A 288,358-nucleotide genomic window follows, 5' to 3' on the forward strand; every position below is an offset into this window, starting at 1 on the left:
AGTACAGTGGAGCAAGTTGGGTCTAGAATTGGGTCTGAGAGAGGCAGGCAGGCAGGTAGGGATGCACCACTTCAGCCACTTAGCAAAACTGCTTCCCTAAAATCAGGTATTTTTCTCTAATTTTAAACTTTAATGATTTTTAATTTATTTGAGAAAAAACCCCTTTTCAATAGAAATTTATGAGGACTCCAATATAGAAAACAGATGAAAGGAATACTTTTGAATATACAGTTATTTTATAATTTTTTATTTTTATAAGACTTACTGTTAGTTGATCAGTAAAATCATACTGATTAATGTGTCAGTGGCTTTCATTATGCTAAACTTTGGTACTTCACATGTTGTGTGTGCATTCTGATTTTTTAATTTTGTTAAAATTCACTTTTGTAATGATGTTCAAGTCAAATCTTTATGAAACCACTAAAGCCCTTTTTAAAGTTTTTGCCTAGTTATTGGGTGAAATACATGACAGAGAGATTCAAAGATGAAAGAAAATGATGTGTTTTCACCTTCTGACTACCAGAAATTAAAAATGTCTCATATAAAAAAATTTTTCCCAACATCTTATTAGCAAATAAAAATAGAGTAAAATTTGCTCGCTATAAAAGGATTTCTCACATTATAAAGGAATCAGAAAACACCTTTACATGGCATTTTTAAGTGGCTTATAAATCATTAAACATTCATCAGAGAGGTTACATGCCAACCAGAAATTAAAGCAAATCTAAAGTTGTAAGACAAAAGTAGCAGGTGGAACCATCTAAATGTGATTGTTATATGAATTTTCTAAAAGGAGGTAGAGGTTAAACTGCATAAGTGAGTTGTTTTGTTGGCTGGTTTATATTTAACTATGCAAGAGAGGACACCAGTGGAAGAAAGACGACTTCAAATGTCTTTAACCTACTGCTGAGATGTACTAGTGAAATGCAGCAAGCTCATGTCCAACAAGGAAATCAGGGTGTATTAGTCTGTTCTCATGCTGCTATAAAGAACTGCTTGACACTGGGTAATTTATAAAGGAAAGAGGTTTACTTGACTCACAGTTCTGCATAGCTGGGGAGGCCTCAGGAAACTTACAATAGTGGTGGAAAAGGAAGTAAACACATTCTTCTTCACATGGCAGCAGCAAGGAGAAGTGCTGAGCAAAAGCGGGAAAAGCCCCTTATAAAACCATCAGATTTCATGAGAACTCACTATCATGAGAACAGCAGCATGGGAGTAACTGCCCCATGATTCAATTACCTCCTACCAGGTCCTTCACACAACGCATGGACATTATGGGAACTACAAGATGAGATTTGGGTGGGGACACAGCCAGACCATATTACAGGGCATCACCTAGAGCTCAGCACTTGTTAGGTATCAAAGTGCTGCTTGCAATTTCCATTTGCAGTCTGATCCTCAGGAAAAGAGGTCATTGTGCATAATACAAGCAAAGTGGGCCTGGTTCACAGGTCTGGTCAACATCTGTGTCTCTGCTTTCATGCACTTCTTTAGATCTCCAATGTTAACCCAGGTCTGTGCAGTGTTTGAGAGAGTCAAAGCAATCCTTCTATGGACTTTGACCTTTTCTGGGTCTCATTCAAATTCCATTCTTGTTCACCTGAAGAAATCATGGGCTATATCAAATTGAAAGCCAAATGATTGGTTTATGCCCACATGTTTGCTTTTGATGATGAATATCTTTTAAGCCACAAGTTTCTATTAAATAATTTGATGTGGTTCACAAATGAAATATAATTCAAAAATATAAAACTTAAATCTCCACAACTGAATCACATATTTTAAATTGAGTGGATCTCTCTCTTTCTCACACACACATACACGCACACATGCACACACACACACACGCTTGCCTTCAGAGAATAATATAATTTCGGTTTTCTCTGGGTTTTTTGTTTGTTTGTTTTTTCTTTGAGACAGACTTTCGCTCTTGTTGCCGAGGCTGGAGTGCAATGGCGCGATCTCGGCTCACTGCAACTTCTGCCCACCCTGGTTCAAGCGATTCTCCTGCCTCAGCTAGGATTACAGGTGGCTGCCACCAATCATGGCTAATTTGGTATTTTTAGTAGACACGGGGTTTCACCATATTGGTCAGGCTGGTCTTGAACTCCTGACCTTAGGGGATCTGCCTATCTTGGCCTCCCAAAGTGCTGGAATTACAAGCATGAGCCACTGCTCCTGGCCCAGTTTTTTCTTTTTCAGTTTTCAAAGAAAGTCTTCTGCAAGGTGGGTGGTTGTGAGATCTTGCCCACATAAGTTGATAAATTCCCAAAGAATGAAAAGAAACAAGTTTCAGAACTACTATCTTATTTTTGACTTTGTAGTTTCTGACCTCCTTAAAGGGAGAAACAGATGAGAGCTGGGGCCTAGTCATTGTGAGGATACAGAGCTCAACCATTGCTATAATCACTCAAGAAGGAGGAATTAATGAGGTTGAGTCTGAGGTCTAGGATTCAACCCCCAAACTTTCAACTGGGAAACTGGGGAGAGTGGGGCTCACCAAAGGCTCCTATGATGTAGGAGGAAGTTCCATGTTCAGGACATGCTGCCCTCACCCTCCTATGTGCCATTTTATCACCATTGCCGCTCCATCATCACACTGCCCCCTAATCCTTGATACTTAATGACTCAATATTAGAGGTAGGTAGAAAATATTTTAAGGCCACAATATGAAGCCTTGTTTATGTGGTTTTCCATGTTTCCTCTCACTTCTCCCATATCTGAGGGCAATCTCTTTTATGTTCATTCATCTCTCCTTATGAAATAACTCTTCTGGCAGTAATTGCAGCACAAAAGTAGCTTTTTCCATTTGCTCCCAACCAAATCTGGTTATTTTTTGGCCTTAAAGGCACTCAAGGAAAATCTCTTTCCTTGTAAATCTCTTTTCTCCATGTTTTACTTAGAATCTTCACTCACAGATATGACAACACTTTGCTATGATTACATTTTGAAGTAATCCCAAAATGTACAAATGTTATACCAAATGGAAAGGCACACAATGCAAACTACTGTCATAAATATTTTATTCTAAATTGTTTTTCATGAAATATGAATATGGAACCCTCAAAAAATGGCTCTTGGATAAAATAAAAATGCAACATGCTTTTTTTCCTCTAGTTACTTATGAGGCATATTAAAACTTTAAAGATTCTGAGGAGTCCGACAGTAAAGAAACCTTCTTAATTTTATATAAGGCATTGTTTCCTAAATTTGTTTGAACAAAGAAACCACAGAACATAGAAAAATGATGATGTAAAACAATCTAAGAGAGTTTGTAAAACTTTCTTTTTGAAATTTATTGAAGGGTTATTCCCTAATCTTTTGCAACCAGATTTCTATAATATTGTCCTAGTTCTTCTGTGGTTGAGAGAAGCAATATGGCCCTAGCAATTAAGACAAAGTGGAGAAGAGGAAGCCTAGAATTCTGCTCCAGATTGTGCTGCCCATTTGTTCCATTTATCTCTGGCTCTGTTTTTCCACCTTTTTTTGCAGCTATCTATAACTAGTAGAATTGGTTTCTACTATAGTTGCTAAACATATTTATGCAATATGAAAATATGACTGATCCATATATAAATGATAAATCAAAACAAAGAAGACCATGGTCAGGATTGCCTAATTCATTCTTTTTCATTCATAAGGATACATTAGGGAACAAAATTTCTAATACATAATCTATACATTCAGAAAGCAAGCATTTCTGATATTAATACTATTTCTGTCTCAGATGTAAAAGAGTATAGTTCTAAGGTTCTGCAAGGATACATTTAATCACACATATATGCCCCGACCCCGACCGTGTGTGCGTAAGGAAGTGAGTTAAAATAAAAGAATTCTGTTTTGAGAGCTGTAAAATCATCTACATTGATTATGTAAGATAATCAGCCTACCAGAAAAATTACAGGTAGAGCATCACACATATTATTAATATGTGCAAAATATCTACTTCACAAAAGATTTACTTTACAAACATTATTTATCTCCAGAAGCTATCAAGGTTTAACTTTGTATTGTTATGCCAAAACACAAGATCATATCTAGGACTTATGCATCCAAATCACCTTTGTCCCTGTACTTGGCCTCAGGCAATTGGTAACAACAGATTGGGTCAATGAAACTTTCGAATCGAAACTATGAAGAAAAGTGGTCAACAGTTTTGACATTTCTAGTGAAAACAATTTACACCTGCAAAATTGCTTTAAAATAATCAAAAATTAACCCCCAATGTTTAGCTCTGGATACAAATCAGATTTAAAGAACCACAGGGAAATGAGCTGTGCTTTTGTTCATCTTCATCATTGTCTTGCTTGTGTGAACAGGGAAAGCAGGAGTGTGTGGTCTGAAACAGAGTGGGAGAAAAAGGTCCCAGAGACATTCTTGACCCCCTTCCACTGGAAATGTGATTATAGAATGCCTTTTTAAAATAAGTATTTATTTATTTTTTTAATTAAACTTCAAGCTCTGGGATACACATGCAGAACATGCAGGTTTGTTACATAGGTATACACGTACCATGGTGGTCTGCTGTACCCATCAACCTGTCATCTACATTAGCTATTTTTCCTAATGCTGGTCATTAGAGAAATGCAAATCAAAACCACAATGAGATACTATCTCATGCCAGTTAGAATGGTGATCATTAAAAAGTCAGGAAACAACAGATGCTAGAGAGGATATGGACAAATAGGAATGCTTTTACACTGTTGGTGGGAGTGTAAATTAGTTCAACCATTGCAGAAGACAGTGTGGTGATTCCTCAAGGATCTAGAACCAGAAATACCATTTGACACCGCAATGCCATTACTGGGTATATACCCAAAGGATTATAAATCACTCTACTATCAAGACACATGCACATGTATGTTTATTGCAGCACTATTCACAATAGCAAAGACTTGGAACCAACCCAAATGCCCATCAATGATAGATTGCATAAAGAAAATGTGACACATATACACCATGGAATACTATGCAGCCATAAAAAGGACGAGTTCATGTCCTTTGCAGGAACATGGATGAAGCTGGAAACCATAATTCTCAGCAAACTAACACAGGAACAGAAAACCAAATACCACATGTTGTCACTCACAAGTGGGAGTTGAACAATGAGAACACATGGACACAGGGAGGGGAACATCACACACTGTGGCCTGTTGGGGGGTGGGGGATAGGGGAGGGATAGCATTAGGAGAAATAATTTTTAAAAGACACTCAGCACCTTGAAGTTCATTTACAATATTTGTTAATAATGCAATGACTTCTTTACTGTTCGCATTGTTCAATAGACTGTAAGTTCCTTGAACAGCAAAGTTTGGGTCTGTTTTGATGACTGGCCCGTGCTCCATGTTTTAGCATGGTGCCTGGAATGTAGTATATGCTCAATAATTATTTTTAATTAAATAAGGACAAATGAAGGACTCAAACATTTTAGAGGAGGGGTTTTCTTTTTGTAAGAAAGGCTAAGAAAGTTATAAGAGCAGAAAAAACAGTAAGAAAAAATTCTAACACTATGACCACACCACCACTGTTATCTTTTTGATAGCTAATAAATGTTTTATTTTATATAGGCTAAAACCTAAAATTTATGTTGTAAGCAGATACTGAGAAACTGCTGCAGAAAGACAAACCATGATAGCAGAAATACCAGTGACATTACAGGAGAAGAGAATTTACCTATTGAAGCAAATCTTATCATTCATAACTTTGACACTAGAAATCCCACCCTTTCCCCAAAAAAAAAAAAAAAAAAGACTCCACAAAATTGGAACCTCCTGCTAAAACAAAGATTTGGGAAGTTACTGCATTTCAGCTAACCTAAAACAATTGTACTCAAAGAGGAAATTTCAAATGAATGTGTGTTTTAATGCAGTAATTAGGAAAAAAGAAAAATACATAAAGAAGGAGAAAGAAATATAATAGACCAAATCTTCAAAACAGATGTAGAGGTAAAAATCGATCATTGTTTCAGCATGTTAGTATTTAGCAATATTTCAGGGGTCTTTATAAGACCTCTAGGCACTCTTGATCACCACCCAGTATTGCAAAAAGAATAAATTCTGACAAATAGCTCAGAGACCTAGAAGTGTAGTATGTTTATTTTGTAAATGTCAAAAAAAGAAAACCTTCAGGAAGAAAAATACATGTGAGAAACACTTAAGATCAGAGTTCTGGGGTATTATTGAATCAATTCTTTACTTTTAAAAATTATTTTGAAGTCAAAAGTTTAATTCCAAAAAAATGTAAAGAGGAAATGTACTTTAGAACACTTATAGAATTTTCTAACAAGAATATGCATTATATGTATATTTATAAAGTACATATATGTTATCAATTCATATATTAAATAGTATATTAGATTACAATTTCTTTCTTGATCTTTTACATAAAAATACATATAAATAATATTTCTTTCTTCCTATTCCCCAACTAATTACTGTGCACTCTCTCAAAGCTTTGCGCCGCCCTCTGAATGGACCACTGCTCTGGGAGTTTGAAAATTGATAAATACATGTTCAAAGTCATAAATTACATTGGAAAATAGGTGGTAGGAAATTTGAAAGAGAAAAGGACATTTGAGGAATAGGTTAATTTGCTCTTTATGGGGATATAATCAAAAACTTATTTTCACAGTATTAATTAAAACAAAAAATGTAATGGGATGATTATATTTTTTTTAGCAGTCAAGGATGGATTTCTCAAATTGTATACACAGTTTCTTCCCTTATCCACCGTTCTGCTTTTTGTGGTTTCAGTTACCTGTGGTCAACCTTAGTCCAAAAAAAATTAAGATATTTTGAGAGAAAGAGAGGGAGAGACCACATTAACATAACTTTTATTACCGTATATTGTTATAATTGTTCTATTTTACTATTGTTGTTAATCTCTTACTCTGTCTAATTTATAACTTTACTGTATCTATGTATGTATAAGAAAAAATAATATATATAGGGTTCCTTGCTATCTGCAGTTTCAAGCATTAATTAAGGGTCTTGCAACGTATTCCTTGAAGATAAGAGAGTACAGTACTGTATATAATATTTGTTTCTTTTTAAATATTAAATTCCAAGCAAGCCTAAATACTTGTGGGAAAATCAGACTGATAATATGGATGCTATCAGAATGGAGAGAAGCCTGGATATATCTAGCCAGTGTTAGGGAAATGGGAAAAAGGAAGCTGGTGATATAATATTAAAAGAAAAATAAGGGAACCCGAAAGGCACAAATGGCAAGTAAAGCTGTAGGGATATTTTTATCTCGGTCATTTTAAAAGTACATCATATCAAACAGCAAAACCTATTTTATTTGCATATAAGCAAGTATATTCACACAGCAACTATGTACCTCCATTTCTGTATAAATTCCCAATATCTTTATTTACTATTCTCACTATTTGACTTCAACTGCCTGAGTGGAATAATGAACTCACCAAAAGAAATTTCCAGTGATAGGAAAAGCTAGATTTATAATTTTCCCTCAAGTTCCCAAATATAAATTCACTTTTTTAACTCCCGAAGTTGCAGGTGCTTTCTATTTTTACAAACACATTTGTGTATGGCTTGGCTACTAATGGATGTGATAAATTTTTGTTATTTTATTTTTCATAAGAGGCCAGGCATTAAAATCTCATTTCAATGAGTAAGCCTTAGAACAAAAGGAACTTTATTCCAATTACTACTGGGTTCTTCACCAGCACGCTGAGTGATTTATTCATCAAGGTCTTCCCGTGGTGCTATAGTTGTATTTCTAACCTATTCAGTGTGTGTTCTTCCCCTTTCAGGATATTTTTTTACTCCATGACTTCCCACAATTCTCTCTAAGAATCATTTCACTGAAGCAATACTGACTTATTTTTCAGCAAAAGTTTTACCCTTGCTCAGCAAAAAAAAAAAAAAAAAAGAAAGAAAAAAAAAAAGAGCACTGCAGTTGCCACCTGCTGAACATTTTCAATTTCCACAATTTCCTCTCAATAAAATGCTGGCCAGAATTACAATATTTCTGAATGTGTTCTCACTGGCTTCTTATTTTACACTGGAAAAACTTACCACTGATGTACTATTTCTTTTGTTATGTATACATTCCAAGACCTTGCATTTTACTACTGCCAAATCAAATGCAGATGGTTTCAGTGTAGAAGGCACAATCTACCCCAGGTCTCTTTCCTGATTAGTATTCTTCATGAGGCTTTCATTTCAAACTGTTGATCCTGGGAGTCTCTGGCCTTGTATTTATGACTTATCAATTCGGTACACAACCACTTTTCCCTCTCAAAGGGTGAAATGCTAAGATTATTGCAAAATGGCCCTCTTTATACCGTCATAACCACTATTCTTTTGCATTTGTCATCACTCGAATCACTATGTATCAAATACCCACCCCTAACATATCATGCACACATCATCAGGTTGGGTGTAACATTACTTCTTGAGCACTTACTTAACTTCCTCTCTCCACCCACCAGTTTTCAACATTCACTATATTTTTCCATCTATAGGTGAAATGTTGATTTGTTTTTCTCCCATCTTCCATTCTAAATTAGACCTAGACACAAACCAACATCCTCAAACTTCTCAACTACAAAAACTTCAGAAATTCTGTGTATGGAGAGGTAGTTAGGAAACCAGTCTGGGAAATAAGACCCCACTATAAATGTTGAAATTTTCCATTAACCCATTGGAGTGGGTTGAATAGTGGATCTCCAAAAGATAAATCCACATCCCAGAACCTGTGAATTTGACCTCATTTAGAAAGGGATTTTAACAAATATAATTAAGAATTTTAGGAATCTCACCTGAGGTTATCCAAGTGAGCCCTGCAATCCAATGGTAAGTGACAGAAAAGGGTAAGACACAGAAAGGAGAAGGCCTTGTGAAAAGAGCAGCACAGACTGGAGTTCTGCAGTCACAAGCCAAGGAACACCTGGGGCTATCAAAAGCTGGAAGAGGCAAGGAAGGACTCTCCCTTAGGCCCTTTGGAGAAAGCATAGCCCTGCTGACACCTTGATATTGGATTTCTGGCCTCCAAAACTGTAAGAGAATAAATTTCTGTATTTTAAGCGACCAGTTTGTGGTAATTTGTTCCAGCAGCCCTAGGAAACTAATAAACCCATTGTAATTGCATAGAGCTTACTAACAAGTGAAACACTCCTTAAAAAGTCAGTACCTTTGAATACAAGTACTTACTAGGATCACAAAAAATTTGAGTCAGTACCTTTGAATACAAGTACTTACTAGGATCACAAAAAAAACATGTAATGGTTCACTTATTTAATAAATATTGAGCATCTACTATTTGCCACACTCTGTGCTGATTATTGAGAATACACTGGTGATCAAAAAAAACACAAACAGTGTTCCTGACTGCCTGAATAGAGCTGACATGGTTAGTATTTCAAGTCAAAACTAAACCAAAGGCAACTTCAATTTCTAAAAGAAAATAAATCTTGGAAATTCTTTTAACTGGTTGGAAGTCCTTAATTATGTATAAAATAATTAATAACATGTGGAATAAGTTTTCTTCCAAACACGCAACTTCAAAAATGAGGCATTTAGCCAAGTACATTTTGGATATTACTTGAGTTTAAGTCTTTAGAAAAATGGTTAGAAGTACATGATGAACTCCTAAATAACGATGATGAAATTGTATATACTATCATTTAGGTGAGTGTTTTGTGATTTTTTTCTTTGTTTTTCTGAAGATGTCAACACACTTCACATATGTTGTGTAAACCTTATTTCTTCACCATAGGTTGTAAAAATTTGGGAAATTCATGAGGTAGAATGAAACATGGAGATTCCCTACCTAATCACATGTATTAATAATAATACCACATGTATAAATAACTATCACTTACTGTGATTATTATTTTCCAGGTACTTTGCTAAGTGTTTTATACACAGGATCTTGCTTGATCTATAAAACAACCCTAAGAGGTGAGTCCCAATGCCCTCCTTTTTCGAAGTCAACTATATGCTTCCATTCTTGAAAATCTCATGACTATCAGATAAATGGTCATGGATTTGGAAATTTGTATGACCATGACCTCTCTCATTGTCCCTCTATACCTTTGTATAGCCTTTCTCTCTTACAGTTAGCCATTGAAATGACAATTGCAATCTTAGTAATATAACCCACGGTGATTATGCCTTTCTTTTTTAAGTCTCCATTCTTCATTAGGTAGAGCTAAGGATAGAAACAGCTCTAGGCTTGAGACAACTTTTTCCTCACAGCCTGAGGATGATCACTCCCATTCCAGCTTTGACCTCCAGTGTTACATTCAGACTGACATACACATGCCAATATACTGTATTTCCAATACTCTCCATTCTCCCCTCCTCACAATCAGTTTTCTTCGGTTTTATCCTGCCAATGACCAGAGCAGTAGCGATGCTATATGGATTCTGTGGCAGAACTAACACGGAATTTGCAGATTGTGTGAAGTCTAAAGACTGTCCAATGGTAAGAACGTAAAAGAAGGGGCTTTAATGGAGCCTGAGGGAATCTGCTGTTTTCCTCATATATTGAATATATAACATTCAATAATTATATTGAATATATGACATTCAATAATTATACTGAATATATAACATTCAATAAGTATACTGAATATATAACATTCAATAATTATACTGAATATATAACATTCAATAATTATATTGAATGTTACAAGCTCCTGTCTCTCTTACAAGCTCCTTGAGGTCAGGAATCTGCTTTCCTGTTATTTCACCAAAGCCTAGTTTATTCAAATGAACTACTGTCTGGATGTAACACTGGAGATCAAAGCTGGGATGAGAGTGATCACCCCCAGGCTGCAATGAAAATGTCCTCTCAAGCCTAGAGCTGTTTCTGTTTGGGTTATATTACAACATACATTTATAGGCCAAATCTTAAAATGTGGTCACACAACCAGTAGTTTCAGAATCTCCTACAGTGTTGTTAAAATGCAGCTTATCAGACTGCCTCAAGCCTACTAAATCAAGAGCAGTGACTTAAGGCCTGCAAATCTGTACTATTAGGATTCCCAGTTGATTCTAATGTGCCCTAAAGAATGAAAACCACCAGCCAAGAAAATTTCCCCAAAAGGGGATTTGTAAGTACATTTTTGCTGGTGTAGGTATGAAGTATTTATATGTAGGGCAAGGACAGAGGACACAACAATTTCAAGAGATGAGCATTAAACCATATGAAAACTGTGGTATACCGTGAAAAGAATACGGGATTAGGACTCCAAAGACCTGGGTTCTATGCTTAACACTGCCATACATTTATTCAAAATTATTTATTAAGTACCTACTGTGTAGTAAACATTGAATTGGGCTTTGGATAAATAACAGGAAAGCAAATTCCTGACCTGAAGGAGCTTGTAAGAGACAGGAGCTTGTAATATTCAATATAATTATTGAACAGTATATATTCAATATAATTATTGAACAGTATATATTCAATATAATTATTGAACAGTATATATTCAATATAATTATTGAACAGTATATATTCAATATAATTATTGAACAGTATATATTCAATATAATTATTGAACAGTATATATTCAATATAATTATTGAACAGTATATATTCAATATAATTATTGAACAGTATATATTCAATATGTAAGTGCTATGAAGAAAAATAGCCTTTGGGAATGAAGAATCATGAGAGGGATACTATTATAGATAGAGTAGTCAAATCTGAGAAGGAATTAAGGGAATGAACCACATAGGCCTCTAGAAGGAAAAACATTCAGGCTGATATAACAGTAAATGGAAGGCTTTGAGGAAAGGAATGTCTTTTTTGTACACAAGAAACAGAAGGAAGCTAATGTAGTTGGAGCAATATGAGTGAGCATGTTATGGAATGAAACAAGTAAGATTCACCATAAGTTTTATTTCCTCAACATATATTTATAGGTCAAATTTTGTTTTCTGTGTTTTGACTCATAGCAGGCTTGGTTTGTGAAGTTCTGATTTGATTTTCTTAATACAAGAATGACTTGAGAAATGTCCAAGTTTTTGCTTAAACAAATTAATCAGCTACGTATCTATATAGTCCTGCTGCCATGGTTTACAACATTTCCTGACATCTCTACCTGTAAAATCATCCTACTGATAGAGACAAAAAAGCCCACTGTGTCTAAAATACTACTACCTCTACTAACTTGTTCTGCTGATATGTATAGAGAACACAGAAGTTCTATTTCCTAGCCATGAATATATTAGCATAGATTTATTTGTTAGATTAGCTAAGAGTCAACAACCTGAATGCTTCCTTAGATACATAACGGTTTGGGGTGGAGGCCTGAGTGAGGAGGATGAGCTACCGTAAAATTTTGTTTTCATGCAGAAAAGAAGAAGAGAAAGAGGCAAGACAGAGAGATGTCTACATGCAGTCAGTACTCATCATAGGATTTCCAGCAGTTCAAATCCTGGACAGCTCAGAACGCAATTGGCTAGAGGTGACCTTCTTGGTTTGACAATGAAGACAACCAGATGATACGCTTTGGATCTGTGTTCCCACCAAATCTCATCAAATTTTGGTCCCCAGTGTTGAAGGTGGGGCCTGGTGTGGGGGTGATTGAATCATGGATACAGTTTCTCATGAATGGTTTAGCACCATCCCCCGTTGTACTATTCTCACCATAGTGAGTGAGTTTCATGAAATCTGGTCATTTAAAAGTGTGTGGCACCTCCCTCTGCCACTCTCTCTCTTGCTCCTGCTCCTGCCATGTAACTTGCCTGCTTTCTCTGTGCTTTTCATCATGAGTACAAGCTCCCTGAGACCTCCAGAAAAGCAGATGACACTATGCTTGCTGTACAGCCTGCAGAACCATAAGCTAATTAAATTTCTTTTCTTCATAAATTACCCAGTCTCAGATATTTCTTTATAGCAATGTGAGAATGGGCTAATATAGAGAATTGGTATCAAGGAGTGGGGCATTGCTACAAAGATACCTGAAAATGTGGAAGCCACTTTGGAACCTGGTAATGGGCAGAAGTTGAAAGTGTGTGGAGGGCTCAGGAGAAGAGAGCAAAATGAGGGAAGTCTGGAACTTCCTGCAGACTGGTTGAATTATGGCCAAAATTCTGGTAGTGATATGAACAGTGAAGGTCTGGCTGATGAGTTCTCACATGAAAATGAGGAACTTATTAGGAACTGGAGTAAAGGTCACATGGGTTATGCCTTAGCAAAGAACTTGGCTGGATTGTGCCCCTGCCTTAGGGATCTGTGGAACTTTGAACTTGAGAATGATTTATCTGGCAAAAGAAATTTCTAAGCAGCAAAGCATTCAAGATGTGTCCTGGCTACTTCTAACAACCTATGCTCATATGCATGAACAAAGACATGACCTAAAGCTGAAACTTATATTTAAAGGAGAAACAGAGCATAAAAGTTTGGAAAATTTGCAGCCTGGCCTTGTAGTAGAAAAGCCCACGTTCCGAAGAGCAATTCAAGAAGGCTGCAGAAATTTGCATGAGTAAAAAGGAGCTAAATGCTAATAGCTGAAACAATGGGGAGATAGCCTCAGAAGCATTTCAGAGACCTTTCAGGCAGCCCCTCCCATCACAGGCCCAGAGGTCTAGGAGGACTGACTCATTTTATAAGCCAGTCCCAGGGCCCCACTACCCTGTGTAGCCTTGGGACACTGCTTCCTGTATCCCAGCTGTTCCAGCTCCAGCCATGGCTCAAAGGGCCCCAGGTACAGCTCAGACCACTGCTTCAGAAGTGCAAGCTGTAAGCCTTGATGGCTTTCAAGTGGTGTTAAGCCTGCAGGTATATAGAATGCAAGAGTTGAGGCTTAGAAGCCTCTGCCTAGATTTCAGAAGATGTACGGAAATGCCTGGATATCCAGGAAGAAGCCTGCTGCAGGGGTGGAGCCCTCATGGAGAACCTCTACTAGGGCAGTGCAGAGTGGAAATGTGAGACTGGAGCCCCACACAGATTCTCCACTGCACACTGCCTCATAGTGGAGCTATGAGAAGAGGGCCACCATCCTCCAGATCCCAGAATAATAGCTCCACCAACAGTTTGCACCCTGCACCTGAAAAAGCCACAAGCATTCAATGCCAGCCTTTGAGAGTAGCCACAGGGGTGCTGAACCCTGAAAAGCCACAGGGTTGGAGCCACCCAAGGCCTTGGGAGCCCACTCATTGCACCAGTGTGCCCAGGATCTGGAACCTGTAGTCAAAGGAGATTATTTTAAAGCTTTAAGATTTAATGACTGCCCTGCTAGATTTTGGACTTGCATGGGACCTGTAGCTCCTTTCTTTTGGTTGATTACTCCATTTTGGAATGGAAATCGTTACTCAATGCTTGTATTTCTATTGTATCTTGGAAATAACTTGTTTTTTACTTTGCAGACTCATAGGTGAAAGGGACTTGTCTTGTCTCAGATGAGACTTTGGACTTTTGAATTAATGCTGGAACAAGTTAAGATTTTGGGAAGTGTTGGGAAGACATAACTGTATTCTGCAATGTGAGAAGGTCATGTGATTTAGGGGGTCAGGGCAGAATGATATGGTTTGGAGCTGTGTCCCCACCAAATCTCATGCAAATTGTGGTTCCCAGCATTAGAGGTGGGGTCTGAGTAAGGGGTGATTGTATCGTGGGGGCAGTTTCTCATGAATAGTTTAGCACCATCCCCTATGGTACTGCCCTCATGATAGCGAGTGCATTCTCATAGGATTTGGTCATTTAAAAGTATGTGGCACCTCCCCCCTTGCTCTTTCTTGCTCCTGCCATGTAAGACACCTGCTCCTGCTTTGCCTTCCACCATGAATAAAAGCTCTCTGAGGCCTCCCCAGAAGCAGATGCTATGCTTCCTGTACAGCCTGCAGAATTGTGAGCCAATTAAACCTCTTTTCTTTATAAGTTAGTCAATCTCAGGTATTCCTTTAAGTAATGCAAGAATAGACTAATACACCAGAATAGAAAAAAAAAAAAGCTTTACAAATAATTCTATGTTGAGTATTTAATTGAACAAACAAAAAAGTAAAAAAAAGAACAACCACAAATATTACCTAATCTCTCCAGAATGGTAGAGAATCCATCCAGATACACAAGAGATATCAAGTAAATATATGTTCTGCCATAAATATTATAACCACACTCTACAAGTTGCATCAATTCAGAATCTGAGCTTATCAGTAGGTACAATTTTAGAACCAATAAAAGTCAGGAATTTAGTTTCCCTTTTCTTTGTATTGCTATAAAAACAATTTATCACAAAATGACATCATTAAAGAACCCCACTGAGTGAAAAACAGTTGTTCTCACTGGTTTTCACAGAGCTGTTGGAATGTTTATCAAGTCAAAATCTACCATCCAATCTTTCATCCACCTGAAATATGAAGTTAGAAATGTAACAAGACAAAACATTTTAATAATTACACAGCTTTTTTTTATGTTGACTTGCTCCAGAGTTAACTCCTTTGTGTCCTCTTTTTAAATTATACATACATTTCCATTGGAAATTGTATCCATCTAGTAGCTGAAACAATCATCTAAATGTTGACTAATTACAGACCTATTTCCAGAATCACATATTTAATGCCTACTAGACAACTACAAATATTCTAGGGCGGGGGGTCAGGAAACAGGAGAAAAGAGTGAACATTCATTGAGCATTTCTGTTTTGTTATTTGTTTTTTGTTTTTTTTTTGAGACAGAGTCTCACTCTGTCGCCCAGGCTGGAGTGCAGTGACGCAATCTCAGCTCACTGCAAGCTCCACCTCCCAGGTTCATGCCATTCTCCTGCCTCCGCCTCCCGAGTAGCTGGGACTACAGGCACCTGCCACCATGCCTGGCTAATTTTTTGTATTTTTAGTAGAGACGGGGTTTCACCATGTTAGCCAGGATGGTCTTGATCTCCTGACCTCGTGATCCGCCCGCCTCAGCCTCCCAAAGTGCTGGGATTACAGGCTTGAGCCACCGTGCCTGGCCTCATTGAGCATTTCTAGAGCTCCAAACACCTCAGACTTAGTTCACCATCATTTATCAACCACACATAATGCCTCCTTTTACAGATACCTACTTTATGCCTTGGATGGCATAATGCCACCCCACCACTGACACCAGAATCTGAAGAATCACCCTGTACTCCTCACTCTTACTTGACCACATACTCAACTAGTTATGAGACATTTGAGATTCTGCCTCAAAAGTATTTGTGAATATATCCTTTTTCTATATCCTTACTTCCAGTACCATAGTTGTGGCTGTTACTAGTTTTCACATGGATTTATGTAGTAACCTCTCAGCTCTCTCCCCTCCTCTTAGCTTGGTTTCAGCAGGCAGAGCTATTCAAAAACTCAAATATAATCATACCCTGCTCTTGCTTAAAATCTTTTGATGACTATTATCCTTGCAAAAGGTTTAAACTAATTTCCTGCCAGTTCCCTGTCAACACCTGTCACAGCATCAGTACTAACCCACACACATTTCCCAAGTGTGCAGCACCCAGAAAACAGTGCTCTGTGTGTCTTTTGCATGCACAGTTTAATTGTTTTAAATTGACAGATAATGTTGTACATTTTTTATCATGTACAACATGATATTTTGGAGTATATATACACTGTGGAATGGTTAACTAGCTCATTAACAAACGTATTACCTCACATAGTTATCATTTTTGTGGTGAAAGCACAGAAAATCCACTCTTTTTATATTTTTCAAGAGTATAAAAGATCATCATTAACTATAGTCACCTTGCTGTAGAGTAGATCTCTTGACATTTATTCCTATCTAACTGTAATTACGTATGCTTGTTTTATGGCTCCAGAAAACTCTGTCCTCTCCTCACCTTTTCAAGAGCCCCTTCTCAGTGCCAGTGTAGACCTAATATGCTGTGTTCTTCTCCTCAAGGTTGTCTTTTCTGGCCTTTTACTTTGTGAACTCCTTGAATCAGACTCCGTCTTCCACCCCTTTGTCCTTGGCATCTAGCACAGTGTCTGCAACTCAATAGGCTTAGAAGAATATGTTCGAACAAATAATAGTGCCCAAAATTCCTTTACCTATCTCTAACAAGCCTGTTATGTAAGGAACCATGACACATTTGAGAAGTAACAAGGTGCTTGGGGCAAAGTATCACCTGGGATGCAAGTACATGCTGTGTTCCTTATTGAAGCTTTGCCAGGCACTGGTTAATGCATGGATAAAAAATTTTTCCTCATCTCTTCTGCAAGCATATCTTTAATTAAAAGACTAACCTGATTAACCAAAATAGATGAGTTTTACATGTAAGCAAAGGGTGCCTTTTTGGTGAGAATGACTAAAGGAGACTTTTTAAAATAACACAAATTTTGAAGGTAATCATACAGAAGACAGTGGCAAAACTCAAAGTACAAACGGGTATTTCATTCTCTAGACCACACTGCCTCCCTGTGGGAGGTTTTTTGGGCAAGGATGTACCTAAAGGAAAGTAAATCCAGTTTTGCACAATTGTAAAGTAGTGGTAGCTAGAGTTTATATAATTTTATACCAGAAGTCCACTCCCAAATATTGGGTTATAAATTGTGCTAGTTGAGTGATTTATTTTCTGAAAGACTTATGCCCATATTTTTGGATTTGGAATAGAAACATTTGTGTTCTTTTAAAAATAAGTAGTCCTGGGAATGATTTTTCCAAATGCCAAGACCAAAAAATGACATAACCACAATCTAATTATTTTGTTTTTACTACTTTGAATAATTATACTTTAAAGGTCTTAATAATTTGATTTACTTATGAGAAATATAAGACCCTAAGATCCCTAAAAATCAAGAATGGCAAAATGAAGATCTATTTGCTGTGTACCCACCACAACATTTTTTACTTAGTTTTTATATTATTTAATGACATATATCAAAAAATCAATATAGTCATTGAAATTAATGACTGCTCCCAGCCTATAGATTCCTCCTGAAGTAGAGCGTACACAAACCAAAAATATCAGATGCACTTCTGAAAGTTAAAATGATATAGTCAGTTTAAAAACATTTCAAGAATCATTTTTCATTTACCTTACAGAAAGTAATTTGTAGAATGCTACCTTTAGGCCAGGCATGGTGGCTCATGTAATCCCAGCACTTTGGGAGGCCGAGGCAGGCAGATCACGTGGTCAGGAGTTAGAGACCAGTCTGGCCAACATAGTGAAACCCCATCTCTACTAAAAATACAAAAAATTAGCCAGGTGTGGTGGTGTGTGCCTGTAATCCCAGCTACTCTGGAGGCTGAGACAGGAGAATTGTGTGAACCCAGGAGATTGGAGGTTGGAGGTTGCAGTGAGCCGAGATCGCACCATTGCACTCCAGCCTGGATGACAGTGCTAGACTCCGTCTCAAAAAAAAAAAAAAAAAAATGCTACCTTTGAAAAGAAAATGAATGTATATTTTAAGCATGATATACATTTTTTTCATGATTTCGGGATTAATTTCTTTAAATTTGCCCCAAGTTTCTAATAGTATGTAGCATTATTCAAAGGCAGAAAATGGACTTAGTTGTCTGTTTCTACAAAAGGCTTTGAGCAATTTCCAGAAATGAAATAATTGCTCATGATCTACCTTAATGCATATATTTGAAGACCCTGCTTTTAAATTTCCGGAATCTCAGAAGTATTCAAATTCATTACTTGTCTATTTCCTGACCAGTTCCCTTTGAAGTCGTTCTGGAGTCCATGCTATTATTTGAAATGCCTGGCCGTCGGTAAATAGTTGCTATTTCCTTGATGTCAGTGAAGCTGCTTTCTTTTCTGTGACCTTTACCTACGGTACCTCTTGCAGAGGCCACATATGTATTTACATGTCTGTGCGCTCTGGTCCATACATATGGTCCTTGTTAGATGCTTTTACTGCTTTACCTCAATAAGAAAGGAAGTATATTCACGATATTGACTCTTCACTGAATCTACATTTCTGTTTTCTCCAAGGGTCAAGTTGTCTTATTTACTACACACATACAAATAAAAGCTTAAGCAACTTTATTTTTAATAATGGACAATGAAAGTACACATGCCATCCATATGACAAGGACATGATTTCTGTCTTTCTGTACTGGTATTATTATATACTTCAGAGTTTAACAAAGACGATAGTGTGTGTAATGTTTTTCTTATGAGCAGAGACATGAATTTGGGACATAGCAAGAGAAAGGTAGCCTAAGGGAAAGATTAGAGGAAAAGAGAAGAGCTGAGGGATATGCCTGGCTCCCTCTCAAAGGAAGAAGCACACACCTTCATGTCACAAATTTAGGCCAAAGGGGAAAAATAGATTGTCATAAAGGGAAACGGGAAACAGGATGTAAAGCAAGAATGCTTTCCTTTTTCTCTCCGTTATCCAACTAGGCTTATAAAGTACAGAGGAGAGACCACTCTTCTAAGACAGAAAACCTGGGATTTTTCATGATTAATTTTGTGATCTTGGCCAAGTCAACCTCCCTGAGACTGTTTCCTTATATTTGAAATGATGGTTGTGTGTTAGATAATTTCAAAAACAGTTTTGGTTCAAAAAATTCTAAAAGAAATCAGAAGCTTATTCAAAGACAGGTAGAGAAGGCCATTCAAAGATAATTTGAGGGGATTGGGTTAAGTCACAGTTATAAGTCACTCTTCTCACTTTTTTTTTTATCAGATACGGCTATGTTTGAATGTTTGTCCCTTCCCAAACTCATTTTGAAATGTAATTGCTATTGTAAAAGTATTAAGAGCTGAGATCTTCAAGAGGTGAGTAAACCATACAGGCTCTGCCCTTGTGGGTGGGATTAATGGCATTATAAAAATGCAAGACTGGCCCCTGTTGCCTCTCTTTCCCTTCTGCTTTCTACCACCTGAGGACAGAGAACTCTTCCCCTAGCAGCAAGAAGGCCCTTGCCAAAAGATGGCACCTTGATCTTGGACTTCCCAACTTTTAGAACTGTAAGAAATACATTTCTGTTCTTTATAAATTACCCTGTGGTAATTTATGTCTGTGGTATTCTGCTATGGCCGCACAAAATGGACTAAGACAAATACTGACTTAGTAAAAAGATTACCCATTTTTAAAAGACAACTTCATACAGCCGGAGATAATACTTTGCTGCTCTTCATTACGAATGGAGGAAAGAGATACCAAGGAAAGAGAAATAGACAAAAGCAGAAGAATTAGCCCAGGATATAAGTAATTTTTTTATGGGACGGATGAGAGAGAGAGAGAGAGGAAACAGATAACCAGCAGAGCAGGGAGAAGAGGAGGGAGATCCAGGAAGAGGGAACGGCATGTACTAAGACTTAGAGGCACATAGGTATGAATTGTCAGGGTGTATGCAAAGAGCAATAAGCAGTTTGGTGCTGATAAATCTGACATGTAAGGAGCTAGAGAGTGTTCTGTGCTAAAGAACATTGACTTTATTCTGTAGCAATAGGACTTAATGGAGGGTTTTAAGCAGTTCATCAAAGTGGCTGAAGTCAGACTCCCCAGACCAAATTCTAGCTCTGTCATTTGCCATTTGAGTGACTTAAGGAATATACCTTACCATTCTGTGCCTCATGTGTAGAGTGGAGATAACAGTATCCATCTCATAAAGTGTTTATACAAATGTGTATGAGTTAGTGCACACAAAGTGCTTAGAATTGAGTATTTCTTAATGTTTTATGCTTAGTTAATATGGATTGGATTAAAAATTTGAGAAATATGTTTGACTAAGTTTGAAAATTTTCTATGAATAACATTACATTATTCTTCCCCTGAATGAATAAAGCAAAGTCACAATGACCTATTAAGGGACTAAGACAGTAAATATATTTAGAGTTGAAATATACAATGGATTGGAGATTATTTACAATGATAAAACAAAACCTAGCCAGAGAAATGTTTTATATTATCCATCACTAAAGTTCTCTAAGTCAAAGTAATCATTAGAGAGGAAAATACCCCTCCTCTAATTCCTCTGCATGGATTCTAGGAGGCAATGAAAATGAAGATACTCTCTTTTAATGTCCAGCTTCAGAAGAGATGTCCCAGTAAGAAGCTAGCGTTGGGCTGCTAGGCTGAAGTTAACATGGTATGAGAACTGGGCCCCATCATAACAGGATTCCTGTAAAGGAAAGTACTGCCAAACTGCTGGAGTAATCGTTCATTACCCCATGCCACTCCTCTTTTCCTTAGCCAGGAAATATGGGAAGCTGCTCAGTGAAGTGAGGGGCTACATGGAGACTTTAAGCCCATCCATATTATGAACAATTCTGTAGGGAAGAATGCAAGTACCCCAAAAGACTCTTAACCTGGATTCACAGCCAGAAGAATAGGCATGTTAGAATGAGATGGTGATTAATATAAATTCAATATCTTCCCATTTATAGCTTGCTGGATCCAACAAATAGGTCTCTTTTCCATCTTTAAATGGTTGGACTGAAAATAGCTAACCTTTATCAAATCATGCAGGAGGACTGGGGAGAATTAAAATTAGCTATATCTCAATTATTCAAGTTACATAGGATAACTCCAGTAGTACTAAGGACTATAGATGTGATAGAAGCTACGTTTAATGCAGGACAATCAGTTAAATAATTGTAATCATCCAGGTAAGAGATAATGAGGAGTTGAACAGTAGAAATGGAACCAGCAGATTTAAGAGTTAACTGAAAGATAAAAGGAGCAGGTGACTGGTGAGGGGCAGCGTGGTACGGTGGTTAAGCTTGTGGGCCCTGGAGACTGATGAACAGTCTCCAAATCCCAACTCTGTCACATACCAGTTATATGAGTGTGGACAAGTTATTTCATGGGTCTCTTCCTCAGTTTCCTCATCTATAAAGTGGGCATAATAAAGAGCAGGATTAGGACTAGGATAAAGCAAGTGAAGCATGGCACTTGCATTACTAAGAATGAGTGCTTTCTTAAATTTTCCTCACTGGGTGTCTCACTTGACTTACTCTAGTCCCAGCCTTGGTAAAGAATACCTACTTTATAATGTAATCATATAGATTAAATAAGTTAATATATGCAAAGTATTTAATAACACTGTTTATATGTTTAAAAGCATATCATAAGTGCCAGAGGATTAGCTGATATTATTATTGAGTAGATTTGAGAAGTTAAGGAGACAAAACAAAATTCTTGGTAGACTCCCATGCTTCTGGCTTAGGTGATGAAGTGAATGTTATTGTCACACAGCAAGATAGAAATAGAAATACAGGAGAAAGAAAAGGCTGGGGCAAGGGGATGAAATTGATGGTTGGATTTGAGGTACATATGGGACATTTGGGTGCAGATATCCAATATCAGTTACATAGCTGCCTCTAGGTACCCCACTGGTGCCTAGAAGTGAGGATTAGAGATACACTATCAAAGAGAGTCAAAGTGTGAGATGTACGGGTGGTAGCAACAAAAATAGAAGTGGACTGTATTTCACAGGAAGCCAAAGTGGTTAGCTAGTTTTATTTTATAGCAAAGAGATCTTTTACAGCTTCTTACCAAAATCCTCATGACAACATAGAACGAGACAAAACTTCTCAGTACCTTGAAGTAGGCCCAATAATCAACCTAATTCCAAAACCTGGGAAGTATGCCTGCTTAAAACCAGGCTGAACACACAAAATGGATCACCACCAGTTCTAGACCTCCCTTTGCCTACATGCCCAAATTCAGTGTCATTTTTATTCCTGGCCCACCCATACTCATCAGAAAATTAGAAAGCCAACTCTTGACTGCTGCTTTCTAAAGTCAACCGCACTCATCAATTCCTAGTTCTTCCACAACCTAAAGAAGAAAGGAACTTCCAGGAATCCACAGAGCTGTGTGTGTGTGTGTGTGTGTGTGTGTGTGTGTGTGTAGGAGAGAATGGAGTGAATGGTGCATTGCCTTCTAGGAGTCAAGAAAAGTCTTACTTGCAGTGCATGCTGCAAATTATATTTTCCTACTATGTCCTACTTACTTTCAGAGTACTTGAGCTTAGCAGGTAAATGATGATTCTATTTCAGCAAAACCAACTAGAATCAAGCAAAGCCTTGAAAGCCCTGGGAAATGAGCTGGCTGAGCACGTTAACTTGCCTTTAGTACATTGGAGAAGAGTCTTCTAGAACCACGGCCAGAGAATAGGACCAAAGACAACCTCCATACCTTGTTTTTTGAAACACTAAGAATAGAGTTTGTCTTTTGAGTAAACAGAACCCAGAAGAAATATAAAGCTTTATTAGCAAAAAATCTGCACTCTATGGGAAACGAAGCTTTTATGTTTTTGGGTTTCAGAGGTTTTTTGAGACAGGATCTCACTCTGTTGCCCAGGCTGGAGTGCAGTGGTGCAATCTCAGCTCAAAGCAAACTCTCCCTCCTGGGTTTGAGCAATTCTCCTGCCTCAGCCTCCTGAGTAGCTAGGACCACCGGCGCACCCACCACGCCAGCTGATTTTTGTATTTTTTGGTAGAGACAGGGTTTCACTGTGTTGGCCAGACTGGTCTCAAACTCCTGGCCTCAAGTGATCCACCTGCTTCAGCCTCCAGCAGTGCTGGGATTACAGGCATGAGCCACTGCGCCCAGCTGGGAAATGAAGCTTTTAAGCGAAGACTTAGAGAAACCATACTACAGGAAGTTAGAAACATTTTAAACAGTTAAGTATCTTTAGTAAAATATAAAAAGACATTTTCTTTATCAGACAGGAAGTATATTAGTCTGTTCTTATGCAGCTAATAAGACATACCTGAGACTAGGTCATTTATAAAGGAAAAAGGTCTAATTGACTCACACTTCTGCATGGCTGGGGAGGCCTCACAATCATGGCAGAAGGCAAAGAAACAGCAAAGTCATATCTTACATGGTGGCAGGCAAGAGGGAATGTGCAGGGAAACTCCTCTTTATAGAACCATCAGATGTCATGTGACTTATTCACTATCACAAGAACAGCATGGGAAAGACCCGTGATTCAATTACCTCCCACCAGGTCCCTCCCATGACAGGCGGGAATTATGAGAGATACAATTTAAGATAAGATTTGGGTAGGGGCACAGCGAAACCATATCGGCAAGAGAAAGTAAGTAGCTGAGAATAAAAGACAACAAAATAAGATAAAGTATATCAGAAATAAGGAAGGACTGAAAAATTAAAATTAAATAATATAATTATATGTTTATAAAAGGCAATTATATATTACTGAAATTGTGAAAAACTAAATTAGCATTGTAAAGGATGAATCTGAGATGGTCTACCAGAGTTTGAATTTTTAAAAAGACAAAGTTTTGGAAGTTCTGGCCAGGGCAATTAGGCAGGAGAAGGAAATAATGGGTATTCAATTAGGAAAAGAGGAAGTCAAATTGTCCCTGTTTGCAGATGACATGATTATATATCTAGAAAACCCCACTGTCTCAGCCCAAAATCTCCTTAAGCTGATAAGCAACTTCAGCAAAGTCTCAGGATACAAAATCAATGTACAAAAATCACAAGCATTCTTATACACCAATAACAGACAAACAGAGAGCCAAATCATGAGTGAACTCCCATTCACAATTGCTTCAAAGAGAATAAAATACCTAGGAATCCAACTTACAAGGGATGTGAAGGACCTCTTCAAGGAGAACTACAAACCACTGCTCAATGAAATAAAAGAGGATACAAAGAAATGGAAGAACATTCCATGCTCATGGGTAGGAAAAATCAATATCATGAAAATGGCCATACTGCCCAAGGTAATTTATAGATTCAATGCCATCTCCATCAAGCTACCGATGACTTTCTTCACAGAATTGGAAAAAACTACTTTAAAGTTCATATGGAACCAAAAAAGAGCCTACATCGCCAAGTCAATCCTAAGCCAAAAGAACAAATCTGGAGGCATCACACTACCTGACTTCAAACTATACTACAAGGCTACAGTAACCAAAACAGCATTGTACTGGTACCAAAACAGATACAGATCAATGGAACAGAACAGAGCCCTCAGAAATAACGCCACATATCTACAACTATCTGATCTTTGACAAACCTGAGAAAAACAAGCAATGCGGAAAGGATTCCCTATTTAATAAATGGTGCTGGGAAAACTGGCTAGCCATATGGAGAAAGCTGAAACTGGATCCCTTCCTTACATCTTATACAAAAATTAATTCAAGATGGATTAAAGACTTAAATGTTAGACCTAAAACCATAAAAACCCTAGAAGAAAACCTAGGCATTACCATTCAGGACATAGGCATGGGCAAGGACTTCGTGTCTAAAACACCAAAAGCAATGGCAACAAAAGCCAAAATTGACAAATGGGATCTAATTAAACTCAAGAGCTTCTGCACAGCAAAAGAAACTACCATCGGAGTGAACAGGCAACCTACAAAATGGGAGAAAATTTTCGCAACCTACTCATCTGAAAAAGGGCTAATATCCAGAATCTACAATGAACTCAAACAAATTTACAAGAAAAAAACAAACAACCCCATCAAAAAGTGGGCGAAGGACATGAACAGACACTTCTCAAAAGAAGACATTTATGCAGCCAAAAACCACATGAAAAAATGCTCACCATCACTGGCCATCAGAGAAATGCAAATCAAAACCACAATGAGATACCATCTCACACCAGTTAGAATGGCAATCATTAAAAAGTCAGGAAACAACAGGTGCTGGAGAGGATGTGGAGCAATAGGAACACTTTTACACTGTTGGTGGGACTGTAAACTAGTTCAACCATTGTGGAAGTCAGTGTGGCAATTCCTCAGGGATCTAGAAGTAGAAATACCATTTGACCCAGCCATCCCATTACTGGGTATACACCCAAAGGACTATAAATCATGCTGCTATAAAGACACATGCACACGTATGTTTATTGCGGCACTATTCACAATAGCAAAGACTTGGAACCAACCCAAATGTCCATCAATGATAGACTGGATTAAGAAAATGTGGCACATATACACCATGGAATACTATGCAGCCGTAAAAAATGATGAGTTCATGTCCTTTGCAGGGACATGGATGAAATTGGAAATCATCATTCTCAGTAAACTATTGCAAGAACAAAAAACCGAACACTGCATGTTTTCACTCATAGGTGGGAATTGAACAATGAGAACACATGGACACAGGAAGGGGAACATCACACTCTGGGGACTGTTGTGGGGTGGGGGGACGGGGAGGGATAACATTAGGAGATATACCTAATGCTAAATGACGAGTTAATGGGTGCAGCACACCAGCATGGCACATGTATACATATGTAACTAACCTGCACATTGTGCACATGTACCCTAAAACTTAAAGTATAATAATAATAAAATAAAATTTAAAAAAGAAAAAAAAAAAGAAAGAGATAATGATAAAAGAGAAAGTCATACCCAATGAAAATATACTAATTTAAAGTAAGACTTTTAGCACCTTAAACAAACATGGCATCATAACTGAATCCAACATAATAATTAAACACATAATTGAAGAAAACTTTTGACTTAAAAAGTAAATACCTGAATTCTCATATTAAGGAGTTGTTACTATAGTCTGATAAAATTCAGTGAAAGGATACAGCTAAAGTTATTTGGAAAAATAATTGAATGGCAAGGAAGAATAAAAATATCTACAAGTATAAAGGGGATTTTTGTCAAAAGAATAAAAGGCAGGTTGTTGTCATTAGACTTATTAAATGAAACACTGAAGGCCAAAAAAGAGGAGAAATATTGTACACCAACACTTTCATACTCAGCAAACTTGTAAAGACAATAAAATATATCTTCAAGTATATAGGAGCTTAGAAAACACACTATTCAAAGTTCTTGAAAAAAACTTACTTGGAGACTTCTTCCAGCAAATATAAATTAATCAAAATAAAAGATCATGACTATTTAGGAGGATTTGTGTTCTTCTTACCCAGCAATATAGTTGGATGATGTGTGGTCAGGTGATTCTGCAACCTGGGAAGAGAAGCTTGACTCTGTTTCCTTCAGCTTCTCTCAGCTGCTTCCTCTCCTTCCCCAGCATCAGGAAATTTATCTTGTGCCTACCCTTTATTCCACAGTTCACACGGAATCTCCTGCCATCTCTGATAGCTCACAAAATACTAACTGGTCCTATTCTGTTACCACCTTACTAATAATGAAGAAAATATTTAAATGATTAGATATTCTACTGAAAGAAAAAATAAAACCTTTTGACTTTCCAACAAAGAGCTGTATAGTACAACACAAAGATTATTTCCAATGTAGAGGGACTTGAGTAATTATTTTCTATAACATTAAAACCCATATTGACCAGAAAAAATTGCTGAAATTTTTTCCATTATAGAAGATTAACAGAATTCCTGCTGTATACATTAACTCTTTCCAGTACCTTTTCATGCCATCTCATAACAGTAAGGAAATCCAAAACTACTTATAGTGGCTATCTCTGGGAGATAACATTTATTTCTATATTTTTAAATTTTTCTACAATGGTCCTAGTATATACAAAAAACATTAAAATAGTATAAAGAATTTTGTATAAATAATTTAATCACACATTTCATATGGCATATCAAGTAGACTGCTATAATAATCATATGCAAAAAGAACAAAGCTGGAGGCATCATATTACCTAACTTCAAATTATATTACAAGGCTATCATAAACAAAACTGCATAGTATCAGTATAAAAATAGAAACATGTATCAATGAAACAGAATAGAGAACCCAGAGATAAAGCCACATATTTACAGGTAACTAAACTTGGACCAAGCTGACAAAAACAAACATTGGGGAAAGAACATCTTTTTTAAGAAGTGGTACTGGAAAAAATTGAATTGCCATATACAGAAGAATAAAACTGGACTCCCACCTCTCAACATATACAAAAATCAACTCAAGATGGATTAAAGACTTAAACTTAAGACCTGAAAAACAAGAAGAAAGCCTATAGAAAACTCTTCTGGATACTAGCCTAGGCAAAAGATTCATGACTAAGACCATAAAAGCACAGACAACAAAACCAAATGAGACAAACGGGAAAGCTTCTGCACAGCAAAAGAAATAACCAACAGAGTGAACAGACAACTTACAGAATGAGAGAAAATATTTGCAAAATATGCATCCAACAAGGGTCTAATATCCAGAATATACAAGGAACTCAAATAACAACAACAAGAACAATAACAAATAATCCCAATTGAAAAGTGAGCAAGCGATATGAATAGATATTTTCAAAAGAAGACATACAAATGGGCAACAGGTATGTGAAAAAATGCTCAACATCACTAATCATCAGGGAAATGCAAGTTAAAACCACAATGAAATATCATTTTACCCTAGTCAGAATGGCCATTATAAAAAGAATAAATAAATAACAGATGCCAGCAAGCATGCAGAGCTAAAGGAACTCTATATACACTATTGATGAGAATGTAAATGAGTTTGACTTCTATGGAAAATAGTATGGAGATTCTTCAAAGAACTTAGAACTACCATTCATTTCAGCAATCTCACTACTGAGTTTCTACCCAAAGGAAAAGAAATTATTACATAAAAAAGATACCTGCATTCGTACATTTTTTGCAGCAGTATTCACACAAAGATATGGAATCAAACTAAGTGTCCATCAACAGATGATTGGATAAGGAAAATGTGGCTATATATATATACACATACACACACACACACACACACACACCATGGAATACTACCTAGCCACAAAAAAAATAAAATAATGTATTTTGCAGCAACTTGGATAGAACTGGAGGCCATTATCTTAAGTGAAACAAGTCTTAGAAAGACAAATATCACATGTTCTCACTTGTAAGTGGGAGCTAAATAATGGGTACACATAGATGTAGAGTGTGGAATGATAGACAATGGAGACTCAGAAGGGTGAGGAGGTGGGAGGAAAGGTGGATGATGAGAAATTATTTGATGTGGACAATGTGTGTTATTTAAGTGATGGATACTCTCTAAAAGCTCTGACTTTACCACTATGAAATCTATACATGTAATAAAATTGCATACCATAAACTTATACAAATTTTTTAATTGAGTGCTATAGTAATAACATTTATATCTGAGTGATAGAACAATAGATTATTTTTCTTCCTTTTTCTTTTCTGAGCTTTCCAAATTATCCATAGTGATATTAGACAGCAATATAATTACATGAAACATAACTGTATTCTATAATATTGCTTTTTATGGGGAAAACATTTTCATTTAAACACAGAAGGGAATGGTCAATAATATTTTTTAAATATTTTGAATTCATTAGAGTCCACTTTAGGCATTTAAATAATAGTGGATGACTTTCCTGGGAGTCATCAGTGTGGATGATGACCAGGAATGATGTCAAGAAAGTCAAGAGAGAAGAAGAAATAATGCAATTATCAAATACTGCAGAGGTCAAGCATGTTGAGACTTGGAGGCCTCCATTGGATCTGACAAGGCAAAAACTGTTGCAGTAGAATGGTAGAGGCAGAAATCAAATGTAATAGTTCACAGAGAGTAAGGAAACAGGGGCGATAGGAACCTTGAAAAGTATCAGGAAGGCTGAGTGCTCAAGGTAGCTGTCATGGGACAAAAGAGACAATTCTATTCCAAAACATCTAAAGCAGTATATTCTTAGTTTCCTCTGCAGCTACTGCTCTTCACTTGTCCCTTAAAAATAATCCCCACTTTCTTTTGGAAATCCATGTGGTTCCAGTGCATCTTACACTTTCTCTACAGGGTTGGCTTCCATTTTCCAAAACTAAACCAATCAAGGCATTTTGCTCCCATGACACAGTGACTGGTTCATGGGTGGATATGGGATCTATACTGGTTCACATATAGGAACAATCAAGATAATTTTTACTGGAAATTCTGGGATGCAGATGCTAGTGCTGCCATTTGTCACTACTCTGGGAGCCACAATTTACATTATATTCCATGTGAATCGTATACCCTGGAGTTGTGGGACAATGTGGCCTGGACAGATGTTCTCTCTAGCTCTGGAAAAATATACTATGAGGATATGAAGTCTGGAAGCTGAGGCTATCTTGTGACCACAAAGAAAGACAGTATGAGGACAAAGCCAACGTATGAATAAAGCTGAGTGGTGTGAGGACAGAGTAAATCACAGAGAAGCACAGCAAGTGCGCAGGCCAAACCTCACCTGCAGCCTGTCCTACCGCTGGGCTTTTTCAATAATGTGAGCCAATAAATCCCTTTTCCTTATTAAAGTTTTCTATTATGTACAGCAGAAATCATTCTCATGATCTTCCTTGTTTGTCCTTACTGCAAACATTCCACACAAAGGTTTAAGTTCCTTTTCTTTTTTTAGACAAGCAGGCAAAGCCATTTACAGTCTCCAGAAGATGAAAGGTGAAATTTAATAGGACATTTCGGAAATTTACCTGTGCCTGGGCCAAGAAGGAAGACAAGGCAGGACTTTGAAACCCATGCTGTTGTAAAGTTGGATTTGAGTCAGCAAGCATAATGTCATTTTTCTGCATCTTCTTGTAGACAGCCCCCTAGGAGATTTCCAGGTGTAAAAACCCTGAAGCTTCTGTTCTGCACATTTCTACCAGACCAAGTTCATGTTCATGTATTACTTAATGTATTTCTTAGCTTACTTTAAACAAACATTTCATTTTCTCCTGTGTGCTGTGTATTATTTTATCCAATCTAAGAAAGTGGAAAATACTCTATGTTGATACAAAAAAACAAGCTTCCAGTTCAGTTTCTTTCCATTACACCACCATACACAGATGAGGGTCTTTTCTACTGAACAAGATTTACTGAGTATGTCTCGATTTGAAGTACTAAAAAGAAAGGAAAATGTGTGTTAAACCAAAAAGAATTTAAGAAAAAGCAACCCTTAAAACCAACAAAGAAGACTATGCCACATTCTGGAGGGCATTAGCTTAAATCCTCTCTACTCAATGTTTGCCTTTAATCATATTTTGTCTAATGTGAGGATCTCTCCTCATGTGAAAGTTGTTAAGTACATACAAGGTAAAAATCAGCTCATGTTTTCTTATTCCTAATACTTTCCCATAGTACAATTTGCAGACACACAAGGCCATGTTCAACATGAAGTATAGAATAATGGTTCCCTCCCCTCTGAGAAGAAAAAAATTACTTAAAAGAAGTGCTAATCAGAGAGGGGGAAAACTTTAGTTTGATTGTTATCTATATGATTATTTTTATATAACATATTCTCCTCCCAAACATGCATACACACACACACCAACTAAATATTGAACATCCAAAAAATTTTTATGTGGACCCAGGAAAATAACAATTTAAAGACATAAGGGACAAAAGAAGTAGGGAAAATAATGTGCCAGATATTTATTAACATCCAGAGGAAATTCTTCTACTAAATCTGTTCTGTCATTATGAACTGAGCAGATTATATTCTATGGCCTTCGGAAATATGGTTACCAGCTGGACTGCTAAGTAGTCTGCTGACCATAAGTTAGATCTCAGGAGAATGACCAAGATATATAAAAAGCACACAGTAAAGAATTTTTAAATTTCCATTGTTGAAAAGACACAAAAATGAGTAACTCAACCTTGCTTCACTATCACTTTCTAGAGAATAAATAACCCATGCAGTATTAGAACTTCTGCTTCTAGTCATGCTATACACACTATTTTCATCATATAATGTATTTGGCTATTTGACTACCAATGTTCATTTTGCAGAAGGTGTTCTCCTATAGAAACCCTGGGTACTATATAAATAGGGTCTATTTCATTTAGGGTATATTACCAGACCTCTAAATGGATTACTCTGAATTGTACAGAATAAATTTATTCAGTATTAGCAATATAACAAGTAAAATATACTTGCATTTGTTTGATTTACAAATATATGTCTGAATTAGGACCAAACTATTTTAAAAGTTGTTTTAAAACGTCATCTACTACATATTTGCGATAACCCAGGGACTCATTAACTTTTATAATACCAAGAGCCAAGAAGAAATTATGAACGAATACTTTGGGAAAACAAAATCGGAGAATGATTAAGTCATTTAAAGAAGTAAAGTTCTTATTATTCATTAGAAGATTTAACATTAGATGCTGGTAATGACCTTTGTTTCCCCTTAGAACATTAATTATGTGTAACCTAAGCTCATAAGAAAATTACATTACTTAACTCAGACATGAAGTTCTAGTGGCTTGTACCAGATATTTTTTATCCCTTGACACCTAGGAAAACACATTTAAAAGTCTTTTTTTAATAGCTAGTAGTCGCCAAAATATGAAGTGATTTGCATAAGGGAAGAAACCAGGTTTACTGCCTCCATGTGGTATTGGCAATTTCCATACTCAGGCATACAGTGTTCGATCATCTAACATTAACCCTAATAGCCAAGCAGTGAACATTTATTTTATTCCATTGGGAATTATAGTAAGTCAGAATTTTGTGTATTACATTTTTAAATATATGTTCTAATTGACGACCCTAAAATTCCTGTCTGCTTATTTCAACTGGAAGTGGCAAATTTTACCAATTATCTGGAGAAGAACTAAGTTACATCATTAAGGAGATTAAGTAAGGTGGGTACATTGTGAAAACTATCAACCAGTAAGGTACCCTGGTGTTTGTTGACTTAATTGGCCTTGTTTGCTGTAGAATAGTCTAGGGTTTCCCAGTTCCACAGAAAGAGGATTAATTTCAAATTATGAATTGTTCCCATGGTTTGGAAATTTTTTATAGGAAAGCTAAAATGTGCAGATTGTGTGTCTTTCTGTCAAGTTAGAGAAGTGATAAGAGAAGTAGCAGAATTTATAAACATGGGCCTAAGAGAGATATATCTAGCATAAGTTGCTTAAACCAATGCACTTGCATCTCTTCACATGAAATAAAATTCTAACCCTAAAATAGCAAGTCAAAAGATGTATTTCTCTGTGGAAGGAATTGCAACTTTCAAGGTCGGTAACTGGGTAAGAAAGTTTGGGAAAATGTATGTTTGAGATTACTCATTACAGCACTGATTTTTTACAGCAAAAGTTTGGGTATACTAAAAATATCCATCCATGGAGGCTGGTTAGATAACTCTGGTATATCCATCTTACGGCTATAAAAAAGACTGAAAAGCTCTCTACATATTAGCATGGAAAACACTTCAGAATTCTATTTAGTAAGAGCAAATAAAGAATGTATTCATGAGATATATACTACATAGAACATATGTAACTAAAATATATACTTTACATACACTCACATATTTGTTAAGCAGTTATAGGGGTTAATTTTTGTCATATACTGATTTGTCATTCAAAATTATAATACATGGTTTTTCATTTTAAATTTATATAGTGAATTACATCCCTAAATTTTCAAAAATTGAAAATTATTTCATTATTGAAATAAACTACTTTTTGTTGAGATTTATAGTATTGCGAATTAGGGTTTAATTACTAATATAATGGTGTAACACTCAGGTGAGTAATACATATGTTATTTATTTTCTTTAAATCTATTTAATTTTTACTCCCTGTCCTCATCCCAAGTTCCCCCTATCACCTCCCCTAAGTAGATTAAAGGGCTCGAAGATTTACAGAGGACCAAGTCTTTGAGGGGGAGGGTGGTTAAGTACCAGTTATCACACTGTCCTGTATGCTCCTGCCATGCCTGGCAGTGGTTCTGCTCCTCCTCTGCCATGTTTAATGTGTAGAACAATGACAAGACCAGATACTATGCAGGTGTCCCTCAGGGCCAGGAACAGGTGCAGGTCTCTGCTGTTCACAGAGCCCACAGAGCTCCACTTCCCTCTCCCAAGCCTCAGCCTCCCCTTAACAGTAGAGTCTATGAGAAAGCCTGTCACATCCATGTCTCTCAGATGCCCTCTCCTCCACCTCCAAGACACATCTCCTAACATATCTCCTCAACGGGCTCCAGCTTTTAGAGACCAGACCCAGAAAGAAAGTGTCTTGCAGGCAACTTTGACTTTCCTTATTGCCACAAATTTCTCCAGAGGCAAAGTAGTATAGCACTCAGTACCTGCTCTATGGCAAAGGGGAAAATGAAGAAGAAAAACAAATTGAAAGTAAAAATTTAAAAATCCAATAAAATCAAATATTTGAAGTCTTCAGTCACAGTAATGTATTGGTATAGATGTTCATAAGGGAGACTCATCTAGAGTTTCCTTAAATGTACCATCTTTGTATAGTCTGGGTAGCATTGCTATAACAGCTTTTAAAAAAAATTTAGAAGCATCCCTACTATCTCTGGACTTAGTAATTTAAATAGAACTGGAATTACAAATTCCTTGAAAATATGCTAAAATGCACCTGTTAAACTATCTGAGCTAAACGAAGTTGTTTTTGAAAATGTTTCAATTTATTCTATAATAAATGGTCTACTTAACTGTTCTATCTCTTTCTGAACAATGTTGGTAATTCATATTTTCAAAAAAACTTATTCATTTGTTGCAGACATTTAAATATACTGAAGAAGTCTAAGTTATTATCTTAAAATTATTTTAATTTTCTTTTTATCTGTAGTCATTCCTCTTTTCTAATTTTGTAGGTTTGTGCAAAATATTTTTAAACAAAGAAAAATGACAAATTATTAAATAGAACAATATATAGATTTGAGAAAAAGAAAAGTAATAAACACAGAGAAAAGTAGAGAGAAGAACCAAAGTCTGGGCTCCCTCGCATGCCTTCTAAGTTGACAAATGACATGATACTGGTTTTCCTTTGTACATCTATTTAGATTCAAGTTATTCTGAGTCCCACTGAGAGATTTGTCAGTTGTGTGCTTAGAAGGGCTCACAGCTTAATATGTATAAAATGCTGTCTAATGATCTGTTGAGAAATTTTTCCGTGCTTTCTTTCTCTCCCTCTCTCTCTCCCTCCCCCATTTATATATTTACTAATAAAGGTAGTTTCGCACTAACTTTTCTGCATTCTTATTAGTTTATACTTCTCATTAAAACAGTAGACTTGGATTACATTACTTCTAACCACGATTTTACCAATAAAATTGTAAGATTCTGATTCTTTTCTTTCCAATGATACCTAATCATAAAACAGCAAAGCTAGAGTTAAAAGAAAAGGGCTTTGAAGAGAGCAGCTTCTCTGCAAGTATTCACTGAATTGAGTAGAAGAGAGCTTCATTTTGTTTTTCTTTTGCCAGGTTGTATAAATAATAGGCTTAGGCCAAGTACTTTAATCTTTAATCTAGACCAGAGGTTCTAAACCTTGGCTAAATATTAGAATCACCTGGGAACTTTAAAACCCTTGCTCCTTAGGCCACTTCTCAGACCAATTAAATTCCAATCTCAGAGGTTGAGCCCCAGGCAGTAGTGGGTTGTTTTATTTTTTAAAGCTCCCCAATGGGCAGTCAAAGCTGAGAACACTGATACAAGTTATCTGATATACAAGCCATGAAATATGAGAAAGTTGACTCAACTGAACTGTATTTATCAATTTTATATATCAAACAGAATAACTATTAATCTTTCAGTGGGGCCCTTCACTGAGTTAGGTGAGTCAAAAATTCAGAATAATTTAGAATAAAATAAATGTTCTATAAAGATCTCCAAGTATAGGGATAAACAAGCAAATTTTCCATTTTCCTGTACATAATATGAAATAGCTCCCTTTCACAGGATATATTTTAGTGGACAATACATAGAACTGATCATAGTAAAGTTATAGAAATCATAAAGAACTTCCAGTCTTTCTTTCTTCTAGCCTTTCTCCAAATCAACCCTGAATGCCACCTTTCCACCCCACTCTGCCCCAACCCCATTCCCTAACACGACCCTCTATAAGAGAACAGGCAGAATTCTGAATTGTTTTGTTTTTACTCTGTATCTTATTCACACTGCGTGTTACCTAAACTGCATTTCGGGCTTTTATTTTTAAATGTGTAACTATACACTCCCTCCCAGCACACTCACAAGTGGAGTCTGGATAAGCATGAGGATGTCTGGAAGGTTGTCATGGTGAGACTCAGTCTAGGCCTCCAGCCAGGCCTCAAGTCAAGCCTGCTCTAATGGGTTTGGGGAACTTCCTGGAGAAGCAAGGGACTAAGTGAGGGTCTGAGCTGTCCCAGAGCTGCGTGGGACTGGCTGCAGTTGGCTGCTGTTGGCTGCTTCCAAGGGTTCTACATCAGCTGGGGAAGAAGAGCTGGGTTTAGGCTTCTCTTGAAACCTTCCCAAGAACACTCTCCTAATGGCAATCATATCATTCCAAGGCAAACCAGGGTTAAAGTTTGAGAGCTATGGAAAAAGACACAAAGGAAGTCTCAACTCAAGGCCATGAATAGAGAGAAACAGAGTCTCAGAGACCCTCCAGGTTAAGTTAGGTGCTATGTAAGGTGAAATATTTACCCTGGACTGAGGGCCTTACATACCAAGTTTAAAACTTCCTGTGGCTCTGGGTGGCAAATATTCCAATTTTCATTTTGAAGATGAGTACATGAACCCTGTCTTAGTCTGCTTGTGCTGCTATAACAAAGTCTGAGACTGGGTAGCTTATAAAGAACAGAAACTTACTTGTGACAGTTCTGGAGGCTGAGAAGTCCAAGATCAAGGTGCTGGCAGGTTCATTTGTCTAGTGAAAGCTGCTTTCCACTTCGTAAGATGGTGTCTTAATGCTGAATCTTCCAGAGAAGGGAGAAATGTTGTGCCCTTACACAACAGAAGATAGAGGGCAAGCTAGGTGCTTCTTCAAAGGCTGCTTGAAGTGCCTTTTATAGGAGCCTTAATTCCATCAATGAGGGAGCAGCTCTCATGGCTTAATCACCTCTTAAAGGCCTTAATGCTTAACACTACCACATTGGCAACACCTGAATTTTGGAGGGGACATATTTAAACCATAGCAGACCCTCAGAAAGGTCAAGTGACTCACCCAAGGTCATACAGTTTATACTTGTTCATGTCACTTTGCATACATCCTGAAATAGCATTAAGCATAATTCTAAATTTCATCATAAATATCTAAGTCATGGCCCAAACTGATCTTTTTAAAATGTAGTACGTAACAACTAAGTTCCACTCTACTCCTTTCATTCACTTCAAGTTAAAATCATGTTAGGGTACCCCTCTAGGAAAGACTAGAAAATACAGTGTACTTATTTCTACTTTCTAATGTGAAATATTTTTTTAAAGCAATAGAGATTTAAAGATGAATCAATGCAAATAGTGGAGAAAGGGTGGTTATTGGTTATTGGTTATTGAATTTATGTTTACAGCCTAAATAAAACTTGATCGTTTTTTGCTCTGGTGCATGCAATTGTTCTCTAATCTCCTAAACTCATCAAAGGGCTTCTCTCTTAAGGTGTAACTAATTATTTTCAGATTTGCATATTAAATTCTAAATAATAAAGCCATAAAGCTCAGAAACATAGACTATGGCCTGAGATACCCCAGGTGGATGGAGTCTCAAAAAGTGATACTGTGATTTAATTTGAACAGTAATGTATCAAGTGGGCATCAGATTTTTATCATTATGCTTTATAAACTTATTTACCAGGCATATGCTATAAAGTATACATTACTGTATACCTGGGAAGACAAGAAATACATAGGAACATGTTATTTGTCCGAAATAATTTGAGGGGAAAAAATGTGCATACATGGCATTCCTGACAAGGCTATTTTGACACAGCTGTGCACTGATGCAGCTATTTCATGGAGGGGATTTTTAAACACAGCCCAAAAAAAAAACTGTTAAACTTTCAGCTGTTTCTGTTAACAAGTAATGTGTGAAACAGATATAGTGTTCCCATTCTAAAACCTTTTCACAACATTGAACCTCACCCAGTTGTAGATCCCCACCCCCTGGGGTAGCAAGTGAGGATTAAGTGGTGGTCTGGAATGAAGTGGGGTCAGGGATGGGTTGAGGATGAGGGATGGAGTGAGGTTAGGCATCACCTGGCAGACAAACTATATGTGACCAGAAGTTATATGTTTACCACACTTACTTGTCTCAGAGAAGGCCATATATCATTCTTAGCAGAGTGCCTGTTCAGTCTCTGAGAATTCACTTATATTTTAGAGTCTGCTAAATTTACAATGGGCATACTCCTTTACATTTATGAATAAACAGAACTGTCTGTGTAAAGAAGCCACTTCATCTGTTTTACATTTGAACATCTAGGAAACTCAATCATGGATACCTCTGCGTCTAGAGGTTTCCTAATTATGCAAACTTGATTTGATTGGCTGTATATGGCACACCAGGTTGGGGAGGATATTTGAACAATAATATGACTCCCACACAGAAAATTTTCAACCTGTTTTCTAACAGTTCTCTCAATTCTCAAGCACACTTTTCCTCTATTTACAAAAGTAATGTATACTTAAGGAATTTCCAAGATTAGAAAAAATAAAAGAATGGGGAAGGAATAGTCAGAGATATATGTTGTACTTATTACATTGTAACAAATTTAATGTAACCTTTATATTACATTATAAAGATAATCACTCATTACAGTGTAACAAGTAAAATATGACCATCTAATCTTTTAATTCAGAAATGTTACTACCACCACTTCAATGGGAATGAGTCTAAAGAGCTGTTTGAAACCCACTATTTTAGATAGACATGTCTAACTTGGAGAAATACCTACATATGGTCACACCTGAGATTTTCCTCTCTAAAATAGTGAAGAAATATCTGTCTTATACATCTTTTTGCACTTTTTATGTGATTTCTTACTGATGTCTCCAATGGAATTGAATTAATAAATTATGACCTTGTTCCAAGAAAAGCTCTGATAATAGACTTTAGCTATCTTATTAGAAAGTAATACATATAAGTTGTCCATTATGTTATAAAATGAACTATTTACTTAATTACCTTGTTTAATAGTACTAATTTAACATGTTTTCCCATCTGGTTAATTGCCTAATGAAAAAATTCTTGGTGGACTAGTGGTTTCCTAGTTATCATTTAGAACAGCAAAATCTATCCTTCAGCTACTGTGGAGGCCAGTCTGTGTATCTTTTATATAGTGTGGAAACTCTTCTGAATGACAGATTGGTGCTTTCCCTTTGGGGATTTCTTTGTGTATCATCTGGCTTCAATTTCTTCATGGGCTTTGTGCCTTGGTGAATGTGTATGTATGTGCTTATGCTTACATAAAACAACGTAATTAACCTAAACATATCACTGTGGACTCAAATATGTATGAATGTACATCCCCTTTATTTCAAAGTATGACTCTTACGTTAAAAGACATACACATAGGAAGAGGATGAAATTGAAATCTGAACAGACAATGTACAAAGTTATAAAATCAGGATTAAGCTTATAAATTTCATTACAATTAAATTATAAAACATCATGGATTATATAGTCCTATTAATGAACCTATGCTTTCTTAATGACAAGAACAGGTTTCCATGTGTTAATCACACCATACATCTGAAATTTATTGGCTTCTTTTGGAATAAATTTAATGTATTAGTTCTAAAGTAGCCACTGCAAAACTAACAAAACGAAAATTAGAAACCAGGAGTGAGCCTAGTTTGTATAAAATTAGTAAAAAGCATTGTCATTCCACATGGAGCTGCTTAACTCATAAATGTATTACTTTATTAAAGATCTATGAACACTTATTAAATGCCACTATTGTTCTACTCTTTAGAGATACAGCAGTGTACAAGATGGACCAAGTCCATGCCCTAGAGAAGCTTATAGTCTAGCAAGGTAGATAAACAAAATTGGTAAATAAATAATTACATAATTTCAGAGCATGATCATTTTTAAAGAAAAATAAAGCAGAACAAGGGATTTCAGAATGACTCTGGGATAGAGAGTAGAGTAACAATATTTGAGCAGCGACCTAAATGACATGAGGGAGTTAGACTTGCAGATGTATAAGGGAAAAGTGTATCAGATGGAGGGGAAAGCAAACACAGAGGATTTAAGGGAGGAGAGGCATGGTGTGGTCAAGAATCAGCAAGGTCAGTGTGGTTGCAGGAGGAGAGTGGGAGAAGGAGAGAGGTAAACAATACAGGAGAATTGGGCAAGAACTGGATGGTGACCTTTCAGAACAGGGAGGAAAAACAACAAAGGAGATAAGAGTCAGCAGGTTAGGAGAGTGTAGCACCATGGAAGCCAAGAGAAAAAAGAGTTTCCAGAAAGAAGTGATGTAGTGTGTTTAATGATGCTGAGAACCTAGTAAAACACGGACAGAAAATTAACCATAGGATGTGCACACTGGAGTTCTTTCAACAGAGGGGAGGGGTCCTTTCCAAGAGTTTTTCTTAAATAGGAAATAGAGAAATGGGGTATCAGCTTCAAGGAAAGATGAGATCAAGAGGGGTGTTTTTCTAAAATGAGAGACGTCATGATGCATGGACAATGCAAGGTCAACAATAACAAAGATAAATCTTGTACCATTTATTATACTGCATTAATGTGTACATATCACACACACACACACACACACAAACACACACATGCACTCACACACGCATATTCAATTTCCCAAATATCGACTTGTTTAATAATGCTAGTTCAGCTCTTCAACTTTCTATCCATCTTTTTTCTTTACCCTATACCCTAACCTATAGCATTAATTGCTTCCCTAGAATACTGTATTAACCACATAAATTATTATAGAAATTATCAAAATACATATCTTGTGGAGAAACTTCAAAATAAGGTAAAAATTATCATTTCAGTCACAAATTGTACATGATTGACTGCTTTTATAATTTGAGATTCTATCAGACTATAACTGATTTTAATATAACTTTTTTACTCTGAGCACTGTTTTGGAGGAGGGGTGTGTGTGTGTGTACAAATATATACAAACCAATTTGAAGCACATTGGCAGAATATATAAATCAGCACATATATAAAGACAAGTGGCTTTGTGGAAAGAGTACAGGCATGAAACCGGAGACAACTAGGATGGCATCCCAGCTCTGCCAGTTACTAGCGTGTTACCTTGGGCTCCCAGCACCTCAATCCCATCATTTGTGAATAGAGGTAATAATGAGGTAATAATGACCTCGGGAAGTAATAATGACCAGCTCATAGAGATGATATAAGAATCAAATGAGTAAAAAATATAGGTAGAGTACCTGGCATATATTCCATGTGCTTAATAAACAGTACCCTGATTTCTATTATTAATTAAGTTCACTTTGATATTATATTACTATAGTTTTTCCACTCTCTGTCAATATCCTTCATTGAATAGAAACACAATGCTATATAATAAGGCATTCAATCATTAGGAATTCATTTCTTGCAATCAGTTGGTACTGACAAACCATGAGAAAGCTATTATCTCTTGAGTGATAACTAATCACTCTTTCAGAAAGAAGGCAGAAAAATGATATGCACATTCGACTTTCTACCAAAATGAAAATCTGTTTGGGAAATAACTGGGTAGGAAATGTATCCTTGTAAATGACTTGAAAGGCAACAGAGCAGTGCTTTTTAAAGTGTGGTTACCAGACCTAGGCATTCCTCCAGAGTGTCCCAAAGGCTGGAATGGGGGTAGGGCATCAAGAAATGATGTTTGGCAGTGGATGGGGTTCACTGATTCCATCAGAACACCTCCACTCTCGTCTGTGTATACACTGGACCTAAATTAGATTTCACTTGAAGAAAAGGCTCCAAACCTAAAAGAACATTTGAAATTCTTACCCTAAATGAAGAGTTAGAGGCTATGGTGATTCTCATTACTCACTCACTCAAGGGCTTTTCACTGTAATTCTGTGTCAACAACCATGATTTAAATAATCACTGAAACCAGACCAAAAATTAGATTACAAATACAATACACAGTCCAAGTTAGAAGTGAGGCTTAAAATCAAATAAGTGGCACTAAGGAGAGAGTTGATAGATATCTCAAAGTGTTTATTCATGAAACACCACACCATTGAAGATACAAGTAAAAACTTGCTTAGCTTCTTTTCTTGCCTACCATCCTATACAGTAATCGGATTTTCTTCCCTTCAATAATCCCCAATGTAATGCTAAAATGAAAAATTAACTCAAAATTTCCTCTTTTCAAAGGCCTGTAATTCATCTGACCCCTGAGGGAGAAATTCTCACACACTTTCTCTGGGTGAGGGCCATATGATTCCCATTGTTTTTAATATAAATCACACTTCTCAAATCCTACAAAAGGCTTTAGCAATTTAGGTATTCACATTTTCATAGCCAAAACTGTTGCTTTTTAATTTCCTCTGGGTGTTTCTTTCTCCATTAAAACTATTGTAAGGTATTTATGGTGTGAATCCATGAACGAAACACCCAATAGAGCTTTCCGTTCCTTCTCCCACTGTGTCTGTGCAGCATGCTATAGTTACCTCACTCTAAGACTCTTTCACTTACAATAGGAAATATGTACAAGCCAGTTCATGTATGATAGACATAGTCCTATAATCATGGAGGATTATGAACTCATGTGGTTTATTACATCTAAAACTTTCCAAATATAAAGATTCTTTTAACTTCAAAAATATCTATGCATTTCCACTTAAAAGTAACTGTAATTTTGGTATTTGAACACTGAGAAAAATATATAGTGACAAGAATACATCATGGATTAATAGTCCTATTAATGAAGCTACATTTTCTTAATTACAAGAATAGATTTCTGTGTGTTAATCAAACCATACATCTAAAATAGTACATATACATGTGACATAGATTATACTTTCTGTCTACAACAATGCTTAGCATAACCGTAGATGTGTAGAGCCTTCTTACTAATTCTGAGTCCTCAGAAATCTCCATACTACATGTCACAAACTACTGGTAGAGGAGAAAGTACATGGTCTCTAGAGTCAGAAAAACCTGGTTTAAATCACAGGTTAAATCTCTTACCAGCTATATGAACTTAACCCATCTGACTCCTAGTTTCCCAATCTAACAATTCTAATTTTAGGATAGAGGTTGTGTACATTAAAATATATATAGCACTTGATTTGCAATAGTAATAATGGTTAATAAAGATTGTGTGTTTACTGTGTGTTATATACTGGGCTACATGCTTTAGACCATTTGCATATCTGTACATTTTAAGACATAAGCTTGTAAACAACAATCCCATGACGTATACTGTGGTGGTCAGTAGAATACACATCAGAGTCCAAGCACCTGGGTCCAAATCCAGGCTCTGAACTCTAATACCCACTAGCAGCATGACCAGGTACAAGTTATTTAACTTCTCCAACATTTTTCTTTTTCATCTGTAAATGGGAAAAATAATAATCTTTATCTTATGTTAATAACATTTGGCAAGTGCTTAACACAGTGCCTTGAACACAGAATATATAAATATTAGATAATATTATAATTTTAAAGGTAAAGCAACTGGTTTCAGTAAATTAACTTGCCCAAGGTCACATCATTGCTAAAAAGCAGAGCTAGGGCTCTAATCCAGACCTATCTCTCTAATACACATTTTATAGGTGTTAGCTTCTTCTAACAGAAATTTACTCTTCTTCCCTCTACTCTCCTCTAGGTTCAACTCTCCTGGATAATGACAAGGGACAAGCAGCTCAATCTAAGCAGTAGGCAGCTATAAGGACTCTAGTCAGAAGCCAACTTACCAAGAGAATGAACTTCCTTTCCTATATGAAGCCCCTTCCAGGAAATAATGCATACAGCTAGAACCAGTGAGGCCAGCAGATTTGCAAGTGCTGATTTGGTATATTGGTTGCAACCCAGTAGTGGGTGAAATAAGCAGAAGGCACAGTACCCAGAAGCACTTGAACCCACAGACTCAATGAATCCTATAACATACAACACAGGCCCATCACCTATAATTTTTCATCTTTCTCCCTTTCAGTCACTTTTGCCAAATTTCCCTCAAGGTGGAGCTAACCTAATCAGGTTTTTGCATCTTTCCTGAATATTAACCCATGTATTTATATAATTATTATCTCTCCATAATACGATTAACAAAAGAAAATGCCAAGCCAGTGTAATGCAGGAACAGTTAAATCTTTGCAGAAACCTTATCTCATTCTCAGGTTACAAGTACGCAGAAACAGGGCAGAACACTTTCTCTATATCTCACTGGCCAGACTTACTTTATTCCTAAAGGTACTTCCACTCAAAATCCCCAGCCCGATATACTTGAGTATTAATTCAACGTGAAACTAAAATTGAGAACCCAGCTTTAATGTCTTTCATAAGACCGTCTACCTCATCCAAATGTGGCTTTTAACCCTTAAGCTATAGTTTTATTTTGATATATCCCAGTTCTACCAACTAGCCTTGATACACATCTCTCCTCTAATACAATGACATCTACTTCTCATCAATACTATATGGGATTTTCTGTGTAAACTTGACCTCAGAAATATCTGAAAAATTCTAAGGCACAAACTATGGTAGGCCCAACAGACTCGGAGATCAATGAAGTTCTCAAAGTGAATGAACTTCTCTACATTAGTATGATGCAAAAACTAAACTCTTGATTATATGACCCCAAAGGCCTTCACAATCTACTTTCTATCTGTATACCCTGAAGAGTTATTTAAACTTTTTTGAGACAATCCTCCTTAAAAATCATTCAAAGATTCAAATTAGGGAGTTGGCCTCAAGCTTACACATCTCTCAGAGACCCTCCTTTTTTGAGCAATATCTTCCTTTGCATTAATAGACCATGTTTTCTGATAAGTAAACCAGTACCACAGCCTCACCACTCTGTGCCTCCATTGAACACAATTGTCACTTAACTACAAGCAAAGTGGATTGACAAGTCCTCAGTAAATAATGGATGAGCATTGAATCAAAAACTAGGTATTCATTCCTACCAAAATTGTCAATATAGTATTTTTTTAAAATTTAAAAGTTCCATTGGAAATACAGAAAGCGCTCTTTGCAAAATAGAAAAGGACAAAACTGGTACAAAGAAAAGTTTCCAGTTTCTGCAAGGTCATTATAAACAAGATTTTAAAAACAACTATTAAAAATTTCACCACAGCCCTTTCAAACAAGCTGACAGACAAAAGAAGCTACAATGTGAAGCCTGGAACCAGGATGCTCAGTCAGCCAGTTCCTTATGAAAATAATCCCAGAATCATCATACTGTTGCATTACTCTTGACTTTCAAGTCTGAAGAGTTTTCTTTTGCTTCACTTCCTTTCAATGTGGGCGGCTCCACAGTATTCTGAAGGCAAGCTGGGACTTGAGACAACTAATGACAGGGCAGTTTCTCATGGGCAGGTATCTAAGAAGAGGGAGATGGATTTGCTCAATTCAGGGCTGTCTTCTCAAGGAGTCCCAGGATCTAAGCATACAAAAAAAGGGGCCGGGAGGCAAAAAAAAAAAAAAGGCTCAATCTGGAAGGCACACCCAGTCAAAGCTATTTTCTTCTCCCAACACATGCTCAGAACAGTTGTGTAACTTTTGGTTTTTTATGTTAACTCGTTGAATTATCTGCTTGTATACACAATCCCACCATTAAATTTAACCTAATTAGCTAAATTTAAACACTAATTCAACCAAATGATTGACAATTAAGTCAATCACTATTATTGATTGCATAATACTATTATTCAAGGTCTCGCTAATCACAGAGGAGCTTCGAAAGTGCCTCAATTCAGCTAAAGCCCATGGGGGTCAATGAGCCTTACATGCACATCTGTTAGCAAGTTAAGGAAAGAAATTTTTGTATTTTTTTTTTTATTATTATACTTTAAGTTCTAGGGTACATGTGCACAATGTGCCGGTTTGTTACATATGTATATGTGTGCCATGTTGGTGTGCTGCACCCGTTAACTCGTCATTTACATTAGGTATATACCTAATGCTATCCCTCCCCCACCCCCACCCCCCGACAGGCCCCAGTGTGTGATGTTCCCCACCCTGTGTCCAAGTGTTCTCATTGTTCAATTCCTACCTATGAGTGAGAATATGCAGTGTTTGGTTTTCTGTCCTTGCAATAGTTTGCTGAGAATGATGGTTTCCATCCTCATCCATGTCCCTACAAAGGACACGAACTCATCCTTTTTTATGGCTGCATAGTATTCCATGGTGTATATGTGCCACATTTTCTTAATACAGTCTATCATTGATGGACATTTGGGTTGGTTCCAAGTCTTTGCTATTGTGAATAGTGCCTCAATAAACATATGTGTGCATGTGTCTTTATAGCAGCATGATTTATAATCCTTTGGGTATATACCCAGTAATGGGATGGCTGGATCAAATGGTATTTCTAGTTCTGGATCTTTGAGGAACTGCCACACTGTCTTCCACAATGGTTGAACTAGTTTACAGTCCCACCAACAGTGTAAAAATGTTATTTCTCCACATCCTCTCCAGCACCTGTTGTTTCCTGACTTTTTAATGATTGCCATTCTAACTGGTATGAGATGGTATCTCATTGTGGTTTTGATTTGCATTTCTCTGGTGGCCAGTGATGATGAGCATTTTTTCATTTGTCTGTTGGCTGCATAAATGTCTTTTTTTGAGAAGTGTCTGTTCATATCCTTCACCCACTTTTTGGTGGGGTTGTTTGATTTTTCTTGAAAATCTGTTTAAGTTCTTTGTAGATTCTGGATATTAGCCCTTTGTCAGATGGGTAGATTGTAAAAATTTTCTCCCATTCTGTAGGTTGCCTGTTCACTCTGATGGTAGTTTCTTTTGCTGTGCTGAAGCTCTTTGGTTTAATTAGATCCCATTTGTCAATTTCTTCTAAGGAATCAGGTTTCCAGGAAGCTCAGCTTGTATTCTTGTAAGGAATCCGGTTTCCAGGAAGCTCAGCTTGTAAACAAAGTTGAAAGTCAATCGGCTGGCCTGCCAGTCTCGCTAATAACCTATCTTAAAGTCTAGGAAGATAGAGTGTAAAAAGTGAGAATTTAATTTAAAAGCTATCCCAGGCATCATTCTGTTAAAATGAAATAGAAATAAGTACTGTGGACTAGAAGAAGCTGGTGATTAAGAGTAAAATGGCTTCCTGGAAAGTCACTTTCTAAACAAAATCCTGTTTCTCTTTTAAAAGTACTGAATGGTCAGCACTATCCCCAACACACACACACACACAAACACGTGTGTGTGCGCATGTTTGTTATTCTTAAGTCACCAGCTACCCGATTCTACCAAATAATAACAATGATCATATATTGAGCAGCAGGCAAAATGCTTCCCATGTTTTCTCATTTAAATTTTACAACACCCCCAGAAGGGAAATCTTTTATCTTCCTGGGATAGATGAGGAATATGAAAACGAAGTTGTAGAGAAGTTAAGCAACTTGCCCAAGTTTTCTCAGTTAGTAGGTTGCAAATTTGGACCCTGGTTGTTTTGGTTCCAAAGTCACCTCTAACTACAATTAGCTCTAAAATAAGGAACAAATATGTAGTAAAATCTTATAACAGTATACTTCACGTTTATAATTTCTTATCATCGTAATATCCCATCATGAAAGAAAAGGCATTAACCAGAAAATAGCATTTTTAAAATGCTCAAAGTACTCATAACATGAATTAGCATAAACAAATCATGAGCTGTGCAGGTTCTAATTTGACTGGCAAAAAGCTTGTAGCTCCTAATCTCACTAGAAAAACTCTTCAGGGATATTTCTGGTTTGTAAGAGAAGAGATATCATTCCAGTGGCTGAGTTTCAGGGGCAGTGGGAAAATTATCTATTGCTTTTTTAAAAAGGAAAAAGAAAAGAAACTTCTTTCTGACAACTAAAATTTTTTAATCCTTAATTGAGGCTACCAAACATATCTTAGTATGAATTAGTTGTGTGTGTATATACACATATATATGTATATACACACAAACTGTGTGTCTCTATATATACACACATAATATAGATAAATGAGTTTATAAACTCATTCATACTAAGATATGAATGACAGCTCATACCTCTCCTGAAAATATGTCTTTGAGATGGAAGACTGAATCAGGGCTCTAGAACAGTGGTTCTCAAACTTTAGTGTCTGTCCTAATCACCTGGAAAGCTTGTTAAACACAGCCTGCTGGGCTTTGCCCTCATTACCAATTGAGTATATTTTGCATAGCAAGGTAAATAATTTGTATTTCCAAAAAGTTCCTAGGTGCTTCTGATGTTGTTAGTCCCAGGACCACACTTTTAAAGGCCTCTGCCGTAGAACAGCTGGAGTGAACTGAAGCAGAGGTTGTGTTTCTGAAGATGCCAAACACCAGATGTGCCAGAAAAACTTTCAAATTCCATGCAGATATGTGCTGGTCCTGCTTTAAACGTGTGAAATCATAACGCTGGGTAATCCTGGGGCTCTGACCCCACAGTCGAGCTGTTATTTGCCTAAAGCCTCTTTTTCCACCTCTGAAGCCTGCTCAGTCTCTAAACTGGGCACATCTCCCCCCTTTACGTCTTTGTCTCAATGCCCTGCAGCATGCCAACAACAGGCATGAATTGTTTCACCCAGTTCTTCGTTTGTCAGCAATTCCAGGTGCCAACTTCATCTGTTGGCTCACATTTGAAGGAAGGGCAAGGGGGAGGACAAAGGATCAGTGAAATTCATTAGGGGAGAGAGAGCACTACTCCAGAAGGCCAGTGAAATTGTTGTTACTGCTCCTGAAAAAGAATGACTTTGGGATGAGCTTAGCTTATAATATGGGCCTTACTATTTATAGCTTGAACTATGTCATCCTCTAATATTACCAATTTTTAAAGTCAAAAAATTTGCAAAAATTCATGGGTCAGTAGGCATCAGATAATTGTTGGTCATTCATCTAAGCACTAGAGACCAACATTATTCTTTCTTGCTCATGAATATGAGAGCAGGGAAACCTTCTGTGGAATGGACAACCACAAGTAAAGTCAGTTAAGGCTTCTTGTAGGGAAGGACTAACCCTACATTAACGTAATGTATTCCTGGAAAAGTCTGGATTTTGACAATCTAGAAAATTTTTTCTTTAAAGATAAATAATGTAATTGGAACAAATAAAATAGAAAACAAAATTTTCTATGAACTTATTTTTATTTCTTATTTCTAGAAATAACTCTGTCTTTTCCTCTTTCTTGGTCTTTTATGTTTCACATTTCTATAAATTTGCTCACTCCAATACTAAATACCAGTTGGCAGAATATTTATTTGATACCTGAAGCAAGAACAAAACCAAAAAAACACTTCAGAATACCCCAGTAAAAGCAGACACCTTCATTTGTTCATTCAACAAGTGTTTATTCAATGCAGGGTAAGTGGGCCAAGTGTGGGCTGGGCATAAGACAGCTGGTGGAGAGCAAGATTGACCCAGTCTCTGACTTCAAGAAGCTTTCAGTCTAGTGAAGGATCCAGATAATCTATAAGTAAATTGGTAAGTAAGGAAATATAGATTATAATAAATGCAATGAACAAAATAAACTGAGTGATGGAGAAGAGTTGGAATGGGAGGTGAGGAAAGACACGAGGGCTGCTTTCATCTGGTAGTGAGGAAAAGTCCTTCTGGGCAGGTGATATCTGAGCCCACTCTTAACAGAAGAGAAGCAGGCAACCCTGCTGAGAGGTAAGGAGAAATGGTACCAAAAACCCTGACATGAGAAGGACTTTGAGTATTTTATTGACAGAAAAAAAGGCCAGCAAGGCAAAAGTCATGTAGCACAAAAGGTTGAAGAGGTTGGCAAGGAACGTCAGGCCCAGGGTAAGGAGTTTAGATTTTATTCTAAAACTAATGAGAATTTACAAACAAGCAAGCTATTCTGAGATATAATCTAATATATTTCTGGCTGTGGTGTGGAAAATGAATTGTGAGGAACAAGAGGAAAAGTATGGAGACCCATTAGAAACTATGACAATAGTCAAGATAGGATGATGGTGTTGATTACAGTACTGTGATGGTTAATTAACTGTATGTGTCAACTTGACTAGGTAGAACATAAAGTGCCCAGACATATGGTCAAACATTATTCTTAGTGTGTCTGTGAAAGTGTTTCAGGATGAGGTTAACATTTGAATTGGTAGACTGAGTAAAGCAAATTGCCCTCTTTAATGTGGGTTGGCCTCATCTGATCAGTTGAAGGCCTGAATAGAACCAAAAAGCTTCAGATAAGAAAGAACTCCACTTGCCTGACTGCCTTCAAGCTGGGACATAGGTATTCTCTGCCTTTGGACTCAAACTGAAAAATCTGCTCTTTCTGGATCTCAAGCCTACCAGCCTTCAGACTGGAACTACATCTCGGCTCTCATGGTCTCCAGGTTGCCAACCATAGATCTTGGAACTTGTCAGCCTTCACAATCATGTGAACCAATTCCTTAGGATAAATTATCTATTTTTTCTCTTGATCTGTTTCTCTGGAGAATCCTAAGAATACAAATGAACTTGGGGAGATATGGACAGATACAGGAAATGTTTTGGAGAGAGAATTAATAAGAACTTGGATTTGTATCAATGTAGGGATGAGGAAAAGTCCATATTAGTGTCTTTAAATAATGAATTCATTCTCATTTTTACCTACCAGTTGGTAATATGTTCTTACCCCCATAGCTTTTAAAAAGATTTAAAAAAGTATTTTTGCATAGTCCTTGACAGCCACATCCTATTTCTGCCACCCAAATGATCTACTCTGCAACCTCAGGCTAATATTTCTCTAAAAATTAGGGAGTAAGGAAGAAGTATATGCTATCTCTACTTAATAGACATTCCACACAAAAGCCATGTGACGCTCCTTCGTTGATTTTATAATGAATTTCTCACAAAATTACTAAAACAAAATTGAACCTACAAGCAAATATTTCAGACAACTTCTTTTATCCTTTGTTATTTAGAGTAGATCATCCCGAAAGTACAGTGAGACATGAGAGTCAGGTATGACTGTACATGGAGGCATGCAATGGACCTCTCCCCAAGTATGAGAGCATCACAGTACAACTTAAGCCTCCAGAAGCCAAGAAACTCATCTCATTATGTAACTTTTCCCACAGTTGTAGAGCCCAGAGCTCACAGAAACATACATGCAGCCTTTTAAAGTCATGCAGGTATTTCTGACACATGATTAGAGTGACAATTGTGAAATTAGTGGACTCCTAACTAAGGAGAGCAGGGGCTGCTGCCAGTTTTCCAGGCTCTTCCCTTAGACCCCTCTGGGTCTCTTGGCCCTCAGGTCTTAATATGAGCTGCCCAAATAGTAGCTAAATCTATTTTTAAATAGTAATTTGAGAAATACTACTTCCTCATATCAAAACACTTCATGCTTCACCAGGAGTTAAAGTGAGATAGGGGATGGCCCATTTAACCATAAATAGAGAAGAATTAAAACCCAGAAGCTTGGATTTCTGTAGGTGTAAGTGTGTTTTTGGTTGTGTTGTGTTTGCTCCTTGGAAAAATGTGGCATCCCGTTTTTATTCTCAAAAGGCTTTAAATGCTTATTAAAAAATGTTCTTTGAAATCAAATAGCTCTGTAAAGGCTGTATTTTGATGATTTGATTATAAATGAATGAAAAGCATATGGATTAGGTCACACATGGTTTTGAAGAATTACAGGCAAAAGTGTCTAACAAGACACATTGCAAGTTTACCAAATTCAAACACTTGAAAGAAAATGTCACAGGATAGAGGAAAACAAGCTGACTTTATGCTAATTGAAAGGCTCACAGATGTGAGTATCTATATCTTAAGAGTTTGATCACCACCATTAGGTGTCTCCATTCATCATTTCTGCCAAAGGTCTAGTATATTCCACATTTATAGTTTCTAGTTTAAGCTAACCACCCAAATGTACAATTTTAAAAAAGAAATGTTATTCTAAAATAGGAGGTAAGCTTAATAGTTTTCCTTCCAGCCATGGCTGAAATTCAGCTCCTAGGATGGCTATTGTATTATCATTAACAAATTACCTACATGAACAAACATATGTGGAAAAGAAGATTTTCAGCTCTTCGTTAATGTTTTTTCTCTTAGAGAAATTTACTTTTTCCCTTCCCACATCACATTCTGAAGCAATACTCTCCTGTGCCTATTGCAAAGTGACAGGCTAAGACACAGCAGAAGAGATTCAAAGGGAGGATCTACTTTGAATTTCAAAAACAATGAAATTGTTTGTATTTCAAAAACAATGAATTTAGGAGAACCAAAAAATAAAAATAAAAAGTGTTAAAAATTAGGAGCTTAAACAGGTAAGGTTTTTAAGGGTGTGGGGATGGAAGTGGAAGACATGTAAAGGGTGAAGGGAGTGGCCAGGCTAAAAGGCTGAACCTAAAAGGACACACAGAGAGAAATGCAGAACCCATCATGAAAGCAGGCAGCATCTGGGCTCCACTTGAGTGAATGCTGAACATGGCCTCCGCTCCTGAACATTGTCATTCCTTCCTGTATGATAGTTACAGCACTTTTGTTTGTGGTGTCATTAATATGACTGATTTATTCCTTCTGTTTATTTTTCATGGTCAATCTTTACAGAACTATGTTACTAAGTTTTTTCAAATAACCAGATTTTGGTTTTGATGATCATCTCTGTTGATTTTTAGTTTGCTTGCAAGCAAGCTTACTTCTTATGTCATCTTCATTCTTTTTTTTCTTCTACCATTTTTGTGTTTCTTCTGTGTTTTTTTTTCCTAGTTTTTTGAGCTAAATGTTTAATATGTCTATGTTAATTTTTTAAAGAAATGCATCTTAGGCTATAAATCTCCCTCTGAGTGCTGCTATAGCTGTATCTTGCTAATTTCAACATGCAGTAGTTGTATTGCCATCTATTACAAATATTTCAAAATTCTAATTTTGATTTCATCTTCAACTCTTACTGTTACGTTTTCTGTATTCTAAATGTATCAGAATTGGTTAAATATATTTTGTTGTTGATTTATAATCTAAGGTTATTTTGGACAAAGAATATAACCATATTCTATGAAATCAAATAGTTGAGCAAATTTTATGTATGTTCATGTTGTACTTAGAAAAAAAGTGTTTTCTAATTTTTCAGCTCAGTGGTATCTAAATGCTCTCTAAATCAAGCTTATTAATTGTATCATTAAAATTTTCTATATATTTACTAAATTTCATTTTATTGACCTATTATCTGTGGTCCCCTTAACCCCTTATATGAGCTATTTTATTAATTCCTCTCTTATTTCTCCTATATTTCTTTTTGCATGTATAAATAGATGCATGTATTTTTTTACTTCCCCATTTTCTTAAACAAAAAATTTGGGTGTATGTGTGTGTGCTTTAATTTTTTGTTTAACAATATAGTCTAAACATTACTCCATGTAAGTTCATAGTAGAATCTTAACTCAGAATCCTTATCATTTTTTGTAGCTACATAGTACTCCATCATGTAAATGTGCCATAATTTAGCCAATTAATCTCTAATGTATGGGCATTTAGGTTGTTTGCAGCATCCTGCAGTTACAAATAATGCTGAAAAGAATAATTCTATGCATACATTGTTTATATTTTGGTTAATTTTAGAGTAAATTTCTAAAAATGGGGTTGCTAGGTCAAAGAGTAAATACATATGTAATTATATTATATATTGACAAATTCCCCTCCATAGAGGATCTTCCATTTTTGTATTCCCATCTGCAGTGGAGAAGATGAGTTGTTTCCTCATAGCCTTGCCAACAGAATGTGTTGTAATATTTTTAAATTTTTGCCAACCTAAGAAATGTTATCTCAGTATAGTTTTGATTTGCATTTTTCTTATTATGAGAAAAGTTGAATGCATTTTCATATGTTTGAGAGCCATTTTATATTACTTTTGTGTTGTCAGTTCATATATCTTGCCCATTTTTCAATTGAATTTTTGGTCTTCTTTCCTTAATTATTAATATTTTTATATATATTAGGGATGTCAGTGTCAGTACTTTGTGATACACGTTGAGACATTTTTTTCACAACTTGTCATTTATCTTTTAACTTTGCTAATGGTGTTATTTCTTATAAAATTTTTTTAATGTAGGCAAATTTTTCAGTCTTTTAATGCATCAGTATTTTAAGTCATATTTAGAAGGCTTTTCTTATATATGGATTATGGAGGAATTCGCCAATGTTTTCTTTGAGTTTAATTTTCGCATTTAGATCTCTGATCCATTTGAAGTTTATTCTTGTAGTTGGTATGAGGAATAGTTCTCATTTTTTTGTTCCAAATGATTATTTGGTTTTACTAGCACCATTTATTTTTCAAAATTCATCTTTGCCCGAGTGTAGTTTGAATTTTCTATTCTATTCCATTGGTCTTAGTTTTCAAGCACCAACACCTTATTATTTTAATTATTGATTAGCTTTATTATTAATATCAAAAACCTTTTTTATAGAGAGACATTTTAGTCCTCCCCTACCCCACCAACCCATAGTGCCTCCTTCTCAGTGTTTTCTTAGCTCTTCTTATGTGTTTCTCCTTCTGTATAAACTTCAGTATCAGCTTGATTTCCTTCAGGTAGAAAGCTTGTTGGTATGTTTGTTGGGATCACAAATGTACGTATCACTTAAAGAGAATGAAATTGGATGCTTTATCAAAGAAAAAGAATGGTTTCCATTTGTGTTATTTAGGAACACTTTATGATTCTCATATAGATTTTGCACATTTTTTAAGCTGTGCTAAGCATTTTGTTTACTTATTTCTTTAAGGCTATCTTAAATGGAGTTTTTCTTTCATTATAACTCCCAAATTGTTATATATATATATTTATATATATATTTATATATATATTTATATATATATTTATATATATTTATATATATTTATATATATTTATATATATTTATATGTATTTATATATATTTATATGTATTTATTTATATTTATATATATATTTTATATATATTTTTATATATTTATATATATATTTTATATATATTTATATATATATTTTTATATATTTTATATATATTTATATATGCTATTTATTTTAGCCTGTTAATTTTATATTCTGCTCCCTTGTTAAAATCTTTTAATGCTTGAGTTAGTTTTATTATTGATTCTCTAGCATATTTTTAAGTTACTGTCTGCAACTAGTTGATTCTTTTTTTTTAATACTTATTGTCTCCAATTGTTTTTCTTTCTTTAATCACATTGGCTTATACTTCCAACACAATATTAAATAATATTGGAGATGGTGGACTTAACGCATCTTGCTCCGGGTCCCTGTAGGATTCAAGTATATGTTATTTTATTATGTCAAGAAAATATCCATTTATCTCTGTTTTTCCTAAGTGTTTTTGTTAGAATGAAACTTTGTCAAAGGCTTTTTTCAGCATCTATGGGAATATTCATATGATTTTTTTTGTCGTGAGACCTATTATATGGTGAATCATATTAATAAAATTTTTAATGTGAAATCATCTTTTCGTTCTTTATATACATCACATTTGGTCATAGTTTATTGTGTTGTTAATACGATAATTGATTCTGTTCATTAATATTTTATTTAAAAATGTTACATCAATATTCATGAGTGTTTTAGTACCACTATTTTATCAAACTTAGAGATAAATGTTTAATTCACTTTATTTAAAGAATTTGGATGGTGTTCCTTATTTTCTTCATTTTCATTGCTCTAAAACAAGTTATATCTCATCAATTTACCTAATATTTAGGATTTGGCTACATTTCCCCTGTGAAAACTTCTAGGGTTGGTATTTTCTTGTGTGTTAGTTCCCTGATAAGTCTCTCTATTTCTTCTAAGAACATTAGTCTATTGAAACTTTCTCTTTCTACTAGGATCAATTTTGGTAAATTTGATTTTAAGTTTATTTGCATAGAGATAGGCAAATTATTCAGTTATGATATATGTTTCCTCTTTATTAATAATTATTTTCCTTTTGTCATTTCTTAATTTGTATATCTGTATATTTTTCCTTGATTATTTTAGCTATTGGTTATTGTATTTTTATGATTTTTTTAAAGAATCAGTATTTTTATTTATTAATTTACCCTGCTATTTCTCTGTTTTCTGCCTCATTAAATATTGTTTAGAATTTATTATATCCTGCCTGATGCTTCCTTTTGGTTTGCTTTATTGTTCTGTTTCTGGCTTTATTTACTTAGGATTTAATGTGTTTATTTTTATTCTTTCATTTTTATTGATATAGGTGTTTGGGGTTATTCTTCATAATTGTTCCGTCTGATCTCTGCTCTAAATATGTCTCACAGGTGTGGTTATGTAGTGTTTCATCATTATTTTTCAGAAATCTGTAAGTTATGTTTGCATTTCCTCTTTCACTCAAGATTTGTTTTTTTAAAAAGGCTTTTTAATATCCACATGAAAGATTGTTTTTGGTTTTGAACTCCTTTAAAATTTCTATGTTCTTTGGCTCTTCTATATCCTTACCTTTTCCTTTGTCTACTTCATCTAGTTGGTATTGTGGGTGGTGATTTCTAGTCTCTTATTATTATTATGTTTCTATGTATTCTCCTTTTTATCTTTTGTAGTTTCTGCTTTATAATACTGATAATTGTGCTGTTTAAAACATAGGTATTCATAACTATTATTTTTTAGCTGTAAACTGTGGCTTGTAGTATTATAAAGTGTTCTTTTTTATCTGATTAACTATTTTTGCCATGAAATCTGTTTTGTCTGATAATAGGTTTATATCAGCCCAGTATAAATTTGCCCATCATTGTATTTTTAGCTTTTTTAACTCCCATTGCTTTACGTATTTCTTTTTTAATCAGCATAGAGTTAGGGTTGCTATATGAGACAATAAGAAAGCTTTTTTCTTTTTATGGGCAATTTAAGCCTATTTACATTTATTGACACAGTTGATCTAAATACAATCATATTACTTTATGTTACAGTTACTGCAAAGTTTATGTAAGATTGTGTATCTTCTATATGGCATGTCTTGTTTGCATTTTTCTTAATATTTATTCTCAATTTCTTGATGTTTAGGATGATTTAATTTTTTGTTCTACTGGTCCTCTTTGGACGTATGCTCTAATTCCCTCTTACTTTTTCTTATCATCAGTTTATCAACTTATAAAATGGTATCCCTTGACTCCTACCTATTATCTACAGAGCAGTCAATGACCTTACTCCACTTTCCCTTTCTCATTCCCCACTCTTCCCATTTTTAGTTGCATTCTTTCTCCTTCTTAAGACTATATAATGTTGACATACCACCCTTTCACCCATGTCACCAGCCTCCTTTAGTCTTAGGTATACAACTAAATTTATTAAATATTCAACATTAGTTCTCTTGCCCAAGCTTTTCCTGTCATTTCTCTGTTAAATGAAGCTCAGTTAAATGCAGTTAGATTTCTTAAATGTCATTTATCTGTTAAATAAAGCTAGATTCCTTGGAAATAGCTTGTTAGTATTTTCTGAGTTCTTGTGATTTTTAAATATATATATATATATATATATATATATATATATATATTTGCTTTGGCACTTGTAGTGGGTTGAATTGTGACCACCAAGAAGATATGTTCAAGCTGTAATTTCTCATGCCTGTGAACATAACCCAATTTGGGAACAGGGTCTTTGCACATGTAATTAGTCAAGGATCTCCAGATGAAATCATCCCAGACTTAGAATGAGCTCTAAATCCAATGATTGGTGTCTTTATAAGCAAAAAGAGAGGTAGATTTAGGCATAGACACATAGAGAGATATACAGAGAAAGGCCATGTGCAGACAAAGACAGAGATTGAAATGATACAGCCACAAGCCAAGAAATGCCAAGGACTGCCAGAAGCCACCAGAAGCTAGGAAGAGGCATGGAATATTCTTCCCTAGAGGCTTCAGAGGGCACATGGCCATGCCAACAGCTTGATTCAGACTTCTAGCTTCCAGAACTGTAAGAGAATACATTTCTGTTTTAAACCACCAAGTTTATAATAAGTTGTTAATGTATCCCTAAGAAACCCATACAGCACTTAAGACATAACTTGGCTGAATATAAAAACACTTATCTCTCATTCTTCTTGAGTTCTCCAAAGTGCTGCTCAACTGTTACCTTATTTTGATAAATCTGATACCAATTTAATTTTTTAGTAATTTGGACCTGAGGCTCTTGAATTAGTCTTTAGAATTTAGTAACTTTACTAGAGTTTACTATTTCAAATCAGTTTTCCCAGGTTCACCACAGGCCCTTTCAATATTTAGATTTAAGTTTGCCCTCATTTTTATAAAGTTTTCTTGGATTACAGCTTTAAATATTAGTTCTGTTTCATTGTTATTTCATTTTAGTTTTTCAGCAACTCCAATTATACTTAATTTGGATTTTCATTGTCTTTTTAATTTAATCACCCTTTACTTTCTTTTTTATATCATTTTCTCTTAGCTGTTTTTCTGTCTTCTTAAAATGCTTCTTATTGAATTATCATCTGAGTCTACTCCCCATTGGGTACCTTGCTATTTAATCTTCATTTCTGAGATTGTTTTTACCCCTTAATTTATTTCCCAATTTCAATCAACCCTCATTACATTTCTTATTTTTTAAAACAATTTCTGTTCTTATTGAGTTTTTATGCTGTGTGTTTTTATAATAGCTCCAAATATTTACCCGATTATATTAAATTCACTGTAGAGTATGATTCAGCTTACTGATTGATTCTTTGGTGAGAATTTTCATCAGCTGAAGTACTTTATTTTCATTTTCTATTTATAGTACCATTTATGGAGTTAGTCTGATTTTTCTGTGTTAGACATAAGAATTTCTAGTTCAATATCACCCTCTTCCATCATAACAGTGCATCGCAGTTTCTATAATGAATAATATTAGTTGTTGGGAGTGTTAAACCAAGTTTAGCCTAAAGCTGCCTCCTTACATATTTTAAGTTCTGCCTAAAGGTTTTTCTGTACATCATGAACTATAACAAGTGGAGGTGTAAACAGACCATAGCCTACACTTGTGCCAATCATTGAGTTTTGGCCAAATCTAGTCAACTGTTCAAACCGTGTTCAAATAAGGCAAACATCAAGCTGTAACCAATCTGGCTGTTTCTCTACCTCACTTTCCTTTTCTGTACATCACTTCCTTTTTCTGTCCATAACTCTTCTTCCACCACGTGCTGTGCTGGAGTCTTTGAGCCTACTCTGGCTCAGATGGCTGCCCAATTAGCAGGTCGTTTGTTGCTCAATTAAACTCCTTTAAATTTAATTAGGCTGAAGTTTTTCTTTTATCAGGTGGAAGGGAAGAGCTGGTATGTCTTATTTTTCTTTTCATTTCTGTGTTATTCTTAATTTTCCCCTTACTGCCTTCTTTTCCTTCCATGTTACTTCTCCAAAGGAAAATCTCTTTTTCTATGTACTTGCTTTTCCCTTAGAAGAAATGCTTCTCTCAGCCCGCTACCTCCAGTTTCACTCACATTCCAGACTCCCCTTTGTAGCTGGTGCTGTGAACTAAGTCCCAGACCTCAATTTAATAGTTAGGACTTTTTTGTATGGTAGCTTTTTTTTTTTTTTAAACCTATGCTACACCTACGGCCTCCGTGTTCCTCTCTCCCACCATGGGCACCCATAGACAGCTGTAGCAGTGGGAACTGCAACTGTAACTCCGTTTGAATTTGTATTTATTTCTCTACTTACAGGTAATTTGGAATTTGTAAGATTCTCTGTTTCCTACTAAGGCTGTAGGCATACATCACGTGTGGCTCCTTTGGGTTCATTTTTTATTTTAGGATTTGAGGGAGAGTTTTTGGAGAGGTCTAGATTTAAGTGGTCATCATTGTCCCAGAGCCAACCAAAACTCCCTATTATCCCTTTCAATGTTTTCTCCCTCTTATTTCTCCCTTCTCTAATTTTAGACCCCTTACTATATGCATATTAAACTCTCTGTTTTCTTTCCATGTCTCTTAATTTGTTTCTTGTGTTATATATTTTTTCTTCTACATTCTTTCATTTTTATTTTCTATGTGTATTTCTGTTGTGTAATATTCTCAGATAAATCTTGTGATTTATTCCTCCTTTCTTCAACCGTGGCTAGTGTAACATTTAACACTCCTGTGGAAATTGTTTCCCAAGTTATTTTTTCATGACTAATGGCTTTAAGATAACAATGGTATGTACTTCATAGGATTATCAGAAGCATTAAGAGTTTTAAAAGGCTACAATGCGTCACATATTTCCTGGTACATAGTATTTACTTTAGACCATTCGGGCTGCCATAACAAAATACCATAGCTTATAAAACAACAGCAATTTCTCACAGTTCTGCAGGCAAGGAAGTCTAAGATGAAGGCACCTTTAGGTTTGGTGTCTGGTGAAGGGCTGTTTCCTGGTTCTTAGATGACACCTTCTCCTGTGTCTTCACATGGTGGAAGAGATAAGGCGGCTCAGTAGGGCCTCTTTTATAAGGACACTAAGCCCATTCATGAGGGCTCCATCCTCATGACCTAATCACCTCTCAATGGCCCCATCTCCTAGTACTATCCCATTGGTGATTAGGTTTTGACATATAAATCTGGTAGGACACACACTTTCAAACCATAACAGTACTCGTTAATTGTCAGCTATCACTATTATATATTTAGGATACTCGACTCTAGCTCTCATTCCTATAGGACCTTCAACCTAAACTTCTCTTCCACTGCAGATGTCAAAATCCCAGGCCCCAGCCATTTAAACCTTTATCTACTTCCTATAACTCCATCATCCAATTTAATTTCAACTCCCACACGCCCCTTTGTGGATTTCTTTTGATTCTGGCTTGGCTATGTGTCAAAAAATATTATATTTTATAATAATGATAATAATAAATTATAAAAGATTTAAAGCACTTTTCATAGCATCCATTTGAAACCCAAGATAACTGTCTTTTCCATCCATATCTGATAAGAAATTCCCTGCAGCAGCACTTAGGACTTAGCTTGAAAGCTGCCCAGTGGAATTATAATCTGTCCAAACTCTGAGAATGTGTCTGGCCTCTGTCTTCCCCTTCTTTTTGAATAATCCCTTTGAAATATCCTAGAACAGTCTAAGTTCCAAAGGAGTAGGTGAAACTCTTGACAGCTGCACAGGGGATTAGGGGGAACACTCTCACTCCCACATTTGTGTAGAATCAGCTTAAGTACTTTCAATATTCTTGCTTTATACTATAATTTTGGCCGACTATACAAAAAGCACTTTATTAAGAAATAGAAGTTCGCACTCAAATTCCCTTTAGGGAAATTTTTTTTTGAAACATGAAAACAGGTCATTTGAGCCAAATAATTGATAAAAATAAATTGGCATCAAACAGAAAGTAAGAAAAAAAGAGAGAGACTAGAAAAAGGAAAAGGCCACTTCCAACATACTGCAGTGTAAGGATCAGAGAAAATTTATTGTATCTATTTTGGTCAACAAACTTCACTGTAAAACCTTTTTCTTAAGCCTATTGATCAAAGTCAGTCAGGTTTCCAGATAAAAAGGGAACCTACTATGAATAATGTGGAGAAGAAAAAGAGGCGTCAAAAAAAAAATGCTAGCACTGGGCAAAGGATAAGGGAAAAGATGATGCTGGAGGCCAGGGCTCTGAAGGAAACAAATACTCAAGCTATTGTAATAGGGATGCATCAAAGTGAAATGCAAATTATAATAAGAAAACTATCAAAAAATATGCTTGGATTTCTTTGTGTGAAACCTAGTAAAAAGACTGAGTTTTGCATCGAAGCTTACATAAAGCTGAAAATAATCGCATGTAGATAGGAAGAAATTTCTACATCTTGGTTATGGTAGAAATTGAGTCTCTTAAAAGTTTATAATAGACATTGTGTCTTGACATAATAAAAATTTTAACATATGTAGTGGGAGGAAATAAATGTTTTATGCAAGCAAAGATGAAAAATCCAGAAGACAACATTACAAAATGTTGCTGTTATTGTTGCTTAACCAGGACCTCTTTTCATAGATCCACCAGTGGCTTCAGCTAGCGATATTGGCCCTGAAACACTTTTGATAGGTATTGAAACTATTGGTTCCATCTCCTGGGACCACCATCAGTAGGAATAGAATTAATCCTTGCTAATCAGCCAAGCATTGTATTGCCTTAAGCAGTACAGGTGGCCACATCTAGATGAAATGCAGAAATCACATATCCCTTCTATTCCTGTGTGTTCTTGCCTAGTAATCTGTAATTCTCCTGGCTATAAACTGTTCCTTCCTAGCAACAATATACCATAATTTCACTGGCCATTCTTATTCATTAATACCAGCTGCTTAGCAGTGCCTGAAGGTATCAGAAGAAATATGTGTAGATGGTTTTACCATATGGTTGTTAAAAGCTGATGAAGTCCTTTCATGTAAAGCTGGTGTTGGCCAGACACCATATGCATGAAGCAAAGGCCAGCAATATGAAATGAGAATCAAGGCTTGCTACAAAAGAAGAGTTCTTTTCTCTTTGTTACTTTTGACTTATGATCTTCTTTGTACCTGGGCATTAAGAGTAACTACAAATATCTAAGGCACTTTCACCACTGTGAATTTACAAGTTGTGTTTCGCAGATCACACTTTATTGCAAGCATTGAAAATAAAGGCACAGGGTATGATAAATCAGTAAAAATGAAATCTGTTACAAAGTTGTTTCAGGTTAACAGTCTGACAAGTGGACACTGTTCTGATCACAGTAAGGGTACTGGACTTTACGCTGAGATCAATGGGAAGCAACGGGAATAGGGGAGTGACTTGATCAGGTACACATCTTCAGACCATCACTCTGGCAATAGATGGAAAATGTACTGAAGAGGAGGAAGAGTGGATGAGTTGCTGATGGTTTGGGCTAGACAGTAGCTGTGAGGATGGAGAAACGATGCAATCCTCTGAAGTGTGGGAACAACAAATTGCATTTCAGTTCCCAGGCACTGATTTCTCAGTTCTGCCAAACATCTCCAACCCTGAAACCACAGCCATTATTCATCTCATTCTCTGTGCTAAAACAGCCTTGCTGGGTACCAGCCACCATGGCTACTGATAATAAAAAGGCCAGAGTCTCAGCTGCAGCTGCCCGAGGAAATGGAACTAAAGCAGATGAAGGCAAGGCCTAAAGGAACGGGATTATGTTACTTACTGTGGGATCTGAACAGAGATGACAGCAGCAGAGAGGAAAGGAGTCCACGGAACAAAGAATCAGCAGGGCACCAGCCACCGCTTAATCTGTTCCCCAAACAGTGATAAGAAAAGCATTCCTTTGATCAGTGTACACCAAGAAAGCCCTACACAGCCAGATTTCCTCCTGCAAAATAGGTCTTAAAGCCTTATTGAATTTGATTATCTAAAAAACACTCTCTGTTATAAAGATCTAAGAAACAAAGTACAAAAAAAAAATCAAAACAATCCAAAAAGCTTCTTTGGGAAGCCATTTGACAGTGTGGCAGCTGGATATAGGACCAATCCCAAGATAAGTGAAGACCTTCCATTTGATGAAAGAGCTAACCCTGCATATAATGCAGAGACCTAGACTCAGGCCATCTCATGGTATTCTGTGAACGTTATTGATTAACTTCAAATGGCAAGACAAAATTATGAACAGCAGTCCTGTAATTCAGTCAACCTTTAAGGGTAGAAGCAATGTTCACCTGTACATAATTCTCTTGGACAAGACAGGTGGAAGCTGGCTGACAACAGGAAATCTATACAGATGCTTGAAAGTTGAAGAACGTTGATGTCAAACTGAAAAAATATTTTGAATGTATAATGAAGCACAAATAGATGAGCACACTTATCTGCACAGCAACATGAAAAATGCAGATACACCCAGCTTATGCACTGCTTATAGAAACTGATGAGTTTTTGTTAACATGGGATTATTAATTATTTCTGTAAGAAAAAATCAGCATGATGCTGAATGTTACAGTATCAAAAAAAGCTTAATTTAAAAAAAACCCAATCACTTAAGCTTCCCTAACTAAATAAGAAATCTAAACAATCATTACATATTCAGAAATAAAGCAGCACTTATACGCATGCAGTATGGAGAGAACTTCTAGCCAGAATTTAATGTTCTCAATCACTTAAGAACCATGAAAATAACCACATCACACGGTATTCGCTCCTCTAATAAAAATCAATCCTAGGTTAAGTTCCTCCTCAAGTTGAAATTCCCCACTACAGTTTAGACAAAACCAAAAGCATTATTTTTTCTTGTAATTTCTTGGTCTCAAGACAGAAAATTGAAATTATTGGTCAGGTATAGGCATTTGTTTTTACATTTTCACTGATTGCAATTAGCAGAATGTGTCACTCTACAGAGTAGCTGTGGAAAACAAAAAATAGCCACAAATCTTCTGGCTTTCTTCCCATCCATTCCACTTTCTTTTAAATCTATGCAGGCTAAATGCATGAATCAATAGATCATAGAAGGAGTGACACTGGGCTAGTCTTCATGTCTAAAGGACATGGAAACTTCTACTTCCTGTCTCCTCAAACACTCACTCTAGGGGATGCCAAACACCATAGAAGAATTTCAGCTTCCTGAGATTGCCATGCTGTGAGAAACCTCAAGCTAGTCATGTGTAGATGCTCACTGAAGAGAGAGGTACCTGGCTAACCCCTAGCTGTTCCAGTCAAACCAGCCCATGCACATGACATGGAATAAAAAACTATTTGGATATCAGTTCAAATGACCTATCAGATGATGCCATCCTCATTTGACATGTGACTGCAACCACATGAGGGAGCCTAGGTGAAAACTGCTCAGCTAGCTAAGTACATTCAACCCACAGAATCATGAATAATAACAATAAATTGCTATTTTAAGCCATTAAGTTTGGGATAGTTTGTTATAGTAATTAATAGCAAGAGTGCGCTGGGCACAGTGGCTCATGCCTGTAATCCCAGCACTTTGGGAGGCTGAGGCGAGTGGAACACCTGAGGTCAGGAGTTCAAGGCCAGCCTGACCAACATGGAGAAAACCCATCCCTACTAAAAATACAAAAAAATTAGACAGGCGTAGTGGCACATGCCTGTAATCCCAGCTGCTTGTGAGGCTAAGGCAGGAGAATCGCTTGAACCCAGGAGGCAAAGGTTGTGGTGAGCTGAGATCATGCCATTGCACTCCAGTCTGGGCAAAAAGAGCAAAACTCCGTCTCAAAACTAAATAAATACATTTTAAGAATGGTAGCATTTTGCCAAAATCTCAGTGCAATTTTTAGAGTTAAATTCTAAACTGTTTTCACCTTAAGTTGATATGTTATAAGTGTAAGCTGTTTTATGCAAGCCTCAGGTAGCCATAAAGCAAAAGCCTATAAAAGATATACAAAATATAGGAAGAAAAGAATCAAAGCCTACTACCACTACAGAAAGACCATCAAACCACAAAGGAAGAAAGCAAGAGAGGAAGAAGAAAATGAAAGATCTATAGAACAACTAGACAACAATTAACAAAATAGTAGGAGTAAGTCTACACCTATCAATAATAACCTTGAATATAAATGGGTTAAATTCTCTAATTAAAAGATATAGAATGGCTGAATTGATTTTTTAAGACCAAGACTTAACTATATTCTGCCTACAAGAGACTCACCTCACCTGTAAGGACACACAGACAACATGCTCCTCAATGACCACTGAGTCAATGGAAAAATTAAGACGTAAATTTAAAAATGCTTTGAAGCAAATAAAAATGTAAACATAAGATACCACAACGTATGGGATACAGCAAAAGCAGTACTAAGAGGAATGTTTATAGCAATAAACATCTATGTCAAAAAAGTAGAAATATTTTAAATAAAAAATCTAATAATGTACCTCAAGGAACTAAAAAAGCAAGAATAAATCAAATCCAAAATCAGTAGATAGAAAAAAATAACAAAGATTGGAGCAGAAATAAATAAAATGGAGGCAAAGAATAAACAAATCAACAAAATGAAAAGTTGGTTTCTTGAAAACATAAACAAAATCAAGAAGGCTTTATCTAAAGAAAAAAGAGAGAAGACCCAATAAATAAAATCAGAGACGAAAAAGGAGATATTACAGCTGATACCACAGAAATACAAAAGATCACTAGAGACCATTATAAATAACTATAGCCAACAAATTGAAAAACCTAGAAGAAAGAGATAAATTCCTGGACACATATGACATACCAAGACTGAATCGTAAAAAAATAGAAAACCTGACCAGAGCAATAAAAAGTAACAAGATTGAATCAGGAATAAAAAAAATCTCACAACAATGAAAAGCCCAGGAACAGCTAGTTTCACGCTGAATTCTACCAAACTTCCCTTAATGAAGAACTAGTACCAATTCTTCTCAAACTATTCCAAAAAAAATTGAAGGGGAGAGAATTTATTCTAACTTATACTACAAGGCCAACATTACCATAATATCAAAAGAAGACAAAAACACAACAAAAAAAGAAAACTATAGGCCAATATTCATGATAAACATAGATGCAAAAATCCTCAACAAAATCCTAGCAAAGTGGATCCAACAGCACATCAAAAGGATGATAAACCATGATAAGGTCAAGGAGGATTTATCGTAGGAATGTGGGGGTGGTTTAACATATACAAATTAATAAACATAGATCTCATCAACAGAGTAAAGGACAAAAACCATATGAGAACCACAGTAGATGCAGAAATGTATTTGTTAAAAAGTCAACATCTCTTCATGACAAAAACTATCAACAAATTAGGCATAGAAGGAACATACTTCAAAACAATAAAGGCTATATATGACAGGCCCACAACTAACATGATACTAAATTGTGAAAAGCTGAAAGCCCTTCTGCTAAGATGTGGAACAAATAAGGCTGCCCACTTTCACCACTTTTATTCAATATAGTTCTTGAAGTCCTAGTCAGAGCAATTAGGCAAGAGAAAAAAAAAAAAAAGTCATTCAAATTGGAAAGGAAGTCAAATTGCTGCTGTTTCCGGATGACATAATCTTATATTTAGAAAAGCCCAAAGAGTCCACCAAAAAACTACTAGAACTTATAAATGAATTCAGTAAAGTTGCAGGATACAAAATCAGCATACAAAATCAGTAGCAGTTTTACATGCCAGTAGTGAACAATCTGAAAAAGAAATCGAGAAAGCAATCCCATTTATGGTAGCTATAAAATAAATAAAATGCTTAGGAATAAATGTAACCAAAGAGGTGAAAGATTTCCACAATGAAAACTGTAAAACATTGATGAAAAAAATTGAAGAGGACACCAAAAATTTTTTTTAAAATCCTATGTTCATAGATTGCAACAATTAATATTGCTAAAATATCCATACCACCCAAAGCAATCTACAGATTCAATGCAATTACTATTAAAACACCAATGATGCTCTTCACAGAAATAGAAACAAATCCTAAAATTTGTACAGAACTTGAATAGCCAAGCAATCCTAAGCAAAAAGAATAAAGCTGGAGGCATCACACTACATGACTTCAAAATATACTACAAAGCTATAGTAATCAAATCAGCATGGTGCTGGTATAAAAGTAGACACATAGACCAATGGAACAGAATAGAAAATGAAGAAATAAATCCACACATTTACTGCTAACTGATTTTCAACAAAGGAGCCAAGAACATATGTTGGAGAAAGAACAGTCTCTTCACTCAGCAGTGCTGGGAAAACTGGATATCCATATGCAGAAGAATGGAACTAGACCCCTATCTTTCACCATATACAAAAATCAACTTAAAATGGATTAAATATTTAAATCTAAGATCTGGAACTATAACACTACTAGAAGAAAATGGGAAATGCTTCACAATTGGTCTGGGAAGAGATTTTTTTTTTAGTATGTCCTCAAAAGCACACACAACAAAGGCAAAAAGAGACAAATGGGAGTATATTGAATTCAAATGCTTCTGGACAGCAAAGGAAACTATCAATAGAGGAAAGAGACAATCTACATAATGGGAGAAAATATTTGCAATCTATACATCCAGCAAAGGATTAATATCCAGAATATACTAATATAAAGAAATCATCCTTACCTAGCAGGGGAGATGTGATGATCAGACTATATAAGAAACTCAAACAACTCAACAGCAAAAAAAAAAAAAGTGATTTTTTAAATGAGACAATGATCTGAATAGACATTTCTCTAAAGAAGACATACAAATGGGCAGCATGTATATGAAAATATGCTCAACATAACTAACCATCAGGAAAATGAAAATAAAAACCACAATGAGATATAATCTCACCCAAGTTAAAATAGCTATTATCAAAAAGACAGCAACAAAAAAATAATGAAGATGTGCAGAAAGGGAAACACTCCTACACTGTTAATGTATATTAGTGCAGAAACTATGTAAAACTGTATGGAGTTTCCTCAAGAAACTACAAGGAGAACTGCTATATGACCCAGAAATCCCACTACTGGCATATGTCAAAAGTAAAGGAAATCAATAAGTCAAAGAGATCTCTGCACTCCCATGTGTATTGCAGCTCTATTCACAATAGCCAAGATATGGAATCATCCTAAGTGTCCATCAACAAATGAATGGATAAAGAAAATGTGGTATATATACATAATGAAATATAATTTAGCCATAAAACAGAAAAAAATTCTGTCATTCACAGAAACATGGATGAAACTGGAGGACATTATGTAGGGAAATATGTCAAGCACAGAAAGACAAATGCCACATGTTCTCACTCATATGTGGAAGCTGAAAGAGTTGATCACATAGAAATAGAGAGTAGAGTAATATAATAGTTACCAGAGCCTGAGAGGGTAGAGCTAGAGAGAGACTGGTTAATGGGTATAAAATTATAGTTAGATAAAAGGAATAAGTTTTCATGTTCTATAGGGTTTTAAGGTGACTACAGTTAATAATAATGTATTGTATATTTCAACATAGCTAGAAGACAGGATTTTGAATGTTCACAATGCAAATAAATGGTAAATATTTGAGATGATGGATATCCCAATTACCCTTATTTGATCATTACACATTGTATGCATGTATCAACATAGCACATATACCCCATAAAGATGTACAATTATTATATATAAATTAAAATTTTTAAATAAATTTTAATGGGCTTAATCCTATAGACCTCAGTGTGAAATAGAGTAGCCCCTAGCCATATGTAGCTATGTAAATTTGAATGAATTAAACTTAAATTATATTTCAAAATTCAACTTCTCAGTCACACTGGCCACATTTTCAGTGCCCAGCAGCCACAGTGGCTAGAGATCACCATATCATGCAAAAGAGATTATAGAATATTTTATCACAGAAAGTTTTATCAGATAGTGCTTTTATAGACCAACCCAGAGCTCTGTCCATGCTTCTCTGTAGAAGAATGAGGCTGAGAGGGAACATGTATGTGGACAATGTATTCTGTCTGCTTAAGCATAAAACTAATTCAAAGCACAGTTCTAAGACATATATGTAACTGAACTGAGGAAAGAAATGAAAAACTAGGTGTGGATTTTAAACAAAGTTGGTAAAACTTGTCCAGGCAGAGTTTTTTTAAGCACAAGTCCTAAAAAGTAAAACTTTTTTGATAATTATGTTCCTCCAGCAGTAACTGATCTCATTTTGTCACTGAATATGGGAGAGATTCTTAGAGGAAAAATCATCTCAAGCTTAACCTTGCAAACCCGAGGCAAGCATGCTGCTGTAATTGAATAGGACATGATGCAGAATTCATAAAGGCTTTTGCCTGACAGAGAATCATTAAGCTAAATCAACTGGAAAAGAACAAGGATCCGGTACCTTGGCATGGACCCATAAAAAATGTTGCTTTTCATTATGAGATTCCCTTTGTTCCTTGTGGGAAACTGTGCATCTACATGGATGTATATGTATATGTCTACACAGGAGAACTACAGAAAGAGATGCACAAACCAGTTATGCATCTGCACATATATAGATATGCCTTTAGAAAGAGGATATGCTTAATATGTGATCTTTTTAAAGGTCCTCTAGATACCTTGATGGGTTTTTTGTTTTTGTTTTTAGGTAAAGATCAAACAACAGAATTTCCAAAGTGATAGCTTTCTAACGACACTTAAGATGGGAATCAAGTTTAAGTGTGAGGTGAAGATTTATGACACACGAGAATATAAGATAAAAGTTATTTCATTTTATCTTGCATGGTCCTAAAAAGAATTCCTGTTTCTGCCTCCCCCTAATAGTTTTTTCCTCAAGAATGCCATGTATGCTTATATAACAACAAACCTCAGCCACCAAAGACCTCTATGAGGGCAGCTTTCTCACTCTTTACTTTTTGATAAGAAGGGAAGGGTGCACTTACAACTACATTTCTATGTTTTCTATGAAAAAAATAATTATCTGTAGGACACCTCTGAGACCCGTTTGACAATGTGACTATCAGAACTAAATCCAGAGAGACATCTTTTCCAATATAAACACCTTAAAAGGCTATAATTATCCATATTTTCCAATGAAAGCCACCTTTAATTTTCTAAAATAATATTACATTTGCTCCATGGGCAGGGAATGGAGGAAAAGAACATGATGGAGGCCTGAACTCCCATCTCAAGAGCCTCAGAAACAGGGCATTGTGTCCAATTCCTCACAATAATTAGTTAAGCACACATCTTTCAATGCCATGGGAATCTAATCTCTAAGGATATTTCTATCTTCTGTTTCCATGCAGAGGACTAGTTCCTGCAACAACCAAAGCATACCAGATAACAGCAAGTGTGATACTCCAGTTACTTTAGGAAATGAGGTGAATGAAATGACCTTAGGTATAGGCTATAAAGGCCTTTTTATGGTTCTAGTTGAACATACAAATACCATATCCATATACTCCAATATTTCCTCTTTTTTTCTTCTCTCACCTACATTGAAATTAGCAGAGGTATATATAATAGCGAGAATTGCCCTGAAACTAAAAAATAATTTTTAAAATACCTTTTAGCTTAAACCAGGCATGGAAAATTTCAAGCCAAAAAGTTAAATTTGGAGAAAGTTACTAGCAGATGAGGACTAGGGCTATAACAGAAACCACATTGCAGACACTATCACATATGAGTCATTATTAAAAATGTTGTTTTATGTATATCTACATAGTAAGCTATATGTATGGTATGCTACAAGTTTATTGAGCTCAGATCTAGACATTATCTTGAAAATATTCACTAATGTTTGCAAAGCATTTTAACGTTTATAAAAGAAAGACACTATTTTTCCCCATAGAAGGTATTCAATACAAATTTGGCACATTGAATTACATTTGGATTTTATCATATTAGATTTTGGGATAGCATTACTGGTGCTAATACTAAGGTTATCTTTTCTAACTACAAAGAAAAATTGATTTCCTTAGTGCCAGCAAATCCTGGAGATTAAAGTGGGCATATTTAATTTGAAAGCAATTTTTTAATTTAATAAATTATTTATGTACAAATACACGTTGCCGATAGCAAACTCTATACTACTATAAAAGACAAAGTATCCATCTACATTTAGAGAATGTAGCCTTCTACTTTGTGTGTCTGAAACTTAACTCCTCTCCCCGATCTTCAGTAAGGGGGAGCACTAAGGGGAGGATGATGGGACAATGACGGCTGCTCATCAAAATACTTTTCACTCAATTGGAGTTACCATCCCAAATGACTAAGACAGAGCCCTTTGCATCTAATATAGAGACTCTTAATATAAGCCAGACACAGGAAAGGGTCCTAACACTCCAAAGCATATAAGCACCATGAACACAGGGATTTTTGTCCTTTTATTTATTGCTATATCCTCAATAACTATAATAGTGGCTAACATATTATTGGTGCATTATTTATTACATTCTCCCAGGAATAATTAAGTAACACCAACATTATTTCACTAGGAAAGGAGCAGAGTTAAAGTTATTTTAACAGAAAGAATTTCCTTTCCTCTTGTACTGTCTGAGATGAGATTAATAATGACCTTAGAGGTGTGTGTTTGGTCCTTCAGTGACTCGTGAGGAAGCAGTAACAACTCCAGCTGGTGGAGAAGCCAAACTGGAATCAGAATCTACATTCCAGGCAGAACCTCCCCTAATATTTGCAGGATCTAGAGCAAGGATATTGGCAATTCCCTTCAGCCAAAGACCACCAAGAACATCCTTGTAGCATGATTAAATTATTGATTTCTTGCAAGGAGGAAGAATGTTTATCATGAAGGACATGGATCTTCTCAATAAGAGGGCACTTGAAAGGCCTTACAGGATTTGGGCTCAGGGTAAGTAGTTCTGAAGAGAGTTTAAGGATGTGAGACTTTGCTGAGGGGTTGGGTGCTTTCAGGAAGTGAGTGGAATTTTATATTTGAGAATCTTAATGATTCTTATCTAGAAAAATTATAAGAAAGTAGAGGCGAAGTTGCACTGATAAGGAAGTAGCAGTCTCTCATAGTAACAAGGAGAGGAGGATGTTTGTTTGGTCACTTCTCATCTTGAAAAATGTTCTTGTTCTCAGAGCATGATTCCAGAGTGGTCCTGTTTTTGCCTTGCTCCCTCATGGTCCCAGGGCAGCCTTGTCTGGCATTGGTGTTCTGTGACACTGTCCACGGTCCACAGGAGAATTCCACAATCTGGCTATAAGTACTAAGCCAGCTCCTTGCCACCCGAAAGCTTAGCTGAGAGGAGGCCAGCTCTCAGGTGTGTAAGGCCATGTATCTAAGTATTTCAAGTTAAAAATCAACCTAACTGTTAAATGAAGTATGTTTTATCCTCCTACTTTTACAAATACGTTCATAACAGCAAGACTGAAGAGGCTATGTAAAGCTACGGTTTTTAAATGAATGAAAGTTGGCAAAATATTTAAAAAGACAATTTAATTACTATTCTGCAGATCTGGATATTCTGTTGATGAGTCTGTGATGTTCGTATGACTAATAAAAGAAATTGTGTATTTTTCATGAAATTTTTTTGCCTACAACTCAGAAAAATCACTAATTATGTTGTTAGAGTGAAAGCTTCTACATAATTTTGTTCTACTGACAAAAGTGATCTAATACATTTAAAATAAAATGTATGGTATTCACTATATATAAAATGCGGATATATTTTCACCAAAAATAAAAAAGAAAATTAAAATTATATATATTTCCAAAAACAATGATTTTCTTCTAATATATTCCATATTATTAAAATGAAAGGGCAAAATAAATATTACTATTAAGTATCAAAATATCAAGTAAAATTATGTAAAGAAAACTAAAATCTAATTTAATATTTTAAAAATATGTGTAAATCTATTACATATATTTATGAAAATTAAACTGATAAAGGACAGGGACAGGGAAGTGCTGGGAGGAGAAGAGTGGTGTCCCTGGCGAGGGCTCCATCCCTGGGCCTGCGCCCACAGACCTACGTGAGGACAGCCACTCCTGTTTTCGTGCCCAAGTGTTGCATTTTCCAAGACCACCCTGGCCCGCCATGCCCTCCATCCTGTGCCTATAAAAATCCCGAGACTCTACTGGGCATGCATACAAGCAGCTGGACGTTGAGAGGAACACACCAGAAGAAGGGCACACAGGTGGCTGGACGTCGTGGCTGGAGAGGAGCAGAGGAGTGGAAGAACACACCAACGGGCACCAGCGACGCCTGTCAGACACAGACGCCGTCAGGCAATTGATCAGCGGAACAACACAGACTCCGAGGGGAATTTGGCTGGAGTAGTCGGAGGAGAGTCCAGCCACTGAGCAGCCCAACTCCAGGGGAAAACCACCTTCCCACTCCACACACCTTCTGGTCCCCCATACATCTGCTGAGAGCTACTTCCACCACTCAAGAAAGCCTTGCACTCATTCTCTAAGCCCACGAATGATCCGATTTTTCCTGTACACCAAGGCAAGAACCCCAGAATATAGAAAGCCCTCTGTCTTTGCAGTAAGGACACGAGCCATCTACAGACGGCAAAACTAAAAGAGCACACTATAACATGCCCACTATGGCTTCAGGAGCTGTAAACATTCACGCCTAGATGCTGCGGCGGGGTCAGAGCTCATGCTCCCCACAACCTGCCTGTCTACCTGCTCCCACTAGGGGTTTTGAGCAGCGGGGCACTGAGGAAGCAAGCCACACCCCCAGCACATGCCCTGTGAGGGGGACAAGGGAACTTTTCCCATTTCAAAACCATTCATGATTCTGGCATTCGCTGTCCATCGAGTTGCCAATGCAAAGAATTGCTATCACCCTTCACCAGTATTACATCTAGACCTACATATCTAAAATGTAAGTGATAGGAAATGTAATATTGAAAAACGCACCTCAGCAACCATGTACAAACTGTGGAAAGTACTTTGCTTTTTTCGTAAGTATCTCTAGATCCACAAATTGAAACGTGAAGAGAACATGGACTCTCAGCACTACTGGGAAATGATATTTCATGATGCAAGAAGCCGTTGCACTTATGCTCTCTGAGAGGAAGAGTTTGATGAGTTAATTTGTCTTTTTCTCTTACTTATATACTTTTGCCATTCAAATCCTTTTTGCTTCCTGAGGTACTTTACATCTTCAATATTGGCAGCAGTACAATCAACACCACACATGACATGAAGACATACTCACCTTTCGTTCAAGGACAGTGGGAAAGCAATGTGAGAAGCATTTCTCTGGGGCCTGAAGCGTTAGTCAGGAGGGCAGTTGGTTACGGCCATAGGTCACGCTGCAATTGCATTGAGCTCCAGAAATCAATGGATGGAGGTACCCATGCACTCTTTAAAAATTTTACATTTTGTGTGTATATTTGTGATAAACAGGGTCCCCCAAAGCATAGGGCTTGATGCAGGGTCCCCTCTTGCTCACACCATTGGGATCTTCCTCTTCTCTTTCAAAACCAGCCAAGTTTGACCAAAGGAGAATATGCGTGAGTACCTGACCAAAGCCAAAGCCATTGGAGTTTGCAAACTCCTGTAACAATGGTAGAAGTTTCTCAGAGGAAAGAAAACGTATCAGGATTTGGGGACTGGACATAGAAGTCCCCAGAAAGAGGAGCAGGGATGAAAGAGAAAGAAAGCCCATTTAGGTTACTCTGCTTTCAAATGCCTAAATCAATAAGGCATTATGTAGCACAGGGGAATGCAATAAGTTATAGGCATGGTTCCCTCTTCACTGAACTGCTCTTTTTGAGGTACATCTGACCTTTTAGTAAATAACTTTTCATATCTGCCTTATAGATTGTTAGATATTTGATATGGGGAAATTAGAAAGTATTGGGGAATAGAAAAGTAATGACCCCATTCTGGGAGACTCTGATGGATATTGAGGACAATTGTTGGAGAGCTGTTCGCTGGTCATTAACCATAGCAAAGGGACCACAGACACAGATTAAATTCCCTGAGTTACACCGCCCCCACCGGCCCCCATAATCTATTAGCAGGAAACTCCATATGAGACAGTCCTAACCCAAGTTACTCTTGAAAGTTTCCTTAAAATATGTAATATCAACTTTTTTGCAATTGAGAACCCCAAGTCCACCCCATTCCTTCCAAATATGTAAAATTTTACATTCCTAGGGGCCATATTTTTGACATTTTGGACAGCCAAGCTTGGGAAGTAGCTTCATCTACTAGAGATAAGGTTCATCAAGCAACATTGGCCTCATAACCCCCACTGCCCGTAGATCTCCATAACCTTTTTTTATTCATTTTAGGAAGATTTAACACATGGATTCTATGTCAGGCATTGTGATCATCTGTTGAAGTTACCTGACATGACAGTCTTCAGCCTTAAGTAGTTTAGCAGAGTCTGTCAAAAAATGCTATTCCTTCTACATTAAAATAATCCACTGTTTCAAACCATAGAGTAACTTAGATCTCTGGCCTTACAGGAAGAATCACTGTCTATTATAAGCTTTTAAAAATTGCATTAAGTGGAAGGGAAAACTATTTTAAATCATCTTGGTGTTACTGTAATAGTTTATGAATTGGGGAAATTTATTCATGCATAATGATATTGCATCCTATCAAACTACTGGGTGGTTGTTGACATTGGTTGGAGGCTTTTTGCCATGGACATGCAGATACTAACCTCAGATAACTCCTGTGTTTGAGCCTTTAGTCTTCATGGGTCAATGTACTAGTCAGGGTTCCCCAGAAAAACAGAACCAACAGGACATGTTTGTGCTTTATTTCAATCTACCGACACTGGGAAATGTGATTTGTTGATGTTTGCTGTGCTACCATCAGTCAAATAGAGGTTTACTCCTGAAAACCTATGCAAAATGCTATACAGCAGCAGTTCCTGGTTCCATCTTTCCTCCTTAGAGTTATGTAGCTAATTCTCCCCAGATACCCAAAGATGAACAAAAGTAATAAAATCTCAAGATGCACTGGCTCCTATTTTGTAAGTAGGCTGAAGGGCTCTGGGGATTAAGGAAAATGAAAGTAGAGAAAGAACTAACTCCATTATTAAACAGCACCTGCATCTCTGCAATGTAAAATAACTGCCCCTACAAACCACCCAATGATTGTAAACATACCAATACCGGAATTTAATCAGTTAATGACTATACAATTAAAATGAGTCATCTACAATCATAGCCCTCAGAGCATCTAACTGGCTAATGTTTTATGGTGGAATGTCTTTTGATATTTAATACCCGGCTTTCATAAAATACACCTTTCAGCACAAATTATTTTGGCTGACGTTTACATGGGAAAGTTTTGTATTTATATCCCTAAATCTTATTAAAACATATTAAACAATGTAGTCAAATTCAGTGAGTCCAAATACAACTGTTAAAATGTCAGACCTTACACAGACTTTTTTAAAAGCTGAAGATTGCCAAAAGAAGGGAAGTGCAATGTATTACTGCATGCAAAGCAATTGCTTATTAACCACTACTCTTATTGTTTGGTGATCAGAAAGCCATACTGTAAGCATTTTAGAATCTATTGCTTGTGTATATAAGTAATATACATAATTACTGCTTTAGTTCCATTTAAGAAACAGGTGGAATGGGAGTGCTACAGCATACTTTTATTTTCTATTTAAAGTAATGGGGAATGAGCTACAAGTTAGCATTTGTTTCACAGAATGTGTATGATCCAGAAACAAAATACCGATGAGCAATTTGCCAGCTATGTGCAACAAAAATGAATCTTACAAACGTAAAATCAAACATGAGAACTCAGACAAACACAGATGGTATGACTGCATTTATATAAAGTTTTAAAAGCAGACAAAACCAAACTCTAGTATTTAGGGATATATGCTTCAATGGTAAAACTATAAATAAAAGCAAGGAAGCAAATTCCAAAAAACAAGATTGTGGTTTCCTTTGCAAGGAAAGAATGAAATAGTGATTGGGAGGGTGCATTAAGAGCATGTCTGGAGCAATGGTAATGTATGTAAACTGGTATTTGCTTTGTAATAAATAAATGAGAAATGAACTATGCTTATGTGTATACAGTTTTCTGTTTATGTTCTTTATTGCATAATGTAAATGTTGGGAAAAATAACTTGTGGATATAGTTAGATGTCAAGAGTCTGTTTTAAGAAGGCTAATACTCTGATGCACTAATTCCACCTTTACAAATCTACCTTATAGACATAATCTCTTTTTAAAAAGTCTTACCACTCGAGGCGGGGCGGGGGCAAGATGGCTGCCTAGAAACACCTGCAGTTGGAGGCTCCCACTGAGAAGAAAGAAAACGGCAAGTTAATCCTAAACCGGCAACTGAGGTTCTCTCGTTGGGACTGACTAGACAGCGCAACATATGGACAGCGGAGAAAAAGCAGAGCGAGTTATGGCCCACCAGGGAGCAGCATGGGGCAAGGGGAGCTCCCATCCCCAGTCAAGGTAGGCAGTGAGTGTGTTACTCCACCCGGGAAACTATGCTTTTTCCACGGATCTGTGCAACCTGTGGATCAGATCCCCTCGTGAGCCCATGCTACCCGGGCCTTGGGTCCCAAGCCCAGAGCTGTGTAGATTCTTGGCCGCCACTTTGCTGGAAACTGCCTAAGACTACCGAGCCCCCGGGTGGAGGGGCGGCCATCATCAGTGTGGCTGCCAGCTGCCTAAGATGACTGAGCTCCTGGGGGAGGTGCAGCAGCCATCACTGCAGCTCCAGTCTGTCGTTTTCCCTGCCGGTGCCAGGGAGATTGGGTGGTTTGGACCCAGGAGGAATTCTCCACAGCCCAACAGCTGTGGTAGATCATGGCCAGACTGTCTTTTTAGGCCAGACCCTGGCCCATCCCTCCTCACTGGGTGGGGCCTCCCTGTGGGAACTTCAGCAACTCCAGCCAGGGGTTTATAGACAGAACTCTGATCTCCCTGGGATGAAGCCCCTGTGGAGAGGGGCAGCCACCGTCTCCATTAATCAGTAGACTTAAATCTTTCTCTCTGTTGGCTCTGAGGGGTCCGGGCTGTCCCCGACTAATGAGATTCCCCCCAGTGCAGCACACCCCCTCTACCAAGGGGCAGCCAGAGTGCTTCATTAAGTGAGTCCCTGATCCCATGCCTCTTGACTGGGTGAGACACCACCAACAGAAGTCACCAGACACCTTATGCAGGGGCATTCCTGCTAGCATCAGTTTGGTGCCCCTCTGGGACAGAGCTCCCAGAGGAAGGAGCAGGCAGTCATCTTTGCTGTTCTGTAGCTTCCGGGAGTGACACCTCCAGGTGCAGGATGGACCCCCAGCAAACTGCAGCAACCCTACAGAAGAGGGGCCTCTTAAAAGAAAAACAAACAAACAAAAGAAAGCAACAACAACAGCACCAACAAAAAAGTCTCCACAAAAACCCCATCCAAAGGTCAGCAGCCTCAAAGATCGAAGCTAGATAAACTCATGAAGATGAGAAAGAATCAATGAAAAAATGCTGAAAACTCAAAAAGCCAGAGTGCCTCTTCTCCTCCAAATAATTGCAACACCTCTCCAGCAAGGGCACAGAACTGGGCTGAGGCTGAGATGGATGAACTGACAGAAGTAGGCTTCAGAAGGTAGGTAATAATGAAATTCAATGAGCTGAAAGAGCATGTTCTAACCCAAAGCAGAGAAGCTAAGAACATGATAAAACATTGTAGGAGCCATTAACCAGAATAACAAGTTTAGAGAGGAACATACATGACCTAATGGAGCCAAAAAACACAACACAAGAACTTCACAATGCAACCACAAGTATCAATAGCTGAATAGAGCAAGCAGAGGAAAGAATTTCAGAGCTTGAAGACTACCTTGCTGAAATAAGACAGAAAGACAAGATTGGAGGAAAAAGAATGAACAAAACTTCTGAGAACTATGGAATTAGGTAAAAAGACTGAACCTACGACTGATTGGGGTGCCTGAAAGAAACAGGGAGAAGAGAACCAAGTTGGGAAACATACTTTAGAATATCATCCAGGAGAACTTCCTTAACCTAGCAAGACAGGCCAACATGCAAATTCAGAAAATCCAGAGAGCTCCAGTAAGATACTCCATGAAAAGGTCAACCCCAAGACACATAATCTTCAGATTTCCCAAGGTTGAAATGCAGGAAAAAATGTTAAGGGTAGCCAGAGAGAAAGGTTAGGTCACATACAAAGGGAAGCCCATCAGACTAACAGTGGACCTCCCAGCAGAAACTCTATAAGCCAAAAGAGATTTGGGGCCAATATTCAATATTCAACAGTCCTAAAGAAAAGAATTTCCAACCCAGAATTTCATATCCAGCCAAACTAAGCTTCATAAGCAAAGGAGAAATATAATTCTTTTCAGTCAAGCAAATGCTGAGGGAATTTGTCACCACCAGCCCTGCCTTGCAAGAGCTCTTGAAGGAAGCACTAAATATGGAAAGGAAAAATCATTACTAGCTGCTACAAAAACTCACTGAAGTACAAACACCAATGACACTATGAAACAACTACACCAACAAGTCTGCAAAATAACCAGCTAGCATCATGATGACAGGATCAAATTCACAAAAGACAATAACAACTTAAATGGAAATGGTCTAAATGCCCCAATTAAAAGACACAGAATGGCAAGCTTGATAAAGAGTCAACACCCATCAGTGTACTGTATGCAAGAGACCCATCTCATATGCAAAGACACACATAGACTCAAAATACAGGGATGAAAAAAAAATTACCTAGCAAATGGAAAGCATAAAAAAAGCAGAGTTTGCAATCCTAGTTTCTGAAAAAACAGCCTTTAAACCAACAAAGATAAAAAAAAAAAAGACAAAGAAAGGCATTACATAATGGTAAAGGGATCAATTCAACAAGAAGAGGCTAACTATCCTAAATATATATGCACCCGATACCAGAGCACATAGATTCATAAAACAAGTTGTTAGAGACCTACCAAGAGACTTAGACTCCCACATATTACTAGTGGGAGACTTTAACACCTCATTGTCAATATTAGATCATCAAGACAGAAAATTAAGAAAGATATTCAGGAATTGAACTCAGCTCTGGATCGAGTGAACCTGATAGATAGCTACAGAACTCTCCACACAAAAACAACAGAATATACATTCTCAGCACCACATGGCACTTACTCTAAAATCTATCACGTAATTGGAAGTAAAACACTCCTCAGCAAATGCAAAAGAACTGAAATAATGGCAAACAGTCTCTCAGACCACAGCACAGTCAAATTAGAACTCAAAATTAAGAAACCCACTCTAAACCACACAACTACATGAAATTGAACAACCTGCTCCTGAATGACTCTTGGGAAAATAATGAAATTAAGGCAGAAATCAAGAAGTTATTTGAAACCTATGAGAAAAAAGAGACAACATACCATAATCTCTGGGATGCAGGTAAACCAGTGTTAAAAGGGAAATTTATAGCACTAAATGCCCACATCAAAAAGCTAGAAAGATCTCAAATTGACACCCTAACATCACAATTAAAAGAACTAGAGAACCAAGAGCAAACAAACCCCAAAGTTAGCAGAAGACAAAAAATAACCAATATCAGAGCAGAACTGAAAGAGATAGATACACAAAAACCCTTCAAAAAAATCAGTGAATCCAGCAGCTGGTTTTTTGAAAATATTAATAAAATAGATTGCTAGCTAGACTAATAAAGAAGAAAAGAAAGAAGAATCAAATTGACACAATAAAAAATGATAGAAGGGATATCACCACTGACCCCATAGGAATACAAACAAACATCAGAGAATACTATAAATATCTCTATGCAAATAGACCAGAAAATCTAGAAGAAATGGATATTCCTGCACATGTACACCCTCTCAAGACTGAACCAGGAAGAAGTTGAATCCCTGAATAGAACAAAAACAGGTTCTGAAATTTAAGCAGTAATAAATAGCCTACCAACCAAAAAAAGCCCAGGACTAGGCAGATTTACAGGTGAATTACATCAGAGGCACAAAGAGGAGCTGGTACCATTTCTTCTGAAACTATTCCAAACAATTGAAAAGGAGGGACTCCTCCCTGACTCACTTTATGAGGCCAACATTATCCTAATACCAAAACCTGGCAGAGATACAACAAAAAAAGAAAACTTCAGGCCAATATCTTTGATGAACATTGATGCAAGAATTCTCAATAAAATACAGGCAAACCAAATCCAGAGAGTAAGTCAAAAAGCTTATCTACCACAATCAAGTCAGCTTCATCCCTGGGATGCAAGGCTGGTTCTACATACACAAATCAATAAACGTAATCCATCACATAAACAGAACTAAAGACAAAAACCACATGATTATCTCAATAAATGCAGAAAAGGCCTTTGCTAAAATTCAACATCCCTTCATGTTAAAAACTCTCAATAAATTAGGTATTGATGGAACAAGCCTCAAAATAATAAGAGCAATTTATGACAAGTCCACAGCCAATATTATACTGAATGGGCAAAAGCTGGAAGCTTTCCCTTTGAAAACCAGCACAAGACAAGGATACCCTCTCTCAACACTTCTATTCAACATAATAATGGGAAGTTCTGGCCAGTACAGTCAGGCAAGAGAAAGAAATAAATGGTATTCAAATAGGAAGAGAGGAAGTCAAATTGTCTCTGTTTGCAGATGACATGATCATATATTTAGAAAACCCCATCATCTTAGCCCAAATCATTCTTAAGCTGATGAGATATTTCAGCAAAGTCTCAGGATACAAAGTCATCGTGCAAAAATCACAAGCATTCCTATGCACCAACAATAGACAAGGAGAGAGCCAAATCGTGAATGAACTCCCATTCACAATTGCTACAAAGACAACTAAGTACCTAGGAATACAGCTAAGAAGGGAAGTGAAGGACCTTTTCAAAGAGAACTACAAACCACTGCTCAAAGAAATCAGAGAGGTCACAAACAAATGGAAAAACATTACATGCTCATGGATAGGAAGAATCAATATCATGAAAATGGCCATACTGCCCAAAGTATTTTATAGATTTGATGCTATTCTTATTAAATAATTATTGACATTCTTCAGAGATTTAGAAAAAACTATAAAATTCATATGGAATGAAGAAAGAGCCTGTGCAACCAAGACAATTCAATTCTTAGCAAAAAGAACAAATCTGGAAGCATCATGCTACCTGACTTCAAACTACACTGCAAGGCTGCAGTAACCAAAACAGCAGGGTACTCATACAAAAACAGACACATAGACCAGTGGAACAGAAAAAAGAACCCAGAAATAAAACCGCACATCTACAACCATCTGATCTTTGACAAACCTGAAAAAAACAAGCAATGGGAAATGATCCCCTTTTTAATAAATGGTGCTGGGAGAACTGGCTAGTCATATGCAGAAAATTGAAACTGGATTCCTTCCTTACACTATATGCAAAAATTAACTCAAGATGGATTAAAGACTTAACTGTAAAACCCAAAACTATAAAAACCCTAGAAGAAAATCTGGGCAATATTGTTCAGGACATAGGCATGGGCAAAGATTTCATGACAAAAACTTCAAAAGCAATTGCAACAAAAGCAAAAATTGACAAATGCAATCTGATTAAACTAAAGAGCTTCTGCGCAGAAAAAACAAACTATCATCAGAGCAGAGAGACAACCTACAGAATGAGAGAAAAATTTTGCAATCCATCCATCTGACAAATGTCTAATATCCAGAATCTACAAAGAACTTAAACAAATTTACAAGAAAAAAATAACCTCATTAAAAATTGGGCAAAGCACATGAACAGACACTTCTCAAAAGAAGACATATATACAGCCAATAAACATATGAAAAAAAGCTCAACATCACTGATCGTTAGAGAAATGCAAATCAAAACCACAATAAGATACCATCTCATGCCAGTCAAAATGGCTATTATTAAAAAGTCAAGAAACAACAGATGTTGGCAAGGCTATGGAGAAATAGGAACACTTTTACACTGCTGGTGGGAATGTAAACTAGTTCAACCATTGAGGAAGACAGTGTGGCAATTCCAAAGACCTAGAACCAGAAACACCATTTGATCCAGCAATGCCATTACTGGGTATACCCAAAGGAATATAAATCATTTTACTATAAAGATATATGCACAGGTATGTTTATTGCAGCACTATTTACAATAACAAAGATGTGGAATCAACCTAACTGCCCATCAGTGACAGACTGGATAAAGAAAATGTAGTATATATACATCATGAAATACTATGCAGCCATACAAAGGAATGAGATCATGTTCTTTGCAGGGACATGGATGGAGCTTAGAAGCCATTATCCTCAACAAGCTAACACAGGAACAGAAAACCAAACACTGCACGTTCTTACTTATAAGTGTTCTCACTTACAACAATGAGAACACATGGACACATACAGCAAAACAACAACACACTGGGTCTGTTGGGCAGGGGGTCGGGGGAGGGAGAGCATCAGGATAAATAGCTAACGCATGCTGTGCTTAATACGTAGGCGATGGGTTGATAGGTGCAGCAAACCACAATGGCACACATGTACCTATGAAAACCTGCACATTCTGCACATGTATCCTGGAACTTAAAATTAAAAGCCTTATCCCTAATGATATTCACTGAAAAATTATTAACACTTGGGAAATGAAGATAACCTAAAATCCAACAATGAGAAAATGGCTTAAATAAATTATATTTGTAAACTATCTGGCCCAATTATAAATACAGTACAACTATGACTATATATTTTTTAAAATTCTATCCATGAAAACAGACTTAAAAGACAATAAAATATTAAGAGCAAGTTTGGGTAGTGGGATTATAGCTGATTTCTTTCCTTCATGTTTTACCTAATTTCTCTACTTTGCTTTAATTAGTTCTTATTAATTTAAAATTTTAAGAAAATAGACTGCTGCTCAATTTGGGCAGGACTTTTATACAATCATGACTTACCAAAATGCATTTATATTTAAGTGTGCAATTTGTTGTAGTTTCAAAAGCCTCCTTTCTTTAAAGCTTCCTACAAACTTCACGAAGAATTATCATTTCTTGATCAGCTGAAGAAATAAAGGCACAGAGAGCTTAAGTAACTTGGCCTAAGTCACAGAGCCAGGAAGTGGAGGAGCCAGAATTCGAAACCATAGTTGCTGATTTTAAATTCTGAAATTCATTAAATTATGGATCACCTGAGGTCAGGAGTTCGAGACCAGCCTGGCAAACATGGCGAAATGCCATATCTACTAAAAATATAAAAATTAGTTGGGCGTGGTGGTGGGCACCTGTAGTCCCAGCTACTTGGAAAGCTGAGGCAAGAGAATCATTTGAACCTGGAAGGCAGAAGTTGCAGTGGATTTATTGATATAAAACATATGTAACTTAAAATTTACCATTTTAACCGTTAAGTGTACACTAGTGTCATTAAGCAATAGTCACCACTATCTATTTCCAGAACTTTTTCATCATCCCAAATAGAAACTCTAACTATTGTTGGAGGAAAAACTGGGTTCTTGTCACATGACCAGGAAATATTAGATTTGCAGACAATTTGAAGGGAGAGGGGGATGGAATTTATTGGGCAAAAAGGAAAAAGGAAAAACTACACAGCCAGGTGAGAGGGGTTCCTGTTAACAGGCCCTCATATCACAGACTGAATCCCAGGTTACCACATAGAAACAGGAGCGGAGGGACCAGGCTCCTCCCTGCTGTAAACAGCCTGAATTTCTCGAAGCCCTACCCCATCCTCCCAGTGTGCAGGCCAGTTGGGGATTCCCCAGGGAGGCCCTTTTACTTGGCTGTCTCATTCCCCACTCTAAAGAAGTACATCTAACTGCCCTTAGAATAAGGATAAGGATTAGGATAAGAACAAAGACTGATTTTAACTGTTTCCTGCTGACAGGGTGTGTGCTGTTTTCGAAAAATGGCAGTCAGAGCTCCTGCAGAGGCCTCTCTTAAGGGTCCCTGGCAAAAGGGGCCATTGTTCCAGGCTCCAGTTGCATGACCGTTTGGAGTTTGATGACCTCAAGGCAAGAACAGAAGACAAACCAGGCTATTAGAAAATATGTATCAAAATGAAACAAGGTGGGGGTAAGGACAGCTCAAAAATCTTGATGCCTTTTACCAGTTTGCACAGGAAGAGAGGGACGAAAAGCCGACTGGTTAAAAAAAAGAAAAAAAGAAAAACTTTATTCTTTTGCCAGCATGTCAGCCTTCTGGGTTCCCTTCCCCTGAGCCCAATCCTAAGCCGACCAGTTTAAGGTTTGGGAAATTGACTCTTCCCAGTTTGGAGGATGTATCCAATGGGAGTGTCCTGTAGTATAGAGACACAATTTCCTATCTGTGAAGAGGGGATAGAAAAGGAGAAAGGAAAATATAAGACTTTTTTTTCAAAGGAGTCCCAGGGGTTCAGGATGCATTCAAAAGGGATACAGATTGAAGATGAATGGCTACCCATCTAGAAAGAGGGGAGCAGGTATCACTGGTTCCCTTCTCTTCCTAGCAAATACTTGTGGTACGTGAAGGAAGAAAAGTGAGGCATTCCTTTTTCTTTCCTCCTTCCTTGAATACTTACATCCTGGCAACCCCAACAGGGTGCCACCCATGGATGTTAAAGTGGCTTTCACCCATGTTAATAAGGGGGTCTGGGGGGTGAGAGTATTCACTCTTACCCATGTATGCCTTATCTCCCCTGCTGTCAGTAGCCTTTGAATTCCCTAGACCTCATTTATGCCATGGATACTAGCACGGCCTTTATCCATGAAATGGAAAGCTTGGCTGAATCAGTAGAAATCAGCCACACTCACCTGCACTGGGTCTTTTAACTTCTGTTATTGCCTGCCTCTGGATCCCTCAGATCCAGTTTTCTTTCCTTGGGCTTTGACCCAAAGCTTGTAATTGAGTTTGGGACAAAAATGTATCTCAGGGGGCAGTGCATGAACTTCTTATCATAAGCTGAATGCTAAGGTGAAACTGTGGAATTTAGTGCCCCCCCAACAAGGGAGAGAAAAGGGTGTCTTTTGACATGCCCAGATAACTAGTGGCTATAATTTTGCTTGCTAAGGTTTGGGTGCATTGTGCTTAGCTTTGCTTAGTTCCCTTGGTCTTACTTTCCCAAAAAGGAAACCTCTAGGTGATGGGCATCCTATTTATTCCCATCACCTGGCAGGATTTGCAGGATAATTACTCAGAACTAGAATATCAACCCAGATTTCTACATTACCCATCCCTCTTGTTCCTTCTGAGCTGCAGTTGGAGATTGCTGGTTGGGTCACAGTAACAAGCAGGGTTAGTCTAAAATGTAGCCAAAAACTTAAAAACAGCTAAGTTTAGAATTTAATGACAAATGTATAAGTTTTGAAACATTTCTCTCTCTCCAGTCCTCATTTTTGTTAAAAAAAAATCATGATAGAACTGAGTTATCTGCAAAATAGACTTTAGTCTTATACTTGGCTTGATTATTTGCATAAAGTGCAGCAAGAATAATTATTTCTACATAGGTTTTTTAGATTGGCTTTGATGGAACTCTGTTCCACAAGGAATCTCAGATAGGATCTTTGAAAGCAGAGCCCAGCCATGGGTTTGTATCCTCAAATACCTGTGAGTTGGGTGATACTCCCCTCTTAAGGTCCCAAGATAAACTTGGAGCTCCTGGGCCTGTTAGAAAGTAACATTCTTTACTGACCACAGGTCAGGAACCCTGTACAAGAACTCTGTAGACAAGAGTATGAGGCCAGTTTTTTTTCTTAAGGGGCTTTTATCAGCTCTCCAAGTTGAGCTTGACTCCTTAAAGGGAAGCATATCCTTTCAGTCAAAGCCTTGGTAAAACAACCAGTTTCTCCAATTGTGTTCTGTTGCAAAAGAAAATTGATTTTATTGCACTGATGCAAACAACTATATCGCCACAGGTTGAGAGTATTCGCAGATAGTTTCCAAATTCTAGAGGAACCAGGTAGAGAGAAACCAACATGCTCCAAATTTTCTTCACAGGAGTATACCTTACTCAATTATGAAAGGCTATAAATAGTTCAAAATAAGTTTTCTTGACTCTGAAAAACAAAACAAGGATCAGCAATATTCCAAGCAAAAGTCAAAAGATTGTTTCAGTTTTCTGAGTTCAGTCAATTTAGTTCTTGTTTTGCTTGATATTCATAAATATTCAGCTCTTCATGAGTCCTGTACATTTTTCCTGTACTCAAATATCACAATTTACATAGTTATCAGAAACCTGTATTTAAACACACTTAGCTATAACTTATAGAACTTCAGAGTTCTATAGCTTATTATAAACAATATTTTGAAAAGGATTAAAACAAGACAATTGTCTATGAATAACAAAATGTCCAGGGTAGTTACAGTTAGAAACAAAATTAATAAAGAAGTTTAGTTATCTCTGTGGTTTACAAAAACTTAACATAACAACTTCAATTATGATTGATAGCATATACTCAGATATTAGAATTTTAGAAACCCCAGACAATTTTGGAACACATATTAGTATTATTCAACAAAATATAGCCTAAAGAAGACTGAACACCATTTTGGCAATCCCATGTAATGAAACATGTCAAATAATCTTGTTTATCTCTTTTCTGTGTACTCCAGGGGCCCTTCTGAAGCATCTGAAAAGTCAGGTGTCAGGAAAGACAATTTTGAAACTGAAGTTTGATTTTAAGAAGCCTGTTAAATATGTTAGAGGTTTAAAACATTTGATGTTATGAAACAGAATTCCAGATTACATAAATTATTTATTTTACCAAAATTATGACTCAGAAACTTTAAAAAAGCAAAAACCTTTTATAACCCTTTACAAATTTTGGTAAAGAGCAGTTGAGTGCCTTAAGAGTACCTTGTGTGCTTATTTTAATGCTCAATTTACAGAAAAACTATATAATACCCTTTGAATTTAGTCAGTATGTTCACACATGGAATTTTTGCAAGATTAACTTTTACAATCCTCCCATCACTTGTTTGAACTTTTAACTTCATCCTACTTAATTTAAAACAATTATTTAACCCTAGGCAAGAATTTACACTTTTAAGCCTTCTTATAACCTTTTATTAAAAACACATTTTACTGTTCTCACACACCTTGCATGTAAATCTATTTCCCGTAGTCTCAATTATATGTCATAATGGTAACTTTTAGCAATTTTTAACTTTAATGTAAAACCTGGTACGTTGTTTTGATTATATGCTACATGCAGCCAAGGCTTGACCCCTTCCAGCATAATTAAGGGTGTGGCTAGTTCCATATGTCCCCAGGCCTTACCTTCTTATTCTTATGTAAATATTCCTCCACCAGGGAGAAAAGCTTAATTGCTGGGGACAAAGCTGGACTCCCTGGCCAAGGACTGGGAGACTCCCTGGCCAAGGACTGGGAGACTCCATGGTGCATGGCAGGGAATGCCAGCCAGCCGTGTGGGGTGCCTTAAGGCCCTGGCAGCAGTTGTGGCTTATTGCTGCCCTGAGTAGCTGTTGAACACTGCACACACATGTGGCAGACATGGCCATGCACCCCAGGCAGCAGGGAAGGGGGAACAGGGAGCTGTCCCACCCAACCATCCCATGCATGCACCCACCTGTGGCTGCTGGGACGGGTGTGGACCACCTCCAGTATTGTAAAAGGAAAGATAGGTGCCATTACTCTCCTGAAAAAAAATAAGAGGAATGTCATAGGACCAAAAGGCTCAGAAGCAAAAGTAAAAGGTTTTGGGTCTCCATTTTACTCACCCTTCCTCAGGTCCCACATTCTGGGTACCAAAAACTATAAAGCAATAAATCCCCATTCTCCCCTTCCCCAAGACCCTGGAAACCAGCATTCTACTTTCTGTCTCTATGCATTTGCTTACTCTAGGTACCTCATATAAGTGAAACCATACAATATTTGTCTTTCTGTGATGGGCTTACTTCACTTACCGTACTGTTCACAAATTTCATACATATGGTGGCATGTATCCAAATTTCATTCCTTTTTAAGACAAATTAATATTCCACTGCATGTTTATACCAAACTTTATTCATTCATGTATCGGTGAGCGTTTGGGTATTTCTACTTTTAAGTTAAATTAAGTTTAGGCCTGAGGTTGCCTCTATACTTGAGTCCTTATGTGGCAAACTGCAACATTGGTAGACAGACTACTAATTGAAAGCTTAATTTAGGAGTACATAAACTCTTCTAACAACTGGCTGAGTTCTAGTCAATCACAGCAGCTGAGCTTCAGTCAATTGCAGGTGGCCCACTCATTCAAATAAGGCAAAACACTGAGCTGTAACCAACTAAGCTGACTGTGCATTACATCTGTTCTCCATCCATAAATGTTATCTGACCACTTTGGGGTCCCAGAGTTCTTAGAATCTATTCTGGTTCTGAGGGCTGCCCAATTCCAGAATTGTGAATCAAAGCTAATTAAGATATTTAAACTAAATTTATTGTAATTTTGTCTTTCGATACCACCTTTAGGCTACTGTGAATAATGCTGCTATGAACATTGGTGCAAAAGAATCTCTTTGAGTTCCTGCTTTCAATTTTTTCAGGTACATACTGAGAAATTGAATTTTGGTAATTCTAAGTTTAGCTTTTTGAGGAACCACTGTACTATTTTCTACAACTGCTGCTCCATGTTACATTCCCATGAGCTATGCACTAAGGTTTTAATTTCTCCACATCTTCACCAACACTTGTTATTTTGTTTTTTTTAAATAATAACCAACCTAATGAGTGTGATCATTTATTTTTATACATGTGCCAATTGTACTAATAGTCCTAATTATCTTTTAATAGAAAATTTAAAGGATGAGATAAAGATACAGTTTGAGTACACTTTATCCAAAATGCTCAAAATAGAAGTGTTTTGAATTTTAGATTTTTTTCAGATTTTGTAACATTTGCATACATATATGCAAATCTTGAGGATGAGACCCAAGCCTAAACACCAAATTCATTTATGTTTTATAGCAACCTTGTACACATAGCCTGAAGGTAATTTTATGCAATAGTTTAAATCATTTTGTGCATGAAACAAAGTTTTAACTGTTTTGACTGCAACACCTCACATGAGATCAGGTGTGGAATTTTCTACTTGTAGCATGATGTTTGCACTCAAAAAGTTTTGGATTTCAGGGCATTTCAGATTTTGTAGTTTTACATTAGGGATACTCAACCTATAAAATCCATATTTTTAAATAAATTCAATTTGTATGTATTGTTTCTCAAATATTATGTTTATCCTAAAAAATTAACATTAATATTAATGGTTTAGGTAAACACAAAGTAACATATAATACCTTGTTATATTCTAAAGCTTAGTTCAGCACTTTGTTATATCACTGAGTTTTAATGGCTATCATCTGAAAAAAGTTTATTATACATATATTTATATCCACATGGAAAAACTACGTTATTGGTTGTAAACCCTGAAGTTTATTTTTTTACTTGCATTCACCAATTTTCAATATTTTTGTTAAAATACATCTCGTAAATTTTTATCTCTATGATATCAGTCTGTTGTCTTATAAATAAATCAGAAAATATTGTATTTTCTTACTGTAGATTAAATATCCCTAATCTAAAAATCTACAAAGTTCAAAACTTTTTAAGCACTGGACATGATGTCATAAGTGGAAAATTCCACACCTGACTTAATGTGATGGGTCACAGTGGAAATGTAAGTGCACAGCACAGTTTACTCAGTGTCCCCAAGAAAAAAAGACCCTCTCAGCCCTCTTCAGCTGCAACATATTTTTTTCCATGCATGCCCACACTTCCCCATGCAAGCATGCCTGCAAAGGGTAATAAAATGCCACTTGTGCAGGGTGAATGCACCAATGGCAGATTCCCTGCAATGACCCACATGGACCAGGACCTATGTGCATTACTCACTGTTTTTTTGCTTATTCTTTGCTCTCTGATGTAAAGATACTGTTGGACATGTCAAAAAGGCCTGCAGATACCCTATGATCATGGTAACAAGTGAAAGAGGAAGCATTTATGTTTATCTATAGCACAGAAAGATACACTGTTGGAGAAACTGGACAGCGGTGTACAAGTGAAACAGGAAGCATTTATGTTTATCTATAGCACAGAAAGATAAACTGTTGGAGAAAGGGGACAGCGGTGTAACTGTAAAATGTCTTACAGAAGAGCACAGTGTTGGAATGTCCAGTATTTATGACGTGAAGCAACAGACAAATAAACTGCTGAAGTTCTATGCCTAAAGTGATGAACAAAAATTAATGAAAATAGAAAAACACTGTGCAAAGCTAAAAATGAAAATATTGATTATGTATTGAAAGAATGGATCCACCAGTATTGCATTAAACACATGCATATAATGATATGCTGATCATAAAACAAGCAAAGATCTATCACGATGAACTGAAGAGAATTGTGAATATTCAACAGGCTGGTTGTAGAAATTTAAGAAAAAATGTTGCATTAAATTTTTTAAATATTTGTAGTGATAAAGCATCTGCTGAACATGAAACAACAGAGAAATTCATTGACAAGTTTGCCAAGGTCATCACCAAGGAAAATTTGACACCAGAACAAGTCTATAATGCTGATGAAACATCACTGTTTTGGCCTTATTGAGCCAGAAAGTCACTGACTGCAGATGATGAGACAGCCCCTACAGGAATCAAGGAGGCCAAGGACAGAAGAATATTTGCATACACTACTCTGTGTATGCAAGATATCTTGGAGATGGGACCCAAGTCCCATCTGTGCTGGGCTGTGCTAATGCTGCAGGCATGCATAAGTAAACCTGATGTGATAGGGAAAAGCTGTGTCCTTTCTGTTTCCAAGGAATGAATTTCTTACCAGTCCATTATTATGCTGACAAAAAGGCATAGATCACCAGGGTCATCTTTTCCGTTTGCTTTCACAAACATTTTGCACCAGCATCTTATGCTCAGAGCAGGGAAGCTAGACTGGGTGATGACTGCAAGATTTTGTTATTCCTTGACAACTGTTCTGCTCATCCTCCAGCTGAAGTTCTCATCAAAAATGCTTATGCCCTGTACTTTCCCCCAAAATGTGACTTCATTAATTGTGACCAGGGTATCCTTAGATCAATGAACAGTAAATATAAAAACACTCTACTGAACAGCATGCTACAGCAGTGAAAAGAGGCATGGATGTGGAAGATTTCAAAAGGAGTTTAGCATGATGGCTGCTGGATATGTTGTTACCAACCCTTGGAACACAGTGATTAATACATAGCTGTGCATGCCTGGCACAACCTCTGGTCTGTGACTCTGTTCAGTGAGGATGATAAAAAAGTTGGTGACTTTGAAGGATTCTATATATCAAGTGAGAAAAAATGATGTCTGACCTCCTTACATATTCAAAAAGATATACCTTCAGTGTTCATCAGTAAGCTAGAAGAAGTGGATATTGAAGAAGTTTTTAACATTGATAGAGTCTCCAGTTGTTCATTCATTGATCAATGGTAAAATAGCTGAAATGGTTCTGAATCAGGATGATCAGGATAAAAGTGACAATGAAGATGAAGTTGTTAACACTGAAGAAAAAGTGCCTGTGGACAATGCGGTGAAAATGTGATGGGGTTATTGAAAGACTAGAGCAGTGTGCATTAATAACAGAACAAGAGTCATGTCTATTTATAAAATCAAAGAGAGACTTTGAAGACAAATATCATTGTTAATGAATCAGAAGACTCTGGAGGAAACATTTTAAAAAGCCATCCATCAGGCCAGGAGTGGTGGCTCACAACTGTAATCCCAGCATTTTGGGAGGCCAAGGCAATTGGATCACCTGAGGCCAGGAGTTCGAGACCAGCCTGGACAACATGGTGAAACCCTGTCTCTACTGAAAATGCAAAAATTAGCCGGGTGTAGTGTCAGGTGCCTGTAGTTTCGGCTACTCGGGAGGCTGAGATAGGAGAATATCTTGAACCCAGGAGGCAGAGGTTGCAGTGAGCCGAGATCACACCATTGAACTCCAGCCTGGCGACAGAATAAGACTCTGTCTCAAAAAGAAGAAAAGCCATCCAGAAGAATGGCTCCTTATCCCTAGACAACCTACCACTTCCTGGTCTCTTAACTGCTTCTGATAAAAAAATAAAATACAGTTTGCACTAAGCTTTTAGTCAAAACACAACATCATCGGTGGAGACCGAAAGCCTGCTGCTGTTGGTGGTTGCTGATGTTTAACAGTTGATACAGGTTTTCTGGTGATGCTACTGTGCTGCTTAGTTACCCTGAACACATTATTTTTTCACTGCACTCATGGTATCTCATACTTTTTACTGTTAAGTACTTGCGTGTGAACAAGCATAAGAAAATGATTGCTTTTTAGTAGCACATAAATTCAGAGTCAGGAATGATGGTGATGCCAAACAGCATAGACTATTTACATGGGTGGCTGAGATTGTGACACTTTTGCTTTCTGATAGTACAATGTATACAAACTTGGTTTATGCACAAAAGTATGTAAAATATTGGATAAAATTACCTTCAGGCTATGTGTGCAGATGTATATAATCATAAATGAATTTCGTGTTTAGACTTGGATCCCATCTCCAAGATATCTCATTAAGTGTATGCATGTATTCCAAAATCCAAAATCCAGAACACTTCTATTCCCATGCATTTCAAATAAGGGATACTAAACTTGTATTATCAAACAGTTTGAAAACCCACTGTAACTCTTTATTTGAAATATGTTTTTAAATAGACAAAAAATTTACTTGTCAATTTTTTAAGTTTAGATATAAGAAAATTTGTATGGGACACATACACATTGTTTGGCAGTAAAATCATGGAACAATGGAAACATTTCCAAACATCCAATTTTAAAATGCTTTGTTCATAGCAGGAGTTTCTTTTGAAAAGCAATTACTTTTACATTCATTGTTAAAACATTACTTTAAACTTAGGGGATGAATTAAGTGTGTTTATATTTTCAAAAAAGGTCTGGTGGGTAGCATACTATTGACAGACACTTGTCATCACAGAAAAGAACAGAAAATCTGGAACACTTGTCTTTTCATTTTAAAAAGATGCAAATTATACATCTCTAAGTTAATTATTCAGTACTTTGCCATGATAAATGCAGAGAAAATTTTATGGTAATAAAGATTTTCACAATCTCTTCCCATCTCATTGCAACATCTACTCTTTTATTTAATTTTTGTAAAACTAAGTGCACCCACACAGTCTGTATCAGAAAGAGGGCAATACATCAGGATAGGATGTTGTAAATGAATGAGTGGAGTGGGGCACTGTCAAGCCCACTGCTTGGTGTGATTCCCAGTTGTAATAAAGCAAATGACCATAAAATATCTCCTTCCTTCTATCCTTTGCAATGTGACTTTGCAGCTCCTTTCGAAGAGAGAAATTACTTCCACTTCCCTTGAATCTGGGGTAGTCTTGTGCCTTGCTTTGGCCAACAGAGCATGGCAGAAGCACCACAGTGCCCGTTTCAAACCTGGCCCACTAGACTCTTTGCCTGCTTCTGCTCTTGCTTGTGGAACTCTGCCACCAGGTGATCAAGCATGGGCTTCTTACAAATACGAATCCCCAGGGCACTTCTCCAGAGATTCTGATTCATTGGGTCCAGGGATTTATACTTTTATCAAGCATCAGAAGTAATTCTGATTCAGGAGGTCTTCAGATAACACCTCAGAAAACACTGCAAATCTGGATTACGAAGTGGCCTCAACTCCAAGCATATTATCAGAATCAGAAAATACATATGAACTAGGGTCCACTCAGAGCAGCCTACACTCAGCGGTAAGGTTGCATCAGTGTATGCTCCTGGTGCATGTAGGGAGTATCCCACATTGTGACAATATTGATACAGCAATTAGAAGGAGGACCTCCAGAGAAGAGCAAAAGAAGTGCCCCTGGAGGTTTTCCTGTAGGTCAACTTTGCAGGATTCCTGAGCTTGACTTCAGCTCTGATTTTGTCTTTTACTAACTTCATGATCTTGTATAATTCCCCTAATCTCTCCAAGCTTTAGCCTTCCTATCTATGAAGTGGGAATTCTAACTGTGTCATAAGTTTATTGCAAGAAGAAAATGAGGTAAGTTGTAGAAAGCACTTAATACAGAACCTGGCATACAGAAGATGTTCAATTATTTATTATTCTTGTTTCATTATGATATTGTTATCCTTAGAAACCTACTCCTCTTAGGATGTGGAGAAATAGGAATGCTTTTACACTGTTGGTGGGAGTGTAAATTAGTTCAACCATTATGGCAGACAGTGTGGCGATTCCTCAAGGATCTAGAAGTAGAATTACCATTTGACCTGGCAATCCCATTACTGGGTATATATACCCAAAGGATTATAAATCATGCTACTATAAAGACACATGCACACGTATGTTTATTGCGGCACTATTCACAATAGCAAAGACTTGGAACCAACCCAAATGTTCATCAATGATAGACTGGATTAAGAAAATGTGGCACATATACACAATGGAATACTATGCAGCCAAAAAAAGGATGAGCTCATGTCCTTTGCAGGGACATGGATGAAGCTGGAAACCATCATTCTCAGCAAACTATCACAAGAACAGAAAACCAAACACCACATGTTCTTACTCATAGGTGGGAAATTAACAATGATATCACTTGGACACAGGGCGGGGAACATCACACACTGGGGCCTGTCAGGGGGTGGGGGGCTGGGAGAGGGATAGCATTAGGAGAAATACCTAATGTAAATGATGAGTTGATGGGTGCAGCAAACCAACATGGCACATGTATACCTATGTATCAAACCTGCATGTTGTGCACATGTACCCTAGAACTTAAAAGTATATTTAAAAAAAGTTGAGGTTTTCCCATTAATTTCCCATTAATTAAAAAAAGCCTACTCATCTCAAAGGGCTAATTTGCATTTCTGGACATCTCCAAATCCCTCAGTGGAAGCCTGTCTCACATATAGTCAAACTCTGGAATCAGCCATATCTTGGTTCCCGTCCTCAACTCCACCACATGTGACTTCAAGCAAGTCACTTATAAATCTCAGTGTTTTCATCTGTAAAACAGGGACAACAACATTACCTTCCACCATAGGGTTGTGAATATTAGAAGAGTTAATGTTCAATACCTCACACACTGCAACCCACAGCAAATATTAGCAATTAGCATTATTTCCTCAGGGCTATTCTTCATAAATTCTGAAATCCAAATCAAGAAAATGCATTTGCAGGTTTACAAGAAGCAACCCAGAAATTCAATGGTAAGGTCGCATCACTGTATGTCCTAGTGCAGGTAGGGAGAATCCCTCAGTGTGACAAGACTGGTGGAACAATTAGAAAGAGGACCTCCAGAGAAGGAGAAAAGAAGAGTCCTTGGAGTTTTCCTGAGGCACAGACCCTAAAAACAGACCTATCTGGTGTTTGGAGCTGCAGCGAGAAGAATAAATTTGCTTTTGTGGGACTCATATTGCCAAAAGCTCATCTGTGAGTGAATAATGAAGTTGAGACATACGTGGTCACCAAAAACAAACAAACAAACAAACAAACAAAACAGGTCAGGGCTTTGAGGCTCAGGAAGTAATTTAGGAAGATAATAATAAAGGTATCCTCCCATCTCTATTACCTCTCTTACTACCTAAACCAGACCCTCCTGACCCTCGGCCTGCAAAAGTGCAGGACTTTCAACTGGTTCCTCTGCATCTTGCTCTTCTGTTCCTCCCCTCCACTCAGCACACCAAAGCCCAAATTATTTACTGAAAACACCACTTGCCTCACACCACACTCCTGGGTAAAAACCTACAGAGGGCCGGGTGCAGTGGTTCGTGCCTGTAATCCCTGCACTTTGGGAGGCTGAGGAAGGTGGATCACTTGAGGTCAGGGGTTCGATACTAGCCTGGTCAACATGGTGAAACCCTGTCTCTACTAAAAATACATAAATTAGCTGGGTGTGGTGGCAGGCACCTGTAATCCCAGCTACTTGGGAGGCTGAGGCAGGAGGATCACTTGAACCTGAGAGGCAGATGTTGCAGTAAACTGAGATCACGCCATTGCACTCCAGCCTGGGCAACAATAGCGAAACTCCGTCTAAAAAAATAAAACAAAAAACAAAACAAAACAAAAAAACCCTACAGAGGCCACTCCTATTGGGTCTGATGTAAATATTTCATTCTCACACAGTAGGCTTCACCCTGCTGCTGTGTCCATGAATTTCTTCTCATTACGGTCATCAATACAAGTAGTCCCCCTTTATCCAAGAGAGATACATTCCAACACCCCCACAGTGGATTCCTAAAACCTCAGATAGTACCAAACCCTATATATACTACGGTTTTTTTCCCTACACATACATACCTATGATAAGGTTTAATTAAGATTAAGTTAATCTGACACATCACAATGCTGTCAATCAGAACACATGTCTGTTTACGTTTTCCATCCACAAATGTAAGGCCTTTTCCATTTTAACTAAGCACTTATCGCTTGCTGTTTGAGGTGCCACAGCAAAACTAGCACTACACTACCATGACAGTAGATCTGATAACTGAGAGGACTGCAAAGTGACTAACAGGCAGGTAGCATATGCAGGGTCAACGCACTGGCCAAAGGGATGATCCATGTCCCAGGCAGGATGGAGCAGGATGGAGTGAGATTTCATCCCAATACTTGGAACAGTGTGCAATTTAAAACAGATGAATTATTCATTTCTGGAATTTTCTGTTTAATATTTTCAGACCATGGGTAACTGAAAATGTGGAAAACAAAACTGTGGATAAGGAAGGATTACTGTAGCCTTCCAACTGCCAGAAGCAAGGGGAGGGTGATACTCTCCTGAACATTCTTGTAGCCCAAGTTAGAAGACAAATGTAGCAAAATTCCCCCAGACCTTCACATTTTAGCTCTGGTTTAATTGCATTCTAGCCAACGTTAAACAAGATTCTTTAGGTTGTTTTAATTTTGCATTCAGAATAAATCTGCTATGGCTGAATATTTTCCCATGTTGGCTTTTTCACCGGTTGTATTTTATTCTCTTTTTAAATTTTTTTCTTTTATGATTTACAAATATTTCCCATATTCTTATTTTTTATAATAAGATTTTCTCTAACCTTTTAAAATCTATTTCATTTTTAAATATGTTCTCAGAACCATTAGTCTTGGTTCTCTTAAAGGGTCACTTGCTTGGATAGAGCTAAGATTCTGACTTCCAACCTCCCATAGTCATGCCTGTGGGTCACTTCAATATTGGAATCTTCCACAAATGATTTTTGGCAACCAAAGAGGGAATGAGCTGTGTCTAGTGGCAAGGGGATGCCAGCCCCGTGAAGTGTGGCAGGGTTGCCTTGCATTCCTCAGAGCTTGAAGCAAAGTTGAGAAAAAAAAAATGCTAACATTTAAAAGCTTGCCCCAAGGCCTCTGATAAGGAGCATGTTTCTGAGACTGAAGTGTTCCTGTCTTTCATATTTTATAACCTTGCCGTTGCAGCAGGAGAGCCATGGAGAAAGAGAGATGGAATCACGGAGAATGGGAGATTGGCTTTGCCCTGAAGAGAAAATGCCCGCAGTGTGACTTGTTTTCCCATGTTTGCCAGTTCAGCTGAGAGTACAAAAGGAAGCCTACAACACATCGGACTACCTGGGCTTTCCTCCTAGTGTCAGAGGGGCTTGTAAGATAGGATCACCTTTGGGGGAATCTGGAGCTGTCTATAGGAACCTCATGATGTCTGCTAACTTAAAGTCGTGTTTAATTGATTATGAGGCTTTCAGCTAAGGAGCCTGAGCTCTCTGGAAAGTGTTCTGTCAATTCCTGCAAAAGCCTTGCATCAAGCAAACTATAAATCCCTAGCGGTAACATGGAAGCCAAAATAACATTAAAAATGTTCTTATTGCTATTGTTAGTGGTGGCCTTATTCTGTTCTAAGATTACATGGGCTCTTAGGAACTTCAGGAATTCCTGAGAATTATTTGTGGGAAAGCAAACATTTTTAAGCCTCACTAACAAAGGAGAAACAATTTATCAGAGCCCTAGTTCAGGAGGGGACCATCTTTGTTCTACCCCAGCTTTAGCTGAAAAAATCATGTTTACTCTCAACTTAAATATTCTCAAAATGTCCAAGGGACCAGGGCTTTACTCTTTGATTCTAAATCATAACTTCTCCATAAAATCCTCACTTCCGGAGCTGATAGTCAAGTCCAAATCTTATTAAAGTCTTCATTCGGAATGCATATCCAAATCTCAACATACGATAACTTTTTAAAAATTCATCTCAGATTTTATGCCACCAAATATTAAATTTCAGGGTGCATAAGAATGACACAAAGCACATATTTAAAATGCATATTCCTGGCTTCAATTCAGAAATACCAACCCAGGTGGTGAATTTAATACAAATGGGCCAAGGCCATAATTTGAAAAACATGTCTTTAGACTTTTCTCAGTTAAATACAACCAAACAGAAATTGCTAAATGACATCCATCATGTCTTGTTATACAGCTTGCTGAGGAAGCATTCTTGAGTCTGCCTACCAGACAGAAAAAAAAAAAAAAAAAGGAATTATTTTATGGTTAGCAGTGTCCACTCTCTTTTATAAGGAAAAAAAAAGCCTCCTCCCAGACAAAATTCTATTTAGGTATCCTGGTCCAAACTTGTCCCATGGCCTCTCATAGCCACCACAGAGCCTGGGAAAGCTGGGAACAAGGCTGTCATGATCAGTCCAAGTGATCATGACCCAACACCAGGGTTTAGTATGTTGCCAACCTCAACAGAATCAGGATCCTGTCTATAAAGAAGGTGAAATAAACACTAGGTAACTCCTAGTGTCTACCTGAAAAGGGAAGAAAGCAAATAAATGTTGAACACCTACTATTATACATGGAAAATTCTGGAACAGGTACTTTCACTTTTTAAAAAAAATCTCATTTAACGTAACATTATAGATATTATATATATAGTGCCTATAAACAGAGCCCTTTGCTTTTGTCATATCTTCTCTGATGATTTTCTAAAAAGATTGCCTTTAAAAGTTTCTATTTAATGTAATTTTAATCACTTAAAACTGAGTTTTCAAGTGTGTCTCTAAGCTGTATTATACTTTAGTTTTCTGTGTTGAGGTTCTTTGTTCTCTTTTGGTTGTTTCAGGCAGCAAGAGAAAATTTTTAGGCAAACTTTGGGCATAATATTTTTAATCCATTTGAGATATGAATAAAAGGAACCAAATCCCTTCCCTATTTTCCCAAAGACAAAAATATTTTTAAAACCCTAAGACCTCAAATATAGCTATTATGTAGTATATGGTGATTTCCCTGAGAGATTGGGACATTAAAATTTTTCTTTTGTTCTCAATTTTTAAAAGGAAACTAAATGCAAAAAAAATACTAATACAATGCACAAGACACCAATTAAAACATGGAAGTCAGGAAGCACAAAGTTGAATGTTCTCATAGGAACCTCAGATCATGTACCCTGTTTCTATGCATGATCTGGGTGTTCCTGCTGATAAACCTGACATTCTGTTTGTTTGTTTATTTGTTTTATTTTGTTTTTTAAGATGGAGTTTTGCTCTTGTTACCCAGGCTGGAGTGCAGTGGCATGATCTCGGCTCACTGCAACCTCTGCCTCCTGGGTGCGAGCAATTCTCCTAACCTCAGCTGCCCAAGTAGTTGGGATTACAGGCGCCCACCATCATGCCCGGCTAATTTTTTGTATTTTTAGTAGCGATGGAGTTTTATCATGTTGGCCAGGCTGGTCTCGAACCCCTGACCTCAGGTGATCCACTCATCTCGGCCTCCCAAAGTGCAGGGATTACAGGTGTGAGTCACTGTGCCCTGCCTAACCTGACATTCTAGTCATGAACCCTTGTAAATCTGTAACTGCCCGGACAGTCATCATATGTTTAGAAGTGAAAAAAACTACTAGAATAATTGCTTATTAAATTTCATATTTAGTTTTATTCTCTGCATTGTATCTATAAACAATATAATTATCTGTATTTTTATTCTCTGCACTGTATCTTAAAACAATATATTTATCTGTATTTACAGGTCTTTAGTTTCCATTATCAGAATTGGGTTGATGGATCGACACAGTGCTAAAAAACTCTGATCTAGGCCAGGTGCAGTGGCTCACGCCTGTAATGCCAGCACTTTGGGAGGCCGAGGTGGGTGGATCAGGAGATCAGGAGTTCAAGACCAGCCTGGCCAACATGGTGAAACCCTGTCTCTACTAAAAGTACAAAAATTAGCTGGGCGTGGTGGCACATGTCTGTAATCACAGCTACTTGGGAAGTTGGGGCAGGAGAATCGCTTGAACCCGGGAGGTGAAGGTTGCAGTGAGCCAAGATCGCACCACCACACTCCAGCCTGGGTGACAGAGCAAGACTCTATCTCAAATAAATAAATAAATATAAAAACTCTATTCAGTAAACAGATCAGTCCACAAGGCCCCAAACTGAGTCAGACTGAATGTCTGACACTTAACTGAATTGTTTAGACATTTTATAGTTGTAGACATCCAATCTCACTCCTAGAATAGGAGGCAACTGAACAAGCACCAAGCAGATTTCTTTGACTTTGAGGGGTTAAATCTGCTGGAGAGTTTTGGTCTCTTCCCTTTGTCATCTCCCCCTACCCTGCTTCTTCCCTCCAAGTCAGAGAAGGGAATAGAAAGGCACGATATACAAACTAAACATTATATGTAATGCTACGTTCCCCAAACCTGTCCCCTTTTATTAGGTGGAAACTCTGATATGCGGACCCCGTGATGTAGAATTAATTCTTGGTTTGGAGCAGGGGTTGGCGAGCTTTTTCCTTAAAGGGTTAAATAGTAAATATTTTCAGCTTTTCAGGCTGTAAGATCTGTCTTGAACTCCTCACCTCTTCTGTTGGATCACAAAAGAAACCACAGATAATACATAAACAAATGGGCATAGCTATGTTGCAGTAAAACTTTATTTACAGAACCAGGCAGTGAGCCAGGTCATTTGCCGACTGCTGGTCTACAGAATTCTAGCTAGTTTGTTTTTCCTCATTGTATTAAGGATACATTCTATTTTATAGTTCAGTAATTCAACCCTATTTTTAAAAAATATACACTGTTGCCTGATTCCAGTTTATTTCTTGACACTACTATTCTAATTAATCTATCAGGCATTCTTCTAATTGGAAAGCTTCTAGCTCCAATTTCAGATTCCTTTAATTTTCTTTACCTTTATCACAACCCAAATTTCCCCAGCCTTCATCTGCTGATGAGTACAATCACAGCTGAGTTAGAACACATTAGCCTTAATACTTGTTTTAATTAGTGTAAGGTATCAGAATATGGCATCCCAAAATATGTCACTTTGGCATAAAAATTATTTTGAGTTGGAGGCATATGAGAATCAACAGATATATAAAGAAGTATTCCTGGAGCTTTCCACATCCAACTAAACGCAGACAATTCTGAGAAGGGAGAACTGCCATGAATGTCCTCTCCTTGATGGCCATGAAGGAGATGGAAAGTCTGCACCAAAGTGGACCTGAACAAACAAACCTTACTCCATTCATTTCTCCCACATATTCACCCTCTCTCTATTTGCCACTTGTCTTAGTCCATTTTGTGCTGCTGTAACAGAATACCTGAGGGTAGGTAATTTATAAAGAACAGAGATCTGTTTCTTATGGTTCTAGAGGCTAGAAAGTCCAAGATTGAAAGGCTGACACCTGGAGAGGGTCTTCTTGTGGCATTATCCCATGGCAGAAGGTAGAAGTGCAAGTGGGCACTCTCGTGAGAAAGAGAAGGGGGCTGAACTCAATCTTTTATCAGGTACCTACTTCAAAGATAATAACCCACTCCTGCATTAACAGCATTAATCCATTTCTGAGAGCAGAGCCCTCATGTCCTAATCACCTATTAAGATGCTACCTCTAAACACTGTTGCCTTGGGGATTAAGTTTCCAACACATGAACTTTGGGAGGCGAATTCAAACCACAGCACCACCTTTGAAAGCCTGAAACCCTTTTTCTTTGTTTTGTTTCTTTACCAATGTTTTTTTGTTCGTTTGTTTGTTTTCATTAAAATGCTATTGGCCAGGCGCAGTGGCTCACACCTGTAATCCCAGCACTTTGGGAGGCTGAGGTGGATGGATCACCTGAGGTCAGGAGTTTGAGACCAGCCTGGCCAACATGGTGAAACCCAGTCTCTACTAAAAATAAAAAAATTAGCTGGGTAGCATGCGCCTGTAGTCCCAGCTACTGGGGAGGCTGAGGCAGGAAAACCACTTGAACCTGGGAGGTGGAGGTTACAGTGAGCTGAGATTGGTCCCGTCTCAAAAATAAATAAATACAAATAAAACAAAATATGCTATCTAAGCCAAATTCTAGCCTTTCTTTCATTTCAACTACTCATCAAGAGGTTTCTGCCTTGCTGTGCACTGCATCCATTAATAAACTGTTTTTCTCTTGTTAACCTTTTTTTAGTCTAATTTACAGGGCCCTAGCCAGAGAACATTAGTAGATGGAGCATATTTTTTGTCCCCTACAAAAGCTATTGCTGTATAACAAAACAACCCAAAACTCAGTGTCTTAAGACAACTACTTAATATCTTTTGTGAGTCATTGGGTCTGACGGTTAAGTCTCTCCTCACTTTTTCATCATAACTTTCTCATCAGTTCTTGGTATTTATTATTCCAAATGAACTAATAAAACTATTTTCTCTAATTCCCAAAATAAATCATTGAGGTTTTAATTGCAATTTCCCCAAACATTTATTTATTTTAGAAAGATTGATGTTTTTATATTGTCTTTTCACCTAAAACCATGGTATACCCTTCCATTTTTTCAGACCTTGTTTTCTGTCTTTTCCTAAAATTTTACAGTTGTATTCAAGCAGGCCCTGGTTTTTTTTCTTAAGTTTGTTCATATGCATTTTACAAGTTTTATGGCCATCACTGGGGCATTTTCATTTGTAGTCAATTATTATTAATAGAGAATTTTGATTTTTGCACATTTATCTTATGCCTAACCTCTTTACTAAAGTCAAATTAAAGTTTTAAATTTCCCTTTCTACAAAATTATATTGTACTTTTCATTTTTCTTTCAATTCTCAATTTAGAACTCTTGTTTTTTCCTACTCCTTTCTTACTATTTCTTACTATGTGCCCAGTGTTGTTACAAGCATTAAATAAAACAGTATATGCAAAGCACTTTGCACAATGGCTGGCAAAAAGAGCAGTAAGCACTCAGTAAATGTTAACCATTATTAAGAATTTGCTGTTTATTCAAGATGAATTTAAACTTTATGCTATACTTTGGTCATCATCCTAGTCATAGCCATGAGATCTTTTGTCTACATGAAGCGGGAAAAAAATATATGTGTGGAAAACTCTGGGAAACAGTATACAATTTTGTATTTCATATTCCCATATTCCCAATACCTGTTAATATCCAGACTATACAAATAATGAGCTAACACATGAAGCACCATTTATAGTTAGTTCAATTCTAAAGATTAAATGTATGTAAGATTTTATGCTTTGATGAGAAGTATCAAATTGAATTTTTATATGAAAATTGTAATGCTTATAAAATGCAGCTTTAATATAACCAATGAACACAATTAAAGCAGACCTTCTTAATTAAATATAATGTTGAGAATAATCTATGTTTCTAATTCTGATATTCCACTACCTGTATTGAAAGACACTTGATTCTGCTTTTCCAAAGTGCTATCATTTTTTTCAATTTTTTTCTATTACACTTGAATTTGTCTATGCTTGTTTTAGACAAATGTTTCCATTTTTCTGCTTTTTCCCCCTGTAAAAATATACTTTTAAAAAAAAAACTAAGAAACACTAGAGAAGTTGGACACAAGGAAAAAGAAGTGCAGCTGAACCAAGAATACTGTGTTTTGACTGCCTTTGGATTTGTATCTACCATGTATCTCTACAGTCACATGCAGCATAAGGATGTTTCAGTAAACAACAGACTATATTCCTAGACCGACTACATACCTACAGAGGGTAGTCCCATAAGACTGTAATGCTGTATTTTTACTGTACCATTTCTATGTTTACATACACAAATACTTACCATTGTACTACAACTGCCTATAGTATTCAGTACAGTAACATGCTGTTCAGTTTTGTAGCCTAGGAGCAACAGGCTATACCATATAGCCTAGGTGTGTAGTAGGCTGTACCATCTAGGATTAAGTCAACTCTATGATGTTTGCACAATGACAAAATCACCTAAGGACACATTTCTCAGAATGTATCCCTGTCATTATATTTAGTCACTTGGCTCAGTGAGCTAGAGAGTGGTACCATGAAGCAAAGATTCCAAGGTCTAGTCTTGTCAATTTTGATATCACTGTATTTCTTGGCCCAAAGACTGTATTTTAAAAGTAAGTAATTATTAATAAAAGCAGCAGTTCTTTAATGCAGCATTTAATTCCTGACTATAACTTTTGCTTCACAAACAAGGAAACTGAGGCCTAATAAAGCTGAAAGTCAAAAACCAAGGAGGAATTAGTGGTTTGACTTCAGAATCTGAATTCTTAATCACAAAACTATATTCTCTTAAACTTTTGTCTTCTGTTTCGCCAAAACATTTTCTCCTAAGTAACTAAACTTTTAACTGATTTCTTACTCAAAATTCTTTAATGCTATGAGTAGCCCATTAGAAATTGCTTACAACATATCAAAAGTAAAATTCCTATATATGTGCCTGTATGGAACATATACATGTGGCCCTGGATCACACAAAATAGCACTGGCCATATGCTCAGATTGAAAAATCACTTAAAGCAGGCTTCAGGGCAGCCAGATGCTGATTCCAGAAATGTATCAGACATAGCTCAGTCTTCCCTTTGAATTACTCTAACTTGGCTATTTTTTCTTGGAGAAGTGATTATGCAGCAAGGTCCCAGTAAGTTTGCTTTTAACATACAATTACTTTCCTCTTGGGAGGACAAGAGCAGTTATCTTCTTGGGGAGAACACATGATTCTCAGACTGGATAAGCCAAGGTGAAGGGAAGCAGAGAAGACATTGGTCTTCTTATTTCAGTATAGATGTTTTCCCCTTCTTAATAAAGACCATTATAGATGCCCAGTGCTGGTACAGGTCCGGGAGATAAAAGTTCATGATGAAACTTTCCATGCTTCTTATTTCAGTTCCTTAAATCTAGGCCCTAAAGTCTGGTGCCATTTCCCTTGGGAATCATGGGGAGCAGAAAGTGGGGATAAGGCTTCAGTCTTACCGTGCCTCTGCTCAGTTGTAGTCCTCAAATGCATATCATTAAGGGAGGCCAGATTTTAGCTCAGTCTAGAAAAAGACTGACTGAGAGTTAGGTGGGCAGGGTATTTTTTGCACAACTTATATATAATTATATTCAATATAATTCCACAGTCTTATTCCACAAGACTGTGTGGAATAGAAAATGCGATCCTGCAGAAATACAACCAAAAAGGCTTGCAGGCCTTCTAAGAAATACACTCCACACATAAAAGAAGCCCAGTGGGCAAATACCTCCTTACTTTGCAAGCCAACCCACTCCTGGATGTATATGTGCTGATAAGGATATATCATATGTGGGAAGCATGACTTCGGAATTTTCCCTGATAAAGAATTTGAATGCTGACTTCCAAGAGAAAGACATAATTGTTCCCCTCTTGGACGGAAATGGAACTCAAATATGTGGTCTTGGTTATCATAGTGAAATAGAGAAGTGACAGATTTCAAACACTGTATTTCTGCCAAGATGATTGCACTTTTCCTTCTTCCTTTAAAAAAATGTATTTTTTCATTCACTTTTCCAGCTAATGGATAGATAAAAATGGCACTAGATTTCCAAGACCACTTGACAGGAGAGGTTTGATATGAGGGTTGAATGTTTTAAACATTGGTTTGAGCTCATTTTTATGAACTGGGAAGAGGAAAAATGAAATTTCTGCATATATTAGATTTGTAAAGACTCAAATACCAACCTGTGAACTGGTGGAAATCATTGGTTGCTTTTATTTTCTTTTCTGTCTGGAACATACAAGTGGGTGACTTACCCCACGGACACAGGAGTCTGGAGTCATGTTCTCACCATGTCCCCCTCTGGTGAGCTGGAGGCAGGAGGTCACAGAGGGGACTAGACTAACGACAATGGCCTGATAGAACACATGGTTACTTTCTAGACCATATTTCACCCCAGTGCTGTTAATTTCTCATCTTCTCATTCTCACCTTAATAAGTATATTGGTGTAGTCTTGAAAGGATGCTGTTTCTTGACTGCCAAGTATTTTTTAAAATGTCTATTCCCCCACTGTATGTTTAGCTTTTAAAATACACTGTTGACAGTAAAAATCATCTAGAGATTTGGCAGTATCAAGAATTTTATGAAAAATACACTTTTTTTCACGTGCCACCTGTCATGGTCAGGGTTCTTGGTAGCAAATGATAGAAACTTACTCCAGATAATTTAGGAGTCTCTGTGGTACCCTTCAGTCTTTGTAGAGAATTTATGGGAAGGCTACTGGGTATTTTACAGAATTGATGAAAAATGCAAAAGAATGAGGTTTAGAAAGTGGTTCAAGAATGAAAGTAAGTTGGTAGTAGAGGACCCAGCCAAGGTTATGTCCCTGGAATATTCTAGATAGGACAGCACTTCTACACGAGACCCCACCTCCATGGGTGCCATCTCCACTAGACAATTGCTGCCTCCAGAATCCCAGCTCTGTCCTTGCCACCACGAACTCACAATGCATTGTCTCTAGAACTTTGCATCTGTTTCTACACGTTCAACTCTGGTGGGAGTTTTTGAATTAGTGGAGTTAAGGCGTGATGTCACACTCTGTTTGTGGTTGGAGGAGTATCTGTGGTACCCTTCAGTCTTTGTAGACTTAAATAAAGGAGTTATTCCTCAATAGTGAGATCTAAATAATGTGGAGCAAAAAATATGTGTGTATATGCTTATCAACTACTACCTCTAATTTTTCCCCAACACATCCATATGCCACTCTGTACCACTCCCTAATGAATATTTTTATTCACAATCCACTTACCCATATTCTCCATTTATTCTGTTTATCAATTTTCTCACTAATGATTCCACGATCCACTTTTTTTGCATTTTTCCTTCTATTTCTTTTCCTAGTGGTATTTTGTTTCCATTTGCCTGAATGCCAGTACAAAACTTCCATGTATAATCTGCTATCCCTTTATAAATGATGAATCTTCAAGGCCAGATCACAAAAGATTATTTCATCATAGAAAGTATGATCATAAAAAGCTGATCTCAGCCAGAATTCTATACCCAGTTCCTGCATCTTTACTTGAAGATCCTATTTGATATTCTACAAATGCAAATATTCTACAAGAGCCAACTTGATAGGCTGCCCCATCCTCCACACCCCCAAGAACAGACTAACTGGAATCCTCCTATCTCCATCTACCTTGTCTCCATTACCAGTGCTACCATCCATCCATTTGTCTCATCCAAATCAGGAATTTGAAGGTCCGTGCAAGTTCTCCTTTCTTCTCCACCTCTACATCCAGAGAATCAAACAACTCTGTCAGTTCTACCACATAAATATTTCTTGATTCTGCCCTGTTCTCTCATCTGTCCCTATTGCCATTGGACTAAGTCAGGCTCTCATTTTATCTTAAGTGAAGGGCCCTGGTTATTCCCTCTGCCTCATTTCTCACTGCTTCCCACACTTGGCATTTTTCACCCAAACTGTATCCAAGGCACTTACAGTCTCTGAAATATGTCCAACTATTTTATGTATTTCTGTTTGCTAGGAGTATGTTTTCCCACCTTTTCTACTCAGAAAACAAGTGCTCATGATATAAAACTGAACTCAGAGTTCACCTCTGCTGTGAAGCATTTCTTACCTCCTCTCACCTCCTATCTCTACTGCCATCCCCTATATCTAGTTTATTCCTTCCTCTGTTCCATCACTATTCAATCATACAGTATTCTATCTACTATTACCCCTTTTAACACTGAACTACAATTGCTGGTGTGTATGATTACAAGCTCCTTGAGAAATGATATGGTTTTGGCTCTGTGCCCCCACCCAAATCTCATCTTGAATTGTACTTCCATAATTCCCATATGTTGTGGGAGGGACCCAGTGGGAAATAATTTGAATCATGGGGGCAGTTTCCCCTGTACTATTCTCATGGTAGTGAATAAGTCTCATGAGGTCTAGTGGTTTTATCAGGGGTTTCTGTTTTTGCATCTTCCTCATTTTCTCTTACTGCCACCATGTAAGAAGTGCCTTTTGCCTCCCACTGTAATTCTGAGGCCTCCCCAGCCATGTGGAACTGTAAGTCCAATTAAACCTTTTTCTTCCCAGTCTTGGGTATATCTTTATCAGCCGCATGAAAACAGACTAATACAGTAAATTGGTACCGAGAGTGGGTGTTGCGGAAAAGATATCCAAAAATTAGGATGCGACTTTGGAACTGGGTAACAGGCAGAGGTTGAACAGTTTGGATGGCTCAGAAGAAGACATCAAAATGTGGGAAAGTTTAGAACCTCTTAGAGACTTGTTGATTGGCTTTGACAAAAATGCTGATACTGATAAGGTCCAGGCTAAGGTGGTCTCAGATAGAGACGAGGAACTTGTTGGGAACTGGAGCAAAGGTGACTCTTGTTATGTTTTAGCAAAGAGACTAGTGACATTTTGCCCCTACTCTAGAGATCTGTGGAACTTTGAACTTGAGAGAGATGATTTAGGGTATCTGAAGGAAGAAATTTCTAAGCAGCAAAGCATTCAAGAGATGACTTGGGTGCTAAGAGCATTTCATTTTAAAAGGAAAACAGAGCATAAAAGGAAAATTTGCAGCCTGATGATGCAGTAGAAAAGAAAAACGCATTTTTTGAGGACAAATGCAAGCTGGCTGCAGAAATTTGCGTAAGTAACGAGGAGCTGAATGTTCATCCCCAAGACAATGGGGAAAATAACTCCAGCCATGTCAGAAACCTTCATGGCAGGACCTCCCATCACAGGCCTGGAGGCCCCGGAGGAAGTGGTTTTGTGGCCCGGGCATAGGGTCCCTATGCTATGTGCTGCCTAGGGACTTGGTGTCTTGTGTCCCAGCCACTCCAGCCATTGCTAAAAGGGGCCAAGGTACAGCTCAGCCCATGGTTTCAGAGGATGCAAGCCCCAAACCTTGGCAGCCTCCACATGGTGTTGAGCCTGTGGGTGCACAGTAGTCAAGAATCAAGGTTTGGGAACCTCCACCTAGATTTCAGAAGATGTATGGAAACGCCTGGATGGCCAGGCAAAAGTTTGCTGCAGAAGTGGGGTCCTCATGGAGAACCTCTGCTAGGGCAGTGTGGAAGCAAAATGTGGGGTGGCAGCCCCCCAACCGAGTCCCTACTGGGGCACTGCCTAGTGGAGCTGTGAGTAGAGGGCCACTGTCCTCCAGACCCCAGAATGGTAGATCCACCGCCAGCCTGCACTGTGCACCTGGAAAACCCACACTCTTAATGCCAGCCAGTGAAAGAAGCCAGGTGGGGGCTATACCTTGCAAAGTCACAGGGGCAGATCTGCCCAAGATTATGGGAAACTACTTCTTGCATCAGCGTGACCTGGAGTCAAAGAAGATAATTTTGGAGCTTTAAAATTTGACTGCCCCACTGGATTTCGGACTTGCATGGGCCCTGTAACCCCTTTGTTTTGGCCAATTTCTCCCATTTGGGATGGCTGTATTTACCCAATACCTGTACCCCCATTGTATCTGGGAATAACTAGCTTGTTTTTGATTTTACAGGCTCATAGGTGAAAGGAACTTGCCTTGTCTCAGATGAGACTTTGGACTGTGGACTTTTGGGTTAATGTTGAAATGAGTTAAGTCTTAGGGGACTGTTGAAAAGGCATGATTGGTTTTGAAATGTGAGGACATGAGATTTGGAGGGGCCGGGGCAGAATGATATGGTTTGGCTCTGTGTCCCCACCCAAATCTCATCTTGAATTGTACCCATAATTCCCACGTGTCGTGGGAGGGACCTGGTGGGAGACAATTTAAATCATGGGGGCAGTTTCCCCCATACTGTTCTCATGGTAGTGAATAAGTCTCATGAGATCTGACGGTTTTATCAGGGGTTTCCACTTTTGCATGTTCCTCATTTTCTCTTGCTGCCAACCATGTAAGAAGTGCCTTTCACCTCCCACCATGATTCTGGGGCTTCCCCAGCCATGTGGAACTTTAAGTCCAATTAAACCTGTTTTCCTTCCCAGTCTCAAGTATGTCTTTATCAGCAGCGTGAAAACGGACCAATACAAGAAATGCATCCCTATTCCCCACTTCCAAATACAGAGAACAGAATGACAACTTTGGTACTTACTCACAACTCATGGTCACCAATATTCCCAGTCTACTTGCCTTCCTATACCCACAGAAGTCTGCATTTCCTAACCCTCCTTACATTTGAGTGGGGCCGTGTGACCTGTTTTGCCCAATGAACCAGCAGGTGATGTGTGTTACTTCTGATTCAAAACACTGAAGAGTTGGTGTGTAATTTGTATGCTCTTTCCCTCTAAAACCTCTTTTTGACATAGGAACATAAGGTGGGAGAACTTCACCCTGAATGACTAAGGTGAACAGAATGTCAACCTGTATGGATCAAATGGCACAAATTTAGAGATGTGTTTCTACAGCATAAGCTAGTTTTTCCTAACTAAAGCAGTATGTACCCATCTATGTTCCAAATCCTTGGAAATTGTTATACAGGTGTTTTAAGAATATTAGAGAAATATTCAAAGAAACTTTTTTTTGGATGGACTAAGAATGCCTTATTATTTTCCCACATAAAATAATGGAACACAGTCTCCTGCTATCAAAAATTTCACTGTAATACAGTATTAGAAACTAAGTATTGGATTCCAGTAATAAAAGATGCCTGCGTTTTCCCTCTTCCATCAGAAACTTTTTCACAAGGAGGAAAGGGTATACGGAAACAAAGCAATATAAAATAGATCACATAAATAAGAAGCCAAAAAATTAATTTTATTGAGTAAAGAAGTTCATTCAGAGCTTACACAGATCATAAGAATACTTTAGATTATAACAGCTGGAAAGACCAATAGCTGACTGGAAAGAAGAAAGGAAGCAGTTTCTATTTTCAATGTAGAAAAAAAATCTAATCGCTACAAAGGTCTTGTAAAATCCTCAAAACAAGGTCTAGCCAAGTTTATTGTTTGGTAATTTTTTTCTTTTTTTAAGGGGAAAAAAAGCAAGATTTAATGTGAATACTACTGGTTACAACTAATATAACAGCTTGAAAAAATCATGACACAGAAGCATAAATATAATATAAAAAGACAATTTTAAAATTGTATTGTAGGAATATAACTATAATAAGTGGAAAAGATACATTAAAACCATCAGTGTGTTACACTTGTTCAAAACAGAACTCATAAGGCAGACCAAAACTGATGCAAGTTAAGGAAAATGGTCTGTTTTTAGGAAGCATGTCCAGACAGACACCACAAAGAAATGCCAACAGAGACTATGTGGTCCCCTCTTGTTACTAGTAATGTGTCAAAGGTGGAGTGACTGGGTTAACAGCCTAAGCTTTCTCCAAGGATTTGTAGTATTCTGTCAGCACGGTCCAAGCCTTGGGAGCCATGAAACCTTCAGGTGGTTTCTGGCCTTCTCGAGCAAGTTTGCGCATTCGTGTTCCTGAAATAAATTCAAAGTCTTCATGGCTAAAGGAGAGGAAAAAAAGAAAATTATTTCATAATTTTAGAAACTTAGATTTTTAAAAAGCATTTGTTCCTTCTGTTCATATTAGACAAACTTAATGAAAAAAAAATACTGAACATAGTACTTGTGAATATAAATCTCATTTCAAATTTGTCACTGAACAAAAAACCACTATTGAATATTACCAATTTTTAGAACCAGAAAAAAATTAGTTTTGAAATTTTTATTGAGACCATTGTAGAGTCACATGAAATTGTAAGAAATAATATAGCCAGTCACCATTGTACCCTTTATCCAGTTTCCTCCCAAAGGTAACATCTTGCAAAATTATAGCATATCACAGCCAGGATTATCAGTGTGGAAACAATCTACCAATCTTACTCAGACTTTCCTAATTTACTTGTACTAATTTCTCTTATGCACTTAATACTATACTACTTTATCACATGTGTAGGTTCATGTAGCTGTCACAGAACACTTCCAAAACCACACCCATCTCACGGGTTGCCCTTTTATAGTCATACCTGCATTGCCCCTCTGCCCTCTACTCCCCAGCTCCTGGCAACCACTAATCTAAAACTAGATTTTTTTTTTTTCAAGAAAACACTAAATCTAATTTAACTAGCATAAATTGAAAACTTTTAAAGAAGTTTCAATCTGAAAGGCTAAATTAATACTGGAATATTAAGAGTAAAATTGAATTTTTTTTCTTCTGGAACAGCAAGTAGCAATAATCAATACTACTTAATTGACAAGACACAACAGAGGTAGTGTTGATAGTTTTTCTCATCTTCACACATACAAAAACACACAAAAGCCCTCAAACCAGTAAGCACAGAGCACGTATAGCTATGGCATATATTGCTTACCTTAAATTCATCCATCCTCGTCTCTCAAACATGGGAACCAACCTAGATGGCCAACTAGGACTCAGCAAGCATTCAGAGTCGCTCAGGTCACCAGATCACGAGCCTGTTTACTTCTAGTTGGCAGTTCTATGTTCCTTCCTCTCTTCATTATTTATAGACTTAACCTGAAAACCTGGTGCAATCATAAACTACCAAGTGGCCCTGGCTTCTGGAGGTATGCCAAGTATGTTTTAACTAATAATCACACTTCTACAAACCTAGAAGGAAATAATTAGAGGCAGACAAATATTATGCCTAAGACAGCTATATGAAAGTCATTTTACAACAGCAAAATACTATAAATAACCTAAAGGCCGAAAGATCCTAAATAAGTTACAGTATAGTCCTGAGTCGAATATTACATAGTCATTAAAGTACGGATGGGATAAGATGCTCATGATGTGATTAATGATAAATAAAATAACCAGGACACAAAACTATATACAAACATTGCTATGAACTTATAGGTAAAACCTTAGGGAAGTAATTAGAATTAAATGAGGCCAAAAGGGTGGGCCCCCTATGATGGGATTAATCCCCTTATAAGAAAAGAAAGAGACAGGAGATTCTTGCTCTTTCCTCTACATAAGGACACAGCAAGAAGGCAGCCATCCACAACCAGGAAAAAGGGTCCTCACCAGACACCGCATCTGCTGGCACCTTGATCTTGGACTTCCCAACCTCTAGAACTGTGAGAAATAAATGTTTGTCATCTAAGCCTTCCAGGCTGTGGTATTTTTTATAGCAGCCTGAACTCAGACAAATATCACTGCTATTTTTAGAAAATAGAGAGAGAGAGAGAGAGAGTGTGTGTGCACATAAAGAAATATGCCCTATGTAGTCATTGTTGGGGTTAAAAAAAAAAGAAGAAATATGCCCAAATGTTAACAGTGGTTATTTCTAGGAAGTGGTCTTACAAGTGCTTTTTATTTTATTCATGTTTTCTGCAGTTTTCTACAATGATCATTTCATCAATTATCAATATTATCAAAATCAAATGAGAATGTCAATTATTATAATTTTATAATGAGTAAAAACTCATTTTAAAAATCTCTATCCAAAGTGATCATTCTGGCCTCATAACAATTATAATGGCTATTAACACACCTGTAAATGACAGACATTAGCAGTAAAAAATACATCTGAATGGTGCTAGGGACACCAAATATATTCAATAAATATTAACTGACCAGTGATAAGGTGGTTTATTATCTAACTAGGAGCTCAGTAAATATTTGGTGAAATATGAAAGGATAAATAGGTACATGTAAAGGAAAATGTATTGGTTCAATATAGCACCATTCATAGACCTTAATAAGTGACTTTATACTGTGGCAAAAAGGGGAATTTAGCTTTACTGAATACTGTGGTCAATTTGTGCTACTACTTTGTTTTTTGAAAGATATTTATTCAAATGTAACAAATTAAGAATGGGTCTTAGAAGTGGGTGGCAGAGGGTCATAAGACAAAAAACTAACATGCATTAAGATGGGATAGGAGTGTTGATATAAATAAGTGAACACATAAATACATAATATAAGAAATGTTAGTTACTGAAGTTTGGGCTACTTCTACATTCCCTTTTATCTAAATCTGGACTATTCATATTAGAAGTTTCAGCATGCCCTTCATAATGATCTCATCAATAATCCTCTTCAGATCTGTCTTCTCTCTGACCTCACTCACCTCCACACTAGTCAGCTTTCCACCATCTTCCTTATCACAGTTCACTGAGTCTAGCTATGAGCTTGTGGGCTATCCACTCACTAGGGTGGGCTCTAGAACATGAAAGAAGTGTTATGATTTCCTTAGTGATCTAGGTGGTATATCAAGCTTCTGGTTTCCTCTGTTTGATGTTTGTTATCTGTGTGCTCAATGACTCAACTGCTCACAGGGTTTATATGAGTCTTCGGCTTTTTTTTTTTTTTTTTCACCACCGGCCTCCAAGCATCTCCTGTACCTGACCTACCCCTCTGCCTGACCACTGCTGTCAGTTCTTACAATCAACTTGACACTTGGTTCCCGGTCTAGTTCTACCTCTTAGATTCACTGTTAGCTCCAATTCTGGCCTTTCCAACTTCCCAGTGAGGAACCAGGATTTTAACAAATGTTCCACTCCCCTTTGAAACATGTCTAAGAGTTTTACTCTGGAATGCTATACATATATGATATGAATATAAACTAGTGTGACTCATTTAATCAGTCACAAGAAAAATCAATGTCAGTGTTTTATAATCTCATTTCTAACTATTAAGCAGAAAGGTACTACTACTTTAATTCAGATATGTGACATCCTCCCCTAGTCATCCTGTCTATTCTTCCTACTCCCTGCATTACCAGGAAGATAGACATACACATTCAACTCAGTATTTCAACTCTCATCTTCTTAGGTAAAACACATTTTACATGTCTACACCAAATTATTAAAGATGATGGATAAAAAGGAAAGATTAACAGATATTGCTTCAAAATAAGATGGTTTGATTCAGAGAGTTTATAAATGTAGGGAGTATCTCCCACCTCTATCATATTCAATGTGCAAGAAATGTCAAGTCGACCATGATATACGGGTCCATGCAGATGAGCTGGTTACTATAGTTCAAAATAAAGTAAACTATCATCTTTATATTACATAAAGGACTATGACTTAAGGGGAAAAAAACAAAGTTACTGCATGTGAAATGAGCCTAGAAAAATAAGCAAGGCTATGAGAGAAGAGATTTCAAAAACAATCAGGAGAGCTGGAGTTAGAAACAATTTGTAAGTTTATCAAAACTAAAATAAAAACTGAGTTTGAGAAAATGGAGAAGCTCTCCAAAGAAAGAAAACTCACCAAAAGGCAAAACATTTGTCAAAAAGGTAGAAAGAGAACCAAGATGATTATATGTAGTCATGGAAGAAGGGAAACTTAAAAATGGAAAGGCCACAGAGGGCTTAGGAAGATGACCACAGTAGGGAACAAAACACTGAGTTGACAAATCAGAATTTAAATCTTCCTTAATAGAAGAGTTTTAATAGATGATAAAAGAAAGAGATAGAGCAGTGAAATGGCAGAGATACACAATGGAGTTGAGATGTGATTTTTTTTTTTTTTTAAGGAAACGAGAGAAGGCTTACCAAGTTATATAGGCAGGAGAAAATAAGTGGCAAGAATGAGAAAGGGGAGGAGGATGAGTGCCAGGAGAAGAAACAAGAGAAACATAAGATGGAGAAGGAAGCCCAGGATGAAGACACAGGGAGAGGGGCTTTGACAAGGAGGAGGGTCAGGAGTGATGAAAAGAGGAAACAGAAGGTGGTGGGGGAGTGGAGAGAGACAGAAATGATTTGGTGTTAGAAAAAGATGTGGTGGTTAATGCAAAATGGTCTTAATTTTCTCAATAAAGATGTCAGGTTGCCTTCTGAGGGTGTGGAGAATCTGCATGTGAATGAATATATAAAATAATCCATCCATGCAGTTAGTTGACTTTATCTCCAGGCCAGAGAGGTTACATCTCAGGACAAGACTTAGCAAGCAGAGCCTAGACAGGAAGCTAAGGGAGTTGACTAGTTATGGAGGGGGTCCAGATAGCTTTCCAACTATATCCAAAAATGCTTGCTCTAACCAGATGTAAAATTAAAAACTGGTTTGGTCAATAATAATTTGACAAAATACTGACTGAATGTGTTTCAGTTCCTTAGGAGGTCCACTTATTGGCTCCCTAAATAAGCTTCATTTTGAAAAATTATGATACTAGAACTTTCTGGTCATGTAAATCTTAAACTCTGGTTTCAAAAAAGAAAAACTTGTCACTTGCTTTATAAAGTGCTTGTTGTTGAAGGCAATGAAAAAGAAGACAGCAGCTTGCTAGATGACTCTGTCTAACTTTTTGGAAAAAAGCCAGACCAATTAAAGTCCTTTCTTTCCCCAGAATGCCAAACTGTCTGAAATCCAGAAGTTTGCTTGCATTCCTTCTGAAATTGCAATTTTAAACCAAGGTCCCTGGGTACCTCTTGTCCTGAAGCTATTTCACACTCCATCTGCCCTGCATGCCACAAGCATTTCTTCATCACACGGAATGGGAGTTTCCACTTCCACATAGTGGTGGTTCCACTCCACCCTGGCTACGGAAAACACATTTTCCTCCACCTCATACTTACATTTCCATCTCTGTCACATAAGGATTTTAACTTTTTATCAGAATGTAGGTTCAAGGAGTGGACACAAGAGTCACCAAAATCAAATCATATTTTTCACAAGTACATCTTCAAATGGACATTATTTTACAGAAATAACTAAATTTAAAAAAAAACTGAAGAATTTCTGGAATGGGCTAAAATTATCTCTGAACTTCACCTGTGAGTAATCAGGAATCTGCCAGTAGCAGGAAAGGCTAATAAATAAGGGACCTTAGGTTTTCACTACAAATAAATTCTAATTTGGGCCATTTCACTACATTAGTTAACCAATCTTCTATGGCACTGGAAAAAGAAATACAAGTATGTTTGCTTTTTTTCCTTTTCAAAACCACTTGGTTACAGATTCTTATAATCTACAGCAGACAGAATGCTAGCTCTTAAAACAAAAGAGAAGAGGTTAGAACAGCAAGGAGGGGAAAAAAACCCGAAATGAGCAGAATATGTGAAACCCTTCATAACATACTAACCACATGTGGCCAGCATCTTGACTAACTCCAAAGTAGAGATGACTCTCGGCCACTTGTTGAAGATTTTAAATCTTTACAACCATCTGCTGTTTCTCACTCCACATACATGGCCATCAGAGCCACCATTACAAGTTGCTCACATGGACAAGAGCTGGGGTCAGCAGATGGCCCTTCAAGTATATCTTTTGAAGGTTCATATTCGATTAGACCAGCTTTTTAAAAGTGCTAACTAGGCAACAAGCAATTCAGAGAAGCAAAAGGGAATTTCTTCTTTGATAGGACGAAAAATAATAGTGGTAACTTATAAGTGAATCTGTTTTGAGTCTAACTTGAAAGCGGGTTACATCAAACATAGTATACATCAAAACATTAAGCATTCTTAAGACTGGGATTAAAAATTCTCTTCAAAATCAGATAAACATTTATGGCTATCTTTTTAGGAATTTAAGCACTGTTTGACATCATACATGACAAACTTAACAATTTTTATTTTCAAACCAAAGACCAATTGAAAGACATGAAAAATTGAATTATCTAAAATCTAATTAATAAAAGCCATTCATTTGTCATGTTTTCCTCCCAGCACTCCAGTCTTTTAAATAAAGGCTAGAGTGTGGCACCTATTAAATATTCAGCCAAATAATGGACTTCCAGGGCTGTCCTAAAGTGTACTGGAAAATCAACTCAATTTCTCAACAGAGATGATTTTTGCCATCCTCTTCCCCCTCCCCAGGGCAAACATCCTATAATGCATAGGACAGCCTCTCCAGAACAAAGAATTATCTGGCCCAAAAGGCCAATACTCCTGAGATTGAGAAACCCTGCTAATGGGTATATTAAGAAAGAAAGACAGATTGAGTTGATAGTTTTATAAAATGTAAATTTCACTCTCACCCTAAAGGGGCAGAAAAGAAAAAAGAGATCTCAAAGTCACAGGAAAAAAGAAAAGCAGGTAACAGAACAAAACATCACTATATAAGACATATAGCTTTACAGTTATTTCCTCCTAGACCTCTTTACAGTAAGAAAGAAGGTCAATGACTAGACACAGCTCAGGTCTACAGCCTAACGGAACATCATGGCCAGATCTCAGTGGCATCTGATGGTACAGATACAGAAAAACTATACTCTGTGTTTTTAAGAGGAGTGGGAAGAAATGGGACAAGGAGATCGATGCTACCTGCCCCCAGTGATACCTAAGGACATGAGTGTGCTGTGAGGAAGCCTCTTCCAGAGTAGGGGGGAGCCTTCATAAACTTCTTTATTCAACTGCAACCAGTGAGATTTATGGCATAGTATGGTACCAGATACTGACAAAGAGCCATTAAAATGATAACAAAGAACTTCTAGTAGCATGGAACGATGCTCATGAAAAGTAAATTAAAAAGCAGGACACAAAACTCTATTATATTATAAACTCAACTGCGTACAACTGTGTTAGATTAATGTATAAAGAGAATAAAAGCAAACCACACAAAAAGTATTGGTGACATAGGTGTTAATTTTCTCTTTTTAAATGCTCTCGTAATTTTTCTCAAACATATTTTCAATTGGTTGACCTCTTAGGGGGCACTTACTCCATTTACCCCTTATTCACCCAAGAATGCATCAAAATCAGGGCACCCTAGTTAGCCACAAAGAAGAAACTTTCTAGGAAGACAGGTTTTTTATCTTTTTTTTTTTTTTTTTTTTTTTTTTTTTTGAGAAGGAGTCTTGCTCTGTCACCCAGGCTGGAGTGCAGTGGCACGATATCAGCTCACTGCAAGCTCCACCTCCCAGGTTCACGCCATTCTCCTGCCTCAGCCTCCCGAGTAGCTGGGACTACAGGTGCCTGCCACCACGCCTGGCTAATTTTTTTTTTGTATTTTTTTTTAGTAGAGACGGGGTTTCACCGTGTTAGCCAGGATGGTCTTGATCTCCTGACCTCGTAATCCACCCGCCTGAGCCTCCCAAAGTGCTGGGATTATAGGCGTGAGCCACCGCGCCCAGCCGGAAGACAGGTTTTTCAGAGTGAGCACAAATGGCTGGGACCTATTTTTCTTCCACTGGAGGACATCAAGGGCACTTGTATGGGGAGACCTGGACTGCTCTACATATGCATTAGGGAAAATACTCATTCAGGAACTGTCTCATTTGCTCTTTTTACTTTTTCTCTGGTACTGATACTTTACAAGAGTGGTCAAACCCCATCAGGGCTTTAGAGAAAGAGAAAATGACCTTTGTCCTGCTTTGGGTTCAAAGCTACTTTGGCTTCCTGGCATTAAAAAAAATGTCTTCAACGTAGTCGATTCCAGCTCACTAGAATTCCACACTGGGGGCAAAGCCCAAGAGTACTGCTCTGTCTTCAATTGCTGTTTACTGCTCCATGCATATCTCCCCTTCCCCCTCCCTTCTTTCTCCCAGATACTATAGTTGACTAAGAGCAGCATATAGGTATTGCTGGGTTTTATACCAAAAATACCATAATAACATCTCTTTAATGGTGTCTTATCTATCATTCCTAGTATCAACCACTAAGAGAAAAAAATCACTTTTATTTTATTTCCAGAAAATGTAAGCTTCTCACCTCCCTACAATGGTTTCAAAAGAGGGGCTTATGAAAAGATAAAACAAATAATGCATATTTCCATGTCATCTGTTGCATTACTGATTAAAGAAAGTTTGCCATAAAAACTAGGTAGAATGTATCATCTTCTATTGTTGAATAATATTCTAAAGGGAGCAAAATACACAAAATCTTTTATTAACTGCTTTACGAAATGTAGAAGCAGACTCTTGCCATCAGAACACTTTTGGAATCAAAATATTTGCTGTTACAGAAAATTTAAATTGTACACAATAATGATGGTGTGTGAAACACGAACCCTTCACTAATTCCATCACACTTTTATACCTACAGTTCCTTCCATTAAAACTCTCTGCCCATTACCTGTGGAATTACAAAAGAGGATACTGAACTAAATTGGTTTTGTTTTGAAATGGGGGAGGTGAGTAGATTTATGTATTTGATAAGAAAAAGCAAAACAGCCTTCATTTAATATAACAATTATACTACAAGTCCTACTGACTGTGCCTCCTGAAGATGCTTTGAAGTCAAGCCACTTCCTCCAGTCTGCCCATTGCAACCCACCCATATGATACTGATACATGCCTACACACTGACCTCCCTGTCTTTCTCTTTTCTAAACTTTTGGGTCACTTTTATAACTTTTATGTTCCATGTGGATACTTTCACACTTGTCCTTGGTTTTACAAACACTACAAGTATACTGACTTTGTAATCTATATCTGGTAATTCTAACATGTGAAGTCTCTGCAGGTCTGCTTCTGCTGACTGTAGTTTCCATTTTTTTTCTTGCTTATGGTGCTTTGTTGCCTTGTATCCTTTGTCATTTTTGACTAAAACTGTTCATTAAGTATATATAAATATTTATAGGAGTAAGTCGAGACCTAGGACACTGATGTGCTGCTCTAGGAAGAGTTTATGTTTGCTTCTGCTGAATGCTTAGAGGCCTGCCTACTTAAGAACCACAAAAAACTAATTTCATGACTTGAGGGTTTTTTGTTTGTTTGTTTTAATATCACCCAGGTAATGTAAGTCTGGCCCATTTGAGCAGAGCTTTCAGCTTTCGAGCTTAAAGTAGAATGTCCTGCTCACAGTCTCCTAGAACAGGAGAAGGAACTGGGTTCATTTCAGGTTCTCCCTTACACTTAATTAAGGCAGCAGGGAGTCTCAACTGAATGGGAGTGTCTCCTGTTGGGCTCTCCACCTTGATCATGGGCAGAGTTGTATTTTCTATCCCCATCTACACTATGAGGCATTGAAAATCAATACTCTCAAGTTTGTTAGTTTTACCAGGGCAAAAGCAGCTTCAACGCTCAGCTTATGTGAATTTTCAGCATTCGCTTACTGGTTTTGGCCTCACAGTTCTTATCATCATCTTGTCAGATCCACAATACTTTTATGAAAATGTTTCATTTAATCCAGCATTTTTAATTTCTTCAGAAAGGCAATCTGTTAAATCTAACCTACCTCTTTACCAGAAACCCAAATTTTTTATAACCAATCCATACAGTCACACCACCATCTTTTAAAAATTCTTATCAACTCCAGCTCCTACCTTTCAAGAACTGCCTTATCTGGCTCCTGAATATCTCATCATCCTCCTTTGACTCTGTTCTACCTCACTCTGTTTAACCCTCTATGATCCTTCTCACCCAAGACCTTGACATGCACAGATCCTTTTGTCCAGAATACTATTATTCCCTTCTTCATCAAAGGAGTGCTGACTCATCTTTTGGAGCTTAGTGCAAACATCACTTACTCCAGGAACCTATCCCCGGTACCTCAGGCTTGGTCAAGCAAGTGCTAACTGCGTTTCCCACAGTCTTCTGCCAAGTACTTACCATCTTCAATTGTATGGTCAGTGGTTTACTATCTGTCTTCTTTCCTAGAATTTAAGTTCCATAAGGGCAATGACAATATCTGCCTGTTTCCAACTATAGTACCTACAACCTAGCAATGGCTTGCAAGCAAACTATTTGCAAATAGTAAAGACTCCATAAGAAATTAATAAATGAATAATGCAAAGTAAAGTCAAAGTTTTGTACTAATTTCAATAGAATATATTGACCTCAATACAAGATCCAGTATATATAAAATATATAATTTGATTTTCAAAAATATACATAGTTATACTATACCTAATTATAATTCAAATGCATACTAGAAGACAATATGATAGAGTTTAAATTAGGTCTTATCTATTAATGATCATGAAGCAACTCCCCACTATAAAGTATGTGCAAAATTAACAAATACAGGATGAGACTCATTGGTAAATTCACGCAGTTATAGTCAGACTCTACATGTATTCAGACGAAACATCAAAATTAATAAAAACAAGGCATTTTATGAATTAACAGAAAAGACAGTTTCCCAATACTCTAACAGAAATACTTGTGTATTGCAAAGACTGTGGCAAGAAAGGGAAAGGAAAGAATTCACACAAGAAACGTTTCAGTGGTCAACTTGATAAGACTCGGCTATGAAGAGTGAGGGAAAAGGATAAAGGACTTTAAGGTTCTATATAGTGCGAATAAGAAGTAACTAAAGAAATGTAGGATTTGGGGATATTATGAGGGTAAAGGTAAAGCTGGTTTTGGCCATTTTAAGAAATGGCTGAAGAAGAAATAAATTTAGAAAGAAATCAAAGAAGCAAGAAATCTAAGTAGAAATGTTCACTAGTGTGGCAGGCAGAATTCTAACATAGCCCCAATGACCTTTGTCCCCAGTGTTATTACCATCCTATGTTATTGCATGGCAAAAGAGATTTTGCAGATACAATTAAAGTTACTAATCAGTTGACCTTAAAACAGCAAAATTATCTGCGTGGCCCTAAGCTAATCACTCAAATTTTCCTGTCTTGTAGCAGAAGGGAAGTCAGAGAGATCTGAGGCATGACAGGGATGCAACATGAGGGAGGTTCTACTGCTGAGATGAAGCAGCCCACAAAAAAAGACCAAAAGTGGCCTCTAGGAGCAGACAGCAATGCTCAGCCAATAGCCAGTAAGAAGACAAGGACTTCAGTTCTGTAACTAGAAGGAACTGAACTCGGCTAATAACAGGGTTCAGTCTGACAGTGGATTCCTTTCAGAGCCTTCAGATAAGAACCCAACCTGGCCAGAGAACCCTGTCAAGCACACCCAGTCTTCTGACCTAAAGAACCATGCATGAGGTAATAAATGGGTGTTACTTTAAGTGGTGCTTTGTTACGCAACAACGAAAAACTAATACAACTGGGAAACACTGATGTACAGGTTTAAAAATCACCCCCACAGAAACCACAGGAACGGATGACCTCTCCCATGGAAAGTATATCTGAAAAAGCCTTGAAGGATGCCTACAGTTAGAGTGTTTTTTAAAAATGACACTAACAGTACATTATTTAAAGTATACTCTGGGCCGGGCGCGGTGGCTCATGCCTGTAATCCCAGCACTTTGGGAGGCCGAGGCAGGTGGATCACAAGGTCAGATCGAGACCATCCTGGCTAACACAGTGAAACCCCATCTCTACTAAAAATAAAAAAAAATAGCCGGGCGCGGTGGCAGGCGCTGGGAGTCCCAGCTACTCGAGAGGCTGAGGCAGGAGAATGGCGTGAAACAGGGAGGCAGAGCTTGCAGTGAGCCGAGATAGCACCACTGCACTCCAGCCTGGGCAAAAGAGTGAGACTCTGTCTCAAAAAAAAAAAAAAAAAGTATACTCTGGCATCAAAAACATGAAAGAAATACTCTACTGAAAATGTGGAAATAACCAGATAACAGGCATTTATGTCCACCTGCCCATTCATTTACCCATTTCCACAAGGCACTCTCACTCGTGTGTACTGTCTGCTTTTTGAGTTTACTATTTCACTAATCTGAATAATCCTGTATCTATCTACCCTAATATAAAGACTTACATTATAACAGAGGGGAAAAAATACAAATAAGATAACTGAATTACCTCTAAAAGTTTATTTGCAATTTCTGAAAGAATGGACTTTAATCTTGTAGTCCTAAAACTAAATTTCCTTTAGTGCCTATTATAACTAATTTGAACCTCCTTAACTTTCTAAATATAAACAGATGATTTTTATCATAATTCTTATCAACAACGTTTTGCCTGAAATCTTCATAAAGTTTGTTTCTTTTCTCCTAAGCATTGTCTTACATTGGTATTTAATCAAATAAAAAACAAAACAAATTCATTAATTACATAAAACCTGGCGCTGAGTAACATCCATTAATCAAACAAAAGACAACCTCATCTGTGCATAATTAATAACTGTTTTCTCACTACATCAAATGCTATCACCTTTCCACAAAATTTTAATCACTTTCCAACGTATTACCATCAACTTAATTATTTTTGAACACAAACACAAAAAGTTAGAAAACTAAGGCAGTTTTAAAGCTTCCCCAGTTATTACTTATTAAGATTTGGTAACCCCCAAAAAATTCCAAGAAAATGAGCCACTCATGCAACTAATATAGAATTCATCTTTGGAAAATCTTAAGAGAACTGATGTAATTATTTAGCTTTTGAATGATTAAAAGAGAGACTTAAAGCAATACTACACAGTTATTTAACCAAACATCAAAGTTACCAAAGGCTTACCAGCACATCAGTCAACTACATACAGATGGGGTTTAGGGTCCTGCGTGTGATTAAACCAACTGATCATGCAAAGAGACCACAGTAATGAAACATTTTGGCACAAGAAGTGTAAAAGAAAAGCTCAACTCTTTTTAGTTTGGTTTTCATAACTCATCAAAATGGAAATTCACCTAAGTTTTAAGCATTTAGCCATTAGCAGAATAATTTTATTTCCCTCTCCTTGCTCTCCCTTGCCACTATATTAGCAACTTAAGGAAGTTAATCCTAACGCTCAGAACAAGATTGTGTTCATAATCCCTTATACACAAACTAAATAAATCTCATGCTAGGTGAGAAGCAAAAGGTTTCTGGGCCCAGCATTTCACCTGACATTGTATGTTTTATAGATCTGTAGGAAGGCACTGCTACCCTTTTTTAGTGGTTTTAAAGTGGGGAGCTTTTAAAAGAACTACAAATTATAGGGCCTCTCCCCAGACTAAGTAAATTAGAATTTTTGACAATGGCCTACCATAAAAGGGCAGAACTGTACTCAAAACTTTTTTACTTCCCTTAATAATCAATTTATATTTTAAAGTTTTAATCACCTTTTGTGGTAAAGCAGTTCAAGGTTTACTACAATTTCTTTTTATTCTTTTTTTCTTAAAAAAATTTTAAGGCATCCTTTTGGTAGAAAAGGTCCATTGGTAGAAAAAATCCTTTTATAACTCTCAGCACACCGCTTTTACAGTTGCACTTTTTAGACAGTGAAATCGTACTAGGTGTACATATATAGTATATATACACATACATACAGATACATATTTCTTTTAAAGGCAAACAAAATCCCACATGATTTAGAACTTTTTCTAAATGTTTACAAACCTAATTTTGTACAAGGGTAAAAATGTTCTAGTTTGTTGCAAATTTTTCTTTTGGTGTGGTTCAGAAGTATACTAGAATCTGGGCCACATTTCAGATCTTCAGAAAATATAAACTAGAATATCTTCCGTCTTGAATTATATAGGGAATAGTCAGGAGTCCTTTTACACTTGCCTTTTCTGTTCATTCACTCTCATAAGACTTTCCTGCATTTTAGCTACAGTTCATCGCTCAGAAAAGTCTGCTGTCATCTAAAAGTATGCATTGTCTCCAGAATTATTTCTGTCATTAATGAGAAACCTAACATCTCCCAATCTCCACTGGTAATAATAGTATTTCTTTCTCCAGACAACTTATCATTTATTTCAAATAAATCAAATGACAACAAACTACATCCATTTTAGAAACAAGAGAATGTTGTTTTAATTTTTTAAAGGTTTCTTTTTCTCTTCTGTCCCCACTATTACAAAATGAGCCATAAAAATGAGGACACAGGGTCAGGGCTACATTATTCCTAAATGGGGAACCAACTATGAAGTATCATGGGAAAGGATGGCAGCTTTCAGACTAATGGTTACTAGGCCATAGTCAATTTCCAATTAGCACATGTCAGTAGAGCTGACACTGATAAAAATGTAAATTAAAAAAATTATCTGTTTTGCTTGTTGTATTATCTGTTTGCTTGCTGAATGTGGATTGTGATTTGTACTAAAAGAGCAGGTATACTAAATAAAGGTCAAGCACAAAACATTTCATATGTACAAGTACCTACTAAGGTGTAAAAATAACTAGGTGCTATAGATAATGCAAAGAGCTACACATTTTGGGCTAAGAGGGAATCACCCTGTCCACTGCCTTTATTCCAGAGACAAGGAAACAGGGCAGAGAAGACAGGACTCTCAAGTTATATAGCAAGGACAGGGCTATAACCCACAACTTCAGAGTTTACAGCTTCACACTACCACTTTAAACTTACAGAGTGTACTACCTATAGATGAAAGTTAATACAATTCTGTCAGTCAAAGAGAGACAGATACAAGGGGCCTCCAAAAGGTTCATGGAAAATGTTCATTATCAAAAACAACTATGCATGGATTTCCATTTTTCACCAAAATAAACTCACACTAACTGATTATAACATGTCTGAACAGGATCTAGTTTGAGGCACTAAGAAGGGTAAGACATCAGTTTGAAAAAGAGCCCCTATCAGGGCAATATGAGTTCTGCTAAAACTGAAGCAAGAACAAACATCAACTTTATGGTTAAGCTTGGGTAAAAAGAATGGTGAAATCACTGATGCTTCAGCAATAGTTTATGGGGATAATGTCCCAAAGAAATCAGCAGTTTACATTTTAAGAAGGGACAAAATGATGTTGGAGATGATGCCCATAGTGGCAGACCACATAAATTTTCAAGGAAGAAATTAATCTTGCCCATGCCCAGGACCAACAATTTTGATAGTAGAGACAAAAGCCAACACCATAGACATCTCAGTTGGTTTGGCTTACACGATTCTGACTGTAAAATTAAAGTTGAGCAAACTTTCCACTTGACTGGTGCCAAAACCACTACACCCAGATCAGCTGCAGACAAGAGCAAAGCTTTCAATGGACATTTTAAACAAGTGGGATCAAGATCCTGGTAAGAACTGAGGGAGGAGATCAAACGTGGCTTTACGAGCACAATCCTGAAAATAAAGCACAACCAAGCAATGACTACTAAGAGGCAGAAGTGGTCCAGTCAAAGCAAAAGTGAACCAGTCAAGAGCAAAGGTCGTGGAAACAGTTTTTTGGGATGCTCAAGGCATTTTGCTTGTTGACTTTCTGGAGGGCCAAAGAACAATAACATCTACTTATTATGAGAATGTTTTGAGAAAGTTAGCCAAATCTTTAGTGGAAAAACGCCCAGGAAAGCTTCACCAGAGAGTCCCTCTCCACCATGGCAATGCTCCTGCTCATTCCTCTCATCAAACAAGGGCAATTTTACAGGAATTTCAATGGGACATTATTAGGCATCCACCTCTAAGGTCCTAATTTGGCTCTTTCTGGCTTCATTTCCTAATCTTAAAAAATCTTTAAGGGGCACCCATTTTTCTTCAGTCAAAAAAGACTACATTGACATGGTTAAATTCCCAGGACCCTTGGTTCTTTTTTATCCCTAGTCTCCAGATCTCCAGATACCCTCATCCTTCAGGAATGGATTAAATGACTGGTATCATCACTCACAAAAGTGTCCTGATCTTGATGGAGCTTATGTTAAGAAATAAAGTTTACATTTTTTATTTTTATGTTTTAATTCCATTTTCCACAAACTTTTTGAAGTCCCCTCACGTATGTTTGATATAGTTTGGCTCTGTGTTCCCACACAAATTCCATCTTGAATTATAATCCCCACATGTCAGGGGAGGAACCTGGTGGAAGGTGATTAGATCATGGGTGCAGTTTCCCCCATGCTGTTTACAAGATAGTGAGTTCTCATAGATCTGACGGTTTAAAAGTGTGGCACTTCCCCACTTTGTTCTCTTTCCTGTGGCCATGTAAATCGTGCTTTGCTTCTCCTTCACTCCCCAGCCATGCAGAACCGTGAGTCAATTAAACCTCTTTTGTTTACAAATTATCCAGTCTCATGTCGTTTTTTATAGCACTGTGAAAACGGATAAATACAATGTTCAATACTACCAATAATTTGTACTAAAAGCTTGGGTTTTTTTGCTCTTCCTAAGATCTTTGAAGACAGAAGTTGTGCTGTTAATGATTAAGACCACAGACTCTAAAACCAGACTGCCTGGGTTCATCTGCTGAGCTGCCATTTACTAGTCCTGTGACCTTATACAAGCTACTTAGCCTTTGTATGCCTCTAGATACTCACCTACAAAATGGAGGTAACAGCACCTACTTTAGAGATTGTTGTGGAAAATACAAGTTGAGCACCCCAATCCACAATCCAAAATACTCCAAAATCTGAAAATTTTTGAGCACCAACATGACAAAAGTGGAAAATTCCATCTCTGACACCTTTGCTTTCTGATGGCTCAATGTACACAAATTGTTTCATGCACAAAATTATGTAAAATATTGTATACAGTTACCTCCAGGCTATACATATAAGGTATATTTGAAACATAAATGAATTTCATGTTTAGAATTGAGTCCCATCCCCAAGGTACCTCATTCAAATATTCAAATATTCCAAAATCTGAAGGAATCCAAAATCAAAAACACTTCTGGCCCCAAGCATTTCATACAAGGGATACACAACCTATAAATAATTTAATACTTGTAAATAATTAGGACATTGCCTGTCACATAGTGATTGCACAAATATTAGCTAAATTCTCTCTCCATACATAGACTCCCTGGGCTTACCAGAGTAAACATCACTAAGTCCTCAAACTAGTTATGCTCAGTAAGCTATAGCAGACACAGTAGGCAGAGAAATAACAATATTGTCCTTACAGACTTCAAAACAAAATTCCTGAAACCATGAAACTAGATTCAAGTTTTATTTCTACTTCTAATTTCCAGAATGTTGGGAAATTACTTTTCTGGGTTTACCTTTCTCTGACATGAGTACCACAAAACCTGTCATCAGTAAAGATTAGACAATAAGCTAAATCCCTGGGAGCAGCTAGACCACGAAGTACTTCAAAGATTTGTACAGAGAATGTAAGACTTACTGTTCAGAGTCATAGTAGTCCATACGCTTCTTTTTCTTGTTGTAAGCTGCAACTCGAAAGGGAACTATTTCCAAAGTGATTAAACCAGGGGCCATCGTCAGCACTTTGGCACCATGACTTGGCTCATAAAGATCCTTCCCTGTTTCTGGATGAGGCATGCCAGCAGGGTCTCGTCCAACAATGTAAAAGTTGGCTCCTGCAACCATCCGTGCTCTGCAATGCCACTGGACCTAGAATAAAAGTTTCATTTTAGGTAACTTTGCTTTTATGACTATGTACTTAGAAATAGTAAGTGGATAATAAATGCATATGCTTTTTATAAAATCATTATCGGTAGGAAATCTCAACAAATTTAGATGTATCATCCTGGGAAGCCAGAAACAAAACTAACAAAAAACAAAAACCTCCCCCAAACCAAAAGATTAAAAGCATATATCCACAAATATTTATGGATATATATGTATATATATTTATGTATTACTTATAAGATATATGTAAACATACATGTGTCTAGATGTTTGATTTTACACAACTACCAGATGCCATTTACACAGCTCAAAATCTAATATATGAGGTTAGAAGTCAGGATAATGGCTGATCCCTGGAGGGAGGCAACTGCAAGGAGCTTCTGGAATCATGGTAATGCTCTGTTTCTTGATCCAGTATCTGGGTGCTGGTAATTAGGGTGTGCTCACTGTAAAAGTTCATTGAGATATATACACACTTATAATTTATGAACTTTTCTGTATATTATACTTTAACAGGTTAAAAAAAAAACCCTGTTGGATAAAAATGACATGTAGGTACTTACATAAACTAGTACTGAGAAAATCGTATAACTAATATATAACTAATCTTATAACATATGCCTAATACTAGTTAAAAAAAAAAAGATTGGTTGTGAGTAAACGGCCATGCTGCATCCAAAACTAGCCTTGAAGCCTCTAGTTTCAGGCCTAGTAAGACCTATTATTAAAAAACAAAAATTAGTCTAATACCTAGAATAATGAAACTTTAGAATTTAAAGTGACAGTAAAAGATCATCTCTAGTTCAACATTCTCCATAAAATTTGAAGAAAGTGAAGCCCCCGAAAGGTTAAATGACTGGCCAATAAAGTTTAGGATAAACTCAGGCCTAGAAATTTGGTTTTAGCTTCCTTTCAGTGTAAGTCTCCATTATTTAATAATTTATAAAACCATCACTGTTCCATATTAAAATAAGGTATAAATGATAACCACTACACATAAATAACCAAATCATCTTTTATTGTTTTGTTTTCATTTTCTCTCTCCTGGTAATCTCCTGCATACCAGGTACTTATCTATTTACCAACATAGTTTAGAAAGTGCAATAGTAAGAGTGCAATTCCATACCTCACACTTGAATTGTTCACCCTGAGGGGTTTCAACTTTTTAAGTTGTTTCTACTGATGTTTGCCTGCATGTTTTCAAACAGCATGCTTACACTTTGTTATGACTGTTTAATTTTACATAGTATATAACATAGACCTTATTTCCACATCACTTAGACTTCCTACCATATTCGAGTATTTAATGAGGTTCTTATTCCCCAACAGGTACAGTGATATCAACATTTTTGATGAAATCAATATTCATCTGTAAAGTGAGGATTATAATAGTATTTATCTCATAGAAGTTTTAAGAAAATTAATAAATGAAACATGTGAGGTCTTAGAATAATACCTGGCACACAGTAAATATACAAGAAATATTAGCCACTATTATCTCTATTTTAATCCCCTTTTTGCACAACTGTTTTTCCTAGAGTTAATGATTACCTTGATTTTTTTCCACTTGCATAGCTTTGCCAGGTTTCTGTGTACCTTGCTCTAACCTGCTTCATGACCACACAGTTTAACATAATAATAAAACTGTGTGTGTATGTGTGTAAAGATAAGGGAAAAAATACAAAATTCAGGACAGAGATTATCTGGGGTGGGGGGTGGTGGATGATGGAAATGGCAGCGTAAAAAGAATGGGATTGGTGGCTGGGCACAGTGGCTCATGCCTGTAATCCCAGCACTTTGGGAGGCTGAGGCGGGCAGATCACGAGGTCAGGAGATTGAGACCATCCTGGCTAACACGGTGAAACCCCATCTCTACTAAAAATACAAAAAATTAGCCGGGTGTGGTGGCGGGTGTCTGTAGTCACAGCTACTCGGGAGGCTGAGGCAGGAGAATGGCGTGAACCCGGGAGGCGGAGCTTGCAGTGAGCTGAGATAGCACCACTGCAGTCCGGCCTGGGCGAAAGAACGAGACTCCGTCTCAAAAAAAAAAAAAAAAAAAGAATGGGATTGGTAGCAGTACCTGCTAGATTATAAGTCATACTTATCAAATTAGCAGCAATTCTATGTTGTTCATTAAATAGTCTGTTTATTGGTTTTGAGACAGGGTCTTACTCTGTCACTCAGGCTGGAGTGCAGTGGTGCAAAAATGGTTTACTGCAGGTTCAGCCTCCCGGGCTCAGGCAATCCTCCCATCTCAGCCTCCCAAGCAGCTGGGACCACAGAGATGCGCCACCATGCCTGGCTATTTTTTATTTTTTGTAGAGACAAGGTCTTGCCATGTTCCCCAGGCTAGTCTTGAACTCCCGTGCTGAAATGACCCTCCCACCTCAGCCTCCCAAAGTGCTGGGATTACAGGTGTAAGCCACCGTGCCTGGCCATTAAATAGTTTTTAAAAATAACAAATACATACATAATCAAGATTAAGAAGAGCAATTAATTCAGGGGCTAATGACAAGGCATCACGTACCACAGATAATGATTAATCCAATTCTGTGCATCTGAGGTTCATGCAAGACATTTTTAGGAAGTAATATTAATTTACATTCCCACCATGTTTTACTTTTTCCAAGTAAATGGTGGATCATTTTATTAAGGTTCAAATTTACCAACAAAATTAACAAGATATGTTATCTACACATCATTTAAAATAAACCCAAAGAAATACATTTCTTAAAATGTAGCTCATATTTTACCTAATTTGGTTCATAGGGTTCCTAACTCACATTGCTTAAATGTATTCCAAAGTATATGAACCATAAGATTTTGTATACATTACACAAGTTGGAAAAAAAATTAAAAGATGTCTAAATTTTGCAAAAAATATTCACAAGATCTAAAATTTCTACAATATTCTAGACATTTTTTTTTTTTTTTTTTTTGAGATGGAGTCTCGCTGTGTCGCCCAGGCTGGAGTGCAGTGACGATCTCGGCTCAGTGCAAGCTCCGCCTCCTGGGTTCACACCATTCTCCTGCCTCAGTCTCCCGAGTAGCTGGGACTACAGGCGCCCGCTACCACGCCCAGCTAATTTTTTTGTATTTTTAGTAGAGACGGGGTTTTACCGTGTTAGCCAGGATGGTCTCGATCTCCTGACCTTGTGATCCGCCCGCCTTGGCCTCCCAAAGTGCCAGGATTACAGGCGTGAGCCACCGCGCTTGGCCTATTCTAGACATATTTTTAAAGTTTTTTCTAAAATGTTTTATTTTTCCTTATTTTTTATATTCTATTAGCCTTGACTAAAACATGAATACACTTTTTTAGATAGACTTCATCAATTTCCAGTTCCCTGACCAAAGAAACCTACTGTTTGAAAAAGACAAGTTCCCTAAAGATGACTGCTAAAAACAAAAAGTGAGAGAAAAAACTCGAGGGAAAAAAATCTTAACTTTTATACTGTATTTTATTCCCAAGCATTAATATGGTATACATTTGCTGATCTTTTTTCACTAGGGTACAGCTTAAAATAAACTAAAAGAATTAAAGAGAAAAATATTTCCACAAATATGATTCTTTTTGTCATCAACAAAGCCAAGAAGATGCTCATCCAACATGTCAATTCAATGACCTCTGCATTTAAACGCAGGCCAATAATTAAAGGAAATAGGTGGAGCAAATAAGGACTGCTTTCCTCTACATACTTCCAATCTCCTACAAACTGTTTTTATGATAAAGTGAGGCAATTATAGGAAACAAAAAGGAGAAAAAATAGGATGTGACCAGTGAGTTAACATTTTAAAAATAAAACCACTTAAAAAATAAATAAATAAATAAATAAAACCACTAACATAAATTTATATGCTGGTAATAGCCTTACAGAAAGAATAATCTACATGCTGGGACCATGAAACTAAAAAATTATGTAATAAACATTACTTTATAAGACTTTAAAATATTCTTATCACCCGAAATAGCACAACAGTTGCATTTTCTGGAAGCTGTGGTGTTTCATGGACTTGGTGACATAGGTACACAGAGACCCCTGGCTTAGTAAGTGTGCTTCTCTGTTTATCTTGTCAGTCACAAACTTTCAAGCTTCCAGTATTTCAAAGTCAGTGACAAAGCAGGCATGTGAGTGCACAGTGATTACCTTTTTAAACAGTATTATACTACTTTGCTCTGCTTATGTGAAAGAAAACTGGGTATAAGATATCCGAAAGTCAAGATTTTGATAACATGTCAAACAACCCAAGCAATTTCAATTCCAGAAATATTGTGAGGCAAATATGCAAAAAAGGTTCATTTCAGGATTCATTACGGGTTGTCAAAAGACAGAAACTAACTCAAAGATCCTTCAATTGGGTGTTGTTATTGAATTAAATTCCTAAACAGCAGGGAACTGTGCCATCATTTAAAAAAAGATCAATATTTAAATTAACATAAGAAGGTATTTATAATATAGGAAGGTTAAGAAGCAGTTTTACGATACAAAATACATAATAGAAATGTTGGGGAGAAACGAAACAAACGTTCTAGGCCTTGATCTCTAACACAATCATCATGCCCTAGAGAATCTGATTTTGGAAAATCACTCGTTGAATTCGCTTACTAGTGAAACGACAGCAGAAGCGTGCAACTCAAGGAAGACGAGGAATGAGAGTGATGGGAAGTATGAATTCTAAGAAATCAAAGGGGGTAACACTCTGGAGTGTAAGGCAGGGCTTAACACTCCGGAAACAGAATAATGGAATCCCTAGTGTACACCTGATTCACTGTGTGGTACAAAATTTCCACACTGCCTTGTTCGAGAAAATGAAAAAGCAGGGGAGGACAGGAGGACCAAATTCAAATAAATAATACTTAGGTTCCATAATTATCTCATTTCACCATTAGACAGGGTTTCAGAATTGTCTTATCAAAATGGAAGGCAGAACATGGGCTACTAAAAATAAATAACTGTAATTAAAATAAACAGATTATTTGTTTCAAAATTTCCTTCCCAAAGACATTTGTGGAGCTAAGGTTTACTCAAATTTTTACTTAATCTCCATAGTGTGAGTCAAACAAGTAAGAATTAGTTAAGTTTACTATCTAATAGTGAGAATAGGAAAGTAGTTTCTGATCCAAATTATAGCCAATGCTTTAAAAAAATTTATCTATGAAAATTTTAGTTCTATAATGGTTTCTCCTTGCCATCCATCATAGGTTAAGATACCACATGACTAATAAGTCAATGATCGCTGATGGATAAGAACCTCAGTTACTTACCTCCACACACATTTATAATATAAAATCCTTCAGAGTTAGAATTGTTCTAGATTCATCCCAATATGGCATGTTATTGAGAAGAGTTTCTTAACCTTTTAATTCATGCCCCTTTTTATAAACCTGAAAATCTCATTTGTTCCAAATCCATTTGAAAATACTGTCTATCACTTATCTCCCCACTTCCAAACCTGGCAAAGACTTCGGTAAATTTTATTTTCATTAGTTTCTAAAACAAAAACAAATTAAAAACCTACTTTTCAAATTTAATTACATTATAAAATTATAAAATGGACTATACTGCTTACATATAATACCACTACCACTAAACCATTCTCTCCCCACACCTGACGGTTGAGAAATTTCACTGTTCCAGAAATCTGGCAGATTAGATATATGATATTTTCAATTTTTCTGAATTAAAAATACTGAGAATAATGAATTGAACAATTAAAATTTAAGTCCCACTTAAGTGGCTTATTTCTTTATATCTTCACACCAAAATCTGCATTTATTTAAGTGTAATAAATTTTATTAAAGTCAATATTCTATAAGGCCAACTTTATATTCTCAAAGTGTTTATAAAAGAACATCAGGCACAGAAACTATTTTTTTAGTAAATGTTTGAATATTATTTTCTAGACTGTCAAAAACATTGGTTGTGTTAATGCTATAAAAATTCTTTAGGAAGTCAAGTGCATTACCTAATTTTGCTGTGTAAAAAATCTATACCTTAATTAATCTCATGAGTTCCATATTAAAATATCCCTAATCTTAGTTGTACATTATCTAGCATTAATATGTTTTCTTGAAATTCCCAAATCATAGTGGCCTGCCTCTTGATTTTCCAGAGATAGGAATTATTTTAAACTCTTCAAGCTGACTGGAACAATCTACACAGGCAAGTGAAAGGTGAGGCTCATCCTCCCATCATACAGATTCCTGATACTGTGGCTTTTGGTCTTCTTTGTATTAATAAAACTGATATTCTAAGTGTTTCAATTAAGTTCTATTACTCTGTACTGGTACTGAACAGTAGTCTCATGAGAGTCACATTTCTAGTTTGCAATGCAAAAATTATGAAATATACTTGGACATTTCATTCTTCATCTTGTAGGAAAGAATTAAACATACCTTACAAAAACTCTCATACAATTTTAAGAGCTGAAAGGCAGTCTACATCATGGAGTCTGAATTCTTCATTTCGTATATGAGGCCCAATACAAGATACACAGAATTTCCCCAAAATTTCCTTTAAGGATAATCTCTCAATCTCCAAAAAGATATACCTCAAATGTAAGAGCTGCATTTTTTTCAGAACAACCAGCAACCAAACTAATTTTATTCTTGGAAGTGACCTTGCCCTGGCTGACCCCAGACCCCTAGTCAGGTGAGAACAGTATCAGCCCTCCCAGAGTGGGGGCTCAGAGTGGAGACAACAAGCCTGGAAATGCTCAGCCTCCACCTCCTCTTCCTGCCTCCCAAACCCAGGGACCCTCAAGAGGCTCTCTGCCCTCCCACTGATTATTATTCTAAGAAAACAGAGGAAGGCAACCATGGTGATAAAGCACTGGAAAGTATTTCATGAGGTCCTTCAACAGGGTGAGAAGAAGAAATTAAAATAGGTAACACTTACCAAGCTCTTCCTAATATACCAGTCACTGTACAAAATGTTTTATAAATATTATTTAATGTTTACAGCAAATCAATAAGATAGTTATTATTCCTGTTTTACAAATAAGAAAACAGGGACTTGGAGAATTCAAATAACATATCCTAGCTGCAAAATGAACTAGTGAAGGATCAAGTCTTTGGACCTGGGTCTGTGTGACCCCAAAACCCACACATTCCTATTCATACTGAGCTACTGACGCTGTGTCAAGGACATTTAGGGAGGAAACTGTATAGATTACCTAGCTGGGAAATCAGGAAAACCTGAAAAATCAGACTAACAGACAAATCTGAATTTGATACTGCTTTAGTAAGAAACAAGCAAGAACAAATTCTGAACTGAAACTCTATTAAGAGAAAAAAAATGACATTTTTTCCCTATGAAAAGCAACCTATAAACACCTGCAAAATCTGATGCTTCCTAATGAAATAAGTTCAGTTTTCAAGACATATATAAGCTAAAAGTATATAAAACAGACTACAGGGATCCCCAAAATTACTTTCAAAGTAAATCAACACACTCTAAATACATTTGTGGTACAGGTCCACAATTGCTTATCTAAAATTCTGAAATCTAAAACTCAGTTTTGTAACTCACTTGGTAGCAAAACCTGATCAAAACTGAGGAAGTTTCTACCAGCCTTTTTGCCGATCCTATTTGTGAGAAAAATCATTTACTTTGCTACAGGAATATTAATGTGCTTTAATATGGGGGTACCATCCCAGACCCATCAGGAGAAATAAGTAATACATAATCCTAAGGATTTTGGAAAAGAGACTGTGAACTGTGTCATACTACTCAATAAACTTTGGAACAAGATAAATGAGAAGACAAAATTATCAAAGACCCCCAAAGAGAGTCAAAGGTACAAGTAAAACTTAGGTGTCTATGGCTTGTATAATTAGACTCAGATCTCAAGAAGTAACATCAGTTGCTAGAGCTCTTGGAAGTGTGTAGAGGGAAGAACAAGTTTATATCCTAACAGACACCCTACTCACTGCTCCAGATACTGGTGTAAAGCACAGACTAATTAAACAAGCACACTGGCATCCATGTCATAGTATGTTCTACTGTCCCTGGTGAAGGGTATCCACTCGCTTACACAGAATCAGTTTCTCTTAAAGAGTCAATTAACAGTGCATGGGTAATTTTCATAGCAAAGGATAATCTCTACCTCCAACTGCATTTTCCCCCAAATTCAACTGATAATCCTCATTAAAACTTCATAAACCGAGGGTATAGCTGTTAGTAACATATATCCACATTCTCAAAAACATCTTACCTTTGACACTTTCACGTCACAGGTCTTAGCATTATTTATCCTTCACAAAAATAGATTCAGTATTTAGTGAGATGAGACAAATAGAATTTCCTACATAGTCAATTAATACCTCACAAAGACAAAATGTGTATCTATAACACCATTTTAGCATTAGAAAGTTAACACTCCCTTCACATCCTCGCCTCCTCCATTCCTGAAATGGAATTTAGGATTCAAGCCATAAAATCTTTATAGACTATAAAATCAGGAACATCCTGTTGATAACCAAATAGGCTTAACAGCTGCCCATGGTTCTGAAAAGCATTTGTGCTAAGGAAACAAATCTGGTACCAATGCCTTCTAAATGACCTACAGAAAATGATTAAAGGAAGAGTCGTTGTTTTTATTTTATTATTATTAGTTGGCAAATAAGCATTACTGACAGACTTTTTCCTGATGTCACTGGAAAAGCTACAAAAATGAGAGGGTTTTTTTTTATTACAAAAAAATTCTTCACTTATGGCTGCAAATAAGTCAAACAAGTCAAACACACAAGTTAGGTCCTCGAGAAAGATACTTTTCCTAAGCAGCTCAATCCAACAGCCTAAATACTGTCAGGCCAAAAACATTAAAACACTTCATGGTCTGAAATATTAAGATGTTTACTAGAATTTCCAAAGCTTATTCTTTACAAGTTCAGAAGTTAAAAAACCGCCTTTTGCTCAGGCATCAGAGCTGGGCCTTCCTGAAAAGAACCACATCTCTTACGCTCACAATTCACACTCCAGACAGAGATGTAGAGGCAGACACAGCTTTAACGTGCCTCTTAGTCTCCCTAGAAAACCTGGGAGCTCTGCAGGCACCCAGAACAACTAACTTCTTGGCCTTCCCTCCAAATGCCAAAGCACAAAGCTACTTTGAGGCTTCTTGGCAGCAAGGAGCCCTAGAAGGAAAAAAAACAGGCCCAAGTTTCAGTCCCAGTTCTGTGTCTCTCCTAGACAGAACACTAACTAGTCAGGCTCCCCTGAGCCCTCTAAGCCTTGACCTTCAGTGTCCATCCTTACCAGGCCTGCATTGCCCAACTGTAGCAAAAATCTTGCTAAGTTTGTTTATTGAGAATCCTCTACTCTCAGTATCTGCTCACCCTCATTATCTGATCAAATTCCTTATCTTCCACCCACTTCCCAGGTATCTGATGATCCTGGCCTGCCTTCAGCAAGAATCCAGTTTATCCCAGAATCCCCTACTTCCAATGTTTCCTCTCAGTAATTTTCCATCCACTTACCTCCACCCTGTCCTTTGCTATCAATCCCCACCTGTCCATGCTATATTCAGAGTTGAGCCCAGTTCTATACTGAGGGCTTTATTCTCCTGTTGCAATATTTCCTGAATAAAGTTCTGTTTTTATTACTTTAATCACTGTACAGCTCTGGTCTTCTTTGACAGACTACAGTTAAGTCCCTTATCCTCTCTGAGCTTCAGTAATCTCACTGGTAAAACAAGAATAAAACCTTCCTCACCAAGTTGTGGGGTAACCTAACGCATGCATGCAAAGCAGCTATTCATTGAGTGACACATGCATAGGCACTCATAAAATAGGTACTTTCAATTTCTTTATATTAGCTTTATATTATATTAAACACCAAAGGATATCCCAAATCAGGGCTAGGACACACGCTCTGACATGAAGCCTGTTAGGCAGTAGGTCATACCAGGCTCCCTGCCATAATCAAACTCTAGGACTTCATAGACTTATGAAGCAGCCTAGAGATATAGACAGTTCCTTGGATGTGGGGCTAGAATCCTAGAAATGCAGAGAATTTGCAGCAAAGTAGTTTTTTAAAGGACACCAATTATATTAATTACCACATCTTGTCATGAGCCAGGCAATGTGTTAAATGATTTACATTGATCCTATTTTCTCCTCTCAACAATAGAAACATAGACAGATATTACCAATATCATGAGTCAGGTATTGTAAGAATACAAAGATTAAGAATACATATTATACAAAGAATATCACAACCCACAACTCTAGGCTCTGATAAAAAAATAAGTTTATTTGGAGATTCCACCTCTAACGAATGTTGCCAGGGCCATCCTAACTCACTATTTTGGAACTCTTATAGGATATTATAAGAATTTATTTCTAGTATTTTAAAAAAGATGTGGCTACATATTTTTAAAAATATTTTAACGTTATATAATATTAAAAATTATGTGAAATTATAGTACATAGCTCTGGAGCCAGATTACTTAGGTTCAGATTTTATCTCTACCATTTACTAATACTATGTGATCTTGAACACAGTTTAACCTCCCTACTTCAGGTTCCTCACCTGTGAACTGTGAATAACAATAGTACCTACCCTCTTAGTATTATAAGGATTAATCCTTATAACATAAGTTATAAAACCTAACATAAAACTTACAACAAATAACTTATAACATAAGTTATACATTAACTAGCAATCTTTATAAGGATTTAGTTAACATATGTAAAGCATTCAGAATATTGTCTGAAAAATACAGTAAGAAATCAATAAAATATGGACTATTATATTCTATTTCTCAATGCTTTATAACTACAACTCATTTACTAAGACTCCATTTCAGTGAAACTGGTTCAATGAGGAGATTTTTTGAGGCTGGTTAAGAAATAGGAAAAGTATTACAGAGTGCTTGGCTAAGTAATCAGCACTAAAGGACCAAAATGGCTAAAATGAAAAGGACACTCAAGTACTGGTGAGGCAATACACTGCTGATGGGAGTGTAAAATGGTACAACCACATCAAAAAACTGACTGGTCGAATCTACTAATGCTCAACAAATACATATCCAAGGACCTAGCAATTCTCCTCCCTGGTATAGCCAACAGGAATGTCCACAAAAAGACATGCACTAAAACCTTCACGCCAGCGCTATTCTTAAGAGCAAAAATCTGTAAAGTGCCCAAACATCCATCAACAATATTGGGTAAAATCACACAGCGAAACACCACACAGCACCAAGAATGAACAATCTGCCACTAATTACATAACAATAAAGGTGAGTTTCACAAGCACAATGTAAAGTGAAAGAAGCCAGACACGAAAGAGTATATGCGGTATGATCTGAATTACAGAAATACTAAAAACCAGCTGGATTTAATGCTGTGATGCAATACTCAGGCCTCCTGCAAGAAGGGAGCGGGCTCTCCAGCAGCTGTCGCCCCGCTCAGAAACTGCTTCTGTTGAAAGGAGCAGCAGCACCCAAAGGTATGCCCCCTCCCATGGGCAGCCAACCCCTGGAAACACGGAGGTATAATGCCTATTTCCCATGCAACTTTGGACATCTCTGAAGGGCCTTTCCAGAGCTCTCCATGGACTCAATTAAAGCCTCCACTGAGACTGAACTGTAGCTCGACCTCCCTCTCTATAGAATCCTGCTCCCTTCCTTTCTCTTCCCTTCCAGAGGTGTTGATCCCAAGAGTTCTCCCTAAGAGACTTCCTGAACCGCACCTCACTCTCAGAGTCTGCTCTCAGGGTATCCAATCTTAAACACAAGCTAACTGGGCCTATGATGTTAATGTGAGGGTACCGATGACTCCTAGGGGGAGGACAAGTAGTGAATAGAAAGGGGCAAGAAGAAAAACTTCTGGGTGATGATAAAAAATTTTTTTTAATCTGGAAGCTGATTGTATGCCTCTGTTCCAATGGGAAAAATTCATTTACTTGCATCTATGAAAGATGCACTTTTTCTTTTAATGCTTCTGTAACTCAAATAATATGTACTTTTTCATATATACTTTCTCATATATATATTATATTTCAATGTGAAGTTAAAAGAAAATAAGACAAATTAGGAAACGATCAGAATGGGACAGAATCTTGAAGAACACTTAGTCCTACCTACACCACCTACTGTGCACTCAAACATAGTATAGAGAGGTCTCAAGAAGTCTAATGTGAGATGGCAAACCAGCTGGTGGCAACCCAGAACCCAAACTGTGCCTGGACTCCTCGACAACCGTCTTGTATTATTTCCACTAGACCATGCTCTTTCGGGTAGTGAGGAGAGTTGAATCTGAGGCCAGGGAAGGACTTGCTGCAGCTAGCATATTGACACGGTTCAGGACACACTACTCCAAAATATGGCACCTTGGCATTTGAGAAAACAGCAGAAGAAAGCAAGCCACTCTCACCTTCCCCTAAGGCAGTCATAAAACCTAGCAGATCTTCCCCTGAAGTAGGTCAAAAGACTCTCATTCCAGAGGTGCCCTCCCTATACCTAGAGGAAAGGAACGTGCCTATCTCTGAAAACACAAGGACACAGAGAAGAATTTAAACAAACAGGCTTTGCCCAGCTCCCCTCTTTAACAAAGACCTAGAACTCTGGTAACGGGACAAGATCAGTGTTGTTGTTGTGTCTGCAATGTGGCCAGCAGTTACAAGAGGAGCTTGTGGCATACCTTCCCAACCACACCCAGCCCTGTCTGCAGGGAACATCCCCTCCTTCACAACTGGGACCAAGACCCAGAAGAGCAAGTGAAACCTCTCCCCACCTTTCCTTTCTCAAGGCTGCCCCTAGCATCCAGGGAATATCCCTAACGAGCAGGAAAGAATGTCATGTATAACAAATGTTTGGAACAGGCCTACAGAGCACAGAAAAAGCAATCGGATGGTGACACTAGCTGTGTTAGTAAGAGTGGCTTTAACACTGCTGCAGTGAAAATCTTACAAGCAGTCTACCTCAGTTGGTCCAGCATACATCATGGGAGATGGGAAGATGGCCACCACTGTCGTCTCAGGATTCAGAACTCCTTCCTCCAACACTGCAGCATGCTGCTTCATACGCCACATCAAAGGAACATCGTCATCCTTTGTCCAGCCACCCAGAGGGTGGAGGAGGAGGACAGGGCGCCGGTAGCCCCTCTCTAGAAGTTGCTTATGGGTATCCTGCATTAACAGGGCATGTCCATTGTGCACTGGGTTGCGTAGTTGAAATGCAAAGACAGCATCTGAAAAGAGAATTTCCAGAGTTAAGAATAGCATGTTTCTAACAGATTACTTTCCAAAGGATACGCAATTTTTCTTAAAACTTGATACTTAGGATTAAGCAAAACATATGCAAACTCAGAAATCAGAAAACTGGTAAAAAAAAAAAAAAAAAGTACTGCTTTGACCATTTAGGATAACATGACCTATACTTCTACTATACAATATTAAGTAAATCATACTTATCTGAGGATATGTACTATAACAATCATGGATTTATAAGAATTACTTTCTTGCATTCATGGGAAATGAGAGCAATCATCAGACTTTCTGGTCCTAATATCCTGGATCCACTGCTTACCATAGATAAACATTTTTGGTCTGTGCCTCAGTTACCCACCAGATCAATCCCTCCAAACGACCTAATATAATGCTTTACTAAGGGAGACAGAAAGTTAGAGAAATATATTTGTAGTTTCAAAAATTTACTTACTGTCCAAATATGCTCACTTACAATTACTTTGCTCGACTAGAACCATATTTTGTTTTATGATCAAAGGTCTGAATTTTGGATTATAGTTTAGCAACAACAATATCCCTTAAAACAATGAAAACTGCTAGACAGACGAAACTGGTTAACTCCTTATCTCCTGCTTACAACCCTGGGTTCATTCCTACGTGGTGCTTGCTAGCAGGAGACCTTTCCAATCCAGTTAGAGGAGCTCTGTATTTTGCCGCCCTCACAATACCTGACAAAGCATCATGCCATGCTGATCCCAGCTCGACTCAGGGAGAGGAACAGCCTCTCTCTTCTAACAATCTGTAAGCCAAATAGTACATCATCTCCAATCTGTTCTCAATTCTGACCCTCTTCTATCACTGTAACAAAAGGTACCACAGGAAGACTGTGGCATCCTACTTAACTGGGATTTTTTGTTTTTGTTTTGCCACATCATGTAAAATCCAAGATTTACAGCATGATCATTACTCTTGGAAGTTCCTCACGTTACCTTTATACATGAACAGAACAGGGCTGGTTTTCACAAAGGAAATAGCTGATATGACATTAGGTACAAAAAACAGAAAAGTCTTGATATACAAGCATTTAAAATTATTTTGCTTTGGGATGGGAGGAGGGAAATATAGACCTAACATTTTTCTATCCTTCTCAATGTACTTCAAATTTGGTTTTACATATGGACATAAAAGATGCCAAAATATCCCTTTTGACCACTAGAACTACAGATATATATATATATATATACACACACACACACACATACACACACATACACACATACACACACACACATCTCTTAGTTTTGTCCACTTTTTTTTTTTTTGTAGCACCGTTGTTTGGTCCTACAAACAATGACTACCCAGTGGCAAGAAGCAAAACAAAAGCCCATACATTCTAAATACCATTCCCCAGTTAAATAAACCAGAGCTCCTTGGCAAATGGCAGCTTTTAGAGCTGGGGCAAGAAAAGTACAACATGAGCTGGAACACCTTTTTGCACCATTAAGAAGGGAAGTGCTCAAAGAATAATGGGGACATCTGATGAAGGCTCATCTGACAGACCACAGTCTACACACTGGTGAATAAAGCCACACTATGACAACAGCAAGAACAGGCACCGCCCTCCCCGTCAAGCCCCTCCCAACCCTGCTCTCAGGTGCCTGAGGTCACTGAGCAGAGCCCTAGGTACTAGTGATTTACAAACCTGTGTCTTCTGACCAGAACTCTACCCAAGCTCAGACTACTGTCTCCCCAACTGCCTCTAAGTGCTCCACAGGCACCTCACCAGCAATTCACCATTACCTACCTCAGAGGCTCAGTTTCCCTTCTTGCCCTGTCCTCCACATGTAATGAGTCCCTTCTGTTCCCTACATCTCATTTGCAGCACACTAATTACCAGCACACTCAGCCTTCATCATCTCTTCACAAGATCTGTCTTCAAATAGGTCTTCCTCCCCTACCCAACTTTACACGACAGCCAGTGACAGGGAAGAAACCCGCCAGGGACAGGATGCAAATGCAGCTGGAGACATGCTGAGCCTGAGGGAGTAGTAAAACTGGCCTACCCTCCAGGGGCTTACAGTCTAGTCAGAGCAGGGGAGCAAAGACGTTCCCTAAGAGAATAAATACATGTTAAAAGGAATATAGTTCCTTCAACTCCAGCAGGACATGACAATATTCCTTCACTTACTCCTCCACACTATTACCACAAGACTGGTGACAGCACTACCACAGTGTGGAGGACAGAGTGAGGGAAGGAAAGAATGGGCGTCTTCACCTATACATGACACTGCTGGACTGGATTCATTGATTGAACCAATTCCTTCCTGTTCCATCAACAGTGAGGATGAAATGAGAGCCAAATTCAAATGGCACTTTCCTGATTTAAGTGGTCCTTACCTCTCTACTGACTGACATAAAAATCTACACCACTTAAGGCCTTCTAACTGTGGCACCAACCTTTTATATGTCATCTGCCTCTCTATGCTTTTTTTTAAAGTAAAAACCACGAAACCCAATAAAATTTGATGAGAAAATCATCCATAAACGCACTGTCCTGAAAGCATGGTCTTTTGTTTTGTTTTGTGCAATCTTCCAGTTTTTCTCTTTGTTGCATACATTTTTACACAGCTATAATCAAACATATGACATTTCTATTCCGCTTGGCCATTCCAGTCTAACCACCTGTTTCTGACATCTTGTGGTCCTCTTGGAGCCACAAGGCTTACTGCTGGGCCCTATGAAATTCCTTCTTGACAGACTCACTGGAAGCTTACCCCTACACCTGGGTTCAATTACCGCACACATACAGATGGCTTCTCTTAGCCACATCTCTAAGTCCTTCCTTCCAGTTCACCGGACAGATGCATTACAAAAACTATTTCAATATACATTGCTCATTACCTACCTCTTTCCCTCAATTCTTCTACCTTTCCTATTACTGTCACATCTCAAGCCAAATTTGGGTCTGGCCCCCAAAGCCTATTCCTTCTCCTGTACTGCATGTCTATGTGAAGGAACTTCCCAGCAGAGCAAGTTCTCTCCCTTTCCTCTGGATTTCCTATCACCTAGTCCAGGAGCCAATACACTAAGGAAACAAGTGAAGTCTGATCCCTTTCCTTCCAGCAGGTAGAAGAGGAAGAAGAAAGTTAAGAAAGTTTTTCTGAGCATATATGTGTGACAAGGAAGGAAATGAAGATATCAGCATTCCGTGAACACATGTAGGACAAGCCACAGGCCGCTTCATCTAGAGGCGTTGCCAGCAAGGACTGTCGTGTCGTGGCACAGTGCAGAGCGACCCAGACTCTACTCTTTCCAAGCTGAGTATCCAAAGACAACTGCAAACTCAGCAAATAAATGAATGAGGTGATAAGCAGGGCAGTGCTTCTAAATCCTAGTCAATCTTCCTCAGACTTCCCAGAACTGTGCTTCACATCCCAGCCCACAGCCAGAGCCCCAGTATCCACCCCAACCACTGAACATAGAATTACAACATCTTCTTGCTTCTTTCCTCTTAACTTCACTGTAAGACTGCGCTACATAGAGCAGTAATTAGTAATTCCTTTCTTCCCTCCCACCCAAGGTTTCTATCTGCCTCTCTACGGTAAAGCTCCAAGAACAGACATTTCTGATTTTCCTAAATCAATATAGCAGCTAAACAAGACAATGGTTCTAGGGTTACTAGAGTTGTGTGTGTGCTTAATGTTTGTTTTTGTGGGTTTTTGTGAAGGGACCTGGAATAACAAAGCAGTTTGATCTCCCCTCCTCCCTTGGGATTATCATAAACTAACAGTCTTTCTTTTACTCAAACTGCTTAAGAAGGTGGGGGGTGGAAATAAAGGAATAAGAGATGGGCCCCTTGAACAAATATAAAGATATTAGAATTTTTCACAAAACTGGTAAATTCATATTCTAAAGTATGGCAGCAATGAACTACTTTCTATTCTCATGACTAAAAACACTTCCAAATTAAAGTAAGATGTTGACTACAAAGCTTTGTGCCAACTGGGTTCTGTGCCGCTTATTTGCCATTCCCCTCCCCATCTATTCTCTGATGTCCTGGGGCAGGGAGCACAGGTGTCCCTCAGGGCTTCCCCTAGAAGGGGCTGTTGTCCTCCTGCCTTGAGGGTGGTGGCATTAGCAGGCAACCAGAGGATGGACGGAGAAAAGTTTTCGGGGAGCTCTTCTCCCCACTATCATCTGCCTCAGCGCGTGATTCTGGCTGTGCCAGTGACCCTGCAACCAGCTTCTGCCCAGTGGCCTTCCCACAGCTGCAGCTCCCACCTGGCTTCAGAAACACTGCTTCCTGCTCTCACCCCTTTGGGACTGGCTAACACTACCCAATGCCACTAGTCCCTGGAACCTCAGCAAATCCTTGTAGGTTCCCTTAACTCTGACCACCTTTCTTTAAATACTCGCTTCACTGAATTATGCTCAAAGCCTCATCTGAGTGTGCCTTCTGCTTCCTGCTGGGAGCTGACTGACACAGGTTCCCTCACCCAATCTCAGCTCTCTGGCTTGCTGTCACTTATCATCGAGATCCACTATCCACTTCAGAGCCAAACATAGATCTGCTTCTGCCTCAGCTTTCTCATGTACCATCCTCAACTTTACTTAAAACATTCTTCTGATGTCTCCACTTACACACTTAAAATGTAGTTTGTAATTCAGCAACGCTATAAAGCTTTCTCAGATTTATTAACACTGTACTACCACACACTATTCTGAAAGAAATTATGTCAACTCTTCCCTTTGCAATCAGCAGGACACCAATATTCTATGTTTAATAAACACTAACAGGCTCTTACTTGGCTTAAGTGAAATGCATTCTTCCCCTCCAGGATACTGGTCAATCATCGGTAATTCAAAGAACTTGCCATCTGGAAATGTATCACCTTGCAATCACCGATGTGTGTATTAAAGATTTCTCAATCCTTCCCAGCTACAGAATGGTCTAAGAACAGCCAAACTGATAGTGCTGTGCACAGGACAATAGCTCACATGGGGTAATCAAAGTACTTCTAAGATGAGGGGAGGAGAAGGAGGAAGAGGTAAGAAAAGAAATCCTAGATTAAGAAAATAAATAAATAAATTCCCTGCTTTCTCTCCCCTGAACACATCAGAACTGACTTGTTATTGGCTTCCTAAAAGAGTGAACAAGAACTACAAAGTAAACTCCTCGGTCTGTTGCTTATTTGCCTCAGTATAAAAATGGAAAAAATAAAATAACACTCCAATTTTTGTTGTTTGATGTAAGGCTAATAACTGGCTCTCAGCTACTTTAAACAAAGTTGCAATCATTCATTATGCAACACATTCTCTAAATGACTTAAAATGTTTGGCTCACAAAGAAGAGTGAAAAACAGATGTAATATGAAAGTCCCTAATTATGAATAAGTCCTTGATAAGACCCTTTCAACAGTGCCAACAATTAATTTACTAACATCAGTTCCAGATATGAATTCAAATTTTGGCAAAAATTTAAATAACATGGTCACAGCAAGTCCTCCATTAAACATGTTTCTGTTCACCAGCAGAAAAGGGAAGTGTACATATAATAAACTACCAGATGTTTCTGGTTGCAAATCACAGAAAACCCAACTAAAAGTATCTTAAATAATTTGAATATATGTTATCTCTTTGAATAAGAAATCTGGAGATAAATGACTCCATGGTTGGATGAGAAACTCACAGTATAAGGACAAAAGTTAGCATATTTGGAATTTTCATGAATACAAAATGGTTGCAGGAACTCCAAACATCCAAAACAGGAAGAGAAGGGTGAAAAAAAAACAGAATTTGTCTGGCATAAGCCACACTGTCAGAAAGAAAATCTTTCCTGAAAACCCTCTTCCTTAGATCTCAATGGCCAGAAATGACTTAATGCATTGACCCTTAAATCACACACTGACAAAAAAGAGTGGGGCATCATTATTAACTTGTATCAATCATTATTCATTCCTGTATACTGGGCCTAAAACATGTTAGCAAAAAAGAAGAGAAATGAGCTGTTATACAGGCAGTACCAAGTATAGCACTCAAAGAAGTTTCTGTATCAGTAATTTAAGCCAAATATTTGCTTCAAAATCAGGAGTAAAGTATAAAAGGAGAAAAGGGATCCCACACTCAAAAACCCTAAAGAAGCCACGAAAGAAATGTGAATGAGTTAAGCAGACTAGGTAGGAACTATGGAGCACTGAAGAGTGGGTGGCCCATCTGAGGCCTCCAGTTCTTAACCCATTTTATTAAGTTCATAACACAGTCTACAGCAGTCTACAGCAGAACTTAGGTATAAATAGATAATTCTTGCTCTAACCTTCACATGAATAAAGTCTAGCTTCAGTTCACACAACAAAAATTAAGGCACCTGTATTACCATGTTGCTATGAAGAAATGCCCGAGACCAGGTAATTTATAAAGAAAAGAGGTTTAATTGACTCACAGTTCCACACAGCTGGGGAGGCCTCAGGAAACTTACAATCATGGTGGAAGGGGAAGTGAACACATCCTTCTTCACATGGTGGCAGGAGAGAGAATGAGAACCAAGCAAAAGGGGAAGCCCCTTATAAAACCATCACACCTTGTGAGAACTTACTGTCACGAGAATAGCATGGGGGAAGCCACCCCCATGATTCAATTACCTCCCACTGGGTCCTTTCCATGACAGGTGGGGATTATAGGAACTACAATTCAAGATGAGATTTGGGAGGACACAGCCAAACCGTATCAACAACTTAATCTCTTACTACATAGCAGTACAGTTTAAAGTGCCTTACACATCTTATTTCACTTTTTAAAGTAAAATGTTATGCTTTAGGTACCATCAATATCCTCAACAATTGTCCATGAGCCTTAGAGAGAAAAGTAATTTCCCCACAAACACAACTGCTAGGTGGTGAGGCAGAGTCTGAACACAGAACTCTGAATGCCTACCAGGAGCATTCTGGAGTTCACCGACACTAAGACAAACACAAATGAAATGCCTGCTCTTTCCCAGTTGTTCTGTAGTTGCTTGGAACGAGGGCCTCTGGTTCACAAACATGGTTTGGTGGCCAGCTATATACCCCAAAAAGGCAAACACATTCACCTGCCCTTTCTCAACCACATCCATCTGATTTCTACACAGAAAATATAAAAGAGAGCAGCACCAGTGCTTAGGGCCAAACCATCTCTGCAGTGGGTGGGAATTAATTAGGAGCACAACTGCAGGATGCTTCCAATTTTAAGGCTTAAAAAAGCCTCCCCAAATCTACAGTGAATGCTGTTCCCTGATACAGAACCTTGAATTTGCAGGTATAGAAAGAGTATGGGTGCACCAAGGTAAGCACATCATTTACCCACCTCTGTGTCAAAGACCTAATAGCAGGAAATATGATATAAAAATCCTGTCCTGGAGTGCTTTATAATATAGAAAGCAGTATTATAAAGAACAGCATCTGTAGCTTCTCTATTCCGCTCTTAAATAACTTTTTCTGTTATTGTTTAATGTCTCTCTCTTCTATACCATAAGCTCCTAGAGTATTTATTTATGGATCCTCAGCACATGGCATACTGGCATATAAAGATCCAGAAACATTTTTTAAATGAAGTGAACATGATAAAAGTTCCGTTGTTCCATTATTTGCTGCGATAAATGACATTGATATATTGGAAGTACACAGTATATATTTGGTGATGTTAGGCTTAACCAGCTGATTCTTCCTTGTTAAGTTTCTTTTACTTCTGTAATTCTATACCAAAAATTTGTACCCAAAGACAGTTTGATGAATTGTTTTGAGAAGTATTTCTATGCGCAGTGTTGTTTCTTTTAATTTTTGCTTTAAACAACTTTCTCTATTGTTTAAATCATGGTCGTGTATCATTGGTACAATGGTATGATACAATGGTCATGTATCATTATTTGCTGTGACACATCACCAAATACACACTGTGCACTTCCAATATATGAATGTCAAGTAAAACATTCTGAGATACATGACATTCATATATATATGAATATATATATGAATACATATATGAATATATATGAATACATATGAATATATATGAATATATACATGAATATATATGAATATATATCTCTCTCATGTAAAACACTCTGACATATAAAGCATATTTATATGAGTGAATTATTCAAATAATATTCTATAGTTCCATTCAGCTTTAACATGCGAGTTTTATAATAAATAAAAGGTAAATTCTGCATTAGCATCTAGCTTCCAGAGTATTCAAAATAATGTCAAATCAAATTATACCAATATAATGAAACTACCCAGGCTAGTTTTGATTGACTACCTTTCTTTACATATTCCACTGCTATATTTACCTGTACTCATCGTTTTACATTTTCGTAAGCACTGGAAAAAATCGTCTAGAACTTTCTCTCCAAGCCGGCCTATATTAGGTAATTAAATCCATGTCTTACCAGCATTCATATCTTTAAATTTCTGCTTTAGCTCAGTAGGAGTAAGACGATACTGATCAAGACCATCATTCCAATAAACTCGATCCAAGACTTGAAGATCTCCTCCAATCAGCCAATCTCCTTGTTCCATCACCATCTAATAGGAAAAACAAATTTTTTTAATGGAAACCGAGATCAAAATAAGTAAAAACATTTCTCTCATATAAGCTAAATACAGTCGTTGTAAGCTACTCTCATCTTAAATGAGGTAAATCTGACTTATCAACTAAATTGACATTAGAGATGCTATAAAATTAGAATCGATTTTGTGATTTCCCAGAAAACTTGTGAAATAACTATCTTTACATATGAAAGGCAAACAAAAGCAATGCGAATAATTACACCTTTTCAAGTAACAAAAACATTCTTTTCGTTATTATCATACATTTATTAACAGAACAATTTGTAGCTCTGGGTCACCCCACACTGTGTTCTCCAATCCTAACCTTTTGAAGAATTAATGATCATCGAGTTCGATACAAATTCATGCCTTCCAATCTCCACACCACCTCAAATTTCTTACAATTTTACTACTTCCTTTCCCTGCATCCGAAAGGAGGAGCTATTACCCTCCAGGACCTGTTCATATTCACAAGGCAGCTCCAGCCCTCCTTTTCCCCATGAGGCTTTGGCTTATGTGCCAACAATGTGCCCAGCTTCTTTCTCAGTCTACCTTAACACACCTAACAACTGACAGAAATTTGACTTCAATAACATTCCACATACAACATATATATATAATAAATGAGGTACTTTGAAGAGAAATTATATTTCACTGCTTTCACATCAAACCACCCTGGTGAGGGCTCCCTTAGCCTCTACCTCACACGCTCATTATAAGTACATGCCTAAGCACACGACGAGATTGTATACTCCAAGAGCTGAAACACTGTGCCGGTGGTGTCCCTGGCCCTGCATTCCTAGCATCAGCACCTAGCTCAGTGCCATGTATACAATAGAGATTTAAAATATGTTTGTTGAATAAATATTTATCTGGACCAAAATGACAAGAGCATAAACACTCATCACAATAATCTAAGGTCCAATCTCTACTATGCAAAATATTAACAATTCCAATGAAAAGTCAATACACAGAAAATGCCCACATTTCAGCACAAACATCATTGGCAAATCAAGATAAAATGCAGCGAGGTTTTTTCAGCACCTTAATATAGGGGTGGTTCTTGCATGTCGTTCCCCACTGTCTGGCACAGCGCTCCTCTTTCCTGTGCTCAAAAAACTCTGGATTGCGAAGAATGGCCACACGGCGGCCCTCATACATCAGAGCAAATGCTGTACAGCCGTCCAGCCTCTCTTTATCTTCATGAGTCGCAGTCAGAACTATAGGTACTGACAAGTTAATGACACCTCCTGCAGAGCACAAAAGAACATGAAGCACACAGCTTGAATTACTCAACACGCTTTACTTAACACCCACCTTTCACTTCAGGGGACACTTTTCAAATAATAAAAGGCTGTAGATCCAGTGACAGTATTCAACTGGTACCTGGCACAGAAAAACGAAAGACAGAACAAGCTATAAGGTCAGGGAGAATGAGCAACGATCTCCCAAGTTAAAAAAAAAAAAAAAAAAGGAAAAATTAAAAGAATCAAACTGTTTTTGGGTACAACATTTTGGTATAGAATTACATAAGTAAAACAAACTGTTTAACAAGAAAGAATCAGCTGGTTAAGCCTAACATCACCAAATACATACTGTGCACTTCCAATATATGAAAGAGACAAAGAACTACGTTTCTGGGCCTTTTCAGGAAAAACTTAAATCCTTGTTGATAACAGGATGACATAATAACTACAATTTATGTGGCAAGTTGATTAAGTATACTTGAGTATCCTTGAGATAGGAAGACAGAACTATCCAAAAAGTTTTTTTAAATACAGTCAAATTCAAACTGATACCAGCTATCACTAACCAAGAAATAAAGACAGTAATGACTGTATTTAAACCAAAATGTGTTGTCAGTGATACTAAAGGCACAGTCTCAGCATGCAACCTTGCAAGCTATAAAAATCTTTTTTCTACTCATCATCTATGGGTTAGAAAAATAAAGTGTGCTCTCACATTCATATTTGGACTATTTATATACTAAAGAAATCATATTTTTTGGACATCATGGCATATCTTCTTTGAACAAAAGATGTCAACGAGAGTAATGATAACTGCTTGGCTGCTTTTTAAATTACTACCACTAGGTAAAGTGTAACATGGAAAATGAATAGGTAGATTTGCACCAAGCCCAAGACTAAATCATCGTAAAGGAGGTAGTCCACAAGACTTTGCAATTAGCTCCAAGGAAGAAAATCAAAATGCATTATTTAATCCTTATGTTCTTGTGATAAAGTTTCTTGAGAAGAATGATTAGGAATTATGTTTTCTAATATCTATTTCACCACCCAGTTAAAATAAGTCACAAAACAAAAAACTTGGTAGCAATTATAGTAGGGTTCTGTGACATTTAAAAATATTTTCATAAGGTAGTAAATTAATCTTACCAACAATATACAACACAAAATTAAAGGCTGCTGCATTATAATGATTATATGTTGGACATCATTTTTTATTTATTTATTTGTTTTTTTGAGACAGAGTCTCATCCTTTCGCCCAGGCTAGAGTATAGTGGTGCCATGATCTTGGCTCACCACACCCTCCACTTCCTAGGTTCAAGCGATTCTCCTGCCTCAGCCTCCCGAGTAGCTGGGATTAGAGGCACACACCACCACACCTAGCTAAGTTTTGTATTCTTAGTAGAGATGGGGTTTCACCATGTTGGCCAAGTTGGTCTTGAACTCCTGACCTCAGGTGATCCACTTCCCTCAGCCTCCCAAAGTGCTGAGATTACAGGCGTGAGCCACTGCGCCTGGCCAACATCAATTTCTTTGACAATTTTTTGTTAATGTTTTAAAAGAATAGGAAGGACCACATTTTTAGCCACATATTTCAGAATTCCTTAACTAAGACTCCACAATTCCTCATTAGAAAGCTCAAGCATGGGCTTCAGTACTGCAAAACGCAGCACGTACATGCCCTGGGTGGGAAGCAGCTTTCCACAGTGATCAGGCAAAAACAGCACAGAATAACTGTATGTGTTTTACAATCCATCCTCAGCCCTGATTCCCAGATTTTCCCTCTCTCTTTGCAATAAATAAGAGTCAGGACACGGAAAAACGAAAATGAGATCTCATGATTCACTTAAATAAAGTGTTCGGTACTGATATAACTTAGTCTTATAATGCTACCTCTATTAAGACGTTACCCTACTACTTTTTGTAAACAGTGACAAATCTCTGCAACTATGTAATTTCTCTTCCACATACAATATAATTTTGAATGTAAAATGTCTTACCATCCAGAAGACAATCAAAATGAAGGCACTGCAAGTACTCCCTCTCTCTCATAAAGCCATTCAATGGGGTTGCCCAACCTTCTGCCAAAACCTGCACCCACTGCATATCCACCTAGTAAATTTGAAAGTAAAGCAAAATTTTCTATTGCATGTATATATGAGCAAAAGCAGTGATGACCTTTAGGAATTTAATTTTGAAAGCAATGGAAACAAACAGTGTAAGGATGAGTATAGATTATACCAAACTAACAAAGAATAAGGGCACTAGGAAAATATTTCCTTCTCCTATTAAATTTAAATAACATTAGGCCTCCAAGTATTTCTAATAAAGACAGCCTCTCCTAAACTAGTGGTTCTCAAACTTTACCTCAAACCCCTGGAAAGCTTGCTAAAATGAGACTGCTTCATCTGCAGAGTTTCAAATTCAGTCAGTTTGCTGTGGGGCCCATGAATCTGTATTTCTAAAATGTTCCCAGAAAATGATAACAGTGATGATCTAATACTTTGATAACCACTCTCCTTAACCAAGAGAAACTTTACGGCCAGAGGAGGTGGCTCACGCCTGAAATTCCAGCACTTTGGAGGCCAAAACAAAGCAGGCAGATCACCTGACCTCAGGAGCTCAAGACCAGCCTGGCCAACATGGTGAAACCCAGTCTCTACTAAAAATACAAAAAATTAGCCAGATGTGGTGGCGCATTCCTGTAGTCCCAGCTACAGGAGGCTGAGGCATGAGGATTGCTTGGGCCAGGAATCGCTTGAGCCCAGGAGGCAGAGGTTGCAGTGAACTGAGATCATGCCACTGCACTCCAGCCTGGCAGCCTGGGCAGTAGAGTGAGACCATGTCTCAAAAAAAAAAAAAGAAGTCATTGGGAGACAAGGAAACTCAAATGACCAATAAATGTATTGAAAAAATGGTTATTCTCATAAATCATCAGGGAAATGTAAAATGATGGCATAATCATTTCATAGAGAAGACTTCACCTTTATCTGTAAAGCTGCATTTTATCTGACAGTTTGGTACCTTTACAGTGCACCCAAGCACACAGCTTATGGTCTCCAAAAAGGAACTAGGGCTGGCTGGAGAAAAGGCTGAATCCAATCATAGGGCTAGAAGGTATAAGGTGAGCCTGGAACATCTTGCTGAGCCAGGAAGCAAGGAATCTTTCCAAGATTAACAAAATCTTGCTGGAAAGACACAGGAATCACCCCACTGGCCAGCTAAGACCATTTAAACTTCAAAAGGAAAATACTGGCTGAGGTCACTTGATACACAATAAATAAGAAGAGCCTTGGTCCATCAAGTGACTCACAAAAAAAGTGACCATAAAGTACTGTATTCTAAAAAAAAAAGGTGTATAGAATTAAGTACCTTCTGTTCTGTGGTCTTGTTAGGAAAAAAAAAAAAAAAGGGAAGCCACTGCACTCCAGCCTGGGCAACACAGCGAGACTCCATTTAAAAAAAAAAAAAAAGAAAGGAAGAAACATTAAATAAAATATTTTCCAAGAAAAGTCTCTTACCCATGACAGAGTACTCTTCATTTTACAAAGACTATTATTTCTTGAACTTTGAGATTTCTAGCATATCCCATTAGAACGTCAAAGGACCGATGAACAATGTACTTATCGTTAATGTAAGCTGGATATGCTCATTTTTTAACTAAGCATACAGCAGTGGCTCTCCAATGAGAAAGATAAAGCACCTGGCTGAGTGGAGTACAGTAAAATGCAGCCTACTATTTATTCCCAGAGTATGTTTGCCAATGTGTTCCACTGCAAAATCAATTCACAGGAAAAAAAATTGGATTCATGAAGAAATTTTTTTTTTTCCAAAACCTTTGATGGTGGCTACTACTTGTCTCTACTGGAATTCAATTCTAGATGGTATCTGTTAGGGATTGAATGTCTGTGTCCTCTCAAAATTCCTATACTGAAGGCCTAACCCCAATGCTACCATACTTAGAAATAGGCATGTGAGGAGGTGCAAAGAATAGCAGTGTGCCTTCCAGATGCTCTGCCAATTGAAGAAATTTGAAAACCAATGAATTGAAAATACATTCCATTTAGAAAAAGCTACTGTCTTTCTGGATTCTAGAATCTGACATGTAAATTCATAGTCATTCATTCTCATTCTTCTTCTCTCTGCCTTTGTCTGCGTGTATTCACTCCATGCAGTCTGTAAGCAACAAATTCTGTTGTTCTTATGTAACAGTTCACTTCCTGAGCTGCTCTGCTCTGTAGTTCTCCCTTCTTGTCACTCCCTGGCATGTCTTGGTTTCTGGTCAGAGACCCAATCACACACAGAAAGTGTACCAATATAATTTACTCCCATCAGGGATTTGGTAACAACTTAAAGAGTCTTTCATCAAGCCTAGAAGTTTTGTTTTGTTTTCCTTTCTCCTTACTTTCAGATGTGGCACTTCCTTGGGTATTTTGGATTTTTACTATATTAAAAGAAAGGATGGGGAATCTAACTTCTAGTCCAAATACTTATTTTTAATCTCCCTTTTTTTAAAGTATACATAAATGATACAACTTAAAATTCTCTAAGACTCGAAAATGATAAATTATAATTTCCATTCTCATCATGCTTAACTACGCAGTTGTATTGGGAAAGACAGCTAATGATATCATCAGAGCTAAGATACACAATAAAATTATTCTTAACAATATAAGACAGAGAGAGTCAAGTTTTGGCAAGGGATTAGAAAACATGTCTGAAGGGGAGAATGTTTACTTAATTACTATGGATTAGTATTCCTTGACCTTTTAGAACCCATTATTTCTGATAAGCCTAAGGATCTCATGTAATATTTGTTCTTTGATAGTTCAAAATAAATAAGTATTATTACTCAAAGCAAATCAAAGCCATGGTAACTTGGGAACATGGTTGCACAAATTAAACACATTCCCCATCCTTAGAAATTGTGACATATACCACAACATCTTTGCCCCCCCAGCTAATACCACCCCTGGCCTCAAATACTGCTATAAGTCACAAATTTAACAAACTACTGTATATAAGGCTGTATCACTTAGTGTGAAAAGCAACGAAGAACTTACTTTATTAATTTTCAGTGCTGGTAATGTTTCCGCATCTGTTTTTGCCAAATGAAGTTTATTTTCTGGCACATATAGTTCTTTTACTTCATAAGATGCATCCACAGGTACAATATCCTATATAACAACAGGAGTACAATTTAAATGTTTGATTCAAGAATTTAGAGTTCACCAAAGGGTATCTTAATGAAGAAAATCTCTCAAAATAAAACCAAAAAGTAGCATAAAAGAAGGCTGTGAGTGCTATGTTCCCCTCAACCAATACTCTCAAGCAGATAGTATCCCACATCCAAGAAGTAATTAAGCCCAATGTCCCATTATCTAGTGGGAAAGAATAAATTCCTAAAATATACTACATATGTCAAAGTCAGGCAACTACAAATGAGAGGTGGCCTCAAATAAGAGGTAACAACAAAAAGAATTTGGAAACAAGCAAACAAAAACCACCTGAACCATCATCCTTATTATCTTTACCATATCACGAAACCATTTTATTCCAGCTTTTATATATACCTTTATCACCACTGTCAGGAAAGCCACCTTTTACCCAAGCAACACGGTATTCTAGAATGTCAGCTTTACTTCCACCACTGTGGTTTGAAAATCAGAACTTTTTGATCCCACACGAAATGCAGCCTGGAATTTTTATCCAAGCTCCATATACTCATTTATAAAACACTGGGATGGTGTTTTTCCCCATTTATACTACAAGTACATATTTGTGATAACAACATAACCATTTACATACTGCTCATTAGGAGCTCTTTACAAGGCTTGTTCACAACACTTGACATATCCCTAAGAATAATTACTAAATGTGTTTAATCACTTTAATTTGTTTTAAGCCAAATCTGTCAGGTAACCTCTACAACCATGCAAAATTGGCACTGATGGAGGGCTTTTCATACATGTGTCCAATACTTTGTTATTCAAAATAAAGTAATTCTCAAAAGATTGAGAAGATAAGCCAGACTGGGAGAAAAATACACTCAAAAGTTATATCTTTAGATAAATGTTATCCAAAAATATACAAAATAAACAATTAAAACTCACCAATAAGAAAATGAACCCAATTTTAAAAATGGGCAAAAGACCTGAATAGACATCTCATCAAAGAAGACACATAGATTATAAATAAGCATATGAAAAGATGTTCAACATCATATGTCATTAGGAAATTGCAAATCAAAACAAGATAGCACAACATACCTATCAGGATAGCCAAAATCCGAAACACTGACAACATCTAATGTTGCCAAAGATGTGGAGCAATAGGAACCCTCATTCATAGCTGGTGGGGATGCAAAATGGTACAGCTACTTTGGAAAACATTTTGCCAGTTTGTTACAAAACTAAACATACTCTTATCAGCAATTTCACTCCTTCATATTCACCCCAATGAGTTGAAAACGTACCTCCACTCAAAAACCTGCACAGGGTGTTTAAAGCAGCTCTATTCAGAATTGCCAAAAGTTGACAGCCACAATGTGTCTTTAGTAGGTGAATAAACAAACTGTAGAACATCTAGACAATGCTATATTAGTCAACTCTAAGAAGAAATGAGCTCCATGAAAACATGGAAGAACCTTAAGTGAGAACTGCTAAGTGAAAATAGCCAATCTGAAAAGGGTACAGACTATATGATTCCAACTACATGATGCCAATTTTGCTGTGAATCTGAAACTTCTCTAAAAAAAAGTCTGTTTTTTTAAAACAATACAAAACAACAAAAAATGTAATTCAAGATGAAAGAACTGGATTTTTAAGGACACTCTCCACTATTTTTCCTGAGGAATAGATGACCTCTAGAAAGAAACTTCAATTTATATTTGGTCTTACATGACATGTTCAGTAGAAAAAAAAGGCAGATATGTCAATCAAAGCCAGATGACTTCATGAAAGACCTAGGTGCTACCACTCAATCAATCAACAACTATGGGTTCTGAAAATCTAAGAACTATTCTCTTACATTTCTCCTACTTTCTCACACACCCTGTTTCCTCAAAGATGGAACAAGAGACAGTTCAGCAATGGCTAAATATGTGCCAAAATCAGGCTCCTCCTACTGGTAAATTCAAAGTCTCTGACCTTTCTAATAATTAAAAAAATAAATAAATAAACAAGAAGAATAAACATCAAGGAAAAGAAAACGTAATATTAAAAATCAAAAGACAGACAAGAAATAAACACCGCTAGCTACAACAGCAAATTCAGCCAGCTGCGCTGCTCTTGGGGTGTAGACATGAACGGCACTTTCTGGAAGCCTCTTGTCCCTCTAGGGTCTCACTGTTCATAGGAGGAAAGCAGAAAAGTGTGTGAGGCACAAACCCGGCACAGCATTAGACACTTTGTATACCTTCCAAATCTTCTGCAATTAAGCTTCCAGCAGGCACCCATAGCCAAAAGCTATCTATTGTGTTTACTGAGGGTAAATAATACAGGAGGGCATTAAAAAATAATGGTGAAGGAAGAAAGCTCCACCAGCTGCTTCTATGTTCTCTCTGTAGATGCACTAATGGGGCAGATTATTTCTAATGAACCCACACTAAAGAGGGCATATCTTAAATTTTGCCAAGGAGTTCAAAGCAGTGACAACTAAATATACATAGTTTATACATAATACCAGGAGGGGAAACCACATATAGAAAAAAAAAAAAGGACTCTTCCTTAAATCTAGCATGAGATATAGCTTATCTTCCAACTCCAGAATTATTTTAATATATGTATTTTAAATTATAAAATAGCAGTAAAAAGAATCTGGGAGATTCTCTTTATGAGAAAACCAAATCACCCTGTATCCCAGATATGGTTATCACTGTCATTTTTCTGTCTTCCCTTTGATCTGGTCTCCATCCATAGGTACATTACACGACAAATGATAGTTTAGCAGTCTGTGCAAAGCCTATTACTTCATCAAGTAGAAAATAAAAGTTCAGAGTCAATTTTTCCTGGAAGGACAATACGATGTGCATTAAGTGAACTACACATACATTTTGTATGTTCAATTAGCTTCTTCGATATGTAAAGCCTCCAAAGATGCCTTGAGGCATACAGATTCTTTGCAGCTACAAAGTAAAGAATTGAAATCTTCTATGCTAGGGGGAGAAAACACTAAACATAACAAGTTACACAAAAAGTCAGGCACTCATTAGGACTTCTGTGAGGAAGAGTATGATACACTTTCACGAGACACTTAAAATTAAATATTTACATAATCACAAAGCTTTAGGGGCATAACATCTTCAAAACCAACGAGATACAAAAAGCAACAGGAGTCTATAGGTCAGTTATTTCCAATGTTCTTATCACTAAGAATATGAAGTAAAAAAAGAGGGCAAAGTCTTTTTATATTTAAGATCTGAGTTCCAATTCTAACAGTGCAATCTTGAGCATCTTACAACGTGTCTCCCCAGTTGTTTAAAAAAAAGTACAAAAAAGATACACACATATATGTTACAGGGCTGTTTTGACAAACTAGTGACTTAAAGTACCTGAAGAGTGGAGGATAATATTAGTGAGAACTGACTATAACACCACTCATTGTTCTAAGAGCTTCATGTGAATTTTAGTCCATTAATCTTCACACAGTCCTACTAATGAAGGCAGAAGAAACTACTGCTATCCCTTCTTTACAGAGGAAATCGAGGCCTAAGAGAGGTCAACAACTTGACCCAAATCCCTGCAATACTGTCTTTCAATGGACTTAACATAAAAAGAATACTCAGTAATTAGAGTATGCTTGCTACATGCCAGGAACTGTTTAAGCACTCTGCATGTATCAACTCATAGAATCCTCTGCACAATCCTGAGGCAGGCACTTTAATTATTTCCCATTTCATAGATGAGCGAATTGAAGTCCAAGAAATTAGACTATATCTTCCAAGGTCATATAGTTGAGAAGTATTGAAAACTAAGGTATTAAGTATTTTGTCACACAAATTTTTCTTATTTTCATGATTTTATTAAACATAATTCCCAAGTTTTTAGTCAGCATGTGATCTTCCAATGCGTTGGTAAGGTTCTAGAGAAAAATAAAAGATATTCAGCATTTCAGTTGAGCCTAAATAGTTCTATTAAAGACAAGTAAGCAATTTGCAACCAACTGTTCCAAACCCTGCCACTGTGAATAAATCATGAGCCTCCATTTCCAATGCTGAGGATCCCTTAGCAGGATATGCAGTCTGGGAACAAATGACAAAGGACTCCAGAGAAGAGAAGAATCTCATTCTCAACTTCAATGGTAAGAAAAACTCTATATAAAGCTTTCTTTGCCATCTCTGAAATGTATATTATTGTAAGGATGGGATATCTTTTTGTATGCTGTGATGGGGCTTGACTACTCTCCCCCAGGTTTACTGCTGAAAATTGTCACAATCCTAGAGAAGCAGAAGAAAGCATGCAGCAGACACATCTTCTGATTTTTACTGGCTACAACAAGGCATGTTTAGCTGGTTTCCTAATCCAGCATCCCTAGTTCAGCTCACAAAGACTGAAGACCAGGAGCAGTGTGCACAGTCCACTGCAATGCTCCAGGCACAGGGCTGGGACTGTTCTCTTCCCTCCACCCTGGAGACCCCACAACACTGAGGGCACACTCAGGTGCATCTCTGCTTCCTCTGAAGAGATGGTCCAAATAAGAACTCTGCACTAACGAATGTTTCTATAGATGATGTCTACCATTTCCTTCCAACCATATCCCCAAGTTAAAAAAAAAAAACTGTACAAATAATTTGTGATCAAATCTGTCTCCAAGGTAACTAGTTTGAACATGTAAAGGGCAATATCTATACTGTAAGCCCCATCAAATTACTGAAATATTTTGTGCACTAATAAAGTTATTCATAATTGAGCATAATTTTATCAATGTGCTACTTTACATGTATTAACAAAGGCTATAACCACTTTCTTTTCAAGAAGGGAAATTTTTTCATATTTTGTTTTTGAGTCAAAATAACTTTTTCATTAGAAGCATTTCATAAAACTCTTCCCTCTTCAAAATTCACACCCAACAATATTTTTAAATGGATTTTAGCCTCACAACTTCAATACAAAATTCTTCTGATACCTAACCAATGCCAAAATAAACATTCGAAAGGTTGCTACTGTTTTTCTCTTCTAAAAAAGATACAGAGAGTGAATGTTTTGGGAATTAATGCAAAAATAGCATGAATCAAGAGGAACTGGGAGCATCTGCTCAGTCTGTGGAAATGAGTTATACACAGATTCTATGTGTAAAGACAAAAGGACTCAGTCTCTTACAGGAATATAAAAAGAATCTTAAACATGCAGATGCTGCCAGCTTCTAGCACATTCCAGTGACAAATCTCAGTTTCCAAAACCACTACTAAACATCTGAAAGGAGCAAAACCACCTCAAAGTGACACAAGATATCTGGACAACAGAAAGTTGGTCCCTGCCACATGAGCTATCCACTTTATTTGGGATTCATTAGGATTTCCACAGACACAGCTATTAGAAACAACGTGCTCTTCTTCAATTTGTACATATAAAACCCTTTGCTTCATGAAATGTCCTTTAAAACACAAAGAGATCACAAGCCAGGCCAGGAAAAAGTCTGCACACACCTGGACATCTCACCTCCAATCTGAAAGGCTCCAGTCACCCAGCACTGAAGGGTAAAGGGGGCTCAGGGAGGCCCTAGGAGTCCTCCTGAGCAGGGGATCAGTAAATGACCCACACTCTACTATTAATGAGAGGTGAATTCCGTAACCTGTAAGTCTAGAGATATTATAAATTTATAAGTATTAATTTAATTTTAAAATGTAACACGGGGTACCCAGAACGTTGTTTGACTTTGACAGTCTAACATCTAACATATGTTGTATCCAAAAACAGACAACTGTTTTTGTTTTTACCTGGACACTGGCAGGCAGGGCAAACAACATGCGCTACATGAAAGTGGTAGCTCTCGCCTCTCATTTTAATCTTCCTAAAGAACTCTGAACATGTTAATACAATGATTCCACATTTTAAGTTTTCCTTTAAATACTTTCTGTACTTTTTTCTTGAGCCAAATCTGCTCAACAGATTTGAACACAAGGGCACATTCATATTTTTATGTAACTATTAAATTTCTGTTATCTAAACTACATGCATCCAAAGCATGAACACCAAACGACATTCCGGCAACACTTTAAAACTGAGCTGCAAAGTCTGGCTTTTATGTGTAGCATAAAACCCATTTAGAGCACTAAACCACCATTTCTTAAAAAGACAAACCTTTAAATAATTTATAGCACTAGTAAATCTAGAGTTCCTGGTAGATTTTAAAACAGTATTTAAAATATCACTTTAGATTAAAACCAGCAGCAAGAAGTCTACTTCCTTATGTCATAACAAGCCAAGTTAAAATGCAATACTAGCAGGCCATCTAGTGACCAATTTAGGGTCTAGGAAAATAAAAAAATCCTGATTTGTTAGTGTTTTCTATTTTCTTAAATACATACCAAACAAAGAAAATGAAGATGCTGTGAGAAAACGCTAAGAAATGCAGTCTTTATATGAATGACCACTTTATCTATCCTGATTATATTACATAGCCACAGTGAAAGAGAAGGCAACCCAGAAAATGACAGAGAATTCTTAACTTTATGTAAAGTACCCATGGTAACCAAAGGACCCATCATCCTATATTACCCGTTGTACAGCATACTAAAAACATTTTTCTTGGACAATGAAATAAATACTGTATCTTACTGAAGACCATTAAACAATTCCAGGTACAATTCACTTCAGAAGAGTCTCTCCAAAGGAATACAGAGGAACAGATAAAAGCAAACTCTACTTACCACTATTTTTCCATGAAGACAGTGCTTTTCAAACACCTTCATTCTCTGGGAAGTCCCAGACCATAGTACTTTCTTCTCTCTAATAAAAACTGGTATACAATTGGAAATACATACAGTGTTTGGTCTTTGTCCTCAGTTCTTGGCACAGAGCTCCTAACACCCTTGAAATCCCCTAAGTGATCAATGTGCCTTTGGAGTGCTGAGGAGAGGACTCTTGGCTGAAGGGCTCCTAGACAGCTTCATGATGGGAACTGGGACCAGAAAGTCCAAGTCACCATCACAGGGTTGCAACTTTCAGCCTCACTCTACTCCCCTGACCTCTGGGGAGCAGAAAGGCATTAGAGAGATTGAGTTCAATCACCAATGGCCAATGATTTAATCAAATGTGCGACGTAAAGCCTACATAAAAACTTCTAAATGATGGGGTTCAGAGAGCTTCCCAGTTGGTGAGCACACGGAGGTACTGGGGGCTGGGGGTTGAAGTTCATAGAGAAAGCACGGAAGCTCTGCCACCCCTTCCCTGCACATCTCTTCCATCTGGCTGTTACTGAGTCTATAAGAAACTGGAAGTAGCAAATAAAGCACTTTACTGAGTTCTGTGAGTTGTCCTAGCCAATGATCAAACCTGGTGTGGGGACAGGGTAGGGAGGTGGGAAACCTTGGATTTATAATCAGCCAGGCAAGAAAGTGGGTAGCCTGGGCACCCCATTTGGGCTGGCGTCTAAAACAGGGCAGTGTATAGGAGTGAGCCCTTAACCTGTGAGGTCTGAACTAACTCCACATAGCTAGGGTCAAAATTAAATTGAATCACTGGATACCAGATGATATCAGAGATCAAACAAAAAACTGGTTATTGTGAGAAAAAAAGTCTTCAAAAGTATTACAAAACTAAGCTTGAAGAGGGGATAAAATTTACTTAGTTTATTTTAGAAATAAAGTTGTCATTATATATAGTATAACCTTTTACCACTCCAATTCAGGTTTTAGGACTTACATAAATCATAATTCATTAGGCAAAATGTGCCTCTTTCCAAGGTAAATTAGATAACCTACAAACACTATTCTTATTGCACTTACATAGAACAAGCATTTCACACTAGCTGGACACAGGTATGAGCAGTTTATTTCTTTAATAAACATTCTTTCCAACCCAGATAGTGTTGTCTTTGATCTGCTCAAGTATTTTAAAAGTATTCAAGAAATAATAAATCTTTCTAAGGTCAATGAAATGCCCATGCCTCTCCCATTTCTTAATCCCAACTACAGTTAGGGAACAACTGATCAAGGAATGTGAAAGAGAGTCAGAGAAAAGATTCATATTTCAGAAATAAACTAGAAATGGAAAGAATCTAAATACTAGTAAAGGCAGAGTAGTAGAAACATTGAGTGTGTAGGCTGCAGAATCAATCAGAACTGTGTGCAAACCTCTCCCTAACTGAACTATCTGGGACAAATAACTTCACCTCTGGAATCTGTTTCCTTATCAGCAAAATGAAGATAATTATAAATACTTCTCAATTTCAATGTAAATTAGATGCAATAATGCCACTGCAGTACCTAACACAGGGCCTAGCACACAGTAAGAGTTCAACTGGTAAGTTACTGTTGATGGTCTCCATCTCTGCCTGTGATGGTTAATACTGTGTGTCAACTTGATTGGATGGAAAGGATACAAAGCATTGATCCTGGGTGCATCTGTGAGGGCGTTGCCAAAGGAGATTAACATTTGAGTCAGTGGGCTAGGAAACCCAGACCCATTCTTAATCTGGGTAGGCACCATCTAATCAACTACAAGCATCACTAGAATATAAGCAGGCAGGAAAATGTGAAAAGAGAGACTGGCCTAGCCTCCCAGCCTACATCTTTCTCCGGTGCTGGATGCTTCCTGCCCTCGAACATCAGACTCCAAGTTCTTCAGTTTTGGAACTCAGACTGGCTCTCCTGGATCCTCAGCCTGCAGATGGCCAACTGTGGGACCTTGTGATCATGCAAGTTAATACTTAATAAACTCATATATATATAAAATATATATACACACACACATATATATGTACGTATATTCCATTAGTTCTGTCCCTCTAGAGAACCCTAATATACTGCCCATGGCATTCGCTTTCAGCACACACATTTATATATTCTTTTACATAATGCTGGTTAATGTAGGACCCCTAACCTTCACCTCCCTACTCCAAACACATACTCTAAAGCTACATAAATTTGGTTATTATTCCTTGCTTTAAAGCAACATGGTACTTGATATATTCATCCCCTTCACCTCCCAATCTATATTTAGATTGTACTATGTGTCCTCCCATAGCCCACCTTTGGAAAACCTAACAAATGTCTTTGTGATAACAATGAAGTTAAATGAACTGAATTTGCTACCCCTGGATAGAGGGAGTTTGATATGAAAAGTACACATTATAGCAAGTCACTTTGCAATGAAGTACAGTGGGCAAATGCACAACTGGCATTTCTAAGGATGAACTTTGAGCTGAATGTCAGGTATTCACTGGTTTCTCCATGTGCCCTAATGCCCACTGGGATTCAACTTAGTGAGAAAAACAACCAAAAGAAAATAAAAGACAGATATAGTTGTGTGTCTATGTGTATTTCTTCCTCAATTGCATTTTTAAATTCTACATCATAGTATAAAAGAAGAGAAATAAATGAATCTATATATGCTCATTCTAGTCTATACACTATAAACAAAATAACAGTGGTGAAGACCAAAAATTAAGGTCCATGAGGCTGGAATGTTTATTGCTTAATTCACTGCCACATCCGCAGTGTCCACAAAAGTGCCTACCACATATAGCATTAACTATCTGTTAAATTAACTAAAAAGATCAACTAAGTACAACAGAGAAATATGCGTGCTTTCATTGGGAAGTGAAGTCATTTATTCAGAAAAGCATGTAACAAATATTGAAAAGGAGGGTGATACCAAAAGAAAGCTATCAAATTAAGGAGGCATTTGCATTTCTTCTTTTGTCACCACCCACCTTTAAGATAAAAATTAACAGTTTTTCAAAAGAAAATTTCTCTCTCCTAAATGAACATAACCAGAATCCCTTTCTGGATGTAGATTTAATTACATCTCACTTAAGTGTAAGGAGAACACTCCTGAAAGTAAAAGCCAGAGGTATAAGAAAATTACTGAAATTCTAGATGCAGAATCCAACATGTCCATGAACAAGTTTCTTCATTTCTCTGAAATACTTCAAAGGTTTACTGTATGAATAAAATCAAACAACATATGAAAAGAGCTTAGCACAAGGACCACTTGGAAAACTACCACAGTAATTCAGGTGAGAGACAGTTGGAAGCTAAATTAGGAAAAAAGGTCACTTTCCTCCAATTGAAATAAACAGAACAAGTTATTTTAAAAGACAACATACTATAAATATGTCCCTTATAATAAGGACTCAGCAAATGTTAATTTCTTATCTATCCTTCTTTTTCAAGGATAATATCCTTGAATGAAACTGTCCAATCATCAGATTGTCTAGCAAGCATAATACAGATTAGTATCCATATACAAGGAAGAGCAATTAGCATAGTCATTAATTAGGTACAAATAAATTAGGAGGAAGGCATTAACTAAGACTACAGAGATAAGACAAGCAATAGCACCAAAGAAAGAAAGAAAATACTACGGTGAACTTCATAAGGACAATAAATAAGAAAATATGCAGCATGGAACCAAACTATGAAGAACTGTGAACACAAATCATCTTTCCTCTTTATTTGATTTTTATTGATGCATTTTATTTTATTTATTTTTTATTTCAGACAGGGTCTCACTCTGTCATCCAGGCTGGAGGGCAGTGGCAGAATCATAGCTCTCTGCAGCCTCAAACTCCTGGGCTCAAGAGATCCTCGTGCCTCTGCCTCCTGAGTATCTGGGATGTGCCACCACACCTGACTACTTTTTAAAAAAAATTTTTGGAGACAAGGACAGGATCTCACTATGTTGCCCAGGCTGGTCTTGAACTCCTGGCCTCAAGCAATCTTCCTGCTTCAGTTTCCCAAAGTGCTGGGATTACAAGTGTGAACCACCACACCTGGCATATGCCAGGTATAAATCATCTCAATTCTATAAACAATGGAAAAATCAGTAAGTGTTTTAGAGCGAAAAAAAGGAAATGCTTAGACTACACTTTAGAAAGATTACTTTGTGAATATTATAGGACAGACTAAAGGGCACACAGAACTGGAGTTGTGGTAACCAGTTAGGGGAATATGGGATAGTGTGATCCTAAAATCATACAGTGTCAATTTACCTTCAGTTTTTAACCATCAGGGAATAAAAGCAAGATGCAAAGTCCTGTGCATCATAAATACCACAGGAATCTGTATTTTCATTATACAGAATTATAGTTAAAAACCAACTGAACCCTGAATACAGTGCGGAATCCTGGACTGAATCCTGGAACAGGAAAAACATTAGTGAAAAAATAAGTGAAGAGCTGCAAAATTTTCTCAAAATCAAGTTTTTTTTTTTCAAGAAAAACTTAAAATTATCTTCCTCCCTGAAGAAAAAAAAAGAGCCTACACGTAGGAAAAGTGTCAAACCCAAAGGACACTATTCTAAATAGGGCCCCAAAGAAGTGATTATGAATTTAAAGAGAGAAAGACGGGAAGAAGGTGGGAGAAACCTGTGGCACCCAAAGCAAATTAAGCTTAATAATCCCATATACATGTCTGAAGTATCTGGAATTTATAGTCAAAGATTAATAAGCCCCATAAAATTATATAAAATGGTATCTATTAAATATGTGCATTTTTCTGAGATCTTATAAAACACTTATGAATCACTAACAAGATATAAAAAAATCAAAACAAATAATAAAACTGTACAGTCATCCCTCAGTATCTGAGAGGAATTGGTTCCAGGACTCCTTGAGGACACCAAAATCCACAGACGCTCAAGTGATATAAAATGGCATAGCATTTGCATACAATCTACACACATCTTCCCATACACTTCATATCATCTCTGGATTACATATAATACCTAATACAATGTAAATGTTATATAAGTATATAATTGTATTCTTTTTAAAATTGTATTCTTTTTCATTGTTGTATTAATTTTCCTGAATATTCTCAATCCATGGTTGTTTGTATCCACAAATGTGGAACCCACAGATATAGAACTCCAGATACAGAGGGCCAACTTTCTAACGCTGATATGGCAAATTTCAAGTTAAAAAAAAGATAGATTCAGTATACAAAAAACTCAAACAAAACTACAATCAAAACGAAAAGGAAAAATACTAGAACTATAGTTCCAATAAAAATGAGATGGAGGTGGGTGGTGCCAAGATGGCCGAATAGGAACAGCTCCAGTCTACAGCTCCCAGTGTGAGCGACGCAGAAGACGGGTGATTTCTGCATTTCCAACTGAGGCACCGGGCGCATCTCACTGGGGAGTGTCAGAAAGTGGGTGCAGGACAGTGGGTGCAGCGCACCAAGCATGAGATGAAGCAGGGCGAGGCATCGCCTCACCCAGGAAGCGCAAGGGGTCAGGGAATTCCCTTTTCTAGTCAAAGAAAGGGGTGACACACGGCACCTGGAAAATCAGGTCACTCCCACCCTAATGCCGCACTTTTCCAACGGTCTTAGCAAACAGCACACCAGGAGAATTATATCCCGTGCCAGGCTCGGAGGGTCCTATGCCCACGGAGCCTCGCTCATTGCTAGCACAGCAGTCTGAGATCAAACTGCAAGGTGGCAGTGAGGCTGGGGGAGGGGTGCCCACCACTGCCAAGGATTGAGTAGGTAAACAAAGTGGCCTGGAAGCTGGAACTTGGTGGAGCCCACCACAGCTCAAGGAGGCCTGCCTGCCTCTGTAGACTCCACCTCTGGGGGCAGGGCATAGCCAAACAAAAGGCAGCAGAAACCTCTGCAGACTTAAACGTCCCTGTCTGACAGCTTTGAAGAGAGTAGTGGTTCTCCCAGCATGCAGCTGGAGATCTGAGAACTGACAGACTGCCTCAAGTGGGTCCCTGACCCCCAAGCCTAACTGGGAGGCACCCCCCAGTAGGGGCAGACTGACACCTCACACAGCCAGGTACTCCTCTGAGAAAAAACTTCCAGAGGAACGATCAGGCAGCAACATTTACTGCTCACCAATATCCGCTGTTCTGCAGCCTCCGCTGCTGATACCCAGGCAAACAGGGTCTGGAGTGGACCTCCAGCAAACTCCAACAGACCTGCAGCTGAGGGTCCTGACTGTTAGAAGGAAAACTAACAAACAGAAAGGACATCCACACCAAAACCCCATCTGTACGTCACCATCATCAAAGACCAAAGGTAGATAAAACCACAAAGATGGGGAAAAAACAGAGCAGAAAAATTGGAAACTCTAAAAATCAGAGCACCTCTCCTCCTCCAAAGGAACGCAGCTCCTCAACAGCAGTGGAACAAAGCTGGACGGAGAATGACTTTGACGAGTTGAGAGAAGAAGGCTTCAGATGATCAAACTACTCTGACCTAAAGGAGGAAGTTCAAACCCATGGCAAAGAAGTTAAAAACCTTGAAAAAAAATTAGACAAATGGCTAACTAGAATAACCAATGCAGAGAAGTCCTTAAAGGACCTGATGGAGCTGAAAACCAAGGCATGAGAACTACGTGATGAATGCAGAAGCCTCAGTAGCCGATTCGATCAACTGGAAGAAAGGGTATCAGTGATGGAAGATTAAATGAATGAAATGAAGCGAGAAGAGAAGTTTAGAGAAAAAAAGAATAAAAAGAAATGAACAAAGCCTCCAAGAAATATGGGACTATGTGAAAAGACCAAATCTACTTCTGATTGGTGTAGCTGAAAGTGACAGGGAGAATGACACTCTGCAGGATATTATCCAGGAGAACTTCCCCAATCTAGCAAGGCAGGCCAACATTCAAATTCAGGAAATACAGAGAACACCACCAAGATACTCCTCCAGAAGAGCAACTCCAAGACACACAATTGTCAGATTCACCAAAGTTGAAATGAAGGAAAAAATGTTAAGGGCAGCCAGAGAGAAAGGTCGGGTTACCCAAAAAGGGAAGCCCATCAGACTAACAGCTGATCTCTCAGCAGAAGCTCTATAAGCCAGAAGAGAGTGGGGGCCAATATTCAACATTCTTAAAGAAAAGAATTTTCAACTCAGAATTTCATATGCAGCCAAACTAAGCTTCATAAGTGAAGGAGAAATAAAATCCTTAACAGACAAGCAAATGCTAAGAGATTTTGTCACCACCAGGCCTGCCCTAAAAGAGCTTCTGAAGGAAGCAGTAAACATAGAAAGGAACAACCGGTACCAGCCACTGCAAAAATGTGACAAATTGTAAAGACCGAAACCGCATCAACTAATGAGCAAAATAACCAGCTAACATCATAATGACAGGATCAAATTCACACATAACAATATTAGCCTTAAATGTAAATGGGCTAAATGCTCCAATTAAAAGACACAGACTGGCAAATTGGATAAAGAGTCAAGACCCATCAGTGTGCTGTATTCAGGAAACCCATCTCACGTGCAGAGACACACATAGGCTCAAATAAAGGGATGGAGGAAGATCTACCAAGCAAATGGAAAACAAAAAAAGGCAGGGGTTGCAATCCTAGTCTCTGATAAAACAGACTTGAAAACAACAAAGATCAAAAGAGACAAAGAAGGTCATTACATAATGGTAAAGGGATCAATTCAACAAGAAGAGCTAACTATCCTAAATATATATTCAACCAATACAGGAGCACCCAGATTCATAAAGTAAGTCCTTAGAGACCTAGAAAGAGACTTAGACTCCCACACAATAATAATGGGAGACTTTAACACCTCACTGTCAACATTAGACAGATCCACGAGACAGAAAGTTAAAAAGGATATCCAGGAATTGAACTCAGCTCTGCACCAAGCAGACCTAATAGACATCTACAGAACTCTCCACCCCAAATCAACAGAATATACATTATTCTCAGCACCACACCGCACTTACTCCAAAATGCACCACATAGTTGGAAGTAAAGCACTCCTCAGCAAATGTAAAAGAAAAGAAATTATAACAAACTGTCTCTCAGACCACAGTGCAATCAAACTAGAACTCAGGATTAAGAAACTCACTCAAAACCACTCAACTACATGGAAACTGAACAACCTGCTCCTGAACGACTATTGGGTACATAATGAAATGAAGGCAGAAATAAAGATGTTCTTTGAAACCAACGAGAACAAAGACACAACATACCAGAATCTCTGGGACACATTCAAAGCAGTGTGTAGAGAGAAATTTATAGCACTAAATGCCCACAAGGAAAAGCAGGAAAGATCTAAAATGGACACCCTAACATCGCAATTAAAAGAACTAGAGAAGCAAGAGCAAACACATTCAAAAGCTAGCAGAAGACAAGAAATAACTAAGATCAGAGCAGAACTGAAGGAAACAGAGACACAAAAAACTCTTCAAAAAAATCAATGAATCCAGCAGCTGATTTTTTGAAAAGATCAACAAAATTGATAGACCACTAACAAGACTAATAAAGAAGAAAGGAGAGAAGAATCAAATAGATGCAATAAAAAATGATAAAGGGGATATCACCCCCGATCCCACAGAAATACAAACTACCATCAGAGAATACTATCAACACCTCTACACAAATAAACTAGAAAATCTAGAAGAAATGGATAAATTCTTTGACACATACACCCTCCCAAGACTAAACCAGGAAGAAGTTGAATCTCTGAATAGACCAATAACAGGCTCTGAAATTGAGGCAATAATTAATAACTTACCAACCAAAAAAGTCCAGGACCAGATGGATTCACAGCCAAATTCTACCAGAGGTACAAGGAGGAGCTGGTAACATTCCTTCTGAAACTGTTCCAATCAATAGAAAAAGAGAGAATCCTCCCTAACTCATTTTATGAAGCCAGCATCATCCTGCTACCAAAGCCTGGCAGAGACACAGCAAAAAAAGAAAATTTTAGACCAATATCCCTGGTGAACATCGATGCAAAAATCCTCAATAAAATACTGGCAAACCGAATCCAGCAGCACATCAAAAAGCTTATCCACCATGATCAAGTCAGCTTCATCCCTGGGATGCAAGGCTGGTTCAACATACACAAATCAATAAACATAATCCAGCATATAAACAGAACCAAAGACAAAAACCATATGATTCTCTCAAGAGATGCAGAAAAGGCCTTTGACACAATTCAACAATGCGTCACGCTAAAACTCTCAATAAATTAGGTATTGATGGGACGTATCTCAAAATAATAAGAGCTATCTATGACAAACCCACAGCCAATATCATACTGAATGGGCAAAAACTGGAAGCATTCCCTTTGAAAACTGGCACAAGACAGGGATGCCCTCTCTCACCACTCCTATTCAACACAGTGTTGGAAGTTCTGGCCAGGGCAATCAGGCAGGAGAAGGAAATAAAGGGCATTCAATTAGGAAAAGAGGAAGTCAAATTGTCCCTGTTTGCAGATGACATGATTGTATATCTAGAAAACCCCATCGTCTCAGCCCAAAATCTCCTTAAGCTGACAGCCAACTTCAGCAAAGTCTCAGGATACAAAATCAATGTGCAAAAATCACAAGCATTCTTATACACCAATAACAGACAAACAGAGAGCCAAATCATGAGTGAACTCCCATTCACAATGGCTTCAAACAGAATAAAATACCTAGGAATCCAGCTTACAAGGGATGTGAAAGACCTCTTCAAGGAGAACTATAAACCACTGCTCAATGAAATAAAAGAGGATACAAACAAATGGAAGAACATTCCATGCTCATGGGTAGGAAGAATCAATATCATGAAAATGGCCATACTGCCCAAGGTAATTTATAGATTCAATGCCATCCCCATCAGGCTACCAAGAACTTTCTTCATAGAATTGGAAAAAACTACTTTAAAGTTCATATGGAACCAAAAAAGGGCCCACATTGCCAAGTCAATCCTAAGCCAAAAGAACAAAGCTGGAGGCATCACACTACCTGACTTCAAACTATACTACAAGGCTACAGTAACCAAAACAGCATAGTACTGGTACCAAAACAGAGATATAGACCAATGGAACAGAACAGAGCCCTCAGAAATAATGCCACATATCTACACCCATCTGATCTTTGACAAACATGACAAAAATAAGAAATGGGGAAACGATTCCCTATTTAATAAATGGTGCTGGGAAAACTGGCTAGCCATATTTAGAAAGCTGAAACTGGATCCCTTCCTTACACCTTATACAAAAATTAATTCAAGATGGATTAAAGACTTAAATGTTACACCTAAAACCATAAAAACCCTAGAAGAAAACCTAGGCAATACCATTCAGGACATAGGCATGGGCAAGGACTTCATATCTAAAACACCAAAAGCAATGGCAACAAAAGCCAAAATTGACAAATGGGATCTAATTAAACTCAAGAGCTTCTGCACAGCAAAAGAAACTACCATCAGAGTGAACAGGCAACCCACAAAATGGGAGAAAATTTTTGCAATCTACTCATCTGACAAAGGGCTAATATCCAGAATCTATAAAGAACTCAAATAAATTTACAAGGAAAAAACAAACAACCCCATCAAAAAGTGGGAGAAGGATATGAACAGGCACTTCTCAAAAGAAGACATTTATGCAGCCAAAAGACACATGAAAAAATGCTCATCATCACTGGCCATCAGAGAAATGCAAATCAAAACCACAATGAGATACCATCTCACACCAGTTAGAATGGCGATCATTAAAAAGTCAGGAAACAACAGGTGCTGGAGAGGATGTGGAGAAATAGGAACACTTTTACACTGTTGGTGGGACTATAAACTAGTTCCACCATTGTGGAAGTCAGTGTGGCAATTCCTCAGGGATCTAGAACTAGAAATACCATTGGACCCAACAATCCCATTACTGGGTATATACCCAAAGGACTATAAATCATGCTGCTATAAAGACACATGTACACGTATGTTTATTGTGGCACTATTCACCATAGCAAAGACTTGGAACCAACCCAAATGTCCAACAATGATAGACTGGATTAAGAAAATGTGGCACATATACACCGTGGAATACTATGCAGTCATAAAAGATGATGAGTTCATGTCCTTTGTAGGGACATGGATGAAGCTGGAAACCATCATTCTCAGCAAACTATCGCAACGACAAAAAACCAAACACCACACGTTCTCACTCATAGGTGGGAATTGAACAATGAGAACACATGGACACAGGAAGGGGAACATCACACACCGGGGCCTGTTGTGTGGCTTGGGGAGTGGGGAGGGATAGCATTAGGAGATACACCTAATGTTAAATGACGAGTTAATGACTGCAGCACACCAACATGGCACATGTATACATATGTAACTAACCAGCACGTTGTGCACATGTACCCTAAAACTTAACGTATAAAAAAGAAAAAAAAATCAAGTTGCCATTTAAGTATTAGCTGAATGTAAAAAATAAAAAAAATAAGAGATGGAATTAATATCTATGTCTAGAACTAGAATTTTATGCAAATTTCTAAGAAAACGATACACAACAGCAACAGAGTAAAAGTGAAGAGAAAGGGTAGACAATGCATTGAAAACAAAACACAGAGATTCCAAAAGAGAGCATCACCTAACAAGTGAAAAGGCCAGCCAATCTACAATCATAAACTTTCTTGAGCCCATTGCAGAGCTGAGGTGAAAAAAAGCAGTGAGATGAACTGCTTCCGAAGAGTGACAAGTCCCACCAAGAAAAGACCAGGCACATGAACTGCTTACCTTTAGCAGAACATGGGAGGAAGAGGTAGTTGCAATAAAGGCAGGTAAGAGGAAAACAGCTAAAATGTCTTTAAAACTTTTAAAGGCTGAGTGTAGACTAGTGTGACAGGCTTAGTACAATGGGGGACCGGGGGGTACCAGACACAAGGGGTCCTGCACTCACTCACAAGCATGCCTATGGCAGGTGCTCAAAACATAAATCAGGAGCAGGTCTAGAGACTAAAAAAAGTCTTCCTCAGTGGGGCACAGGCAAAAAAACTATGCTCACTCACCAGACCCTTCTTTCATATCCACAAAAGCCTTAAGCTAATGAAAAAGGAAAGGAAACCCTCAAACCTTCCCAGGGTCCTCTGTTTCTGGGTGAGGGGTGGAAGCAAATATGGTCTGCCACAAAGGAGGAGATGAAGGAAACCCTTTTGGGCCCAAGATCCTGCATTCATACAAACCAGGTAGCCAGTACAAAACAGATATAAAACATGCTAATGCATGTGAGGAAAAGAAAACTCCCCTCCAAGCCTCCCAGGGTGAAAGCAGAGATTAGCTGTTATGCAGGGAGGGGAAGGAGCACTGAGAAAAACCCACCTCAAGACTCAGGAGCACAGGTCACGCCTAAGACTGAAGGTGGGCCAGGAAACTGAGAATCATCACCACTTCGCAGTCATGAGCCTAGCACCAAGTGATAAGCCACAGCAGTATGCTGCTGAGAGACAAGCAGGAGGAAGACTCCTTCTGTGGTACAGGCATACAGGGAACACTGAGGATGAAGCAGGAACACTAAGAAAAACCCATGAGCAGGCCAGGCCCCACACTAAGTACAAGGTAAAAGAGCCCACCACTACAGAAATTTGAAGCCTCTGGTGCATTAAGAATAACTTCATAAGGAATAAGGACAGCCAAATCCAGCTGAGGGCTAAATCAACCTACTACAGTAACAGTATGACAGAAAATGAAACATGCCCATGACATAAACACTACCTCAATCTCTACTGTACATCTAGACACAGTGTCCAGCATTCACAAAAAATTACAAGATACACCAAGAAAGCAAGAAAAACTACCCACTGTCAAGAGATATGACAAAGAAATCTCAACAAAATGAGATTCAGAAATAACACACATGTTCAAACCATGAGGCAGGACTTTTTTTTTTTTTTTGAGACAGAATCTCGCTCTGTCACCCAGGCTGGAGAGCAGTGGCGCAATCTCGGCTCACTGCAACTTCCACCCCCCCAGATTCAAGCACTCCTCAAGATAGGACTTTTTAACTGGGATTAAGTTAAAGGATCTAATGAAAAAGTGGACAGCATGCATGGAGAGATGGAGAATTTCAACAGAAAAATGAATACTATCAAAAAAAAGTCAAATAATGACAGAATTGTTTTTTAATGATTATCAGAGTTTAAAAATTCTTTCTATGAGCCTATCAATATATTGGATACAGCTAAGGAATCAGCAAACATAAAAATCAGAAATTATCAAAGCTAAAATGTTAACAGAAAAGGGATGAAAGAAACAGAGCATCTAAAAACTGTGGGACAACATATTATTCAACATATGTGTAACTAGAGTCCCAGAAGAAGAGTGAAAAAGGCAAAAGAAATATTTCACATGATAATGGCCAAGAATTTTCAAAAACTAATGAAAAAAATATATATCTACCCAAGCAGGTTGGGGAATTCTAAACAGTAAGAAAAAAGACCTAAATCTACTACAAGACCTAGACACATGATATTAAACCCACTAAAATCCAAGGAGTACCACAAAATCTTAAATTCAGACATGAAAAAAAAATCACATAGAGGAACAAAGAAAAGAATTACATTAGACTTCTCATCAGAAATGAAGCAAGTTAAAAAAAAATGGAACATCTTTAAAGCACTAAAAGAAAAAACAATCTGTCATGCAGAATTCTATGCCCAGTAAAAGTATTTTCTAAAAATGAACAAACAGATGAGAAAGCCCCTGTGCCTCCCAGTATGCCACAGACATAACTGAAATCATGATTTCTAACACACTTCCTAGGAGTTAAACACTCTTATGTCTGTTTCTATCACTTATAATGTAAATCCCTCAAGGATGGAGGCACAGCTGATAAATCTTTGCATTACTAGAGCCTAGGACTATAACTACAGTGGTGGGCTTTTAATCAATGTGTGGTTGATGATGGAAGATGAAAGAATGGATGCTGGGACAGCTTTGGAGAGATAAGGAGGAAGCTACAAGTAGAACAATAGGATTAGAATAAGAGTGCAGAAGTCAGTTAAAAAGAAACCTAGAAGGCAGAGATGATGAAGCATAAAACCTCCTGGGATGTCTCAGTGGCCTGCAAATAATGATACCTGATCAGTAAATACAAAGAAAAACATCAGAGCAGTATCGATTTACATTATTTCTATATATTCAGCTACAATGTTTGGATAAAATAAATAAATTAGGAAGGAAAGTCCCAAGTTACCTACCTGGTAGATATTTTATAATGTGGAAAAACTCAAAGGCTAAACATTTATAATATATTCAGACAAAGAAATTTTTTTAAAGTTGTATGTCTAATATATCCAGTAAGATACACTAGATGAAAGAGGTTTATAAAATACACTAGATGAAAGAGGTTTATTACAGGATTTTGCAGATTAAGAGGGGGTTCAAACTCCAAAACCCACAGTTAGGACAGAATGAGGAAAGATGATGTCTTTTTCTGTGTACCCCTAGGTCAGGACTGAATAGCAAAGGGGGGAATGCATGACAAGGTGACAGGGTAATCACTGACCCAAGACCTCCACCCACATAGAGGCCAGATCCTCTTCAACTACAGTGAACTATGTGACCCTCCAATGAAATGGGGAAAGGGGATTGAGGGTAGTATGGACAAAACACAAGGGAAAGAAAACTTCTAAAAACCCAGACTAAAGTCTGAAGGAACCGTGCACTTGTTAGTGGGCCTGAGTACCCTGGAGAACCCCAAGCCTCTTCATGCCTCCATATGCCCAGGCACCCAAAGGTCCTTATGTCCTAGAAACTTACATCCTCCACAGGTCCCTCTCTAGAATCCACCCATAAGGAGATCATCATGTTATCACAAGGAAAATGTGGGCACTCTAAATATCTAAGAAAAGTTAACAACTTTGTATACCTCAAATGGAAAAATATAATACTATCAAGTTACAGGACTGAACAATCATGGCTGGATTTTCTGTTAGGTATTTTTCTGTGGCAAAATTACTGGTAAAGTACAAGACTGACTCCTAAGCCTCCTGAGGTTTATACTGACGGGGATATTTCACATACTGTACATTCACGGTGCTCCCCACAACACCTCACACACTGACATACAGACACAGAACACTGTTGGCATTTCGAAGCATTTAAAATACAAATGTTACTCAATATTAACACCACCATTTTTTTTTGGAGGGGAAAGATTATGAGAGAGATATAATTTTTCTCTGATGATTCCTTCTTTCATCCTCTCTTACCCGTTCCTGTAGAAGTTCCACAACTTGCTGGACACAGTCATTTACATCACAGGAGTCTGTTTTCAGCACCAACTCAGGGGCCTCTGGCTTTTCATATTCAGAATCGATCCCAGTGAAACCTGCAAAAGGTAACAGATAATAGAGTAGGGTGGAAAATAAAATTAAAATAGTTTATTTTTTCAGTGCAGATCTCTGCTACATTGAAGTTAGTATCTGCGCTGTCCCCCAAGCCACAGGGCTATAGTAATGAAGCATCTTTCTTGGGAGATTTCTAATTAAACTTTTTTTTTTCCTGCACTGGGGGCCATTTTAAACTGTAAAACTACCTAAAATACCACAAAAATGTAAAAAATGTGACACCAAATAGGCTGCAATAAGAATAATTGTTTATGGTTTGAGAACTAAAACCAGAAGGCAAAGTGCTGCCTTGTTTATTTTCGCTGGGAACTGTGTCAGGTGTGTCGGACGTGTTGCACTGACCATGAAAGTGCCAGGAGTACTGATGTGGAGATTACAAATAAATTTTGTCAAGTAGGCAAATTCATAAATATCAAATCCACAAATAGTAAGAATCAATTCTACTACTTTTGTCACCTTTTTTCTTTCTTTTTTGTCTTAAGAAAATGCCCAAGCTGCCTGTGAAGATATATGGAATTAATACCAGGTGATCCAAGGCATCTCAATTCTCTACAGGACATGGACATAAAACCAAACCTGACAAGATTATTTTTTTCTCAATGCAAAAACTAACACTAAGTCAATCTGTCCAGTACATTCACAAGAATTATCTGTGGCCAAATTGAAGCTCTGCAGGCTTCTTCTGCCATCAGATAACAAGTTTTAAGACAAATGAACTACTATTTGCTTAAACTAAACATAAACAAGGATAGTAAATAGATCACAAAATAAATTACACAATCACATATAATTTTAGTATTAACCACTATTTAGATTTTTCCTATGGTATATGTGTTACCATATAACTGCTAAGAAAAGAGCAAATAGACGACAATTTCCCAGAGAGGGTTATCTGAGTTAAAGATACGCTATTCCTATCTTATACCCCTGACCTTACCCCACACGTAAGTCATTCAAGGCTTGTCTATCTCGGAAAGCTTAGGTCATTCTTAGGTTAGAATGGTATGCATGAATTTAAAATCATTACCATTAATATTAAAAAATACAGCTAGCAAAAGAGTTCAAAAATATATACTACAAACCTACAGCCCATTTATTTCATTTTTTTTCTATTTCCTATTTCTAAGCATCCCCTGCAGCCCTGAACTCAAGAAAAAATTTCTGCGTTACCGGTATTCCCATTTAGCAGTGGGTCACAAGAAAATGGCTGGGAAAAAAAAAAATAATTCTGATTAAGAACACTAACTGTTAAGCTCTGATTCTCAAATGCGGTGATATACTGGAATCACCAGGTCCCACCCCATGAGATTGATTTCACTAGTCTGGGGTACAGCCTTGGCACTGGATTTTTTAAAGTTCCCAAGGAAATGCTTACATGCAGCAAAGCTTGACAAGCACTGGGTTAGAAGAGGTGGCTTAACATTTTAGAAGCCCTGGAGTTCTCCTACTAGATAATTTATCCATAAGTGATTACAATAATAAATGTAAATTGTGAGAAAAAACATATTTAAGCAGGTAATAAAAACTATCTTAAGCAGTCATCATGAAAATAATTGAGATTATCAGAATGGTTAATACAAGGATATACTGACTGTCCGATAAATGTCATGTAAAGGTCTATAAAAGCCTGAGGCCCCCTGAATATACACAATCTTGTCTGTGCTGGAATATATACCATTACAGCTTTGAAATAGAGTTGATAGGGAACTTGCTAAGCATCATTTACAAGTAAAAGCTTTTTAAAAAAATAAGCAACTCTATAATCAGGAACTCCAGCACCATGGCAAACCTAAGTATCAGTGTATGCATACAGACACACACACAAACACACATTAACCTAAGGAACATTTTATCAACCTCTACTCAGGGGAATGTAGTCAACAACAGGGGAATGTAGTCAACAGTTGAGAAAGTAAACAAGAAACTGGACTAATACAAACACACTCCCAGTTATAGAGTACAAACTGTAAGAGACCCAAGAGCATTGTGGACAAGGTCTTATTCATCTTTGAATACTTGGCACCAAATACATACCTTGCAAATAGAAAGCTGAGGACTAAACTCTGATTTTTTATCTTGCCCAAATTCCTATCTAAGGGGCCTGGGGAGTCATGCCCTACAAACCACAAATTTTCATCAGATAGGTTTTATTTAACCCTATATATCATGACTTCTTTTCCAACCTGACTCTGGCATAACATTGCAAGACAAGAAGAAAATCAAAATATTTTCATCAAAACATGTTTCTTTGCCATATTTTGAAATGGCCCTGCAAAGCTGTTCTTTGTGGGGGAAAATTTGCACCTTTAAAGAATCTTTATTAACAAAACTATATTTTTTTCTTCCAGACCCTCCCAATCCTAAAGAGATTAAGATCTGAATGGGGACATTTGTCATCTATTGTCTCTAAGGGTAGCCACTGTAAGACCTCAAAAGAACTTTGGTCTCCACAATCTTTATCTTAACCTGAACAATTCCCTTTCTATCAATCCCAGTTCTTCAGACAAACTCAACCAATTGTCAACCAGAAAACATTTAAACTCACCTATAGCCTAGAAGCTCCCCGCACCACCTGGCTTTGAGTTGTCCCACCTTTCTGGACCAAACCAATGTATTTGATTGATGTCTCATGCCTCTCTAAAATGTATAAAACCAAGCTGTGCCTCAACGACCTTGGGCACATGTTCTCAGGACCTCCTGAGGGCTGTGTCACGGGCCATGGTCAATCGTATTTGGTTCAGAGTAAATCTCTTCAAAAATTTTTTTTTTTTTAGATGGAGTCTCGCTCTGTCGCCCAGGCTAGAGTGCAGTGGCACAATTTCGGCTCACTGCAAGCTCTGCCTCCTGTGTTCACGCCATTCTCCTGCCTCAGCCTCCTGAGTAGCTGGGACTACAGGCGCCCGCCACCATGCTGACTAATTTTTTGTATTTTTAGTAGAGACGGGGTTTCACCGTGTTAGCGAGGATGGTCTCGAATCTCTTCAAATATTTTACAAGAGTTCAACTCTTTTTGTCGCCAAAGCATTGGCAAATGTGTGTTCAACATTCCACTCCCACTCCACCTTCTCATCCATCCAACAAGCATTAACTATGTGTGTGACAGGTGTATGCTTTGGGCAATGTACTGTGCTAAATTCTAAACACACACAAGTGTTCACTATGATCTCCCTGCTCACAAGTAGCCTACTCCAGCCAGGATGACAAACCTTCCTCCCTCACCAATCCATTCTTTCAAAAACAACAAAATCAACTAAAATTAAAGTAAGTAAAAGGTTTAGACTTTATTTAGGATCCTGGACACACCATTTTGCTTTTCTGTGCCAAATTTCTACACAAAGACTGAAGTGAAAACTGGCCATTGAGAGAGTAATATGGGAGCTGAAGGGCTAAACAGGTTTTCCTCCAATTGTCATAATTATTCTGGTTAAGCAGCCTGATCTTTCTGAGTCAAGAAAGTAACAGCTTAATGAGGTAGAGGGTTGACAGGCAGCAGTCCCCATCAAGGAGCTGATTCTCCATAGTGGCATTACCGGAGGTCAGCCTTGCCCATGGAACTAATGCTACTACAGCAGATGGAACCTGACCTAATTGCCAAAGCATTCCCAGGTTCAAATACAGAAGAACCCAGAATAACTACCATTTTCCTTCCCACTGTATCTTTTTGTTTTCAGGGCCAGAAACTGAATGCCAAAATCTATCTCTGAGAGAGCTCCTGGGAGTTTCTGTGACAGTCTCAGGTTATCACATTCCCTGCTGGGAAGGCAAACTTAAAAGTTACCTGCATGACTCACTGATCCCTAAACAATGGTATCTTTAGTTAGTTTTTTTGTTTGTTTTGTTTCGTTTTGTTTTTGTTTTGTTTTTGCCAGCAAGTCCTTTGTTTCTGTTAACAATAATGGAACAGGACAAGTCAAGGGATGTCTACAAGATAAATAGTATGATTAATATCAAAGGCCAGAGCAGAGTTGGGTTCTAAATTTCTCCCTCAATGTCTAAATGTCCATCACAGTTGAAACTCTGGGAAGCGGACCATAAAACCTAAAAAGCAAGGTGTAGAGCTGTCCCTTGGTAATCATGCGGATTTGTTCCCGGACTCCCTGTGAACACCAAAATGTGAGGATGTGCAAGTCCCTTACATAAAATGGTGTACTATTTGCATATAACCTATGTTCATTCTTTTATATACTTTAAATCATCTCTAGATTACTTATAATACCTAGTACAATGTAAATGTTATATAAATAGATGTTATACTATATTTGTTATTTATACTATTTTTAAATTGCTGTATTATTTTATACTGTTTCTTCTGGAATATATGCAATTCACGGTTGGTTGAAACCACACATGTGGAATGCACAGATGTGGAGGGTCAGCTGTATATATTTTAACAGAATCAGTGATATGTTAATTCAATCTAATTCAACAATAGTACATGAAATGAATAAGGGACCATTCCAAGGATCGTAATAAAGTACAAGGCATTATCCTTATCATCAAGATGCTTATAATTCAGGCATTTTTTCCAATAGCTATGGGATTTCCTCCATTTTCCCTGGAACAAAGAAAGTAGAATTGGTGGCAGCAGGCAACTGATGTCCAACTTAATGTTAGGCACCTAATTTTATCAAGTAGGTTTTCGCCAACTCCCGAGCCCCAACTCTGGCTAGTGAACAGGATTCCAAAAGGATCAACAAGACTCATTTAGTCCAGCACCAGGCACTGCTGCTATGCCTGAGAGATAGAACAGTGTAATAAGACTACATTCTCTCCTCAAGGAGCTCCAAGTCACTCTAACACTTCCAATCTCTTAGAAAATATCAATCCTAGATATGGGAACATAAAATATCTAAGCAAAGTGAAACTGGGAAGAAAATATTACTGACCTTTAATTTCTCCTGCCCGGGCTTTTTTGTAGAGTCCTTTGACATCCCTCTGTTCACAAACATGCAGAGGAGCATCAACAAATACTTCAAAAAACGGTAAACTTGCACCTTCATGAATTTGCCTTGCATTGTTGCGATCCTTAAAAAAAAATAAAATAAAAAGTGATCACACAAATCACAAACGTACTATATTAATATTAAAGATGAGTAAAAAGTGCTTCTCATCCAATTTAGTGGGAAATAGACAAAATTTATGTTTTTAAATATAAACTGAAAAAAAAATCCAAGAAATTATTAGGTTAATTCCTATTATTCATGACAATTTTAAAAGGCATACTGTTCTACTAACCCAGGATATTGGGGAGGTACAGAAGGAAAACAATGAATGTACCACAAACTTTTTCACTCAAATTCTACGTGGATCCTGAGCCAAAGCCCAGCCTGAATGCTGGTGTCATCAGGCTTCTCTCTAATATCACATTCAAACCCAGCCTGAGCTGGCATGAAAGCAATTTCACAAAAAAGATCCATTCAGAATCCTGAGGCTAGTTTACTTCTTTGCCAAATGCAAGCCCCCTGCAGCCACTTCTCCTCTCTAACACTCCCCAAACTTAACTTTTCTGCTCCTAACTCCCAACTCTCTAGTAACCACCCTTGCAGCTCCCTCTAAGCCCTCTCCACTCTGTCCTTTGGAACAATGTTTCCTTTGTAAATCAACCTTTTCTTCTTTCTGGTCTTCAAAACCTGATTCTCCCTTTGCTCCACATTTATACTCCATTAATCAAAGTGCAGTTGCCAATATTTTCAAAGCTGGTCCCTGCAATTTCTACCATCCTTTTTCCACACAGCTCATTTTAGCATTTGCCATCTTCCTTATGGTCCCTCTGACAATCCTCACCTACTTCCACTCTCACCAGATTACCATACTTCATGTTTCAAAAAAAAAAAAAAAACAAATCTCCAAGAATAAGCTCTCAATCTCTTCTCTTTCAAGCAAAATCTCTTCTCTGTCATACAAATTTATCTACATACTAATGATCCTTTTCTCCCTGCCACTCCTACCTTCACATACTAGGAATTCCCTCCCCTTTCATGAACTCCTACAGGACCTGTTCAACCCATTCTCTCTACTCCACCTGAAATCTTCAGCATTCCCCCTTTGCTGGGTTCCCTGCTCCCCAGCAACAAACAAGTACAAGTCCATTTAAAACAAATGAACTGCTAAGGGAAGTTCACCCATTTAAAACAAAACAACTGCTAAGGGCAGTGGTGTAGCACGCTTATAGTCCCAGCTACTTGGGGAGGCTGAGGCAGGAGAATCACTTGAGCCCAGGGGTTCCAGGCTGTAACACACTACAATTGTGCCTGTGAATAGTCACTACACTCCAGGCTGAGTGACAGAGTGAGATCTTGTCTCTAAAAAAATTTTCAGCATAATGAACTAACAAATCATATAAAAACTTTCCCTTAACCATAGGTCCTTTTCAGTATTTAAAATACCAGGCCTCTTTGCTGCTTTCCCACTGCTATGCCTATGGATGCCTATAATGTTATTCCCTGATCTTTCCTAGGCAGACTCCTCCTGGGCTCCTCCTATTTCACCCATCCCTTAACACTGGAGTTGCCCACACTCCCATCACAGCCCACTGCTCACCTTACACAGTTCTTGAGCGTTTCTCTCAAGTGCCTTCACAGTATAAACTACAACACATACATCAACACTGAAGCTTGAACCCTGACCTCTGTCCTGAAATTAAACACACATGTCCAAATTCTTCCTATGTCCACCTGGATATATCACAGGTGCCAAAAACTAAGCATGTCCAAAACTAAATCCAGTCCCTTTTCTCTCAAGTTTACATTCTCTCATATGCTTCCCAAATCAAGGAAGACCACACTACACACCCACAATCCTAAGAGTGGTTCCTTCCCTTTCCCATACATTAATTCAGTCACAAAGTCCTTCAGATGTTACTTCTAAATATTACACCAACCCAGTTTGCAATCTTTCCCTATTCCCTAGTTCAACCTCACTTCTCTTGTCTGAACGGCCTCAACATATTACAGGTCTTCTGGCTTCTAACTCGGATCTGCTCAAAGCCATAATCTACACTGTGGCAAAGGATGCAAATCTGACCATCCTACTGAACTCTTCAGAGACTCTCTGCCACTACTGGGGTAAAATCCGAGTTTCTTAATGTGAGGCATCAGCCCTATACCTGGCCCCACCATTCTCAGTCTTGCACTTGATGCTCTATTGATAATACCTGCCTGGTCAGGCTGTTTCTACCTTAGGCCTCCCCACGCCACAACCCAACCCCTACCAGCAACACTCAACCCCTCTCTTCTGGACAAACCAATGTGCTTCCTCACAGCACATCTCCATGGTGACCTCCTCCAGGAAGCCTTCCCTGCATGCTCAGGCTGATGAGGCCCCTTGCTTTCTCAGGGTTCTCAGAATACTCACTACATATGATCATAGATCTTTTTCCAGTATATTAAAATCATCTCATCAGCTTTACAAGTTTAGTGTCTGGAATAGCAATTAAGCTATGATCTTACTATTCTAACTATCCTTTTAAAGGAAAGTGTCAATGAGTTTCTATCCCTGTCTCTCATCTTATTACTCTTCTGTATCTAATCGTCCTCATCTAGGTTTCAACTAATAAAGTTAATGATTCCTAAATCTAGATCTCAATCCCATACAACTTTCCTAAACTCTAAAACCAATTTCCTAGATGGCCCAGTGGTAATCTCCACTTAGACTAACTCCACTAGCACTTCAAACATAACCCACCAAAAATGAAATACGCATGTCCTCCCCTCCTATCCTGTACTTCATAACTCAGTCATACCAACCTTTATTCAGAAAGCACCATGCTTCATTCTGCTCTCCCATAAAATCAGCAATCAAGCAGGCACCAGGTCTTACTGATGCTACTCAAGCCTCAAGAGCCCTTAAATATGCCCCCATCTTTACTAGTCCCATTGCTGCTGCTTGAGTTCACATCCTCTTCCCTGAAGGAGCTGGTGCTACGGCAAGCCTCCTGGCTAGTCTCCTACCTCCAGACCAGTCTCAATCCAGGCTTCAAGGATGACCTCACTCAAATGCAAACCCAATGATACCAATCTCTGTTATAATCTCAAACTATTAACTCCTTTTGGGGCAAAATCCTTTCTGAGCAGTGCAGAAGTCACCACCTAGCCTCTGCAAATTGATCAGCTCCATCTCCCCTCACAATCATCCTTCATATCAGTCACACCAACCTACCTACAGTTCCCCAAAAAAACAAACTGTCTCACATTCCATTGAGCATACTATACTGTCTCCTCTGTCTGAAACAGTTTTCTCCCTCTGGTCTAACTAGTATACTCTGATTCATCCTTCATGACTCATTTCAAGCAGCAGCTCCTCTGTGATTCTCTCATAACACCTTTCACATATATGTACTTCATCACTTGCCTCAAGATATTGTAACTCTTCACATCTCCGCATTCCCACCAGACTACCAACTCCTTCAGAATAGGAAGTATCAGGTTAATTTTCAGAACCAATATGCTCAGTTCAGTGGTTGACATGGAAATTCCCAATAAACTTCTCTTGAATGAACAAATATAATCATGACTATACAGAAAAATACACATGTCCTGTATTGCATGTTTCAATCCAAATATTTTCATGGATTTTCAGATGCCCTAAACATAGTCCAAACCTCATTATCAGTGCTTTTATAGATGAGGTCAACAAAGATTTTGCTCCACACTATACAAACAAGGGGGCCACAAAGCAGATCAGCACACACTCTTAGATACCCAGGTGTCGGCTGATAGCTCTCCATAACAGGTATTATAGACCTCCCCCTTTTCCGAGAGCTGCAAGATTCCCACCAGAAGGTATAAGAATGCCAATATCATATTTTTATGAAAATTGTGTATATCCAAGGATTCAGGAACTCTAACTCTTATTATGCTCCTATTATTTATACACTTTAAACTGATATATTGGCAATGACCCAAGGGTTTCAAGAAATGGTTTTTACAGAATGTTTTAGGACTCCTGCCATGGTTCAATTAAGTGAACCTGTGTAAATAATACTCAATCTAACACTTATCCATAATTCTTACAGGTCAAATCTTGTTTAAAAAAAAAAAAAGTCCAAGTAACCATCAAAATTTATGATACAGTACTAGAATTGTGCTAATATAATTTATTCCATTTATTGAATAGTTATTACATGCCAGGCACTGTGCTGAGGCTTTAAACACATGACTTACGTAATCTTCAGAGCAACCCTATGTTGTAGGCATTACTTGAACTGCAGGAGGTTAAGTGTGCTGGACAAGGCCACAGCAGCAATAACTGGCAGAGCTGAGATTTCAGCCCCTTTGTTTCCAACTCCAAAGACCCTGCCTCTCACCTCTATACTAACTCGCTTATTCACTGATATCAGGGCTTCCCAAGGGAGTATGCTATTGTTCAACAAACACTAATCATATAATATGGTCCAAGAGCCGGGCTTGGCATCAAGATTACAAAGGCAAATAAGACACGGTCCCAGCTGTCAAGGAGCCAGTGGGGTTTGGAGGCAGCATAGCATCTAAGCCCAGGAGACGCACTGTCTGGATGCAAACCTGTGCTCTTCTACAAGTATAGTGTGTGACCTTGGGCAATGCACACCTTTGTTTCCTTGTGTCCCCACTAGGAGACAAGAATTACTTGAGTTAATTCACATAAAAGCACTCTAGCAGTTACCAGAACACAGTTAAGTGTTCAATAAATGTTAATATTATTACCACTACAGCTACTATCAATATCAACAGTCAATGAATTGGGTTTTTAAAAATAACATATGCATACCTGCAACCATCTTATCTTTGACAAACCTGACAAAAACAAGCAGTGGGAAAGGATTCTCTATTTAATAAATGGTGCTAGAACTGGCTTGCCATATGCAGAAGATTGAAACTGGACCCCTTCCTTACACCATAGGCAAAAATTAACTCAAGATGGATTAAAGGCTTAAATGTGAAACTCAAAACTATAAAAACCCTAGACGAAAATCTAGGTAATACCATTCAGGACACAGGCACAGGCAAAAGATTTCATGACAAAAACATCAAAAGTAATTGCAATAAAAGCAAAACTTGACAAATGGGATCTAATTAAACTAAAGAGCTTCTGCACAGAAAAAGAAACTATCATCACAGTGAACAGACAACCTACAGAATGGGATCAACAAGGAACTTAAGCAAATTTACAAGAAAAAAACATTAAAAAGTGGGCAAAGGGTATGAACAGACACTTCTCTTAAGAAGACATACATGCAGCCAACAAACATGAAAAAAAGCTCAACATCACTGATCATTAGATAAATGCAAACGAAAACCACAATGAGATACCATCTCACACTCGTCAGAATGGCTGTTATTAGAAAATCAGGAAACAATAGATGCTGGTGAGCTCGTGGAGAAAAAGAAATGCTTTTACATTGTAGGTGAGAATGTAAGTTAGTTCAACCATTGTGGAAGACAGTGCAGTGAATCCTCAAAGATCTTGAGGCAGAAATACCATTTGACCCAGCAATCCCAGTACTGAGTATATACCCAAATGAGTATAAGTCACTCTATTACAAAGATACATGCATGAGTATGTTCACTGCAACACTATTCACAGTAGCAAAGACATAGAATCAACCTAAATGCCCATCAACGATAGACTGGATAAAGAAAACACGGTGTGTATATATATATATATATATCATGGAATACTATGTAGCTAAAAAAGGAATGATATCATGTCCTTTGCAGGGACATGGATGGAGTTGGAAGCCACTAACCTCAGCAAACTAACACAGAAACAGAAAATCAAACACTATATGTTCTCACTTATAAGTGGGAGCTGAATAATGAGAACACACGGACACATGGGGGGAAACAACACACACTGATGACTGTTGTGGTTGGGGAGGGAGAACATCAGGAAGAATAGCTAATGGATGCTGGGCTTAATACCTAGGTGATGGGATGATCTGTGTAGCAAATCACCATGGCACACGTTTACCAATTTAACAAACCTGCACATGTAGCCCTGATCTTAAAATAAAAGTTGAAGAAAATAAAATAATGTGTTAAGGTACCTAACCTAAGTCTCCATCTATAACTGGAAGTCAGCTGACACTGTGAAAACAGGAACAGGAGGGAGAAGAGTGCTTTCCAGGCAGGGAGGAAACAAAAATCCTGAGATAAGAAATGACATAATTTTTTCAGAGAAATACACAAACATGGTTTGTTGTTGCTGCAGTCTCTAAAATAAGAGGAACTATGATGCAAGCTAAGAACAACGAATTCTGAGCAAAGAAGCCATGGTAGGGCACATGTTAAGAAAGTTAGATTTTCTCCGGAGTTTGACATCTGTCAAGTATTCACTATAGTTTTATTAAGTTGAAAAGTTGAGCCTGAAATAATTTGGCCATTGGCTTAAATTCAATGACTGTGTTATACTTCACGGCTTTTTTAAAAGCAGGTTTTATCAAAACCAGATTTACTTAGAAAGTCACAGCATAGAAATGTTTTAGGTTATTTTAATCCTATGTTACAGGAACAAAGAGATGGTAGCTGGGGAGGAGTAGAGTTAGCCTCAAAGCACATATCAATGTTTAAAGTATGTGCTTTGCCTGATACCATATTCTCAATAAATGTAAGCAGAAAGGCAATGGCACAAAAACCACATACCTGAGTGTAAGGTGATATGAAACTTGTGATGCACACTAAGCCAGCATCTGCAAACAGTTTAGCAACTTCTGCGATGCGTCGAACATTCTCTTCTCTGTCTTCAGGACTAAAGCCAAGATTTTTATTGAGACCTTGACGAATATTGTCACCATCCAGAGTGTAGCATGGAATACCATGACAAACCAGGTACTCCTCCAAGGCCATGCTCACAGTAGTCTTTCCCGCTCCAGACAAGCCTAAAATTAAACAGTCCAAACAGATTCCATGTGTAAAGTTAGAAGGATAACTATGTAGTAATACTTTTTTTTTCCCAGAAACAAGAGTCTTGCTCTGCCACCCAGGCTGGAGTGCAGAGGCTGCATAGCTCACTGCAGCCTCAAACTCCTGGACTCAAGAGATCATGCCTCAGCCTTCCAAATAGCTAGGACAACAGGCACATGCCACCACATCCAACTTATTTTATTATTTGTAGAGACAGAATTCTCAATATGTTGCGCCAGCTGGTCTCAAACTCCTGGCTCAAGAGATATAAAAAATTGCAATCACAGGATTAAATACATTCATTATGCAAAGCAATCTCTCAGTAATGTTCTTATCTAATATTTCTCTTTAAGATTTACCTCTTGCCTAGGAAAACACCTACAGTTTAAACATAATAAGTGTTTGTTTTAATGAAATATCTATGAGCAAACGTATCAGAAATCACTGATAAACTTCAGAAAGGCTTAACTAATTTTATTAGCAGACATGGTTGGGAATTCACTTTGTCCTCTCGTTACCACTTTTCTAAAGCTGCATGCCAAATTTTAAAACAAAGTCATATGCCCAAATTATTTCTGGTGAGGGAAGAAAAAGAAAGGACAAAAGAAAGAAATGTTACAAAGGTACCTCCATTTTCCTAGATCATCAGCACTCACAAACCACCTTGATACAATTATCTGGGAGTCCAATTTATAATATAATTAATTTTAATAGAACACCCTCATTTCAACTCACCTTCCTATACCAACAGTATTTACTCAGTAAACAAAGAGAAGGAAAGAGTACATTTATGCACTATTACTTGCCAACTTGGCGAGTGTCATAACCAAGATAGTTCTAAAACAAGAGATAAAATACTAAAGTCTAATGTACCAATGCTCTTGAAAGAATTCATGGTAGTACAGAAGGCTAACTGGAATAAAAAAAAAAATAGAAGAGAGGGCTTTTTTTTGGTTCCATATGAAATTTAAAGTAGTTTTTTTCTAATTCTGTAAGAATATCAAATGGTAGTCTGATGGGAATAGCATTGAATACATAGATTACTTTGGGCAGTATGGCCATTTTCACGATACTGATTCTTCCTATCCATGAGGCTGGAATGTTTTTCCATTTGTTTGTGTCCTCTATTATTTCCTTCAGCAGTGGTTTGTAGTTCTCCTTGAAGAGGTCCTTCACGTCCCTTGCAAGTTGTATTCCCAGGTATTTTACTCTCTTTGTAGCAATTGTGAATGGGAGTTTATTCATGATTTGGCTCTCTGCTTGTCTATTGTTGGTGTAGAAGAATGCTTGATTTTTGCACATTGATTTTGTATCCTGAGACTTTGCTGAAATTATTTATCAGCTTAAGGAGTTTTGGGGCTGAGACTATGGGGCTTTCTAAACATAGAATCATGTTATCTGCAAACAGGGACAATTTGACTTCCTTTCTTTCTATTTGAACACCCTTTATTTCTTTTTCTTGCCTGATCGCCCTGGCCAGAACTTCCAATATTATGTTGACTAGGAGTGGTGAGAGACAGCATCCTTGTCTTGTGCCGGTTTTCAAAGGGAATGCTTCCGGCTTTTGTCCATTCAGTATGATATTGGCTATGGGTTTGTCATGAATAGCTCTTATTATTTTGAGATATGTTCCATCAATACCTAGTTTATTGAGAGTTTTTAACATAGATGTTGAATTTTATCAAAGGCCCTTCCTGTGTCTATTGAGATAATCATGTGGTTTTTGTTATTGGTTCTGTTTATGTGATGGATTACATTTACTGATTTGCATATGTGGAGAAAATTTTTGCAATCTACCCATCTGACAAAGGTCTAATATCCAGAATCTACAAGGAACTTAATACAGAAGAAATAAACAACCCCATCAAAAAGTGGGCAAAGGATATGAACAGACACTTCTCAAAAGAAGACACTTAGGTGGCCAACAAACATGAAAAAAAGCTCAACATCACTGATCATTAGAGAAATGCAAATCAAAACCACAATGAGATATCATCTCATGCCAGTCAGAATGGCTATTACTAAAAAGTCAAGAAACAACAGATGCTGGAGAGGCTATGGAGAAATAGGAACGCTTTTAAACTGTTGGTAGGAAATGTAAATTAGTTCAACCATTGTGGAAGACAGTGTGGTGCTTCCTCAAGGACCTAGTACCAGAAAATACCATTTGACCCAGCAATCCCATTATTGGGTATATACCCAAAGGAATATAAATCATTCTACTATAAAGATACACGCACATGTATGTTTATTGCAGCACTATTTACAATAGCAAAAACATGAAACCAACCCAAATGCCCATCAATGATAGCCTGGATAAAGAAAATGTGGTACATATACACCATGGAATACTATGCAGCCATAAAAAGGAATGAGATCATGTCGTCTGCAGGGACATGGACGGAGCTGGAAGCCATCATCCTCGGCAAACTAACACAGGAACAGAACACCAAACACTGCATGTTCTCTCTCATAAGCGGGAGCTGAACACATGGACATGGAGGGGAACAACATACACTAGGGCCTATCGGTGGGGAGGTGGAGGCCTCCCAGTGGGGGTAGGTAGGGGAGGGAAAGCATCAGGATAAATAGCTAATGCATGTGGGGCTTAAAACCCAGATGATGGGTTAACAGGTGCAGCAAACCACCGTGCCACAAGCATGTAACAAACTGCACGTTCTACACATGTATCCCAGACCTTAAAGAAAAATTTAAAAAAAAAAGAAGAGGAGGATATGTTGAGAGCATCGATACAGTGTCAGTTGCTTTATACATTAAAAACCGATATTAATGACTGTAGCCAGCTGCATTTTCCAAAGATGGCTGCAACTGAATATCCCATCCTACAAGTGTCTACAATGTGACTTTACTACTGTCACATCAAGAGGTACTAATTCCCTGCCCTAAAATGTGGGCTGGCCTTAGGACTTACCTGCAGCCAAAAGAATGTAGTGAAATAGTGACACGATGATGTGTGACTACCAAGGCTAGGTCACAAAATGCTATGCAGCTTTTCTTTGGTCACTTAATTTGGGAGAAGCCAGTGACTAAATCCCTTGAGACCACCATGCTAACGTGATCCCAAGCAGGTGTACCAGCCACTCTCAGCCCGCTAAGCTCCCAGCTGACAACCAGCAGCATCTGAGTAAGTCATCTTGGACATCCTGCCCAGCTGAAACTTCAGATGACTGTGGCCCAGGCCAGCATGACAACAACCAAGCAAGCCCTAAGCATAGCTGCCTATCTGAGCCCTTTTAAATCCCTTACCTTCAAAATGGTAAGCAAAGTTAAATGGCAATTGTTTTACAACACTGGGTTTTAGGCAAATTGTTACACAGTAACAGTAGGTGGAACAAAGGGATGGTGGCTAGGGTGAAAAAGGTTGTTCGTTATTTCTTTTGAATTGTTGTTTTTAACCACCAATTGAGCATCAAGTATCAGGGAAAAAAAAGTTTGAAACTCTAAACTTTTACACAACAAAAACAACCTAAATTATAATAAAAGTGTCTGTTCATACATACATGTGTATTTATATGTTTTAAGTGCATATTTAATTTGAAACAAATAAGCACTGTTGAAAATTGAATTACTGATATAAACAGTTTCATTTAGATAATTATAGTCAACAGAGCAGTCAGAGGAAACTGATAATACAAGATAAGCAATCCAAATCTAAGATATGGATAACTGGTATACCTGAAGAATAGAAACCAGCTCTACTGGGTTGAATAGTGTTCCCCAAATATTCATGTCCACCCAGAACCTCAGAAGGTGACCTTATCTGGAAATAGAGTCTTTACAAACACAATCAAATTAAGAGGAGGTCATACTGGATTAGGGTGATCCAACAGCTGGTGTTCTTACAAGGCTATAAGACAAAAAGAGATTGGAGTGATCCGTCCACACACCAAGGACTGCCAGCCACCAGCAGAAGCCAAGGGGGAAACAGAAGAGATTCTCCCTCAGCACTTACAGGAGGAACCAACCTCACCACAAACTTAATTTCAAACTTCTAGCCTCGAGAACTGTGGGAGAATAAATTTCTTCCACCTATTTTGTGGTTAATTTGTTATGGCAGCCCTGGGAAGTTAATATACCAACCAATGTAGAAACACAAAACAACAAAATTTCCCTAAAATAAAATCTGATAAAAAGTGAAACACGTCTAGCAAAACAGCATACAAAAATCACTCAATAGCTTGGGCAGATCCAGGTTAAGCATCTGAATTGCAAGAAAAAAACAAATCTTGACTTCCATGTCCAACATCATTATCAAAAAACATATATATGAAGGCTACAGAAGATTTGACACCACAACTGACAAGCTTAATCTATTATACAGAATACTGCACACATCAGGTGAATACATATTCTTTTCAAATACACGTTTATGAAAACTACAAGTTTTCCAGGTCCACATGGGAGGAGCTTGAAAGTCACCACCACATCCGAACAAGTGAAAACCTGAACAGAATAACTCTTCTTGGATCCGTGAGGGGAGGACAGGGGGCAAACCACTGCCTCCATGAATGGGGAGACAGGCAAATGAAGGGAGTAACTATTGACTGCAGCAGAGACTCACTGTGGGGAAAAGTACTGTGGGAACCAGTGTCACACAGAAAAACCTAAACTGTAATTGATGAATTAATTAAGGCTCAGTGTGGACAAGTCCGAGAGTTAAAAATTTCAAAGGAACCTCGTTATAGGGAGGGCCCCACAACATTGTGAGTTTCACCTCCAGGAGCTCAATCAGGTTCTCACAGTAAATATTGGAGAAAAATCCCCAAGTGCTTCCATTCTGAAATACACCAGAGCACCAGATTTTTTTTTTAACAAGGACTGAACTCAGGAGAAACTATTTAACCAAAGCCTAACCTGCTGAGGTTTTATTGGAACCTAACTGACCTGGGGGAAGGGAAATACCAACTCCAGCCAATTCTAGCCATCCCGTCCCAATTGAGGAAGGCATAGGGTGGGGGCAAGGTGATGACTGAAAACTTATTACATACTAGACCACAGAGCAAGTACCAAAAAATCAGATAAGCTTTATTTATAAGTATCATTAGTGATGAAATAAATGGAAAACACCACGTTCAAGAAAAAGAGTACCCAATATTCTAAAGATCAATTTTCCCCCAAAATTAATCTTAGATACAATGCAATCCCAAACTAAATAACAACAGAGTTCAGGGGAATTGGTTAAATCTATTACAAGATTTAGACAACACTAAGAGCCAAAAAAAAAAAGGAAGTCACAATGAAAAAGAAAAGTCAACATTGCTGATGAAGAACAAGGTAAGAGGACTTACTCCACTGTCCTTCAAGATTTATAAAAATACAGTAACTAAGAAATGTGGCATTAACAGAGGAACAGACAAATATATCAGTGGGACAGAGCAGAGGGCCCACACATAAGTGGAGACCTGATATAAAACAAAGCAGACACTGCAGATCAGAGAAAAAAGACACCCTCATAAATCTATGTTCTTGGGATAAGTGATTATCCACATGGAAAAAAACGAAAATGGATCTGTCCCTCACACTATACACAAAAATCAACTGCAGATAAGGACCTAACTGAGAAAGACAAAAGCCTCTATTTCCCTGTATTTTTACAGGGAAATAAGTAATTCCTTAGTCATCCAGATGAAAAAAGGAACGCTCCTAAAAAGAAAAAGCTGATTAGGCTCACACTTATTCAAAACATTTAATGCCAGAAGACAATAGAGTACTGTTTTTAAAATTCCAAGACCAAGAAAGTATGAACCAAATATATATTTTACCCAGCCAAGTTGGCATAAAAGGTAGTCATTCTCAAACATAAAACCTCCAGGAGTTCAGAACCTAATGGAAGGCCATCTTGCAAAAATTATTTAACAATGAAATACAGACAATTAAAGACCATTCAAATAAAGAGCTCATGAGTGAACATGTCATAGTAAAATAACTGATGGGAAGCTACCAACTATTGACCCATTAAGTGCTATAAACCTGGGCAATAAAAATGTAACAATTTAACTGTCTGGAATTAAGAATGAGGAAATGGGAAGAATGTGAGAGTGTATCTTCTTTCATACAAAAACAAACAGACCTGTCTAAAAATGAAACATGATTAAAAAAACAAAAGAGTAACTTTTTTGCCAATCAGCACAAATTTTTAAGAACTGGTAACAACCACTGTTGACAAAGACACTGGGAAATAAACACCCTCCCATACTGCTGGTAGGAGAGTAAACTGGGATAAAATTTTAGTGGGCAATGTGGCAAAATGTATCAAAATTTTAAATATAATTCACAGAAGTGAAAGCATCCATCGTTTTTAAAGCTACTTCAAAATCTGTATCAATTCAGTCACTCACCAGCCTGCTATGACTAAGCCAAAAGACAAGACTCTAGGGAAACAATCAAAGGCCATAGCAAAAGCTGAATAATAGAAATTCACTTTGTGAAAATTCTTGCCACTCATTCTTTCTGGTTGTACCATGCTATGGTTTGAATGTGTCTCTCAAAGTTCATGTGTTGGAAACTTAATCCTCAATGCAACAGTGTTGAATGATGCAGTCTAACGGAGGTGTTTAAGTCATGAGGGCTCCACCCTCATTAATGGAATAATCCATCTATAAAAGGGATTGAGGCTGTGAGTTCAATCTTTTGCTCTTTCTCAGCATGTGATGCCTTCTGCTGTATTACAAACATAGCAAGAAGATGCTAGTCCCTCAATCTTGGACTTCCCAGCCTCCAGAACTATGAGAAATAAATTTCTATTCATATAAATTACCCAGTCTCTGGTATTCTGTTATAACAGCATAAAATAGACTAAGACGTATGGTTTTCACTGTTAGCTTCTCAGAGCAGAATCCAGATCTTATTTGCACTCAGAAGTGTGTAGAATTTAATGTGCTATCTATGAAAAAGTAGTTTTAAGGTTCATTGTGGTTTTTACCTTTATTTAACAGCAATCCTATAAAAGAACAAAAAAAAAAATAACAAGAAATATTATTAAGCAACTATGTCAGTTATATGTCGTGATGCTCCAAATACAAGAACAGAGCTCAAAATTTAAATATGCTTACGCCTAGTCCAAGGTTACCTATATGCACTGCTTTTAAAATAAACTGCTTTCTCTCTCTTGACCATACCTGTTAGCCAAACTGTGCAACCACGAAAGCCACCTCTGGTCCCCACCACCTGACCTCTCTTGTTCCTGCTGACATGATGGGCTTGGTAGGTGACATTGGTTGCTCTCTGCATTCCCTAGAAAAAAAAGAAAAAAAAAATTCTAGTTTACATGAGTCCTTTAAAAGGCAAACACATATTCCTTGCAAACACACAAAAGTCTATGTAACATGCCAAAAGCAAAGAAAAAGATAAAACAGTTTTTTTTTTTCCTTAGAGTACTGGCATGGTGTTTACTGCTTTCCACATGCCAACTGATTTAATCCTCACAGCAATCCAATGACATAGGTACTCTTACTACTAAGGTTTTACAGATGAAGATTTTAAATCTGAAAAATGGTAAATAACTTGCCGGAGATCCCAAAACTAGTGAGTGGCAGACTCCAGAGCCTAGTCCTTTCACACATTCATTTATTCGTTCATCCATTCAGATAGTATCTACTGAGGCCCTACTAGTATGCCATGTGAGCAAAACAAGGTCACTACCCTCAATTAGCTTACATCCCACTGGGGAACAATGTAAACCAATAAAACTTAACTACAACATCAGAGAGTGATAAGTGCACTGTAGAAAAATAACATAGGGTAAAAAAGGAAACAGAGTGCCTCTTTAGAGAGGATAATCAAGAAATGCTAAGAAGGTGACATTTGAGTAGACTCCCAAAGAAAGTGTGAAAGAGATGCCTATGGGTATCATGAGATAGCTACTTCTGAAATGAAAAAAGTGGAATGTACTGGTTATAACTTCATGTTCTCCCAAAGCTGCTTCAAAAAAAAAAAAAAAAGCATAAAATTACTTAGGCCTCAAAGTATCTGAACAGGCTTTCCTCCAAAGAAAACATACAAATGGTCAATAAGCCACATTATTTAAATAATATTCAACATCATTAGCCACCAGGAAAATGCAAATCAAAACTACAATAAGGTATCACTTTGCACCCACTAGGATAGCTGTAATAAAGACAGATAATAACAAGTACTGGGGAGGATATGGAAATATTGGAATCCTCATATATTTGTTGTTGCGAAAATAGTAGTCATTTTGGAAAACAGCAGCCCCTCAAAATGTTCAATACAGAGTTATCATATGACCAAACAATCCCATGCCTACATTATACTCACAAGAAATGAAAACATATGATCACATAAAACTTGTACATACATATGTCCACAGCAGCATTTTCAGAAATACATTGTTATTATCATCACCATGTTATACATCTTTTGAACTTAATCCTTGTATCTAAATAAAATTTTGTACCCTTTGACCAACATCTCCTCCAACCATCCTCCTCGACCCCCACTCGACCCCAAACCTCGCAGTCCCTGATAAACACCATTCACTCTCTACTTCTACAGGTGCAACTTTTTTAGATTCCACATGTAAGTGAGATCATATGGTACTTCCCTTTCTGTGCCTGGCTTATTTCACTTAACATTTTATCATCCATGTGGTAACAAACAAAAGGATTTGTATAATTTTTAAGACTCAATAGTATTCCACTGTGTAAATATACTACTTTTTTTTAATCCATTTATCAACTGGTCAACACTTAAGCTGATTCCATATCTTGACTATGGTAAATAGTGCTGCAATTTACAATTAACATGAGAATGCCAATATCTACTCTACATACTGATTTCACATCCTTTCATTATACACCTAGTAGTGGGATTGCTGGATCATATGGTAGTTCTACTTCTAATTTTTTGAGGAACCTCCATATTGATTTCCATAATGGCTATACTAATATTCCCACAATAGCACACTAGGATTTTCTTTTCTCACATCCTCACCAACACTTTTGTCTTTTTTATAACAGCCATTCTAACAGGTGTGAGGTGATAGCTCACTGTGGTTTTAATTGCATTTCCCTGATGAGTAGAGAAGTTGAGCCGATGATTAGAGAAGTTGAGCCTTTTTTCATATACCTGTTGGCTATTTGTCTATCTTCCTTTTAGGAATGTCTATTCAGATCCTTTGCCTATTTTTTAATTGCACTGTTTTCTTGCCACTGAGTTGTTTGGCTTCCTATTTTGGATATTAACCCCTTATCAGATGTATGGTTTGCAAATATATTCTCCCATTCTGTAGGTTGTCTCTTCACTCTGTTGATTGCACCCTTTGCTGTGGAGACAATTTTTATTTGATGTACTCCCATTTGTCTATTTTCATGTTTGTTGCTTGTACTTTTGGAGTCATATCCAAAAAAAAAAAAAATCACTGCCTAAACTAGTGTCATAAAACTTTTTTCCTACTTTCCTCTAGCAGTTTTAGACTTTCTGATCTTACATGTAAATTTTTAATTCACTTTGAGTTTTTTTTATATGAGGTGAGATAAGGGTCTAACTTCATTCTTCTTCACGCAGATATCCAGTTTTCCCAACACCATTTTTTGAAGACTGTCCTCTCCCCATCATGTATTATTGGCACCTTTGTCAAAAATCAATTAAATATAAATGCATGTATTTATATCTGGGCTTTCTGCTCTGTTGTATGGTTTATATGTTTGTTTCTGTATCATGCTGTTTTGATTACTATAGCTTCAGAGTGTGTTTTAAAGTTACGTAATGTTAATACCTCCCGCTTTGTTATCTTTGCTCAAGATTGCTTTGGTTATCTGGGGTCTTTTGTGGTTCCATACAAATTTTAGAACTGCTTTTTCTATTTCTGTGAAGAATCCTTGGAATTTTTATAGGGATTGCATTGAATCTGTAGATCACTTTAAGTAGTATGGACATTTTAACAATATTAATTCTTTCAATCCATGAATACATACAATGTTTCCTTTTATTTCTGTCTTCAATTTTTTTCATCAATGTTTCACAGTTTTCAGTATACAGGTCTCTTACTTCCTTGGTTAAATGTATTCCCAAGTATTTTATTTTTCTGGTAGCAACTATAAATGAGATTGTTTTCTTATTTCTTTTACAGGTACTTCAATGTTAGAATATAAAAACACTACTACTTTTCTAATGTTGAGTTTGTATTCTGCAACTTTACTAAATTTATTTATTCTAACAGTCTTCTGGTGAAATCTTTAGGGTTTTCCATATTATTTAAAACCACGTCATCTGCAAACAGGAACAATTTAACTTCTACTTTTCCAATTTGGATGCCTTTTATTTATTTCTCGTCTAAGTGCTCTGTCTAGGACCTCCAGTACTATGCTGAATAGAAGTGGTAAGAGTGGGCACCCTTGTTGTGCTCCTGATCTTAGAGGGAAAGCTTTCAACTTTTCCTGTTTTACCATTGAGTATGATGTCAGTTGTGGGCTTGAACTATGTAGCCCTTATTACGTTGAAGTACATTCCTTCTTTTCCTAATTTGTTGAGAGTTTTTATCATAAAAGGTTAATGAACTCTTTCAAATAATTTTTCTGCATCTATTGAGATGATCATAGGTTTTTTGCCCTACATTCTGTTAGTGTGGTGCATCACCTTTATTAATTTGCATATGTTAGCTGGGCATGGTGGCTCACACCACTAATCCCAGCACTTCAGAGGCCGAGGCAGGCGGATCACCTGAGGTCAGGGGTTTGAGACCAGCCAGGCCAATGTGGAGAAACCCCGTCTCTACTAAAAATACAAAAATTAGCCGGGAATGGTGGCATGCACCTGTAGTCCCAGCTACTCAGAAGGCTGAGGCAGGAGAATTGCTTGAACCCAGGAGGCGGAGGTTGCAGTGAGCCAAGATCATGCCATTGCACTCGAGCCTGGGTGACAAGAGCAAAACTCCACCTCAAAAAAAAAAAGAAAAAATTGCCTATGTTGAACCATCTTTGCATCCCTGAAATAAATCCCACTTGATAAGGAGGAATGATCCTTTAATGTGCTATATAATTCAGTTTGCTACTATGTGTTCAGGATTTTCGCATCTATGTTCATCAGGGACACTGGCCTGTGATTTTCTTTTCTTCTAGTGTCCTTTTGTGGCTTTGGTATCAAGGTAATGCTGGCCTCATAAAATAAATTTGGAAGTATTCCCTCTTTAATTTTTTGGAAGAGTTTGAGAAAAAATCGTGATATGGTTTGGCTATGTGTCCCCACACAAATCTCATCTCGAACTGTAATCTCCATGTGTGGAGGGAGCGACATGGTAGGAGGTGATCAGATCATGGGGGTGCTTTCACCCATGCTGCTCTCGTGATAGTGAGTTCTCACAAGATTTGATAGTTCCAAAGTGTGGCACTTCCCCCCTTGTTCTCTCTCTCCTGCCACCATGTAAGATGTGCCCTGCTTCCTCTTCACCTTCCGCCATGATTATAAGTTTCCTGGGGCGTCCCCAGTCATGCAGAACTGTCAGTCAATTAAACCTCTTTTCTTTATAGTTTACCTGGTCTTAGAGAGTTCTTTATACCAGTGTGAAAACGAACTAATACAGACTGGCATTAATCTTTCTTTAAATGTTTGGTAGAACTCAACAGTGAAGACATCCCTTAACAAATTATTGTCACTATTGTTAATTGTCTTTTAACATTCATACCGGAGATATAAATTATTGTCACACGACAATTACAGTATTTATTCTGAACTTGACCGTGGACTTACTTTTACCAGTGAGTTTTATACTTTCATGTTACTAATTAGCATCCTTTTATTTCAGCTTGGAGAACTCCCTTTAGTGTTTCTTTTAAGACATGTCTGGTAGTGATGAACTCCCTTAGCTTTGTCTAGGCAAGTCTGTATGTTTGTGTTTGTGAATTACAGCATTGTTGAATACAGTATTCTTTGTTGGCAGGGTTTTTTTCCTTCAACACTTTGAACATGTCAACCCAGTCTCTCCTGGACTACAAAATTTCTGCTGAAAAGTCTGCTGCTAGCATTTTTGGAACTCCCTTGTATGTGATTTGCTTTTCTCTAGCTGCTTTCAGAATCCTCTTTTATTTTTGACAGTTTAACTATATGTCTTGAGGTAGTCTTGTTTGGATTGAATCTGATTAGAACTTTTGATCTTCCTGTACTTATTTATACCTTTCCCCAGATTTGGAAAGTTTTCTGTTGTTATTTAAATAAGCTTTGTAACCCTCTTTCTCTTCTCCTTGAACTCCTATACCTCAATTTTTGTACTTTTGATGCTGTCCTATAAATCCTGTAAGCTTTCTCCATTACTTTTCATTCTTCTTTTTCCTCCTCTAACTATGGAAGAAATCTGTCTTCAAGTACAATTATTTTGCTTGATCAGTGCTTCTATGGATGCTCTCTATTGCATTTTTCATTTTATTCATTAAATTTTTCAGCTCTAGAATTTTTTATTTTTTTAATAATTTCAATCTGTTAAATTTCTCATGTTGGTCATTTGTTGTTTTCCAGAATACACTGAATTATTTCTATTTTATTGAGGTTTGCTGGGCTTCCTTAAACAATTATTTTTTAATTCTTTTTCAGGCAGTTCATGTATCTCCATTTCTTTTGAATCAGCTACTGGAAGGTTATTTTGATACTTTTGGTAGTATTAAGTCTCCTTGTTTTTTCACATTTCTTGTTGTCTTATATCAATATCTGTACAATGAAGAGGTAGGGACTGATTCCAGTCTTTGTAGACTGGCTTTATTTGGGAAGCACTTCACCAGTCAGCCTGTCCAATCTGGGAAGGCCATCTGGCATGGTGCACAGGCAGGCTTGCTGCTGGAGTCCTCAGGGAGGCTGGCCTGGTATCTGGGTCAGCAGGTAGGCAGAGCTCAGCTGGTGCTGGAGCGGATGTGGAAGCCTAGGTCTACAGTGGTTGGTCTGAAGCCTACCTAGAATCACAGGACCTGCCCTGAAGCCATGGGAGCTGACCTAGATGCTCAGCATATGGGTGCTGGCCTGGAACCTGGGTCCACAGAAATGGTCTTACAGCCTGGGTCAATGGGAGCTGGTATAGTGCTGAGATGTATTGGGATGGTCCTGAAACCTTGGATCTCTTAAGTATGGGGTTGCAGCAGCCAGCCTGGAGGGTGGGGCTACAGGGAATGGCCTTGTACTGGGGCAGACCTGAAGCCCAGGGCTGTGTGGGCCAACCTGGCTCTCAGCTGGTCTGAAACCTGGAGAGGGCCTGAAGCTGGGACAGCTTGAAGCCTGTATCCACAGGTGCCTGCCTGTGACAGCCAGCCTGGTACTAAAGGTAGCTCTAAGCCCAGGGCCACTGGGGCCAGCCTGGCCCTAAGACAAGTCTAAAACTTGCATCAATTGGGTCTGGCCTGGTGGTGGAGGTTGGAGGAGCTGGAACCTTGGGCTGCAGAATCCTGCTTAGTACCAGGGTAGGCTTGGACGCTCAATCCATAGGTACCATCCTGGAGTCTGGGGCTACGGGGGCCTGCCTTGCACTGAGTTTCACTGAGGTGGGCCTGGTGTTGGGTTCTGAGGCAAAATCTTTTGCTTACTGCCCTCTTCCTCCCCTAAGCAAAGGGTATCTTTCTCCACGTGCTGCCTGAGGTTGCAGGCTGGGGGCAGTAATATAGGTCATGTAAAACTGTTCTTTCTACTCTCTTCAATGTGTTTTTTCTGATTTCTCTGCTACATCCAGGTGCGGTCATCTCTCACCTGGTTTCCTTAGCTTTTATTAAAGTATTTTTGTGCAAGAATAGTTGTTCAATTTATGTTTCTGTGTGAAGACAAGCACTGGGAAGTCCCATTCTGTCATTTTGCTGACCTCCACCAATACACAGATTTGACTTTTAAGGAATTAAATTTCTATACAAATCTTCAACTTCCATGAGATTAAGGATCTCTTTTCCTACCTTCCCCTTCACAATCCTGTACAGCAGAAATGCCATCTCCCACACATCTGAATCTTATTATCATCATTACCATTACCTGAAAAATCCTCTGGGACCAAAGGGACAATTTGACAACTCTTTTTAATAGGTATGCCACAAAAGCTGCACCCCTTCCCATCTACTCATCTCATTAACAATAATTATTTACACAATAATTATTAATACTTTATTTCCAATAAAATACTTTTACATATTTAATAATCACTTACAAAAAATTGTAATGAGTCTCTAGATTCATTTCTTTTCAATAAACTGATGAAGCAAATACAACTTACCAGCTCTACATTTCCAAGAACTTAAAAAAGAGGGCTTCAGAAGTAGACATTTGTATATCTTGAGAAGCAGTGGCACCTCTTTAGCTTTAGCTCCCATTGATACTGGCTAAGGAGGAAAAGGGAGCTAAAGTCTCTGCTAAAAGGGAATTGCAGAGGGTGCTATACACATTTTGCTGCCTATACTGGTAGAACCTGTTTGGCTTGGTCATTTTGTTTGAGGATTTTTCCAAGTTACTTCACTCTTTATAGACAAGAAGAAACATATATCTAATGAATTTTAATTGATTTGGGCTCTGTAAAATATCTTCTGCTTTTCTTATCAAATCAAGCTAGAATGCATAAAAATTATCTGTCAAGCTATCAACTGCTGAGAATATGGCTGAGAAAAAATACAGACAGGGTAAGTAGAGACCGTCTGTTTTAATCTCTAAAAAGAATGCTCCCTCAGTTTCTTGCCTCCTACATTTAAAAAGATTCTGGCAGCAAACATAGTACTCTGGATATAAGGAGATTTTTTTTGGTTTATGTATGTTTGATATTGTTAAATCAAGTTAAGCCTAAAGCTACCTCTTTTACATATTTTAAGTTCAGCCTAAAGGTTTCTCCATATGTACTAAACTAACCTAGCTGGAGACAAACAGACTGTATCCACCCTTGTGCCAATGACTGAGTTTTGGCCAATCAAATGTGGCCAACTGTTCAAACCATGTTCAAATAAGTCAAATGCTGAGCTATAACCAATCCAGTTGTTTCTGGACCTCACTTCCATTTTCTGTGCACCACTTTCCTTTTTCTGTCCATAAATCTTCTACCATGCAGCTGCACTGGAGCCTCTGAGCCTACTCTGGCTCAGGAGGCTGCCTGATTCACGAATTGTTCTTTGCTCAAACTCTTTTAAATTTAATTCAGCTAAAGTTTTTAACAATATTTTTCATATTAAAAAATAAACTTAAAAAAAATTGCCACATTGTCCTAACTCCCAATTTTTCAAAGTAAATCAAAGAGCACTTTTATAAAACTACTGGAATTGAAACAGCCTTTGCAAAAATTACAAGTGAGAAAATTGTTAACAGTGAAAAAGATCTGATCTAACCAACCTCCATCTTGCCTTTAACCTCCAAACTGCCCTTAGGTATTGCTGGGTTTGGGTCAAGCTAACTTTGGGAGAAATTTAGTTTTTAGTTTAAATGATAATACTACTTCCCCAAAAGTAAACCATCTTTTAAAGCTAATAAAAGACCACCAGGTTAGGAGATGAGAGGAGCCTGAATCCTCCCAAGGTGTAAACATAAATGATTACCAGCCACTATTCCAGAAGTCACAAGATTTTCAACTTCCCCAGTTACTCCTGCAGATGACATCGCTATTGTAGAACCTAAGATTGGCCTTTTGAGATGTCTTTTCAGGTTTTTGCATTTCTGACTCTCAATGGCTCCACCTGGACCCACCAACCACCTGTGTGCTCCCAACCAGAAGTGTACTTAACACACTAGGACTATCTTCCACACCCCTATGATTACATCCCCAACGAACTGGCTGCACCCATTGCCTTGCCAACCAAACTATCCTTAAAAAACTCTGGCCTCTAAATTTTGAGGAAGGCTGATTTGTTCAATAATAAAAGTCTCCTGTTCAGCTGGCTCTGCATGAATTAAACTCTTTCTCTATTGCAATTACCCTGTCTTGATAAATTTGCCTGTGGGCAGCAGGCAAAATGAACGCATTGGGTGGTTACAGAATTGCAAAGTGGTAGACTTAGGCCTGAATTTTTAGACTCCACAGCCACTTATACATGTAATCTTCTTCTACTTCCCCTTTCCTTCCTTCTGCACCCACTTCAGCCAAATCCTTTCTATAATTCTGCTGAGGAAACATGACATTAATGACTCATTAAGGGTTGAGAATGAGTTACTTCCTTCCACCTCTAAATTTCTATTCTTGGCTTTCTGGGTTGGAATTTTTTTTTAAAGTACATTTCTATACTGAGTCTTCTGTGCCCTAGTTTCCATACACAGGAGAGAGAAACCAAGCTTAGTGCTTCTTACTTAATAGTCTGGGTGCTTTGTAGAAAAATATATATATATGTATATCTGGCTCAGTGTAAGTATGTGTACCTAGGAAGTCCCTATAACATTTACTGCCCATATCATTCTTTTGTTATTTATGTACCATTAACACATTTATTTGTCTTCTTGTGCCTATATATTATTTCCTAGAAAGTAGGTCAAGGACTATGAGTGTCCTGCTCGGGGTCAGGTTCCAGCTCATGCTGGGGTCCGAAGGGAGTAAGTGGATGAGCAGATAGCTGAAAGAACACTCAGGGGCATATGCAGGTGAAAGGTAGTTTTACTCAGCAGCTCTCTCATCAGCAGCTCACTCACATTAGCTCTCTCACACTGTTTGCCTTGTCTTGACTGCTTAGTCCAGCAGCTCCCACACATAGCTACATGGCCAGCTCTCCGTTCAGGGTCAACAGCTTAAATCTCTCTCTCTCTCTCTGGGTGTGAGCAAGACGAGCTGTGTCCTGGCTCGCTCCTGTCCATCTGCAAAGATGGACAGCTCTGGCTCTCTCTCTCCTTCTCTGGGTGCAAGCGCACCCATACAATGTCAGCAGGGCAATTATATCTTTTACAGACAATAGTGGCTTACAGCCAAATGATGAACCTTCTCATGTTATGGCTACATGGCTGTGATAACAAGTGGAGTTATATACCTGCGCTGTAAACTCGCTGAGTCATTCTGGACGTTTGCCTCGACCTATCCTTGACCAAAGCACAGCCATGTTCTTTACAATGAGTTACAATTATCCATATTTTCCACAATGCCCAACCTCCTTTGTTACTAGTCAGTACTCATAAAAGCTAGATACAAGACATTTATTTTAAAGTATGGTTTGTTTTCTCTGTGTAACTTGCAAATGAAATGATGACTGATATTTGGAAATCTTAAATCTAGCAGAAATGGAATAATTCATTGCAAGGCCATTTAATATTTACTACATTTAGAACTAAATGACTAACAATCCTGTCACTAGGCTAATATTGCATGTCCTCTGATATTTGTGGTATGCATTTTCTGTACATACTACAAACTTCCATCCTCATCAATGACACAAGTGGCCCTTTTTGACCCATCTTAATTTCCACATGGCCGTTTTGTTATTTTATCCACTTGCCTGTAAGGAAAATCAACTTCTCTGTGATGCTACTTAGAGAATTTCATATTTTGTGAATTTTTCATCATTTTATAAAGAATTGTGCATTTTTAAGTGAAATGTATAAAGACACAAAGCATATACCAAATACTAAGCATAATTGTGGACTTCAACATCTTTCATCCATCCTATCACCCACCCTAAACTGATAAACAGTGTATTCCTCCAATGAGAAATCCCTGAAATGGTAACAGGCACATTTCTTTTATGTCCCTAGACACAATATGGATGAAACTGTAGAGATCGTAACAATATGGATAAATGAGAGACTGTAGAATACAATGAAAAGAAATCTTTAGTTCACAGAGTTCTTGATAATTAAAACCTTTAGTTCACAGAGTTAACTAATAACTGAAATTAATATTTTAAATATTAATAAGTCAATGATAAAAAGCAAGTGAAGATCATACATCCCTGGAGGATGTTGAGAAAACAACTTGAAAAGGCTACTCTTAAAACTTTGCTACTACAAAATATGCTGTGTGGCAACACTGGCATGGCCTGGCTGCTTGTTAGGAAGCAAATCTCAGGCCCTACCACAGACGTCCTGAATCAGGACTAAGTTACTAGCATGCTTATCTCATCAGTACCATCTGTCATGCATACACTCTGCATACACATTACGGCTCTCCAACTATTCTGTTAAAGATTAAAGAACTTCTAAATATTTAATAGGTTTTTATATCAGTACCTTTAATGGAAGGGCCCTCCATTCCATTACCTCCAACTGGGAATTCCGGCCCTAAGACACTCCTAGAAGTCAGAATGGGCCTGGGACTATCTGTTCATTCATTATTTGTTGTTTGATCCTTTCTAGACACTCAGGACACAATAAAAACAAAAACATTTCATAAAAAGAACTAGTTATACATAGGTAAATAAAGAAATCATTAATCTGTAACAGACCCTGTCTCCTAACACAAACACAGTGAGGCATTCACCACACATACAAGGGAGGTTCAGAGACTGGGCAGCCAAAATACACTAATGTCCACCTCAAAGGTTGAAATTAACTATTAAAACCACATAAGACTAACCACAAAAACTTATGCACAAATGTTCATAGCATTTATTCATGATAGCCAAAAAGTAGGAACAACCTAAATGTCCACCAACTGATGAATAAAGAAGATGTGGCCGGGCGTGGTGGCTCATGCTTGTAATCCCAGCACTTTGGGAGGCGCAGGCGGGTGGATCATGAGGTCAAGAGATCGAGACTATCCTGGCCAACATTGTGAAACCCCGTCTCTGCTCAAAACGCAAAAATTAGCTGGGCGTGGTGACACGTGCCTATAATCCCAGCTACTCGCAAGGTTGAGGCAGGAGAACAGCTTGAACCAGGGATGCGGAGGTTGCAGCGAGCCAAGATTGCGCCACTGCACTCCAGCCAGGCGACAGAGCGAGACTCCGTCTCGGGAAAGAAAAAAAAAAAAAGTTGTGTTATTATCCATACAATGGGATTTTTTTCTTCAACCATATAATGAATGAACTATTAAAAAAAAAAATACAAAATGGAGTCTTGCTCTGTTGCCCAGGCTGGAGTGCAGTGGCATGATCTCAGCTCACTGCAACCTTCGCCTTCTGGTTCAAGCGATTCTCCTGCCTCAGCCTCCTGAGTAGCTGGGATTACAGGCACATGCCACCATGCGTGGCTAATTTTTTTCATATTTTTAGTAGAGACGAGGTTTCACCATGTTGGCCAGGCTAGTTGATACATGTTGTAACATGGATGACGCTTGAAAACATTATCCTAGGTGACAAAAGCCAGATACAAAAAGCCATAGATTATATAATTTCATTTCTAGGAAAGCCCACAATAGCATAACCCATAGAGACAGAAAGTACATTATTGGTTGTCAGGGGCTAGGAGAAAATGCAGAGCCTGGGGAATGACTACTAATGGGTATAAGGTTTCTTTTTGGGGACATGTAAATGTTCTAAAATTAGATTCTGGTGATGGCTGTACAACTCTGGCTATACTAAAAACCACTGAATTGTACACTTAAAAATATGAAAGACAGGCCAGGCATGGTGACCCACGCCTGTAATCCCAGCACTTTGGGAGGTCGAGGTGGGCAGATCACGAGGTCAAGAGATCGAGACCATCCTGACCAACATGGTAAAATCTCATCTCTACTAAAAATACAAAAATTAGCTGGGCATGTTGGTGCACACCTGTAGTCCCAGCTACTCGGGAGGCTGAGGCAGGAGAATCACTTGAACCAGTGAGGTGGAGGTTGCCGTGAGCCAAGGTCATACCACTGCACTCTAGTCTGGCAACAGAGCAAGACTCTGTCTCAAACAAAAAAAAAAAAGAAAAAAAAATATGAAAGACAAAGACAGAGGTAAGGTATGCAAGCACCAAAGTAACTAGAGAGAAGAATAAGAGAAAACAGCCTGCACAATGGCTGCATTCATCCAAAGACAGATACTGAATTTCTCTACATAATGTCTGGTATTTCCACCATCATTATTCAGTTAAAATTTAACAACTGTGTCTTTAGGAAAAGATATGTCACAGAAACGATTACCACCGACAAGATTTCTCTCCTTGATCAAACTAGGCAGGCTCCTTCTGAACCCTCTTTCAACTGGGCCCTATCCTCGGGCACGTCTTCAAGAGTCCAATTTTAGCAGAAATCCCCCATCCTCCATAGCTGACCAAACTCTTCAAGCTGCACCATCCCCCAATGATGTCTGATCACCTTGGCCTGCCTGCCTTCAGCAAGAACCCTGTTAAATCGTTTTAGTCAGAATACTCCCTAATTCTTAATGTTTCCTCTTAGTAATTTTCCATCCACCGACCCCCACCCTGCTCCCTCACCATAAATTCCCACTTTTCCTTACTGTATTTGGAACTGAGCCCAATCTCTCTCCCCTACGGCAAAACTCCACTGCAGAAGTCTCTATAGCCACTGCAATAGTCTCCCTGAGAACATTCTCTCTACTACCGCTTAACACCAAAAAGAAAAATCACTCCCTCCATTTGAACTAATTACTTAATCTGATTTCAAAACAATTCAGGATTGGGGTTTTCCTGTCTTGTTACTGGTATGCTATGAGTAACTGATCCATCTCAGAGTAAGAAATGGCAACTTCCAGGCTGATGGGGGAAAAAAATGCCACAACAATTGGATTTTTCAACTGGATTTTACATTTGCATTTCAGATTTAAGAATTTTTTTTAGAAATTTAGGTTTTTTTAAGAAATCTTTTCCAATAGATGTTAGAAGAATTATCCCCCTCCATACGCAAGTAGAATAGCCAAAATTGTCTCCAGAATTGCCAAATGCCCCCTAGGGCTGGTAAAATCTCACGATTGAGAACCACTGGCATAGAGAACTACTCCTCAAAATTCAATGTAACACACCCAGGCTGGGAAGCATATTGACACTTCAAATCTGAAGAAGCAACTACGCTAAGGGGAGGCTAATACTGCTGGACATGCTACCAGAAGCCAGGGTGCAAAACTGCCCAAAACTAAAATTTCAAAGTATCCACTCACTCTGGAAATTTCCTGTTCTTGGGAACAGAGTAAAAATACCTGAATACATAAACACACAGATAAGTAGAAAAAAAAAATAGCAGCCATCACAAAGCTTCATCTAGATCTGCAATGTCCAATAGAGCTTCCTGAGATGATGAAAATGTTCTATACTGTGCTGTCCAATTCCTGTGGCCACTAACCACATACGCAGCTCTTGAAACGTGGTTACTGCAACTAACAAATAGAATTTTTTACTTTCTTAATGTTCATTAAATTTCAGTTGCCACAAGTGGATCGTGAACCGGACAACACAGATCTAGACCTCACTATCATTCGTCTTATTGCTGTTATTGGTAGAAGTTTAAGCTTCCCTTTTCATCAGGCAATTTTTTTAGTATCATCTTCCCAGGGTAGAAAGATCAATTCTCTGTTAAACCTGGGGATGGGGGAAATAAAAGACCAATGCCTGCCCCTGACCACACCCAGGCCAATCCTCTGAAGGACAAGTACATTGGCCTCTTGTTTGGCTGTCTGTTCCACTTCTCTGTTCTTATTTCATTTTTGTATCATCTGAGTATTCAGCTAAATCCAGAATGTGCTGCTGGCCTTCTACGAAAAACATCCACATATAAGGAGACAAGCTGTTTGGGAAAGATAGAATTGGTAAAAGGGAAAATTATTTCATTCATTTATTTGGTTTAATTAACTGTCTCCCAGGTAGAATGTAATATCCATGAAACAGGACACTTTTCTGTCTTTTTACCACTGCATCCTCAGGACCTGGAACAAAGGCACATACAAAGTTTAAGTGTTAAATATTTGAGGAGCTAATAAATAATTAGAACAAGAATAGTACTCATGTGCCAGGAACCATAGTTTTATAAATATATTAACTTCTTTAAACCTCACTATAACCCCATATGGTATGCACCATTAGCCTCACTATGAGTTATGTTTTATTATCTCATTACAGATGAGGATATTGAGAGATGAAGGAGTTAAATAATGTTCCCAAGATCACCCAGATGGTAAGTGACAAAACCGTAATCTGAATCCTCCCACATATGGAGCTTATTCCGTTACTTAAGCTTTTGTAAGATACTAATGAATTATCTAAGGATTTCAATATCAGAGCTACCGAGCTACTTTGCATCTGCCCCTTATCCCCAATTCTGTTATATCAGGAAAAGCTCAGTGTAGATACAAAACATCTATAATGAAGTATGATCACAAGATACATAATAGCAGAGAGAATGCAACATAATGCAGAAGAGCACAAACAATTCAGCCCACGAGCAAGTGAACATATGTACCTATGAGGGCCACACATTTGTTAAGGTAAAATGGTCCAAGGCTCTAAACATTTCAGCCCCTGACAAAGGGTAACAGGCATCCCAGGGAGAAGGAAAGGCTTGTGTAAAACCATGAGGATGTATGATATGGACAGAAAGTTGGGCTGGAGCTATGGAAATTCAGGGAGTTGTGAAAGGTGAATGGAAAAGCAAACCAGAGACTGCATATGCTTCTTAATGTCACGTCCAGTTTCAAACGCTTCTTTTAGGACACTACTCCACTGTAAGGCAGGTCCAACAGGGTTTCAGCCCAATATGATTCTACAAAATGGGTGAATGACACCTGGGCCTGAACTGAGTGTCCCAAATTTCCCTCAGCCCAACTAACACATCCCCAAGGGCAGATGAAAACTGGTCCCATTGGAGAAAGATTCAATTGGATAGAAAATGATATTCATTATATCTGACGCTTTATCAGACTGAAGTAAGAGGCAGCTCCAAGAGCAAGTCAATTTCTTGGTTTTTCTTTACTATTCCCACAGGTATATGGACAACTTTAACTTCCTGTAATTCTAACCATTTCCCAGAGCTGTAAGACTACATTTTCCCATCTCTTTGCCTATTGTCTCCCACGAGTACACTTCCTTTACCTAATCCTTAACAGGAGCTATTATCCAAAGCTTAGTATTTGGTCTCACATTTACTTTCCTTATATTCTTTAACTCAAATTTAACTATGAAACCTTTACTTCCAACCTCAGCACAACTCAATTTCTGTAACTATGTTATCCACATGTCCCTACTATTTGAAAAGTGGATAGTATGAAGTGAAATGTGTACTAACTGTAAAAAAAAAAAACTCCAGATTTCTATAACTCTTTATTAATTATGATAGTGTTGAACTTATATTAACATTGAAAAAACACTGAAATGATAGCATTTGGGATATAGTAGGTTAAATATATTATTGAAATTTATTTCGCGGTTACTTTTTACTTTTTAATGTGGTATCTAGTAAATGTTGAATTATATACATGGCTCATATTTCCTCTATAGACTATCTCTACTAAGGCTGTCCCTCAAATGCAACAGGTTTAAAATGGGTCCAGCACTAACAAGCTCCATGACATCTCTGTGCCTCAGTTTTGTCATCTATAAAATGCAAATGCTAATTGTAATAGAGGATGATAACAGTAAGAGCTAACTCTAATTGTCACAATATCCCTGTGAGGCTATCATTCTCATTTTATAGATAAGCACATAGAGGCATAGAGAAATTAAGTGACCAACCAAAAGTTACATAGTTAATAAATAGTGGAGTCCAGATTTCAGCCCAGGCAGTCAGCTCCAGGGTCCTGCTTTTAACCACTGTCTCTCATAATATTCACCCTCAGAAATGTAACAAAAACTCAATGGGCTAATATAGGTAAAACATTTCAAACTGTTCCTGGCACACACTAAACTCTCCTTTGTGTTTAACTAATATCACCCTTACCCCCGTGCCCAACCTACTTCCCAATTTCCACACAGGTAACAACCTTTCTCCCCACTTCCCAGACCAAAACTTCAGGATCATCTTCTAACATTCCTCCCTTTTTCATCCCCTAAATCTAGTCGGTCCTCTCAACTCTTCCTTAAATGTTTTTAATGCAGCTACTCCTCTAGTCCCACTGCCACCTTACCCCAGCCCTTCAGCCCCTCACACTGGATGAATTAACAAGAACATAAATAGTGCTCATGTGCCAGGCAGGCTTCAAATCTATTAATTCATTTAAACCTTACTATAACCTTGTCTGGTCTCCAGGGCTTCCCCATCTGGGTCCTACCAGGGTCTACATTTCTTCAGCGGAACATTCTTCCTGGATTACCAATTTTATCCTGTGATAGGAATTTTAAAGGTATATGGGTTCTTCACACTTGTGCCTATTAAGATGATTTAAATATGAGAGAGGAAGAGATGACGGGTGTTCCATGAGGGAGAGAAAAATTTACAAGGATCAGAAAATTTAAAATTCTAGCCCCATCAAAAATCCCCCATAGAATCAAGTCTTCTCTGCAGCCAAACACAAGAGCATCACGGAGCCCCAGCCTCCCTATTGAACCTTACCTCCACTTCCCAACAAAAACTCTCCAGGGCAGTCAAACAAGTTTCGTCAATGTTTCTGGAGTAAAAAAAATAGTAATTTTTATTCCCAACACTTATCCATGCAGTTCCCCTCTGACTCAGAAATCTGAAATCCTCCATAAACCCTCCCAAAACGCCCAGGCGAAACTAATCTCTCCTCTAAATTGCAATAAAACTTCTGTCTTACGCCACTCACTCTGGACCACAAAGACATATTCACCACTTGGCAAATGTCACAACCCCAACACAAACCATGAACTACCAGAAGGCAAGCAGTAAGTCCCACATTTTTCACCACCATGTCTAGCACAAGTCTCTACATAGAATACGCACCATGTGGCAAATGTTAATAAATAAATGAGTACATAAATGGACAATGTAACAGAAATCATCTGTAAATACCCCAAGTAAGCCAACCTTATTTCCCTAACCGTGAAACACCTTAAGGTAAGAGAAGCGAAACTGAGTCTGAGTTTCAAGGCAGTGGTTTCACCGCACATTCAAATTCATGATCTGTCTTCTTTGTTCATCAAAACAATCCCGTGAAGTACATACTATTATACCCTTAAGTCAACTGAGGTTCGAAAAAGTAAAGTGACTCTCCTCAAGATCACACAGCTAGTAAATGGCAAAGCTGGGATGAGAGACCAGGCCAGGAGTCCAGCGCTCTTTCCACTGTTCTAATTCATCTTTTAAATCTCCTTCCCCTCCTTACCATCTATAGAGTTAAATAAAAGGAGAGAGGAATCAGTAAACAACTCATGATAACAATAACAACAGATGTGGTAAATTAATGACTTCCAAAGAACATTTGCCTGAAATTGCTTGTTTTTTTTTTCTTTGATTCATCTAGGGCAAGTAACGTTTTGGGAGACATTGCATTTAAACCTTATTATTCCATTGGACTGTGAAATAACGTTTCCGTCTAAACTTAAACCAGTGCCTTTCCAGACTCCAAAGATGGGCCCTTCCCTGCTGCACACTTACAAAGGAAGATAAGGCTCTTTCTCATCACAGAGAAATTAAGGAAGTAAGCAACGTTATGAGGACACAGCACTTTACAAAGTCAACTGGCAGTCATTACTAAACGTTATAAAGGACTGGTCCCATACCTGACTGTCACCAGGAATGGAGTCTTCCAAACTCCTACTTGTTAAACATTCCGATTTAACACAGAGACACAAAGAACCTCAGTTCAGGGCAGTCTCAACTCATGAATGACCACATTGTTGGGTACTCTCCTTTCACACTGAAACTCAGAAATGGAAAGACACGGAGATGGACCCAAACCTGGGCCAACCGCACTGGCAGAGCCAAGAAAAACCAAGAACGCGTCGAAGGCGCCCGCCTCCGCCTTCTCTGCACATCTTCAGGCCACTCCAAGGTATGCAGGAAGCTCCTGTTTCTGCAGCCGCAGGTTTCAGCACCCGGAGGTTTCAGCAAGCGCCAGTTCACGGGTGAAGGATTTTCCTGGGGGTCTTACCTGAGCGGAGGCGCTGGGGAGGGGGGGCGTTCTTCCCACGAACGGTGGCTCGGACCGCACGCTGCGCCAAGCTAGGGCGAGATCCCCACCCTGCGCCGCGCCCCTCTGCCTCGCAACCACCCACGGCCCCAGCCGGGAGGCGCCGCAGCCCCGGAACCCACCTCCGCGCTCCTGGAAGGATGGATGCGGAGGAGGCGGGAGAGAGGCGGCGGCTCCGGAACGAGCTGCTCCCACAGCCCCTCCGCTCCTCGCCGTCTCGCCTTCGTCCCCAGCTTACCCAGTTCTGCGCGTTATTGCTCAGTTTGACTTTCTTGCACAGGCTCCCGGGGATCTCCATGACCGCGGAGCGCGCTGAGCAGCCGGGGTTCTCTGCGCCGGGAGGGTAGCAAGAGGAGGGCAGGCCAGCGAGCGGGGCGGGGCTGGAGGGCGGGGCCTCCTCGCGTCGGAGCGGGCGCGCGCTGACTTAAGCACGCGCCCGTGCTCGTGGCCTGGGTTGCGCGGCGCATGCGGCGCGCCTCGGAAATGGGTCCGGGGCAGAGGTCTGTGGGGAAGGGCGAAACGCCGGGATAGAACCGGAGGTAGAAGCTGGGGGCGGAGCTTCAGCGCTCGCGCCGGCGCGGGCGCGCACGGCGCTCCTCCTTCCAGATCCCGATGAAGGGGCGGGGCCTGGAATGCAGTCGTGGAACCTCAGGTGCCTCTGCGGCACCGAGCCTAGCTCTGAGCTAACGCAGATCTCTAAGAGCGAGTACCAGCCGCCGGGAGAAAGGCAAGGGGAGTGCGCGGCTCGCCGCGCGCGGCACTCCCTCAGCAGAGGCTGATTGGGAGGACGCTGACGCGGCCTCTTGCACCTGTGGCTACTCCTCCACAGACCTGGCTGCCGACCTCCTGTCTGCCCCTTCTGTGCCCATGTCACCCTGGCCAAATGTTTTAAATGTTTTACAGCTTTGCAAAGGGAAGAATTGATTTACCGAACAGCTCATTCTCCACATTAAAATTCTACTCAAGACACAATTTTTTTTCTTTTTTTGAGACGGAGTCTTGCTCTGTCGCCCAGGCTGGAGTGCAGTAGTAGGATCTCGGCTCACCGCAACCTCTGCCTCCCGGGTTCAAGCGATTCTCCTGCCTCAGCCTCCCGAGTAGCTGGGACTACAGGCGTGTGCCACCACGCCCGGCTAATTTTTGTATTTTTAGTAGAGACGGGGTTTCACTATGTTGGCCAGGCTGGTCTCGAATTCCTGACCTCATGATCCGCCCGCCTCAGCTTCCCAAAGTGCTGGGATTCCAGGCGTGAGCGACAGCGCCTGGCCTCAAGACACAGTTTTTAAAAAGATATAATAAAAGCCCGATTTCTTGACATCAATAATTAATATCTCAACCTGGATTAGTGATTACTTATAAGGTGCCTCCCTCTCCGCTAGGAGACCCCACTTCGCATCAGATTTCTGTGCAGTGCTTCTTACCGACCTACACCGGAAAGGGGCTTCTGTATTATTAAGAGCTACTCAGGAAATACCTAGAGGACTGAAATCCAGGACCGGGGAGGCCGCAGGTAACCCCGAATAGAACTCCCGCCTACGGAGGACATTTTCAAATTCACCTAATTATTCCAGGGCTAGTTCGTAGGAGGATGGGCTGGGGGCATGACAGAGTTTCCTCCAGGAGTTATCTTCCCCACACCCCCCATAACTCTGAGTTCTCTTTTCCGCAGCTTGCCCCTGGCACCAAAAGAGTTGCTTGCAGCTCTGCCCCCCTGTGACACAGCCGCCCTCCGCCCCTGACCCCGCCCATCACCAAGACCTGAGACTGCTGCCTGTTAGTGACTAGCAAATTAGCCCCCATCACCAAGACCTGAGGCTGCTGCTGCTGCCTGTTAGTGACTAGCAAATCAGCCCCCATCACCAAGACCTGAGGCTGCTGCCTGTTAGTGACTAGCAAATCAGCCCTCCATCTATTTGCCCCACTGCTACTGTCTTAAATTAGGCCTCCCCTATATCCAGCCTGAGTTATCATTAAGCCCGTTCACTGGACATCCTCCCAGCTGTGCAGCCGCTCTCCACATCCCCGCCACACACCCCATTCTTGCACCTGCTGTCAGAGCGGTATTTCTGAAACAGAAATCTGATCTTGTTACTTGACTACTTAAAATGTGAATGGTTCCCTTCAGCTTTTTTTCTAGGGAATTTTCAATCTGGGGTTCATACATAGAACTGAATTTCAATATAATTTCAAATTCTGCCAATAACAGGAATGAGCTTGGAAGAAGATCTCAAGCTTCATATGAGAAAATAGGGCCACATCTGAAGTTAGCCATTGCTCTGAGTTCTGGTTCTTATTAGAGGGAAATGGTATTTAGATATAACGATCTGGCTCTAGGAGTGCTCACTGCTGTGAGTTTGACCTTATTTCTAGTAAAAGACTTTTTTTAAGGTAAAATATATCATAAGTTTACATTGATACTGTCCATCCAAATTCATGATTCCAGATATGGGTCATGCAAATGAGCCAGAAACATCAAACAGGAAACATAACAAAAAACTGTCAAAAGCTACTCGGATTATGTCAAAAGGACTCAGAAACCAATTTAAAGAAATTTTTCCATGTCAAAGATGGGAGAATTAAAGCACTAAATGGACTAGAACTACAAAATATTAAAACATATCAAATATGTTTAAATCTAGGTGTTTGTAATGATGATGATTTTAAAAAAAATTATTGTCACTCTTAGAGAATGCTAGGAAACCAACTCATTATTTTGAAAACTGGTAAATAAAGGGGATGAATTAAGCATTTACTCTGCTTTCCCTGGACTGTCTGGGACCCAAAAAATTGATAAAGAGAAGTTTCTCTTTACAGAAGTACCACTAATAAATAAAGAAGAAATGATATCATTTTAATATCACCACTTTTCATTTTCTACTGAAATAATGGATAAAGACAATGATCCTCTGTATTAGTCAGGGTTCCCTTAGAGGGACAGAACTAATAGGATATATACATATGAATGGGAGTTTATTAAGTATTAACTTACACAATCACAAGGTCCTACAATAGGCTGCCTGCAAGCTGAGGAGCAAGGAGAGCCAGTCTAAGTCCCAAAACTGAACAACTTGGAGTCCGATGTTCAAGGGCAGGAAGCATCCAGCACAAGAGAAAGATGTAGGCTGGGAGGCTAGGCCTATCTTGCCTCTTCACGTTTTTCTGCCTGCTTTATATTCCCTGTTAGCGGTTTAGGTGGTGCCAACTCAATTAAGGGTGGATCTGCCTTCCCCAGCCCACTGACTCAAATGTTAATCTCCTTGGGTAACAACCTGACAATGATCAATATTGCATCTTTCAATCCAATCAAGTTGACCCTCAGTATTAACCATCACAAGTCCACCCCTTGACAACTTGAACCCATACACATCTCCTGAGATCATTCATAATCTTCAAATAAGACAATAATAAGGTCATAATTATGTCTAACATAACTGAACTGTCCTTTGTACAACTGGAAATGCAGTCCCCAACTCACATACTATTACATAAAGTTAACAATACTTAAATGCTGATATGAAGTCAGTGAATCTCATATCACATGATAAAGGAAAAGGAAATAAAATGAAGATATTTTCTTAGTACAAGTGTATGCATGCACAAACATGTTTTTAACAAAAGAAGGAGGAAATTCTCATGACAATCACAGTCCTCGTTTCTGCAGCTGGTCATGTGCTCATAGCTGGTATTGATGACTACCTTTTTCTACTACCCATTCTGTATTCCCTTTGCCTTCAGCAAGTACCTGAACAGGTGGTGGTTTTTTTTTCCTGGTGGAGTGACCCAAACCTTCATTCCTGAAGGGTCTGGGCCATTTGTAGTCCTGCCTGGATTGGGCTGTTGTAGTTTCCCATTGACCTTAATCACAGGGTAATACTAAGAGACGAACTAATGGATCTCCTGTGTTCCATGTGTACTCTTTCTTACCTCCACTGTGGAGTAGTAGACTGATTGATTTCATCTTGATAGTCTGGGTCAGTCACCCCAGCTAACATTGTAACTCCCTTCTTAGTCTGTTAACTTAGAGGTAGGAGGAGCCCAAAGTGTCCAGGTGGCAATCTTAACTTATAGTTTAATGGAATTGTTTTGTCTCCTGGTGGCAGCGTTTCTCCCTCTGGAACTAAGACCTCTAGACCAGCAGAATGTAATGCCATAGAAACAGGAAGCAAAAATGTTGCTAGTGGATCACTAGGGGTGATGGTGAGTGGTGCCACTTCCACTTCCACCCCTTGATTCCTGGACCCGTGATTCCTGGCTACGGGAGAAACAGTACCATATATTGGATGCTGATTCAGAGCCTACACGGTCTTCTGGAAATCTTTGCCCCAGCCCTGCAAACTATTGTCACCTAGTCGGCATTGTAGTTGTGATTTCAAAAGGTCGTTCCACTGTTCTGTCAACCCGGCTGCTTCAGGATGATGGGGAACATGGTAAGACCAGTGAATTCCATGAGCATGAACCCACTGCCACACTTCTTTAGTGGTAAAGTGAATGCCTTGGTCAGAGGCAAAGCTGTGTGGAATACCATAATGGTGGATAAGGCATTCCGTGAGTCCACGGATGGTAGTCTTGGCAGAAACATTGCATGCAGGATAGGCAAACCCATATCCAGAGTAAATGTCTATTCCAGTGAGGACAAACCTCTGCCCTTTCCATGATGCAAGAGGTCCAATATAATCAACCTGCCACCAGGTAGCTGGCTGATCTCCTGAGGAATGGTGTCATATTGCGGGCTCAGTGTTGGTCTCTGCTGCTGGCAAATTGGGCACTCATTGGTGGCCATAGCCAGGTCAGCCTTCATGAGTGGAAGTCCATGTTGCTGATCCCATGCATAACCTCCATCCCTGCCATCATGGCCACTTTGTTCATGGGCCCATTGGGCAATGACAGGGGTGGCTGGGGAAAGAGGCTGAGTGCTGTTAACAGAATGGTTCATCCTATCCCCTTGATTATTAAAATCCTCCTCCACTGAGGTCACCCGTTGGTGAGCACTCACATGGGATATAAGTATCTTCACAGTTTTTGACCACTCAGAGAGGTCCATCCACATACCTCTTCCCCAAATGTCTTTGTCACCAATTTTCCAATCATGCTTCTTACAAGTCCCTGGCCATTAAGCCAAACCAGTGGCTACAGCCCATGAATCAGTGTATTATTGCACATCTGGCCATTTCTCCTTCCATGCAAAGTGCACAGCCAGGTGCGCTGCTCGAAGTTCCGCCCATTGGGAAGATTTCCCTTCATTGCTGTCCTTCAGGGATGTCCTAGGAAGGGGCTGTAGTGCTGCAGCTATCCACTTTCGGGTGGTGCCTACATATCATGTAGAACCATCTATGAACCAGGCCCTGATTTTCTCTTCCTCTGTCAACTGATCATAGGGAACGCCCCATGAGGCCATCAGTGCAGGCTGGGGGACAGAAGGCAGGGTGGCAGGAATGGGGACCATGGGCATTTGAGCCACTTCCTCATGTAACTTACTTGCGCCTTCAGGACCTGCTCAAGCCCTATGACAAATATACCACTTCCATTTGCTGATGGAATGCTGCTGTGCATGACTCACTTTATGGCCAGATGGGTCAGAAAGCACACAGTTCATGATAGGCAGTTGAGGTCACATAATGACTTGATGACCCATAGTCAAACATTCAGTTTCCACCAAAGCCCAGTAACAGGCCACAAGCTGTCTCTCAAAAGGAGAGTAGTTATCTGGAGAATATGTCAGGGCTTTGCTCCACAATCCTAGAGGCCTCCACTGTGATTCACCTATGAGACCTACCAATGGCCCCAAACAGCCTCTGTATCTGCCACTGCTATCTCAAGCACCATTGGACCTGCTGGGTCATATGGCCCAAGTGGCAGAGCAGCTTGCATAGCAGCCTGGACCTGTTGCAGAGCCTTCTCCTGTTCTGGACGCCACTGAAAACTGGCAGCCTTTCGGGTCACTTGATAAATGGGACAGAGTAACACACCCAAATAAGGAATGTATTTCCTCCGAAATCCAAATAGGCCCGTTAGGTGTTGTGCCTCTTTCTTGGTAGTAGGAGGGGCCAAATGCAGCAACTTATCCTTCACCTTAGAAGGAACATCTCGACAGTCCCCACACCACTGGACCCCTAGAAATTTTACTGAGGTAGAAGATCCCTGAATTTTAGTTGGATTTATTTCCCATCCTGTGGCACACAAATGTCTCACCAATAAGTCCAGTGTGTTTGTTACTTCTTGCTCACTTGATCCATTCAGCATAATGTCATCAATGTAATGGACCAGTGTGATATCTTGCAGAAGCAAAAAGCAATCAAGATCTCTCCAAATAAAATTATGACACTAAGCCGGAGAGTTGATATTCCCCTGAGGTAGAAGAGTAAAGGTATATTTCTGGCCTTGCCAGCTGAAGGCAAGTTGCTTCTGGTGAGCCTTATAGACAGGAATGGAGAAAAAGGCATTTGCCAAGTCAATGACTTGGTACCAGGAGATGTGTTAATTTGCTCAAGCAATGAAACTACATCTGGTACAGCAGCTGCAATTGGAGTCACCACTTGGTTAAGCTTACAGTAATCCACTGTCATTCTCCAAGATCCATCTGTCTTCTGCACAGGCCAAATGGGAGAGTTAAATGGGGATGCAGTGGTAATCACCACCCCTGCATTTTTCAAGTCCTTGATGTTGGCACTAATCTCTGCAATCCCTCCAGGGATGCAATATTGTTTCTGATTTACTATTTTTTGATTTACTTTTTGTTTGATTTACTATTTTTCTAGGTAGAGGCCGCTCAAATGGCTTCCATTTGGCCTTTCCTACCATAGTAGCCCTCACCCTTCCAGGCAGGGAGCCAATGTGGGTGTTCTGCCAGCTGCTAAGGATGTCTATGCCAATTATGCATTCTGTCATGGGGAAATGACCACAAGATGAGTCCAGGGACCCACTGGACCCACTATAAGTTGGACCTGAGCTAAAACTCCATGAATTACTAACCTCCTGCTCTTTACAGGAAACACACGAGGGGAAAAGAAAAGGCACACACAATACTTTTAAGTGTAAACAGACTTTATCCCAAGTATATGGCAATACACATATAAGAAACAAATCACAGTGGGAAAGGGAGAGGGTATATATATATACATATATATATATACATATATATATATACAATATATGTATATACATATATATATACACATATATATATACACATATATATGACTGTGTATATATATATAAAACTGTGTGTATATATATGTGTGTATATATATACACACACACACATACACACTCACCAAACTATGGCGGAATCATCACCAAACTGGGATGCAACAGCCTAGGCTCCAGAGTTGGCCACCCATCTGTGCACAGACGAGGAGGAGTCTTGTGGAGCTTCAGTGTGGTCTGGGACCCTAGCTTGTTTATAACGAGTTGTTTGGCATGAGTCCCAGTCACGAGGGCCCTTTGTGCCTGGCTTCAAGGAACACAAAAAGGTCAACTTGTTTTTGCGATTGTCTGTTGTTTTTCAATAACTAACATACAGGAACAGATTTCTGCGAAACAATGCTGGATGAACGCCTCAAGGGGTTCATGCAACCTGTTACGGGACTTGGTGACTGTTGTTTCTGTCTATGTTCAATTGAGTTCAGATTTAATGTTTAACTTTTCCTCCACACCTCCATAAGCCCCTACTTTAACTGGAGGACCACAATGACATTTGGGTCCCCTGGAATCAATGTCAGCTCAGAGCCAGTGTTCGGTAGTCCCCAAAATATCTGATCATTTCCCTTTCCCCAATGCACAATTACCCTGGTAAAAGGCCAGAGGTCTTTTTGGGGAAGGATGGGAGAAAAGATTCATTGCATACATTGTCAGTAATGTAGTGGGGTCCTTGCTCAAGGGAACTGGGCCTCCCCTTCATTCAAGGGGTTCTGGGTCTGTAAACCAGCTCAAGTCTGGAAATTGATTGAGGGGCATGAGCCTCTGTTTTTATAATTCAAATTAGTCTTTTGTCCATTCGACCTAGAAGTTTTCTGTTTGTATAATTTAAGTAAGAATGCAATAGGCTTTCTATCAATTTCACTTCTAGGAACACCATGATTAATTAGCCAATGCCAGAGCTCTAAACGTGTCAGACAAATTCTGATTGCCACTTTGTCTCTGTTGTCCATTTTGTTAGCTATGCCCACCTTACCTTTGACAGATGAGTGCCACCACTTGGCCCCTGCCACCTCGGTATCCAATTATTTCCATTGTGTTTAAATTTTGTAATTGAGTGACTGTGGTCCCACTGTTAGATCTGACATACAGAGAAGAGCAATTACAGGGCTCTTCAAAAATGCAGGCGCTGCCCTCACAAATCTATTTCACAAGGCATTGGTCAAGAATATATCTTCTGGATCCTTCCAGCTGGGATGAGTAGGTCTAAAGTGACTAGTCCATTCCACCATCCCAATCTCCCTAAGCCTTTGGGTCCCTTCCTCTACATTAAACCAAGGGAGATCAGGCATTTCCAGCTCACTCACAGTGGGCCATCTTTTAATCCATATTTCAGTTAACCAAGCAAATAAACTATTAGAACCTTTTTTAACTCCCTGAACTGCAACTTTAAATGCAGAATCCCTACTTAGTGCACCCAAATCAATACATTCAGTCTGATCCAACTCTATGTTCCTTCCACCATTATCCCACACCCTTAATATCCATTCCCATGCTTGTTCTCCAGATTGCTATTTATATAAATTAGAGAACTCAGGCTGGGCACGGTGGCTCACGCCTGTAATCCCAGCACTTTGGGAGCCCGAGGCGGGCTAATCACGAGGTCAGGAGATCGAGACGATCTGAAGGGGGCCTGCCCCTCCACACCTGTGAGAATTTCTCGTAAGGTGGAGATGAGAGACTGAGAAAAGAAATAAGACACAGAGACAAAGAATAGAGAAAGAACAGTGGGCCCAGGGGACAGGCACACTCAGCATGTGAGGACCTGCACCGGTGCCAGTCTCCAAGTTCCTGTAGTATTTATTGATTACTATTTTCACTATCTCAGCAAGGGGAGTGCAGCAGAACAGGGTGAACAGGATGATGGTGGGGAGAAGGTCAGCAGGAAAACATGTGAGTAAAGGAATCTGCATTATAAATAAGTTCAAGGGAAGGTACTATACCTCGATGTGCATGTAGGCTAGATTTATGTTTCTCTTTACCCAAACATCTCAGTGTAGCAAAGAGTAACAGAGCAGTATTGCTGCCAGCATATCTTGCCTCCAGCCACAGGGCAGTTTTCTCCTATCTCAGAATAGAATGAATGGTCGGCTTTACACCAAGACATTTCATTCCCAGGGACATGTGGGAAACAGAGGCCCTCCTCTTATCTCAACTGCAAAGGGCCTTCCTCTTTTACCAATCCTCCTCAGCACAGACCCTTTACGGGTGTCAGGCTGGGGGGGATGGTAATGTCTTTCCCTTCCCACGAGGCCATATCTCAGGCTGTGTCAGTGGAGGGAAACCTTGGACAATACCCAGGCTTTCTTGGGCAGAGGTTCCTGTGGCTTTCCACAGTGCATTGTGTCCCTGGTTAATAGAGAATGGAGAACGGCAATGACTTTTACCAAGCATACTGCCTGCAAACATATTGTTAACAAGGCACATCCTGCACAGCCCTAAATCCCTTAAACTTTGACTCAATACAGCACATGTTTCTGTGAGCACAGTGTTGGGGCTAAAGTTACAGGTTAACAGCATCTCAAAGCAGAACAATTTTTCTTTGTACAGATCAGAATGGAGTTTCTTATGTCTTCGTTTTTCTACATAGACACAGTAACAGTCTGATCTCTCTTTCTTTTCCTCACACCATCCTGGCTAATATGGTGAAACCCCATCTCTACTAAAAAATACAAAAAAATTAGCCGGGCATGGTGGCAGGCACCTGTAGTCCCAGCTACTTGGGAGGCTGAGGCAGGAGAATGGCGTGAACCCGGGAGGCAGAGCTTGCCGTGAGCCGAGATGGCACCACTGTACTCCAGCCTGAGAAGTGAGACTCCATCTCAAAAAATAAATAAATAAAAATAAATAAATAAATTAGAGAACTCAAACAGTTATTTTCCAGTGTAGCGCACCTCCCCATCGGTCACACTTTCAACCTCACCTCTAGGGGTCCGCTGGGACTTCAGTCTATTTACAGATCTAGAGGCAAACAGAGGTGTTGGGGGTGGCTTCTGAGAAAAACCATCATTATCTTGACTGGCAACTGCCTCAGGGGAAGCCATCGCTGTTGCCTCAGGCAGTGCAGGATTTATCTCCTCAGACAAAGGTGAAAAGGCTGATGGCAGCATGGGTCAGGGAGGGGATGTTGCCACTACTGGAGATGGGGAAGCTGTTTCTTCTGGCAAAAAAGGTTAATCAGAGTTTACAAACTCAGTGTCCCAGCTTCATCAGGCCCCCCCCCCCACCCGCCCCAACACACATCCCCATTCCAAGTTGCAGGGTTCCATTCTTTTCCAATCAATGCCCTCACTTTAACAGTAGGCACCTGGCGAAGCTCTGCATGCATCTTTCATTGCAGGTCAGCCACTCGCATGATAAGAGTTTGTGTCTGTTTTTCCACAATTATAGCAGTTTCTCTGCAGGAGATAAGAATCTCACTTAGGGCAATCTTAGCAGACTTGAGGCTCAGTATCTTCTTCTGAAGCTGGGAGACAAAATCCCTGAGTGTATCATTTTGTTTTATCACTTTGTCCACTGGACTTAGGAGCAACCAACTAGCTTCATTATGCTCCTTGGTTCTCCACATATGGTCAAGGGTATTCTGTATAGTCACTAAACTCCTTGCCTCTCACGAGCGGTGAATCAGGAGTGTCAAATGTATTTATTTGGCGTAACTCTCTAAACAGTTTCTGCCAAGGACTATCGGTGTTCTCCATATTATTAGAAGTAGAGTCCTTAGCATTTTTTGGTCTAATCATATTAAGAAGACAACTCCAGAAACCCCAAAACCAATGAAAGAACTCCATCCTTAATATTCTATTCCTCTAGAACCACTCCTGGTACCAAAATCTGTATTAGTCAGGGTTCTCTTAGAGGGACAGAATTAATAGGAGATATATATACATATTTTTTTTTACTTAAACTCATAGATATATAGATATATATATAAATGAGTTATTAAGTATTAACTTACACAATCACAAGGTCCCACAATCACAAGGTCCTCAGCTGTCTGCAAGCTGAGGAACAAGGAGAGCCAGTCTGAGTCCCAAAACTGAACAACTTGGAGTCTGATATTCAAGACCAGGAAGCATCCAGCATGGGAGAAAGATGTAGGCTGGGAGGCTAGGCCCATCTTGCCTCTTCACGTTTTTCTGCCTGCTTTATATTCACTGGCAGCTGACTAGATGGTGCCCACTCGATTAAGGGTAGATCTGCCTTCCCCCCAGCCTACTGACTCAAATGTTAATCTCCTTGGGCAACAACCTTATAGACACACCCATGATCAATATTGCATCCTTCAATGCAATCACATTGACTCTCAGTATTAACCGTCACATCCTCAATGGCTGCAAATATCATGAAAATAAAGAACACCATAACTTTTTGCCTCCTGATGAAAATCATGAAAAAGTCAAATCAAATCTGGTTCTAATCAAGTCTTCAGGACAATTTATAGGTTTGCAGTTAATGCAGAGGAAAGAGGAAGAGGTGAAAACACCACAAATGCAATTAGTCAAACCCAAACTCTGGAAAACTACAACATTAATGACCTGAGTTTTCAGTAATTCAAAGATAGGAAAAAATAAATGAGGAAAAACTAAAGAATAAAATAAGATATAAAATAAAAATGGAGCAATTAAAATATTTGAAACATATTTGAACACTGATCCAAACAAAAGAAATTTTTTAAAAATTTATGAGACTATATGGGAAATTTGAAGAGTTTCTGAACTCGATATAAAAGACTTACTTTTTTGGTGTGATAAATAGCAGTGTTATTATATTTTTTAAATAAGTCAGTTAAGAGTATATTAGTCCATTTTCCCACTGCTAGAAAGAAATACCCAAGACTGGGTAATTTATAAAGGAAAGAGGTTTAATTGACTCACAGTTTCACATGGCTGGGGAGGCCTCAGGAAAGTTACAATCATGATGGAAGGGGAAGCAAGCACATCTTACATGGAGGTAGAAGAGCAAACAACAGGAAAAACTGCCACTTATAAAACCACCAGATCTTGTCAGAACTCACTCGCTATCATGAGAACAGCATGGGGAAAACTACTACCATGATCCAATCACCTCCTTCCCTCCACGTCAAGATTACAATTCAAGATGAGATTTGGGTAGGGACACAGAGCCAAAACATATTAGTGAGATATATGCTGAAAGATTTATCAGTGAAATGGCAAAGCCATAAATATTCAGGAACCAAAATTGGTTTCCTGAATATGGTAGCAGGAATGGGGGAAAATGGTTGATACATCTTTCAGAATGCAGAGCAAAAATCCCAAGAGATGGGAAATACAGCATAATTTTTTAGAAAAGAAAGAAAAGAACAGTCCAGGAAATCTAACATCCAAGTATTAGAAGTTCTACGAAGAAAAAAAAAAAAAACAGAGAAAACGCACAGAAGGAAATAACCATGGCAATTATTTAATGAAATTTCCTAGAACTGAAATGCCTCCCTGAATGCCTAACTCAACAGATAAAATCAAGCACGGAAAAAGCATAAAGCATAGCACCATGAAGTTTCAGAATACTGTTATACAATAGTTCGAAATTGTTTGGAAACCCTGCAAGCCTCTAAAGAGAAGAAGAGTTCATGAACAAAGAGTCAGGAATAAAAATGAATTAGAAGTTGTCAAGAAAAAGACTGCAAGTTAGAAGACAAATGGACCAATACCTTCAGAGCTCTGAAAGTATTTTCAGTTAGAAATTGGAATTGCTATATACGCTTTCTCAAGGAAATACTGGAGGATATGTTCTGTGGCAGGCCAATTCTCCCTGACAATCACACAGACAAGCCTGCATAGCACTTCAGTTACACAGACTAATTTCCACAGAGCTGCCTTAACATTGAGCAAATAGTTAAGCCTAGGGAAATCAGTGCCCAGACATCAGAGATAGAAGTGAAACATATGGTCAGTAGGAGCCTTCCATGGTCTTCTCCCTAACCTGGAGCAAACCAAAATAATAGAGACAGTCTTACATTCCCAGTGCCAGGACCCATATCTGAGACAAGTCAAGGTAACAGAGGCAGCTGTTTGAACAGATTCATTGGAGAGTCTAAGGCAGCTCTCCAGACAAGCTGTAAAGGACATAAGATAGAAATAATCACTCTGGTACCACAGTAGGCAGGCCTTGAAGGTACTGGGGCCCTTTTAATCAGACTTTTGCCTCTGACCTTCTAGTTGAAACAAAATTAGTTACCAATAGACTTAGGCAAATGCTATACTGCATGTAGGCACATAACTCCAACCTATATAAGCACCAAGAAAGTTGTAACACTTTGAATTGGTCTGGTGGAATTATCTCCAGCCTTCTCTCTGTATCCAGTTACAGCAATAAATTCCCTTCTTTCCAAGTTTGTCTGCTTCTCATTATTGGGCCTCGAGAAAACACAGCCAGATCCAGCTTGGTTCCAGGAACAAAAATTTTGTCGAGCCAGCCAGGAGGCCGCCAGGATGGTGGCTGCCTTTGATGCTGGCAGTTTGCAATGAGACAGTCGTGAGGAAACTCCCAGCAGCTGCTGGGTAAGATTGTCCTGGGGACTCTACTGAGGGCTGTCCCTTGGACAAAACCACACATCCTTTTCATCACCTGGGAAAGAACGGAAGTTTGGCAGAAGCAGATGTGCTCAAAGAGTGAGGAAAACCAGACCATATATTATTTCCTTATCTGGGCTATTAAGCCTTTTGTTCAGTACCATTAGGAAGATAATAGGTCTTTTTTGTACTCCCGTTTGCTGTTTGGTTTGCAGGCCTTTTTCACCTAGGTGCACTTCCTTCTGTGTCTATCTGACACTATCTCTCTGTCCGTGTCTATCTGAAACTATCTCTGTGTCTGTACCTATAGCCTTGCTGAATTTAAGATGGGGAATGCTGCTCCCTTCCCCCAGGGAGCCCTCTGGGAAAGATCCTGTTGGATTGGAAACAGTATGGGTACCCTCCCATTACTAAAAAGAAAATGATTCACTATTGTAATACGGTTTAGCCAACATATGTTTTGGGATCTGGGGAATGGTGGCCAATTTTTTGATCTTTAAGCTACTTTACTATCTATCAGAACAGTTTTGTCAGTGTCAGGGAAGACAGGCAGAAGAGCCTTATGTACAAGCGTTTATGTTACTGCATAATCAAGAGGTCAAAGGAAATAAGCTAATGGTGCAGCACTCAGACAAGGTTTGTCTCAAGTCCCAGGGAGAGGGAGAAAAGGAATTAGAGACTCAACAAGTGTTAAATGTACTTAACCCAGTAGGTGGCGACCCAGAGGGAGCCAATGCCCCGCCACTGGCTCAGAAGGGGGAAGGGCCTTCACCCCTGGAATAGGAGGAGGCTGCAAAAATAGTCTCTCCCTCCCATAATAGACAAGGCACTAATTTTGACTGGGGAGACACTGAGCCTGGAGCAGGGCAATTTTCCCTCCAACAATATCCTGTGGGAGTTCATTAGCAAGGAGCTCCGGCAGGATATTATTGGGCATATAGTCCTTTTCTATGTCTGATTTACTGAATTGGAAAAATTCCAATTCTTCCTACAGGGTGGATCCCCAGAAAATGACCGAATTGTTTACTGCTATCTTTGCTACCCATCGCCTTACATGGGCTGATGTGCAAGCCCTCCTAAACATCATGCTCACGGCAGATGAGAGAAGGCTAGTGTTAGAAGGCTAGTGTTAGAGGAGGCATAGTGCCTTCATGATGAAAGCCCCAATGATAGCCCAGACCTTAAAGAGGCAACTCCCTGAACTGACCTAAATTGGGATCCTAATGAGGCAGGTGGAGCTGGGATGAATCATCTGGAACACTATAGAAAGTGCATCCTAAAGGGCATTGGATCAAGGGTGCCAAGACCTGAAAGTCTGAGCAAAGTATAGGCACTTTAGCAGACACCTATTGAGGACCCCTCAGAATTTATGGAACAGATCTGTCAGACATATAGAAAGTATACAGAGTTAGACCCACAGGACCCTGAAAACATTAGAATGGTGAATATGACCTTTACAGGGCAAAGTGCCCCAGACATTAGGAAGAAACTACAAAAAGTGGAGGCGGCTGTTGGAATGAAGCTTCCCAATTAATCAACATTGCATTCAAGGTATATAATAGCAGGGAGGCCAAGGAAACCAAGGCACTTCAGCAGGCAGCTGTACTCCTGGCAGCTGCAGGAGGAAACCCGAGAAAAAAGGACCCCCAAGGCAGAAAGGGAAAATAGAAAAGGACCAGTACGCTTACTGTCAGGAAATAGGGCACTGGAAGAGAGACTGCCCCAAGTTAACTCAGAAGGAACCCAGGTCACTTATGGCTGTCAAGCCCAAAAATGAATCCGAGGAAGATTGAGGGTGCCCAAGACTCCCAGCAGCTCCAACTCTAACTGACATCAAAATTTCCCCAAAGGAGCCTTGGTTAAAGTTGATACTGGTGCTAGTTATTCAGTAGTTAATACACCAATAACTGAGCTTTCTGATACTTTCTGTCAGTATAGTCAGCGTAAGTGGGCAATTGAAATCAGAACAGTTCCTGCAACCCCTTTCATGTAAAGTGGGCAACAATTTGATAATTCACCAATTCGTTTATGTGCCAGACTGCCTGATACCTTTACTTAGCAGAGATTTACTATGCAAGTTAGAGACTCAGATCATCTTCCACCCAAGAGAAACGTCAGCTGTGTCTTCAAATGCCTCCAGAGCATGGACTGCAGCTGCAAGCACTGCTGGTGAGCACTGAGGCCCCACACCCTGAGGTAGAGGCAATTCCTCAAGAAGTCTTTGACAAGGTGAAGCCAGAGGTCTGGGCATGAGACCAACCTGAGAGGGAAATTAATGTGAGTCCAATAAAAAACAAACTGAAGGAAGGGCCCCAACCTATCCGGAAAAAAGCAATACCCCTTAAAGAAGGAAGTCTTGGAAGTTATCCAGCCAGCATTAATCTGGTTTTTGCAATATGGCTTAATAAGACCTTGTCAGTCCTCATACGATACTCCTTTCCTGCCATTAAAGAAGCCTCATTCCCATAAGTATAGGTTTGTGCAAGATCACAGAGCTATTAATGATACTGTGGAAGACATTCACCCCATCGTGGCTAACCCATACACTATGTTTGCTTCACTACCTAAGGATCACGAATGGTTTACAGTGCTAGACTTAAAGGATGCCTTCTTTTGCATACCAGTAGAAATAGAAAGCCAACTATTGTTTGCTTTCGAGTGGACAGACCCTGAGACAGCTGCACAGTTTCAATATTGCTGGACTGTGCTCCCTCAAGGGTTTAAAAACTCCCCAAGTATATTTGGAGAGGCTTTGATTCAAGACTTGAGAGGCTTACAATTAGAAAATGGGGTGCTACTTCAATATGTGGATGATTTATTAATTTCCAGCACCTCAAAACAAGAATGTCAAGAAAACACTGTAAAGACCCTAAACCACTTGGCAGCTTGTGAGTATAAAGTTTCAAGTAAGAAGGCCCAAATATGTAAGCAAACTATAGAATACTTAGGGTTTTTGTTACAAGAGCAGCTAGAGCCCTGACGGTGGAAAGGCTAAGTGCAATTGCCTCCATCGTGATGCCCACAACCAGGAAGCAACTAAAGGGCTTCCTAGGAATGGCAGGATTTTGTAAAATCTGGAGTCCCAATTATGGGTTAATAGTAAAGCAGCTATATCTAAAAGGAGCAGACCATGGGAAATCGAACACCAAATCACATTTGAGCAACTAAAGCATAAATTAATATCTGCTCTGGCTCCAGGACTGCCAAACCCACACAAACTTTTCCAACCTTATATGCATGAAAGACTAGGTCTAGCACTCTGGGTCTTAACACAAAAACTGGGAGAAATACTACAGCCTGTGGCCTATTTTTCAAAGCAGCTCCATACTGTGGCTAGGGGCTGGCCCCCTTGTCTTAGGGCAGTAGCCACGACCTGCTTGTTGCTCAAGGAAGCTGAGAAGCTGACTCTAGGTCAGCCCACCATGATTTCTGTGCCACACTAAGTCTTGGCGTTGTTAGAACAAAAGGTGGCTATTGGCTAACAGCGGGCAGATTGGGCCAATATCAGGCTATCCTGCTCGATGACCCTGCAGTGAAACTGCAGACCACTGGAACCTTAAACCCCACCACTTTGCTGCCACCTACTGGGGAATCAGAGGAACTAATACATGACTGCCCAGAAGTTATTGATCAAGTGTTTTCTAGTCCCCTAGATTTGAAGGACACAGCCCTCTCATGTGCAAACTGGACATTGTTCGCAAACAGGAAAAGTTTAGTCATTAATGGAAGAAGGAACGCTGCCTATGCTGTAGTGAGTCTCAGAGGGAATAGAGGCAAGAACTCTCCCAACAGGGACTTCTGCACAGAAAGCTCAGTCAATCGCCCTTACCAGAGCCTTGCAACTGTCCCAAAGTAAGAGTGCCAACATCTACACTGATTCCAAATATGCCTTCATAATAGTCCATGCACAGGGTGCTATCTGGAAAGAAAGGGGCCTACTGAAGGCTGACAATACTGAAATCAAATACGCAAAGCAAGTGTTAGAGCTACCAGAGGCAATAAAGGCCCCAAGAGAAATAGCTGTTATGCGTTGCCCAGGCCATCAGTGCAACAATTCTGAAGTAGCTAGGGGAAATGCTTTCTTAGATTGCACAGCCAGGCACCTAGCCAGCTCCAATGTTGAACTCCGGGTTCCTTTAATTCCCCAAATAGATTTGGCAGCCTTCAAACCTAGGTACAGTCTTGAGGACGAAAAGGCTACCAAGGACAAAGGGTTTATTCAGGATGAAAAATGACTGGAAATTGAATGACAAAGGCCTAATCTGGGTGTCAGAGATAAAATTTCTTTTATCCTATTCTTTCTGTTTACACCTAGTATTGTTTCTGCATCCACTGCTAACCTCCTTCTACAATGGGCACAGGACTATGCAGACAGCCTCCAGCATGATTCCTGTTAGGTCTGTGGCCTGTTACCCCTTTCTAGCACCACCGTGGTGGGTCTCACCTATGCAAGGGAAAGATTGGAGACATTTACAAGTCTTCCTGGATTTAAAACACTGGACCGGCTCACAAATGATGGGAGTGACTAAGGCAAATGTGTCAGAATGGCTGCACAACTTTCAATGACCCAGGACATGGGTCTTTCCTTCACCCAATACTAAAATATATTCATGATGGCACAACTTTTGGGCAAGATGCCTCATTAACTTTCATATAGAAGTATACGAAAAGGAATGAGGGCCCATTTAGAAAGTATAATCCTACGATGCCACTTTTGCACTAAAAATGAGCCCAACAACCATAATACAGGACAGCCTGGACAGCAAGGGAGAGGGAAACAACCACTAGAGAATTGGCAAATTGACTTTACTCAAATGCTACCTGCCCCAGGAGGGTACAAATATCTCCTAGTTCTGGTGGACACCTTCTCAGGCTGGGTAGAGGCATACCCATGCTGCTCTGAGTGGGCAATGGAGGTAGTTAAGGTACTGCTAAAGGAAATCATTCCTCGATATGGGTTTCCTGACATTATCCAGAGTGACAATGGACCTTCATTCACATAGGAAATCGCCCAACAAGTAAGAAAAGTGCTAGGGATAAAATGGAAGCTACACACAGCCTGGAGGCCTCAGTCCTCCAGACAAACTGAAAGAATAAATCATACCTTAAAAACAACCCTCGCCAAGCTATGTCAGGAAACACGGCTAAAGTGGCTTCAGTTGCTTGGGATTCCTCTGCTCCAGGTAAGAATAGCTCCCAGAAGTGGGATCAAATGAAGTCCCTGTGAAATCATTTTCAGGAGGCCTTTTGTAGCCAACTTGTCCCAGGTGGCTAGAATGTCTCCAGACAAGGAACTAGCTATTAAAACTTATGCCACTCACTTGGAACAAACTCTTAATCCCTTGCATAAATTTTCTTCTAACAGAAACGTCATAGACTCCGTGGAAGCCCACCACCCGTTCCAGTCTGGAGATCAAGTGCTGCAGAAAGAATGGAAGGAAGCTGGTCCTGCCCAACAACTACAAGAGAAATAGAAAGAGCCCTATGATGGGCTGTTGACTACCGACTCAGCACTGAAACTAGCAGGCATCAAACCTTGGGTTCATCATATGTGGGTAAAGAAATTCCAGTCGCCCAAGAACTCCACCACAGAAACACCTGTAGCCACTCAATGGGAGGCAGAGCCCCTAGAGGACCTAAAGTTTCTATTCAGAAAACGATAAGAATTTCTTTTATCCTATTCTTTCTCTTTATACCTAATATTGTTTCCGCACACACTGCTAACCTCTTTCTACAATGGGCACAGGACTATGCAGACAGCCTCCAGCAGGATTCCTGTTGGGTCTGTGGCCTGTTACCCCTTTCTAGCACCACAGTTTACTGTGGTGGGTCTCACCTATGCAAGGGAAATATTAGAGACATTTACAAGTCTTCCCGGATTTAAAACACTGGACTGGGTCACAAATGATGGGAGTGACTAGGGCAAATGTGTCAGAATGGCCCATAAACAACTTTAAATGACCCTTTAAATGACATGAAAAGCCATTCTTGATTAACATAACAAGAGACGAAGTTATAGCACTAGCTACTCCCTTGTTAGAACCAAAAGTGCCCATCCAAACTTTTAAACCCCAAAATGTTTGATACCAGAGTGGCTTTCTCCAAATTTGGGTTGGGCTCATATGGTTAACCACCTCTACTGGGCACTTGAGTCAACTAGCCCCCTTGTGTTGGGAACAATGAAACCACTCCCTTGACCACTGACCCAATGCCACATGGGTTATGGGATGGATTCTCCCAGATCGGTGCCAACATATTATAGCACTCCAGCAAAGGGATGTATTTGCCACAGATTGGTCTCAACGGCCCGGCCTAAAGATTGGGAGCAATGGCCCAGTATGCTCCCAACAGGACTCAATGGCTTTGTGGCACCAATTTGTGGCTGTGGCTCCCTGTGGGCTGGCTAGGACGCTGGACTCTAGGCCTCCCATAGCACAAGGTTGCTGGGTAAAAAAAAAAAAAAAAAAAAAAATCCAGCCTGTTGTCCACATATGATTAATAGGTGGACTAGGTCAGTCTTTCATTAGTATGATCATCTAGCTGCAATATTCATGCCCTCAGTAGGGCTAGGAACTGTCATATGGCACATAGAAGCCCTAGCTAACTTTACCAAAAGGGCTCTGAATGACAGCCTCCAGAGCATCTCTCTAATAAATACTGAAATGTGTCACATGCGGAAGGCTATTCTATAAAACCGAATGGCCTTGGACATCCTTACTGCAGCTCAAGGGGGAACTTGTGCCCTCATCAAAACTGAATGCTGTGTGTATATTCCAGATAACTCTGGGAACATCTCCCTGGCATTAAAAGATGTGCACCAGCAAATTCAGGCCATCTCCAGCCTAGAGCTGTCACTAAATGATTTCTTGCATCATGGTTTGGTGGAAGGCCCTCTTGGTGGCAGAAAATTCTGATGTTCTTAGCCTTTCCTAGGCATAGGAGTCACTTTATGCTGTGGAATGTATTGTTACGGTGTGCTGTTTCAGAACATTCCTTGGACTCATGCAGTTATGTTTCAACAGGTGCTACCCCTAAGACTCCGAAATGAAAAATACTTCAGAGAACAGGTGGACCTCTTCCACTCCAACCCCAAGTTCAAGAACCCCTGATGACGACCCCTCTCAGCAGGAAGTAGCCAGAATTATCACAACATCCAGTACCCCAGCAGCTCCTCTGGCACAAGCATGACAGAAATCATGCACAAATTGACAGTGGGGATTCTGGCAGCCCAATTCTCCTTGACAATCACACAGAAAAGTCTGTATGACAATCACACAGACAGGCCTGCGTAGCACTTCAGTTACACAGACTAAGTTCCACAGAGCTGCCTTAACATTGAGCAAATAGTTAAACCTAGGGAAATCAGTGCCCAGACATCAAAGCTAGAAATGAAACGTATGGTCAGTAGGAGCCTTGCATGGGCTTCTCCGTAACCTAGAGCAAACCAAAATAAAGAGACAGTCTTGCATTTCTAGTGCCAGGACCCATCTCGGGTCGATGAAATCTGAGATGAGTCAAGGCATGAGAGGCAGCTGTTTGAATAAATTCATTGGAGCGCCTAAGGCAGATCTCCAGACCAAGCTGTAAGGGAGATAAGATAGAAGTCATCACTGTTGTACCACAGTAGACAGGCCTTGAAGGTACTGGGCCCTTTTAATCAGACTTAGCAAGCATTTTTGTCTCTGATCTTCTAGTCGAAGCAAAATTAGTTACCAATAGGCTTAGGCAAACGCTATACTGCATGTAGGCACATAACCCCAACCTATATAAGCACTAAGAAAATTGTAACACTCTGAGTTGGTCTGGTGGAATTATCTCCGGCCTTCTCCCTGTATCCAGTTACAGCAATAAATTCCATTCTTCCCTAGTTTGTCTGCTTCCCGTTACTGGGCCACGAGAAAACGCAGCCAGACCTGGCTTGGTTCCAGGAACATGTTCCACAGAAAATGAAAGGAGAAAACATGGCATTCAGAAAACAAGAATTTTTACACTGGAGACAACTGAAGGGAATCACCAGACTGATGGAAGGGAATCCCAGGATGACTGTGTGTCCCAGGTCTAGAGGGTGATCAGTGAGATGGCTCTCAGAGAGGTCAGAAGCCCTCAGAGACCTTGTTTGAAAAAAATGAAATTGATAGAGTATCCACTAGGAATAATTATATTAAAAATGATTCAGACAACAGGAAATAGTTCAGGGTTAAATTCGTGATAACTACTTAAAGTCATCAAAAAGGACACATTTGTCCTACCCTCTCTGTACAAACTGTTTTTCAGGGGAATCAAACAGTTGATAAAGGAAAAGTTTGTACTGACAGAAGAATTTTAGCTAATGCAGAAAAAATACTGGATTTATTATTTTTATTTATTTATTTTATTTATTTATTTATTTATTTATTTTTGAGACAGAGTCTCGCTCCGTTGCCCAGGCTGGAGTGCAGTGGCGTGATCTTGGCTCACTGCAAGCTCTGCCTCCCAGGTTCATACCATTCTCCTGCCTCAGCCTCCTGAGTAGCTGGGACTACAGGTGCCTGCCACCATGCCTGGCTAATTTTTTGAAAAATACTGGATTTAAAAAACGCCATTTAAAATACCTTATGAAGTAATATTAACAGATATAGGCAATGATCATCAGTGAGTGCTAAAAAGTATTAGGTGAAAGGTAGGAAAGAGAATTTTATAATGAGGGGATCAGGCTGACACCACCTGCATCCACTGATCAATCTTAGCATCTCTAAAACTGAGATGCTAAATATCTTGTGCCTTATAATGTGACATAATTAGCTGTGCTCAGCATTAATTGTCTTAGTTTGGGTTGTTTAAGAAGCAGGCCTAGGGAGAAGGATTCTAGTACAATAATTTGTTTGGGAGGTGATCCTAGTGGATCTAGTGGAGCAGGAAAGTGTTACAGGGACAGGAAGGAAACCAATAGTGTTTCATCAAAGAGGCATCCTAGGGCCAGACGTGGTGGTTCAGGCCTGTAATCCCAACACTTTGGGAGGTGGATTGCTTGAGCCCAGAAGTTGCTTGAGCCCAGAAGTTGGAGACCAACTTAGCCAACATGAAGAAACCCCCTCTCTACAAAATATGCAAAAATTGGCTGGGCGTGGTGGTGCACACCTGTAGTCCCAGCTACTCGGGAGGCTGAGGCAGGAGAATTGCTTAAACCCGGGAGGTGGAGGTTGCAGTGAGCCATGTTCATGCCACTGCACTCCAGCCTGGGCCAAGCAAGACACCGTCTCAAAAAAAAGACATCATGGGAAACTGAAGCTTAATCCCACTAGGGAACACTAAGAAACAGCATTGAACATATGCCTCAGAGTATATTACCTAAGAGGAGAGGGAGTTGGGGTATTTATGCAACACTCTTCAGTTGTTAGTCAAGGACTACTCTCAGGAAATATTCATTCCCTCATATTTTTGGATTGCATGCACATAGGTCAAGAAGACACTGGTCCCAAAGGAAGCCCTCATGCAAAGAAATGGAACTATTCACAGGTGGAAGTCAGAATGATATTTGCCATGATAGTAGGAATTAAGGGAAAATGGGTAGGCACCAGCAGTGTTTCCTATACTGCCCATGAAGTATTCCTTAAAACAAAAAAAATAGCATGTGTATATTTCTGTAATGTTTCTCTTTTTTTAACACAAGAAGTTACTATTTTTTAAGAAGAGAAAAAACAACAAAGAATTCCACAAGGAAAACTATGCATATGTACACACATGTGTATATGTACACACAAACATTCAGAGGAAAAATATTATGCTACAAGCAAAAGTAATGATGGTTTTACTACATAGCTCAGTTCTAAATCATACATAGTCATGATAATGTAAACTATGAATATAAACCTTAACAAGATTGCAATATAACTAGATGGAAAAGTTGAAGGGATATGAGAATAAGTATGTGTGTGGTGGTGCTGGTAGGAGAAGAGAAATAAATTTTCACTTTCTATTGTGAGAAACCAATAACTAATGCTTCTAAGGTCTGAATGTTTGTGTCACCTTAGGATTCACATGTTGAAATCCTACCCCATGCCCAAAGTGATGGAATAGGAGATGGGGCCTACCCATTCAAGTCTCTGGGACTTGCCAGAAGATTTCTAGGTCAGTCTGAGAAAATTACCCCTCTAGTCAAGCAGTTTCATTTTACCAATGACTCAGCAAAACTGTGAAGGTATACCTTCTCCACCAAGGAAATTTACTCGAATAAAAGCATGGTAAGAGGAATAGGGCTTAAAGAAACCTTGAAATATCACTTATTAATTTCATCTGAAGCATTTCCTTGTGGTTAACATAGTCACTTTTTTCCTTAGAAAAAAAGCCCCCAAATAATGAATTTTATAAGTCCAGGTTATTAAAAATTATATTATTAAATTATGGCTTGCCTGTAATTTAAAGGAGCTCTTCACAGTGAGTGGAAATAACTTCCTAGAATTCTAGGTTTCTACCAATTATGTGGCCTTGAGTAAACCATGTAACTTCATGAACCTCAGCTTTCTCATCTGTAAGATAAGGGCTGGAGGTGGATAAATTTATCTCAGGATGTTCTTTCTGCTCTAAAATTATTACAGGTTCTTAATTTAGGTGCCAGTAATATCTGAGAATAGTAATTTAATCAAAACCACAAATGGTCTTTGTACCCCTTACTCTATGTAAAACATTGTCTTAATATTAATAATTTCTATATGTTAAAGTAACTGAGTAGTAAGTAATGAGATGCAGCATGTATTCTTTTCCCTGGCTTCTTTTAGCATAATTATTATGAGATTCATCCAGCGTTTTCATGTGTATCAGTAGTTCACTCCATTTTATTGCTGAATAGCATTTTTATGGATATACCATGATTTGTTTATTCTTTCATCTTTTGATGGACATTTGGGTCATTTCAGTTTGGGGCTATTGCAAATAGAATTGCCATGAACATTCATATACAAATCTTTGTGTGGACATAGGCTTTCTTTTCCCTGGGTAAACCTAGGAGAGGAATCACTGGGCCATATGATAGGTGTATGTTTAATTTTTGTAGAAACTGCCAGAACTGCTTTCCAAAGTGGTTGTACAATTTAACATTCCTCACAGTGACATATAAGAGCTGTAATTGCTCCACATCCTCACCAACACTTGATATGGTTGGTCTTTTTACTCACTGTAGTCATATGCAACAGTTTCTCACTGTGGTTTTAATTTGCACTTCCCTAATAATTGATGATGTTGAACATCTTTTCATGTGCTGATTTCCTATCTACATATCTTCTTTGGTTAAGGGTCTGATTAGATATTTTGTCTTTGTTTTATTCAGTTCATTCTCTTATTATGTTTTTAAAATTATATATCCCATCTCAGACATTTTATTTTTTATCTCTAGAAGTTCAACTTGGGTCTTTTAGAAAATATCTTTCATACCTCTATTTAACATGAACAATCTTCCCCCATCCTTTTGAATTTATGAAATATAACTATTTTAATGTCATTATCTATTAATTATATATGTTTACTTCTTTTTGTATTGATTCATTTTTCTCATTCATACCTTTTTCTTTTTGTTCTCTTCTTTCCTCCTAGTTATTAAGCCTCTGACATTGTGAATTTTACCTTGTTGAGTACTGCATATTTCTGTACTCTATTAAAAAAAATTCTTGAGCTGTGTTCTGGGTCACAGTTAAGTTACTTGGAAATAGTTTGATTCATTCACATCTTGTTTTTAGCAGCTTTTTGTTTAGGGTTAATTTTTCTCTATTACTCAGAACACCGTCTTGAGTACTTTGCCCAATGCCAAAGTTTTCCGCTCTGGCTGGTGGGAACACAAACTCTTTCTGCTGGGTGTGAGCTCCGACATTTTCCCTCTGCTCCTTTTAGGTGGTGTTTTCTCTGGCCTACATTAGTTTTCTCACTTGTCTGTGTTCAGGTGGCCTTTCTATAATCTCCGGAGCTCTCTCTGTGGTAGCTCCCTCTTCGCTGGTAATTTGCCCTATCTCTTGGACCCCAGCTTCATATCCTTAACTCAGCGTAACTGCTGGTTTTTGTCTAGGCTCCTCCTCCCATCGCAATAGCCTGGAAACTCTCTGCAGTTAGTAAGCTGGGGCAATTATAGGGCTTACCTCATTTGTTTTCTCATCTCTCAAGGATCACTGTTCTTCACTGCCTGTTATCCAAAGTCTGAAAACCACTGTTCCACAGAGTATTGTGTTGAGGTTATTTTAGTTGTTTCAGGTGAAGTGTATGTCCCATCCCTGCTACTTTCTTTATCTGCCTAGAAGTTGAAGTTGCCTTTTTTAATACTATTACTTTTTATAGTAAAAAGTATAGTAAAGTAACTATACTTTTTATAGTAATAATTTCCTTGCTTTATTTTTTAAGTTTCACCATTTAAATATATATCCTTAGACAATGTAATTTAGTCTTGCAGATTTAAAAGTATGACATGCTTTTAAGTCTCTTTTAATCTGTAAATTATTCCTCTATTCCTTCATTACCTTACAGGAAGAGGGGGAGCTGGCCTAAGTAAATTTGGAAATGAATGGAGTCTATGAGACTAAAGGTAAAAGGAACTGCACATAGACATTGTACTCTAGTGTTAAAGTTATTCCCCATAGGAGTACAGGTTAACATTCCCAAGCTGCTATACATGTGTAATAGAATTGAACAATTAATTAAATGGATGGCAGATGGTGGGAGCCAAGTTTCTCACTGTTGGGGTGGGAATTGATAGTTGAGCAAGGAGGTAGGGCTAGGATGATTCATATGCTAATGGATCTGAGTTAAAGATGTTGGTAGGAATTCATGTTTAGCTTAATACACAGATGATTTCGTCTAGAAATATTTTTACATATGTGTACATATGGAATTATTATATGCACATATATTTCTTTATCAGCTGAGACAGCTCAAAAGCAATGACACCCCAGTAGCAACAAGTACACCTAATGCCCAGATCTTGGTGTTTCTAATAAAATATCAGTTAGAAGCCACAGTGGCTTTTAATACCATTTCCAACAAAAGGAACCAGGGTTCCTTGGAGAAATGGCTGATTCTAGAACTAGGACAGAAAACATACAAGACGAGCCTGGGGCATGTTGTAGTGTCAGAAAGTAAGGAAGTACAAAAACAAACAAACAAAATACTACCATAATTGTATGAGCCTGTGAAAGGAGCACAGGCGCCAACTGAAAGAGCTCCCAATGGTCAAAGATGAAACAATTTGAGCAATAAAAATAAAGTAATACAGGATTACCACAAGTATAAAATAAAGTGAGTCCATACTGATATAAACAACTAAATAAATTAATAAATGGAAGAGACTAATATCCCATGCAGAAAAATTCCAACTAATTTATATAGATACTCTGCTCTCAAGGAAAGAAACATAAATCCTTACTTCTTAAATACGGGCTGTGCATATCTCCTTCCAAATAATACATAATAGAAACCAAGTGAAAAAGAGTAACTCTATTGTGAAGAAACCTGGCGAACACTCACTCAACAATATGATCAAAATCAACAGTAATAAATCACGTTGATAGTATGTAGCTTTGACACGATGTGATGAAATGACACTGCACCTTTGTAATCTTTCTCTCCAAAACCTATAACCCCAGTTGAGATATGAGAAAAATAGCAGATAGATAAATTCCAACAGTGGGATACAACAAAATACCTGGACAGTACTCCTCAAATCAGTTAAGGTCATCAAAAATAAAGAAAGGCTAAGAAACTGTCATAGCCAAGAGGAGACTAATGAGATATGACAAATAAACATAATGTCGTGTTCTAGATGGGATCCCGAAACAGAAAATGTAGGTAAAGCTAAGGAAATCTTGACAAACTTGATCTTTGTTAACAATAACGCATCAATATTAGTTCATTAAGTATAACAAATGTACCATACTAAGGTAAGATGTTAACAATTGGAAAAATTGGGTTTGGGGGTATGTATTAATTCTGTACTGTCTGCTTCATTTTTCTACAAATCTAAAATTGCCCCAAAAAAGACTATTTTTTTAAAAAAGAATCCTGGCAGCCCAATGCAAATATGCTTCTGTCTCATGTTAAATCCTCAAATGCTCAACATCCACTGAACCTTTTCAAACAACAACAGCTGGCAAATTCTGTTTACCTCTGGCATCTCAACTTCGTTAATGCCGCCTTACCAGTGATTGACATGGTGTTATATCAGTATTCTATTGCTTCTTCTCACTTCTGTGGACTTAAAATGAATTATCTGGGTGATATTACCTGCTCCCTCTTTCTAATAAATATCCTAGAGAGTGGTTGCATTTTGACTTCACCGTATACTCAGACTAGGGAGCATGCCAGCAGAACCTATCTCCTGGTTTTCCATTGTTCCCTAGATAGCTCTGTTTTGGTAATTAGTTAACATTGGCACAGTTCCAGCTTCATGGGTGTCCATGTGCTCTCTCTTTCCACTCATTGCCTCCTTCTTCTATTTAAGTTAATTAAATAATTACTTTTCTCATTATTTTCCGATAGTCATCCAGGGGAAATAACATGCTCAAAACTATAATTTTCAGCATATATTTCAGAGATCCTTTAAAGAAACATTCTCACCTAGAGCAATTTTTATTTTCTGCAGCTATTGACAAAAGCATTTCCTCCAGCAGTTGAAAAAGCTGCCTAACCAGCTGGTTTACCAGCATGACTTGTAGTTGGGTTTCCCAATAGAAGTCCCCACTGGGCTTGCACATTGGTGAAGGGACATGTAGTAGTGGCACTTCTCCCCGAGCTAAACAACTGAAGGAGTGTTTTCTCACTCTGAACAAGAGTGCATATACTCTTTTCCTGATGTTACGTACAGTTAGACTCTTTCCCATAATAAGAAATTGAGACAGGTTGTGTCAGTTAATGGAGTTTTATTCTAAAGATGGAGGGAAGAAAAGGGGAAAGGAGGTGTTTTCAGCAGCCACACAACCAGAAAATAGGCAGAGCACCCTAGGACTGCATATAATGGAAACTCAGTTACTCTTAGCTTCTGCTGCTATTTGTCTTACCCCTACCAACTAATTGACTGATTTTCTCAAATTCAAACTACTCAAAAGAGAAGATATAATTTGATCTGCCTATCACAATCCAATTTAAGCTACTCATGTTTTCTCCTTCTCCTCCTCATCCTCTTTCTTTCTCCATCCCTTTTGCTCAGCCTTCCTATAACCTCTAGTCCTTTTCTCTTTGGGGGCTCCAAAACACTGAGTAGGTCACAGTATCCTGAGTTTTTGTGATGTAGAGTCCTCAAAAACCCACACATTAATTTCAAGCAAGCCACTCAGAAACCCAGATGTTGCAATACTATTTGATAATGGTGAGAATCTTCCCCCTTTTAGAAAGATTTTGTGCTAGGCTTCCTTATCATTGCTGGCTGAGCTACGAATGGCTGCCTTTGGGTCAGGTGCTCAGTTGGGTCTTGTCACCTGGGACCAGGAGATGGGATCATGTCATTTAAAGTGCAACAACCAATTCACTAGGAAACACCCAGATAGAAGCCATGGGTCAGGAAGAAAATGAATCACATACTACTCTTTTCCATAATAGACCAGTGTTCCCAAAGTTCCTTCAGTGGAAACACCACTTCATTGGGAATGCAGTGTGCATTTTGTGAAAAAGGATCTTCTGATAAATTTCATTCCACAAATATTTATGAATGATTACTAAGTTCCAGGCACAGTTCTATACTCTTAAATATCTGAGGAACGCTGTGTTACACAAATTAAACAGATTTTTATGCTGCAAAACTCTTACCACTTTTAACATGCCAGTGAGCCCAAGTGAAGGGCTATAGATTGTACTATCTCTCAAATTTATAATACGAGTGCTCTTTTTCTGAAAAACATTTCTTAAGCCTCATATTACACAAAACATACATCTTGAGAGACACTTAAGTATACAGTTGAAGATCCAGGAAATCACACTGTCAAAGGACACATGTATTGTAGCTAGTCTCCACAGTTACCCCCTACCCCTGATGAACCACATATCCTGGTATTCATACTCCTATGTAGTCCTCACCTACTTTGAATCCAGGCTGAACTTGTGACGACTTACTTAGCCAACAGAATGCGGTAGAAGTGACTGTATGCCAGTTCCAGACTCAAGCTTCACAGCCTCTTAAGAAGTGTGGCTACCTTGCTGGAAAAACTGCATGAAGAGGCCACATGGAGAAAAAGAGGTTCTCAGACTATTTGGAAAAGACCAAGGAACCCACCCTGCAGGAAGAACCGAAGTCCCAGATATATGACCCTGTTGAGCATTAGCCAGATGCCATCATTCATGCCATCCTAGATGAAGTGACAGACATGGGAGTAAAGAAGCCTTCTTGGATGTCCCAGTCCCAGTAGCTATCAAGCAAATCCAAGATGAGCCCTCTCTGTATGTCCAAGCCAAATGCCCAATGCACAAAATTGTGTGAGATGATAAAATGCTTGTTGTTTTAAGCCACTAAGTTTTGAAGTAGTTTATTAGGCAGCAATAGTTAAAAAAATATTAACTATTCTGGAAAAATTACTACATAAACAATGTATTGCACCAAGATTACATTTATAAACACATATGTCTATTTCAGAAATGACCCATTTTAGAGGAAATACTTTAAATATCATTTATTTATAGAGACTTAAATAATTTCATGGTTTATTATAATAATTTTCATTCATTTACTTTTGTACCTCTTTATCAGTAAAAATTAAAAATCAAATAAAAGTTATAAAATATTTAATCACAGAGAAACCAATTTAATTGTACATATTTCTTGCAGTAAACAAATTAAAATGCTTGCATACAATAAGAAACTAAGAAAAAATTGGATTGAACTTGAGACACGCATTTGTTTATAAGAGGCTAATCTAATTAAAAGCACATCTGTTTGTTTATGCTGCAAGAAATCTCAATAGCAATTAGGAAATTATAAATTCCTAACATAAAAACTAGCCCTAATTTTAGTCAGAGGACACCATCCTGTTATTTATAAGCTTGGGGGTACTAATTATTTACCGTGCAGAAGGTAAAATGCACTAGTGAAACACAGTACTCCTTCTCCTTCTCCTCCTCCTCTTCCTCCTCTTCTCTTCTCCTTCTCCTCCTCATCCTCTTCCTTTCTCCTTCTCTTTTGCTCAACCTTCCCATAACTTCTAGTCCTTTTCTCCTTCGATGTCCAAAATACCGAGTAGGTTATAATATCCTGCGTTTTTGTGATGCAGAGTCCTGAAAAAAAACCCACACATTCATTTCAAGCAAGCCACTCAGAAGCCCAGATGTTGCATTACTATGTTATAATGGTGAGAATCTTCCCCATTTTAGAACTCACCCTTTTCTAGGCTGAGCAGCCTAGTAGCATAAGATGCACAGGATCCTAAATCACAGTTCTTCTGTCCTTACATTAAAGCTGCATTCTTCTTGGTTAACATTACTAGGCATGACTTTCTGATATTTACACAAATTATTTCATACAGATGTTTTAGTATATGCAAATGACTAAGCAGAGTTGTTTAATAAGAATTTAAATATTTAAGACTAAGTTTTCATTTTGGAATTACAGTAACACATTTCAAGAGAATACAAAAAGATGCACTAAATAACATTATGTCCAATAAAGCACAAAGTTAATAATGTTGTTTAAGGAAAAACTGGAAGAAAGAGGGCATTTTTTTCCTATTTCTTTCAACCAAGTGTTTGGAGGCTATCATAGGGTTGTCTACTTTGTTTTGTGTTTCTTTTTAACATGTTGGCTTCAATTCTTCAGTTTTGACCTTTTGATCTGTCTTTCATCTGACAATTCCAGGACAAATGCTGGAGTATAACACATATTTAATGGAAGTATTATAATTCAGGCAGACTGGCATCTCTCTGGTTCCTATAAGAATTTATTTCTATCAAGCAACAGTAGTACTCTATGTTACCTCATTGGTTAGCATACAGTGCCTAGTGTTAACTTTCCTTTACCTTCTAATCATAAATTAGATTCTACTATGCTAATCTTAAGAGCAACCGTTGTATTAAAGGAAACAGATCACTATAATTCAATCTAAATTTACTTAGAAGTAATTATTTCATTAAAGGTACTATACCTGAATAGATCAAGAAACTGCTCTCTAGTTGTGTTTCTGCATAAATAATAAACTGACTGAGACATGAAAGAGTACCCTGAAGAAACTATAGATATGAGTACGGTGACTCACTGGTTTGAAGAACAGAAAGTTTCTCTGTGATGCTCCACAATGTTTTCCTTTCTTCTAGTTTTTTTTACGTTAACTTTGTGATTTGTTGGACATAATGTGTGTATACAATCTGCCCTCTGCAAACTGGAAAGTTACAAAAGCCCTTGGTGTAAATATTTAGCCTTAATCCAAAGGCTTGGGAACTGGGAGAGCTGACAGTGAAACTCCCAATCAAGTTTGAAAGCCTGAAAACCAGGATAGACCATTAGTGTAAGTTCTGAGTCTGGAGGCCCAATAACTGGAAGCTCTGATGTCCAAAGGCAGGACAAGATGAATCCACTAGCTCAAGAAGAGAGAGTGAGGACAGGCACAGTGGCTCACATCTGTAATTCCAGCACTTTGGGAGGCCAAGGTGGGAGGGTTGCTTGAGGCCAGGAGTTCAAGACCAATATAGCAAGACCTCGAGCTCTACAAAAAATAAAATTAGCTGGATGTGGTGGCATATGCCTATGGTCCCAGCTACTCAGGAGGCTGAGGCAGGAAGATCACTACAGGTTGAAGCTGTGGTGAGCCATGATCATGCCACTGCCTTCCAACCTGAGAGAGAGAGGGAGACCTGACCTTCTCTGGGGGGAAAAGAAGAAGTAGAGAGAGAGGGAGTGAATTAATCCTTCCTCCATCTTTTTGTTTTACTGAGCTCTGTAAGGATTAGACAATGCCCACCCACATGGGTGAAGGTGTGTCTTCTTTTTCCCAGTCCACCAATTCAAATGCTAATCTCTTCCAGAAACTTCCTCACAGACACACTGAGAAATAATGTCTTACCAGCTATGTGGGCATCTCTTAGCCTGGTCAAGTTGACAGTAAAATTAACCATGACAGGAGTAAACCTAGATAAAGCAAAAACTACAGAAAAACATATGCAAATATGTTTTACCTCTCATCAAATCCTAAAAAAATGATATTTTATCTAAAGAGAAAGAACCCAAGATGGATAAAATCTTTGATATGTTAATTCCATTTTTACTTTGTGTCTATGCATGGAGGAGTATGGGGGTATAGGTATACACAATACATACTTATGTACATACTTGTATAAAAATAAGACCAAGTTATTTTTTCACTTGGACATCAAGGTAGAGATACTATAGATGTCTGTTAAAACAGAATTTGGGGGGAAAATCTGCACTGATTACTCTTTAACCAATCAAACTAGTCAGGACTCCTTTGGTCACAAGTGAGTGAAACAATTCAAATGCAATTAAGACGAAAGTGTCTTTATAGGCATAAAGAACTGAAAAGTTTAGATGTAGTACAAACTTCTAACACAGCTGGTTTGAATGCTCAGAAGACATGAGGATTGTTTCTATGAATCCCTCAGCTCTCCGTCCATCTGTGTCAGCTTTACTCTGGAAAAAGTTTTTAATGAGGAATATCAGTTTGGCCCGCAGCTGTTCCAGGCTGCCATCCTAGACTAAAAACTTCAGCAGAAAGACAGGAACCAGAGAGATGCAGGTCTGTCATGCTAGGAGGTGTCCAGGGACTGCATCTTATCTTTCTGTCCTTGACAATAAACCCACCTATTCTAGAACTTATCACAAGGCTGGGGTGAGGGCAGTGTATGGAATGTTCTGACTGGCCAGACTAAGCCACAGGTCTTCTGGAACTTGGGGAGGGGCTGCACAGTAGGAGATGTTATTCCCACACAAATGATAAGAAAAGATGGAAAATGGAATAATTCACTAAGGAAAGTTGGAAGTTCTTCTACCAATATTGGGAGGGATAAATACTTGACAAATAGCACCTTCATATTAACCTGCTTAATTTCTTTCTTAGAAGGGTATACAATAGGATGGGGTGGGAAGATTCAGTTATTTGTACTTGATAGTTATTTGAATTCTAGAGAAGGGAGAGTTTATTCAGTTAAAAAAAAAGTAGATTCAAGAAAAGTTTAAGGACTGTGGAAAAGATAACTAGCTCTCAGGGACAGTAGCAAAGAGCAACTGGCCAAAAAATCATACTACTGAAGTTTTACAGTTGATTTCCTTTGCCTTTTCTGACCTAGCATCACCTTTTGAGCACCCTTTCCACATCTAGGCAACTTTCTGCCTTTTAATCCACCTCCACATGGTAGAAGCCAGAAAGCTCACTTTGCCACACTCACTTGCGGCGAAGCTACAGGCATATAACCTAGGCTACCCCAATCACACACACCCATGTGAGACATCATCCCAGAAATGAGCTACATGGCAAGGCAGGAGCTGAAGGAAATCCACATTTTGGCATAGGTAGCTGCTGAGATGTCATCTCTCAAGGTCAGAATGACAGAATTCCTGATGTTTCATATCCAGAGTGAGTGGTGTATGCTTTAGTGTCCAGTTGCATCAGAGCCTTTACTGCCACAATCTCACAATGTGGTTAGAGCATTGTTTCTGACTGCATAGCCTCCAAACCCAACTCTTTAACCCTCCAAAGACTCTCTGAGCTATCTAATATTCCTTAAGAAATATCCTTTTTCTGCTTAAACTAGCAAGAATCTTAATTTGTAAACAAAGACCCTAATTGAAACAGTGACTGTATCAAATTTCTAGGGCTGCCATTACAAACTACCACAGAGTAAGTGGCTTAAACAACAGAAATTTATTTTCTCATAGGTATGGAGGCTAGAAGTTAGAGATCAAGGAGTCTTCAGGGTTGGTTTCTTCTGAGGCCCCTCTCCTTGTCCAGGTGGCCATGTTCTCCCTGTGTCCTCACATGGTTTTCCCTCTGCAGCCATCTGTGTCCAAATTTCCACTTCTTATAGGGACGCTAGTCATATTGGATTAGGACTCACTCTAATTACCTCTTTAAAAACGCTGTCTCCAAATACAGTCACATTTTGAGGTACTGGAGGATTAAGACTTCAACATATAAATCTGGCAGAGACACAGATCAGCTTGTAACAGTGACCATAACTGTACCAGAGATAACAAAGAGGACCAAGATTTGCAGAGAAGAAATTTACCGTTGCTATCAAAGAAGTTAATGTACATACTCTACAAATGAAAGAGGAGTATTAAAATATTTATATTGGAAAGACAAATTTATGTACTGAAATTTACCACAAGTATAGCATGGTGTAAAAGAGAAAACTGAGCAATCGTTAGATGAGTTTACCAGTGCAGACACTAGATCCTAATAATAAAATTGGGTCAAAATTATTTGGATAGTTGACTAAACTTTATATTGAATGTTATACAGTGACCCCAACCTAAATTCTGTACTTACTGTAGGAATAAGTATAGCCCTCCTAGATTAAGAACACGGACATTGGACAGTCTCTTGGTTTACACAAATCACAGTTTTGCCACTTACCAGCTTTGCAAGTTTTCTGTACCTCAATTTTCTCATTTGTAAAATGGGAGTAATTAACGGCATAATTTTAAAAGTCAAATATGCATTATATGCAAAACATTTATAATACCTGGCTGATAATGGTTTGGATTTGTGTCCCCACCCAAATCTCATGTTGAATTGTAATCCCCAATGTTGGAAGAGAGTCCTGGTAGGAGGTGATTGGATCATGGGGGAGGATTTCCCCCTTGCTGTTCTCATGATAGTGAGCGAGTTCTCACAATATCTGGTTGTTTAAAGGTGTGTAGCACCTCCCCCTTCACTCTCTTCCTCCTGCTCTGGCCATGTAAGATATGCCTCCTTCCTCATCACCTTCCGTCATGATTGTAAGTTTCCTGAGGCCTCCCTAGCCATGATCACTGTACAGCCTGTGGAACCATAAGCCAAATAAACCTCCTTTTTTTTTTTTTTTAAATAAATTACCCAGTCTCAGGAAGTTCTTTATAGCAATGAGAGAATGGACTAATACAGAAAATTGGTACTGGGAGTTGGGCATTGCTATAAAGATACCTCAAAATGTGGAAGTAGCTGTGGAACTTTTTAATGGGCAGAGGTTGGAACAGTTTGAAGAGCAAAGAAGAAGACAGGAAGATGAGGGAAGGTTTGGAACTTCCTAGAGACCTGTTAAAAATGCTGGTAGTGATATAAACAATGAAGTCCAGGCTGTGGTGGTCTCAGCTGGAAATGAAGAACTTATTGGGAACTGGAGCAAAGGTCACTCTTGCTATGCTTTAGCAGAGAGACTGGTGGCATTGTGCCGCTGCTCTAGGAATCTGTGGAACTTTGAACTTGAGAAAGATGATTTAGGGTTTCTGGCAGAAGAAATTTCTAATCAGCAAAGCATTCGAGATGTGGTTTGGCTGCTTCTAACAGAATGGGCTCATATATGTGAGCAAAGAGATTATCTGAAACTGAAACTTATATTTAAAAGGAAGAAGAGCGTAAGAGTCTGGAAAATTTGCAGCCTGACCATGTGCTAGAAAAGAAAAAAAAAATTTGTTTGCGGGGGAAATTCATGCCAGCTGCAGAAATTTGCATAAGTAAGGAGGAGCTGAATGTTAATAGTCAAGACAATGGGGAAAATGCCTCAAAGGCATTTCAGAGAACTTCAAGGCAGCCCCTCCCAATACAAGTCCAGAGGCCTAGGAGGGAAGAGTGATTTTGTGGGCCAGGCCCAGGACTCCATTACTCTGTGCAGCCTGAGGACTCTGCTTCTTGTATCCCCACTGCTTCAACTCTAGCCATGGCTAAAAGGGCCCCAGATATGTCTAAGGCTGCTGCTCCAGAGGGTGCAAGCCTTAAGCCTTGGCTTCCACGTGGTGTTAAGCCTGTGGTACACAGAGGGCAAGAGTTGAGGCTTAGCAGCCTCCACCTAGATTTCAGAAGATGTATGGAAACACCCGGATGTTCAGGCAGAAGTTCAGCTGCAAAGGCAGAGCCCTCGTGGAGAACCTCTACTGGGGCAGTACAGAGAGGAAATGTGGGATTTGAGCCCTCACACAGAGTCCCCACTGGGCCACTCCCTAGTGGAGCTGTGAGAAGAGGGCCACTGTCCTCCAGACCCCAAAATGGTATATCCACCAATAGCTTGCACCATGCACCTGGAAAAGCCACTGGCACTCAACGCCAGTCCATAAAACCAGCTGAGGGAGCTGTACCCTGCACAGCTACAGGGGTAGAGCTGCCTAAGGCCTTGGGAGCCCACCCTTTGCATTAGTGTGGCCTGCATGTGCAACATGGACTCAAAGGGGATTATTTTGGACCTTTGAGATATAATTACAGCCCTGCTGGGTTTCAGACTTACATGGGGCCTGTAGCCACTTTGTTTTGGCTGATTTCCCCTTTTTGGAATGGGTGTATTTACCCAATACCTGTATCCCCATTGTATCTTGGAAGTAACTAACTTGTTTTTTATTTTACAGGCTCATAGGTGGAAGGGGCTTGCCTTGTCTTGGATGAGACTTCAGACTGTGGGCTTCTGAGTTAATGCTGAAATGAGTTAAGATTTGGGGACTGTTGAGAAGGGATGATTATATTTTGCAATGAGAAAGACAATATTGGGAGGAGCCAGGGGCAGAATGATATGGTTTGGCTCTGTCACTACCCAAATCTCATGTCAAATTGCAATTCCCATGTGTCAGGGGAGGGGCCTGGTGGGAAGAGATTGGATCATGGGGGCAGATTTTCCCTTATTGTTCTTGTGATAGTGAGTGAGATCTCTCACGATATCTGCTTGTTTAAAAGCGTGTAGCTCTTCCCCCTTTGCTCTCTTCCTCCTGCTCTGGCAATGTAGGACATGCCTGCTTCCTTTTCGCTTTCCTCCATGATTCTAAGTTTCGTAAGGCCTCTCTAGCCATGCTTCCTGTACACTCTGTGCAACTGTGAGCCAATTAAACCTCTTTGCTTTATAAATTACCTAGTCTCAGGAAGTTCTTTATAGCAATGCAAGAATGGACTAATACATGGGCATTCACTAAACACTCAACAAATCGTGGTTATTACTACCTAAAACAAACTAAATTCCTTCAGAAGTTGTAAACATCCAATATATTTTATTCTTTTTAATTTCCCATCCAATACATTTCCATGACTAATTGCAGTATTTTCCTACCATTTCAAAGATTTTTCTCCCAACCTTCCCCTCATGTTCTTTATTTACCCTAAATGATCCTGGGCATTTGCTACTTTCTCATTCTAGTGCTTTCCTCATTCACAGCTGTCTTCACATGTATAGATACATAATCATTAGTAACCTCTTCCTTTCTTCCCTAAATTTTTAAAACTCTCCTCAGTTACCTCAGGAAATTCCTTCTTGATCTCTGGTTCCAATTTTAAAGAGTCAAGATCCAGTTATATTTTGAAGTAACCTTTTTATATTACACGAATTTTATGGGAATAATTCTAAAGGTGAACACTAGATGGCAACATTTTTAAATTTTGCTGTTCTAAAATCTAGTCTGATAGATGGCAAATGCTGAGAGCCTCCAAATAGGAGTATATAGTTCTTTAGTTTCTTAAACATTTTTTCCTTCTAGTTTTTAAACATCAGATAAGCTTTTAGATCTCTCCATAAAGGAACTGTATGGTGTTTAATTCTTAAAAATAAAGCATTTCTTTTTTATATCTTATATAATCCCTTTTTATATCTTATATAATCGTTCTAAAATATTTTCTAATTTTATTTTTTCCTTAAAATAACAAATCTAAGCTGTATCTATTTATTAATTGTGCCATATTCTGTTTAAGGTATTTTCAGTAGTTTAGTTCTTTGAAATAATAAGCTTTTATTTAATTTTACAGAGAGCTAGAGATGATATTTTATATAATATATATAACAGAGGTATACATACTTTTTCCTTTCCTCATGTGTTTTCTTATGGAAATTTGAGCTCAGAGACTAAAAATAACAGGTGAGAATTTCCTGTCATGAGGATGAGGAAGAGTAGGGGTGTAGTTTCTACGAAAAAGTAATTGTTTTGCAAATCTTCTAATTTTCCTTAGGAAGTGAAAATGTGAACTGGGATTTCATTCCTGGTAAAAATGTAAAATTCTTTAAATAAAAATATACCTTATTATAAAAATATATTTTACACTAAGGAGCTTTTAATACAAAACATCACTTAGGACTCCAAGACCAAAATGGACAAAGAATAGGAACGATAAAGAAGACATGCAAAAAGCTAATTACCACATGAAAAGGTTAAAAATCACTAGCAGTTTTACAAAGCAAGAATCAAATGCTCTTTTGCCTTTAAGTTTAGCAAAAATAAAAACAATGTTTGCTGTCTTCCCCTCCCCATTATCAGACTGAATATTCAAAATATTGTAGTAACAGCCTGAGTTCAAATCCCAGCTCAGAATTCTACCTATCTATCTGGACTTGGTCCAATTTTTTTACTTCTCTCCACTACAGTTTCCTAATCTGTAAAACAGGACTAGTTAGCAAAATGAGGATTAAATATGTTAATCCATGTAAAGTTTAAAAAAGGGTACCTGGGCTGGGCATGGTGGCTCACGCCTGTAATCCTAGCACTTTGGGAGGCCGAGGTGGGCATATCACAAGGTCAAGAGATCGAGACCATCACGGCCAACATGGTGAAACCCTGTCTCCACTAAAAAATACAAAAATTAGCTGGGTGTGGTGGTTGGCACCTGTAATCCCAGCTACTTGGGAGGCTGAGGCAGGAGAATCACTTGAACCTGGGAGGTGGAGGTTGCAGTGAGCCAAGATTGCGCCACTGCACTCCAGCGACAGAGCGAGACTCCGTCTTAAAAAAAGAAAAAGTACCTGGTTGGCATGATGATATTTTGAATACACTGAGTTAAAGAGAATATATTATTAATTTTGTAAGAATACCTGGCATATATGTGTTTACCTAATATATGTACCAGTTATATTAGCATTGTATAAATATTACATAGTATAAATATTATAATTTTATTCCAGTGGTGGATTGGGTATAGAATGTTTAAAAAAATAAACAACAGAACTATAAAGATAAGTAGACAAAAAAGGCTACAGAAATATTATTAGAAAAAGAAACAGAAGGATCTTCTAGAAATGTAACTGTTTAATTTTTTAATCAATAAACAGATTAAACAGGTTTTAAAGGTATTTAGAAATAAACTGAGCATCAATAATATTCACAATCATAAATAAACTTAACTCACTATTAAATGGTTGATTGTCCAGTTGTATTTAAAAAATCCAGCTAAATACTGTTTAGAATACGGGGACATAAAACATAAGGACATAGTAAAAAGTTAGTAAAAAGATATACCTGACAGATATTAACCAAAAGAAATCTTGATGGAATATTAGTATTGAAACAAGTTTATGACCAAAAATATAAAAACAAAAACAAATCACCCCAAAACATTATTAAGGAAAACTAAGTTCACCAAGAAGCTTTAATGATTTCAGTTTTGTATGTGCTTGATAAAAGAGCCTTAAAAATATAAAGCAATAATTGATAGAATTACAGGAAGAAATGGACAACTCTACCATATAATGGAAGATTTCAATATTCATTCACTCATCTTATTCAACAACTATTTTTGAGTGTCTGCAGGCTAGGGACTCTTCTACTCACTGGGAAGAAAACATAAAAATCCTTACCTTTTTGAAGCCTAGATTATAATGGAAGGAGAGAGAAAATATATACAAATACTTAAATATAGTATAACCTTATGGAAATATATCCAGGATAACATAAATTCTAAAACTATAAAATGGATGTTTCGCTCCCATCCACCACTCTATCCTACATGTAGAACAGATAGGGAGGAGGAATATTGCTTTTGTTCTGAGGTTGGGGGATGGAATAGGGTACATAATAGATAGGGCAGCCAGGCAGCAAACTAGCACAAAATCCACAGGAGAAGTGGAGTTCGAATCCCGCTTGCTCAGTAATTGCCCCATTCAATATTCCCAAACTGGGCCAACAAAATTTGCACTATCTAGCTAGGAATTTCCTGGAATCATTACTGCTTTCCTGACGTCCAGTCAACTACAGGCCCGGAATCAATCCCGTCAATATTTAGGTTGGAGTGGACAATCACCGCCGGGTGGTGCCAAACTGCTAGGACCAGGATTGATTCGCATAGTGAAGCAATATCTCCAGGACTGTGCACTCTCCTACTCATTTTATTAATTTCCCGCTGAAAAACAAGAAAAATAAATCAAAGATGAAAGGTTGGAAAGGAAGACAAAGGACTTCATTATTTTACAAATGATACAATAGTGTATACAAAAATTCCAAAGACAACCTACTAGAAGCAGTAAGTTTACCATATCATTGCTATGCAAAATTCAGCTGCATTTCTATAAAAATCTAACAAGTACTCAGTAAACATTTCTAGAGCATAACAAGCACAAAGAAAATTTAATGTAAAAAGAGATTCCATTTAAATAGCTCAAAAATAGAATACCTAAAATTAATTTAATGAATAATAATAAAGCCTGTACAGAAACGTTATGAAACGTTATTAAAATACACTCAGATCTAAATAGGCTGTGTTCATGGAAAGGAAAACTCAATTTTTTTCAAAGTCAGTTGTCCTCAAATTGATCAAGAGAGCTAATATAATCACAATCAAAATATCAATAGAAATTTTGTGAAACATGACAATTTCAACATAATTCTGAAATTTATGGAAAAGCAAGAATATCCATGGCATGCCTCAATTAAAAATGGAAACTTGGCCAACAAGATATCGAAACTAATGATGAAGCCATAATAATTCAGATAGTATTTTGGCATAGGGAAAAGCCAAATGACCAACTGAACGAAAGAGAGAACCCAGAAAGACCAAAGAATATATGGAAACTTGATATATAACAGATGGCAATGGTGATCAATGAGAAAAGTTTATACTAAAATTAAACAGATAAATTTCTATTTATAATAAATAAATAGGGAAAAAATCTTTCTACCTTAGAGTAAAATCTTATGTAGATGGAAAGATGAAGGTAGAAAATCACCATTTGGCAATCATCATAGTAATAACTGATTCAGACAAAATTGCCAACCAATGCCAAAACTAGTGGGTTGCAATTTGGTAAACAACAGAGTAGTTACATCCTCTCAAACTACTTCTACTTAAATTACTTTATTACAAAGAAGAAAAAACAGTACTATTAGAGTGAATAAACCTTGAAGACATCACCTTAACCAAGTAATCAAAGTTGACAATATCAAAATTGGGAAAAACTGATATTTTATTATTTCTGTTGTGTTGCATGGGAAAGAACACAACCTCATCTATATAGTATTCCTGATAAAAAATGGATAACCTAAATGCAATCATAACGAAACATCCCATGAAGAAAACCTACATTCAAGGACATCCTACAAAATAATTGGTCTGAACCGTTAAAAAATGTCAAGGTCAAGAAATATAAAGATAGACTTAGGAACTGTTCCAGATTAAGGGAAACAAAAGGGACATGACAACTAAATGTAATACGGGATCCTGGATTGGATCCTGTACCGGGGGAGGAGGAGATGGAAGGGTAGAACAGGGTGGCTATAAAGGATATTTTTATTAGGACTATTTTATTAGGACAACTGAAGAAATTTTAAAATAAATTATAGACTAGGTAAAGTATTACATTAGTGTTAAATTTTCTAATTTTGATAATTGAATATTCTCATTCTTAGAAAACATATGCTCAAGTATTTAGGCAATGAGATGTCATCTGCAACTTATTCTCAAATGGTTCAAACAACAAAACATGCATAAAAAGAGATAACAAGAAAGCAAATTTGGCAAGTGATAATAATTGAATCTGGTGAATGGTGTACAGGAAATTTTGCAATGTTCTTGAAACTTCCCTGTGCTTTACATTATTTTTAAAATTAAAAGCTAAACAATAGCAAGAGAATGGTAAATAAAAAACTGAAAACAGTGGTTACCTCAGAAAGTTGGGGAAGGCCGCAGAGTGAGAGAAGGGAGAAAAACATAGGTAAGTGCAACAGTGCTGGTTATATTCTAGTTTCTACATTAGAAGATGGAATTTTGAACATTCATTGTGTTATTTAGCTTTAATTATCTATGTGGTCAGCCCTCCATATTCATGGGTTCTGCATCCCTGGAGTCAACTGACTACAGATTGAAAAATATTTAAAAACATACAAACTAAAACAACAATAAAAATAACACAAATTTTTAAAACAATACAGTAAAATGACTATTTACATAGTATTTAAACTGTACTGGTTACTATAAGTAACCTAGAGATGATTTAAATTATGCAAGAGAATATGCACAGGTGAAATGCAAATACTATACCATTTTATATAAGGAACCCAAACATCCACAGATTTGGGTATCCCAGGGGATTCTGGAATCAATTCCCTGTGGATACTGAGGGCTGATTGTACATTATACATTATATCTTTGTGTATGTATCAAATATTATATTTTAAAAGAATAAAGGGAAAAAAGGATAATGAGGCATGAATCGAATATGTCTGATGAGCTGTATGAAGGCATGAGCTGTATGCCCTTGAGTATGTTTCTTTTTCTCTCTGAAGTTCTGGTTCATCACCTACAAAAAAAAAGGGAATAAAAAGATCTATTGTGTTGTTTTGTGTAAAATGTTTGGCAGCAAGTGCTCATTAGATGGTAGCTGTTGTTATTTTCTCTGATAGGGCAGAGATAAAGGCAGAATACCCACAATGATAGGCTTGATAAAAGTGATGAAGATTTGGAATGTTCTTCATCACCAATTGGTAAGGAAGTTTCCTAGGGAGTAAAACTGAGCCAGTGTTGGGAATGAAATAGATAGAGAGTCAATGAGCTTTATATATATATTTTTTTTCTCAGCTGCACTCCATAGTCTGGAAGAAAGACTTGGAAACAAAACCTCAGATACTTATATTGAAAGGTCTTGAGGAAGGTCAACAAAGCAGACGGGGCTGCAGAGAATGAGGCAAGTGCAGCTGCTCAGGGGATTCTGCCTGGGCAGCAAGCTTTCTCTTATCTGAAATGTTGGGAAAGGAGACACTATTTAGGGGAAGTCAAAGATATAAAGTGAGCTGATAATTTAGTAGGTTAACTAGAGACTGTGCATGGAAGAATGCCTAACAGAATAACAGTTTTCCAGTACAGAATACGTGAATTCATTTCTAATTTATACATGAAATAAAAAAATTCTTTTTAAATTTTGTATTTCCATAGGTTTCTGGAAAACAGGTGGTATTTGGTTACATGAGTAAGTTCTTCAGTGGTGATTTGTGGGATTTCAGTGCACCCATCACCTGAGCAGTATACACTGAACCTAATTTGTAGTCTTTTATCCCTCACCTCTCTCCCACACTTTCCCCCAAATCCCCAAAGTCCATCGTATCATTCTTATGCCTTTGTATCCTGGTAGCTTAGCTCTCACTTATGAGTGAGAACATACGAGGTTTGTTTTCCATTCCTGAGTTACTTCACTTAGAATGATAGTCTCCAGTTCCATCCAGGTTGTTGTAAATGCCATTAATTCATTCCTTTTTATGGCTGAGTAGTATTCCATGGTATATACATATACACCACAATTTCCTTATCCAATCATTAATTGATGGGTGTTTGGGCTGGTTCCATATTTTTGCAATTGCAGTGTGGAGATTCCTTAAAAAAAACTAAAAGTAGAATTACCATTTGATCCAGGAATCTCACTACTGTGTGTCTACCCAGAGAAAAAGAAGTCATTATACAAAAAATCATTCTTACATGATATATGTACAACTAGCTTGTACAACTTCCCGTATAGTTTGCCAGTTTTTATGTACCAACATCCCTAAACAAATTTTAAAAACTCAATTAAATATATATTGAGCAGCCAGTTTGTTCAAGGACAGCTTCACTATAAGGTATATAATAAAAGAACTGTTATAAGTCAATGATTGAGTGAAATTTTAATTTTTCAGTGTCAACTCTTTTATAGGAATGAGCATATACACACAGCTAACTTAAGCCCACCATGCATGAAACTGAACTCAAAAAGTATGAAAAGTAGAGCAAATTTAATGATGTTTATACATCACTAAGAGTCAATTCAGTGAAAAAATTAAATAACATCAATTGTTTGGTATCCAAAACTTGAAACTTTTTCTATGTAAACAGTATATAGAGACAATCTATCTCTCTAAAATAATAGAAATATTGCCAAAGTACTATACTATACTAGTTGTTGGTATGTGGGAAATTCTTTTGGTTACTTGTTTCTGTGTTTAATTTTGTGAATATTAATTATTTATATTTTACATCAACTATTTATCATTATCTTATTTTTATATCAATATGGTACTTTTCTTTAGAGACAAGGTCTCACTATGTCACCCAGTCTGGGGTTGAGTGGCGCAATCATAGCTCACTGTAACCTTCAACTCCTGGTTTCAAGCAATCCTCTCACCTCAGCCTCCCAAGTAGCTAGGCTACAGGTATGGGTCATTATGCCCAGCTAATTTTTTATTTTTATTTTTTGTAAAGACAGAGTCTTGTTACATTGCCCAGGCTGGTCTCAAACGCCTGGCCTCAAGCAATCCTTTGGCCCTGATCTTCCAAAATGTTGGGATTATAGGCGTGAGCCAATGTACCCAGCCCAACATGAACATATTAATTAACACAATATTATCTATCCTTTCTCCTTTCCTTGCTTCCTGTACTAAATGCAGACAACGTCAGAGATGAAGGCAGATATTCAAGTGGAGGATTTTAAAAGAAATTCACTATAAAATTCTGGGAGTTACAGGTACAAGAACTAGTAAGCTAACTATTGTCTTGTTTTTACTCTGACAGCTTTGCTACAGTCACTGTGTTCTACACAAATAGAACGATATGGAGAAGTTATGACAACTAAAGTGAATTTCCTGAGAAATGTAATTTTGGAGAAATTGAAGGATTTAGGAAGAGATGATACTCACAGAGACATAGCAATGTTGCATTTGAACTGATGTAACAAACTGATTATGAAGAGGCATAGTGGAAGAAAGGGATATTCAGGGGAACAATAAAAAGTCATCTGTGACCAACTAAAAATCCCATGTTCAAAATAGCTCAAAGAATCAAAATGCTACTCTTATTTTAATCACTATGTTTTGAAATAAAAGATAATGTCTTAATTCATTACTTATATTTCTGCCAAAATTATCTTTGAAAAAAATTTCTTAATAGAAAGAAAAAGAAAAGAAAAAGATAATGCCACAGGATTATTTAAATAGAAATGGAGATTTCTGGTTTGACCTGGTGAATTGAATAGATGTATCACTTCTATTCTCTCCTGAATGCCTATTAATATGACAATAATAATATTTAAAATATATAGGCCTAAAAGAATCAAAATTACAGGAGAGAAGACACAGGGGGTCAGGAAACATCAGTGTATTTTGGAGGATGGAAAGCTTGATTACTCAGGGGAATAGAGGAAGCTGAACCTGTTTCTTTAGAAGGAGGAAACAGAACCAAGCTGCAAAGGCTCAAGAATTGGGTTTTGCAGAAAGGGAGTACAAAGCCCAGGTCTGGAATTAAGAGAATCATTGGAAATTCTGTGTAAGAGGTGGTTAGACCCTGAAAAGCCTCAACATCCCCTTCCAAATTCTCAGACTTGAGATTTATTCCTTACAGAACATGAATCACAAAGAATTTAGGCTTACAGACAATGGGAACAGAAAGATTCAAGAGGAGATATGGGACTGAAAATAGGTGGATTAGGTGGAATCTATATATTTACCAGAGAAACACACCCCCAATCCCTGCCAGCCCTCATTCCCTGTCCCCAAATACTCGCAGCCAGACACACACACATCCCAGGGACAAGACTTTGAGAAACTTTCAAGACAGAAACTGAATGACCCCTGAGAATATGCTACAGATTCAAAGCCATTTTCAGGCATGTAAATTCTCAAATAGGGAGAAAATCAGTAAAGAAGAAGCTAGGATTCTGGAAACATGGGCTTCCACAGAGAAGACAGCTGAGGAGATTTCCCAGGAAAATATCAAAAGAAAGTGCCAGAGTAACGAAGCATAAAATGGAACTACAAGGCAACCAGTCAAGATTGGAGCAGGAGAGTAAAGATTTCTGGAAATAAATTCAAAATGGCACTCAGATTATCTGACAAGCATTGGAATATGTGAAATCGCATTTAGAAGACAAGTGAATGAATAATTGACAAAATTATTGGCTCCAGGGGAAAGGAAAGGAAACATAATTATGTCACACTACTAGTTTCAGCAATGAAACTAGTAGTAGAAATTATACACACATAACTAGTAGTAGGAACTAGTAGTAGAAATTATACACACATAATTTTATATACAAAGCATTCTACTATTTACCCTGTATGTTATAAACATTTTCACATTTAAAACTTCCTTTAAGCTTAATATTTTAGTATTTATGCAATAATGTATCTATTAATATCATATAACTAATCTATTATAGCACCATAATTATTTCATTTGTGTCTCTATTATTAGTCATTTAAATTTCTTTTTACTTGTTTTAGTAGGTTCGGGCAAATAGGCACTTTTATGCACTGGGAATACTTAAATTCCCTGACCTGGCGAATTTACTTCTAGAATCTATCCTTGAGAAGCAATTATAGAAGTGTGTAAATTATATATGTCATGTCGCTCTTTGCTGAATTATCAAATAGGAGAAATTGGCAATGATCTAAATTACCAACAATAGGGTAATTACCAAATAAATTTTGATTTACTACATAACACAGTATATGGTCATTTAAAACATGAGTTAGATCTGTTTGGGCTGCCTTGGAGAATAATCCATGACAAATTGATGAATGATGGGATGGGAATGGAAATATAAGTCTTTGGTAAATTAATAGAGCTCATTTTTTGTGGGAAAAATACTATATGTGTGTATTTATAATAAATATATACACAGATGTTTGTACAGACATAAAAATACATCTAGAAAAATATATAATAAACTCTTGATAATGGTTATCCTTAGGAAGTAAGATTAGGCTGGGCAGGAGAGAAACTTTTATTTTGTATTTTTCAGCATTATTTGAATTACCACAAGCATATATTACTTTGATTATTTTTGAAAAACATAGATAAATACAGACAATCTAAATAGAACTTATGAGGTAATTACATCTTCAAAGATGGTCCACCCTAGTAGCTTTTTAAAATTGCTCCTGATCAAACAGGAGACTCGCCAGTCCCATCAGTCCTCCTTATTTAAAGGGAAATGAAGAGAGCCCAATTTTCTCTGGAGTTGAACGCGTTCTGGATTACCAGTATTTTAATTAGGCAAATGAAAGTCAGCTTTCTATTTTGATATGTTATCACTCCAAGGGAGAGACTGAACCAGGTCAATCAAATAATGTTTTCTGGGACTGAACAAGATCAATCAAAAACTTTGGGCCTTCTCAGTTTTGCCCTTCTCAGAGTCCTTAAGGGTTTCACAAATAGGCAGAAGTCTCTATGAATACTCAAAATCATCTAGAATTGTCAACTTCAGACTTTCTTTTTCCAACTCTTTTAGCTTATAGAAATTAGAGTGCAAAAGTGCATAATCAAATTTCTGATTATTAATACTTTTAGCTGAATTTTAGTTTAGAAAAATATGGACCAGGTTAAATGAAAGTATGCCACAGGGTTTCTCAGTTTTAGTACTATTGACATTTTGAGCAGGATAATTCTTTGTTGTAGTGGGTTGTCCCTAAACTGTATCCACTGGATGCCAGTAGCCAACACCTCCCTCCAGTTGTGACAACCAAAAAATACCTTCTGACATTGCCAAATATCCCTGGAGAACAATATCAGCCTCAGTTGGAAAGTGATATAATTGGAATAGTGTTCAGCCACTAAAACAAATGGATTAGTTCTATGTATATTGATAGAAACAATTTCAAAGTAGTAAGTGAAACATGAAAGGTACAAAATGGTGTGTAGAGCATGCCAATAATGTAGTAATTAAAACCCTGGGCTTTAAAGCCAAACCACCTGGAATGAAATCCTAGCTCTTCCAGGCTGGGCGCAGTGGTGCAGTCTGTAGTCCCAGCACTTTGGGAGGCCAAGGCAGGTGGATCATTTGAGGTCAGGAATTCGAGACCAGCCTGGCCAACATGGTGAAACCCCATCTTTACTAAAAACACAAAAATTAGCCAGGCATGGTGGTACATGCCTGTAGACCCAGCTACTCAGGAGGCTGGGGCAGGAGAATTGCTTGAACCCGGAGGCAGAGGTTGCAGTGAGCCGAGATCACACCACTGCACTCCAGCCTGGGCAATAGAGCGAGACTCCATCTTAAAAAAAAAAAAAAAAGAGAAAGAAAAGAAAAGAAATCCTAGCTCTTCCAAACCAGCTGTGTGATGATAGGCAATTTACTTATCTTCTCTGTCTCTAGAATTTTATTTCTAAAAGTCCTATCATGGGATTAAGATTAAGTACATATCATATAGTTAGTGGCAGGGTTAAATGTGATGATATATAGAAAGTGCTTAGAACAGTGTCTGGCATAAATGTTATGATTTGTGATCATCATCACCACCATTTGTGAAAATATGAGATTACAGAATATGTCTGGAAAGACATATAAGGAAACTGGTGACAGTGATTTCCTCTGGGCAAGGGTGTGGCTAACGGTACTGGGGAAACTTACTTTATCCTGGATGCTCTTTGGAGTGTTTTGAATTTTTCTAGTATTGCCTATTCAAACATTTTACAAAGATAATTTAGTTTTAAAAGGCTTTATAAACATGTTAGATTCCTACCTGATATTTTTTAAAAGGTACATCAAAACTTCTGAGTAGCTATTTTTCCTCTGTTGCTAACAAAATCAAAATCTGCTTGTTGGTAGGTAATCGAGTAACATCCAAATTATGCCATTTCTTTTTATTCCTGGAGATAGGGAGGAGCTTCATTCATTTCCAGTTACTTTAGAATAATAATAGTTTTAGCTGAACTTTGGTTAACCGTTTTACTTTATATTGAATTCAATGTTCACAAAAAGAGGAGAGTAAAGTAGCAAATAGCTCAAAATAATGTGTAGCCTTATAATGTGATTTTTTTACTTACTTTTGAACACAAGTTGTCTCACCAGCATAAATATCCATACTAGAATTACAGTAGCAAGGCATTAGAATTAAATTTAATAAGTAATGGCAGCAATTTATCAGAACACATTCTAATAGTGATAGGAATGCGTTCATTTGAAAATGTTTACAACTGAAAGCCCACTTCAGTGAAATATGAAATAGAATAACCTATTATCTTCTATTATCAGGGTTTCTGGTTCAGGATTTAGGGAGCTTAGAAGTGGCTACCCTATCCTAACAATAAGCAGAAAACTGAACAAACTGAAAATCAACTCTTCTTAGATCCATCAGAAAAGGGAGATCACAGAGCATAAATGGCCCCCAAAATTGGAGAGTCAGGGATATACACAGAACCACAACTTACCAGAGCAAAAACCCACAAGCAGAAACCTCGGCGGGAACCAGTGCAGGGATGACATGATCACCTATGTAAACAATCCAAAAGAATCAACAAACTCCTAGAACTAATAAACAATTATAGTAAGGTTTCAAGACACAAAGTTAATATACAAAAGTCAATGCTTTCCTACATACCAGCAAGGAACAAATGAAAGTCGAAGTTAAAAACACATTACCATTTACAATAGCACTCCCAAAAATGAAATACTAAAGTATAAATTTAACAATATGTATACAAGATCTATATGAGGAAAACTAAAATTCTAATAAAAGATATAAACGAGGAATTAAATAAATGGAGAGATATTCCACGTTCATGGTTAGGAAGATTCAATATTATTTAGTTGTCAGTTCTGCCCAACTTGATCTATAGACCCTAATCTGGATCAAAATCTCATCAAGTTATTTTGTGGATATCAACAAGCTGATTCTAAAGTTTACATGGAGAAGCAAAAGAGCCAGAATAAACAACTCAACACTGAAGAACAAAGTCATAGGACTGACACAAACTGACTTCAAGACTTAACATAAAGCTACAATAACCAAGACAGTGTGGTATTGACAAAAGAATAGAAAAATAGATCAATGGAACAGGTCCAGAGAGCCCAGAAGTAGACCCACATAAATACTGTCAACTGATCTGTGTCAAAGAAGCAAAGGCAATACAATATAGCAAAGATAGTCTTTTCAACAAATGGTGCTGGAACGACTAGACATCCACATGCAGAAATATTAATCCAGACCTATACTTTGGACCCTTCACAAAAATTAACTACAATGGGTCCTAGACTACGTGTAAAAAGCAAAGCTATAAAATTCCTAAAAGTAACGTAGGAGAAAATATAGATTACCTTGGTTTTGGACATGACTATTTAAATACATCACGAATGGCACAATCTGTGAAAGAAATAATTGATAAGCTGGACTTCATTATAATTTAAAAAAACTTCTTCTCTATGAAAGACAACGTCAAGAGAATAAAAAGACAAGCCACAGACTGGGAGTGATTATTTGAAAAATATACATCTGATAAAGAACAATTATCCAAAGTATACAAATAACTCTTAAAACTTAACAATAAGAAAATGAACAAACCAATTTTTTAAAGGGGCAAAAACCTGAATACACACCTCACCAAAGAAGATATACAGATGGCAAGTAAGCATAGAAGATATACAGATGGCAAGTAAGCATATGAAAAGATTCTCCACATCATATGTTATTAGGGAATTGCAAATTAAAACAACAGTGAGATACTACTACACGCTTATTTGCCAAAATTCAAAATACTGACAGCACCAAATGCTGGGAAGGATATGGAGCAATAAGAATTCTCATTCATTGCTTGTGGGAATATAAAATCGTACAGCCACTTTTCAAGAAAGCTTAGTAATTTCTTTAAAAATTAACCCTACTCTTACCATATAATCCAGCAATCACACTCCTTGATATTTACCCAAATGAACATAAAACGTATGTCCACACAAAAACCTGCACACAGATGTTTATATCAGCTTAAGTTATAATTGCCAAAATTTAGAAGCTTCCAAGACACCCCTCAATATGTGACTGGGTAAATGAACTCTGGTACATCCAAATAATGGAATATTATTCAGCACTTAAAAGAAATGAGCAATCAAGTCATAAAAAGACTTGGAGAAGACTTAGATGCATATTAATAGTGAAAGAGGCCAATCTGAAAGGCTACATATTGTATGATTTCAACTATATGAATTCTGGAAAAGGCAAAAGTAAGGAGACAGTGAAAGGATCAGTGGTTGGTGAGGGAGGGATGGATGAATAGGAAGAGCACAGAGGATTTTTAGGGAGTGAAACCATTCTGTATGGTACTGCAATGGTGGATACATACCATTACAATTTGTCAAAACCTAGAATATACGGCACCAAGAGTGAACGCTAGAATGAACTGTGGACTTGGGGATAATGATGTGTAAATATAGGTTGATCAGTTGTAACAAATGTAGCACTGGGGAGCAGGATGTTGATAGCGGGGAGGTTGTGCATGTATGGGGCATAGGGATACATGGAAACTTCTGCTCAATTTTTCTGTGATCCTAAAACTGCTCTGAAAAATAAAGTTTGTTAATTAAAGAAAGAAACCTAAAAAAGATAATATAGGTACATTTACCCAGAGACACATACAACTCTATGTTTAAATAAATGTGTACTTTTGATTTGTAAAAATGAAACTTGTCTTTCCTGACTCAAGGACAAGGAGATCTCTAAAGAAACTTGTGTTAGTCTGTTTTCACAATGCTGATAAAGACATACGCGAGACTGGGCAATTTACAAAAGCTGACTTACAAAAGTTCAACGTGGCTGGGGAGGCCTCACAATCATGGCGGAAGGCAAGGAGGAGCAAGTCATGTCTTACATGGATGGCAGCAGGCAAAAAGAGAGCTTGTGCAGGGAAACTCCCATTTTTAAAACCATCAGATCTCGTAAGACTCATTCACTATCATGAGAACAGAGTGGGAAAGACCCACCCCTGTAATTCAATCACCTCCCACTGGGTTCCTCCCACAACAAGTGGGAATTGTGGGAGTTACAATTCAAGATGAGATTTGGGTGGGGACACAGCCAAACCATATTAGAACTTCTCTGAAATATCTTTATAATAGAGAGAAATAAGGAAAGATAGATTATAGAAAGGGTAGGAGACAAAGGGAAAGAAAAGAGGAGAAAAAGTGGAAAGAGACCACATAGATTAAGAAGATGAAGTACACATTTTCTCTGAAACATTAAGAGAAAAAAAATATGTATATATACATACACACATACATTTCAATGTAAAGGTTATAAGTTAAGCCTGCCTGTGAAATTACTCCTACTTACACTACTAGGATTTTCTTAATTGATCGTTCCTTTTCTCCACCCACAACCCACAACCCAGCTCTAGGTATGTTAATCCTATCCTTCTTCTATAACTTGTTCCTTATGCAACTTAATATAGTTGGGGTAAGGTGAGGAGAGAGAAAAGAAAAGAATACTACCCACTCCTCCATCCCTAGAAAGGGAACTTTAAAGTTCAACTCCCTTGGCCCTGCTCAAGTTCAGGTTACAAGACTTAAGGGAGGTCTGGTTAGACTGAAAGTAAACAGCATCATGGCAGGTCACTGCATCAATATCCTTCCTAGGATGTCAGGGGACTAAGCCTCCAGGTAGCTAATCTTTGGGGTTTTGCTTTGAGCTGAATACCAGTTTCACAGAAATACAAAGAATCACTATGTTGCTGCCAATAAGCATGTGACTGGTTGAATACTGAAAATGAAGTTTGTCCTTTTTAATTGTAGAAAAGCAGTCCACCATAAGCTTCCTGTACTCCCACATATCTTGCTAAGTGAGCCAAAATTGCAGTCTTGACTATACTCGCCCCGTCCCTTTTGCCATGAGCCACTTTTCAAGATTGATGATGCACCTGGCAATCCTGAACATCAGATAAAGCACTGTAGATCTTGCATTGTACCTGTCTCCTTGCAAAGGAAGGGTTGCTTGCTGCTGTCTAAAAAGCAATGGATTTATTAGGGTTCCCCTCCTGTGGTATACACCCCTGCTGTGCACGCTCCGCCTGGCCTTCTGATCATCCTGTGGGATTTGGGGAACTGGCACAACACTGGTGATACTTGCATAACTGCTTTTGCTGTGAGTATTGAAGTCCTTTATCTCTGATCCATGAGCCTCATGCATTCTGCCAGCATCGATGAAACTGTGGGAGGCTAACTTATTAGCCAGTAGTTATTTCAGTGGAAACTCCCTTGCTTCCAGCTCTTTTTCATATTTATTTATCTCTGGGGAAAAAAAGGTATGTGGGGGTGAGTGGGGAAAGAAAGTAGCTAAAATGGCACTCAGGCATCCAAATAGTCTCCAAAATGGTATAAATCATTAGCTACCTGGTACTGACATGTGGTTAAACAGCTAAATTGTTGTACCTCAATCTAAGCATTTCCAACTCTTCCTCAAATTAGGCCTCTAAATTGGCCTCTGTCACTGGCTTTACAGGCCTCATAAAATCTCTGTGCAGTATGCACCAGGCATATTTCCAGCATTCTCCCCACCAAATGACCACAGGTCAGTGTTCATACATGGAAACTAAGGAACCCCAGGAGGGTGAAATCACAAGCATATACCTTCTCTCCCACACCATCTTTGGTTGTTTCTCCTGTTCAGGGCCTGATGGTCCCTCACTACTGGCCTCATGCTACTGAAATATAGAAGGACTGCTGCTACCTTGCAGAAGAACCTTCCACCTTGGACGATCATCCAATCAACACAATAGCTCCGGCAGTGAGAGGGACGTCATGACTTAGAAGCTCCAGCTGAGAACACCCTGACAGCTGTCAGAAAGATCCTTCACTACCATAAGGTAGCATCAGCTAGTCCATGTTCTTCTCCTTTCCCTTTCAATCTATGACATTCTGTTTCAGATACACTACAGACAGCATTTAAGTGTCATTGACCTCTTAGAACTTAGTGTCTTTTGTGAAATTCCATTTTTATTCCATTGCTTTGCTTAGCAAAGATCCTGGCTCACAGCACCAAATAAATGGTAACATTTTATTTTAATAACTATTATTATTGTTATTGTCATCTCACTCAGAGGAAAGCTATAGTGTGGTGCCTACACACACACACACACACACACACACAGAGAGAGAGAAACTGAAGTATCCATCTTTAGAATCTGAAATATGAGCTTTTGGATGAGGCTTCAGCTGTAGATAGCAGAGCAATTCTCAAAACCAAGGATTTCTTTATTTATCTCAAAATTGCCATAAGAAATGCTAGTTGTGCAATATTAACCATCTCCTCCTAAGGGACCATTCTACTAATGCTTAGACATGAAATTTATCTTCCCCATACACATATCTCTACCCATTTGAAAAGCCATTCATTTGGAAGGTCTATTTGATCAATCTAGTTTGTAGCCAAGACACCTTCCTTCAGTCAAAATTTGGAACATGTCGGCCAGGCACAGTGGCTCACGCCTGTAATCCCAACACTTTGAGAGGCCAAGGTGGGTGGGTCGCTTTTAGCTCAGGAGTTCAAGACCAGCCTGGGCAATATGGCAAAAACTGTTTCTACAAAAAAGTGAAAAAAAAAATTAGCCAGGCATGATGGCTCATGCCTGTAGTCCCAGCAACTTGTGAGGCCAAGGCTGGAGAATAGCTTGAGTCTGAGAAGCAGAGGTTGCAGTGAGCAGAGATCGTGCCACTGCACTCCAGCCTGGGTGACAGAGTGAGACCCTGTCTCACCAAAAAAAGAAAAAAAAATTGGAACATGTATCCGAGCAGAACTAGATCCAAAAGAATAAATATGAAAAAAACCTTAGTAAAATGACTGATAATAACCCCAAAATCAAGATGAAAGATATACTGTCAAAATTCTATTTATAAAAAAGCACAATAAAAAATGTATACTCCCACCAACATTGTAAAAGCATTCCTTTTTCTCCACAGCCTCACGAGCATCTGTTTTTTTTTTGTTGTTTTGTGTTTTTTTTGACTTTTTAGTAATAGCCATTCTGACTAGTGTGAGATGGTAGCATCTTATTGTGGTTTTGATTTGCATTTCGCTAATGATCGATGATGTTGAGCTTTTTTTCATATGAGTGTTGGTCGCATACATGTCTCCTTTTGAGAAGTGTCTGTTCATGTCCTTTGCCCACTTTTCAATGGGGTTGTTTTTTTCTCATAAATTTGTTTAAGTCTTCTTTTTGAGACGTGTCTGTTCATGTCCTTTGCCCATTTTTTAATGGGGTTGGTTTTTTCTAGTAAATTTAAGTTCCTGGCTGGGCGTGGTGGCTCATGCCCGTAATCCCAGCACTTTGGGAGGCCAAGGCAGGTAGATCACCTGAGGCCAGGAGTTCAAGACTAGCCTGGTCAACATGGTGAAACCCTGTCTCTACTAAAAATACAAAAAATTAGCCAGGCATGGTGGCAGGCACCTGTAATCCCAACTACTCAGGAGGCTGAGGCAGGAGAATTGCTTGAATCAGGGAGGCAGAGGCTGCAGTGAGCCGAGAGCTCACCACTGCACTCCAGCCTGGGCAACAAGAGTGAAACTCCATCTCAAAAAAACATTGTTTAAGTTGCTTATAGATGCTGGATATTAGACCTTTGTCAGATGCATAGCTTGTAAAAATTTTCTCTCATTCCATATGTTGCCTGTTTATTCTGTTGATAATTTATTTTGAGGTGCAGAAGCTCTTTATTCTAATTAGATCCCATTTGTCAATTTTTGTTTTATTGCAATTGCTTTTGGCATATTCATCGTGAAATCTTTGCCTGTGCCTGTGTCCTAAATGGCACTGCCTAGGTTGTCTTCCAGGGTTTTTATAGTTTTAGGTTTTACATTTAAGTCTTTAATCCATCTTGAGTTACTTTTTGTTTATGGTGTAAGGAAGGGGTGCAGTTTCAATTTTCTGCATATGGCTAGCCAGTTATTCCAGCACCATTTATTGAATAGGGAATCCTTTCCCCATTACTTGCTTTTGTCAGTTTTGTCAAAGATCAGATAGTTGTAGGTGTGTAGTCTTATTTCTGGGTTCTCTATTCTGTTCCGTTGATCTATGTGTCTGTTCTTGAACCAGTACCAACTGTTTTGGTTACTGTAGCCCTGTAGTGTAGTTTGAAGTTGGGTAGCGTGATGCCTCCAGGTTAGTTCTTTTTGCTTGTGATTGTCTTGACTATACGGGCTCTTTTTGGTTCCATGTGAATTTTTAAATAGTCTATACACTATTGGTGGGAGTTCAACCATTGTGGAAGACAGTGTTGCTATTTCTCAAAGACCTAAAGACAGAAATGCCGGTGGACCCAGCAATCCCATTACTGGGTATATACCCAAAGGAATACAAATCATTCTACTACAAAGACAAATGCAGACCAGGCATCGTGGCTCACACCTCTAATCCCAGCACTTCAGGAGTCCAAGGCGGGAGGATCACATGAGGTCAGCCTGACCAATATGGCAAAACCCCATCTCTACTAAAAATAGAAAAATTAGCTGGGTGTGATGGCATGCCTGTAATTCCAGCTACTTGGGAGGCAGAGACACAAGAATTGCTTGAACCCAGGAGGTGTAGGTTGCAGTGAGCCGAGATAACCCCACTGCACTCCAGCCTGGGTGACAGAGGACAGAGCGAGACTCTGCCTCAAAAAAATAAGTAAATAAATAAAATAATAATAATAAAGGCAAATGCACATGTATGTTCATTGCAGCACTATTCACAATAGCAAAGACATGGAATTAACCTAAATACCCACCAGTGAAAGACTGGATAAAGAAAATGTGGTATATATACACTATGGAATATTATGCAGCCACAAAAAAGAAGGAGATCATGTCCTTTGCATGAACATGGATGGAACTGGAGGCCATTATTTTTAGCAAACTAATGTGGGAACAGAAAATCAAATACCATATGTTCTTACTTATAAGTGGGAGCTAAATGATGAGAACACATGGACACAAAGAGGGGAACAACATACACTGGGGCCTATCGGAAGGAGGAGAGTGGGAGGAGGGAGAGGATTGGGAAAAACAATGTGTACTAGGCTTAATACCTGAGTTATGAAATAATCTGTACAACAAACTCCCATGACACACATTTGCCTATGTAACAAACCTGAACATGTATCCCCGAACTTAAATAAAAGTAAAAATAAATAAATAAATAAATTTTGCCATCAAGGGGGCATTAGGTCTCTCTTGCTCATGTCTCCACAGCTAGCACAACACTTGGTGCATAGCATAAACTCACTGCATATTTTATGGAAGAAGGAAGGGAGGAAGGAAAGAAAAGAGAAGGAGGAAAGGCAGGGAAGGAGGGAGAGGGGGAAGAAAGGAAAAAGGGGAGAGGAGAGGAAAAGAGAGGAGGGAAGGAGATAGGAAACAAAGAAAGAAAATAAAATAAAGGAGTAAAACAGAAAACTCATAGTCAGGAGTAGAAGACCAACAGTAATATGCCATGATTTCATGTTTGGGAGAACTCTTCTGTTAGCTTCACAGGTAACTTGATTGTCCTTTTTCTAAATCTACTTATTTAATTTAATTCATTTAACAAACATGTACAATCACAACAGTTTAAATACATTACAGACCTGCTTCATGGTTTACTTCCTAAAATTTTTCAAGCATTTAGTTCATACACAAACACTAAAAAGTATAAGGGAGAACATAGAATGAAATATAAATTCATGTACACAGGCTTATTCAAAGTTTAGCTTTTAGACTTGTTTACTTCAAAGTATCTCCATGTGTTGATACTGACCAAACAACTGAGTAGTTTGTTAACATAAAAGTGTCATAATCTTAAGAAATAATAAAACCATTATTCTATTTAAGTCATTTTTAAAATTTCTTTGAATTGATTATTTACTGAATAGTGAAATTATAATCACACATGGTAATGAAAAAAGTAATAATAATGTAATAAAATGTAAAAATAAACTCAAAGATGGTAATTATCTTGCTAATTTAACTAAATCCAATTAGAATGAATTTGGGTGACCTAAATGATCTAGTTTGACTGACTAGATTTTCTCTTAATAGTTAATTTTTTTCTTTATACTTGATAAACTTAGTACAAAAGTACTCATTTATAATTTAAAGTGACCTATTTATCATGATTTTCCAGTAACACCAATTCCTTCAGAACAAATATTTCCTCAAAATCTTGTGCTTTACTGATAAACTATTTTTATTCACTCGATAAACATTTTCTTTTGTGTATTTTTGTGTGGGACAGCTCTTTATAAACCCCTCAAATTATTTCATTTATTTATCTTACAAGTGGAATCATAACTTTTGCGGCTGTTTTATTTGCTATGGAAAGAATACAGTGTTTTACTACAAAAGCATACCAGGAAGCCCTTTAATTCTGCTACTTCTTACCCTTGAGTTATAAAACAGGCTAGGATTATGGAGGAAAAAGATTAGAAAGCAGTGTTTATCATCTTATCCAAAACTATACCCCAAACTAGCTACAAAAGTAAGACTTTTTAAAAACATCACACTGAGAACTATGATTTTAAACCCCTTCATTTAGCTTTGCTTTGCCTTTGAAGGGTAAAAACTCCTTGAACTTTAAATAGCTTCTAAATGTTGACTCTCCTCTCTCATTGAGTTTTTCAAGTCCACAAGTCACTATTTGTTTGATCCCAAATAGCATTTGCAGGATAGGCCCCTCACTAACTATGCACATGTACTTGCCAACTGCCATTTCTAGAGCTAATTGTGGTACTACTGACCAAAGAGTAAAGTCATAATAACCCCAGGGGGTAGAACAAAGGCTAAAAGAGCAAAACTCTGTTACTTTCCTAGTCCATTTTTCTCATGTTGAATTCTTAAATATACTAAAAACAGAAGGGGAAGGAGAGGTGACAGGTAGGGGAATTTATTTTATTCTTGGCCTTAAAAATAGGGCAAATGCATATATCAAATCTCATAGGAAGCCTAGGTTATTAGATATTAATGTAATGATAATAAAATAAAAAATGTATTCTGGTATACATTAAAATAAATTTCACAAACGTTTGGCCTGCGTTAGTGGTTCTCAGCCCTGGCACTGATTAGAATCACCTGGAAAGCTTTTAAGTAACACAAAATGCCTGTGCCCAGTCCCCTTGAGATTCTGACTTAATTGTCCTGTGGTGGAACCTGAGCATAGGCATTTTAAAAATCACCAAGATGATTTTAATGTGCAGCTGCAGCTGAGAACCACAGGTCCAAATCTTGCTAAATAAATACTTGGGCAGATTTTTAACCAGAGGAATTGGTTGCCTCAGCACCAACAAACCCTTACCAAGGGTCTACACAGTCCAGGCACTGTGGTAGGCTCTGAGGATACAAAAAATTGAAAATTGAAAATTAAAGACTTCATAATACACTTGCAATTCAAATTTCTAAAAAAGTAATATTTAAAAAAAATCTTCCTTTTTTTACTGTAATAGAAATATACACTAATATATTTCTGATGAAGTAAACTATTTTAAAATACCAGGCTTGATTTGAAAATAAACCATAATTTGAAGCATAAGGACATAAATAGCAATAACAAATAAAATATTTACTAACAAAAAATGAGGACTAATGGCTCTAGGATTTAGATCAACACTAGAATGGTGAGCTCAAAGTAGATAGCCAAAAACCTCATTTTCCAGATTCATACACAATCATTTTTTAATGAAAAATCCTAAGAGTAACAGTGTTCATCACTTAACTCTGATAAACCGGAGACTTTCCACAACACAGACAGATAGAGACAAAAAACACTGGAAAAAAGAAAGCAAGAAAATGCCAAGAAACTAGCTCAAGCTATTGCTAGTCAGAAAGAAGAGACTGCTTACTACGAGAAATGAAGTGGTGAGATGATTTTAAACAACTAAAATTTAAAAAGTCAAAAAATTCTTCAGCCTCCTCAGCCAGAAACTTAATGTGGTTTTATTTATCTTGACATGTGAATTCTAAAGAATCATAATGGCTGTTAGGTTCAAGTCCTAGCTGAGGTCTGAGGGGAGTGGGTGGATGGGGAGCAGGAAGCTGGAAGAACACCCAAGAGACAGTAGGCAGATAAGACATGGTTTTATTCAGCAGCTCACCCACATGGTCAGTGCTGCATTTATGCACCTCACAAACAACAGTGGCTCCAAGCCATGTGATGAGCCCCCTATGTATGTCTACATAACTGTGCTTATATTATACATGGGACTGTGCGCCTGCGCTCCAATCCTGCTGTGTCATACAGGATGTTTACCTCAGCCTATCCTTGACCAAAGCACATCCATTACCTTACAATAGTACATATTCAACTGTGGAAATTAAAACATCCTCCAAAGGTAACTGAAATTATCAGTAGATTATTAATAAACCAATTAAAAGTTCAAAGAATTAGAGTTCCCAATTGAATAAATCCAAAGATTTGAACCATAAGGGGCCATGTTTACAAAAACTGAGAAATTGGCCTTAAAAAATAAACATACTTTCTTTTGAACAAGTCTTTGAAAAAAAGAGAAAGAAAAAACATAACCAATATCTTGCACCCTTATTGGATATCCAAATAATAAGTATTAGTATTAGCATTACAAGCAGCAGTCACATATATTGGTCTGATCCCAAATTTAGTGCTAATAATTATGTTTCCTGAGGAAAATCTGGACGGTACATAACACCTGTTGCAAGCTATTGATTTAAAATGCATAGTTTTCCTCAGATTTAAAATGAATCTCTATTCAAAGTCTACCTGGAAAGAAAGACATTGTTTGAGGGAAACCTGTAATATTTATTTGCTAGTCTTCTTGTACTTGTTTCCTTGAGAATGTCAATGCTTTTTCAATTATGAGTTATTTGAAGGAGTTCTTAGATATCCTTGGACTAGCTTGTTATGCCTGTATAAGGTCTGGTCACTACCATCTACACTACCAATAATATTAACAGTGATGACAGTGATTGTGATGATAATTCCTGGGTCCCTATTGTATGCCAGGTCCTTAATGTATACTAAGGATGTTGTCTATTATCTCATTTAATCTTCACAATTAACTCATTTATTCATAGTTTAAGAATGAGAGGACTGAGACTAAGCAAGACTTTTAAATTTGCCAAAGATCACAAAATTAAGAAGTGGCAGAACTAAAACCAAAGTTTCTTAGTCTTCTGTTTCTTTTTTTCCAATGTGGAAATCTAATACATTCCAAAAATACATGCTTACTATAGGAAAATTCTAAAACATAGAAAATTTGAAAAGGGTTAAAGGCTTGGCTCTGAAAGATAACTGGGAAATGATTTTCAGTGTATTTTCCTCTTTTTTTTTTTTTGCTGTGCTTTTTACACCAGTGCCTGTGCTCCTAAATACGAAGCTCTGCCAACTCCCCAGTGCTTTCATTTATGTGTACTCAAAATGCGTCCTTTGGGAAATTCTGGTCATATGTATGCTTCAGTTAGAAACACACACAAACGCATGGTGAGTGAGCACCTCCTGTTCTTCATTTCTACCTTCCCCACGGTTATCATTCCCTCTGTCTTGTCTATTCCTAATCAATAACTGGCAAAGGGAATGAAGCAAAAATCCAGATGACCAGATAAGCCTAGGAGTTTTTGAAGACACACCAAAGTAACATAATGAATCACTGGGAAGCAGTGTCTCTGGTCTCAGCACAGAAATCAAAGGTGTCATCAACCCAGGTTTCTTGAGAATGGATAGTGGGCAAGTTGGTATCTTCAAAGTTCAACAAGAATCTAATGACATATGCTCTAATTTCTAATAAACACACACACATATATATAGCTTGTAACTGTCTCCCTAGTGATTTTCTTCTTGAGCCAATATTTCTGAGACACAAATTTCAGAAAGTGTAGATTGCTGTAACTTCTTTGAAGGGCATTTTGGAAAAAACTACTGGAATCTAAAATATACTTACTCTTTAATTTGCAGGTTTTTTTCTAGAAATTTATTCTTCTGACCTACTCAGATAAGTGCACAAAAAGTAGAAAAGTACAAGGATATTGGTAGAGGACTGTTTATAACTGAGAGGAATTAGAAATCACTTATATATCCATCAATGAGGGATTTGTAGGTGCCCGCCCTGTGGAATTTTCGTTCTAGTGGATGTTTAACTTACCCTGCAGTTGCTGTCTTCATTGAAAATACACTCTGTGAGTTTGCATTCTGGAACTGCTCCATTACTACCTCAGATGGTATCACTGAAAGATCGTAAAATTTGCTTTTTTTATGCCAGTACAGCAGGAACAACTAAATGGAGGCGTTATTCGGTTTGTTTAAATGTTCCAAGGGTACCATAAAATTAATCTACCTAAAATTTTTTTTTCTACTAGAACCCTTAAAATATATATATTTTTTCTCCCCAAAGTGGAAAGGAATTCACATTCTCTGTTTGCTTTCCAGATTCTCTTGCAATGACAGTGGTAGATGGGTATCCAGATCAGATTTTAAAACCAGAGCCACCATTGGGGTCCTTTCAGAATTTCCATGACTCTCAAAAACTGTGGAAGGATGAAAAAAAAGAGGGAAATTTCTTCCTTGCCACTTTCCCCAGGCAGTAGTCCAAGAACAAGAATTATAATGTGTTTTATGTCCTGAAAGTCAACTATTTCAAAATGTGAGAAAAATGCATCTTTGGAAAGGAATTAAGCAACAACTATTGTTCATCTTTGCTTAGAGATTACAACCAGCCATTGTGTTCTTTTCTAGAAATTGTCTACCTTTTCTCACAAATGCAACTAATTTGGGAAAAATTCAGTAGAACTCAATGTTTAGATTATAGATTTAATTTATATAAATATCATTTTATTATTTGTATAAAGTAACAGCATACAGCTACCATGAGGATCATGTCAAAAGTTTTAACAAAGGATATAGAATATCCTTTTTTAGATGAGTACATTAATCATATGCAAATTGGACTGCCAGGGTTTAAAAACAATTTGTCTTAAACAGTCTCTAAAATATTAAATACAGGTTTGACTAGGGACCCTGTGCCTGTACAAGGCCCCTGTACTGTATTTGCAGAGAAAAATCAAAGTCCCTGATGGAGAACTAGGATGGCACACAAAAAGTTAGATAAATACCAAAAGCAAGAGCAAAGATGGTTTGGGTACTTCAAAATAAAATACTAGATCTAAATTTCTCCACATAAAACTCTTGAGCTGGAAAATATGATTACATCACAAATAGCCTAAAATATGACCCAATGCCAACCTGTAGTTATAATAATCTTTCTTACTGAAATGATGGTTTCCTTATAATGAAAAAAAAAAAAATCAAGAGAAAAAAAATCTCACATCTGTTATAAATTTCTAAATCAAGCCATTTAACAGGGCAAAAGGAAACTTCAGCATAACCAAATCTGCTGTGTTATCACAAATTCAGAATTAGTGCTATCATAGAATCTTAAGACTGGAAGCGATCTTTATCTAGTTGAACATCCAACACTCTATAACATCCTTACCAATTCGTAAGCATATATTCATTGAGCACATATCAGGTACCAAGCCTATGGTAGGTGGTTTTTAGCCTATTCTTAAAAAAAAATCTCTAAAAGAAAAAACTTCCCACCTCCCAGAGCAGACATTCTTCATTGGACAGCTCTAGCAATTATCCCTGAACTGAGAGCGATTTATCTTCTCCTAGAGTCTTCTGCAACTGTTCTAAATATGTTCACCATTGACCTCTCTATTGTAAAATTCAGTGTCCCATCTTTAATTTCCTATTGTTTCAACCAGAGTTCTCCAACCCTCTTGGGTCCAGACTGGGTACTGGTCCATGGCCTGTTAGGAACTGGATTGCACAGCAGGAGGTAGGCTGCAGGCAAGGGAGCATGACCGCCTGAGTTCCATCTCCTGTCAGATCAGCTGAGGCATTAGATTCTCATAGGAGCGCAAACCCTATCGTGAACTACACATGTGAGAGATCTAGGACGCACATTACTTATGAGAATCCATCGAATACCTGATGATCTGAGGTGGAATAGTTTCATCACGAAGCCATTCCCCCGATCCGTGGAAAAATGGTCTTCCACAAAACCAGTCGCTGGTGCCGAAAAGGTTGGGGAACACTGGCTTAAACTACGTAGAGCATTTGACACTAATGACCACAACTTTCTTTACACTTCTGGTCAAATTTCATTTCTTCTTTCCAAATTAGATCAGATACCCTAATTAGAAGCTATTATAGAATTCTACATTTTTCCTACAGAACACTTAACAGAGATTGTAAACAATTGCTTAAGAGTGTGGAACTTGATGCCAGATTGCCAGGATTCAAATCCAGCTCTAACATGTACTAGGTGACTTTGGCCAAGTTTTCTCTGTATTTCCATTGCCTCATCTATAAAATGAGGATAATAATGGCACCTACCTCATAGGTTGCTATGAGTACTAAATGTGTTAATATTCATAAAATCCTTAGAATAATGTAACTGGCAAATAGTAAGCACTGTGTTTGCAAGCTATATAGATTATTTGATTAAAGTCTGTGGTCTCTACTAGGTTGTAAATTCCATGACGATAAGAATCATGTCTACTCTGCCTACCATTTTATGTCCCCTGCCTAGTTCTGTGTCTTTGGTATCAAACGTTTGCTAAATGAGTGAAGGAATAAATGTACAAATGAGGAAATGAGGGAAAAAAATCAAACAATGGCTGTGGGATAGGTACCATCTCATATGAATATAGTGCATCCACCTAGCGATCATCCCATATCTCACCCATTCTGGTCACTGCCAAACACCTATTCTAGACCATTTTCCTGGAAAGTTCCCTTCTTGACAGAACTCAGCTAACTGTTCTTCTCTTCTAGGTCTCGTCTCCTGACTTGCACGTTTTGGATTATATACACCGAGCTTTGAGAAATGCTTATGGTTCCTTCAATCTTGGCAACTTGAATAGATACCACTTTCTAGCACATTGAATGCACTTCCTCCTTGGCCCTCAGTTTTGCTCACTCACTCGATTTAATGATTCCCCAAAACCTAAAAGTCCAAGGTTGGTGTGTGTTTAAACTGATATTGAAACTCAGATCTTCTGACTTATGATGTATGATGCCATTTAAACTCTAGAAATTTGCCATTTTAAGATAAAAGGTTAAGAAATGTGGCAACCTACTACTCAAGGTACTTACTTATTCTCCTCTTTATTTCTCTGAGTTAAGATATTTCCATTTTGGTCAGATATAAAAGTGTGGTTCCTATTCAGTATTTCCTAGTATTACTACATATTCGATAAAGTCAGATTTGCATTAGCAACTTTGTTTTGTTTTTACTGTTGTTGCATTCTCTGTCATCTCTAAAAGGGAGCACGTAATGGCATTTAAATCATATAAAACACTGGGACCATGACAAACATTATTTGCCTAAAATGGAAGCTTACAGGAGTACAAAATCAGCACTGTGATAAAATGGTGGCAAAGAGCCTCATGTCTTCGGGGTACAAGATGATAATAGGATGTGAGGGAAAAGGGATGACATCAAACAGACTTTGTCTAAAAATCTTAGTGTAGTTTTCTCATGTAATATTTAGCCACTATCTTGCGAATATGTGCATACTATAAAATATCTGGGCACAGAAACAAAATTTGAAGGCTATGTAACAAATTATGGGTATCAAAATTAATTTATCTCTTCCTGTTTATTTCCTTCAGACAGAATAATTAGTAGAACCTGGTTGAGGAGGTAGATTTCTTGGCCCTTGAAAGTCAGGAGAATTAAATACAACAGAACCATAGGATGCCTGGAGTCAAAGATCACAAAAAGTGCTCCTTGAATCAACGATCTCTCACTATCTCAATTTCCCCTCTGAAGAGTTCTCTGGAAAATGAAGCTGGAAACGGTTGTTAGATATATAAGAAGATTCTGTTTACCCAGAAACAAGTCTTTATCTAAGAGTAAAAAGGTGGTAGTGAATTCTAAATTATGTTTTTTTAAAAAAATCATAAAAATGTTTAAACTCTTTTAACACAAACAAACACAGCACATTTCAAAGTTAACATTGAGAACTTTTATAAATGTTAGTTTTGTTGTTGGATATTTATCTCGTGATACTGTTGACTATTTGCCTGATGTTAGAATAAAAGTTTAAAATTTTGTATCAAAGAGACAACACATAGATGGACTCAAAATAATGAAGTCTATTTTTTCTCTCATTTACCCTCCCACAGGTGAGTAAGTGGGCCGCTTTGCTCCACATAGTCATTCAGGGATCCAAGTTTTCTCCATCTTTCTAACTCACTTCATTTGCCTTTGAGAACATCATATCATACTTATCTGGCATACTGCCTATCTTTTTCACTGCCCTGTCTCAGTTGATTAAAATCTGTGGTCTTGTTTGTTTTTCTGGGGTTTATTTTTGTTTGGCTCGTTTCCCCTCATCTCCCCTACCTCTAAATGGTGCTTGGGCTATTTCTTTTTTCTATTATTACTCACTCCCTAGGTGACCTCATCCAGTCTTGTGGTATTAAATAGCATCTATATTGATGGCTTCCAAATTAATACTTTTAGTCTGGATCCCTCTTCTGACCTGCAGACCCAGATGTTCTATGGGTCACTTATCACCTCAGTTGGAGTCTAATAGACATCATCATCATGACATATCAAAAATAAAGTTACAAGTATTCCCCCCAAGTCCTCTTATAGTCTTCCCAATCTAACTTAACACTAATCCTGTTTCAAGTTCCTCAAGCCAAAAATCTTAGTGTCACCTTTGACTCTTTTTTTCCTCTCTTATTCCGTGTATCTAATCCCTCAGCAAATCTTCATGGCTTTATCTTCAGAATATCCAGAAATCAACAGCTTCTCCTCCCACTGCCATTAATTTGTCTGTGCTACTATTTGCTCACATTTTATTTCCTATAATGGCCTAATACCAAGTTGGCATTTCAAATCTTTCCTCCCTGCTTTATTTTTTTCTTTAGCATTTGTTCCTAATAAACTATACATTATGCTTATTTACCTTTTTTATTGTCTGAGTTCAAGGAAGGCAGGATTTTGTTCTCTTTTGTTTACTGACATATCACCAGTATTTTGAACGCTGCTTGTGTCATGGGATCCTTCACCAGCCAGAAACCTCTGTGGCTGGTGGTGCCTTCTGCCTGAGCATTACTCATGCCCACTGGGTTCATTCCACTCACTCAGCCTGGCAGGCTGCACGTGGCTTGCACTACTGGCCTGGCTCCCACACCTGCCGAGGTCAAGCCAGGTGCAGAACAGTGATGGGTGTGTAAGTGAGCAAGTGCAGGGTCCAGCCACTGTGCACAGCCAGACACGCTGGCTGCTTCAACAGGGTGGGTGGTTGTGTGAGGCTGTGGCTGAACCAGGGTGTACCACAAGCAGCTTCTGCTGCAGGTACCCACATCTGGATGAGGGGAACACAGTGGTGCCTGGAAGCTTGGAGACACCAGGAACCACAGAGCCCCAAAGAGGGTGTCACAGCCCTGGCTCGGGCAGCCCCTAGGTGTGAGCTCCCCAAAGGGTCACAACTCTTCTCTCCTCGATGCCAGCAATGTAGTGAGCAGAGGGTTGGGGGGGGGGGGTGTTTCAGCCCTGTTTGTATTACAGCTTATTCAGTCCCACCATTCAGCTGGTCTTGAGTTCTTGTCCCATGTCCAGGAAGAATGAGGTACATGGACAACTGGAGGGTGAGCAAGGCAGAGAGGAGATTTACTGAATGACAGAACAGCTCTCAGAAGACCTGAGTGGGTAGCTCCTTTCCACATGCAGGTACTCCTGAGGAGTCAAGGAGACCTGAAGTTCATATCTCCCTCCTGCAGCTGGTAGTCCCAACATCTGTGTGGGTCTGCCTGAGTCCAGGGTTTTTATGGGCTCAGAAGGGAGGAAGTGTGTGCTGATTGGTCCACAGGTGGCCATGGGCAGGACAGGAAAAAGCACCATAAGTTCTCACTCCACAGCAGACTCTACCCAGAACTGGCAGCCTGGCCCCCAGGCTTCAGGCCTTCCCTGACTTGAAGGTGGGATTTCACCAAGGACCCACCCCTTTCTGCTCAGGAGCCTGCTGCTGCCTCCTGCTGCCATTAACATGCCTTCCATGGCACCCAGGCTGTTCATGCCCAGGCGGCGCCTGCAGGCCAGTGCTGAACCACCCTCATCCCCACTTTGGCCTCCCTCCCATGCTTGTCGGCATCCAAATTCTGGAGGGGGTTGAGTCAGCAGGGGGCTGGCATGTCAGTGTTGTCCCGAGCACACACACACATGCAGCTGGATTGTGACAGCACCCAGGCTCAGCCAAAACTTTGCTCTGCTTTGGAGTGGATGCCAGGAGCAGGGAAGAGGCCAGGGAGCAGGAGCAGGCACTTTCAAGCCTGCAGGGGCAAGGGGCTTCCTGGGTCCCACAAGAGCATAGGGATGCCCAGAGCTGGAGCTGAGGCTAGGTGGCTGCAGCTGTGCCCAGGAGCACAGGGGCTCCCTTTCCCCACCGCCAACTTGGTAGGGGGCAGGGCTGCCACCCCCACCAGCTCTGCAGAGCATGCAGCCTTGACCATGCATCTCCTGCTGCAGCTGGCATCCCCACAGCGGCTATTCCATACAGGCCACTGCCACCATCACCTGCATGGAGTAGACTCAGTAAATATTAGTTGAAAGAATGAATGACTGTTGTTTCTTCTCCATTGTCTAGGGTGTTTTCCTCAACTTCATGGTTGAAACTCAGTCCCAGGATGGTCCATGTTTACCACCCAGAGATGGGAAAGAGAATGGTGGGGTGAACATGCAGTGTTTCCAAGTCTTAACCTGGAAATAAACACGTATCACTTCCACTGATACTCCATCAGGGAGACATTGGATACATGGCCATCTCTAGCTGCAAGGGAGTTTGGAAATAGCATCCCTAGCTTGTAAGCCATGGGCTCACATATGTCTCTATAATTTAGAATAAGGAAAGAACATAATCTCTGAACAGCTGGAAGCTTCCATCTTACTTGGATTTATAACAGCTTATTTTATCCAGAATGACAATGGAATTAAACTGCTTTAAAGTCCCAAAGTGAGTTACAGGCTAAAGGTAGACCAAGTTGTTCAATAATACAAAAACTCAGGAGTATTTTATAAGCTATTGATCACAAATTTGCTTACTAAAGCATGGCTGAGGCAAATCCCATTTAAAGACTATACCAAGTCCCATATATTCTTACTAATTGCTTTAGACAGAAATTGCCCAGAACATATGGAGCATATCTTCAGACTTGTATTGTTTAGTGCAACTTTATTGTTTAGTTCAACTTGCAAAAGTTGTACAGAAATAATACTGAAACTGAGGTGGAAAACAAATGTGGGTCAAAACTCCTGAAATAGTGTAAAGAAAGGAATTTGTTACTGAGTTTTCTGTCTTGTCACCTCAATTACTACAACTCCTAAATTAACAAAACATTGGACTGACTTTCCTCCTTCTAAAAGAGTCCAAAAATCTATGAAATGACCTTAAGAGATTCCAGCAGGACTTGGCAAAGGAAAAAATAAATCAAATGTTTAAAAAGAGAACTAGAGGATGGAGTGGAGAAAATCTGCAAATCCAAGTCCAAGCACAGATCCTTGCGGGAAATAGTCTCAGGTACTGAAATTAA

General features: G+C 38.2%; 1 protein-coding gene and 1 long non-coding RNA gene across 4 annotated transcripts, besides 5 other annotated features; both read right to left on the minus strand.

The window, feature by feature from the left end:
* Positions 1-41,684: 41,684 nt before the first annotated feature.
* On the minus strand, positions 41,685-88,529 carry LOC105377358 (uncharacterized). Its single transcript, XR_939059.3, has 3 exons — positions 88,461-88,529; positions 77,141-77,201; positions 41,685-45,092 (listed from the first exon to the last, which is right to left on the minus strand). It is a non-coding gene; the product is annotated as an uncharacterized LOC105377358 (long non-coding RNA).
* Positions 88,530-111,797: 23,268 nt separating this feature from the next.
* PAPSS1 (3'-phosphoadenosine 5'-phosphosulfate synthase 1) lies at positions 111,798-218,366 on the minus strand. 3 transcript variants are annotated; one of them, NM_005443.5, is made up of 12 exons: positions 218,252-218,366; positions 199,303-199,417; positions 191,903-192,138; positions 185,171-185,309; positions 180,147-180,265; positions 158,091-158,204; positions 155,028-155,139; positions 152,827-153,032; positions 151,623-151,758; positions 142,934-143,202; positions 129,763-129,992; positions 111,798-112,519 (listed from the first exon to the last, which is right to left on the minus strand). In NM_005443.5, the coding sequence occupies exons 1-12, from the start codon at positions 218,309-218,311 to the stop codon at positions 112,381-112,383; spliced, it is 1,875 nt and encodes a 624-aa protein (NP_005434.4). In that variant the 5' UTR covers positions 218,312-218,366; the 3' UTR covers positions 111,798-112,380. The 3 variants fall into 3 exon arrangements, with proteins under 3 accessions (NP_005434.4, XP_011530703.1, XP_011530702.1); XM_011532401.2 differs by lacking the exon at positions 218,252-218,366 and adding an exon at positions 218,136-218,249; XM_011532400.3 differs by lacking the exon at positions 218,252-218,366 and adding an exon at positions 217,975-218,058.
* Positions 203,025-203,189: a silencer, noted in NCBI's record as "fragment chr4:108626049-108626213 (GRCh37/hg19 assembly coordinates)". NCBI's record gives its function as "represses an EF-1alpha promoter that drives an FKBP-Casp9 reporter gene in an ReSE screen in K562 erythroleukemia cells {active_cell/tissue: K562}" and the evidence as "EXISTENCE:reporter gene assay evidence [ECO:0000049][PMID:32094911]".
* Positions 217,619-217,678: an enhancer, noted in NCBI's record as "active region_21789". NCBI's record gives its function as "activates an Ori minimal core promoter by ATAC-STARR-seq in GM12878 lymphoblastoid cells {active_cell/tissue: GM12878}" and the evidence as "EXISTENCE:reporter gene assay evidence [ECO:0000049][PMID:35858748]".
* Positions 218,309-218,558: a silencer, noted in NCBI's record as "silent region_15612". NCBI's record gives its function as "represses an Ori minimal core promoter by ATAC-STARR-seq in GM12878 lymphoblastoid cells {active_cell/tissue: GM12878}" and the evidence as "EXISTENCE:reporter gene assay evidence [ECO:0000049][PMID:35858748]".
* Positions 219,669-219,818: an enhancer, noted in NCBI's record as "active region_21790". NCBI's record gives its function as "activates an Ori minimal core promoter by ATAC-STARR-seq in GM12878 lymphoblastoid cells {active_cell/tissue: GM12878}" and the evidence as "EXISTENCE:reporter gene assay evidence [ECO:0000049][PMID:35858748]".
* Positions 232,203-232,733: an enhancer, noted in NCBI's record as "NANOG hESC enhancer chr4:108655227-108655757 (GRCh37/hg19 assembly coordinates)". NCBI's record gives its function as "activates a minimal SCP1, AML or CMV promoter by ChIP-STARR-seq in primed H9 embryonic stem cells {active_cell/tissue: H9 hESC(primed)}" and the evidence as "EXISTENCE:reporter gene assay evidence [ECO:0000049][PMID:30033119]".

This window comes from Homo sapiens, chromosome 4 (genome assembly GCF_000001405.40).
Source record: "Homo sapiens chromosome 4, GRCh38.p14 Primary Assembly".
Taxonomy (NCBI): Eukaryota; Metazoa; Chordata; class Mammalia; order Primates; family Hominidae; genus Homo; species Homo sapiens.

What these genes read in the sequence shown, in the direction of transcription:
- PAPSS1 (NM_005443.5), bottom strand. Translation starts at nt 218,311, where the DNA reads ATGGAGATCCCCGGGAGCCTGTGCAAGAAAGTCAAACTGAGCAATAAC. An exon ending in GCAATAACGCGCAGAACTGG is followed by an intron (nt 199,418 to 218,251) that starts GTAAGCTGGGGA and finishes TTTTTTTTCTAG; the next exon opens with GGAATGCAGAGAGCAACCAA. An exon ending in ATTTAAAGATATGAATGCTG is followed by an intron (nt 143,203 to 151,622) that starts GTAAGACATGGA and finishes TTCTCTTTTCAG; the next exon opens with ATGCTGTCTTTGCATTTCAA.